The 232581-nt window shown below is 50.4% G+C and overlaps 19 protein-coding genes, 1 long non-coding RNA gene and 1 pseudogene across 64 annotated transcripts; 12 read left to right on the forward strand and 9 right to left on the reverse strand.

Moving 5' to 3' along the window:
* The first annotated feature begins 8981 nt into the window (after positions 1 to 8981).
* On the forward strand, positions 8982 to 14755 carry Cabp2 (calcium binding protein 2). 7 transcript variants are annotated; one of them, XM_076914786.1, is made up of 8 exons: positions 8982 to 9151; positions 9947 to 10154; positions 11474 to 11632; positions 12207 to 12237; positions 12879 to 13013; positions 13605 to 13714; positions 13835 to 13982; positions 14510 to 14755. In XM_076914786.1, the coding sequence occupies exons 2-8, from the start codon at positions 9993 to 9995 to the stop codon at positions 14533 to 14535; spliced, it is 771 nt and encodes a 256-aa protein (XP_076770901.1). In that variant the 5' UTR covers positions 8982 to 9151; positions 9947 to 9992; the 3' UTR covers positions 14536 to 14755. The 7 variants fall into 7 exon arrangements, with proteins under 7 accessions (XP_076770901.1, XP_034367551.1, XP_076770912.1 ...); XM_076914797.1 differs by lacking the exon at positions 8982 to 9151 and adding an exon at positions 9184 to 9278; XM_076914821.1 differs by lacking the exon at positions 8982 to 9151 and adding an exon at positions 11980 to 12070 and having other exon boundaries at positions 10015 to 10154; positions 11474 to 11636.
* Positions 14756 to 23204: 8449 nt separating this feature from the next.
* On the forward strand, positions 23205 to 25428 carry Cdk2ap2 (cyclin dependent kinase 2 associated protein 2). 2 transcript variants are annotated; one of them, XM_034498443.2, is made up of 4 exons: positions 23205 to 23782; positions 24088 to 24188; positions 24276 to 24408; positions 24912 to 25428. In XM_034498443.2, exons 1-4 carry the CDS (start codon positions 23701 to 23703, stop codon positions 24977 to 24979), a joined length of 384 nt encoding a protein of 127 aa, XP_034354334.1. In that variant the 5' UTR covers positions 23205 to 23700; the 3' UTR covers positions 24980 to 25428. The 2 variants fall into 2 exon arrangements, with proteins under 2 accessions (XP_034354334.1, XP_076770946.1); XM_076914831.1 differs by lacking the exon at positions 23205 to 23782 and adding an exon at positions 23976 to 24005.
* Positions 25429 to 26456: 1028 nt separating this feature from the next.
* On the forward strand, positions 26457 to 40730 carry Pitpnm1 (phosphatidylinositol transfer protein membrane associated 1). Of its 3 annotated transcripts, none has more exons than XM_034498378.2 (24): positions 26457 to 26640; positions 27559 to 27677; positions 29110 to 29324; positions 29412 to 29533; positions 29700 to 29924; positions 31265 to 31591; positions 31678 to 31773; positions 31864 to 31971; positions 32912 to 32973; positions 33064 to 33314; positions 34835 to 35024; positions 35129 to 35236; positions 35461 to 35618; positions 35702 to 35904; positions 36604 to 36774; positions 37254 to 37418; positions 37593 to 37741; positions 37830 to 37940; positions 38334 to 38450; positions 38608 to 38756; positions 38843 to 38992; positions 39069 to 39252; positions 39507 to 39635; positions 40224 to 40730. In XM_034498378.2, the coding sequence occupies exons 2-24, from the start codon at positions 27600 to 27602 to the stop codon at positions 40485 to 40487; spliced, it is 3732 nt and encodes a 1243-aa protein (XP_034354269.1). In that variant the 5' UTR covers positions 26457 to 26640; positions 27559 to 27599; the 3' UTR covers positions 40488 to 40730. The 3 variants fall into 3 exon arrangements, with proteins under 3 accessions (XP_034354269.1, XP_034354272.1, XP_034354264.1); XM_034498381.2 differs by lacking the exon at positions 26457 to 26640 and adding an exon at positions 26714 to 26941; XM_034498373.2 differs by lacking the exon at positions 26457 to 26640 and having other exon boundaries at positions 26963 to 27677.
* A 693-nt stretch (positions 40731 to 41423) lies between these two features.
* Positions 41424 to 53232, reverse strand: Aip (AHR interacting HSP90 co-chaperone). Of its 3 annotated transcripts, XM_034498399.2 has the most exons (7): positions 53189 to 53232; positions 48128 to 48350; positions 45201 to 45380; positions 43022 to 43210; positions 42305 to 42481; positions 42068 to 42209; positions 41424 to 41757 (listed from the first exon to the last, which is right to left on the reverse strand). In XM_034498399.2, the coding sequence occupies exons 2-7, from the start codon at positions 48224 to 48226 to the stop codon at positions 41552 to 41554; spliced, it is 993 nt and encodes a 330-aa protein (XP_034354290.1). In that variant the 5' UTR covers positions 48227 to 48350; positions 53189 to 53232; the 3' UTR covers positions 41424 to 41551. The 3 variants fall into 3 exon arrangements, with proteins under 3 accessions (XP_034354290.1, XP_034354299.2, XP_076771138.1); XM_034498408.2 differs by lacking the exon at positions 53189 to 53232 and having other exon boundaries at positions 42076 to 42209; XM_076915023.1 differs by lacking the exons at positions 41424 to 41757; positions 53189 to 53232 and adding an exon at positions 41802 to 41971.
* A 31-nt stretch (positions 53233 to 53263) lies between these two features.
* Tmem134 (transmembrane protein 134) lies at positions 53264 to 58832 on the forward strand. Of its 2 annotated transcripts, XM_034498419.2 has the most exons (7): positions 53264 to 53609; positions 54471 to 54535; positions 54942 to 55031; positions 55149 to 55225; positions 58153 to 58197; positions 58345 to 58398; positions 58468 to 58832. In XM_034498419.2, exons 1-7 carry the CDS (start codon positions 53436 to 53438, stop codon positions 58548 to 58550), a joined length of 588 nt encoding a protein of 195 aa, XP_034354310.1. In that variant the 5' UTR covers positions 53264 to 53435; the 3' UTR covers positions 58551 to 58832. The 2 variants fall into 2 exon arrangements, with proteins under 2 accessions (XP_034354310.1, XP_034354318.1); XM_034498427.2 differs by lacking the exon at positions 58153 to 58197 and having other exon boundaries at positions 53290 to 53609.
* A 3144-nt stretch (positions 58833 to 61976) lies between these two features.
* Cabp4 (calcium binding protein 4) lies at positions 61977 to 70439 on the reverse strand. Of its 4 annotated transcripts, XM_076915051.1 has the most exons (7): positions 70320 to 70436; positions 67700 to 67808; positions 65194 to 65224; positions 64962 to 65105; positions 63513 to 63622; positions 62689 to 62836; positions 61977 to 62588 (listed from the first exon to the last, which is right to left on the reverse strand). In XM_076915051.1, exons 2-7 carry the CDS (start codon positions 67730 to 67732, stop codon positions 62560 to 62562), a joined length of 495 nt encoding a protein of 164 aa, XP_076771166.1. In that variant the 5' UTR covers positions 67733 to 67808; positions 70320 to 70436; the 3' UTR covers positions 61977 to 62559. The 4 variants fall into 4 exon arrangements, with proteins under 4 accessions (XP_076771166.1, XP_076771169.1, XP_034344605.1 ...); XM_076915054.1 differs by lacking the exon at positions 67700 to 67808 and having other exon boundaries at positions 70320 to 70439; XM_034488714.2 differs by lacking the exons at positions 67700 to 67808; positions 70320 to 70436 and adding an exon at positions 65621 to 67137 and having other exon boundaries at positions 65040 to 65105.
* Positions 68626 to 70323, forward strand: Gpr152 (G protein-coupled receptor 152). The gene has a single exon (XM_076914906.1). The coding sequence runs from the start codon at positions 68764 to 68766 to the stop codon at positions 70321 to 70323; it is 1560 nt and encodes a 519-aa protein (XP_076771021.1). The 5' UTR covers positions 68626 to 68763.
* A 4321-nt stretch (positions 70440 to 74760) lies between the features above and the next one.
* On the forward strand, positions 74761 to 80258 carry Coro1b (coronin 1B). Of its 7 annotated transcripts, none has more exons than XM_034510597.2 (12): positions 74781 to 74901; positions 75039 to 75192; positions 75541 to 75743; positions 76056 to 76178; positions 76281 to 76410; positions 76608 to 76789; positions 76875 to 76994; positions 77557 to 77661; positions 77742 to 77887; positions 78785 to 78842; positions 79458 to 79721; positions 79826 to 80258. In XM_034510597.2, the coding sequence occupies exons 3-12, from the start codon at positions 75543 to 75545 to the stop codon at positions 79949 to 79951; spliced, it is 1455 nt and encodes a 484-aa protein (XP_034366488.1). In that variant the 5' UTR covers positions 74781 to 74901; positions 75039 to 75192; positions 75541 to 75542; the 3' UTR covers positions 79952 to 80258. The 7 variants fall into 7 exon arrangements, with proteins under 7 accessions (XP_034366507.1, XP_034366479.1, XP_034366488.1 ...); XM_076914914.1 differs by having other exon boundaries at positions 74802 to 74894; XM_076914917.1 differs by having other exon boundaries at positions 74818 to 74887.
* A 146-nt stretch (positions 80259 to 80404) lies between these two features.
* On the forward strand, positions 80405 to 82958 carry Ptprcap (protein tyrosine phosphatase receptor type C associated protein). The gene is made up of 2 exons (XM_034519992.2): positions 80405 to 80885; positions 82162 to 82958. The coding sequence occupies exons 1-2, from the start codon at positions 80883 to 80885 to the stop codon at positions 82750 to 82752; spliced, it is 594 nt and encodes a 197-aa protein (XP_034375883.2). The 5' UTR covers positions 80405 to 80882; the 3' UTR covers positions 82753 to 82958.
* Positions 82959 to 83037: 79 nt separating this feature from the next.
* Rps6kb2 (ribosomal protein S6 kinase B2) lies at positions 83038 to 89484 on the reverse strand. Of its 4 annotated transcripts, XM_034510634.2 has the most exons (15): positions 89310 to 89484; positions 88957 to 88997; positions 88757 to 88877; positions 88401 to 88469; positions 87013 to 87160; positions 85630 to 85687; positions 85455 to 85555; positions 85232 to 85322; positions 85059 to 85149; positions 84840 to 84947; positions 84319 to 84381; positions 84131 to 84208; positions 83934 to 84041; positions 83731 to 83843; positions 83038 to 83458 (listed from the first exon to the last, which is right to left on the reverse strand). In XM_034510634.2, the coding sequence occupies exons 1-15, from the start codon at positions 89379 to 89381 to the stop codon at positions 83266 to 83268; spliced, it is 1455 nt and encodes a 484-aa protein (XP_034366525.1). In that variant the 5' UTR covers positions 89382 to 89484; the 3' UTR covers positions 83038 to 83265. The 4 variants fall into 4 exon arrangements, with proteins under 4 accessions (XP_034366525.1, XP_034366541.1, XP_076771061.1 ...); XM_034510650.2 differs by lacking the exon at positions 88957 to 88997 and having other exon boundaries at positions 89310 to 89481; XM_076914946.1 differs by lacking the exon at positions 88957 to 88997 and having other exon boundaries at positions 88757 to 88872; positions 89310 to 89463.
* A 983-nt stretch (positions 89485 to 90467) lies between these two features.
* On the reverse strand, positions 90468 to 101322 carry Carns1 (carnosine synthase 1). 5 transcript variants are annotated; one of them, XM_076914863.1, is made up of 11 exons: positions 101183 to 101322; positions 100782 to 100808; positions 100604 to 100642; positions 98782 to 99055; positions 97968 to 98057; positions 97656 to 97718; positions 96637 to 96811; positions 96468 to 96549; positions 95542 to 95773; positions 95167 to 95447; positions 90468 to 92710 (listed from the first exon to the last, which is right to left on the reverse strand). In XM_076914863.1, exons 2-11 carry the CDS (start codon positions 100782 to 100784, stop codon positions 91484 to 91486), a joined length of 2466 nt encoding a protein of 821 aa, XP_076770978.1. In that variant the 5' UTR covers positions 100785 to 100808; positions 101183 to 101322; the 3' UTR covers positions 90468 to 91483. The 5 variants fall into 5 exon arrangements, with proteins under 5 accessions (XP_076770978.1, XP_076770968.1, XP_034366461.1 ...); XM_076914853.1 differs by having other exon boundaries at positions 96468 to 96553; positions 97231 to 97718; XM_034510570.2 differs by lacking the exon at positions 100604 to 100642 and having other exon boundaries at positions 96468 to 96553; positions 97231 to 97718.
* Positions 101323 to 103639: 2317 nt separating this feature from the next.
* On the reverse strand, positions 103640 to 114850 carry Tbc1d10c (TBC1 domain family member 10C). Of its 6 annotated transcripts, XR_013104643.1 has the most exons (12): positions 114766 to 114850; positions 114403 to 114591; positions 114049 to 114226; positions 113376 to 113475; positions 112892 to 112999; positions 112697 to 112803; positions 112421 to 112535; positions 111726 to 111791; positions 111408 to 111597; positions 108754 to 108908; positions 107667 to 108484; positions 103640 to 107213 (listed from the first exon to the last, which is right to left on the reverse strand). XR_013104643.1 is itself a non-coding variant. In XM_076914956.1 (11 exons), exons 3-11 carry the CDS (start codon positions 114198 to 114200, stop codon positions 108137 to 108139), a joined length of 1341 nt encoding a protein of 446 aa, XP_076771071.1. In that variant the 5' UTR covers positions 114201 to 114226; positions 114421 to 114591; positions 114766 to 114850; the 3' UTR covers positions 103640 to 108136. The 6 variants fall into 6 exon arrangements, 5 of the variants coding, with proteins under 5 accessions (XP_076771071.1, XP_076771066.1, XP_076771068.1 ...); XM_076914956.1 differs by having other exon boundaries at positions 103640 to 108484; positions 114421 to 114591; XM_076914951.1 differs by having other exon boundaries at positions 103640 to 108484.
* Positions 114851 to 115729: 879 nt separating this feature from the next.
* Positions 115730 to 119104, forward strand: Ppp1ca (protein phosphatase 1 catalytic subunit alpha). The gene is made up of 7 exons (XM_034511458.2): positions 115730 to 115900; positions 116364 to 116495; positions 116642 to 116872; positions 117388 to 117492; positions 118143 to 118366; positions 118447 to 118581; positions 118653 to 119104. Exons 1-7 carry the CDS (start codon positions 115846 to 115848, stop codon positions 118761 to 118763), a joined length of 993 nt encoding a protein of 330 aa, XP_034367349.1. The 5' UTR covers positions 115730 to 115845; the 3' UTR covers positions 118764 to 119104.
* Positions 118881 to 178235, reverse strand: Rad9a (RAD9 checkpoint clamp component A). Of its 4 annotated transcripts, none has more exons than XM_034511414.2 (12): positions 177890 to 178235; positions 176347 to 176492; positions 125270 to 125340; positions 124708 to 124836; positions 124226 to 124340; positions 124029 to 124128; positions 121311 to 121420; positions 121101 to 121210; positions 120959 to 121023; positions 120737 to 120874; positions 119844 to 120051; positions 118881 to 119760 (listed from the first exon to the last, which is right to left on the reverse strand). In XM_034511414.2, exons 2-12 carry the CDS (start codon positions 176483 to 176485, stop codon positions 119665 to 119667), a joined length of 1281 nt encoding a protein of 426 aa, XP_034367305.1. In that variant the 5' UTR covers positions 176486 to 176492; positions 177890 to 178235; the 3' UTR covers positions 118881 to 119664. The 4 variants fall into 4 exon arrangements, with proteins under 4 accessions (XP_034367305.1, XP_076771120.1, XP_034367313.1 ...); XM_076915005.1 differs by lacking the exon at positions 177890 to 178235 and adding an exon at positions 125424 to 126135 and having other exon boundaries at positions 176347 to 176490; XM_034511422.2 differs by lacking the exons at positions 176347 to 176492; positions 177890 to 178235 and adding exons at positions 125424 to 126135; positions 126452 to 128143.
* Positions 137694 to 146421, forward strand: Clcf1 (cardiotrophin like cytokine factor 1). 4 transcript variants are annotated; one of them, XM_034511471.2, is made up of 3 exons: positions 137694 to 137856; positions 143062 to 143228; positions 144991 to 146421. In XM_034511471.2, exons 1-3 carry the CDS (start codon positions 137841 to 137843, stop codon positions 145483 to 145485), a joined length of 678 nt encoding a protein of 225 aa, XP_034367362.1. In that variant the 5' UTR covers positions 137694 to 137840; the 3' UTR covers positions 145486 to 146421. The 4 variants fall into 4 exon arrangements, with proteins under 4 accessions (XP_034367362.1, XP_076771192.1, XP_076771187.1 ...); XM_076915077.1 differs by lacking the exon at positions 137694 to 137856 and adding an exon at positions 137865 to 137988; XM_076915072.1 differs by lacking the exon at positions 137694 to 137856 and adding an exon at positions 137995 to 138211.
* Positions 154940 to 156664, forward strand: Pold4 (DNA polymerase delta 4, accessory subunit). Its single transcript, XM_034511490.2, has 4 exons — positions 154940 to 155236; positions 155488 to 155577; positions 155779 to 155890; positions 156237 to 156664. The coding sequence occupies exons 1-4, from the start codon at positions 155140 to 155142 to the stop codon at positions 156259 to 156261; spliced, it is 324 nt and encodes a 107-aa protein (XP_034367381.1). The 5' UTR covers positions 154940 to 155139; the 3' UTR covers positions 156262 to 156664.
* On the forward strand, positions 164185 to 177801 carry LOC143434845 (uncharacterized). 2 transcript variants are annotated; one of them, XR_013104657.1, is made up of 4 exons: positions 164185 to 164281; positions 171625 to 171704; positions 175143 to 175373; positions 177693 to 177780. It is a non-coding gene; the product is annotated as an uncharacterized LOC143434845 (long non-coding RNA). The 2 variants fall into 2 exon arrangements; XR_013104655.1 differs by lacking the exon at positions 175143 to 175373 and having other exon boundaries at positions 177693 to 177801.
* On the forward strand, positions 177454 to 177610 carry LOC117701022 (U2 spliceosomal RNA; annotated as a pseudogene).
* Positions 178236 to 181391: 3156 nt separating the features above from the next.
* Ssh3 (slingshot protein phosphatase 3) lies at positions 181392 to 189018 on the reverse strand. 4 transcript variants are annotated; one of them, XM_076914874.1, is made up of 14 exons: positions 188754 to 189018; positions 188283 to 188320; positions 187484 to 187715; positions 186234 to 186352; positions 186087 to 186158; positions 185818 to 185883; positions 185521 to 185709; positions 185331 to 185436; positions 185011 to 185139; positions 184848 to 184894; positions 184043 to 184189; positions 183640 to 183840; positions 183276 to 183549; positions 181392 to 182327 (listed from the first exon to the last, which is right to left on the reverse strand). In XM_076914874.1, exons 1-14 carry the CDS (start codon positions 188817 to 188819, stop codon positions 182049 to 182051), a joined length of 1965 nt encoding a protein of 654 aa, XP_076770989.1. In that variant the 5' UTR covers positions 188820 to 189018; the 3' UTR covers positions 181392 to 182048. The 4 variants fall into 4 exon arrangements, with proteins under 4 accessions (XP_076770989.1, XP_076770986.1, XP_034375371.1 ...); XM_076914871.1 differs by having other exon boundaries at positions 188283 to 188323; positions 188754 to 189017; XM_034519480.2 differs by having other exon boundaries at positions 185331 to 185424; positions 188754 to 189014.
* A 936-nt stretch (positions 189019 to 189954) lies between these two features.
* Positions 189955 to 204016, reverse strand: Ankrd13d (ankyrin repeat domain 13D). 2 transcript variants are annotated; one of them, XM_034490835.2, is made up of 15 exons: positions 201458 to 204016; positions 200751 to 200886; positions 200510 to 200634; positions 199746 to 199791; positions 199520 to 199663; positions 199095 to 199284; positions 193390 to 193456; positions 192885 to 192966; positions 192624 to 192685; positions 192397 to 192527; positions 191226 to 191383; positions 191003 to 191119; positions 190744 to 190907; positions 190572 to 190663; positions 189955 to 190329 (listed from the first exon to the last, which is right to left on the reverse strand). In XM_034490835.2, the coding sequence occupies exons 1-15, from the start codon at positions 201545 to 201547 to the stop codon at positions 190116 to 190118; spliced, it is 1818 nt and encodes a 605-aa protein (XP_034346726.1). In that variant the 5' UTR covers positions 201548 to 204016; the 3' UTR covers positions 189955 to 190115. The 2 variants fall into 2 exon arrangements, with proteins under 2 accessions (XP_034346726.1, XP_076771015.1); XM_076914900.1 differs by having other exon boundaries at positions 200510 to 200626; positions 201458 to 202102.
* Positions 204017 to 204417: 401 nt separating this feature from the next.
* Positions 204418 to 224436, reverse strand: Grk2 (G protein-coupled receptor kinase 2). Its single transcript, XM_034511854.2, has 21 exons — positions 224115 to 224436; positions 213253 to 213329; positions 211089 to 211162; positions 210867 to 210968; positions 210673 to 210747; positions 210458 to 210519; positions 209845 to 209896; positions 209510 to 209601; positions 209040 to 209139; positions 208876 to 208954; positions 208660 to 208790; positions 208328 to 208422; positions 208152 to 208259; positions 207914 to 207980; positions 207533 to 207633; positions 206813 to 206879; positions 206638 to 206733; positions 206231 to 206393; positions 205969 to 206105; positions 205768 to 205881; positions 204418 to 205667 (listed from the first exon to the last, which is right to left on the reverse strand). The coding sequence occupies exons 1-21, from the start codon at positions 224225 to 224227 to the stop codon at positions 205503 to 205505; spliced, it is 2070 nt and encodes a 689-aa protein (XP_034367745.1). The 5' UTR covers positions 224228 to 224436; the 3' UTR covers positions 204418 to 205502.
* Positions 224437 to 232581: the final 8145 nt, after the last annotated feature.

Below are 232581 nucleotides of genomic sequence, written 5' to 3' on the forward strand. Positions count from 1 at the left end.
TTAGAGACAAAACCTAAGGACATAATTAAAGGTGTGACTTAGAGGCATGGCTTAGAAGTGAGACATATAAAAGGCAGAGACAGAACAGAACTGAGAATCAGACACAGCAGACATTAGGGAGACACAGAGGAGAGAACCAGACACAGCAGAGAGAAGACAAGTAGCAGGCAATTGGAAGAGAACTTGGAAGAAGTAACTTGGGACTTGGAGGGACTAGGAGCTAGGGACTAGGCACTAGGAACTCAAGACTTAGGACTTAGACTGAAGAATGAACGGGATTGAATTACACTCTGTCTGGTCTGCATTCTTTGAGTCCGTCCTCACTCTCGCTCTTGATGAACCCCGACCCTGGACCGGAGCGGCAGCTTGGGCCGGGATACAATGGCCACCCAAACGTGGGTCGGCCCGGGCCTCAACATTTTGCTTGGGCTGAGACATTTTTTGTCCGACTCAACGTGGGGCTAGTGTGGACCCCAACAGTAGATCTATCAATTTTTGTATTTTTTTTCCTTAAATGAGTGTTGCATCCAAATTATATGAACCTATACAGAGAGTTGAATCCAGGTTACATACACATAGAGTTGAGTTTGAGTTACATACAAATATATTTGTCCTACAGAAGAGCTGAATAAAGCCAAATATTGTTGTAGATTATATAGATTTTAACCCATACCTAATGAGCAACTTATAAGTCCTTAGATGAGAATTTACAGCATAACCTTAAGATAGACATTTTTTTTTTGAGAGCAGAATGTAAAGAAATCAGAGATAAAAACTTTTTAAGATTGGGGAAGTAGAATTTTGATGTAGGACAGAGCAAGAACATATAAGATATTTGAGAATCATTTGTCTGTGTCAGTGAGAATCTGAAAATCAGGAATAAAATCTGAGTCCATGAAGAGAGACAGGGCATTCCTGGTGCAGGCCAGCTGTGGGAGGCAGAGGGTGTGCAGGTCCACGTGGGCAGCCCGAGAGTGGGCCGCCCGAGAGTGGGCCGTGTGGAGGGAGAGGATTTTAGCTGGAATTTAGAATCAAACTTACAGACAAATAATCAATACATCTCGGGCGTGGTTTAACTGAGACCAGGCAGGAAGAAACAGGGTTTAGAGAAAAAAGAAATAGAGGATCCCTTCCCATTTCCCCAGTCACTCTTAGTATTTGTAGAAATATGATTGGAAAGGCAAACACATTTAGGACCAGCATAGAGGCTGGAGGTTTTCTAACAGGCGTCCCAAGGTGGGAATGAGAGGACTGTCCCTGTGGAAGAGAAAGGGAAGTGGAATGTTACTGCAGCCTCAGACTCCAGGGTTGCAACTCCAAGGATGGTGAAACTCGGATAGGTGAGGAGTAGGTCACTTCCTCTGACTCCGGGAAAAGTTACAAAGACCAACAGGGAAACTTACCTAAGTGTCATTGGTGGGTGAGGTTGGTGAACGACAGGTGAACTGGAAAGTGTAGTTGTTGCAGGTGGTAGCAAGTTGGATGTAGGGTCCTGGTATGTGACTTTGACCCATAAGAAACACAAACACCAGAAGAGCCTCCTGAGTCTTTTGGCACCAATGTTATGAAACATAATGTGTGTGGGGGGGGGAGGGTAAGGGGATACCTGGCAGGTCCTTGCCAAGGTGTCCCCCATGAGAAATCCACACCACAGGACAGACCCGATATAAGGGAAGTTTATTGCTTATTGTGGGAAAAGGGAGAGGAGGACCATATGAAGGGGTAGAAGGGGGAACAGAGAAGGACCGACAGAGAGAGAGAGAGAGAGAGAGAGAGAGAGAGAGAGAGAGAGAGAGAGAGAGAGAGACTGGAGGCTGGCCAGGAACACGTTGGAACAGAGAGAGAAAGAGAGAGGGGAAGAAGAGGAGGAAGAAAAAGAGGAGGAGGAAGAAGAGGAGGAGGAGGAGGGTTGAGGATGCAATCAGTCCTCTTATACACTGCCAAGGCCACCCACACCTGGTAGCAGCACAGATAGTTATGGCAGCAGTTGATGATAAACTGTTATGAGGTCACTGGGAGAAGTCTAGCAGAATTAATTGTCTGTAAACCAACATAGACACCATGCCCAAGGCAACTCTTATAAAAGAAAACATTTAATTGGGAATGACTTACAGTTCAGAGATTTAGTTCATTATCATCATGGCAGGAAGCATGACACCATACAGGCCGGAATGGTGCTGGAGAAGCTGAGAGTTCTACGTCTTTATCCACAGGCAGCAGAATGAGACTACGCATCACACTAGGTGTGGTTTAACTTGAGCATAAGGGACCTCAAAGCCCGCCCCCACAGTGGCACATTTCTTCCAATAAGGCCACACCTCCTAATAGTGCCAGTCCCTATAGGCCAAGCATTCAAACACATGAGTCTACGGGGACCATTCTATTCAAGCCGCCACACCAGGGCACCAGGGATTTTTTTTCTAGTGATTCATATGAATGGACTCATACAGCATTTATTTGTTTTTCTGACTCCTTTCACTTAGCAGAACATTTTCCAAAATCCATCCATATTGGGGTATGTGTTAATACTTTATAACTTTTTGTTTTGTTGTTTTTTGAGACAGGGTTTCTCTATCTAGCCTTGGCTGTCCTGAAACTTACTTGGTAGACCAAGCTGGTCCTGAACTTATAGATTACCCTGTCTCTGTTTCCTGAGTGCTGGGATTAAAGGCGTGTGCCACCACCACTACCTGGCTATTTCATAAATTTTTTTAAAGTAATTTGTTTATTTTAATTTTATGTACATTGTTTTTTGTTTTTGTTTTTGTTCTGTCTATTGAGGATATCACATCTTGGAGTTACAGACAGTTGTGAGCTGCCATGTAAGTGCCACCCAGTCCTCTGAGAGAGCAGTCAGTGTTCTTAACCACTGAGTTATCTCTCCAGCCCCTACTTTATAACTTTTTTATGGCTGAAAAATACTCCATGGTCTGGGGCTGGAGAGGTAGAGCGTTTGCCTACCACACACAGAGCTGGCCTGAGCTCAGTCCCCAGCATCATAGAAAGATGGTTCCTGCCTGTATTCATACCACACAGCAGTTGGAAGTAGGAGGTTTAGAAACTCAAGGTCATCCTCCACTACGTAGAGAATTCAGGGGCAGCCAGGACTACATGAGACTCTGCTTCTAAAAAGAAGCTATGTGTGGTTTTTGCCATTGGGCATGACTTTTTTTTTTTTTTTTTTAAGGTAGGGTCTCATTTTGTAACTCAGGCTGGCCCTACACTTTACATCCTCCTCACAAGAGCTAGAATCACAGTTGTGTACCGCCATACCCATCCTGGATTCTGGGTTTACTGGTTTGTCAGCTGATGAATATTTAGGTTGTTTAACTCTAGCTGCTACAAATAATGATTCTAGGTTTGTTGGAAATTCTTCTTCTTCTTTTTCTTCTTCTTCTTCTTCTTCTTCTTCTTCTTCTTCTTCTTCTTTCTTTCTTTCTTTCTTTCTTTTCCTCCTCCTCCTCTTCCTCCTCCTCCTCTTCCTCCTCCTCCTCTTCCTCCTCCTCCTTTTCCTCATCCTCTTCTTCTTCCTCTTCTTCTTCTTTCTCTTCTTCTTTCTCTTCTTCTTCTTCTTCTTCTTCTTCTTCTTCTTCTTCTTCTTCTTCCTCTTCCTCTTCCTCTTCCTCTTCCTCTTCCTCTTCCTCTTCCTCTTCCTCTTCTTCGTTTGAGACAAGGTTTCTCTGTGTAGCCCTGGTTGTCCTGTAACTCGATTTAGCCTAGGCTGGCCTCAAACTCACAGAGATCTGCCTGCCTCTGCCTTTTGAAGGGTAGGATTAAAGGCATGCATCACCACTTGGCACTCATTTTTCTTGAGTGCATACCTAGATTTTGGCTCTGGGCTTTTGCGGTCATGTGACCACTTGTTCTACCAGCGTGACCACACTGGACTCATGGGGCAGTGGTTACATCATTGAGAACTGCACCATCAAGCTGGACAGCTCCCACTTCTCCAGACCTCCCTCACTTTGGCCTGTGTGGAGCTTCTCAGGTGAGGCACTGGGCTCGGCTCATGGGAGACAAGGTAGAGAAGACTCTGGGAGTGTGGGGTTGGGGGGGAAACTTGGTTCTGAGAGAATAAAAGTTGTCTACAATAACATTTTACCTTTCTTGACTATGTGACTCAGAAGTCAGAAGCTGTAGGCCTCAGGCGAGTTAAAGCTCAACTGTTAAATAGTTGGGAGTTAAGTAAAGGATTAATTGCTAGGGCTCCTTTCTCTCTTGCCTGAAAGCCTTGCCTCTCACTGGCCAGGGGGAGGGAGGCTTGGAGCAATTGACTTTTATTGAACCAGGAAAAGAAAGTCACTCCCACAGAAAGAAAAATGTTTACACAGCAAATATGCATAGAAACATACTTACATTCATGCAGACATTCACACACACGTTCACCTTTCATGGGGCCCAACAATCTGTCTCAACTTAAATACTCACACACAAACACACACACACACACACACACACACACACACACACACACACACGTCTATACTTACATATGAGCATATATATATATATATATGTGTGTGTGTGTGTGTGTATGTATGTATGTGTATATATATATATATATATATATATATATATATATATATATATATACATTTGGCAGATGAGCAAAAGCCCAAGTACCAGTGTAGGAAGAACTCGCTCATTCTAGATTAAAAATAATAATAATAATAAGCTCTAGGGCTAGAGAGATGGCTCAGTGGTTAGAGCACCAGCTGCTCTTCCAGAAGCCCTGAGTTCAATTCCCAGCAACCACATGGTGGCTCACAACCATCTGTAATGGGATGGGAAGCCCTCTTCTGGTGTGTCTAAAGATAGCCACAATGTACTCATATGCATAAAATAAATTTTTTTTAAGAAAAAAAAAAGCTCTAACCTTCATTGTATAGAGAAAGAAAAAGCATCTACCTTTCTATTGCTAAATGAAAGAAACCCAAGTCTGTTCGAAAATAGTCCTGTCCTTGTCAGTAAGAAGCCTGTTCTGTCCTGTCTCGTGGGAAGAAGCTTGCCTGCTGCCTTCTGCGCTCTGCAGCTCCTTCCCTGCTCTGTGTTCTCTCCTACCTCGCCTCTCTCCTCAGCTCTGTTATATTCTTCTTTCTCTCCTCTCCTTTTCCCCAGCTCTATTATATTCTGCTATGTTCTGCTGTCTCTTCTGCTTCTACTCTGCTTCTCTTCTGTTCTTCTGTCTACTTAACGTCATCTTTCCTGGTTTTGTATGTTTTTAGGAGAATAGATCATATGGTATTGCAAGACCTCTTTTTTCAGAAGTTCACAAAAATTCAAACATAAATTCAAATTATAAATTGAATAAGGGGTTACAACAGAGATGCTTACATGTGTTTCCATTAAGGCTGGTTATCTAAGTAAACACTCATAGCTGTCTCTAGCTCCACAGGTTCATTGAGAGTTTGAAACTATAATTCTAAGTTAGCACGTTCCTGTCAAGAGGCTTGTCATCCACCTAGTGTCTCATTAGTGTTGAAGTTCTGTATAGATAAGTCCAGTCAATAGTTTATCTTCTGTCCTTCCACCTAAAATAAATGATTCATTCTCACTTTATGGCCTTTAGTTATCAGATAATCGTTTACAGCCTAAAGGAATATTATCCTTACTCCTGAATCCGTTACACGCCTACTTTCTATCTTAGTGCAATTAACTCGTGACATACAAAGTCCTGCAGAGTCTTAATTGCAATTTTCATATTACAGAGGGCCCAAAATACTTGTATAATCTTAGGAATTCTACAGGATTACTGTTAGGAATTAAGAACCATCTATTTGTCTACATAGCATTGCTACAAAATTGTTGATCTGCAGAAAATCTGCCCAATAGGGTGCACTAATGCCCAGGAGTTGTTATATTAACTTAATAATGACAGGAAAGGCATATAAATAGCAAGAATCAATCCTGAGATGAAGTTTCTCAGGCCTTACCTCCAAGAGTTCATCCATCGCAGACCATGCCAAAAACAAACAAAAAAGGTAGACCATTTCAGGAAAGACATCCACTAGCCTTAGCCTCTCCTTGATGACTTCTGACAAAGATGACATTATCTTTGTCATCAGAGGTGTTGCACTTGAAAGTTAGGATACGACAGACATATCTTTAGTCATCATTGATTAGTGTCAATAAATTACTGGGGATACCTTTGTAGCTATGATTTCCACCCTAAGTGATGCTTTATAAACAATATAACCCAATAACTAAAGAGATGGCAAAAGTAAAACATTTGTGGTGTAAGTGTGAGGACCAAAGTTTGACCCAGGTGACTAGTGTTGGGCATGGTGGCATGTAACTTTAATCCCAGTGCAAGACAGCGAGATTAGGTCCCTGGGGTAGGCTAGCTAGAAGGTCTACCCTTCTTGGAGAGTTCCAGGCCAATGAGTTATCCTGTCTCAATAAAGCAAGGTGTCTGGTACAGAGGACAGCTAACATTGTCCTCTACACCCATATAAATGTCACACACACATGCACACACACAAGCCATGTTGATGATCTGCAGAGAATCTGTCCTGTAGGGTGGGCTAATGTCATCTAGGAGAGGCTAAGGCTAGTGGATGACTTTCCTGAAACGGTCTTGCTGCTCTGTATCATATTGTAATACTAAATATTGGCTCCCAAGGTCAGGTTGCCCCCAGGGATGAAGAGATACTCACGTACACCAAGTGATGCTATGTAACCCTGAATATAACATTAGAATACAAGCATTAGGCCAAAACCACTACACCAAAAAGGCCACTTACTAATCTACCCACCCAATTAATCTTGACCAGCTTATCCATCCATCTTTTCACTAACCCTTCCAATCTCTCTGACATCCGTCTATCCACTTACCAACATTTGGCTCATCTAGCCATTTGTACATCCAGCTATTCAATTTCCCCTCTGCCAACCCCTGTCAATTCATCGCCTCTCCATCTACTCATCCCTCCTTCTATCTACTTATCTTATCATCTACCCTTCCAACTAGCCACTCAAACGCCAGTCTATCCGGTTATCCAGCCAGCCAGCCACCCATCTTTCTACCCACTGCCAAAGGTTCTGATCCTGACAGATGGAAGTTTCCAGAAGGCTAATCTCCTGCACTCAGACCTGGAATTGACACTCTGCCACCCCACCCACCCTCTTGCCACCAACCCCCTCTGTAGAGGCCACCAACTCTTTTTTTTTTTTTTTTTTTTTTTTTTTTTTTTTTTTTTTTTTTTGTCTTCTGAGGGCCTCTGCCCAGTGTGCCCTGATCTATTGATTCACAACCCTGGACACCAGGGCTTGAACCTGTTTGGCTAAGTCACTGTGAGCTAATTGAGGACACCGAGATGAGCTCTCCAGGACACTGAGATGCAAGCTAGGAGGGGCTTCCAGCCAGAAGACAATGCCTTTGTCCTCATGGAAAACTTGCCTACTAACCTTTGACTTGTTATTTTCCTAACCACCTTAGACTATACTTCAAGGCACATACTTCTCATTACCTCCTACCTTCCTAGAGGGAAATACAAGGTTAACCTCCATTTTTGTTTTTTTCAGACAAATTACTGAACTCACTGACTAGTTCATACCTATGTCCCCAGCTACTTGACAAGAAGAAAGCAAAGAAAAAGAGAGAGGGGGCTAGAGAGATGGTTCAGCAGTTAAGAGCACTGACTGCTCTTCAAGAGGTCCTGAGTTCAATTCCCAGCATCCACATGGTGGCTCACAACCATCTGTAATGAGATCTGATGCCCTCTTCTGATGTGTCTGAAGACACTGCCAGTGTACTCACATACATAAAATAAATAAATCTTTTAAAAAGAAAAGAAAAAGATAGAAAAGAAAAAAGGCTGAAGATATAGCTCACTGATGGTGTGTTTGCCTAGCACACACAAGGCCCTGGGTACTGGAAAAAAAAAATGGAGAGAGTGTCAGAAGGTAAGGTACTTTTCCATGGGGACCCAGCCCTGTCGGTCCTCTCTAAAACCTTGCAGAACATAAGAGAATGTGCTTTCTGAGGACTGTTTTTGAGGATGCCCATGCCTGGTGCAGAGGGGCTGAAGAAAGCCACATGCTGAGTCCTTTGAACAATAGCAAAGAACCCTTCCCACCCTTGACCGCCTGGCCAGAGTCCACACACCTCAGTCTTGCCTGTCCCAGATCTCAGAGCTTTCTTTAGGCTGTATTCAGCCTGTTCCCTTGTCGTGGAGGCCACCTACTCCCAGTCACCTTTATCTCATCTCCAAGCACAGCAAGCCGCCGCCCCCCCCCCCCCGACAGATAGCCTGTGGGATTGCCCTTGTATTTTCTCATTGACTGTAATCCTACATTACTGAAGGTGCTGTCCCTACCACGTCAAAAGTTCTAGAAGTGAGGCTGGTCACCTGCTCCCAGACAGAGGGTTCAGAGCTGGCACTCAGCCAACACCACCCTCTGGTGTCCCATCTCTTACTGTCCATACTTTCTACAGAGGCCACTGACGCTCTCCCCTCCCTCACTGAGGGCTCTGCCCAGTGCTGCTTGGGGGTTCCAGGACTCTGCCAGATCACTGTTGAAGACTGTCAGCCTTATTCGGAGCTACTTGACATCAGCAGAACGTGCAGTGTTCCTAGTGTTCAGAGACTTCCTCTCACCTGCCTGGCTGGATGCTCCCAAGCACAAACGAACTGTTTGATGGCCCTTGTCTGAGTTAGATTGCACATGAGGCTGGGGTCTTCAGGGCAGGTGGGGTCTGTTGTGTGGTCCCTGCTGCTGGCCCGGGGCTAGAAACCACCCTGGGGTTTCTTATAACTCAGACTGGTCTGGAACGTACTATGTAGCCAAGAATGACCTTGAACTTTTGATTCTTCCGCCTCTGGGTATTTTACAGGTGTATAACACTATGTCCAGTTTATTCTGTACTGGGAATTGAGCCCAGAGTCTTTCTGTATGCTAGGCAAGCACTCAACCAAGTGAGATAGAGGCCCCACCTCTCTCTCCACTCCCCCTCCCAGCCTTGATGTTTGCAGGCTAGTCACTGAATTGATGATAGAGTCACTAGCTCAGATGGCAGACATGGCATGGGATCTGGTTCCCTGGGACAAAGGCTGGTGCAGAGGGCATGTGAATAAATCATGAGGGGCCCACAGCAGGCCAGCAGGCCACAGCTGACCTCATTCTGAAAGGGAGAGTAAGCAGCTGTGTGGTGAGTGGCTGGGGTGTGGCAAGGGGCAAGGGGCTGTGTGGCACCTCTACCCTTGTTCCTCGAGAAGAGCTTACAGGTCAGGGGAGTGGCTCACTCAGGAGGTGTGGAAACGGAGGTGGAAAGAGAGGTATCCTGGGGCTCCAGGTTGGGGAGAGAGGAGCAGGTGGCATACTTCTCCAGGATCTTGGAGCTGTCCTGGGAAAATGAATGGTGGAAGAGTGGGAAGGGCAAATAGACAGAGAGAACTGAGAAAGGACAGAGAGAGATGGAGACAGAGACACACAGAGACAGACAGAGAGTCAGAGACAGACAGACAGGGACAGAGAGAAACAGAAAGACAGAGAGAGACAGAGGGGGCTGAGGGGAACAGAGAGAGGTTAAGACACAGAGAGAAACTGAGAGGAACAGAGAGACTGAGAGGGCCTAAAAGTCATGAGTACACTGTTCTACCAAGACAGAGATGGTAGCAAAGGCCAGAGCAGATGGAGAGCGAGCAGGGAACAGAGCAGGAAAACATGTTAGGACCACCAACCAGAGAGGTGCAGGCAGGACTTGGGACTGAAGGAGGCCAGCCAGCTTGGGAGCCTGGCCACCTGAATCAGCGAGAAGCCCAGGATGTAGTCTGTGGTCCTGTGAAGGTTGGGAAGTACACTAGGAGGAAGGTGAAGATTTGGAGGATGGACTATGGGAGCGGCAATGGAAGAAGACAGTGACCATAGAGGAGTCGGCCTCTCCTAACCCCCAGAGCCAGAAACAAAACATAGCCACAGCTCGCACTGAGCCACCTACCTACAGGTTGAAGAGACCCAGCTTGAACAGAAAACGTACCACACCTACATCCATGGCCCTACCCGAGGGCCCAGCAGATGGCAGCCTCCCTGAAGGGGACTCCAGTCCATCCACAGGCACTGCAGGACCCAGCCAAGACCTAGCCAGCCCTACTGCCCGCAGACGGGCCCTCCTCCGTGAGCTGGAAGCCCAGGTGCAGGCTGCCTATGGACAGGTAAGGAACACAGACTGTTCTTTACTAAGGGACCCCAAATCCTGCTGGCTATAAAACATACCCAGAACCAAGTCCACATATAGATGACCAGAGTGGTCAGGAGAAGTTAGGGAATCCATCTGCCACCTCTGTTGACACTGAGGGATTGGTACCCAGAGCTGGCCTTTCATGCACAATGTAGAACTCTGAATGAATACAGGGTTTTGACAGGGGTACACAGGAACTTCAGACTGGGTCAAGATAAAAGCAGGTAGGCTTTCTCTCTGAGGACTTCATCCTCCAGTCCCCAGTTGCCACACTGGGAGAGTTGAGAATCCAGCTGGCCCAAGCACTGGGTGCCTCCTCCTTCTGGAAGGATCTAAGCCTGCTTCTGAAGGTGCTGACTGGGGGAGATTAGTGCAAGGCTGAGAGACTGGTTGGGGGAGGCTGTTCAGAGGACCCTCCTGAGGAAGATCTGGGAGACTGTGCCTTCCAGGGGGCCTTGACTCTGAGTAAACACACACACACACACACACACACACACACACACACACACTCACAGAGATACTCAGAGATAATCCGGGATTGGATTAGGGCCCAAGCCCCGGGCCCAGGGCTCCCCGCCTGCCCACCCGCTCCTGATCTTGCCCACAAAACCCCAGGAAAATCCTCTCCAGTGCTCCCAGGCTGTCCCTGGAAACAGCAGGGGGCTGGCAGAATCCACAGCATCCTCACAGGACTCAGAGCCTGGCATGGTTCAGAGACCCATGGGGAACTGTGCCAAGAGGCCCTGGCACCGGGGGTCTAAGGTAGGAAAGTGAAGGGGAGAAACATAAGGCCAGAAACCTGGGTGGCCCCATGTATTCGGCAGGTAGTATCCAGAGATGTGGGGGTACTGGGTGGCTTAGAGAGCGGCTCCAGAGGAGATGGAGAGCTATCTGTATGCTTTCTTTGAAGGAGATGTTTTCCTGGCCTTCCCCAGGCTTGCCTAGGTCTCCCCTGCTAAGTTGATAGGCCAGCTATTTGTTCTGTGCAGGCTTGACTCTCTCAGCTTTGACTGGGGTGACCAGAGCCAGAGGCCAGGTCTTGTTCTGCCACAGGCTTCCTCAGTGATCTAGCTCACCTCTTCTGGGCTTTAGTTTACCCAACTGAGCAGTTAGTTAGTGGTGAACTCTTCCAGCCTGGAGTGTTAATGGGTCTTGTGTACCTACCTAGAGGCCCCTCCCCCTCTGTCAGGTGCTGTGCTCCAGACAGAGGAGCAGCTGATGAGGGCCAGAGAGGGGCTGCAGGAGACTGGGCTACACGGTCATTGATGCAGCTCATGGCTCACTTTGCCACAGGAACGCTGGCAGTGGCCTGGATCCCCCTTAGGGGGCTCCCGCCCCAGTCCTAGCCCCAGAGCTGAGGAGCAGGAGGGGACACAGGGCTACTCAGTGCTCAGCAGCCTGGTGGGGCCAGCATGCATCTTCCTTCGACCCAGCATCGCCGCTACCCAGCTCGTATGTACGGTCACACTTCTGCCAGTCTGCTGCCCTGGTCCCTTAGCCTCATCACTCCCAAGTAGGTGTGAAGGCTAGAGAGGATGTCAGAGGAAAGACATGCAACCCTAGGGTGGGACAGAGCTTGGGGAACCCCCATACAGCCACCTGAGAATTGGAGGTGCAAGCCCAGGGTTATATCTCCAGCACTGCTCAAATAGAAACAAAGTGCTTTCAAGGGAGAGATGGTTAGAGAGGGGGCGAGTCCTCAGGAGGGGGTCGGGGACAAGGCGACCTGCGCTGATGTTGAGGCCATCTGGCTTAAGTGTAAGGTTCTGTCTGACCCTGGGATCTCCCCCTGTCAAAAGGAGCGATGTACCTCAGAAGACTGTGGGAACACGGGTCCTAGGGTCCCCTGGCAGGTCGCAAGGGAACAGGATCTCTAAGACACCCAGACAGGTGAACAGGACTGGGCAGAATCAGGCACAGGGCTTGGGTATGCTGTGGGGTGGTCTGGATGAGAAACCCCAAGACAGGAGGGTGCTGAGGTGTGGGTGGGCCAAGGAACTCCTAACCTTATCTGTGTGCTCTGCAGAACCGAGAGCTGAGACCAGAAGAGATTGAAGGTAACGGGTTTAGGGAGCGGGTAGCTGGGGTGGGGTGTGGGATGGGGATTATAAGAAGAGGTTTGGGACTAGGGCCTCTACAAAGTCCAGGAGGAACAAGAAGGCCATGGGGTGAGACTGGGCAGGGAAGAGGTAACAAATCCTCCCTTCTGCTGCCCACCTCTTGGTCTCAATGACCACAATGGCTAAGGGCTCCTTTCATATTTGTCCATCTGACTGACACTTCCTGGCTGCCCACTGTGGGCCTGGCCCCTTGCTGAAACCCTGCTGACCAGAGAGATAAGGCCCCCACCTTCTGGAGATAGCTACAACTGCAACTGTGTAGAGCACTCTTAGGAAAACCAATGAATGGGCTGGCCAGGAAGGAAGAAATGGGCAGGGAACTCTTCCTGGTAGCTTTTGTCTCTTCTTGCCTCCCGCTTTCTCTTTTTAATCACCTAGAACAGAGATTGACACATATCAGATGTTTGAGAGAACAAATTTTTTTAATACCACATGTGCAAAGGCCATGAGGTAACAAATAGGAACTGAGGTTTAACAGCAAGAAAGGATTGGAGCAAAGGGGAAAAATGGGCTGGCCCCAGCTGGCAGCCAGGAAGGGGGAGGGGGTAGGAAAGGACTAACCTCACTCTGTCTGGCAGAGCTGCAGGTCGCCTTCCAGGAGTTTGACCGAGACCGGGACGGCTACATCGGCTACCGGGAGCTGGGTGCCTGCATGCGGACACTAGGCTACATGCCCACGGAGATGGAACTCATTGAGATCTCACAACAAATCAGTACGTGCTTCAGACCCACCTGATCATCATGCCACAGCCCTGGCCTAGCCCTGAGGTAGCCAGATGGGCTGTTCCAAGAGCCCATAGGATATAGTTGTCATTAAAAGGAGAGCCACCTCCTGAGAATCTGCTAGGAGAGCAGGGAGGATGACAATTGTGTCCCCATTCACCAGTAAAGAGACTGAAGCTCAGAGAGGTGAAGTACTTGTCTAGAGTCACACAGCAGGGGCTCAGGGAACCCAAGAACCGGCATCTTAAGAGCCTAGCTGACTGGTGGCACATGCCTTTAGTCCCAGCACTTGGGAGGCAGGCAGATCTCTGATTTTGAGGCCAGCCTGGTCTACAAAGCATGTTTTAGGACAGTCAGAGCTACACAGAGAAAACCTATATTAAAAACCACGAACAAACAAATAAAGCCTAACTGAGGACAGTTCCCACCAGGACCTGCTGCTGACTCAGTCATTGGCACACAGGAAGGACAGACCATCTAATGCCATGAAGGAAGGGGCCAGGAGCCAAAGGGAAGACAGTAGGTTGGGGAACATGGTCAGGTGCTAGGCTGGGGTCTCTAATGGATGGATGTATCCTCAGGTGGTGGGAAGGTGGATTTTGAAGATTTTGTGGAGCTGATGGGTCCCAAACTGCTGGCAGAGACAGCAGACATGATTGGCGTGAGGGAGCTTCGAGACGCCTTCCGGGAGGTGCACCTGGGGTGGAAGGGGTGGAGAGGGTGGGTGAGACTGTGGGGCTGCAGGGAGCGAGAGGCTGAGTGGAATCAGGGCTCAGTCAGTGATCCCATGCCACCATCAACACTGCTACAGTTTGACACCAATGGGGACGGCTGCATCAGCGTAGGGGAGCTCCGGGCAGCCCTCAAGGTTCTGCTGGGGCAACGCCTCAGCCAACGGGAAGTAGATGAGATACTCCAAGACATTGACCTCAATGGAGATGGCCTGGTTGACTTTGAAGGTAACACTTCCCCTGCTGAGCCACATGTGCCCTCAAGGATTCTAAACCAGTGGTCCTCAACCTGTGGGTTGTGACTGAATATCAGATATCCTGCATATCAGATATTTACATGTCAATTCATAATAGTAGCAAAAAAGTACAAAGTAACAACCAAATAATTTTATGGTTGGGGGTCACCACAACATGAGAAACTGTATTAAAGGGTTGAAGCATTAAGAAGGTTGAGAACCAGTTTCTAAAGAGTTGCCAGTTATCATGGAGGATCAAGGAAGAAGGGATGTTGTACTCCCTACTGGTGAGAGAAGAAATTCATGTCAGTTCTCAGGAGAGCTAAAGTGCTTACTTGGGGAAAGGAAACAGGGAGAACCAAGACTGTAATCTGGGCAACTGAGGCCTCTCGTGCCTGATACACAGATGCCTTTGAAGGTCTCCTTAAGCATCCTTTAGCCCACCCTAGGGCAGGCAGATCTGCCTCATCTCTAATAGGATCAGGAGAGCAGACCTAAAACCTTGCTTTGTCCTGGCAGAATTTGTTCGGATGATGTCTCGGTGAACCTGTATAGAAGCTGGAGTGGACCAGCCTGGAGGATCCCAGCCTCCGAATTGCAGAGGATTCTATATGTTCTTTGAAGGTCATTGTGTACAGAACTGTGTGCCTCCTCCCCATCCCTGCCTGGGCACAGTGCCCTCTCCTGTCATCACCCTATACCTTGTCCTGGTTCTCTGGCAATAAAGCATCTCCCAGTTTGTGGGGAGTTTTCTCCACTCACTCATCCTGAAGGTCTGGTATCTGACCCCAAAAGTTAAGTCCTGGAGCCGGGCAGTGGTGGCGCACACCTTTAATCCCAGCACTTGGGAGGCAGAGGCAGGCGGATTTCTGAGTTCGAGGCCAGCCTGGTCTACAGAGTGAGTTCCAGGATAGCCAGGGCTATACAGAGAAACCCTGTCTCGAAAACAAAACAAAACAAAACAAAACAAACAACAACAACAAAAAAGTCCTGGAACTGGCTAACTACAAGTCACCTCAATTGTGAGCTCCAGAGGAATGGGGATTCCCTCTTCTTTCTAGATCCCACACAAAGCAAGTGCCAAAAGATGTCTCTGAACTGGGCATGATGGTGCACACCTTTTATCCCAGTGCTCTGGAAGTAGAGACAGTTGGATCTCGGTGAGTTCAAGGTCAGCCTTGTCTACAGAGCAAGTTTCAGGACAGTCAGGGCTACACAGTGAAACCATGTCTCTGATCTCCCCCTCCCACCTCAAAAAAAAAAAAAAGAAAGAAAGAAAAACACAAAACAATACTGGACTGGTACACACACACACACACACACACACACACACACACACACACACAGGGCTTCTGGAGTTCTATCCTTGAAATTTCCAGGACAGAGTCCTTCTCTTAGCTCTGTCACATGTATTCCTGCCCTAGCATCCCGGAAGGTGGTAGCTGGCAGAAGGGCTCCTTCCCAGGAAGCACATCAGTCTGGGAGCTAGAATTTCTTTCCTCTGGGAGCCCCTAGTACTTCCTGAGTACAGCGGGAGGGAACAGGATTGGCCAGACCTGCCCATTTCAAGGCCCCTCTTGAAATGGCACACAGGAAGGACAGACCATCTAATGCCATGAAGGAAGGGGCATAGAGGGTAGGACCTGCCTGGCAGGAATCAGGGACTCCTGCCCTAACCAGCTGTCTGGCCTTGTTCTTTGCAAGTGCCCCTAGTCTAAACCTCTACTCTACTAGAGACCCCATCTTTACACACAGAGCCTTCACAGCCCTTGTTCTACAGGGATCTCTACCCACTCCTACCTTTGTAACAAAATGCCTCTAAGTAATGTAGAAACATTCTAATTTAACACACTCATGTCTGGAAGCTGGGAAGATCAAGATCAAGATCAAGATGCAGGCAGAGACACTAGGCAGTGACACATACTTGTAACTCCAGTGCTCAGAACACTAAGGCAGCCAGATCAAGAGTTTGAAGCTAGCCTCAGACACATAGTGAGATCCTGACTCAAAAAGGGAAGAAAGGGCAGATGGTGTGGTGGTTCACAGCACTGATACTAGCCAGTCTTGACAAACACAGAGAGAACCTGTCTCAAGAAATAAGGAGCTGGGCACAGTAGTGCATGCCTTTAATTCCAGCACTCAGGAGACAGAGGCAGAAAAATCTCTGAGTTTGAGGCCAGCCTGGTCTACATAGTGAGTTCTAGGGCAAGGCTACATAGTGTCAAATAATGAGGAGGACGGGAGTGATGGGGAAGACATCAGCTGCCAATCTCTGACTCACACACACAAAGAAATAGGAGTTAGGGGCACACTGGTCCTCACCAGATGGCCTCAGGCAGAGCAAAGAGGCAGCCCCAGCTCCCCGAGCAGCAGCCTGGAATCTGGACTCTGAGGTGCAAGTGCTGGCTTCAGCAGCCTCAGCACCACCCATCCTGCAGATCCCAATTAATCCTTAATCCTCAATTAAGTGATCCCTACTGCCAAGCCTACAGCCTCGAACAATGAGTTGCCCGAGCCCCGTGGGTTTTCCAGAAGCTGGCACAGACGGTATCATCTGCAAGAAGATATCTCTGCAGAAGATGGGGGTGGCAACCCCACAACTGACGGGAAAGCAGGCGGGGTCAGCTGCTCACGGCTCCCCACCCACCCCCACCCAAGCCTCTGTGTATGGATAGTGAAGGCCACCAGACAAGGTCTTAGTGTGTCTGCTGACACTGAAAGTGCTCACAGGACTCCTGATGTTATGTATGCCCCACCCTCCTGCAAAAGAGCCCCTAGTTCAGATATTCCAAAAGATCCCAATTGGAATAGGTCAGGGCTAGGAGAGGGGCCACCCACAGCCAGACTCTGGGAGATCATAGGTTTCCCAGCTGCTAATCTGTGCTTCCCTGGGAACATGCACACTGCCCAGCTCCCAGAGCTCAGGTGCCCTGTGACCTTTGGCCTTCCAATATCAACTCAGTTCCAGGTCAGCAGCGGCCCACTCCCAAAGTGACACTCTTTCTGTATCTGTGAACCAACTAGATTCTTTGCTTGCTTTCCATGCTCCACCGTGGCAGCCTGCCTTCTAGATGAATTTTAAGAGTTATACACATTAAAGTTTGCTCATTGATGAATATTTAATGTCTTCTACTCACCCTCATAGGAACATATAAAACAGTCTCACTCTCCTAAAAACACTGCCTAGACTCGAATAACCCTGCTCCACCCCCAGACTCCTAAGCAATCTCCTGACAACTAGTCACCTGTCAGTCTTCTGGTAATTTCCCTTTTCCGGCAAGCTGCACAATGGGAATCATACACACTGTAGCTCTTTTCACTTAGCACACTATACACTTTAGATTAACTTATGTTGAGAGGCCTGCCCTCAGTGGATACCACTGTGATGTGCAAAGATGTGGTAGAGAATAGAGAAAAGAGAGAAACAGAACGGTTTGAGCACTACCAAGAGAGACAGAACTGGAGGTGTGAGGGTGGAGGGGAGCAGCCTGGTGTGAGTCGCCTGCCCTGCCACCTGAGGCCATGGTGAAGTCCCGGCCTGTACTGCTGCTGAGGGCCATGTCTGGATCTGTGATCATACAGCAGTAGGAGTCTGTGGCTCATGTTACCACCTAACACCATGTGGATGTCCCTAGTCTAGGCTGCCCCTTGAAAACATGTTGATGTCCAAGGGCTGTGCAGAGCTGGCCCCACCCCTCAATGTCTGAAGCAGGGAACCCTAACTTCATCTGGGCAGCACAGTAGAGCTGGCCCCGGTGGCATGAGAGCAGGAGAGCTGGCTCTGCCCCCTGCCAGCTGCAGCACTGTGTGAGCTAGCCAGGGCAGTGCTGGAGAGTTTGCCCTGGTGACAGACTAACACAGCTACTACCCAGGCCCAGATCCAGGGCTGTGAGTTGGCTCAACATCTACCCCATCTATGACCTGCATGTGAAGGAGCTGGTTCTGCAGATCCAAAGCTGCAGGATCTCTGTGACACAGAGCAACAGCAGGATATCCAAGGGGGATCCCATTGAAGATCCAGTGTTGACAGTGTAGTGTGAGGCAGAGGCCTTGAACCAGACCAATGACTCATTGCAGTGAACATTTGCAAGTAAAGATGTATAGACAAAGGGGTGTGCTGTGGGACACTGTGACAACTACAGCTCCCATAATGAGATATTTTTTGTTTTTGTGTTTTCTTTTCATGGGGGAGGTTGCAAGGGCAGGAGCAAAGGGATGGGAAGATGAGTGGGATTGGGTTGTCTGATGTGAAATTCATCTACGGCATTGAGATGATGCGGCAGTTCAGAGCACTCGCTGGCTGCCCTTCTAAGGACCCAGGCTCCCTACCCAGCACCCATATGGAGACTCACTCTCTTTTGGCCACAGAGGGCATGAGGCATGCGTGTGGTGCATAGACATACATGGAGACAAAACACCAATACATATAAAATAATAATTAAAATAAAAAATATTTTATCTATGATATTTTATGCTAGATACACGATTTCTATCTGTTGCTGAGTAAAATTCCATTGTATAGCCGGGCGGTGGTGGTGCACGCCTTTAATCCCAGCACTTGGGAGGCAGAAGCAGGCGGATTTCTGAGTTCAAGGCCAGCCTGGCCTACAGAGTGAGTTTCAGGACAGCCAGGGCTACACAGAGAAACCCTATCTCAAAAAACAAAACAAAAAAAAAATCCATTGTATAGGGATACCACAGTTAATTGATATGGTGTATTTGGATGGTATATCTGTTGTATGGGTATACCAGAGTTAATTCATCTAGTTAATTCATCTAGAATTAGATGAATTAACTATTTTTTTCCCTTTTGAAATAGAGTCTTTCTATGTAGCTCTGGCTATCCTGGAACTTTCTGTGTAGACCAGATGGCCTTGAATTCCGAGTTCTGTCTGCCTGACCTCCCAAGTGCTCCCAAGGGACTAACTGCAGGAGCCACTGCACCCATGTGTTCCTATTCACCCATCAAACGGTATTATCGTTTGGAAATTACTTTTGAGACAAAGTCTGGCTATGTAACCCAGCTTGACCTCAAACTCCTGGCTATGGTCCTCCATCTCTTACTGAGCTCTGGGATTACAGGAGTATACCAAGCTTGAATCTTGAATGTCTCCCCAAAGAGCCATGTATTGAAGGTTTGGTTCCCCCAGTTGATGGCACTACTCACTAGGAGGGATGAAAGCTCTCAGATGTGGGGCCTTCTAAGGTGAGGGAGGTCACTAGGCAGCTGTTTTTGCAGGGGACAGTCCCTGGACAATTCAGATCCTGGAGTGCCCTCTTCCTCTTTCTTCATGTCTCATGAAAGTTTCACAGCCATGAATTGAGCATGTGTCCTCTGACAGAGGTTCCAACCAGAGTGGAACAACCATGAACTAAAACTCGAAGCCATGAAACACACACCTTCCTCTTGGGCAATTGTCTGAGGTGTCCTGTCACAGGAGTGGAATACTGACTAACATCAAATACATCTGCACTGTCACAGGTCATACAACTGCCATAAACAGCCACACATGCATGCTTTGCAGGGACAGACATCTTCAAATCAGTTGGTTAACACCCATTTTCTCGGTCATTGTGATAAGACTATAATTTCGGGAGAAGCTGCTGGAGTATCTTCTGCAGTGGCTGCGCCTTGCTGCCTTCCCACCAACCAAGAAGAAGAGCTCATGCTGCTGATGTCCTTGTCAGTCACTGGTGAGGGTCAGTTACTTTAATGAGATGTAGAGGCATCTCTCTGCTTGTGAATCCATTCATTTGTTCAACATTCCAGTATGAAACTTTACAAACATAAAGTGGGGAGAAATACACAGAAATACAAACTGGAGCCAGCAAAATGGCTCAGTGGGTAATGGTGCCGGCTGCCAAGCTTGATGACCTGAGTGTATTCTCTGGGACCCACACGGCAGAAGAATCGAACAACCACCTGAGTCCTGCATGCTATCTTCCAATCACTACGAATGCACCATGACACATGCAGCCATACACAGAACCCCACCACACACACGATAAAAACAAACAAAAAGCAACGTTATTTCTTTTTATTCGGAAGAGACTGGAGAGATGGTTCAGTGGTCAAGAGTGCCTACCACCCCAGAGGCCCTGGGTTCAATCCCCAGCACCCATGTTGGGTGGCTCACAACTGCCTGGAACTCCAGGGAATCTGTCAGCCTCTTAGGGACTCCTTAGGCACCTGCCTTGCTCTGCCCTGCCCATACCCACTCTGACACACAGATATACACATAATTAAAAATAGAACACTTTTTTTAAAGTAAAGGAAAAACAATGTTAGCTATTCACAAAATGTTACAGATGATTGTTGAATGGGTCAGCCTGTGAGGTGAACTGAGTCTGTGGGTCTCAGTTACTAGCCTCTGATCTGGAGGATGCCATTCTGGAAGGTTCCCTAAATGCACAGGTAAGCAGGGTGACTCACACTGTAGCTAAGCTTAAGAGGCAGAGGCAAGAGCACTGCTGTAAGTTCAGGTCTAGCTTGAGCTATAGCAAAATCTTGTCTCAAAAACAAACATACACAAACCCCAGGGGTTGGGGTAAGTGCTTATTCTGCATGCAAGAGGATCTGAGTTTGAACCCCTAGTTGAATACCAGTGTAGAAAAGCCAGGCATGGTTGAGTGTTCCTGTGACCCCAAAATTTAAGGGTTGGAGTAGAGTTGGGGCTCCCTGGCCAGCCAAGCTAGCTGAAATGTGAGCTTCTGGTTCAATGACAATGAGGCAAACAGCAGTAGATGAAAACTGAAAACACTAGATATTCTCTGGCCTCCTCAATCGTTCACATGGACTTGCACCCACACATTCCCATTCATGTAACACACACACACCCCACACACAGGGCGAGCAGTCTGGTCTTTGGTAGGCTGCAGCTGTCTGCTCTAACCTCCTTTAGGACACACCCTGTTCCTCAGGGAAGACCCACTCTCTAAATAGGAAGAACATCTAAAATGGCTTCAGTACGGTGTTCAGTCCACTCTCATTTCCCCAGATGTTACTGATGAGCTGAATGTCTTTGTGTTCCTTTAAGCTCACATGTGCACCCCTACTTCCCGATGTGGCTAAATCTGGAGGTAAGTCTCTAAGGAAGAAGTGAAAAACTAAAGGTCAAAGGGTGGGGCCAGGAAGAAAGCCCACTACAGCAACCCAGGAGGCTGGTCCTCTGATCTCAGACTTTTAGTCCCTAAGCTGTGCAAAAATAATCTCGATTTAAACTACTCAGTCCATGGCATTTTGTTTCGTTTGGATATTACTCAGCCCCAAGAGATGAACATATGGAGCAATGGAGAAGGCAGGGAGGCTTAAGGCTGAAAGGAGGGGAACTGGGGCATTCCTAAAAGGAGTGCTGTGCAGGAGCCCCTCTTCACACACTCCCACTGCCGTCTTCCTACAGTGCAGTCTTGCTGGCACACGTGGGTAACCTGACCAGCACTTTTCAGCACTTTTATTTTTGTTTATTTGGGACAGGCTGTCGCTGAGTTCATGACCCTCCAGCCTCAGTTGAGGTTACACACTCGCACCACTTGGTCTTATTTTAATTACGTATTAGAGGTTTTTTTTTTTTTTTTTTTTTGGTTTTTCGAGACAGGGTTTCTCTGTGTAGCTCTGGCTGTCCTGGAACTCACTCTGTAGACCAGGCTGGCCTTGAACTCAGAAATCCACCTGCCTCTGCCTTCCAAGTGCTGGGATTAAAGGCGTGCACTACCACCGCCCGGCGTATTAGAGAATTCTAAAGAGGCATGATTAAATGCCGGTTTTTGTTGTTGTTTTGTTTGTTTCAGGGGGTTTTAAAGATTTATTTATTTTACGTATCTTGAGTAAACTGTTGCTGTCTTCAGATACACCAGAAGAGGGCACTGGACACCATTACTGATGGTCGTGAGCCACCGTGTGGTTGCTGGAAATTGAACTCAAAACTTTTGGAACAGTCAGTGCTCTTAACCACTCTGAACCATCTCTCCAGCCTTTTGACTTGTTTTTCAATAGTCTTTTAAAAAGAAGCTTTGTTAGCTGGGAGTGGTGGTGCATGCCTTGAATCCAAGTATTCAGGAAGCAGAAGGGAGAGGATCTCTGTGAGTTTAAGGCCAGCCTGGTCTACATATTGAATTCCAGGTTAGCCAGAGCTAGATAGTGAGACCCTCTTTCAGGAAAAAAAAAAAAATGTCTAGGGTGTTTTCCCTGACTGTATGTTTGTGTACTACATGTTGCTTGGTGCCCACTAAGAACAGGAAAGGATATTGGGCACACTGGAAATGCAAGCACAGATGGTTCAGAGGCACTATGTAAACGCTGAGTATCTAACCTGGGTCCTCTAGAAGAGCGGCCTGTCCTCTTACCTACTAAGCCAGCTTTGCAGCCGCTTTTTTTTTTTTTTTTTTTTTTTTTTAAAGTGAGTTGGGGGCTAAAGACATGGCTCGTCAGTTCTGCAGACATACATGCAGGCAAAACACTCATATACATAGAATAGTTTTTGTTTTTTTTTTATTTTAAAGTGAATTGATTTGAAGGAAATAGGAACTAGATGGCCAGACCCTGGTGAGAGTTTCATTAATGAAGTCAGAAAAATAATCAACCGTGCTTCAACCTGCCCCGGATTCAATCTGCTGGATATAAGGCCGACTCTCATCTCTATTTCTTTGCCCACTTCCTAGTTTACTTTCCAGGTACTATTGTCTTCATGCTCCATATGAGGAAACTGAAGCATATGAAGAAAAGAAACTGTGGTGTGTGTCTGTAATCCTTAGCGTTTGGAAGACAAGAGCATCAGGAGTTCAAGGTCATCCCCCCCACCCAGAGAGTTGGAATTCTGACTGGGCTACTTGAGATCTTGTCTCAATTCCATCCAACCCGCCAAAAGGAGAGCCCAGGAGGAAAACCATTAATTAGGCGTTGAGATTCCAGCCAAAGGTGTCGACCCGGGTCCTGACTTGACCTAGGGTCCTTGATGCTAATCATGGTCTGTGGAGGAGGTGGGGGACTTAGGGCTCAGGTCTCGAGCAGCGTCGTTGGCTGCCTTGGACCCACCACCTGCCTAGACCTAAGATTCAAATCAACCCAGAGAAAGAGCTTGGTAATGACTTTGGTGAGGAAACCGTTGCCATGGGAACAAATACAGGCCTGAGGCGCGCGCATGCGTACAGCCGAGAGAGGGGCACTGAACCGGTGAAAGGTGACGTAAAACGCTCGGGGTAGGGCGGAGTGCTCACACTCTGGGAGCCGTGGCCTTGGGAGTCCACAGCGAAGGGAAGTCGCGAGGCGGCGAGGACTGAGTGTGTTCGGCGGCCCGTCACACACCACTGGAGCAAACCGCACGGACTAGACTGGCCGGCTGCCGAGGCCCCGCCTCTCGGACCTCGGGACTAATCGGATTGAAAGCGCGCCGGCCCCGGGCCCCGAACTCGCCAATTGAGGAGGACGGCTGTCACCGCCCAATCCGGGGCAGACAGGTGCGAGGTCCGGAAGGTGGAGGCCAATCGGCAGTGGTTGCGGCCTGCGGGGGCAAGATTCAGCCAATGAGGAGGCTCGAGTGACAGCTGAGCGCGCCAATCGAGAGTGAGGAACGGTCGTGCCCGCCCGCCCTTCCGGCCGGAGCTCTATTTACCAGGGGCGTGCAGCTCGCTTGCCAATCAAAGTGCGGCTGAGCTGCCGGACAGCCAACCCCGGAGGAGCGGCCGGCTGGCGGCCGCCGCACCAAGTAGTTGGGATGTCCTACAAACCTATCGCGCCCGCCCCCAGCAGTACCCCGGGCTCCAGCACCCCCGGGCCAGGCACCCCGGTCCCTACAGGTGAGGCTCCAACTCCACCCTTGCTCGCCTTCTCCGGGCAGTCGAGGTCTTGTAGAGAAACGGCTCGAGTTTTGCAATACGGGGCCTGCTAGGCGAGCCTGGCTCAGCCTCAGTTTGCTGGCCTGAGAAGTGGGCGTGGTCACGTAGAGATTGTAGGTGGAGCGCAGTGGGGAGGAGTGTGTCTCTGAAGTTCAGAGTAGAATGAAGAAGCATGCCTTTGGAGGTACTCAGGGGAACGGTCCTGGGCTTGGAAATCTGTGACGAGGCTCTTGTCACACTCTCACCTCTTACTCGTGTTGTTGCAGCCGGAAGTGTCCCATCGCCATCGGGCTCAGTGCCAGGAGCTGCAGCACCTTTCAGACCACTGTTTAATGACTTTGGACCGCCCTCCATGGGGTATGTACAGGTGAGTGTGGCCAAGGGTTTGTTTATGGATGAGGACAGGAGATCCCCTTGGGGTCTGAGGTCACATCTGTATCTTCTTTTGAGACAGGCGATGAAGCCACCCGGTTCCCAGGGCTCTCAGAGCACTTACACGGACCTGCTGTCTGTCATAGAGGAGATGGGCAAAGAGATCCGGCCCACCTATGCTGGTAGCAAGAGTGCCATGGAGCGCCTGAAGAGAGGTAAGTGAAGCTGCAGGCCCACCATGGCTCTGCCCAGGGCACACTAAACATTAAGACATTTCAGAAGCCGGGCTGTGGTAGCGCACGCCTTTAATCCCAGCACTTGGGAGGCAGAGGCAGGTGGATTTCTGAGTTCGAGGCCAGCCTGGTCTACAGAGTGAGTTCCAGGACAGCCAGGACTACACAGAGAAACCCTGTCTCGAAAAACCAAAAAAAAAAAAAGAGACATTTCAGTAAGGATGGGGGCTATCTAGAGTCAGTACAGGACATTTGGGCCAGCCTCGATTGGAACAGAACTTGTACCCAGGGAGGTGTTTCAAAATTAACTTGAGTCGTTTCCAAGAATTCGAGGATTAGCCAAACCCTTAATCTCATCTAACCTCATAAGATAAGAGGTGCTCTTGCTGAACCGTGAAGGGGCTGGGGAGTGTCTGCTCTGAAGGGTGGCTGTGGACGGTTTCTGAGGCCCTGTCTGTTACTTCCCCGTGCTCCCCACTCCCCAGGCATCATCCATGCGCGGGCACTAGTCAGAGAGTGCTTGGCAGAGACAGAACGAAATGCCCGCACGTAACAGGAAGCACCTTGACCTCTCCGTCGGGACCTTTCCGGCCACTGCGGAGCACCTGCTTCTCCCTGGCCTTCGCCCCAAGTTGCTTCCTATCCTGGGCTTCCTGTCCTGTGTCCCTTGGTAGGCGCCCTCCAGGAACCAGGTAGCAGATCTTCTCCAGTTGGCTGTACAAACTGGTCTCCTCCCTCTGCAGGAGTGCCGAGAGGCCACTGTGAGTCCCTCCCGTGACCTGCTCACAGTGCTGGTCTAGCTGGAGCTTGCTCCTCTCTGGCCTCACCACATGGCACTTACTCCTTAACCCTTAGTCCAGGTTGCCTCCTCCCTCTCCAGCAGGAGTGCAGAAGGCCTTCCTGCCTCATCTCTGGGGCCACAGCCGACTCTTTTTTTGGTGTGTCTTTTACTAAATATGCTCTTTTTGTATAAATAAAAGACGATTTGGAGTCATTCTCTCAGTTCTGAGCCTTTCTGTGTGTGGTTCCTCTGGGGAAGCCTGAGTGCGGCAGGCAGAGGGGGAGGGCAGAGGAGGGAGTGAGGAAGGCTGCTTGAACCCAGCTGTGCCTTCTCATCTTGTCCATTGCTACCTCCAGCTCTACGCCTTGAAGCTGGGGCAGTAGCCGAAAGGCCAGAACACCAGTGGTGAAGTCTGCATAGGGAGGTGCCACTAGGGGGCAGCGTAGGGCCTTGGCTGCCTTCACAGCGGGAGGCACTGTTGGATAGCTTGAGCCTCAAGGGCTCTTCCTCTGGATTGGCAGGCATGCCTGGCAGGGTGGAAATACCAGTTCACTTAAGCCTCTCCCTTGAATGTCCTAATGCCCCTACACTACCCTCCAATTTAAATCATCCTTGGAAGGCCCTAAATACACCGGGTCTCTAACTCTTTAGGGAGGCAGTTTGAGACTTCCTTCCCCACCCCCCTTTGGCTTGATGCTGCTATCCACTGTCCCGACAACTTCCACCAGGCTGGGTGTGGCTCCATGAGCCAGCCTTGGGTGTCTCGGCCTTTGTACAGAGTAGGAACAGTTAGATGAGTGGCCAAATTTGAGAACCTAACAGGCATAGTAGGAACTTGGGCTCCATTAAGGGGATGGCCTCTACCTGGGTATGTAGCTAAATAACCCTGAAATGCCAACCCTAGGCAGAGGCACGAGAGCGCTTCCAACTTCTGGCTAACTTTGGGGTACAGCATTTCCTCTAACCTGGAGTCCAGCCAGGTCAAATTCCACCTCTTCAACGTACACAGGAGGGCTGCCCTGGCTGGGCCTGGGTGGGAAATGAAACCGAGAATCCTTGGGTTGTCCAGACAGCATAAAAATAAAAAACTGGCATTTGGGGACCAGCCTCTTCCCTGTCTGCCTTGGAGAAGGAAAGCAGGGGCCAGCCCTGATACGCTGCGGGCGGGGCTGCCCCCGACCCTGCCGGGGTGGGGACGACCCGCCGGGCCCAGGAAGGGGGCGGGGCGGCCGCAGTGACGCGGCGGGGAGGGACAGCAGGGGCGCCTGCGGGCAGACCGGGAAAAAGGTCGAGGCTATGGGCCGGCTCTGCGCCTCCAGAGGGTCGGGCTCCATCTGGAATCCGAGGCAGGGACTGGGGGCACAACGGACTCCCACCTTGGGGTCGGCCACCCCTGCCCGGGTCGGGTGAGGGGCGCTCACCAGAAGCTAGAGGTGAGCGGGGACATCGGTGAGCGGGCCGGTCAAGAGCGCGCCTGGCGACAGGGACACGGAGCAGAGGGAAGTGAGGACAGAGGGCCTCTCGCCTGCCCGCTGGGTGCGAGGTGGGGATGGGAGGGGTGTCTGCAGCGGAACTGTGGCGCCATGCCGGGACGCAGGTGGGCAGAGCGGGCCTCCCAGGGCGGAAGCCAGAGGGATACCAGTGGACCGCTCCTGCACCAGCCTGGAATGGGCAACCTCGTGGGAAGATGATGGGGTGGCTGTAAGGAGAATGGAAACTCAGCGAAGACCAAGGGTACATACACAGTTCAGGACCCGGATACCTTCTAGGGTGGTGAAAGCAGGTTTTGGGAGGAGGACGGATTTTTTTTTTCTGGTACCATAAGGTAAGTTAGCATTAGCAGAGTTGCAGAGGCCCGTGGGGGCCGCTTCCTGAGAGACACCTTGGCGGACAAGGGACTAGGTGGGCGTCTAGGAGTGTAGTACACAGAACCTCACCGACTTCGGGGGATGAAGTGGTGAAGGGGGCGGGTCCCTAAGGTTCTGGTTTTGGAAGCCAGGCGCGGCCCGGAGGGATGCTGTTTTGGGACGCGGCCGTGAAGAAGACAGGAGGATGGCCTTGCGGCGTGTCGGCTCGCGGCCGCCGCTCTGGGGGGCCCGCGTCAGCGCGCGGTTGCCATGACGACAGGCAGGCGGGGGGCGGGGGCTGCGTGGAAAAGAGGTCAGCTCTGAGCTTTTCTGCTGCTCTGGGCTGCGCGGTGCGGTGCGGGAGGCAACACTGGGTTCGCCTCTGCTTCCCCCGCGGCGGGCCCGGCCATGGGGTTCCGCGGCCCGAGCCCCTCAGCGGGCGTGCAGGGCTTGGTACCGCGCACCGCCGCCCTGCACTGACTGCCTCGCGGTACCCTGCGCTAGGAGGAGCAGAGGCCGCACACGGTCAGCGGAGCATCTTCAGGATGCTTATCAAGGAGTACCACATTCTGCTGCCCATGAGCCTAGACGAGTACCAAGTGGCCCAACTCTACATGATCCAGGTAAGAATGGTGGGGAGGACTGAAACTGGAGCTATGCTTTATGGTGGAGTGAAGAAGGGGAATTCGCAGGCAGGCCTCAGGGGGATAGTCCCGCTGGATCCCCCACAACCAGTTCTGTTAGTGGGTTCTGTAGCCCATAAGAGGACAGAGAGACATCCTTTTTGGATATTCAAGCAGCAGGGTGGGACAGAGGCAGAAGGGCAAGAAAGGCCAACGGGTGCTTTCCATCCATTAAATGCCCAGCCTGCACAGCCCACATATGGTCTCCTTTAATCCTAAGACTCTGTAATCCCATGGGGGAAGGGAATGCAGTCTACGTGGAGACTGGGGAGCTAGGGACACTAGGTGGTAGGTAGCTAAAGCAGGGGGTTCTGGGGGAAAGTGTAGAATCCTGACATTCCTGGGAGATCAGAAAGGAGGCATGTGGATCGTGGCCTCAGACTGTGACAGGCACAGGATAGGCAGGAACTGCATGGTGAGAAAGGGGATCTGGCTTTTGGCTCAGAGAAAAACGCTGGATCAAGGCAAGCTAGCAGGGCTTCACGGGGTCTGAGCCAGGTCTGTTCTTCGGGCCTATAAAATCTCCGTATAGGAGGAGAGAGGGCCATATCCCACCTCGTGGGGGTTGAGTGGGCCACATCTGGGCTTCAGAGCTATGAAAGGACAGCTGGAGGCTCTCACACACTGAGCTAGGCATGAGTTTCCAGGGGAAAGGGTAAGGCAAGTCTGTTAAGAGGTGGTCTTGTTGCTATTCCTTGAACATACTCGTCATACTTTTTTACCAAGCTTGCATATACTTCTCTGCTTTGAAACCCCCCCCAACCTTCCAGCCCCCATATATTCAAGCTATGGCCATGTCCTCTCAGTCAGATCTGTGATCCTCTTACAGCATCTGGTTCCCAGGTCTTCATCCTTGCTGCATGTTCTTTTCCTCATGGCACTTCCTGCCTTCCTGTTTTCTGTTTTCACCTGCTACAGCCTGAGTTGTGCCAGGAGTAGGTGCTGTCTGTCAACAAAGCCCAGTCCTGCATCCCACCCAGTGAATGACCAGATCAAGTGCTAGGTCGCAGGATCCCATGGGAACTGGGCAGAGCCCATGCCAACCCCAGGGACTTACAGGGACTTGAAAAGGCCCTGCAAGCTGCAGAGATGGCTCAGCTGTTAAGAACAGTAGCTGCTCTTGTGGGGGACCTGGATTTTGCTCCCAGCACCCACATGGCAGCTCACAATCAGCAGCTATTCCAATATCTGGGGATCCAATGCCCTCTTCAGGCACCAGACATGCAGGTGGTATACATACATATATGCAGTCAAACACTCAGACACTTAAATAAATCTTTTTAAAAAGGTGATACAAAGAATCAAAACCAACCTGGGGACCCCAGAATTTAAGCTAGGGACTGAGTTCCCTATTTTCTATCCTGGATTACAGAAAAAGAGCCGGGAGGAGTCTAGTGGCGAGGGCAGCGGTGTGGAGATCCTGGCCAACCGGCCCTACACGGACGGGCCCGGAGGCAGCGGGCAGTACACACACAAGGTGTACCACGTGGGCTCCCACATCCCAGGCTGGTTCCGGGCACTGCTGCCCAAGGCTGCCCTGCAGGTAGAAGAGGAATCTTGGAATGCTTACCCATACACCCGGACACGGTGAGCGTGTGAGACAGGCAGGGGCTCAGGACTGGGAAGGAAGCAGTGCTGTGCACACAGCATGACTTCCATACTGCCCTCTGCCAGGTACACCTGCCCCTTCGTGGAGAAATTCTCCATTGAGATAGAGACCTACTACTTGCCTGATGGGGGGCAGCAACCTAACGTCTTCAACCTGAGTGGAGCTGAAAGAAGACAGAGAATCCTGGGTGAGGCCTTCTTGGGGCCCCTGCTGTTGCCTTAGTGGGCAGTCTCCAACAAGCCCCAAGTCTCATCTTCCTGTCTGTGAAAGGCTTTTCCTCCTAATCCTTGGGGTGGTGGGTAGAGATTAGAAGAGGGTCTGGGTTTGCTTAGTGCTGACTGAAACCCCTTCAGATACCATCGACATCGTGCGGGATGCAGTGGCCCCAGGAGAGTACAAAGCAGAAGAGGACCCTCGGCTGTATCGCTCAGCCAAGACAGGCCGAGGGCCACTGGCTGATGACTGGGCACGGACAGCAGCCCAGACAGGACCTCTCATGTGTGCTTATAAGCTGTGCAAAGTTGAGTTCCGCTACTGGGGCATGCAGGCCAAGATTGAGCAGTTCATCCATGATGTAGGTGAGTATCCAGATGAGGAATCTCCAGCATGCACTAGGCCTACGTTTGGAACCAGGAATGCTCCCATTCACACAGCTGAGAGGAGAGGGGGACAGTGGAACCTAGCTAGGAATCAAGGGACTCTGCTTTGGGGTACCTGAAAGAATTAGGAGGACAAACAGCTGGCAGCATGGTCTCTGAGGCCCATGCTATCTCTGGTACTCAAAGACGATGCTGTTTTTGTGAAGTCTGGCAATACTGAGAGACTCTTGTGAGGGTCGCCAGGTGAGGATGGTCACCTCACAGATTTGGAGAGGATTGCAGGCCAAGGAGTGCTTTGATTCCATTACCGTTTCCCTCTGGGTGCCCTCCTTTCCCCAGCTCTATGGGCTTGATACTGAAGACCCAGTTTAAGCCTCTTCTGAACTGACCCCCCAAGAGCTGCTACTGAGCAAGCTTGTCTGGTCTGAATGTGGGCCACCTGCACACACATAGAAGGACCATCCCCAGGTGGTAAAGTCCCATAGCCTGGGTTCTACTTCCTCCACTACTGACCCCCTGCAGCTGTTCCAGCAAGCTGTGAGGCAACTCAGCACCTTAATGTTCCTTTCTGGCATGAGAAAAAGAGGTTAGGATAGTGACAGCCAGTGCCTGAGTGATTGACATGGACTAGATCTTTGAGAGTCACTTTCTACAGATCTTCCTTAGTGCCCGTCACAGCCCTTTAAGACAAGGGCTACTGCCATTCCCATTTTGCAGATAAGGACACTGAGTTTAGAGAATGATGCAGACTCCCCTGTAATGCTTTTGGGAAGAACACAAGTAGGAAAATGAAAATCACCAACGTATAACCTCTGTTAGGGTGCTAATGCATTTCTGTCAGAGGTTTGTAATGCAACCATTATTACTTTACTTTCTAGATTCTTTGGGGTCTCTTAACTTTCTCTCCTTAAGACAATAGGAGAATGGGTTTCATTTTTCACTCCACCCTCTTGAGGATTGTCAGAATTTCCATTAACTATTAACACCTTCATTAACCGTGACATTTCATTAACTGTTACTACCTTAATTAACTGTTAGCTCCTCAGCAGGAAGCCAGCTGAAAGCAAGCCACAAGCCTTGGTCATGTCTGCTAGAGTGACTGCATCAGTACTCAGAGCGGTCAGAGAAGTAGACCAAAAAGGATAGGGAGACAGATGCCCCTGTCTCTGTCCTGTCCTCTAGACAGCACAGGCCCTGTGTACATACTGGGTGGTATGCCTTAAGGGAGCCATTACCTAACCTTGAGGACTGGGCATACAGCTGTATTGGCAGGGAAATGAGGGTGGGAGGCATGGTTCTGATGTCTGGGGCTTCTGCAGGTCTCCGCAGGGTGATGCTTCGGGCCCATCGCCAGGCCTGGTGTTGGCAGGATGAGTGGATAGAACTGAGCATGGCTGACATCCGGGCACTGGAGGAAGAGACTGCACGCATGCTGGCCCAGCGTATGGCTAAGTGCAACACTGGCAGTGAGGGACCTGAGGCTCAGACCCCTGGGAAATCCAACACTGAGACCCGGCCTGGGACCAGCACTGCTGGCACCCCTGATGGGCCTGAGGCCCCTCCTGGCCCCGATGCCTCACCAGATGCCAGCTTTGGAAAGCAGTGGTCCTCATCCTCCCGCTCCTCCTACTCATCCCAACATGGAGGTGAGACTGGGGTACAGGAGCCAGCAATGAGAGGGAGCCATACACCCCACCTGGGCTTCCAAGCTGAAACCCAGGTGGTCCTGCAGGTGGTGTGTCTCCACAGAGCTTGTCTGAGTGGCGCATGCAGAACATTGCTCGGGACTCTGAGAACAGCTCCGAGGACGAATTCTTTGATGCCCATGGTCAGCACAGAAGCCACATTTGTGAAGGATGGGGGGTATTGGAGAGTTCCTAAGACACCCTACCCATGACACAGCCCCCTGTCTCCTCAGAAGGTTTCTCGGACAGCGATGAGGTCTTCCCCAAGGAGATGACCAAGTGGAACTCCAATGATTTTATCGATGCCTTTGCTTCCCCAACCGAGGTGGAGGGGGTGCCAGGTAAAGATCTCACTTCAGGACCAGACACCAGCACTCTGTTGTGCAGGGACTCACAATAGCTCAGCTCTCAGTGAGCAGGACCTGAGAGGAGTGTCAGTCTGGAAAGGGTTCCCATCAATACCCAGTGGGCGAGTAGATGGTTAAAGGGTGGAATGATGGAAGAGAAACATTTAAATAGGTCTAGGTGGCACCCGGAAGGGACTGCCGGGGTAAAGGGTGGAATGATGGAAGAGAAACATTTAAATAGGTCTAGGTGGCACCCGGAAGGGACTGCCGGGGTAAAGGGTGGAATGATGGAAGAGAAACATTTAAATAGGTCTAGGTGGCACCCGGAAGGGACTGCCGGGACCCAGGAGGCTACCCTTTGGTACTGATGTCTACACTGGTTTTAAAGGACTGAACCAATGCTGTCCAACAGAACTGTCTAGGACAGTGGAAATGTTCTAGGTCTGAGCCACCTGTGTGGTAGCCACCAGCACCATGTGACTAGCAGGCACTTAAGATGTGGGGCTTAGTTTTCTTATTTTGTATTTTATTTCATTTCAATCTAAATAGCCACGTGTGGCTTGTGGCTGCCATGGTATTCCCCTGAGGTGGTTGCTGACACTGCTTTGTTTATCTTTTGTAATTTTTTTTTTGATGGAGGATACTAAGCCCTTATGCTTGCTAGGCTAGTGTTCTACCTTTGTATCTCCTGTATCTGTGTATCCCTGTATCCTCTGGATCCATGGTTCACTATGTCAAATGGATCAGGATGCCAAACACTTTGTGGCAGCATTGCAGGGCAAGCATGAGGAAAAACCTAGAATGTAAAATGGTCTGGAGATTTGGGTGGGAATAAAATAAGAGACATCAGGCAGTCATGATGAGGGTGCCTGAAGGGCCGATGTGAGGGTTCCAGTGGTCTTTGATGCCTCTCACTCGTTCTCCCTTGTCTTAGATCCTGCAATCACGGCTGCCAAAGGCATTGAAGATGGGGCACGAGCTCCCAGGGACTCAGAGGCAAGTATGTTCAACTATTCTATGTCCATGTTCTGTTCACTTGCTGGCTGGCCACTGATCTGACACCCCATACCTCATTGTGTCCCTCAGGGCCTGGATGGAACAGGGGATCTAGGAGTCGAGGCATGCTCTGTGCATGCCCTCTTCCTCATCCTACACAGCGGCAGCATCCTGGACTCTGGCCCTGGGGATACCAACTCCAAGCAGGCTGATGTGCAAACACTGAGCACAGCCTTTGAGGCCGTCACCCGAGTCCATTTCCCTGAGGCCTTGGGTCATGTGGCACTGCGGCTGGTGCCCTGCCCACCCATCTGCGCGGCTGCCTATGCTCTTGTCTCCAAGTACTTCTAGGGGTGGAAGGGTGGAACACATACAGGGTCCCCAAGAGGCAGTTATCTATTTGGGGTGCTCCCAAGATCAGGGCAGTTCTGGGGGTAGAGAGAGGAATTGCATATCTGTATCAGTCCTGGTCATGAATGGACCAGTTCTATATTGGTTGGTTTGATTTTGTTCTTACTGCTATTTTATGTGTACGGGTGTTTTGCCTACGTGTCTGTCTGTCTGTGCACCACATGTGTGCTTAGTGCTCAGAGGCTAGAAGATGATATCTGATAACCTGGGAACTAGAATTTCAGTTGTGAGCTGCCATGAGGATGCTTGGGATCAAACTCAGGTTCTCTAGAGGAGCAGCCAGTACTCTCAACTGCTGAGCCGTTGCTGTAGCCTCTGACTTTGCTTTTTTGAGACATGGTCTCACTTTAGCCCAGGTTGACATGGAATTCATAGTTGAAATTGGCCTCAGCCGGGCGGTGGTGGCGCACGCCTTTAATCCCAGCACTTGGGAGGCAGAGGCAGGAGGATTTCTGAGTTCGAGGCCAGCCTGATCTACAGAGTGAGTTCCAGGACAGCCAGGACTACACAGAGAAACCCTGTCTCGAAAAACCAAAAAAAAAAAAAAAAAAAAAAAAAAAAAAAAAAAAAAAGAAAGAAAGAAAAGAAAAAGAAAAAAGAAAAAGAAAAAAGAAAAAGAAATTGGCCTCAATTTGTGGGAATCCTTAGAGCTCAACCTCCAGAGTAAGTGGTTCTCAACCTGTGGGCCTCGATCCCCAAAGACCACTGGGAAACACTGATGTTTACATCACAACTCAGAACAGTAACAAAATTGCAGTTATGAAGCAGCAACAAAAGTAACTTTATGGTTGTGGGGTCACCACAACATGAGGAACTGTATTAAAGGGTCACAGCGTGCCAGGCGGTGGTGGCGCACTTGGGAGGCAGAGGCAGGCAGATTTCTGAGTTTGAGGCCAGCTGGTCTATAGAGTGAGTTCCAGGACAGCCAGGGCTACACAGAGAAACCCTGTCTCACAAAAACAAAAGAAAAAAAAAGGGTCACAGCATTAGGAAGGTTGAGAACCACTGCTTCAGAGTGCTAGGATCATGGGGTGCACCATCATGCCTGGATCTGAAGAGACCCGATTAATGGTTCCACCTCAATGCCTCTCAGGTCTGACACCCCACAAAGGACACTTGCTAACAGGCCCAGGGGAGTTGGTGGCAGTGTTAGTTAAACTGAAGGCCCATAGGCTGGAGAGATGGCTCAGCGGTTAAGAGCACTGACTGCTCTTCCAGAGCTCCTGAGTTCAATTCCCAGCAACCACATGGTGGTTCACAACCATCTGTAATGGGATCTGATGCCCTCCTCTGGGGTGTCTAAAGACAGCTAGAGTGTACTCATATAAATAAATCTTTAAAAAGAAAGAAAGAAAGAAAGAAAGAAAGAAAGAAAGAAAGAAAGAAAGAAAGAAAGAAAGAAAGAAAGAAGACTAAGATGAAATATAAACCACATTTTCTCCTCCTACAGCCTGAGCCCCTACAGCCACGATGGGGATAGCCTGTCCCGCTCCCAGGACCACATTCCACTGGCTGCTCTGCCGCTGCTGGCCACCTCATCCTCTCGCTACCAGGGTGCCGTGGCCACTGTCATCGCTCGCACCAACCAGGCCTATGCAGCCTTCCTGCGCTCATCGGAGGGCACAGGTTTCTGCGGGCAGGTCAGGGGTTAGACATGTTCCCAGGAAGCATCCAGTACCCATGCAGCTGTGGTCCCATCTAGGTTGGTGACAAGGCCTCTCAGTTGTGCCGCTTTCTCACTCAGGTGGTGCTGATCGGAGATGGTGTTGGTGGCATCCTGGGCTTTGATGCGCTCTGCCACAGTGCCAGTGCAGGCGCGGGGAGTCGGGGCAGCAGCCGCCGTGGGAGCATGGTCAGTGTGGCCAAACCCAGCCTCCTCAGGAGGGGGGTTGTCTCCATCTCTAGGTCTCTGCTCCCCTGGAATATGGCCTCTCTGCATGTGGGCAGGGCCCTAGCTGCAAAGTTGAGTCTCCTATGGGACTCTGCCTTATCCAATCCCAAGCCTGTATCCTCACTTCCAAGTTAAGAATCAGATAGTCTCAGGCCTAAGGATTCTTCTGTCATTGTTCTTTCTAGAACAATGAGATGCTCTCCCCAGAAGTTGGTCCAGTACGGGACCCGCTAGCAGATGGGGTGGAGGTACTGGGTCGTGCTAGCCCAGAACCCTCAGCCCTACCTGCTCAGCGTACATCCAGTGACATGGCCAATCCTGATCCTGATGGCTCTCAGAACAGGTGATATCTCTGCCCAATAACCCCTGCCTAAGCATAGGTTAGACCTCAGAGGCAATAGCATTGAGTTTCTCCTTCCCCTACAGCCTGCAGGTAGCCTCCACAGCCACTTCCTCTGGGGAGCCCCGTCGTGCAAGCACAGCCTCCTGTCCACCTGCCAGTTCTGAGGCTCCTGACGGCCCCACTAACGCTGCTCGCCTGGACTTCAAGGTCTCAGGCTTCTTCCTCTTTGGCTCCCCACTGGGCCTGGTGCTGGCTCTACGCAAAACCGTGATGCCCGCCTTGGAGGGTGAGCCTTTGGGGTAAAAGGGGTGCTCCTCATCTGCTTGTTTGTTCCTTCTCCATCTCTGCTAGCCTTGCTGGCTCACCTGAGACAAGGGAATTCTTACTGTTCTTCCTCACTGTGAAGTAATGGCCTGGTTAGAGAGGAAGAGATGGAAGGCCCAGAAAGGATCTGCCAAGGCTAGGTCCCAAAGTAGGTCAGGAGGAACTTCTTGTGGGGTGAGGGGAGCATTCTATTTAAGAAGGGGCCCCCAAGTCTAGAAAGTTGGTTCAGTGGTTAAACGCACTTGTTGCTCTTGCAGAGGACCTGAGTTCAATTCCTAGCACCCACATGGTAGTTCACAACCATCTGTAAGTCAGTTGCAGAGCATCTGACACCCCTTTATGACCTTCATGGGCAGCAGGCATATACATGGTACACATACATACATACATGCAGGCAAAACACTCATACACATAAAATAAATCTAAAAGGAAATTTAAGACCTTTTTTTTTTTTAGAAAGGGCCTGCATGCCAGGCAGTGGTGGTGCACACCTTTAATCCCAGCACCTGGGAGGCAGAGGCAGGCTTATCTCTTGAGTTTAAGGCCAGTCTGGTCTATATAATGAGTTCTAGGACAGCCAGGACTATAGAGAGAGACCTTGTCTACAAACAAACAAACAACAAAAAAAAACTTCCCCCTTCTCTCTCTGATGGGTACACAGTGGCTCAGATGCGTCCAGCCTGCGAGCAGATCTACAATCTCTTCCATGCCGCTGACCCCTGTGCCTCCCGCCTGGAACCTCTGCTGGCCCCCAAGTTCCAGGCCATCGCCCCACTGGCTGTACCTCGTTACCAGAAGTTTCCCCTAGGAGATGGCTCATCCCTGCTGCTGGGTACAACTCCACTGCCCCAGCCAAAATTAAGGGGAGAGGAGACAGTAAAAGACAGCAAGTAGCCCCCCAAATCATAGATAACTTCTCATGTCCCCTCCTAGGTACAAGGATCATTCCCTTTCTCCCATAGGCAGTCAGGGTCCCTAGGACCTTTTGACCTGTGTCAAGTAGGAACCAGTGACTAATCTAGAGGGGCACTGGCATGTCAATGTGCACATGTGTAAGACTGCATGCACTTGATTGCATGCACTAGAGGGGAGCATGTATGTTTGGGGGTAGCAGACATGCTGGTAGCAATGTTATTGACTGCTCCATACAACCAGAGACAATGCTGTCTCTCCTCTGAAAATCTTCAGCTTCAGCCAACTAGAGAGACTATAAGGGCAGATAGTAGAGGCCCAGGAGCTGAGTTATGCTGGGACCTCAGGAAGAAGAGACATGGGGGCAGCCTGGTTCTTAGGTTGGTCCTCTTCCCCCAGCTGACACTTTGCAGACCCATTCGAGCCTCTTCCTGGAAGAACTGGAGATGATGGTGCCCTCCACGCCCACCTCAGCCAGTGGTGCCTTCTGGAAGGGCAATGAATTGGGCACTGAGCCAGCAGCCCAGCCAGCAGCCCCCAGTACCACCAGCGAGGTGGTTAAGAGTAAGTCAGCCAGCACTGGCCTGCACTATCAGCCTGCCTGGAAGAATATCACTTCATAAAGTACACACATGTCCTAGGTAGATGGAAAGGAGGGAGGGAAGAACCCCCTTAGACCAGGTAGATGGGCAGTGGGCAGCAGGCCACCCTGACTCACTGCCCACCATGGCTGTGTAGTCCTGGAACGCTGGTGGGGAAACAAGCGGATCGACTATTCACTGTACTGCCCGGAGGCTCTCACTGCCTTCCCCACGGTCACGCTGCCCCACCTCTTCCACGCCAGCTACTGGGAGTCAGCAGATGTGGTGGCCTTCATTCTGCGCCAGGTGAGTGAAGCCAGGGATGTGGGCCGGAAACTGGGAAGCCCAGGACTATGGAAGAGGGCTATTGTTTCCTGCCTGGTATCCTGAGCAGGTCATTGAGAAGGAGCGGCCACAGTTCACAGAGTGTGAGGAGCCATCCATCTACAGCCCTGCCTTCCCCAGGGAGAAGTGGCAGCGCAAACGCACGCAAGTCAAGATCCGGGTATGTGTCTGGCTGCCAGGAGCCAGCTTGAGCATGTCCCCTGCATCCTCGGGGTCCTGCCTCATATCTGCCTTGCCTTGGCTCTGCCCCTGGAAACCTCAGGTTCCTCTGCCCACTTCTCCTGAGCCCTGGTTGTTAGTCAGTCTGGATCCTCACTCACCTCACCTGACGTCCTCTGCATCCTGTCTAGCTCTGACTGCTAGAAAGCTTCCTGCCTACATACTTCATGTGGGTCCACAGATGTTCACATGCTTAGCCTCCGTGGTCTCCCACGGCAGCCCTACCTCCTTCATGCTCCACCCTCAGAGTGGTCCTGAATCCAACCCTACACCAACTCTTTCTCCCTTCATATGCATTCTTTCCAGTCCCAGCTCACCCTGTCTTTCCCACCAGAATGTCACTTCCAACCATCGGGCAAGTGACACCGTGGTATGTGAGGGCCGTCCCCAAGTGCTGAATGGCCGCTTCATGTATGGACCATTGGATGTGGTCACACTCACTGGAGAGAAGGTCAGGCCCAGATGCCCATGCTCCTGGTGTTTCCTACCCCGCCCTAACAGCTGTCGATCTGTAGATCACAACTTGAAATTCCTCCCTGCCTCTGCTCTCAGCTGTCTGTCAAATGGTGCACAGGCGTGGTCCCCATAGCCCTTCCCAACCCTTCCAGGTGGATATCTATGTCATGACACAGCCACTGTCAGGCAAGTGGATCCACTTTGGTACAGAGGTCACCAACAGCTCAGGCCGTCTCACCTTCCCAGTGCCCTCAGAGCGTGCACTGGGCATTGGTGTCTACCCTGTGCGCATGGTGGTCAGGTAAGCAGCAGGCATTTGGGCTCTTGTGGGGCCGGGCACTGCCAGCCTCACCCTGTCCACTCACGCCATGCTCCCATGGGCCATAGGGGAGACCATACCTATGCCGAGTGCTGTCTGACTGTGGTGTCCCGAGGCACAGAAGCTGTGGTCTTCAGCATCGACGGCTCTTTCACTGCCAGTGTGTCCATCATGGGCAGCGACCCCAAGGTGCGCGCTGGCGCAGTGGACGTGGTCAGGTAGGAGCCCCAGCCCCGCGGGCCACAGTGACTGGTCGTCACTCTGGACTGCAGCTGACAAGCCTCTGTCTCACAGGCACTGGCAGGACTCAGGCTACTTGATTGTGTACGTAACTGGCCGGCCTGACATGCAAAAGCACCGTGTAGTGGCCTGGCTGTCGCAACACAACTTCCCCCATGGTGTTGTCTCCTTCTGTGATGGCCTCACCCATGACCCACTTCGGCAGAAAGCTATGTTTCTGCAGAGCCTGGTGCAAGAGGTACTGTGGCTGAGAATGGTCCTGGCCTGCCCTCCCCCCATTCCACCTGACAGTTCCCACTCCCACCAATGTGGACCTAAAGAGGCCTCTGTGGTCCCACCCTCCTGAGGGCCCACAGGGGAGATTGAGCTATGGTGACTAGGACCTTGCCCCCATTTCTTCACACATAGCAGCACCCCTGAAACAGCAACTGGGAGATGCATGCATGCCCTATGGCTCAACCCACAGGGCTGCTGACCAGCTTTTCAACACAGGTAGAACTGAACATCGTGGCTGGATATGGGTCACCAAAAGATGTTGCAGTGTACGCAGCACTGGGGCTCTCTCCAAGCCAGACCTACATTGTCGGCCGTGCTGTACGTAAACTGCAGGCACAGTGTCAGGTAAGACCCAAGGGAAGGCTGGGGACCACCCACGAATTGAGTCCTGCAGGAGAGGGCAGATGTAAGTAAGGCAACTGCGGCCCCAGGAACTACTAATTCTTCCTGGGACAGGGGCAATAGGCTATACTTGCTGCGTACAGACTAGAAGTGACCACAGAGGTGGTGACTGTTCAAGGTCTCAGATACAGATCATCTTCCATGGCCTTGGGCAGGTGCTTTGACCTTTCTGAGCTTGTTCCGTGGGTAGTGAATGATGCTAGCACTATCTGTACTCATTAGCTTATAACAAAGGTCTGATCTTCACTGTAGGTCAAAGGCTCAGGGCTAGGCCTCAGCTTGCTAAATGCTAAATGCTGTTATTTCCCCAAGATGCCAGCCTGAGGATGAGTCAGGTCTAGAGAGAGGCAAACTGGGAGTAGAGCCAAGATGCCTGGCTCACAGTCAGGGGATAGTACGTAGTGGGAGAAAGGCTTCCTGATCAGGCTGAGCCAGGCCGCCACTTGCCAGTATCACTTGCTTTATCTACTCTGTGCAGGAGCCTCAGGGGAGGCTGGTAATCCCCTCATCCTTGCCTCCTTCTGCCCACAGTTCCTGTCAGATGGCTATGTGGCCCACTTGGGCCAGCTGGAGGCAGGTTCCCACTCCCATGCCCCCTCAGGACCTCCAAGAGCTGCTCTGGCCAAAAGCAGCTACTCTGTGGCTGCCCCTGTGGACTTCCTCCGTAAGCAGAGCCAGCTGCTTCGGTCCAGAGGCCCCAGCCAGGTGGACCGTGAGGGTCCAGGAACACCTCCCACCACCCTGGCCAGGGGCAAGACTCGAAGCATCAGCCTCAAGCTGGACAGTGAAGAGTGAGCGAACCGCAGCTGGACCTGGGTTATTTATTGATACTCAAGGGGCCTCAGTGACTGGGAGGCTGGGGCCTAGACCTTTGGCCCCTGCCCTACCCCACACCCTGTGTGACTCCTCCTCAGTATTACTTCCCTTTGTGGGGGTTGGGGGACCTAGCCCCCAGGGGAGGAAGGAGAGAATGGGCTAGGGCCCAGCAGTTTTTCCAGTGTGTGAATCTATAAAAATAAACAACTGCACTGTACCAAGGCCCTTCCTGTCTGGAACACTGAGGTGCTGAAAAGGGCCCGGACCTGCTCAGGGTCACAGAGTAGGGCCAGGCCAGAGCCCCTTCACTTTCACTTTCCCCAAGGGCCCTGGCTGCGCTTCCCTGGGGCATTTCCTAGCTAGTTTGCCTAGTCCTTTTCCTGTTCCCAACTTCAGACAGTGTTTGGTTGTTTGTTTTGTTTTGTTGGTTTCTTTTTTTTTTTTTTGAGTGGTGTCTTACTCTGCAGCTCTCCTCACCTCTGCCCCTAAGGAAACTTCTGTCTCCAAAACTGAAAGCCAGGGACTTTGTGCCCTGAGGCTGACAGAGCGGCCAGCGTGGCCAAGCTTTCTCTACCACTTAATACTAGAGGTCTCAGGGCAGTGGTGGCGCACGCCTTTAATCCCAGCACTTGGGAGGCAGAGGCAGGTGGATTTCTGAGTTTGAGACCAGCCTGGTCTACAGAGTGAGTTCCAGGACAGCCAGGGCTACACAGAGAAACCCTGTCTCGAAAAACAAAAAACAAAATACTAGATAGAGGCTCCTGAGGCTGGTATTGGCCAGAAAGAAATTCCCAGAGATTTTAGCACAAACCATTAGGGGATGAGGGTAAGAACCTGATCTCTTCCCTCCCACTGACTACCAAGCACCTAGCCAGTGATGACCAGCCTTCGGGATGGATTAGCTCCACAAAGCCAGAGAGATAAATAAGGCCTTTATATACACAGAAGCACAAGGTGGCAGTGGGGGGTTGACAGGTGGTGGCAGCAGTGGGCTTGGCAGGGCAGGGAATGGCATGGCAAAGCATGGCAGAACTGGGGCCTTGTCAGTGGGAAAAGATGCCCCGGAAGCGGGCTTTGTCCTCCTCATCCTTCTGCCGGATTCGTGTCTCCAGGGCCCGCAGCTCTCGGCTTACCACAGGCGCCAGGGCAGGGTCGAGCTCCAATACCTTGGCAAAGTCAGCCTGGGCCTCCTGGGCATTCCACACAGCAGCATGGGCCTTGCCCCGCTTGAAGTAAGCCTTGACATTGTCTGTAGGGACACCAGAAAGCAGAAGGCATGCAGGAGGCCTGAGAGGAGACTGGCCAGCCTGTCTTCTGGCTCCTGGGCGCACCATGGGGGGAGAGCTGAGCTACTCTCTGAACAGCGCACCAGTGGCATCCTGTCACATTGTACCGCTCATACTTCCTGGACACAACCCTTCCATGCTGGCATGGATGCTCTGGTCAGGCTCTTGTGGGGAGCTCTGAAGGGAGAGATGTCAAAGCTAAGGGCGAGGGCCAAGTGGCCATAGCGCTGGGTGGGAAGAGGCAGTCTGGACTGCCAGGGGCCTGGTGCTCACCATCATACTTGTTGAGGATGGAAGAGCAGTGATCCAGCACTTCATAGTACTCCTGAGCCACCAGCTTGCACTGGCAGTAGTTGAGCAGCAGCGGTGTGATCTGCAAGTCCAGCTGGATCCAGTCAGGTGATCCAGGCTGCTCCTGGGGTGTGTGGGGGCAAGGAAAGTGGAGAGGCTGAGCCCCAGCCCCAGCCAGGCTTCCTCTGTGTCCCCTCCCCACTGCAGCCTCTGATATACCTTCATCTGCAGGTTCTTGAGGCAGGCAATGGCATCGTAGTACTTGGCAGCGGCCTCTTTCACCTGCCCCTCGCGGTATAACCGGTTGCCCTCTTGGTGGATGAGTGGTACTGCCTTTGCTTTCTCCTCATCTGTCATTGCCCATGGGTCCTGCTGATAGGTGCCAGGGCTCTCCACCTGCCAAGGCAGGAACCAATTCAAAGCAGAGCCCATGGGGCACCTTGGAGTCCTCTGCAGCAAACCTGACCAGCGCAAGGCTGCCTGGGCCTCTGACATTAGATGCTGAAAACCATGTCACCTGACCGCTGGTCTCTTAGCACGTACTCATCAGTCCCTACGTGCCTGGGCATACCGAGTACTAAGTACCTCACATAACAGTGAAGATGCTGGCAAACACCCATGGCAGAGCTTATGTTCCATGGAAAGTAACCTATAAGGACAAGAGGAACCACCTAAACCCCTAGTGCCTTTAAAGCACGGCCAGCCGGCCAGCTGGCCAACTATGGAGGAAAAGATGGGCTCACAAAGGACAGAAGACTCAAGGTGGGTGGGCAGTCCTCCCCAAAGAGGTGATCAGTGAGGCTGAGAAGGGTGGGGCCCTAGGAGCTTCCACAGTTTCCCTATCCTTGCCCCTTTCCACAGACCAACCCTGAACAGCGGGGTATAGCGGGGAGGTAGTAGGGCTAGTGTCCCCTCTGAGACAAAGGGGGGTCTTACCTTCAGCATCTCGATGTGGAAGATGAGAGGCTGAGGGTTCTGCTGCAGGGCGTCCAGATCTGCATGACCCAGGGAGCTGTGCTCATGCATCTGAGCAATCCCACAGCAGTGCCGCTGACCCTCCAGAGGGTCCTTGCCCTCAGCGATGTTGCGGAGGCTCTTGGCCACCAGAGGATACAGGACTACGTGCTGCAGGAAGGCAGCAGAGGCGCCGTCAATGTGTGCAGGTACTCACTGGGCACAAGAGAGTCTCAACATCACCATTCATACAAGGGAGACCAGGAGGCTTTTCTCCCTCTAGTTTCTTTCTTTCTTCCTTTCTTTCTTTCTCTCTTTTTTTTTTTTTTTTTTTTTTTTGTTTGTTTGTTTTGTTTTTTGGGGGTTTTTTGGTTTGTTTTTTCTTTCTTCTTTGGGGTAGTGGTGGGGGTTTGGAACAGAGTTTCTTCAAGTATCCCTGGCTGTCCTAGAACTCACTCTTTAGACAAGGCTGGCCTCAAACTCAGAGATCTGCCTACCTCTGCCTCCTGAATCACCACTGCCTGGCTTCCTCTGATGCCTTTCTACCTTCACAGTAAAGCCTTCAGCTTTGCCATGATCTCTGGCTATCAAATCCAGCACCTGCCTAACTCACAAACAGACCAACAATTCGCTTCCGTGTCCTGTCCATCTGGATCCGGTATTGGTCTCTCCTCTCTCCCCCCCCCCCATCTCTCCTTAGGGATGAGTCCCACAAACCAAGTTCTTTACCACATCCTGTGCCCAGCACCACCTCTCCCTTCTCCTGCTCCACTATCCTTCTATCCATGTCAAGGCCCATCTCAGAGCTGGGCACAGGGCACAACTTCAAATCCCCAGGGAAACTGGGCATGGTGATGTACACCTTGGTAGATGAAGCCCTGAGCCCTGAGTTTGAGGCCAGTTTGGTCTACAGAGTGAGTTCCAGAACATCTAGGACTACACAGAGAAACCCTGTTTCTAAAAACAATACAAACAAACAACAACAACAAAAAACAATTCCCAGGGGAGCTGCCTGGTGCATTGGTGCAACTATTACTCCTCAGGAAGCTGAGGCTGGAGGACCATTTGAGTCTGGGAATTCAAGAGCATCTTGGGCAGTGCAGAGATCCAAAAAACAAAAAAAAGCAAAAATCAGAGGCTTGGGGAGATGGCTCAAAGGGTAAAGTGACCTGAGTTTAGATTCACAGCACCCATGTCAAAGCTGAGTGTGACTGACCCACTGTGCTTGTAACTCCAGCTGGGAGGAGCTCAGTAGCCAGTCTAGAGTACCCATGCATGCATGCTCGCACACGTGCGCACACACCCAACAACTGTTTCTAAAGAGTAGGGCTCAGTATATAGCTCAGAGGTATGCTATCTCCCCAGCATGTGCAATGCCCTGGGTTCAGTCCTCGGTACCAGGACAAACAAAACACTGGGAGGATAGAAACAGAAGACTTAACCTTAGAAAAGATGTAGGGATGGAGGAACTCACATAACAGACTCCCCACTGCCCCCTGCTCTCTGCACACAGAGATGCCTGCAGGCATCCACATGCAGATGGTTTTGGACAAAGGGCTCTGGGTTGGCTCCATTTGGAAGCAAGAGGTAAGAAAAAGCCAGTTCCCACCATGTGTGGGTACAACTAGACAGAAGGCCAGATCTTAACACAGGGCATAAAGGCAAAAGAACCCAGAAGAGGGGTTCAAGAAAACCCTTAGCAGCCAGGGGGACTTCCCAGTGGTGATAAGCACGAATTGGCTTTGAAGAATGAAGAAGGGGCAGGCTGTAGGAAATGAGTGAGAAGGAAGGGCAAGGGGTTTGCTGTATAGGAGAAGACATGAGCAGGGACCAGACTCCAAAGGGACATGTGAGCAGCCACATATGCCCCACCCTAACAGTGACCAAGAGCCATAGAAGTATGAAGTAATGGGTCCTATGGGCCAGTTGCAGTTAAAAATGAGTCCCTGGCTGGAGTCTGGATTATAGACAGGAAAAAGAATAGAGGTTAGGATGTAAACCAGGAGCCTGGTGGTAGTTTGGAGAGAGTGCTAAGACTAAAGGCATCACCACCACCTTTCATCTTTATTTGGACAAAGTCAGTGGCTAAGCCAGGGCAGGGTCCCTGGGGATAGGACATAGAGCATGGCTAGACAAATGCCACGGACCCCAGAACTGTTACCTTGACATCACAGAGGAACTGGGCAATCTCCCCCTCACGCATGGTGCACACAATGATCTCCCACACAGGCAACTTGAACTTCTTGCCAATGATGAGCTCCATGGGCTTGCCTCGTGTTCGGCTGTCATCTATAATGGAGCTTTCATTGTCACTGTGCAGCGTCCGAAAGTGGAACGTGGCCTGTGAAACCACATAGGCTATCAGGTGAAGGTATAAAGCCTCACTAAAGCCCCAGCTCAACTACAGCCCTACTTCTAAAGACAAGGGATGATGCTCTCCTGGGACCACCAGCTAGCCCTGCACCTGGCTTTATCCCACCATCTCAGTGAGAGCTATGTAACAGACAAGGAAGTAAGAGGCCCATGGCTCCTGGAGGACAAGGCTGAGACAGAGCCTGTTTCCAATCATGCTTTCAACATAGATCTACTGAGCTCCTACTATACGCCTACCCTGTGTAAGACACAAAAAATATAGCAGTAAACCACACAGAAGCCACAGAGCCACTGAGGAGCTCCCATGGTCTTTCTAGAATATAGGAAGGAGAGCCAGACAAAACCATATGCTATGTTAGAGGAAAGTCATATTGCTTTTTTTTTTTTTTTCTGCATTTTGAGAAAAAAAAAATAACAGAAGTAGAGCAGAGGTTTCTCCAAGGAGGCAAATTTTAAGCAGAGATAGGAATAAAGAATAAAGAAAAGAGTGAGTCAGGCAAGGACTCAGGTAGTAAGTTTCTAGGCCAAAGAAACAACAGGTACAAAAGTACACAGTGGGTCAACGTGTGGGGTGTTCAAATCAGCAAGGCCAGAGTCACAGTGTGAACAAGGAGTGCAGACTGCATGGAGTCCCAGCGATGAGCAGGGATGTTCTCCACAGGGCATATAGAGTATGTTGAAGACCTGAGTTTTTACTCTGAAATGACAGCCACTGGGTGGCTCCTGGCAGAAGTGGGACATAGTCCAACTTAGGTTCTTATTGCTGCGGTCACTTTTAAAGGGACAGGGAAGGGGGTGGGGGAAGATGGACACATTCTGTATGACCCAGGCAACTCTGCCTGGACTGGAGACAGCACAGATGGAAGAGATTCAGACTGTATGGTCATAGCTGGGCATGGTGGCTCACATCTTTAATCTCAGCATCCATGAGGCAAAGACAGGTATATCTTTTGAGTTCAAGGCCATCGTGGTCTATAGAGTGAGTTCTATAACAGCCAGGGCTACAAAGAAACTTTGTCTCAAAACACCAGCCAACCAGCCAAACAAACAGGTAAACAAGAATACTGGGGTGCTATTCCACCATCAGGGGCAGAAGTGAGGAGAGGCAGACATCCACATTTGGGAGTGATTTGGGTGTGGAGTCGTTTCAAAAGGTTGATTCTAGATAAGATCATGTTAGAGTGAGGGCAGACGGAAGAGAGCTTGAAACGGAAATCTCAACAGGATATGGTTAGCTGAACCCACACTCTTAACTGCTACATGGCTGTGCTGCCTCTCTGAAGTCAGTTTCCACATCAGTAAAACTGAATCAACAATATCTGTCTAGCATTGTGGGAGATAAACCTATGAACATACACCACAGAACTCACTGGTAGCTGGGCTTTTTCTTTTATTTTTCTGCTTGAAATTCCAAGGCCTCTACATCCTAGACTCTACCACTAAGCCCCATCCTTAACGCTGGTGATATTTTTAAATTACATTTATTTATGTATCTGGGGGCTCACATGTGACATAGTGCTTGTATGAGATCAGAGAACAACTTGCAGAAGTTACTTCTCTCCTTCTACCATTTAACTCCTGGGGATCTAAATCAGGTCATCAGTTTTGGCAGCAAGCACCTCTATCTACTGAGTACCTCACCAGCAGAGGACAGACCCCACTCCTGACTCCCACTGATTGTGTAATCCTGCCTGCTCCTATTTACTGGGTGCCCCTGCTCACAGACTTCTCTATCCTTGTATTATTTTATCCTAGGCTGTTCCATCTAGAACCCCTCTTGCCAGGCTTCTTCCAAAGCCTGTTCTCTATCTCCATCTCTCTGATTTTTAAAACAGGGTCTCATTAAGTGTCCTCAGCTGGCCTTGAACTCATGCTGTAGCCCAGGCTGCTCTTTAACTTTCCATCCTGCTGCCTCAGCTTCACCAGTGGTTGAGACTGTAGGCCTGCACCACTGGGCCCAGCTTGGAGATCACTTTTTCAAGCACAGCTAATTACTACCACCACATGCCTGCTCTCTGCTCTCAACATTTCACCCCTCACCATATCAGGCTAGACTCTCTGCCTGCTGGCTTAACAACACTGGCCAGTGGGCACACATTCATTCACAGAATTCTTGCTTTTGGCTTCACTGATACCAGCTCACAACGGTGACTGGAGATCTACAGCAAAAGGGCAAGGAAACCTAGATATATGGAGTGTCTTAGGGAAGGAGCACCTGAACTTGGTGCCCAGATATAAAAGCAATGCTACTATCTATCTATCAGAAAGCTGATGTAGGAATTCAGTCTGGAAAACCAGCTCTCTGGGACTCTGTTTTTTAGTTCCAGGACCTCAGTTTCCCTATGTAAACAATGAGGGCTGTCCTAGACGGTTTCAGAAGGTTCTTTACTCATAAAACTGCATGAGCTTTGAACCTTCAGGTACAGGTATCAGCACCGAGGTCACACCCACATCAAAACCATTTTGAGATGACTGACACCCACCCCTGTCCAATGCAGTCCTAAAGCAAAGCCAAGGGGCGGAGTAGACATATCTGAATTTACTCGCACACAAATCCAAACCAATCAGCGTCGAGCTCGGCATGTGAGAGGTACGGTGACTGGCAGCTGCTCTCTGGGCATGCGCAACCTCTCACCTACGGCCTCCTCCCGCCTCGCATGCGCACCGCACTTTACAAGAGAAGCTAGGGAAGTGGGGGAGAGGATGGACACAAACCTTAGTGCCATCCTGAAAGTCCGGCAACTCTCCTCGGCCCTCCTGTATTACACGCTTTTGGATTCCGTCCTCTCGAAGTCTTGCGATGAGATCCGCCATCCTCCTTCCCCGCTGCTCTCTTTCGGCAACTTCCGGACTCGCTCGGTAGCTTCCGGACCTGTTTCGGCAACTCCTAGCGCCTCGGCAGCTTCTGAGCAAGCGCCATTTTGACTGAGGGCAGAAGCTTAACAGGGAGGGAATGAAGAAAAGAGCCGTGATTGGTTCGTAATGATGGGGGCGGGGCCTAAACCTGCTGGGCCCAGGGGGCCTTGCTTGGCCCATGGGACGCGGCCAGCACCTCCCGTGCCAGTTGTGCTCAGTTGGTTTTATTGGGGCTGCAGCTCTAGTATGTGTGCCACACCATTTAAGTTGTAGATGCCCTATTAACGGCGTTCCAGATAGAAAAATGAAAACCAAAAAGAACCGCTTCACTTGTGTATTCCCTTTGGCTCTTATATTTTGCATGCTTAGCATAAATTACGACATCTAGATTCTAGATTCACTTGTCTTCAGAAAAAAAAAGGAAGGAAACCCGGTGTGGTGGCACACACTTAAAATACCAGTACTCTGAAGGTGGCAAGCAGGAGGATCAGGAATTCAAGGTCATCCTTGGTTATACATGGGCCAACATGGGGTATGTTAAACTCTGTCTTAAAAATAATAAAATGTTACACTGGGCTGGGCTGTAACTCAGCGGTAAACTACTTGCTTGGAATTGTTTAGCTATCCCCACCCCCACCCCTTATGAGAGCTTAGAGTCAGAATCCCCATGGGAACCTCAACACTTTGTGGGTCTGGGTGAATCTATAGGTGATTGTGCATAATAGGTGCCCCTACATACTAGAGGAAAAATAAATGATAGGAAAGAGCTACTTTAGGGGTTGAACTGGTCTGTCTCCCCCCCCCCCCCCCCCCCGGAAATCTAGCTGTAAACAACTGTGAGACTTTCCTGCTCTCATAAGGTAAGGGAGTCTCAGGGCCTCTGCAGTGTCTTCATCCCTCATCATAAATAAGGAGGATTATTGTCTTTCCCCTGAGTCCCAGGTGCTAAGTGCTTCACATACTAAGACTGCTTCACTTTCCAGCAAGAAGTCCTCAGAGAGGGGCAGGACTTTTGAAGAGGAAATATGCTTGATTTTGTTTTCTATCAACACAGAGAGCTTACAGGCAAGCTATACCAAATTTTAGTAAAAAGTAATCTGCTGTACTCATGTTCCAGAAAGTACAACAGAAGGAAAGCTGACCACTATGGCTGATAAGTATACATCACAGCATGAGAGATGTATATAGATAAAAATAAAAACGTATTATCCAGGTGGTTGTGGTGCACGCCTTTAATCCCAGCACTTGGGAGACAGACAGGCAGATCTCTGAGTTCAAGGTCAGATTGGTCTATAGAGAGAGTTCCAGGACAGCAAGAAAGAGAAACTCTGTCTTGAAAAATCAATAATAACAATAACAACAACAACAATAATAATAAAATGTTAAGCTAGGGACTGAGAGTGTAGCTCAGTGTTGGAACATTTGTCTGGCACTGGAGAGGTCACAGGTTCTTTTTCTATCATACACACCCACAAATTAAGCTAACTGAATAAACTATATAATCCTATCAGTATTCTCAGTGAAATATCAGTCATGAAAAAATACTGCATGGCCTGGAGTGATGGCTCAGCAGTTAAGAGCACTGACTACTTCTTCAAAGGATATAAATTCCATTCTCCACACCCACAGAGCAATTCATAACCATCTGTGAGTCCAGTTCCAGACAACTAGACATGCTCTTGTGGGCTCTGTGGGCACCAGGCACACTTGTACATACATACATGCAGGCAAACACACACATTTAAAAATATTGTATTATCACACTGAAGTGTCTGCATAAGCAGCCCATAGAGACAGAAAATAGAATGGTGTGGTGGGAATGGGGAAGTTGTTTTTAAGTAAAGACTGAGTTTCTATTTTACAAAATTAAAAAGCTCTACAGACTGACCACACAATATTGTTTGGTTTGGTTTGGTTTGGTTTGGTTTTTTCGAGACAGGGTTTCTCTGTGTAGCCCTGGCTGTCCTGGAACTCACTCTGTAGACCAGGCTGGCCTCAAACTCAGAAATCCACCTGCCCCTGCCTCCCAAGTGCTGGGATTAAAGGCATGTGCCACCACCGCCCAGCCCACACAATACTGTAAATACATAACTGAACAACTGTTTTGTAAACAACTGTTTGAAAAACTGTGAGGATGGCAAGTTAATGTTATGCATATTTTACTCCAAGAACAGATTTGTCTCATACACACACACACACACACACACACACACACACAAATGCAAGAAGAGAAAGACAGACTGCAAAGAAAGAAAGAGCAAGTAGGATTTCTCCCAACAATGTAAGACTGGCATAACATGAGATAGATTTATTACTCAGTGAGTCAACTCAATGGGAAAAGTACTTAAAACGGGGGAAAGATGGCTCTGTGGTGTCAAGTGCTTGTTGCTCTTCCAGACAACAGGGGTTTGGTTCCCAGCAACCCCATGGCCACTCACAACTCTGTTGTGAACTAACTCCAGTTCCAGGGGATCTTCTGACCTCTATAGGTTTCAGACGAACACATAATACACTGGCATACCTGCAGACAAAACACTCATACACACAAATAAACATTTTAAAAAGAAGGGCAGAGGGAACAGAGAAGGTAGGATCTGGTAAAGGCATCTGCCACAGGCCCACAATCTGAGTTGGACACTCCAGAACCCACATGGTGGACAAAACGTTCTCTGACATACATGTGTGCCATGCGTGTGCATACACACACAGACTTGTGTGCACACACAGTAAGTAAATAAGTAAATAAATATGAAAAGGCAGGAGGGAGGAGACAAAAGGAAGAGGAAGGAAGGGGGGAGGAAGGAAGGAAAAGGGGAGGCAAGAAGGAAGAAACCATGGATAGTGGTAAGCCTTTAATCCTATCATTAACCTGAGGAAGGAGACCTATAGCATCATCTACATAGTGATTTCCAGTCTGGTAAGAGCCACATAGGAAGATGCCAGTGTCAAAAAGACCTCACCAGCCGGGCAATGGTGGCGCATGCCTTTAATCCCAGCACTTGGGAGGCAGAGGCAGGCATATTTCTAAGTTTGAGGCCAGCCTGATCTACAGAGTGAGTTCCGGGACACCCAGGGCTACACAGAGAAACCCTGTCTCAAAAAAACAAAAACAAAAAACCAAAAAAACAAAAAACAACAACAACAACAAAAAAAAACCCTCACCAACCAACCAAAAAAGGAAGACAAGGAAGGAGAGAAGTAACTCCTTGTATTCATCAGAACTTGCAGCTCTTAGGAAACTGGATGCCACCAGGGGCTGAGAGAAAGGCAGAAGCCTCAGGGTAGGTGTCAACTTGCCACAATTCAGGAAATCGCCAAGGTAAACTCCCTATGACCTGGACATCCACCTGCTGGAAGAGGAGGCCTCCCACCATTCATAGGAAACAGTAGTGATGTGCACATGAGGCCAACCTCAGCTTGAGTGAGTTCTGGAAGCCGGAGTGGTACCACGCCTACAGCTAGAAGAATCAGCAAACAAGATGCATGTGGAAAACATTAGCACTGAGCGCAAAAATGGAAAAATGTAAACAACAGAATGCACTTGATACAGGACACCATGTTTGTAAATTGCAAATACATCCACACAGAAGACAATGCCATGTGTGGGACAGGACAGGCAGGGTCTGTTGAAGCACAGTGAGGCTAGGTCTTGGGAGAAGGGGAGGGGAGAAAGTTGGAAAAGGGGGAGGGAAAAATGAATTACCACAACTAGAGAGAAGCCTCTTTAACCATAAACTGAGAAATTGGGTTGACTCAGTTCTTTATGGGAGATCATAAAATGAGAGGGTGGGTGGACATGGAAGAGGACACTCTGTGAGCTAGGAAAATGTGGGTTCAAATCTCAGATGTACCACTTTGGCAAACTGCCTACTCGGTTCTGCCACAAATATTTATTGAGCATCTACTCAGTTCCAAACACTACTGAGCACTGAAAAGAAAGCAGTGAACAAAGAGAAAGCAGTAATGTCAAAAACTAAGGACTTGAGAAATGGTTCAGGGGTTAAGAATGAGCACTGCTCTTGTGGAGGACTTAGGTTCAATGTCCAGCACAACTGCCTATAGATCTGGCTCCAGACCTCCTGAAGTCTGATGGTACTCACATGTACAAATGCACCACACACATAGACATAAACCCAGTGCTAAAGGTAATGAGGCAGGAACATTGTAAATTGGAGGCCAGCCTGGGATACAGAGTGAAATCCTGGAACACATACACATAAAAGAATGCTTGCTCAGGATTCAATAGGCCCCAGGTTCAATTGCCATCTTGGAGTAAACCAGGCATGGTTGTACAAGGTGGAAAATCCAAGGTCATTCTCTACTACATATTGAGTTTGAGACCAACCTGCACTACTCCACACACACACACACACACACACACACACACACACCCGAGAGAGAGAGAGAGAGAGAGAGAGAGAGAGAGAGAGAGAGAGAGAGAGAGAACGAGAACATAGTGGTTGGTATATGCCTGTAATCACAGTACTAGAGAAGCTAAGGCAAAAAGATGGGAAATTCAAGGCCAGCTTGACCTACATAGCGAGATCATCTTCCAAGAAAAAAAAAAAAACATAAAAAGAAGAGAATGCAGACTCAATGCGAGAAAGAAATTTTTAAAAATCACTTTAGTCGCCCCTGGATTCTGAATTGGAGGAGGCAATATAAGCTCTAAGCCTCAGTTTCCACATCTGAAAAATGACCAAAACACCCCTCTGTTGGAAACTGGTGAGTAGGATGCAGGAACAGATCCAAGAGTTTCGATGGCACAGGAATGCGGGCTGGAATCCAGGCCACCTCATGAGGTTTGAGCAGCTGGGCAGAGAAAGCAACCCCATACCCGCCCACACCCACAGACACCATACCCGCCCTTACAATCACAAGCCTAGATCATTCCTGGTCGCAGCCGGGGATGTCGCTCACCAAGGTAGCCTCTGGGTGGCGCCGCGAGTCCCGCTACCCGCGAGACTCTGACGTCATCCCGAATCAACTCGGCGCTCTGCAGCTCAGGCCTGGGAAGGAGGCGCGTGCAGGGCGGGGCGGTTGTAGAGGACAGATCTTCGCTCCCAGGGCGACGGGGCGGGGCCTGTGGGGGCGGGCCCTGTTTCGTGGGCGGGGCCGTGGCGGGCTCAAATGGCGGTGGCGCTGGGCACCTAGGCCGGTGGGGGCCATGAGCTCCGCCCGGCCCCAGTTTAGCATCGATGACGCCTTCGAGCTGACCCTGGAAGACGCGGGGCCTGGGCCCGAGTCCAGCGGGGTCGCCCGCTTCGGGCCGCTGCACTTCGAACGCCGGGCCCGGTTCGAGGTGGCTGATGAAGACAAGCAGTCCCGGCTACGCTACCAGGTGAACGGCCCTGCTCGTCTCACCCTCTTGTCCGGGATAGGGCGGGGCCCGACCAGTCTAGAGACTTCTAGAAGTCTAGGCTTCTAGTCCGGAGCCTCTGCCTAGAGACCCCAGTGGAGCGGAAAACTGTTCCCTAGACGTGTCTGCTCATCCAGAGTTGTGTCCTTGCCTTCTGAGCTCCGATTTCGGTCCCAGTGCAGCTGTGGAGAGCTGCAAACCCGGACAAGGAACTCAGGCCTCAGCAACAGTGGAGAACCCACCTGTCCTGTAGACTGACACCCCAATACCACTCCTTGGAGTTTGGGGAGTACTTCCAATCTAAACCAGACCATGTCAGTTCTTGCAGCATCCCTTGAGCTCCAGGCCACATGACATGCATCCCCTCTGTTTTGAGACTCACCCTAAAAGTGGAGGTCCCCACACGTGATGTGTTTGCTCATCTCTTAATCCCAACCACACCATAAATCACTGTCTCATGTAGCCTCCCCCAACCCTATCGTTCTTTGGGACATAGGAACCAGAGGCCTCTGCTATGCTACACGAAATACAGAGTCTCTATGTTGGGTTCCTGAAAAATCCTAAGAGCCCCATTTGAGTGATCACCTGCTCCTGGGATTCATGCTGGCAGCCCTCCACCTACTCCTGCTAGCTTCTGTGCTGAAGCCCCCAACAGCCACCTACTTCCTACCCAGGTTTTGGTTTCTGAATCCTCAAACCAGTTACACTGGGAGGGCAGGGAGAGCCAGAAGAGCAGCTGCCACATGCCAGGCAGGAGCTGTCTGGCTGCTTTTCTCCTCACCCCAGAGGGGAGTGAAAAATCCCAAAACCTGAAACCTCTCTGAACCTTATGTTCTGAAACAGAACCTGGAAAATGATGAGGATGGAGCCCAGGCCTCTCCAGAGCCTGATGGGGGAGTCAGCACCAGGTCAGGACCAGGTGGGGACCCACCCTGCATTCCAGGCCCCTTGTCCCAGGCTCCTGTCTGCAAGAACCTGTCCAGTCCCCAACCAAATGCATTTATCTGTCTTATAGGGATCCCTAACCCTACTTTCTCATGGGATCTCCTATCCAGCTGGGTCACCTTACCCCAGTGCCTCCACCTTATCACTGCCAGGCTTTGTCTTCTGGGGAGCCTCAGTTTAACCCAGTCCCCACCTTTCCTTTTCATTCCTCTTAACACCATTCTATAATTCACTCTCACCCCCTACCCTTGACCTCTTTCAGGACCCTCTCTCCTGCAGGGATTAACCTCAATTCTTATATATACCCTGAGTTTATCTCTGTCCCTTTCTTTATCTCCCCCTCCCCCTCCCCATCCTTCTGTCCGTCAGGGATTCCGGGCACATGTCTATCCGTAGCTCCCAGTGGTCTTTCAGCACCATCAGCAGCACCACCCAGCGCTCCTACAATGCCTGCTGCAGGTGAGAGCCTCCTCACTTGGGGTTCAGCTTCCAAGCACCTCTGCTTCTGCCTGCCAGCCAGCCCTGGCTCCACCTGCTTCACCTCCTTGACCTCCATCTTGCTCTCCTGCCACTCAGCTGGACCGAACATCCTCTGATCCAGAAAAACCGCCGGGTGGTGCTGGCCTCCTTCCTGCTTCTGCTGTTGGGACTAGGTGAGTGTCCTAAGGGCCTAACCTCCCACCCTCCTGCGATCAGGCTCTGAAGCCCCTTAGCACTCTAGGCCTCCCTGTTAGAACTGAGCAAGCCCGGCTATGAGAGGATTAGCCTCACAGTCCTGATCATCTGGCCAGAGAGTCACAAAGGGAGGGAAAAAGTGGAACCTGGTTCAGTACTTTTTAAATTATTTCCTTTTTTATTTTTGTGAAGTTTTTCTTTCTGTTTGTTTTGTTTGTTTTATTTTGTTGTTGTTGTTGTTGGAGGTAGGAGTTTCTCTCTGTAGCTCTGGCTGTCCTGCAACTCACTATTTAGACCAGGCTGGTCTGGAACTCACAGAGTCTGCCTGCCTCTGCCTTTCCAGTACTAGGATTAAAGATGTCTACCACCACCACCCAGCCTTTTTTTTTTTTTTTTAAGTTTTTAAAAATTATTATTTTATGGTTTTGTTTTGTGTATGCAGATGTAACATGTGTGAACAGGCTCCAGGGAAGTCAGAAAAGGGAGCTGGACCCCCTGAAGCCAGAGTGGTAGAAGGTTGGGAGCCACTGTGTGGGTGCTGTGAACCAACCCTGGGTCCTCTGCAAGAGTAATATGTGCTCCTAACCTCTGATCTGGCTCTTCAGTGCCTTACCCCCTTTTTAAGAGTTTTTGAGACAGAGTCTCATATAACCCAGACAGTGAAGTATGATCTGGAGCACTTGATCATTTTGCCCCTACCTCTCATATCAGTTATATGCCTCTATGCCCAGCTTACTTTCTTATTTACTAGTTTATTTATTGGTTTTCAGGGCAGGATTTCTCTGTGTAGCCCTAGAAGTTGCTATGTATACTAGGATGGCCTCAAACTCAGAGGTCCTGCCTCTGCCTCCCAAAAGCTAGGATTAAAGGCTTATGCTGCCTATGCCCCCCCCCACAGTTGTTTGTTTGTTTAATTTAACCTGTTTAACCTACCACAAGATGGAGAAGTAACAGTTTCCATTTATTCTGTGTTGAATAAAAAGTTTCCATTTATTCTGTCCACTATTGGCAGGTCCATTTATTTCACCTTACAGAGTGAAGCAAAGTCCAGAATCAGTTCATGAAGGCAGGCCAGGTGCTCAGGATACTAGTAGTGTCCCCGAGTCCAGGTATCAGGCTTGCTTCTTCTGTGGTCTGTGATCTGACCAGGACCTTTCTCCAGCCCACATTGTTCAATGAGGGAAACTGAGGTCCAGCATAGGCAGATTTCACAGCCACATCTTTCTGTCTTCTTTCTTTATGGGACTGAGATGCAAAGTCCCAGAGCATCCAAGGTTGGACTCAACTCGGGGCCGTAAAGAAGGGCCAGCTGTGGCTGCCTCCCTAGGTCCCTTTCCCTTCCTTCTCCAGGAAGGTCAGAACTCACAGCCATCTAGGTCTCCTGGCCAAAAGTCTAATCTCCACCTCTAGGTGTTTGAGTGTGGGAGACAGAGCTGCCACTTGCTATCGCCACTTCAGGCCAGGCATTGGTGACACCTACTGCTAGCTTCTCCTCAGCCCAGCAAAGGAAGTGTTGATAGCATCCTAGCTTGGGATGTAAGGACACAAGCTCAGCCAGGAGAGTGTCCTTCCTCAGGTTGCAGCTGGAAGGCTGATGGCCTGGGATTGAAACCCATCCCATGACTGCCAAGCTCTGGGATCGCCAGAAAGCCACTAAAGGCTCTAGGAAATGTTACTCTAAGAAAAAGATGTTTACTCTAAGAGAACAGGACCTGAAGCCCTAAACTAGGGTGAGGGAATGAGTGTGAACCCCGTTTTTGAGGTGCTCTTTGTAGAACAGGAAATACACAAAAGTCCATAGTGGCCCCCTGGCAGCACCCGAGTCCAACTATGACCTCTCCACCAAAGGCCATACCCCTGCCTGGGACAGTGTGCTGTCCCAGATTTCTCTAGCCCAGGTTCTTCTTGTTCAGTCTCATGAAGTGCTGGAAGCTCTTAGAAAGCTTCAGGTTCCCTCCTGAAGACTCTGAGACTTGGCTGTGCTGTTCCCTCTGTGCTGAATTCTCTTTGCCTGGATGGTCAGTCACATCTGCGGCTTCTTTGTCTCATTGAGTAATGGTTTAGTTTATCAAGACATTGCATGTAATGCTTAGCTCAGGGCCTGTGATGCTGTCACTCCTGCCATGCCTGCCAGGCCTAGAGGTTGCTGTCTCCCTGGACTTGCTTGAGGCAGTTGTTTCAAGCTCCCACACCAACCTCTTTCCACACACAGATCATAGCTTTCAGGATCTTGTTCATGTCCACTAAAAAAGGCCATGGGGCAGAGACTTCCATCACATTCCTTCATCTGTGTGTATGTGGATAGAGGAGGGTGTGTGTATGCCACAGCTCAATGGGACCCGAGGGTAACTTGCAAGAGTCAGTTCTCTGCTTCTACCATTTGGGTCTGAAGAATTGAACCCAAGTAGTTGGGCTTTGTAGCAAACTCCCTTACCTACTGAGCCATCTTGTTGTCCCCCATATGCCTTTTGCAGTGGAGGATACAGGGTCTCTGTATAGCCCTGGTTGTCCTGGAACTTGCTATGTAAACCAGGCTGGCCTCAAACTCACTGAAATATGCCTGTCTCTGCCTCCTGAATGCTAGGACTCAAGGTGCTTGCCACCATGCCAGGCCCCTATCTGCTTTTTATGGTGGAATTCTCAATACCAGCCATATGGAGGGTATACTGTGTTTCTCGAGTGACTGAAAGGTCATACCAAATGGCAGTAAAAATTCCCTCTTTATAGCTGTTTCCCAGGGCCTGCCAAGTACCCTGCCCTGAAAACACAGCTTGGTGAGCATCCTGGGAGGTATTCTGCCCAGGGAATATCAGTTAGGTGGGAGATGGATCAGGCTGAAGCCTGGCTGGAAGACCCTGCCCTCACCCCTCCTGTCCTTCCCCTCCACAACCCCATATGTGTGCAGTGCTTATCCTGGTCGGCGTGGGACTGGAGGTCGCCCCCTCTCCAGGTGAGTGTCCTTCCTGCCTTGGTCCTCAGCAAACCTGCCAACTCCTAGCACAAATTAGCCACCTTCCAGGAGAGAGGGAGGCCTTCCCAGGCAGCCTTCATCCCCAGGGACCCCTGTCCCTGAGCTGTCAGTTTCTTTCTACTGTAGGTATCTCCAGCGCCATCTTCTTCGTGCCAGGCATCCTGCTCCTAGTCCCAGGAGGTAAGGGTGAGGGCGGGGCTGGGTGGGGTAGGGCCAGGCACCTTCACTGACAGACACCACCCCCCACAGTCTACCATGTGATCTTCATCTACTGTGCTGTCAAGGGCCGCCGGGGCTTCCAGTTCTTCTACCTGCCCTACTTTGAGAAGTGAGCTGCAGCTGGCCAGTGGCTTCCAGTGATCCAAGGCCTCAGGTCACCTCCACGTGTCCACAGGGTTCCTCCAACCTACATCGGGCTCTGTTCCTTTCACCTGGAAGGCAGAGGCCCTTTGTAACCCTCATAACCACCAGGCCCCTTTGGATTTGCTCAGGAAGTTTGGGGCATGCCAGCCTGGGGATATTGTCCCTTACCTGATGTGTGCCTTAACTTATTCCTGGGCCCTGGACTCCTGAGTTGGTGTAATTTTGTGCTAATAAAAGGGCAGTTACTTCCAGCAAGGATAGTTGCACTTTTCTGCTCCACCAGGTCTGGCCCAGCACACTAATGACCACAGCTCCTTTCCACAAGACTTAGTAAAGGACTCACCTGGGGCTCTAGAGGACCACTGACTTCCCACAGCAGCAAGGACAACCTGGATGATCTCAAGTGTGCCCAAGGTCACCATTATGTCCAGGGCAGAGCTGGATAAAGTAGTCCCAGCCTCTCTGCCTTCAACCCTGAGGCGATTCAACACTGCTGTCCCCCACCCCCCAAAACATACACACCATAACAGTGGTCCTGGTAGCCCTAGCCAAGGGCACTGAGAAGTAATGCAGGCACGGGGCCTAAAGGCTGGTACCCTGGTTCCTGCCTGGCTCTGTAGCACTAGGCTGTCCTAGCTGTCTCTAAATATGGGTCATGTAAAGACAGCAGTGCCCCTCTACCCACCCACTGCCCTAATTCCTAGACCCAGAGGTTGAGAGAACCAGGGAGCAAAGTATGTGGGATCACGGCTTCTCAGCCAAGCAGCACAGTGACAAGGAAACGCTCAGAGCCACCAAGTGTTAGAAATATCTCAAATTTTTAGAAAATCAGGGCCTCTAATAATGTCTGAAACTTAAACAAATACAAACCAGAATCTTTAAGGAAATCTGAGCTTACAAGCTGTCTAAGAACTTCCCTCAAATCAAGTCTTAGCTTTATTTTGTAGATGAGAAGCTCAAGGCCCCAGTTTATAGATAGGGACCAACTCACCAAGGTCAAAAACACAACCCAAGCCCCTTCTAAAACTCAGGGGGAGGAGAAGAAAAGGAAACCAGGCTAATGCCCTCTGTAGGCCACCAGAAGACCAGCTGAGTGACTGTTCCCTCTTTCAGAGGAAAGCATGAGTGTCCATAAAGAAACAACAGGATGCTGGACACCTTAGAGTCCTGTGCCTTTATTGGATGAGTGGACACCTAGTCTTTGACCCACTCCTCTCTTGGCCCACTCAGACCTACAATCAAAGCACCTTAAGTAACTTGACACTCTGCAAGTAGCTGAGGCTAGGACTATATAGCTATACCATAGCGGTCTTGTGAGATGGCTTCAAGGATTAAGGCACTTGCTATGGAGCCTGACAGCCTGAGTTCAGTCCCTGGAACCCACATGAAGGAAAGAGAAGACTCCCTCAGGTTCTTCCTGACCTCCACACAAACTCCATAGGACACTTGAGCACAACTACACAAATGTGATTAAAAAAAAAAAAAAAAGCCAGGCAGTGGTGGCGCACGCCTTTAATCCCAGCACTCAGGAGGCAGAAGCAGGCGATCTCTGAGTTCAAGGCCAGCCTGGACTATTGAGGGAGTTCTAGGACAGTCAAGACCACACAGGGAAACCCTGTCTTGAAAAAGGAAGTGATTAGTGGAAAACGGAGGGAGCTGGAGGTGAGGCAGTGGATAAATGAAGCTTGCTATGCAACGGTGAGGATCCGAGTTGGACTCTCCTGAACAAACAAAGCTAGACACAGTACTGGATGTCTGCCATCCCGACTCCTACAGAGATGGGAAATGGAGACAGGAGAATCCCCAGAAACTTACAGGCCCAGTGTTAGAAGTGCTAAGATGGCAAAAGCCACTGCCTGTCCCAAAGCAAAAAGCGAAGAGCAGCTGAGGCTGTCTCCTGACCTTGTATGTGTGCTATGGCATCTTCAGACCCAAGGAGCATCGAGCCTCCATGTGTGCAAATTAAACCAAAGTCCTTTGCAAGAACCACTGAGCCACTGCTCCAAAAAGTGAAAAAGATAAAACCCAAGGCCATAGTTTATATATATTAGCAATTCGTTCACACAGTTCTAGTCGGATAAACATAATGAGAACAAACAGAATGAAAAAGGATAATTACAGAACTGTTAACTAAAAAGAAAGCTGGCAGCCGGGCGGTGTTGGCGCACACCTCTAATCCCAGCATTCAGGAGGCAGAGGCAGGCGGATTTCTGAGTTTGAGGCCAGCTTGGTCTACAGAGTGAGTTCCAGGACAGCCAGGGCTACACAGAGAAACCCTGTCTCGAAAAACAAAGCAAAACAAAAAAACAAAAAAAAGCTGGCTCCCTAGATGAATGCAATTCTTACACATAACTTACAGGTTAGACTCGAACCCTTAATCCCACTGAGCAAAGGGGAAGTTGAGTGCCCCAAATCATCCTCTGTCCTCCACATGTGTGCCATGGCTGGCATCCACACTCACAAACAATAACAGTTTCACACCAGGAGGTAGGTGTAGACACCTTTAATCCCAGCACTCAGGAGGCAGGGCTAGGTGAATCTCTGGATTCAAGGCCAGCCAGGTCTCCATAATAAGTTCCAGGATAGCCTTGGCTACACAGAGATACCCTGTCTCAAAAAAAAAAAAAAAAAAAAAAAAAATACAAAAGCAAAAACAAAGAGAGCTTCACTGTGTAGTCCTGACTAGCCTAGAACTTGCTATGTAGACCAGGTTGGCTTCAAATTCAGATCTATCTGCCTCTATCTCCACAGGGCTGGCATTAAAGTGTGTGCCATCATGGCTAAAAAAAAAATTTAAGTGAGCAGATTCGAGTCTAATTCCATTCTCTGACCCAGTATACATCATTTAAAATTGTAACCAATGAGCTCTTTTCTGTTTCAAAAAAAAAAAAGCTATTTCCCTTTCTCTTCTCCAGCCTTCTCCTAGTTTAAATAAGAATTCTTCATTTGGATTACTGAATGGTATAATCTGCATCTGTTATCTTCCGGGCTAACCCTAAATGAAGTTCACAGGGACAAGTGCAGAAAGGCCTGAGCCTTCACTTCCCTTTGTGTCACCTTTGTCTCTGCAGAAACTTTTCCCACTCAAGGCCCTGACCCCTCACCTTCCTCACTGCCACTCTTTCATGCTTGAGTCCTCTTCTCTCTGTTTCTTTTCAGGCGTTGGAATGTAAGTAGGTGACTCATGCCTTCCCTGTCCCCTGCGAGTGTTAGAATCCAGGCACCCAGACCTCAGTATGGGACTGAATTCCCCCATGCTGGCTCACTCCTGAGGCCCAACATTGAGCTCTCTGGCCATCAGCCCTTCCTCTCAGGTTCTTTTGGAGTTGAAACTTTTGCCCCTCTTGCCTAGGCCTCCTATACAGAGATTACTAGCATGAACCACCACACCCAGATTCAAGTTCACTTTTCACTGATTTATTTATTCATTGCAGAAGTTGGGTAAGGGTGGGTGAAAAAGGCATTAGCCTGCCAAAGAACAACTTTGTGAAGTTGGCTCTCTTCTTCCACCACACCAACTTCAGGGATCTAATTCGGGCTTGGTGGCAAAAACTTTTACCTACTAAGTCATTACCAGGCCCAAGTTCATTTTTTAAAAACAACACTTTATACACACAAGTAGTGGGAAGTGATGTAGCCACCCTCTCAAGTCATCGTGTCCTAGGAATTCCCCTAGTGCACTATGCCTCGTTTATTTGAATGCAGCCAGTGCTGGGGAGCTCCCCACCTCACCAGGATCTAGAGATTCAAATCTTGTTCTCCAGCAAGAACTGCAACCAGCTTCAATTTTTTTTTTCCCTCTACAGCTTGGGTGTGGGAAGAGAAGACAGCACAGGCAGACCCTGGAGTTGGGTGTGGTCAAAGGTGAACCAGCCTGAGGGGTTGGGGGAATCTCTCCCACAATGGGGGGAGGGGGGATAGTCTGGTTCATGCTGGTGTCTTGGCCTCCAGGGGCAGTAGATTGTCCCTGAAGGTGCCTCAGCCTGTAGATAACATCAACACAAACTCTGCAAGAAAGAGGGGAAGGGAAAGGCCAATCCAGGTCAGGGATTGAAGGAGGTTCAAGGTGCTAGAGGCATGGGAGAGGTGTCTGAAAGGGTGACTCACCGTCAAAGTCTATGGTGCCATCTCCATTGAGGTCCATGTCTCGCAACATCTCATCCAGTTCAGTGCCCTCTAGTGGTTCCCCCAGCAGAGCTGGTGCTGCCTGCCGCAGCTCCGCCACTGTGATCCGTCCATCCCTGTCCTTGTCAAACTGTAGGTAGAGAGTCCAAGCATTTGTATGCCACATTGTCTGCATATGTGGCTCTGCTTGCTTTGCTTTCTTTCCTTTTTTATTTAAAACAGAGTCTCACTATGTCATCCTGCACAGGCTGGCCTCAAACTCACAGATTCTCTTGCTTCTGCCTCCCAAGTTTTGGGATTAAAAGCGTGGACCACTATGCCCGGCCATCTTCGGCTTTAGTTGATTGGTTTGTATTGTTGAGACAGTGTCTCGTACAGGCCAGGCTGTCCTCAAACTCAGCATAGCCTTGAACACCTTCTGCCTTCTTCACCTCCCAAGTCCTGGATTACATGTGTAGCCACCATGCCTGGTTCTTTTGTACTGGGGATGAGCCAGGGCTTTGTGTATACTAGCTATACCCTTTATCAACTGAACTACCTCCTATTCTTGGTTCTACTCCTGATACTACCTTTGCCAGGCAACGATGCTCCCCACCTACTGTCTATCCCTCCCCAACTTCAAAAACCAATGTCATCTCCTCCTATGGTGAAGTTTCCCTGATTTGAAGACCTGAACTGGGAGTCAAGCCATCCCTACCTGTCCCTGGACCCTAGTCTTGCCTCTCTGGGCCTCCTGAAGGCTGAGACTTCCTAATAAGGATGTAGTCCATGCTTGCCACGCATTGCTACACCCTTGTACTTCTTACCTCTCGGAAGGCAATTCGCAGCTCCCGCACACCCAGCATGTGAGCTGTCTCCTCCCTCAGCTTTGGACTTATCAGTTCCACAAACTCTTCAAAATCCACAAAGCCGCCCACTGTGGACCCAGGCAGAACATCACAATCTGCTTGATGGCAATGCCACACTCTTTGTCTTCCCACCAGAGCTCTGAATCCACAAAGGCACACCTAGTTCCTTGCTGATAGAGGGGTTTCTTGGATACTGGGGGGGGGGGGGGGGGGGGTGTGTCAGAGATACTCCTGATCTCCATGAAGCCCAGTGGGCCAAAAAAAGACCTGGCTTTAGAGCAGGCACCCCAAGTTCAAATCCTGTTGCTTTAGGAGACCTTAGGTGGCTTACCAACCCTCCTGCTCTCATTCTGGGATGGACCTGGAAGAAGCTACTCCATGGAACAAGGCTATGGTTGCTAGAAATCAGGGTTATAAAGCTGAGTGGGAAGCACTAAATACCTCCCCAAAGCACTCACGTCATGCAGCCCCCAAGACACCAATAGGCAAATAAAAACTTTAGAGGGAAAGAGATGACAAACCCTGAATGCTCATTGTGTGTGTTGTTTCTCTATTTAGTCCTGATTGGCCTAGAGCTCACAGAGAACCTCCTGCTTCTGCCTCCCCAGTGCTAGGATTAAAGGAATGTGCTGCTACTCAGGTTTGGGGATTTGTTTTTGTTTGTTTGTTTGTTTGTGAGTTTTGTTGTTGTGTTGTTTTGTTTTTGTCAGCTTGACATAAGCTAGGGTCATCTGGGAAGAGGGAACTTCAGCTGAAGAAATGCCTCCATCAGACTGGCCTACAGAAAAGTCTGTGGGGCTTTTCCTTGATGAATGATTGATGTAGGGGAGCCCATTCCATTGAGAGTGGGACAACACCTGGGAAGGGAGAAGAAAGGCAGCTGAACAGGAACCCGGAGAGCAGGCCAGCAAGCCCTATTTTTCTAGTTTCATTTCAGCTCCTGCCTCCAGGTTCCTGCCTCCAGGTTCCTGCCCTGACTTCCCTCAATGATGGATTATAAAGTGTAATACAAAATAAACCCTTTTCTCTCCAAGTTGTTTTGGTCATGATATTTATCACGGCAATAGAAAGCAAACCAGGATATATACATCCAAGGTAAATTCCATTATCCTCTTGCAAATTGTAAACTAAATAAAGAAGCCACTGCAGCAGATGGCTCCATGGATAAAGGCGCTTGCCACCACTCCTAATGACCTGAGTTTAGTAGATCCCTGGAACTCCCATGGTGGAAGCACTCACTCCTACCAACAGCTAGCTGTATTCTGATCAAATGCACACTGTGGCACACACATCCCATTCCCCACTAATAACAACTAAAAATAAAGATAACACAACCATGGCCCACCCACCCTCTAGGTAACCGGGCTGGTTCCCAACCCAATCACCCAGCAGGGCTCCATCACTGACTGCGCATCTTCACGTGCTGGGACACTTCCAGTAGCTCCATCTCTGTGGGCATGTAGCCCAGCGTGCGCATGCAGTCACCTAGCTCCCGGTAGCCGATGTAGCCATCCTGGTCAGTGTCAAACTCCTCAAAGGCAGCCTGGAGCTCTGTAGGGATTAGCAGAAGTCAGGCCAGGAGGCTAGCCCCAGGTTGCCTTCCACACACCCCCTCCAGGCAACAGTGAAGGACACTCACCCTCCAACTCCTCAGGGCCCAGTTCACGATCCTGTATAGGAAGGAATAAACCAGTATGTCCCGGTTTGCCTCAGCTTCTCCAGCCTCTGCAGGTGCACTGGGCAGGGCTGACCCCACCAAAGCAGCTAAAGATAGTTGAAATCCTACAGACCCCACAAGCAGAGAACAACCTTCTCCCCGTGCTTTTGGAACTTCAAATGAGTTTCCCTAGATATCTAGTGTGAGGTCAGCCTCTGTTTACTATACCAGCTGGCCTGAAGCCAGCCTTGTCCCACATGGCTCTTCTGGTCTAGGATATAAAAGACCATAACTCTACCCTCTCTTGTAGTTCCCAATCTGAGGCACAAGGTATCATGAGGCCTTGGCATGTAGAAACAGGAAGGGATAAAAATGAGAATTACCCTTACCCCACCCCCAGCTTCCTGACCTTTCCAAACATGCGGTTGAGCAGGGGCCCATAAGTCTTTTGGGCAGCATCCTGCTGGGGGTCAGAACGGTGTCGGTGGGACTGTCGGTGAGAGGCTTGCCCAGCAGGTGCTGAGGATGGCTCCCCCTGCCCCACTTTGGTCCTTGGGGAGTTCTTGCTGCTTCCTGAGGCCTCAGAGCCCTGGCTAGAGGACTGTTCCCCAGAACTGGCTTTCTGGGACCCTGGGTGCCAACTCTCCTTCTTGCTCCTTCTCCTGGTCAAGGCGGGGCCCTCAGCAGCACTCCTGGGAGATACAACTCCTTTAGGGATCTTCTGGGGGTCAGGAAGCAGCTGTGTGCTGTGCTCTGTCGCCATGTAGAAGATAACAGGACTCCCTGGAGTGGCCTTGCTTCTCAGGGCCCAGAAAGCTGCTTATGGCCCCCCCAGACTTGAGTTGATCACCTGGGATCCACAGTGAGGGGGATTAGGGTTAATGAGTCAGGCAGCCAGCCTAATCCCTGCCCTCTGCCCCAGGGTGGCCCGGCAGCCCCGATGGGTCTTGAAAACTGTTCTCAGGAGTGAAGGTGCCAGGGCACAGCAGCTTCAGGGAGCTCATAGTTAAACGCAGCTACTTCTTGCTTAGTAGAAGCAGCCAATTCATCATTCTAAGTCTCAGTTTCCCCATCTGTGAAACGGAGACAAATTGTTGCATTTATTCCAGGGTGTACCATAGCTGAACTTCATGTGACCAAAAAGACCAGTGAAGGCCTCTAAGGCAGGAGGAGGCATACTAGAAAAGGTTGAGTCCCCTAAGGCAAAACATCCTGATTGGGGTATAGGGCATATGAAACTTTAAAAAAGAGGCCAGGCCAGTGGCCTTGGATGCTGTTAGAGAAATGGAAATGACACAGCCTGCCCTGGCCAGGAGGAGCTCCTAGCAGAGGGTCTCCATTGTCTGACCTTGTTGGAATGGGGGGCCCTGGCTGGCAACTTAGCCCTATGGGGCCACGGTTAGGGTTTCCAGGAGAGCGGACCCATGAATGATTGATGCTCCCTCAGCTTGGGTTTCCTGCCTGTCTGCCTCCACATCGACACTGGGTGCCATGCGGCAAGCTCCATTGTGGGACCAGTTGGTGGCTGGACCTTGGGCAAGCAGGCAGCACCCTGCTCCTTCTACCTGGCCTGCACCTCCCAGGTAAGCCAGGCCCTGAGAGAAGGGCATCCAGGCTCTGAAGCCATAGGGGCTGGAATTCATAGAGACTCTGCCAAGAAAGACGTTGAGGTGGGGAGCCATAGGCATTGTGGCTGCAAGCACGGACTCTGGGCATGATCTAGTTGTGTTCCAGTAGCCAGTCCCTCTCCACCCTCAAAAGGACGCTTTCGTCCCTCCACCAGTTGTGTGAGGTAGAGTAAGGACAGCAGAAGGCACTGGGTTCCCCCTGGCCACCTCATTGTCATCATCCTGCAGAGCCACTGCCTCCCCTATATAGAACCTTCAGGGACAAACAGGGCCACCTGTGCTGAACTCTGAGGTGCAGGGAAGAAACACAGGCAGCAGTGCAAGACACTGAAGCAGTCACAAGCTGCTTGCAGGACCCTCCTAGCCACAGCCTGCCAGGGCCTGGAGGCTTGGCCCTCACCTGGCGTCCTGAGGTGGGCACTAATGGCACTTTCCTTCCTGGGATTTGAAACATTTGGAACGACCTTGTGAAGGGATGAGTCTGTACTTTTCTTTCTTTCTCTTTTGGGATATTGGTGTATGTATCCCAGGGTGACTTCAAACTCCCAAGAAGAGAAGTCTAGCCTTGAACTCCTGACCCTCTTATCCACTTCTCCAATGCCACATTGCAGGTGTGCACCAGCTGTTGTTTTGTTTGAGAGAAGCTTTTAAAAATCTGTACTGTAGGCTGGCCTTGAACTCATGGCAATTCCCCTGCTTCCACCTCCCAAGTACTGACATTACCAGCATCATTGCCTTTGAGTGGTTTTAAACTGTCTTGTGGAACACTGGGGAGTTGCTCCCACAGCTCTAACTCGGAGCACATCTCTCCACTCACACGGATGTTCCACTATAGCTCTTCATCCTAAAACAGGACTTACAGCTGAAGCTGGGCGTGGTGGTGTATTCCTCATGATCCCAGCACTGTGGAAGCAGTGGCAGGAGGATCATCTCAATGTTAAAGTCTGCCTGGACCACATAGTGATATGTCTGAAAGAAACAGGAGGCAGGGGTCAGGAGATGTGGCGAAGATGGTAGAATGCTTGCCAGGCATGCAAAAGGCCTTGGGTTCAATCCTCAATACTGCATAAACTGAGTGTGGTGGTGCATGGCTGTCATCCAAACATTTGGTAGGTAGATACAGGATGATCAGGAGTTCAAGGCCATTCTCAGCTCTGTAATGAGACTGAGGCCAGTTTTGGCTACATGAGATCTTTTTTCAAAAATTTAAAATCAGGGCTGGAGAGAAAAGATGGTTCAGCTGTTAAAAACATTTGTTGCTCTTGCAGAGGAGCCAGGTTCAGTTCTCAATATTTATGTAGACTAAGCTAGCCTCATATTCAGAGAGTCAGCTGTTTCTGCACCTCCTAAGTGCTGGGATTAAAGGCATTTGACCCCATGCCTGGCCCAGATAAATAAATCTTAAAAAAAAAAAAAAAAAAAAAAAAAAAAAAAGTCAAAGCTGGTATCACAGGTTGGTAATCCCAACATTTAAAAGGCTAATATGAAAGGATTGCCTCAAATGTGAGACCATTATGGCCTACACAGCAAGTGCCAGGCCAACCAGGGTCCCACAGCAAGCTCCTGTCTGAAGACAACATTTAATAGTCTCCCCAGTAAGTGCACTTGGGCACGTGGATTCCTTGTGGCAAAATGGTATTAAGTTTAGTCTGAATTTCTGACCATATCTGTAACCTTCACCAAATCACAGAGTTATTGGACAATCATCTCCTCACTGGTAAAATTGATTATAGGGGACCACATGAGATTATCTATATAAGTGCCCTGCACAGGCTAATTACTCAAAAGGTAATAATACTGGTCCAGAGAGGGGCAGTGACTGTCCTAAAAGTGCACAGCACCATTTCTCTCATACCAAGCCATCATGAATTTGTTGATTCAGCAGACTGGCAGTCCATGTCCTGCACTACACTGAGGACCCAGAATGGACACTGCTGTGGAAGCCAACCTGGGCGCTGCTGGCCACGGTCCTCGCACAGAGCTCAGTGATGAGGACTACTACCCTCAGAGCAGCTGGGACACAGTCTTTCTGGTGGCCTTGCTGCTCCTGGGACTGCCAGCCAATGGGCTGATGGCATGGCTGGCTGGCTCACAGGCCCGGCACGGAGCTGGCACAAGATTGGCCTTGCTCCTGCTCAGCCTGGCCCTCTCTGACTTCTTATTCCTGGCAGCAGCGACTTTCCAAATCCTGGAAATCCAGCATGGAGGGCATTGGCCACTAGGCACTCCTGCCTGCCGCTTCTACTACTTCCTGTGGGGTGTGTCCTATTCATCCGGCCTCTTCCTATTGACAGCCCTCAGCCTGGACCGCTGCTTGCTGGCACTGTGCCCACGATGGTACCCAGGGCACCGTCCAGCCCGCCTGCCCCTCTGGGTGTGCGCTGGGGTCTGGGTGCTGGCCACACTCTTCAGTGTGCCCTGGTTGGTCTTCCCTGAGGCTGCTGTCTGGTGGTATGATCTGGTCATCTGCTTGGACTTTTGGGACACTGAGGAGCTGCCTCTGCGGATGCTTGAGATCTTGGGGGGCTTCCTGCCTTTCCTCTTGCTGATGGTCTGCCACGTGCTCACCCAAGCCACTGCTTGTAGGACTTGTTGTGGGCATCAGCCTAGGCGCATGGCCTGTCATGGCTTTGCCCGTGTGGCCAAGACCATTTTGTCAGCCTATGTGGTCCTGAGGCTCCCTTACCAGCTGGCACAGTTGCTCTATCTGGCTTTCTTATGGGATGTCTACCCTGGGTACCTGCTCTGGGAAGCCCTGGTCTATTCTGACTACCTGATCCTGCTTAACAGCTGCCTGAGCCCCTTCCTATGCCTGGCAGCAAGTGCTGACCTCCGGGCCCTGCTGCGCACTGTGCTCTCCTCCTTTGCAGCTGCTGTCTGTGAGGAACGACCTGGAAGCTTCACGCCTGCCGAGCCACAGACCCAGGTGGCCTCTGAGGGCTTGACTCTGCCAGGACCAACAGCTGAAAGCCAGTCAAGGTTGGATCCTGTGGTCCAGCCTGAGGTGAGCCCCTCAGTCCAGCCACAGTCAGATTCTGTGGTCCAGCCTGAGGTGAGCCCCTCAGTCCAGCTACAGTCAGATTCTGTGGTCCAGACTAAGGTGGACTCCCTGATGCAGCCACCATTGGATACTGTGGTTCAACTTGAGGTGAACCCTTTGACCCAGCCACAGTTGGATCCCATGGCTCAACCTCCAGTGAACCCCTCAGCCCAACCACAGTCAAATTATGTGGGCCAGCCTCAAGTGGACTCCCTGAGCCAGTTACAATTGGATCCTGTGGCCCAGTCACAGTCAAGCATGGAGGCCCAGACCCCTGCCTGTGAGACTGAGTCAGCCTCTAACCCTGGTGAGGAAAACTTCCCTAGCTCATACCTAGATCCCACTCCTGGGGCCCCTGAGAACCTAGACAAACCAGCTGTTTCCCAGGAAGAAAGCCCTAGCAATGTCCCCCCAAAAGAAGCCCCCAGTGCAGGACCTACTTGAGTGGTGGGGAAGCCCAGGCCTGCCAGGGCAGTAGAAGAATCAGAGAGAGCCAATGAAGCAGCTGGGCAGAGGTGGAAACATGAAGAAACCCAGCAGTGAGAACCCCATTGAGTCCCTTGAGCCTTCTGGGAAGGCTGAGGGGAAGTGAAATCAGTCAGCCAAAAGTCCCAGGCAGGGTGCTGTGAATGTCTCCACCCTGGTCGCACCAGGCTTTTCCATTACTACCCCAATTACCCAACCTCCTTGAACCACTGAGGATGGTCCTGCTGGGTTCTATCTTCCAGTCCCCCAAGATCCATGTTTCCTTCCCCGTATCACCTCTATTCTCCTAGTGGGAGATAGCATGAGGCACTTTCTCTAGGCTTTATTTGATCTCCATCTAATCTTTCCCTAACTTTCCCCATTCCTGACTGGTTTTCTGGCGTGGACACCCAACAAAAAAATGTTCCTATAAAGAAGAGAGGCTTCCAGGAACCCACAGACTCCAGCAGGAACCAGTTGGCCTGCCACAGCCAAGCTGTCTCTGATGCTCACCTACCCCCAGCACACAAAGCCTAGGACAGGATTTCTCTAGTAAGGTGCATGCAAGAATGAGGCATCCAGGCAAGAGTCAGAAGCAGCCAGGCCTGGATTCAAATCCAGCTGTCACACCCTGGCTTAGTAAACCACCATGCTCTTGCCCTGAGGCCCTTTGAGGATTACATAAGAAAGTGAGTGCGGTGTATGCTGTAGGCTGGCACACAGTGAGCCTCTGGGGCAGATGCCACTGACAGAAAAATGGCCTCCAGGGGCTGGGACTGCACGGCAGGAGGACAGCATCACCATCTGACTGGAGTACCTGAGATCCTCTGACTGCTTGTGTGGCAGACAACCAGGTGTCCTGAGGGTGTCCTTGAGGTGAAAGACTCAAGAAATCTTCAAGGTCTCACTCCATTCAAGAGCTGAACTGATGTCACCTGCCACTAGCCCTCAGGGAGGGTTGGACAGGATCTGAAAAAGCTGCAGGTGCAGAGTGCACTAGAATTTGAACCCCAGGATACAAACAAGAAGCTGCCCAAAGGCAGAGAGCCCTGGGCACCATGGTCCTAGGAAAGGCAAAAGCTCCGGAAGTCACAGGGCTGAGCCTGCTCTGCCTCTCCAGCTGCAGATGCTGTGAGGGAAAAACCAATACAAAACAGGAAGTTCTGAGGAGAGTTTCCCACATGCTTCTCTCTAGTAGTCACCCACTCTTCACCCAAACCAGTTTTCTGCTCTCAGCCTCTAGTTTTTCCAGATCAGGCCTCCCTCCCTTATCCCACAGTCCTCTCCATTAGTGAGTGAGTGGCTGAGTAAAAGCCCTCCCTCTGCCCAGATATCCACGACAGTGGTGGTTTATGTGAAGCTTTTCCTGGGAAGCTTGCATCTTTTTTTTTTTTTTTAAAGAAGGAATTATTTATTTATTTTATGTATATGAGTACATTGCAGCTGTCTTCAGACACACCAAGAAGAAGGCATTAGATCCCATTACAGATGGTTGTGAGCCATCATGTGGTTGTTGGGAATTGAACTCAGGACGTCTGGAAGAACAGTCAAGTGTTCTTAACCATCTCTCCAGCCCAAATCTTGCATCTTAAAAGGCAAGGTGGCAGGCTGTGCCAGCAGCTGGGAGGGTGCAGGTACATCTGCATTGTTGCAAACTCCTTCTTTAATATCATTTTTTTTTCTAATTCACACGATGGGGCAATGTTCAGGGCATGCCTCACTCCTGTAATCCTAGCACTCAGGATTCCAAGGCAAGAGTCTCATAAGTTCAAGGCCAGCCTGAAGTACATAGTGAGACCCTGAATCAAAAGAGCAAGGGCTAGAGGGACAGGAGCAATGGCTTAGCAACTAAGAGAATATTCTTGTAAAGACCAATGTTGGTTCTCAGCACCCACATATGGCAACTTACACTTGTGAAACTCCAGATCCAGGGGATCCAACACCCCCTTCTGATCTCCATGGGCACCTACACACATACAGACAGATATACATATAAATTAAATTAATCTAAAGAAAAGAAAGGGCTGGTGGTACAGCTCAATAGTAGGATGCTTGCCTAAAACACTCAAGGCTCTGGGCTCAGTCACCAGCACTACAACGTAATGGACAAGTGTGGGGTTCACATGAAAAGGCCACAGAACGGCTAAAGCAGTTTCAAAGCATACCAGTAGCATGAAGGAACAGTAGGGCCTGTCTTAGTCACTAGTCTATTGCTGTGAAGAGACACCATGACCAAGGCAACTCTCATAAAAGAAAGCATTTGGTTGGGAGTTGCTTGTAGTTTCAGAGGCTTAATTCATGATTGTCATGGCAGGGAAACCTGTGGCAGGCATAGTGCTAGAGTAGTTGAGAGCTACATACCCCCCTGATTCACAAACAGAGAGAATAAACAGGGCCTACCATAGGCTTTTGAAACCTCAAAGACCACCCCCAGTGACACAGTTCCTCCCACAAAGCCACACTTCCTAATCTTTATCAAAGAGTTCCACTTCCTGGTGACCAGGTATTCAAATGTATGAGCCCTTCTCCTAATAGGGGCCCCAAAGCCTTTTCAACACGGCAGACAGATCGGAGAATAAAACTTCCCTGTGTCCAACTTTAGCCCACCCCATCTCTCAGGGAGTGAACTGGTCCCACCTCCACAGTCCTCAAAGGGAGTCATGTGGGAGAATTGCTACTCAAAAGGAAGGTTTTAGAGGATAAGGAGGAATTTCCTAGTGGCTCACAGAACAGGTATGTGTTAGAGAAGATGGCACCAGAAAGGGAGACCTCAGTCTCAAAACAGTTCCCAACTCAGGCAACATACTTCAGGGGACTAGGTTCTTCTTGCTTTCTGGGGGATGCCCACCTTCTCCCTCCCTGTGTTTCTTCAAAGGAGCCAGGTGTTGGTTCTGAGAGCTGTGAATATGAATATTTTGCAATTCTATATTCAGGCCTGCTGTTCATTCATTCATTCACCTAGCATGAAGTGATTTCAGGCAGGGTGCTGGCTGGGGTCTCCTTCTGGGCACTGGAAGGCGTTGGGGGATGGTAGGGTGGTGGTATACAAGCAAAGTCCCTGTCTTTCGTTTGCTGGCATGAATCTTAGCAGGGTGCCAAATAACTACACAGTGTAGCATCTGGGACTAAGAAGAACTAACGGGAACAAGGAACAGGGACTGGGTGAAAGGAGACTCAGAAAGGCCCACAGGGGAAGTGACACTTGAGGCCTGGGGTCATTGAGGGATGAGGCCTTCTCAAGGCCAGGAAGAGCTTCCAGAAGGAGGAAGGGAGCAGGATGTGTTAGCCTGAGGTGGGAATTGAGGTTTGGTGTCACTGGGACACATGCTGAGAAGGGACAATGGTGTGTGTCTTGGGGTCAGACAGGAATTCTGAGAGAGGAACACGGGACTGTGGATTTTATTTGAAGTGGGGTGATATGGAAATGTTGGGGGTGGGGAGTGGGATATGGAACTGTATCCACCTGGCCTCACATGGGCTTCTCTTTGAACATCCACCACCCTAACCAAGCCACACTCCTGCCTGCCTGGCTCCAGGGTTTATGAACAGTGAGAATTGGAAATAACAAACTAGGACCAAATCCCAGCTGGGAGGTCTCAATCAAAAGCCTATTCTCTGTAGGCGTGTTTCCTCAGAGTGTAGTGACAACTGAGGTGGGACACAAGTCCACCTAGCCTCCCACACACATTTGGGGCTTTGTAAACGCTAAACAAAGCACCTTTTACCTCTGCTCTGCCTCTTCCCATGTCTCTCTTCTCTTTCTGGGAGAGACGACCTCCCATCACCACTGGTTACTGGAGGTGGACACTGAGGAATAGTCTTCTATTACTACTGTGGGTCATAACAGGGGCACCTAAATCCTCCAGAATGAGAGGAGATAGGGCGAATCTGAGGAGACAAGTCCAGTCTCTGACGAGATGGAGGGAAGAAAGGAAGGTGCATGGGATTCACTGTCATCCTCTACTTCGACTTTCTCTAAACCTGAGCAGGAACCAAAGGAGTCCATCAAGATGTATGAGGTTGCCTTTCACCTCTTCAATGTACATATCTAACTGACATCATGAACCCCCAACTTTAAAACCTGTACCTATGGCAGGGTGTGATGGCACAAGCCTTTAATCCCAGCACTTGGGAGACAGAAATCTGTGAGTTCTTTGCTAGTTCCAGGCCAGCAAGTGTGATCCTGTCTCAAACACAAAACAAAAAACACGTGAAAACATTGGAGGCGGAGCCAGAGAATCCTTTTGGGTAGAACTGGGTAGGGAAATCAGAGGGCAGATTTCACCCCTCCCCAAGAGACTCCCACAGTTCGTACCTGAGGCTCCAAACACCCGCCCCTTTCAACAAGCTGCCCAGGGCCTTGCCACTAGGCCTTGCCCCCCATGGGCGGGGCATTCCAAAGCCCCGCCTTCTGCGCGTGACCTTACCCCGCCCCCCTCGTCTGTCACTTCCTGATTCCCGCTTCCTGCTTCCCAGAGGCTGGGATCCGGAGCCGCCCGAGATCGCCGCCCCAGTCCCTGGCGCATCAGGGCAGCGGAGAGCGGTGAGCGGTGAGCGGTGAGAGCGGCAGGGACGGACTAGGGGCGCGGAGGTGGGCCTGGGGCGGGGGGCGCGAGCCCGAAGAGCGCCGCGCTCCACCCTCATTCCCAACTCCTTCCCCCAACCCAGCCGCCCATCTCTCCCTTTCTGGGCAGGGATCTTTGGAAGTTGGGTTCCTGGTTCACCTTGGACCGTGCTCTGAGGCCACTTTGAGGACCTGGCAGCATCCTCGACCCCTGTTCTGCCAGGGTCCCTAGGCCGGACTTCCTGCAGCTCTTTGCACATTCCCTGGGACTCAGCTGCGGCCTAGTAGGAAGACCAAACAACCCCCTTTGCTGTCTCTTCTCCCCATCACCCAGCCTTCAAACTCTGGGCGTGGAAAGCTCCTTGGAACCATCTAGGACCTACAGAAGATCTAAGCTCCGTCTCCCTTTCAGCAGCGCGCGCGCGCGCGCACGCGCGCGCACACACACACACACACTCAGAGCCTAGTCAGGGAGGGGCATGTGGGGGGAGAGACTGTTGGTCTGCACCTATGAACCCATTCTATAACTGGGAAAATAGAAACTCCCAGCGTTATCATGACCAGTTTCCTGGTGACATGCTCTGTGTGTCTCTTTGGAGGGGAGAGCTGATCCAGGTGTCTCTGTCCCACAGACATGTCCTTTCGAAAAGTTGTGCGGCAGAGCAAATTCCGGCATGTATTCGGTCAGCCGGTCAAGAATGACCAGTGCTATGAAGACATTCGAGTGTCCCGAGTTACCTGGGACAGTACCTTCTGCGCAGTCAACCCCAAGTTCCTGGCAGTGATTGTGGAAGCCAGTGGTGGGGGTGCCTTTATGGTGCTTCCTCTAAACAAGGTGGGCCTCAGTGGGTCAGGGTGGAAAGGAGAACTGAGGACATGCCACACCTGTGGGCAGGGCAGTTTGTTCCACTTCTTGACCTGTGGCTACTGCTGAATTGTTGGTGCAAGTACAAAAAGTGTTTATTGCCACCAAGTGTGGATAAGAGGCTGCAGGCATTTCCTCATGTGTTGGGTGGAGCAGAGTCACATCTGGGCCACCAGGAACCAGAGTAGTCACATCATTCTTGCACCTTGGACGGCCCACAGATACTGGGAGGAATGGAGATCAGGACTTGGGGTCTTCTCTGACTGCCCTTCATGCCTACAGACAGGCCGCATTGACAAGGCCTACCCAACAGTGTGTGGGCACACAGGACCTGTTCTGGACATTGACTGGTGTCCCCATAATGATGAAGTCATTGCCAGTGGATCAGAGGACTGCACTGTCATGGTGAGCAAAGGATTGTTCAAGTCAGGGTCTCAGTGTGGCTGAAGGATGCTGGCAGCAGGGGCAAGCACAGGCCTGAACCCATCCTCCCTCTCCCTACCACAGGTGTGGCAGATTCCAGAGAATGGGCTGACCTCTCCTCTGACAGAGCCAGTAGTGGTGCTTGAGGGGCATACCAAGCGTGTGGGCATCATCACCTGGCACCCCACAGCCCGAAATGTGCTTCTCAGTGCAGGTTTGCACCATTCCATACCCCTTCCTCTCTGCCCTTCTCCAGGATGATCCTGGAGTGTCCAGCAGCCTCTCACAGGCCAATCTAACAGGAGAAGTGATGCCTACAAAGATGGTGACCCGGTTCAGTATAAGAGGCGGGGACAGAGTGGGCCTACTGGGCTGACACCTGACTGGCCTGAGCTGATGTCATGCCCCCAGGTTGTGACAATGTGGTGCTTATCTGGAACGTGGGCACTGCAGAGGAGCTGTACCGCCTGGACAGCCTGCACCCTGACCTCATCTACAACGTGAGCTGGAACCACAATGGCAGCCTCTTTTGCTCAGCTTGCAAGGACAAGAGCGTCCGAGTCATCGATCCCAGGCGGGGCACCCTGGTGGCAGTAGGTATCCCCAAAGGGCAAGGATGACAATGTTCAGACTCGGGGTCTTGGTCTGCACTGTACTGACCACTTGTCCATCCTACAGGAACGGGAGAAGGCTCACGAGGGAGCCCGACCCATGCGGGCCATCTTTCTGGCTGATGGGAAGGTGTTCACCACTGGTTTCAGCCGCATGAGTGAACGGCAACTGGCACTCTGGGACCCAGTGAGTGATGTAGTAAACCTAAGGTGGGCAGGCTTGAGACCTGGGCCAGGCAGACAGATTAGTATGGAGGAGACCTCTGTCTGTACTGCGTAGATTCTCAACCTGACCCTTGAGACTTCTAGGACCTTGCCAACCCCTTGCTTCCCTGTCTCCAGCTCCCTGGCTCTCCCTAACACTCCCCCAGTGCTTCCCACATCCTTATGTCTGCCTGCACAAACCATAAAGTTACCCTTCTCCTTCAAGCCTCCAATCCCCAACAGAGTAGAGAACTCTGTCCCTCAGCAGAGTGTTCCTGCACAATCAATTCAAGGGCCCTTTTGAGGCCTGGGCTGGTACCACCTGGGCCCCCACCCTTCCTGTGGCCAGATGTCTTCAACACTTGCCCATTAGTTTGGGAATAGTCTTAAGGCCTGGAGAAGGCTGGGAAAGTGGAACCTGGAAATGGAGAAACCTGCAGCATGTTGAGAAGTGCTGCTGATGCTGTGAGACTGGCTGAGGCCGGTCCAGCATTGCTCGGAAGGAGAAGATGCTGACTTGACCCAATTGTCCCTCATGTGCTTAGGAAAACTTTGAGGAGCCCATGGCCCTGCAGGAGCTGGATTCAAGCAATGGGGCTTTACTGCCCTTCTATGACCCAGACACCAGTGTGGTCTATGTCTGTGGCAAGGTGAGGCTGGGTGGCTGGCAAACTTGGGCTGAACATAAGAGAAGGACCTGGCCGAGTGCTGAACTTCCTTATTCCCACAGGGTGATTCCAGCATCCGGTACTTTGAGATCACAGATGAGCCCCCCTACATCCACTTCCTGAATACATTTACCAGCAAAGAACCCCAGAGGGGTATGGGTAGCATGCCTAAGAGGGGCTTGGAGGTCAACAAGTGTGAAATTGCCAGGTATGAGGGTCCTCTGAGGTAGCCATCTGTAGGCAGACTTTATTCAAGGACCCTGCCTGGTGGGGTGGTCAGACAGCAGGGGCCAGGTTGCCAGCATCCAAGGTGAAAGTTCAGTTTGTGGAGGTTAAACTGGGCATGGTGCCATACACCTGTCATCCCAGCATTTGGGAGGTATGAGGACTGCAAGAGCAGAGGCCAGCCTGGGCCACGTAATAAGTTCAAGGTCAGTTTGAGCTATCTAGTAAGACCCTGTCTCAAACATACACCAAGCAAGGAAGGGAATGGGCATGTGGTTCAGTTGGTGGAGTGCTGCCCAGCATAAAGCCCAGGGCTTCCAGCACTGTAAAGGGAAAGCTGGAACATGCCTGTAATTCACTCAGGAGGTAGACCTGGGAGGAGCAGAAGTTCAAGGTCATCCTTAGCCTTGTAGTGAGTTTAGTAGGCTCAAGGCCAGCCTAGAATATATGAAACCATGTTTCAAAAAATAAAGGGAGCAGCATACTCTTTTAATCCCAGCTTCTTGCAGAGGCAGGCTGATCTCTGAGTTTGAGACAGGGCTGGTCTACATAGTGAGTTTCAGACTTCCAAGGCTACATGGTAGACCCTGTCTCAAAAAACAATAATTTAAAAAAAAAAAAAGAACGAAAAGAAAGAAAGAAAGAAAGAAAGAAAGAAAGAAAGAAAGAAAGAAAGAAAGGAAAAAAAGAGAGAAAGGAAGAATCACAATCATAAAGTTGTCTAGGGTCATGCTCTAGGGACCCTTGAAACAGGGAGGCCATGAGCTCAACTCACAAGGCCTGTGAGTATGTGTGGTCTCAGGTCTACCTCTGGGAATATCCAGGAGGGGAAACAGGAAGGCTGTAGGAGGCTCCACCATGACTTCTCTCCCTTTTCCAGGTTCTACAAACTGCATGAGCGCAAGTGTGAGCCCATAGTCATGACTGTGCCAAGAAAGGTGAGGCTGCTGGTAACCTTGTCCACCCACTCACTCTCTTCCCTAGCAGAAGGGCCACACCAGGGCAATGGTGAGGCTGGTGAGTGGGTGTAGCCCATGGGCTGTACCAATTCCAGGGTGGCCTGAGTTCTAGTGAATCGTTGGAGGAATGGCACAGGATGAGCTGAAGCCCTGCAGTGACAGACCAGGCACTTAAGAGCAAGATGTGGGGGGACAGAGGGCCTCTCCTAGGAGGCCAGGCTAACTGTGGGGCTGGGATGGTGTTCTGTGGGAGACGGGGCTAGAAGGGCATGAAGAAGAATGGACTCTGGTCATGAAACCCATGGGGAGGATCCTGGAACACAGTCCCACTGTCTCCCAGTCATGTCCCACAGTAAAGCTCATAATCTGTGGGGCATAGATATGGCTCACAGGACCCCACAGAGCCACATAGCTAGCCCTTGTGGTTTGCTGCAGATGGTGCCAGCAAGGGCTGTGCCAGGAAGGACCAGGCATTTGGAGGATGGGTTGGCAAGAGTACAAATCAGGAGGGTGTGGATGCAGCCACTCAGACCAGATGTGAGACCCCTGATAGGGACCTCCAACTGATTCTGACCTCCCCTACCTGGTGCGCAGTCTGACCTCTTCCAGGATGATCTGTACCCTGACACAGCTGGACCTGAGGCTGCTCTTGAGGCAGAGGATTGGGTGAGTGGTCAGGATGCTGATCCAATCCTCATCTCACTACGGGAAGCCTATGTGCCCAGTAAACAACGGGACCTGAAGGTCAGCCGGCGCAACGTACTATCGGACAGCAGGCCTGCCAGTTACAACCGCTCTGGAGCCTCCACAGCTACTGCAGTGACTGATGTTCCCAGTGGCAACCTTGCTGGGGCTGGTGTATGTGCCCTACATTTGGGAGTGCTGTCCCATTGGCTGGGCCTCAGCCCTCTTCCCTAGGGGTGGGTTATGGCTGATGGCCTCTGACTTCCATGTCTTTGTAGGAAGCTGGGAAGCTGGAAGAGGTGATGCAGGAGCTTCAGGCACTTCGAGTGCTGGTCAAGGAACAGGGGGAGCGTATTAGCCGCCTGGAGGAGCAGCTGGGCCGCATGGAGAATGGCGATACATAGGACCACCAGGGACCTGCTCCCGACACTGCCTCCTTTTCCAACCCTCCCCACCTAGCTTCTGTGGCCAGGTCACACCAGGCAGTTTGCTGCTCAGTGCCTCTGTGGCAGGTCATGCACCTCTCCACAGCCTGGGGCCCAGGTTGGAAGCACCACCTGGCTTTTGGAAGATTTTTGTACCAAGGCAAATTCCCAAGTACCTTAAGGGACCATCTCCACGACCTGCCCAACCCACTGCCCCCTTACCAGAAAAAGCAGCAGAGATGGGCTCTATATTTTCATTCCAAATAAAATGCTCTTTCTAAAGCCAGGTTTGACCTACTGTTGTGGAGGTTTAGGGTTGGATGCTAGGAAGGGAAACTGCAAACCTTATGTGCAAAGTAGCCCCCCGCATACCAGAATTCCACCATACAAAGAAACTGACGCAGAAGGGCTAGGGAAGGGTGTGGGAGATGGGTTAGTGGGTAAATTCACTTGGTAAGCAAACCTGATGACCTGAATCCAATCCCTGGAACCCACAGTGGAGAAGCATCTGACCTCCATATGTCCCCACATATGAAGGCATGTGCACAGTTTTGTTGTTTTGGTTTTTTGTTTTAAGGCTAACCAGATACCCACTTTTAGTCCCAGGCCCGCCAAAACTACATAGTATATAGGTGGATTTCCTGCTTTGGGTTGAGTTCTGATCACAGATCCTGTGGCCCCCACCTCACCTAGAGAGCAATGGGGAAGATCTGGTATGGGTCTGTGTAATCCTGAGAGGCTAAGACCCCATCAGGGTCCTGTGATAGGCAAGAGTGGGTGGGGCATTTGGGACAGGAAACGGAAGTATCAGTAACTCCTACTAGCTACTGCACTGAGAGCTCCGGGGCTCACTTCTCGCTAAACACAGCCAGAGTCAGAGGTGGCTGCTCGTGAAAAGGCCATCGGATCAATGGTGAGCTGTGGAATCCTCTGGGTTCTTTGGGCACAATGGGCTGGGGATGGAATATCAAGGGTCCAGGAGTTAAGGGTCTCCTTCCATAGCCTTGGGCAGCAAGATCCAGAACTAAAATGGGTTGGAGCTCAGTTCTCACCTCAGATCTGGGCTCTCTAGAATTAAAGGTATGTCCTCCAGCTCCTCATGCTAGGCACAGCCTTATTCCAAGACCCTTGAAATAGTCTCCCATCTGGTCCCCTCATGAGCTGAGTTTGGGTGTAACTCCTTTCCCAGAGCTTGATGATGTACTATAGGGGAGTCTTGTGCCTAGCACCCCTCCCCCCCCCCCCCCCCGCTAGCACACACCCCCACCTGCTTTGTTCCAACCGCAGGCTTCCTCTGATAGCTACACATGCTGCCCCCAAGCCGGGTGGCCCTGCACGCCTGAGGCCCTTCAGGGTAGAGTGGGGAACCGAACGGAAACCCTGCAGCTGGGGCAGCCTCATGGTTGAGAGGGACTTCAAAGACCCCTTATTCTAGGACCAGTCAACCTGAGTTGATCTAGATATCTAGATATCTCCATCATGGCTTCCAAAGAGCCACCTGCCATTGGCTTCTCAGGCCCCTTCAACCCCCTCTACTGCAGGGCAGGCCACTTTAACATCCAGCTAATATCCACTGAGCATCTATGTGGCACTCATGGTTTTAGGTGCTTCCCCTCCACTCCCTCCCAATCCAGGCACTTATTCTGGTGGGAAAGGCAAGGCAACAGAATAAATCAACAGATCATATTCTCCAGTGTGGGAATTTGGTGGGAAAGCGTAATCAAGGGACCTGAGGTTGGTGAATGGGTGAGCTGAGGTTACAAGTTAGCTACAAGTTAGTTACAAGTCATGCAGGTGTGGGAGGGGGTGACCAGGAGAGTGATGGGAATGTTAAAAAACAAACAACAACAACAACAACAAAAAAAAACTGTCTGGCAGGGCCTCATCAACCAGGCCTACCTAGCCCATGGCAAGCGTGTAGCCGTGAGGCTTTGGAAGTGTCTAAGCAGAGGGAAAGCCAGTGCACAGGCCTCTCAGACAGTTGCAGGCCTTGGGCAGACACAGGCCTCAGGCAGTGAGAAGTGAATTACAGGGTTGAGTTTAAGGTGCGCAAACCAGAGCAAGGACCTGACCAAATATGGGCTGGGGATTTTCTGCTTGACTACCTATTTTGCTTGAGGCAGCTGAGGTCTTTGTTAGAGTTCAGTTGGTCTCATCAGGTGACAAGTCCTCCCTACTGTCTCCCACAGGCTCTGCCTGGTACCCTCAGACTTGGGGTGCTGCTGGCCCTGCCAGGGGTGCTGGCCTCTGGGGCAGGCCCAGAGGATGGTGCGGGCTCCAGTATGGTCACCATCATTCTGCTGCTCTTGCTCCTACTGCTGCTGGTCACTGGCCTAGCCTTGGCTTGGCGTCGCCTCAGCCGTGCCTCTGGGGGGTACTACCACCCAGCTCGCCTGGGTGCTGCATTGTGGGGCCACACCTGCCGCCTGCTCTGGGCCAGCCCTGCAGGGCGCTGGCTTCGAGCCCACACTGAGCTGGGACCCCCAGAAGAACGAGAGCCGCGGGAGGATGAACAGGATGCAGAAGATTACATGATGGGTGGTGGCCCTGAGGAAGCTGATGCCAAGGAAGAGGAGCAGCGGTGTCAAGCAGAGCAGACCCCAGATGCACATGACACAGACAGTGAGGGGGGTCTGGGCCTGGGCTCTCAGGGTCCTGTGGGCTCAGGCAGCAGCGCTGAGGCCCTTCTGAGTGACCTGCATGCTTTTTCAGGTAGTGCTGCCTGGGATGACAGTGCTGGAAGAGCAGGGGGCCAGGGACTCCGTGTCACTGCACTGTAGGAGTCAGCTTGTTGTCTTGTTCCTGCCCCAGCCTCTGACTCTCTTCCCATGTTGTCATGGTGAAACACAAACTGCCCTGGACCTTCGCCACCCTGCCCTTACATGAGCTTCTTAGACTGACACCCCCACCAGTTCCCCAGAGTGTGTGCATCCGTCCCAGACAGGCACTGGGCAGACATTGAAAATAAAACTTCCTAAGCACTGAGGTCCGTGGCCCTTTAGGATCCTTTCCTCTCCCTGAACAAGCCATGCCTGTGTCCTGGAGTCCAGCAAAAGCCACTCTGCCATGATTCAGTCCTTTACTTCTACAAGGGCACAGGTCCAAAGACAGGCCAAGTCCCTTCTGATGGGATGGGGGTTGGGAACCACCGCTAGTGGCTACAGCCTGCAGCCCTCTGTGTACATGATTGTAAGGCTCACCCTTCCACACACAAACACATTCTCATCTCCTGAACATCCACAGGTCAGAGCCAGCTGGGCCCTCACAGCTGCCCGCTCTCTCCCTCTATTCTCTTAGCGCCCTGGGCGGCCCCGTCCCTTCTTAGACTTCTTGGTTCCTGAGGGGGGACGGATGGGAAGGGGGGCAGTGCTTGTGGGTGGTGGTGATGATGGTGGTGGTGGCACGAGTGGAGGTAGAGATGGCTCCATGGGCTCTGGTGGGCCAGGACTGGGCTTGAAACCCTCAAAGGGAGAGAACTTGAGGGGGCTGCAAGAGAAATCAAGGCCGAGTCAGAGCCTCCTAGGCCCAGTCAGGAATACTGGCAGCAGGGGAGGGAGGTTAGGCACAGGAGTTGTAGGTCCACAAACTACCACTTTAGCAGCCTCTGTTACAGATGTACAGGGACTGGAGTCCCACAATGAGCAGGAGCCTGGAGGCTAGCCTTTAACCAAAGAAAAGCCTGGCCAGAGTAGCCCACAGGTACTGGTCTATGCCAGGGAACCTTGCCCCAGCCACATGCCTACCCTGTCCCTGGGTACCTGATGGGGGTGCGGGGACTGCTGTTAAGGCGTCTGGGGGAGCGCAGCTTGGGCTGGAAGGAGAAGCCCTCTTTGATGCTGTCCAGGACAGAAGGTGCCACATATGTGAAGCCCTGTGGGGAAAGGCCAGGCCAGGTGATGCTGGCATCCCCAATTCCTAGCTACAATCCTTGTTCTGGTCCCCATAACCCCCAGAACCTCACCAGGAAGGCTTGGTTGGCACTCTCACTGAGGGCTGTGTCATCTGGACTATCTACTGGTGTCTGCCGTGTGAATCGTGCATCAAACTGGCTCACATCCTCTTCTGATTGCTGTGGGAAGATCCATGTGGGGAATTAAAGAAATCCAAAGTGTAGGACCTCTACGTCCCATGCAGCCAAAAAGACCCCCATATACTCACCAGACTTGGCCTGAAGGGAGGGTCCACACGGCGGGCCAAGAGGTCATCCCAATTGATGTGCCTGAAAAAGGGGTGCCTCTGAGGGTAGAGGGTGCCCGGGAATATGTCGATTATTCACCTTCTCTAGCTCCCTACTATAATCCACTTCATTCTCTGGCCCCAATTCCTTGAGACAAAACCAGACTCACCTGGACATCAGCAGCATCTCCTGGGCCACCCCCGATCCGTTGAATGGGATTCCGCTTCAGAAACTGCACAAGGGAAGAGATAAGGGTGGAGAGAAGCTGATGGTGTGTGCCCAGCCTCCAGAATGGGGAGAAGGCAAGCAGAAATAGGACATAAGATCCAGACTATGGCCTCTGCCCACTGAACCCCTCAATACTTTCAAAGTTGGGTCAACAGTTCCTTCTTCATGAAGCCTTAATGGCATTCCCCTTCCCCTTCTGATGGAACAGGGCTAATGTTACCACAAGAACACCCTGCTGATAGACACAGATCCAGTACTGCTCAGGGGCAGTGGGCAGGCTCTCAGAGCCCAGGCCTACACTTGGGGCTCTGAATCCCAAAGCCAATGTTTCTGCAATTCCCAGAGACAAACTGCACAGGCAGACAGGGTTAGAGCCTAGGGACAGTCAATCATATGTGCAGAGTTGCTGATAGGGCTTAGGGGAAGAGATGGAAACACGTCCCTGGATGGAAAGAGGCCCACCTTTTTGGCAAGGTCCCGGGCATCTGGGGTGAGGTAGGGGGGCAGCACCAGCTTCCCTTTAATGATTTTATCCATAGTTTTCTTCCGGTTCTCTGCGGTGAAGGGCGGCTGGAGAAGGCAGAAGGTGAGGGCAGCCTAGGGGTCCTCCCGCCCAGTCTTGCCCCAATCTGGAAGGGGTCACCCCAACACCCACCCTGCTCCCAGGGAAGCTGGACTTGCCGATCCAGTGAGCATGTCATACATCAGGGCTCCCAGGCTCCACCAGTCCACTGCCCGGTTGTGACCAATACGCACTAGAATCTCTGGGGCCCTGAGAGGCAGGTGGAATTATCAGGAAGGGCAGGCCCTCTCTGGTTATTCTCCCAGACTCAGGCCAGCCAGGTGCTACTTACATGTACTCAATGGTGCCACAGAAGGTGTGAGTGATAGCACCCTCATGAATGGACTCTTTGCAAAGTCCAAAGTCTGTCAGTTTGATGTGACCTGAGGAAGAATGGTGAAAGAGATGCCATGGGATGACATATAGCCAGGTCTACTTGTGGGCTCCTCAGCCCTGCTCTGCAGACCTGGCAAGACAAGGGGTGTGATGCCTGTGCATGCATTCAACATGCTCACCCTGGCTGTTGAGCATGATGTTCTCAGGCTTGAGATCTCGATAGATGATGCCTTGGGAATGGAGATGGCCCAGGGCTAGTGTGATCTCTGCCAGGTAGAAGCTGCAAAGACAGGACAAGGTAAAGGCAGGGCAAAGGCTGGGTGAAGTTAAGGACAAGCACTCCCAGACACCCACCAGGCTGTGTCTTCCAGGAAGATGCCTTCTCGCTCAAGATGTGTGAAGAGCTCACCACCTGTGACACAAGCACATTAGCAGCTGTGCACTTGGGCCCAGCCCCATTACTGTCTGAGCGTCAGTTTCTTCTAGAGAAAAATGGGACTTATAGATCCCACCCTACCTGCCTCCCAGAGCTGCCGTGGGGACTCAATTCAATCAGCAAACATCTACCGTCGCCTATTCACTTGGTGCCTGGCCCTGTGCTGCGTGAAGCTGGGGCAGAGTTGAGAAGACCCAGACATTGCCCTCAGGATCAGTCTAATGGGAAGACAGACATGTGGACACTGCTCTAGACGCCAGGCACAGGGCATACTCCTGACAGAGGACAGAGGAAGCTAATCTCAATACAATAATGGAAGGGGTGGCTCTCTGTGTCTTGACAGAGTGGGAAAGGATGCCAAGCATGCAGGAAGAAGGTGTAGGCCTCAGCTGGTACTGGGGAGACAGGTAGAAGGAATGGGTCTCAATCACTCTTAGTGAGCAACAGCATGAGCCAAAAGACCAAGGCTTTGCTTGAGTGTTTAGAAATGCATGATCTAGGAAGATGACCTTTGCAGTTAGTGGAGGTGATACAAGAACCCAGGGAAGATAGAACCTCAAAAGCTAGTTTAGAAATGGACCTGCTGGGTGTAGTGGCACATGCTTTTAATCCCAGGCAGGGGCAAGGAATGCCTTTTGAGTTCTATGTAGTGAGTTCCAGGCCAGCCAATGCTATATAGTGAGATCCTGTCTCAAAAAGACAAAACAAGAAGGTGTTTAGCACACGCCTTTAATGTCAGCATACTCAGTCTGCAAAGACAGGCAGATCTCCTGAGTTCAAGGCCAGCATGGTCTATATAGTAAGTTCCAGGCAGGCCAGGGCTACATAAGCAGACCCTGTCTCAAAACAAAACAAAAAAAAAAAATCAAAACCAAAAAAACAAAACAAAACAAAACAAAACAAAACAAAAAACCCACAAAACAACAACCAAAAAACCTTATAGAAACAGTAACCACCCATCAGACTTTCAAGAAGAAGTGTGCAGATGAGACCTGACTGGGTGTCTGATACACAGGGAACAGGCAAGAAAGGTAGCAAAAGTAGATGAAATTCTCCCTGGACATCACATCTATACAAACTCCCACCAGCCCCACCCACCTTACAAACACTAGGCACTGGATGGATGTTTGCTGAATGAATGAACAAATGGAGAGACAGACAGATGAACACATGGCCAGTAATGGTGTGTGAGCTCCTAGCCATCCTCCACGATCATACCTCTCAGGATTCCTTAAGTCCCCACCCAGTGTTCCCAGGCTGGCTTCCTGCCACACACTACTCGGCCTAGCCCATACACCTACCACTGAGGCACTCCAGGATGAGGTAGAGTTTGCCACCTGTCTGGAAAGCATAGGCCAGTTCTACAATGAAGGGATGCTTCACAGATTCTAGAATGTTCCGCTCAGCCCGGGTATGTGCTGTGTCCTTGGCACTGCATACAATCTTGGCCTAGAGATGCAGGAGTTTGTTAGAAGGTGAGGCACCCAGAGTGCTTTCCTTTTTGCTCTGCTGATTTATTGTCGCAGGATGCTCAACCTCAATATTTAACTATACAAAGGAGGAACTAAGGGGAAGTCATGACTCTCGCTTCATGTAAACATTGAAACACAACTTGGGTATATAAGTGTCTAGACTCTAGGTCTGTGTAGACCATGGCTGTGCAGTGATATCATAGTCATCCCACTAGTAACCAACCCACAGAGTCAGGGTACCAAGGGCCAAACAGTATCACAACTAGCCCCTTTTCTAGAAGCTTCTCCTCCAGTCTGCCCTCCACAAGATCTAATCATGACCAAGTAATGGGAGGACTGGGCACTAGACTCATAGGTTAAAAGCACATGCTATGAAAGCATAAAGATCTGAGTTCAAATCTCCAGTACCAATATAAAAAGCCAAGGATGCCTGTACCCGGGACTGTGGGATGTGGACACAGAAGGATCACTGTGGTTTGCTAGCCACCAGCCTAGCTTCAGGTCCAGTGAGACCTTGTCTCATGAGAGTAAGGGATAGTAAAAGCAGTAAACTTTTCTGGAACTGGTTTATCCTCTCAGTTTCTCACCCTTGACACTTTTTGTTTGTTTTGTTGAGACAAGGTATCATTATGTAGCCCAGGGTGGCCACTCAGATCCACCACTCAGATCCTCCTGCTTCACCAAGTCCTGAGACTACAGGTGTATCCTACCAAGTTCAGCTAAACTTGACACTACTGACACACTGAGCCATATAGTTCTTTGTTCTGGGTTCCTGCTCAGCTGCATCCTGGGCTTCTGTTCACTGAATGCCAACAGTACTGCCTGCCCCCAGAGTCTGACAATCAAAACTTGCCATATGTGCCTTAGCAGGCAAGTAGTTTCCATTTGCCAGGCAGTGGTGGCGCACACCTTTAATCCCAGCACTTGGGAGACAGAATCAGGCGGATTTCTGAGTTCGAGGCCAGCCTGGTCTACAGAGTGAGTTCCAGGACAGCCAGAGCTACACAGAGAAACCCTATCTCGAAAAACCAAAAAAAAAAAAAAAAGTTTACATTTAAGAATTACTCCAAAATAGCATATATGACAATGGATACTAAGTCAGGGAGTGCCAAGATAAGGACTATCTTCATCCTGTTTCTGGCTGTCTTTCCGAGACCTGGTACAGGCTGCTGGGGATGGCAGCTACTCTGTCTTTGCTGGCTGAGCAAATGACTCACCTTCCTCAAGACTTTCATGGCATATATTTTGCCCAAGTTGGTGCCTTGCACTTTTCTCACCTGGAACACCTGTAGGGCAGGGGAGACAGGATTAACTTCCCTGACCACATCCCATCTTCAAGGTGCCCCACCCTAAAGCTCTAGTATTGGGACCAAAAGGTCTAAGCTCAGCTTAAGGGTGGAACAGTAAAGATCTCCATCTCTGATTTTGAAAGGATCTGCCCTTCCCTCCCTCAGATTTCCAGCTCTGAATCCCATGAGAGACTCAGCAGATTTACAAGCCTATTGGGTGTGATGGATAGACTGGTGTCTCAGGCTAGAGCTGAGGTCACCAGGAGGGGAAGGGATGCTAGTACCTTGCCATAGCCTCCCTTGCCCAGTACACTCAGTAGCTCAAAGCAGTGGGGCCCGATGCGCTCAGGACCCAGATTCACGCTGCTCTCTGTCAGCTCCACTTCCTCATAGTGTCCCACTGTCCTAAAGACATAGTAAGTTAATGAGGGAAAGGCTCTAGTGTACCCCAAGCCCTCATCCCCCAAGCAAGACCCTCACTCACTCCAGGCCAGCAGCCCTTAACTCGCCAAGGGGACACACGTCCTGTGAGAAACCAAGTGATAAGAACCATGGAAGGTGCCAGAATATCTCCTCTTAACCTAGGCTGAACTGCTTGGCCCAGGAGAGAGAACCAAGAATAGGAAGACAGCAGCAGGAATGGGGAAAGTTTGGGAAGGAGAGACCAACGATAGAAAAGGGAAGATCGGGTCCAGGGGCTAGAGTTGGGGCTGGGGTTGAGGCTGGGGCTGGATCTGGGTTTGTAGGGGTCACAAACCACTCAGAGTAGGGAGCGCCAGGACTTTGGTTATCCAGCTGGGCTCCTGGGTCCAGTCGTACCCGGAGGGAAACACTCACCGCAGGGCTGAACTCCGGTTCGCCCTCGCTTCCTTCCTCGGTCTCCAAGTCTAAATCAAACACGGCCGCCATGGCCCCGCCGGTCCCACCGGACCCTCGGCCCGGACCAGGCGGAGCTCTGACTGACAGCACCAAGCTTGGGTCACGTCATCTCTCCGCGACAGCGGCCGCGCGCTCTGATGACGCAAGCTAGCTTAGCCCACTCTCAAGTCGGGTGGGAAGAGAAGATGGCGCCTGTCGGAAAGCCTCTCGGGAGTCGTAGTTCCAGAGATCTGGACCGCCCATCCTGCAGCTTTATGAATAGGCTTTACTAGACCATCTTCCTCGTCAGTTTCTCCTGGGTTAGCTCTCGACCGAGCAGCAAGCACAGAGGCTCCCATTTTGACTCTGGGGCAAGTTCAAGATTTAATGGGCAGAATTACAGGTGCGTGGAGGTTTGAGCTTAAATGGCAACTCCTCAGCCCTTCTTAGAGCTAGCTGTGAGCTGCCTAGAAAGAAAAATGGTGTCTGTTCGATTGTATTAGGGAACAGTAGTCTATATTAGGGACACTCCTTATAACCTTCCTGAAGCTCACAGATCCTGCAGGTCTGACATTTTCTGGGCGACTGCCTGGGCTTTGTTACAAAGCTCCCGTTCTGAAGGGTTCAACACGCCTAAATATGGACTTTTGCTAATTTAAGCATACCGAGTATTCCTGCTGCCTAGTTCAGAATAGATACTTGAATAGAATATGGTTGAAAGGATGGATGAGAACTGGCGAGATAGTTCAGGGGGTAAAATCACTTGTCACATAAACCTGGCTGCTGGAGTTCTATCCCAAACTAAGCCTGTGCATTTTGATTGGAGTCTGTCTGGATGGCCTTTCCATTGCATAGGGGATGCCCACTGGGATACACAGAGTGAACTCAGATGAGCAAATTTAGGGGGATCCAGGTCAGCAGAAGTATCACTGCCTGAATGTGACCTAGGATTGTAATTCAAGAAAAAAAAATCCTCAAACATACATGTAGGTATAAGATAAGCCCCTGGCAAAGGTCAAACCTAGGGCCCAGCCAATAGGGTGCTTTTCCACCTCTCCCTCCCACTTCCCAGCTCCCCACCTACTGAACCCCGGGTGGGGGCACTATTTAAAACAAACTGGATTCCAGAGGCTTCACTAGTTTACAAGTCTTTATTTGGGTAGGCATGTTTTCGGGAGCTGTCCATGGCTCTTGTTCTGGACAGACAGGTGTTCTCAGAGTAGCTAGCTTCCTAGAATGAGGAAAGGTGTGTACACAGAAGTCCAAGGGCCAAGCTAGTTAGGTATGCCAGAGGCCAAAGCAACAAAGCTGGTAGGGAACATGTATGGTATATACAGGAGGGAGGGAGGTGTTCAGGAGTCTGAATGCTGCTTATGAATGAAGATAGAAAGTAAGAGAGGACCTGGAGGCTGACTGAGCATGTAAAACCGTAAACAGAGAAGGCTGGTCTTTGCATCCTGTCCACATCCACTGTGATAGGACTGTGGAGGCAGTCATTTTTTTTCTCTCTAAGCCTGCTTCCTCATCTGTAGCATGGGGGCACTAGAGTTTGCCTGAAAGTGTGAAGGGAAATGATTACTCCTAGTGCTGATCATAGACATTTGCTTTTACTGCTCAGGCCAACAGACACAGTGAAGCACTGCCAAGACATTTTCAACAGGCTCTACAACTCTCCTGGACCTTGTATAAAGACTGGTGTGCCTATCTCAGATTTCATGGCCTTTGTTCAAGGCTAGGGGTCGGTGGGAGTTCTCTCTTATATAGGGGACAGGAAGAGAAGGACCTGGAGGGTAGGAGGAGTGAAAGAGGAGGAGCCTGGGTTTCACCCACTCCCATCTGGGCTGGGCACTGACAGTGTGGTGATGAAGCTGCTATTTGTTAGTTCTTTAAAGGTTAAGAGTCCTGGGGATACCTGGGACTACATGGAGGCTTTCAGGAAGGCAAAAGGACCCAGCAAATTCCAGGTACTTGTTTTATGGTCCTTGAATCCAGAAGACTTTGATGTCAAAATGACTCTACTGTTCTGGAATAGACCTGAGGCATGGGAGTGTGCTGACCCAGGTTTGGGGCAAAGTGACAGAGAGAGGAGCAGGAAAACAGCGCCACAGCCTCTGCCCCTAGCACTTCATCCCTGCTGCTCCTTGACCCCAGTGCTATTTGAAATGAGACAGGAAATGGGCAACTGGATAGTTGGGCCTGTCGATGCCTAAGCCCTGACAGATGCCTAGCAGGCGGAGACGGGCCTCAGCAGGGCTGGGCCCAGCACAAGCCACACTGCAGTAGGGCTCCTCATACTGGCCAGGTATCAGGGCCTCCTCCAGCAGGTTGAGTCGTAATTGACCCTGGTCATGGAGGGCCTGCAGAGTCTCCCGACTGCTAGGGGAGCTCAGCAGCTGTAGGTGCTGGGACACCAGGCACATGACACCCACTAGGTAGCCACGGGCACGAGGGTGGGCAGGCAAGGCAGGCTGCAGGCCACAGGCCACCATTGTAGAAGCCAGAAGCAAATCCACACCATAGAGCTCCAGGATCCAGTCTCGAAGGTAGAACCCTCCCATGCGAGGATTGATCTCGATGAGCCTTGGCCCAGCCCCAGTCATCTTGAGCTCCACATTGAAAACCCCATCCAGCAGCCCACAGCCCAGGCAGCATCGAAAAGCTGCCTGCACCATCTGGGCCTCCTGCTCCGGTGCTAGCCCAGTGGGCATGCAGGCTGCAGTCTCTGTGAAGCCAGGCAGCCTTGTGGGGCCATTATCAGAGACAAAAGCAGCCAGCAATCGTCCACCGAACACCACCAGGTCCACATCATGCTCTGTGCCCTCAACAAACTCCATCAGCAGCATAGCATTGCCCCAGCCCAGCCCAATGCCTGGGTGGTCAGCCTCACCCTGCAAGTCATGGAGGATCCGGGAAAAGTGCTCATGGCACTGTGGCCCATCCTTTACCAGCTGCACACCTACTGCTCCTGACCCAAATTCCAGCTTCATCACACCTGGCAGGGGTACCTGGTAAATGGCCCTCTCCACATCAGCCTCGCTCTCCAATGGGCAGCAGGCCACCGCATGGAGGGAAGTTGAAGGCCAGGGTGGGCCCTGACATCGCAACAGATGCAGTTGGGTTCGGCTCTTCTGCTTTGCCAAACACATGGCAGCTGGGGGGCTGCAGGGCAGACCCAGCTCTCGGCAGAGCAGAGCAGTAAGCACCAAGCAATCATCCCAGAAGGAGAAACAGCCATCCAGCTTCAGGTTCCGTGTCCGTACCAGTTCAGCCAGCAGCCGTGCGTTCTCCTCATCCCTCCGGTGCTCAGTCACATCAAAGTGGATAAAGGTCTGTACCAGCCGGGATGCAAAGTGGTTGGGGTCTGATTCCACCAAGTGCAGCTGAAACAAACCGGAGGGACACTCATGTGAGCAAGTGTTGGGTCATGGAAGATACAGGATGGTTTTCTACAGGGTAGACAGACACCAGGTGCTCAATATATGTTTATTGATGACTTGAATAAATGTGCAGAGGTGAGACACCTATGTCACCCTAGATAGGAGGAAAATCAGAAGAAAAAAAACTTGAGGAGGAAAGGGCAAGCTGAGTGAGAGGAACAAGGTGCAAGAAGAGTCCACCAGACGGCTCATTAGAGCATGCTCACAAGCAGCTTTCCCGAAGGGCTTGGAGACCAGCCATCAGGGTTGGGGCTGGAGACAGGTGGCTTGCTTATCATTCCTTCCACATGTTCTAACACTGTAATGTGATGTGCAGAACTCCAGAGGAGCCCCATGTCCCCAAAGCTTGTGTTTGCTAGGTGAACAGAGACACAAGGCAGCTGCTACTGAAGGCAGAAGCAGCCACTGACGAGGGAGAAGTGGCTGTGTGTCAGGTAACTCAGGAGTCTGTCAGTCCTTTAACTGGCATTCACTCTGTCAGGTAGAAATTGTGATGCCAAGGCTGTTGAGAATTTCCCAGGAACTGTGCATGGTGGAAAACAGGCAAGGAGGTCACTGTGGTGGACCAGAGGCAGCCCGAGAAAGACTCAGCTTTCTTATTTGTTTCAATAGGAATGATAATGTCTGTTGCCTGGCTAACTCCAGATCCTACAATATGAGTCCCTGCCTTCTTCCAACAATAAACTTAACTTGAAATCAATAAAGTGTTCATTTCACTCCTGGAGGATCCTATGTGTCAAGCTGTAGGAATTCAGCTTCAAAGATCTTTCCCCCAAGGCAGAGCTAAATTTCTTCCTTACCCAGATGTTCAAGACCTAGTAGCTACAAGGTTTGGTAGTAGGTACTTGTAATTCCAACATCTGGGAGGCTGAGGTAGGAGGATTGTGTTATGAATGTTCAAGGCTAGCCTGATTATCCTATTAAGTTTCAGGTCAGGCTGAGCCACAGAGTAAGACCATGTCTGGCACAAATAAATAACCACTAAAATAAACAAAAATATAAATATAAAATAACACTTCTGAAATTCCAGAATCTGGAGGTAGAGATAGGATTAATTCAAAGCATGCTTCAGCTATATAAGGAGTTTGAAGCCATCATGAGTTATATGAGAACATATCTCAAAGATCCCAAAACACTGAGGGCTGGAGAGATGGTTCGGGCATTAAGAGCACTTGCTGCGTTTGCAGAAGACCAGAGTGTGAGCACCCACATCAGGTGACTCTGGATCTGATAATATCCTCTTCTGGACTCCAATGACACCTGCATACACCTGCATATATACATACTTCAGAGACAAACACATAACATTTAAAAAGTAAAATAAATTGGGGCTGTGGAGACAGCTCAGCAGTGAAGAGTCCTAGCTGCTCTTCCATAGGACCAGGTTTGATTCTCAGCACCAACATGGCAACACACAGCAGCCTGCAATTCTGGTTCTAGGGGGATCGATGCCCTTTTCTGGCCTCTGTGGACACCAGGCTCATACATGGTGCACATACATAGTTGCAGGCAAAATACCCATATACATACAATTAAAAATAAATAAATAAAAATAATGAAATCCAGGTCTTAGCTGGGCGGTGGTGGCGCACGCCTTTAATCCCAGCACTTGGGAGGCAGAGGCAGTCGGATTTCTGAGTTCGAGGCCAGCCTGGTCTGCAGAGTGAGTTCCAGGACAGCCAGGGCTATACAAAGAAACCCTGTCTCAAAAAACCAAAAAGAAAAAAAAAAAAAAAAAAAAAAAAAAAAAGAAATCCAGGTCTGCAGCTCAGGGATAGAGAGCTTGTTCCCATAGTATATGCAAGGCCATAATTAAATCCCTAAAACATCAAGAAAAAAAAAAAAATCTGGCCGGGCAGTGATGGCGCACGCCTTTAGTCCCAGCACTTGGGAGGCAGAGGCAGGCAGATTTCTGAGTTCGAGGCCAGCCTGGTCTACAGAGTGAGTTCCAGGACAGCCAGGGCTACACAGAGAAACCCTGCCTCGAAAAGCCAAAAAAAAAAAAAAAAAATCTGAGCGTGGTGGTGTGGCTTTAATTCTAGATTAGGGTGGAAGAGACAGGAAGCTCTCTGGTAGTTTGAGGCTAGCCTGATTTACATTGCGAATTCCAATCAGACAGGACTATATAGTGAGACTCTTTCTCAAAAATAAATAAAATAGAGAAGTGAGCTCCTCTATTGCCGTGAAATACTGCCAATCTCCTGCCCATTCAAACCTACTTACTCCACCTCTTCTTTCCTTTGTTTTTTCTGAGGGGCCTCTCTCACAGCAGCAGGGCCCGACCCTCGCCAGGAAGGCCCGCCTCCGGAAAGCGGCCACCTTCTTCTGAAAAACTAGTCCCGCCCATTTATAGCCCGCCCTCACCAATCAGAACAGTATTTGGGCCCCGCCCCGCCCACCTTCAGTCCGTAGTCCCGCGCCGCCTCCCACACGAACTTCTTGCTGACTCCGCCAGCGCCGATCACCAGCAGCTGTTTGCCGTCCATGAGGTGGCGCCCTGAGCGCCGCAGCATAGTCTCCACCAGCGGTGCTGCCGCTGCCTCCTCAGCTGAGTGTACCAGGCGCGGCGCAGCCCACATCCCCTCAAGCGCGCCGCATGCCTCCAGACACAGGCCACTGTTCAGCTTAAGGACCACGGGGGTCAGCGTGCGTCCGACCACTGTGAGAACGAAGTCCACGCCTGGGCCGGGCGAGAATGCGCGGATTGAGCTTCCCTCAACCCGGTTCCCACACTGCCCAAGCCGCCCAGCCCGAGCTGCGCCTCCCATGCTCACCGAGGAAGTCGGTGTGCACTTGGCGTCCACCACGCTGCTCCACACTCAATCCGGCCTCCAGGGCCAGCACTGCGGCCAACGCGGCTTCAGCTGCTTCTTTGATGCCCTGTCCCAGAAGCGCCACCTGCGCCTCCTCTTCCAGGCCGCACTGGGCCAGCGCCACCCCAAGTGTCCTCGGCAGGGTATAGTGGTGCCGCACGGGTCGATCCCCACGGCCCACGCCACACACAACCTGACCACAGTGCAGTTCAGAAGGGGCTGGCCTGGGAGAAGTCCCGCCAAAGCTCACCTTTCTAAGTACCCCTTTGACACCTGGGCATCTTCCCTACACCGAGATCCAGGCCCCACCTTCCCTGCACTTAAAGAACCCCCCTTCTCCCATTCAGACCTAAACTTTACAAATCACTCTCAGCTTCACTGGCCATCTGGTGCCCAGATCCCTCGGGGTTATGCTGGCTTCCAGGCCCAGCTCGAAGATTCCAAGCATGCTTGCTCCAACCTGCTATAGCTACCCTGTTTTTTTCCTAGCCTTAGCATGTCTCTTGAAAAGCCCTCATCATGTCCCCTAGAGTTCTGAGTATCCAGGAGGTCCCCCAAGCCTTCCTGGGTCCCTCAGCATGGCACCTTCCTATGGGACTGATCCTGAGTTAGTTTCTTCTGTAAGGAGAAGCATTCTGGAAAAGGAATCAGGCCCCCAGGACAAGGAAGAGGGGTTAAGCACAAGAGCTCCGGCTCCTGATATAGAAAGGGTAAGGAAGGTTGAAGAGGAAGAAAAAAGTGTCAACCCTAGGAGTCCCCTTGGAAGTAACCAGAACCCCCTACTCCAAATTATATCCTCTCTGCACCAGGAAGGCCCTCATCAGAGCAGTGGGGTTAGGCAGAGCTGGGGTGGACAGGACTGTGTCCTAGGCCTGAGCCATTCTCACCTTACTCAGTAGGGGCCTGTCACCCTGAATCCGACACACTACTGCACAGATGCGCACAGCCAGCTCAGGGCCAGGTGCAGGACTGCCTGGGGGAACATGAGAAGTCTAAGCCCAGAAGCGTCTAGAGATCGGACTCTGTTCCCAATTTCTGGCTGGCTCGGGTGAGAACCTGGTAAGGGCAGCCGGACAGGTGGGCACATGGCCTCCACAAGGACACTCTCCTCTTCCTCCAGCTTCTCCAACAATCCCAGCACTGTGCTCACCACTGTGGATGGCTCTACCCGCAGGTGCAGAGGCAATACCAGCCGTCCCCGCCAGCGCCAGCCACTGAGCCTCACAGCCACCTACAGCAGAAAAGGGAGAGGAGGCCGGCTGGTGGTGGCGCACGCCTTTAATCCCAGCACTTGGGAGGCAGAGGCCAGCCTGGTCTACAGAGTGAGTTCCAGGACAGCCAGGGCTATACAGAGAAACCCTGTCTCGAAAAACCAAAAAAAAAAAAAAAAAAAAAAAAAAAAAAGAAAAGAAAAGGGAGAGGACCTTCCTCACCACCACTACCTCATGTGGCTGAAAGGTAGGATGCTCATGCCACAGGTGCCAGTAAGTAAACTGAGGTAGGAATGCACAGGGCACTGCTATGGAGAAATGGGACAGTGGCAGAGCTAAGAGTTGGGGATTATTTCCCAGCAGGACTTGGTAATCACAACATGGGTTCCCTCCTGCAGGTACCCACATAGACCTCAGTGCAGAAAGGGCCTGTTGTTACCTGTGAAGCATCACCCAAAGCCTCGGAGTGCACAAAGGCCTCTACTTCCTCTTTCACCAGTGTTTCCTGGCCTTCCTTCCCACTGAGCTCCACCAGCCGTAGTCCAGGGCTGGCATCCCCTCCCCGAAGCAGCCCTGGAGGCCTATAAGTGAAAGCCAGGGTAGCTGGCACGGCCACACCACTCTGCTGGGACAGCAACCACCTCATCAGCAGCCGGTCCTCCAGCAGCCGTGCCAGCTCCGATGAGGCTCCTGTGGGGCAAGTGAGATTCCGAGCCAGCTCTGCTGCCTCCTTGCCATGGCCAGATTCTGGCCCCAGGCCTGCCAAGAAGTAGGTGGCATGCCGAGGGGGAACAAAATCATCCAGGAATGTCAGGCCCCCTGGATAGAAGCTCACAGCCTTGGAGACTGACAGGGCCGCCTCACCCTCTTGGTCTGGAGTTGCCACCTTCATCAGCCAAGCAGGGGACAGGCAAAGGAGCATGTTTCCTGTGGGCATAGGGAGGAAGGTGGCTGGCCAGGGAATGCTTAGTAGTGCTGACACCCTCCACCCCCAGCCCCAGCTTCTGTGTCATGGGAGTCAGTGACTACCAGAACCCAACCCTACTCAGAGCATGGCAGCTGGTCCTGTGGAATGCAGGCCTTTGCCAAGGTTGGTGGGTATTTTGGGATATGGCTGGGCTAGGGCAGGGCTGCCCTTTCTGTGGGAGAGGATGAGGAACTTGGGCACACACTCACCAGGGCTCTGGACCCCACCCTCCAGCAACAGAGATAGGAAGGTGCTGGGGGAACCCAGAATGCACAAGGTCACCTCTGCCCCAGGGCAGCCTGGGGGAAGAGAACATTGTCATGTTCACCAAGGGTCCTCTTCTTGCTGCCCTTCTGCCCACTTTTCCCTACCTCCACTTTCCCACCCTCACCCTTAGGCCTCCCGGGTCCTTCTTAGGGGTCAAATGAGAAGAAGACAGAGGGAGTTGAATATGAAAGGGGAGATGCCCGACATCCCTGCCTTGAGACTGGCTCTTTTTTTGTCTGCATCTGATCTAGAAGGCACTGGAAGACGAATCTAACCTGAGTTTGGATTTTGCACATGACCTCAGAAAGGCCACTGTTTCTCTAAGCCTCAGTTTTCCAGTCTGTGTGATGGGAACAAGTCTGTGATTCTCATGTATTCTAGCTGAAGATCATTTGGTCCACACAAAATTATTCATGACCCACCTGATCTATGAAACAAGGAGGCATCTTGGGATCGCAACTGCTCAGCTGCATCCATAGTATCTCCTAAGACATCGCTCTAGAAGTTTCAGCTCCATAGAATATGCAAATGATATCGTGGATTTCCAGGGAGCAGGATGGGTAGGGTGGGACATGGTGGGGAGCCCTGACCTGATGTCCTTGGAGACATGACCTGCCTGCCCTAGGCCCTCTGGTTTTGCCTTTAGATGGAACCAGAGCCTGGGGGAGGAGCCAGCCTGGACAGACAAGGGGAAGCAACTGAACTGAAGGTCCCTCCCTGTCTCTGGGAGACCCATTTTGCAGAGCCCTGAGGCACCTGTACGAGGTGCCTGGCTGCGATCCTGGGTCTCAGGAAGGCCAGCTTGCTGCAGACAGCTCTGAAGGAGACCGTAGTAGTACACAGTCCAGGCCCGAGCCTCAGCCTCTTCCGGGGAGCCCTTGCAATCCAGGCTAACATCCTGGCGCCAGGGACCAGGGAAGCAGCCTGTGGGTGGCAGGCCAGCACCTCCTTTCCATGGTTCTTCCTTTCCATCCAGGTCCTTGGAGCCCAGGGGATAGTCCCACTCCGTACTTAGTGGATCCAGGCAGAGCTGAGCAGGGGGCAGAAACAGTATGTCTTAGACAGGATTGGCAAAGTAGTATCTTAAATCACTCAATGGTATGAGCCAGCCTCCCAGTCTTGCCACCTGGGTCAAGTTCAAAGGACCAGAAGAGGAAGGAGTTGAGGGGAGGGAAGCCTTAGCAAGTGGGAACTGTGGTTAGGTACAATACACTGATAAATGACACCAGTCTTGGGCCAGTGAATGGGAAGGGACATACTCTCCATTGAACTCCTGACCCCTGTCACACCTAGGGTCTGTCCTAGCTAGAATCATAGGAGCCTGGGCTTTATCACTGCATCCCAGCTCCACACAGTGTTGACACACAGTAACTGGTCCACAGATGTTTCCGAACTGAAATACTTCAACCATTGTCTAGCCCTGTTCTCTCTGGGACTCTGACTCATCTACCATCATGGAGTTTGTTGTTACTTACTAGGAGACTTTATTTCCTCCTCATGACCCCAATGTAACACCTCCTGGTGAGGGCTGGCATTTTTTTGTTTTCTGAGTTGAGGCTGACCTCAAACGTCTACATATTGGAGAATGACCTTGAGCTGATCCACACATCTGAGTGCTGGGGTCACATCAGCATGTGCCACCACCGCAGGCTCACATGGTGCTGGGGAGAGAACTCAGCCGGGTGTAGACTGAGCCCACACTTTACCAACTGTCTTGCAACTCCAGTCCCTCTTTTTGTTCCTTTTTCTTCATTTTCCCTTTCCTTTTTTTTTTTTTTTTTTTTTTTTTTTTTTTTTTTTTTGACCGGCTTTTGCTTTTTAGATCAGTCTGACCTCAGACTCCAGGCTTTCCACCTCCCAAGCAGTGAGATAACAGGTGTGTACCACTACACCCCTATGTCTGATTTCAGAGGGAGCTGGGAATTGAACCCAGGGCCCACTACATGCTAGGCAGGCATTCTCTAAACAAATTAGTCTCTCTGGTCGGTTTGCTATGTGGCTGAGGGTGGCCTTGAACTGGCAATCTTTTTGCTTCAGACTCCCGAGTGCTGGGATTAAAAGCATGTGTCACCACACTTGGTTCAACATGTCTACAAGTGTATGGAGTTCTGGCACTATTTTCTTTGCAGGAAGTCTGCAGGAAGAGGACACCTCTGTCCCCTGTCTGAGGTGGGGAGCCTCAGGATGATAGAAATGAGGACATTACTCCTTGCAGTGCCTCGGCCTATACAAATCTGGCGGCTGGGCCTGTCAGGAGATAGGCTGAACCATTCACTTTGAACAGGTTGCTAGTTCTCTCTGGCTTAGTGGCTACCTGGTACCTGTCTTGGTCCCACCTTGCCTAGAGGAGATCATCTGTTGGCTCAAAAACTAACTGTAAGCTTCAACCCAGACATTCAAGGTCTGGACCTCAGACCTTCACTCGCATCTTGGAACACCAGGGCTGGATTCTTTGTGTTCTTTCCTAGGAAAGTACTCCGATGTCATGGACTCATGGCTCATCTTTGTGTCCCAGTGCTGGGCAGGTAGGCAGTACTCCATAGGAATGAGGAACTGTTACCAGGCTGACAGCACCTACCTCCTGAGGATAATGTGGCACAGGTGAGTGCCTGGTACACTGGGTAGGGGGTCAAATGATGGAGCCAGTTATGGAGTGTGAGCTGACAGTCCTCAGGGCTAGGTTTCTGAGTGCCAGTCCTTGCCCTCCCTCTATCCAGGGACTTGGACCTTTGTGGAAGGGACCACAGGAGACTCACCATCTTGGAGGTAGAGAGGCAGAGAGACTAGGGGACAGAGAGACAAAACAGGGATCAGAGCAACCTGGTCCCTATCTGACCTTTCAGCCCTTAAGACTACAAGGAGCCCATACATTCTGTGTCCTATCCCTGCCCCACCCCCACCCTCAATGGTAAAGGAATTTTTTGCTCCATGGACCCCAAGAGCCATGCATCTCTGAGCCCTCTAACCCCTGGTTACACCAGCTATGCTAGGAATTGGGGTGTTGGCTCAGCCCTTGCAGTGGGGTGGTGGGGTGAGCAGGGTTCCCATGAATATGTAAGATTAGTGTTAAGTTCTACAAGCTCTCAGGGTCCCCAACCCATATCCCCACTCATCCTCACTCCCTGGCTCCCATGGGGTAGGGTAGGAACAGGGGTACCTGCTGTTGGCAGCAACTGGACCAGGCTAGGCAGGCGGGCAGAAGAGCAAAGAACAAGGGCGTTCTGCAGTGGTGGAGGCACAACACACTATGGCAAGTGGCTTGTCCTTATATAGTGAGCCTGGCCATGCCCCGGGCGGGCGTGGCAGCTTAGACTCATGCTAGAGCCCCGCCTCCCCCTTTCCCCAGTGGCTCCCTCCTCCGCAACCCAGGCTTAGGACAAGGGACTTGTGATCCAGAGGGTGTTGGGATCTGATAACTGACACAGAGGCAATCCACAGAACAGACACTACCCTGAACCAGAGCCTAGGACTATCCAGACACAGACAAATCTACAGTGAGATCCACAGGGGAAAAATAGAGGGAAAGCTATGGACTGGGAGGAGAGGCATCGTGGGGAGAGTGTGCCCAGCATGTTACTGGAGCCGCCTGGGGCACTGGCTCCACCCTGCCCTTAGATGGAGCAAAGCTCCCAATGCTCCCAGCCAGGCAGCTGTCAGTCCTAGTCAGGAGCCCCTGGCTACATGGCACAGTCTCTCAGTGTCCTTCCTGAGCCAGTTAGGTAGCATGAGGACAGCTGATTAAAGTGCTGGCGTGAAGCCAGCAGTATATATACTCCTTGCAATGGCAAGGCCAATATCCAGAAGCAGGACTGCCAGAAGCCCACATACCTGATTTTTGTAAGTGCAATTACACCCACAACCTCCCTGAGAACCACACAATCATACCTGGAGGCAGTCTGCCAGTGTGTATCACACTAGTAGGTCCCAATCTTGGCTCTGGGCTGCAGGATCTGCCGAGCTAAGGTTTCAGTACTAAAGCTCACTTTCCTTCTGCCCTCGGCCATAGCGCCTCACCTCATATGTACCAAACACTCTGACCCTCCCTTCCCCCTGCTTGCTCCCCTGGACCTCCACTCAAGAACATCTTGGGCAAGGAGAGTATTACAGAGCCAGCAGCACTCCTTGAGAACAGAGGTAACAGCTTTCATAGTTTCCCAGAAAGTACATGAATAGACGTTTAAGAGGACCACTTCTGTCTCTACCACTTAGAAGGGAAGGTGGCTTATCTAGGGCTCCCTAGTCCCAGTGTCTTCTACCCCCACTGGACTTTCCAGAGCTTCTGTGGACTCCCCTGCCCCAGGTCTACATATGCCTCACGTGACAGTCCCTACCCTGATTCCTACAATGAGGGGCACAGCCCAAGAACCCCACTTTCTTGCCACATGTGTATCCTAAGCAACAGAAGGGTCCTACTGTGGGGATAAGTGGAATACAGATGGCTTATGCAGCTTCTGAAGATTTGGCTTCTCATTTTCAAATGGAGATTCTTGTGCATTCTTTACAGATAGCACTTAGTAGGCAGCTCTGGATACTATGTGAGCTTGTGATTTTCAGCAAGTGCTTTTTTGTTTGTTTGTTTGTTTGTTTGGTTGGTTGGTTGGTTTTGTTTTGTTTTGTTTTGTTTGAGACAGAGTCTCTCTGTGTAGTCCTGGCTGACCTGGAACTTGCTTTGTAGACCAGGCTGGCCTTGAATTCAGAGGTCTGCCTCCCTCTGCATCCTGAGTGCTGGATGCACATCCTGAGTATGTGCCATCATACCTGGCCTATAAATGTTTATTCTTGTAACAAGCACTGTATGAGAGCATGTAGTATCTCAGTTCTTAACACTGTGAAACATGAGAGATTTTGTTTCAAAACACAAGCAGACAAGGCTTTGTCTTGATAAAACAAAACCAGCTAGTCATGGTGGCATTCACCTGTAATCCTGGCACTCAGGAGGCAGAGGCAGTACGATCACCATATTTGTGGCTAGGTTTTTCTACACAGCAGGTTTCAGCCCAGCTTAGGCTCCTATCAAGATCCTTTCTAGAAAAAGAGAAAAAGCCAAGTATAGTATAAACACGTGTAATCCTACCACAGGAAAGATGGAGGCAGGAACAGGAATTAGAAGTTCAAGGCCAGCCTGGGCTGCATAGCAAATTCAAGGTTAGTTTGAGCTATCTGAGAACGTGTTTCAAAAAGAAAAAAAAAAAAAAAAAAAAAAAAAAAAAAAAAAAAAACAGAACAGGTGGAATTCGTGAAGAGATGGCTTAATAGTTAAGAACATCGACTGTTCTTCCACAGGACCCAGGTTTGATTCTCAGCACCTACATAGTAGCTCTTAACTCTGCAATTCCAGTTCCAGGATATTTGACACCCTCTTCTAACCTCCTTGAACATCAGACAAGCACAGGGCACACAAATATACAAACAAGCAAAACACTTATAAACAAACTAATAAAAATGGCTGATAAGATGGTTCAGTTGTTAAACACACTTGCTGCCAGGCTGAGATCAAACCTGAGAACCTGAGTTCAATCCCTGGAAGCCATAGAGCCAACCCCTGCAGGCTGTCCTCTGACCTCTACACAGATGCTACACACACAGACACATGCACCCAAACAACATAAAAACATGAGCCTGTGTCTCTTTGCATTTGACGTCTCTTACCCCAGACTTTGCCCCATATGTATAGCCCAGTCTTTTTTAGTCATCGTCAATTAAATCATTTATACTTTCTTTCACCCCAGTTTTTATGATAAAGATACTCTGGCTTTGTAGATTCTGGAGCCATTTTTTCCAGGTGCTCTTCAGCTTTGCTGCCGGCGGTGCCAGAGCTGGTTCAGTCTTCTGGCCAGTATCATCGTGATGGTTCAACTTCATGAAAATCTCTGTCTCAAGAGTTGTGAAAGAGGTGACCAATCGAAGTTGGGAAACTTCAGTTTCTGCTCAGGGCATTGAGATGTGGGGCAGGCATGTGGGCAGAGCTGACTTAATGTCTCTGTCAGGCAAGAAGTAATATCACCCAAGGCTGAGCTGGGCCAAGTTAGGATAGGTTGAGATAAGGTAACTCTGCCCAGATGTCGCTATGATGACAGTGAGATGGGCAGAGAAACAAAGAGGGAATAGGAGTGGTAATACCTGCTCGTTATCTGTAAGGTAAAAGTGAGGGTCTAAAAGACCCTGAAAGTCTTTCGAATTCAAGAACTTGGCAGGAGGAGCACATCTTGGCTCTGAACCTGGGAGGCTTTGGGGAAACTTTTGTTGTAGAAAACAGTAAAAGATAGAGATCAAGAGGCTCCCTTTCCAGCTGGCTTTTAATCCTAACAGTGGGAGGCAGAGGCAGGTGGGTCTCTTGAGTTCAAGGCCAGCCTGACCCACAAAGCAAATTCCAGGGCTACACAGAGAAACTCTTGTCTTGAAAAGAAAAGAAAAAAGTACTCTCTCCCCCAGGGTAGGGGTCTCCCCCAGGGTCTCCCCTAGGGTAGGGATTCATGTGGATTCCCACTCACCCATGTGAGCTCGCCTGTCTCAACTTTTATCTTTTGGGACAGTACAGGTTGGCAGACACCTCTGGGCACCATCCCAGCTTCTGTGTCCACTGTTGAACACCCTGGATGTGCTTCTGACTCTGAGCCCCTTCCTAGGCAGCTTCTGAAGGAGCTGCTAGGCTCATAGGAAATAGTTGCTCAGTTGCTCATGGCATAAAGGCACCTAGTTGAGGAGTCACTTGCCACTGCTTCACACCATATATCCCAACAGGAATGCATGGGTCCATGTTGCCTGGAGCAGGCCGTCTTTTTCCAGCTAGTACAAAAGTGTAGAAGGATTGGCACCACTTTGTGGATGAGGGCCCATCAGAATGTGTGAATACAAGTGGTCACATTAAAGCTGGGCAAGGAAGCATGTGCCTTTGATCCCAGCAGAAGCAGAGACATTTGGATCTCTGTGAGTTTGAGGCTAGCCTAGTCCACACAGCGAGATCCTGTCTCAAAACAAAAACAAACAAACAAAAGTAGCCATTCACATAAACGAAGCAGTCTTGTAATCTGAGTACTTGGAAGGTAGAGGCTGGTAGATCATTACCAGTTTGAGTCTAGCCTGGTTTACATAGTAAACTCCAGGGCAGCCTGGGCTGAATAGACAGAAGCTATCAGAAAACAAAACAACTGTGCTTGTACAAGAAGGAACCTATTTCTCTCTGTGTCTTCCCAGGGTTGCCATGGAGATGGCGGCTAGCAACAGGACCTGCTCAATAACTGCCTAGAGAATGCTTCCCAGAGGAGGAACGACAGTGACTCTGCCCCAGCCAGGGCCCTGCTGGAAAGCACCTACTACTAGTGAGCCACTGCCACAGAAACTGGCTGAGTTCATGGCTCAGCCAACATCCCATCCCCATGGTCTCCTAGAAGAGCTTATCTATAGAGGGAAAGCAGCATGTGGGTGGCCTCCCCTACCTATTGCATGCCAGAGATCCCCACTTTTTTTGTTTGTTTGTTTTGTTTTTCTGAGACAGGGTTTCTCTGTATAGCCCTGGCCGTCCTGCAACTCACTCTGTAGACCAGGCTGGCCTCGAACTCAGAAATCCACCTGCCTCTGCCTCCCAAGTGCTGGGATTAAAGGCGTGCGCCACCACCACCCGGCGATCCCCACTTTTTTGTTTGAGACAGGGTTTCTCTGTGTGGCCCTAGCTTTCCTAAAAGTTGCAGAGATTTATCTGCCTCTGCCTCCCCAGTGCTGACATTAAGAGTGTGCACCATCACCACCTAGCAAGATCCCCACTTTTGCCTGCCAGGGCTTGGGCACTGACTAGAGCCTCTGAAATTATGTCCTGGCAATCCTAGCTGCCTCTGCCTCCCACTGTCACCTTGGGCTACATGCTCAGCTTCCCAAGCAACTTTTCTCTAGACCTGTGCAGACACTGGGCTGGGAATCTGAGGAACAGCCTTATGAACCCCAAATGAAAAGATTATTAAGCTGCAGGTAACCCAGTGAGGGAAGACAATGAAGGGAGGGAGGCCCCAGAGGCCCCACTTGTCTTTTTTCTTCCCCTTCTGTAGTGAGGATGGAATTCAAGGCCTCACACAAGCTAGACAAGTGCCCCTCCAGTAAGCTACATTGACCAGCCCTGTTTCCTTTCTTGTTTTGGGACACAGTAGCCCTAAGTTACCCAGGCTGGCCTTGAAATTGTGACTCTCCTGGCTCAGTCTCGGGTGTAGCTTGGAATACAGGCATGCACCACCAGGCCTGGCTCTTGTAAGTATTTAACATAGGAGTACTCCAGGAGAGTAGGCCAAAGTGCATGTCCAGGGTTGTGGTGGTCGAGGTTGGGTGCTAGTGGTTCATGGGATGCCAAGAGTGGAGGTGAGAGTAAACATTTGGTCTGACCATGGTAGTAAGGATTTGGCCAAGGTTTTTCTCCTTCTAAGCCTCCATTTCCCTGGGGAAATTACAGATAAGGGTCTGGTCTCCTATAACTGTTTCCTCCAAAGCAAGCTCTCGACAAAGTCCTGATCCTCCTACCTCCAGTTCCTGGGTGCTTGGACTGCACATGTGTAGCCTCTGGCTCCGCTCACAGAATACATTTCTATAGCCCCATGACTAGAACGTTCCAGATCCAGATTCTGATAGGGGACCATGCCAAAGTCCCAGCACAGCTGATAGGACTCTCCTACCAAGGACCCACATCTATCATGGCTAAGTGTGCCATGTGGCTTCCCCTTTGCACATCGGCTGTTTCCCAACACTGTACCACAAGGAACTGATACCAGGGATGTGTCCTGAGCAGGGTAGTGTAATCATACCTCCAAGGATACACTGACCTCTGATCCAAATCTTACACAGGGAAAATCTTATTTAAAAAAAAAAAAAAAAAAAAAAAAGATACACTCATGAGCCATGAAGAATAGCAGGTCTTAGCCCATTGTCTCAGAACATCATAACCTTTGCTCCTTCCTTCATTCGGGACAGGAGTGGATTTGCTGGTTCCTCTCTGACTCAACACTGTCCCTTTCTCCTTGAGTGAAGCATCTCCCTCTTCACGTTTCCTCTGCTCAGTCTCAGTTCCTTGCCTCCACCACAGCCAGTGCATGGTTTGCCATGGAAAAGAGGGCCTCCAAATTCTCCTTCTCAGCTCCTGCCTTGTTCCCACCGTCAGTGCTGGGAAGCTACCCAGGGAGTCAGAGAGCCAGGGCAATTAGGACTCAACTCTGTGGAGACAAGCCAGCATCAGATCCAGCCCTGTTGTCTTGACAAAGGCTCATGTCCCAGGCACCCTAGGCACCCACAGGGGCAATTAGCGAGTGTGGGAGAGGGTTTCTATGGTGGCGGTCCCAAGGGAGTACATCAGGGCTTAGGGAAGAACGAGGACCAGCAGGACCTTTCTCCTTTGTCCTGAGCACACTAGGCTTTTGTTCTTTTCTGGCTCCCTTTGACAGATGGGAGCAGGAATATGGTTAGGGAGGCCAACACAGTTTAGAGTCCCCCACCAAAGGAAGCCCTGAGCCATTAGGGGAGGCAAAGGGAGGCTGGAGTGCCCCCCCCTCTGGGGCCCAGCTGTCATTGGAGAGTCTTCCTCTGGCAGGTAGAAAAGTCTGGCCTGTACCCTAGAGGCTGGGGCAAGCTGGCTTACTACGAACTCTCTTTCCCTGTAAACACCTTACCCAGCAGCCAATGGACAGCCTTGGTGTGTCCCATGTGGGACTAGGACAGGAAGGGTGGATGCAGGCAGGAGAGAGCATGGCAATAACTCCAGGGTGTAAAGTAGAGGAATATTTGATCCAACTTTATCCAGTATCTTCTCAGTCAGGCTTTATTTGAGGATTCCCTTGCAAGAAGCCCATGGGGTACATATCTCAGCCAGAAGTTTTATTCCCACAATCCTTCAGTGCTGGCTTTGATGGTGGCAATGGCAGGCACCAAACAGCTCCCCACAAGCTCCACTCAGTCTCCTTCCTTTATCTTTGTGCCTGAGACAGTCCTTAAAGTGGGGAGACAGACACTCCACCCCTCTGGGTGCTCCTCGCTGGAAACAGCAGTCAGACAGCCCACCAGTAAAGTACAGTACACATTTCTAGGGCTGGCATCATTGTTCGGATGATTGAGCTATGGAGGCACTAAGTGCATGGTACACTTAGAATCGGGTGTCCAGGAAAGAGGCAGAGCCTCGGTGGGACCTGGAGGGACCCTCAATAGGGGGTCCCCTCGCTCTTATCAGGAGCCCATGGAAAGTCTTGCCTCGGGTCTGTGGCTTGCGCCGTGGTGGGTTGGGCTCCTCTGGGGGCTGCACCACAATTCGAGGTATCTCAGGTTTGGTGCCTCCTCGCACCCGGGCCAGCTGCTGGGACTCAAAGATGGCTTGGGCCCCAGGAAGGCGGGCCTGTGGCAGAGGGGCTGGCCCAGGTGATGACTTTGGCAGCTGGGCCAGCTGGATCCTGATTTCCCGTTGCAGTTCTTGCTCAGACAGGGCTACGTTGTGCACCTATGGGGAACAGTTGATGATAACTTTGCCTGGACTGGGGTGTCAGGGAGCAGGAAGCTTTGAGGTCTCCATGGGGCAGGCAGTACACAACCCCAGGAAGTGGCTGAGGGCTGAGACACAACTTTGCTGAGACCTAAAGGAAGACAGTTGAGGCCTGGGGCTCTCACTGTTTCTGCAGCTAAGAGCACAGGAACTGCATCTTACTCTCACCCAGGCTTAGTCTTCCGAGCTATGCAAGGCCACTGAGGATTGCTAACACAGATACCCACCTGGGACATGAAGACCTCTTCCTGCAGCTGGGTAGGGGGGATGGCTCGTAGGGCTCCCAGTGTTTCCAGGAGCCCAGGGCACGCTCTGCGCTGTTCTACAGTGCCCAGTGCCAGGCGCATCAGTGTCAGCCCCACTCGGAACAGTACCTTAGCACCTGCAGGGAAGGGAGTAGCTCGCTCACAGGAAACCAGCCTACGCCCCACCCCCGCCCCCCTCAGTTCTTCAGCTGAATCAACCCTCAGACACGCTCCTTCTACCTCACTGCAGCTCACTTCACCCAACTCAGGCATGGAAAAATGGCCAACAACTGCAATGTGTTTACTTTTTGAGATGGTTGTGTGTAAACAGACCTCCATCTGCCTGCCGACCTGAGAATGACCTTGACCTGCTGATCCTCTTGTCTCTTCCAAGCAGTGGCTTGGTGTTGTTTTGTTTTGTTTTAAGACAGTCTTCCTTTGTAGCTCTGGCTGGCTGGAACTATGTAGCCAAGGTTAGCTTCCAACTCACAGTGGATAGTCTCTGCTTCCCAAATGCTCAGATTAAGTTTGTGTTACCATGCCCAATGTGTTTTGTTTTGTGTGTAGCTCAGGATGCCTTGGAATTCCTTATGTAGCACAGACTGGCCTTGAACTTGCAGCAATTCTTCTGCCTCTGCCTCCAGAATACTGGAATTACAGGTGTGTGCCACCACACCTAGCTATTTATTTAGTTTGTACTATGTGCCTGCTACATCACATGTGTGAAGGTCACAGAACCTCTTGTAGGAGTCAATTCTTCTACCATGTGAGACCTGGAGATCAAACTCAAGTCATCAGGCTTGGCGGCAAGCACTCTTCCCCACTGAGCCACCTCACCAGCTCACACACCTGGCTTTTAGTTTTCTTGAGATAGTGGCTCACCCTGCAGGCCATGACAGCTTAGAACTATGTGGCCCAGCTTGGCCTTGAACTCACAGCAATCCTCCTGTCTCAGTCTCTGCACTGGAATTTTAAGTATGAGTTATGATACTCAAAAGAAACACTACAATTTGAGGGCATGGGACACTGAAGGAGCCAAACCTGTCTCAGGACGCCAGACACTTATAAGAAGGGCAGCCAGTCAGGAGCCAGGGGCTGCTAACAATCTTATGCCACGCCTTCTCTGACCTCAGCATCCTGTTTCTTTGAGGAGTACTTGGGTTGGTGCCTATTAAGTACTTTTTGTTTTGAATCTGCCACCACCTTCTGATTCTAGAAAGGTTCTGTGCGGAACTTTTCTTCCTATAGCAAAACCATAGCACTCCATGTACACACACACAGACACACAGACACATGCACATACTAACCCTTGCCAGTCCTAGTACCTCACAATCCCTTTCTGGCATCCTCTTAAATGATAAGAGTAGATAGCATGCCAGGGAGACCTAGTGACAACTGTGACTTATAAAGGAACAGCTGTCATCGACAATGTCATCATTGCTATTAAAGAGAGCCTATGCAGTGCTTGTCCTCAGGTATAGGGGACAGGGATCAGATGGACCAACATGGTCAGCCCTACCTCTTAAGGTCTGAGGCTAGAGGGGAGGTAACACATGTGCTTTGGATACTGTGACATGATTTTCTTGTTTGTTTTTTAAGTTTTGGAGACAGAGTTTCATGTAGCCCAAGTTGGCCTCAAATTCACTGTATGGCCAAGGAGGATCATGAACTTCTGATTCTCTTGCTACTTTCTTCCAATTGCTGTGATTACAGGCATGTGCCCCCATGACCAATTTTATCTAATACTGGAGATTGGACCCAGGGCGGCTTATTTCGTACTTACTCCAAGCACTCTACCAACTGAGTTAGTCATCAGCCCAAACATGAACCTAATTATAGGAGCAATCTTTAGACATATGGGCAGCATAAAGCAGAGCCCTAAAGGTCCAGAGTCCAACTTGGCTCTACTCTGATGCCCCTTCCACTCTGAGCACCCCAACACCCCTTTTTCTACCTTTTCCTTTCCATGTCCTCCCCCAAAGTCACCTGAGTTGGCTGTGGCCTGGTCTTCCTACTTGTGGTGGTCTTCCTGGGCTCTAACCTCCACCTGCTTACCTTCTAGTTTACCTCTTCCATAGAGAAGCCAGAACTGTCTTTAAAAACAGCAACCACCTCCTGCTGCTCCTCCTGACATTCTGTGACATCCCTTGATTTATTTTCTTCATGGCACTTATGACATTCTATAAATATCTTCTTAATTTAGGTACTGTCACCTCCTAGCCCCACCCCCACCCATGAAAGTTTCACAAGGTAGGTGTCAGAGGCAGCTTCGTCGGCTCCTTAGGAAGAGCCATGGGTACAAGGCCTGAGAAGGGGAACCTATGGCTGTGGACCATGCCTAAACCTTGCATGCCCTGAGCCCCACATTCCACAGCATGTGCATTGACCAACCTAGTTCCTGCACACAGAACCCAACTCCATCAGAGACTGTCCTGTCCTTGCTCTCCGCCTCCCACAGTCTGTCTGTGACAGAGTAGAGGCCCTCATTCATCACTCTGGGATTGTGTCCATGAGATAGTCTGTTTTCTCCACAGACACACTCAAGCCCATGTGACAGAAGGCTCCAAAAGGGCTGAGAGTGGGAACAACAAGCACTGCAAATTCAGAATGTGAGCTAGCCCCCCAGCCCCACTCACCTTCACTAAGGAAAGCATCCCAGATACGCAGCACAGTGGGGAAGGGCAGTGATCGAGTGAAGAGACACAGGAACCACTCAGGCAGGTAGAGCAGGGGGCCGACGCCTACCTGCTGCAAGTGCTTGTACACACGTGGGAGCAGCCGCCGCAGAAGGGCCATGAACACTTCAGCATCCAGCTGTACGGCTTCCTATAGCCAGGCTCCTTATCAGTCTGGCTAGCCAGTGCTGCAAACCTCCACTCCCAAACCCCAAGCTTCAGATCCTTCATTCTGAGGCCCTCACTTTCCATCTTCCACCTCCCTACCCTGCCTCTCACCATGTGGGGTCCATAGTAGCCAGGAAGGTAGACTTCGCAGATCTGTACCAAGCACCAGAAGGCTTCCTGAGGGCAGGGCACAGGCCTGTGAGTACTCATGAAGAAATTGTCCACAGAGGGGGAGGAGGGATGGGGAACAGGCACAGGGGCCTGGATTCATGCCAGTAGTACCCTGCTCAGAACCTGCCCTGTCTTGGGGGTGAGGAGGAAATCACAGGGCCTGGGGTTCTGTATTTAAGGGCCATAAGGTTGGAGCAAAAGTTGGGAGACTCTCAGAGTTTATATCCCAGAATCCTAAGGTCATTTGGGTTCCTCCCACCCCACCCAGGGCCAAGGCCCTAGTGCTGCAGATCCTCAGTGCCACAGATTATAAGATAGGGACAGCCAATGTGAGGGGATGCTCCTGGCAAGCCTGGGCATGGGACAGAATTCAGGGTCAATATTCAGAATGTCAAAGAGAAAAATTTCCAGACTCCTAGATCACTGGGGTAAAGTCAGGATCAAAGGTCACAAGTTCAGAAGTCAAGAATAATACACTTAAAGGTTACTGAGATTGGTGAACATGAGGCTTTGGTCACAAGAACAGGGACTGAAGTAAAGGAACAGATTCCTAAGGTCTAGTACCTGGGGTTGGGACTGGAGGGTTTCAGATCACTAGGGATTGAGGGTCTCGAAGCAGGGTCAGGGTCACTCACCTCTGGGGGCAGATGCATGAGCAGTACGGCAGCCACAGGCCCCTGAGCCTGGCAGTATCCCTGCTCTGGCCGGTACAGGGTGTAGGCCTTGAGAACCTGCAGCAGCCCCTGCTGCCTGTGCCAGAAGATCTCATTAAGGCTAGCCTCCCAGGCATCCCCTTCCTGCTTTCTGTGGCCTCTGTCCAGCCCATAGTCTCCCTCATCCAAGGATGTAAAAGTAGGACTAAAGAATCTAGCATAGGGATTTGGTGTCACTGGGTATCCCTGGCCTCGTACCCGTGTCCCTGGGGTGATACAAACATCTCGTGCAGAGGAAACTGACGATGCAAGTCCCTGCCAATGGTCTCCATCCACTGCGGGTCTCCTGGGGCCACTGCCAGCTCCTATGGTGGTAGGAAGGTAGATGTGAAGGTTCAGATGGCAGGGAGCTCTGAGAAGGGGTAGTAGTAAAGATTCTGCCAGCTTTCTCACCTGATAGGTGCCAGGGTTGTTCTTCTGACACATCTGGGCCCCACACAATAGGGGCCAACACCGGGCACGCAGGGCTGAGGGGATGCCCTTTCGGCACTGTATCTTTACCTGTGGGTGAGGTCAAGGTGTGTTAAGTTAACTTCTCTTGTTCTCTTGCAGGTCCCAAGCACACAAGCACAGGTTTTCTTTCCTTTCTTCTTTCTTTCTTTTTTTTTCTTTTCTTTTTTGTTTTGTTTTGTTTTTTTTGAAACAGGGTTTCTCTGTGTAGTCCTGGCTGTCCTGGAATTCACTCTGTAGACCAGGCTGGCCTCGAACTCACAGTGCTCTGCCTGCCTCTGCTTTCTGAGTGCTGAGATTACAGGCATGCGCCACCCTGCTCAGCTCTAAGCACAGCTCTTCATTGGTCAAGAGTCCACTTGGGTAGAAGAAACAGAGGGGATTAAGAGCTTTGGGAACCAGTGTACACAGACCTCTCCTTCCCTACCTTCTTGTATCGTCGAGACATGGTCTTCTCCCAGTGTAAGGTCATTTCCACCCATTTCATCTCCCGCTGGCGGATGAGGTCTGCAGAGGGCTGACCAAGCCTGGAGGCACACAACAGATACAGGATCAAAGTTAAAGGAAGGGACTTGGGCTTCAATACGGACAGAAGCTGCTGGGACTAGCGGAATGAGGAGGTGTGTATTAGGGAAGGGCTGTCTGGTTGTCCCCTAAAACAGAGAGAAATAACTCAGAGGGGAAGCTGGGTGGATAGTGCCCTGGACTGGAAGCCAGAAGTCCTGAGTTTGAATCTGCTTCTGTTTCTGATCTGCTGTGTGATGTGTCAAGTCTCTGTCTGGGTCTGATTAACTGTGTAAGGTAAACCTGGAGAAGAGAATGACAGACCCACAAATTTCCATCTGGGGTTCTTGGGTCAGAGATTAAAAGGGAAAGATGATGATCAGTTTTCAGAGAAGGTGCAGACCCTCCGAGGGTGACAGAGACATAAAGGACACGCCCTCCACCGCCCTTCTTACCTTAGAATCCCACTTGGAACCTGAGGAATGACACTGGCTGAGTTCTGGGCTAGTGTCTACAGCAAGACCCTTGAGGCCAGACTAATTCCAGAACTCAGTCCTCAGTCTCTGTGCCCTACCATCTCCCCTACCCTCACTTACCCCAGTTCAGTTGAGTTACCCCCAATGAAGCCATAACGGTCAGCCTGGCGATATGGACTGGGCCCACTCAGCTCTGAGTCAGACCCTAGAGAGCTAGAATCATCCTGTAGTTCTGATGGTAGCAACAAGTCCTCTCCCAGGGCCTGGGCCATTCTGCCCTAGACCCCAGTATCACAGGCTGAAAGGCATACAGAGAGCCAGTGTGAGCAGCCAGACTGAGGCTGGGGGTTCCAGTCACCAGTCCTTAGTCACAGAGGACTAAGACTCCTCTTTTACTGGGGAGTTAGGTAGACCCTGAGGTACCACAGAGACCCAGCCTCGGGCCTGGTCCCTGGCCCCAGCAGCCCAGCTCACCTCTTTGCTGCACCTCACCTCCTCCTCTCACTTCCTCCTCAGTCTCAGCTTCAGAAGCCTGTTGGGGGCCCCTCCCTGGTGGGGGGGACTCCCCCCTTCCTCTATGAGGTTCTTCCTGCTTGCCCTAGTGCCCGAGCCACGAACTCCTCCCATCCACAGGATGCTGAGTTTGATGAGTCCCTGGTTTGCCTGAATTGAAGATGACAGGCCACTATCAGTTTTGAGGTTACTTGCAAGTAAAACCAATTCATAGTTACAATAATAATTATGCTTTAATGTTGTCCTACCCGTCCAACCCCCTGCCCCGGGTTTTCTTTTTTGAGAGTGAAGGGGTACAGTAGCCCAGGCTGGAGAAGCACTCACTATGTAGTTGAACATGACCCTGAACTTCTGATCCTCCTGTGTCCAGACTCCTGAGTGCTGAAATTTCAGGCACTGCAATTACAGGTTTATGACACCATGCCTACCTTTTTTTTTTTTTTTTTTTTTTTTTTTTTTTTTTTTGTTGGTTTTTGGTTTTTCAAGACAGGGTTTCTCTGTATAGCTCTGGCTATCCTGCAACTCAGTCTGTAGACCAGGCTGGCCTCGAACTCAGAAATCCGCCTGCCTCTGCCTCCCAAGTGCTGGGATTAAAGGCATGCGCCACCACTGCCCGGCTACTTTTATGTTTTACTGTTTAAAAATAATAACTTTTCCCCTTTTCCTTTCTTTATTTTCCTTCCAGAGCTGGAGATGGAACCTCAGGCCTTGCACTTGCTAGACAAGTCCAAGTCCTCCTCAAAGGACTTACAACATGAACGAAGTACAATAGTATTACATCACTTGTGGGAAAAAATTGATGTAGCAGGCACCAAGGCAACCTAGACCAAAACATTGCTTAGAGTTCAGTAGCAGGTGTTCATGGATCTGGCCATAAAGACAGAGGTGAATGTGAGGCTCTGGAGGTCTGTAGCCCATTCTCATTATCATTGAGCCTTAGTTTCTTTTTCTGCACTTCTAGGAATTACTTTAGTGTTTGAGACGTCAGCGATTAACATGCTCACACCACAATCCCACGCAGGGCTGGGGTGGGAAGAGACTTGGAAAGAGAAAAACAATTTCAACAGTACTTCCGGTCCTAACTCATCTGAACGCAGCAGAGCGATTCCTCCAGGGTGGAGCCGAACCAACCCCGCCCAGCCAAACCCCGCCCACCACTCCTGCCAGGCCCCGCCCGGTCGCCCGAGGCCCTCCCCGGCTGCTGTGTTTCCCGTCCAGGGGAGGCGCTAGAGAGCAGGGAACTAGGCGCTAGAGAGCAGGGCGGGGCGGCCAACCGAAGAGGCGGGGCGGCGGGCCGGGGGCGGGCTGGTGAGGGCGGAAGGAGAGCCAGGCCGGAAGGAGGCTGCAAGAGGGCGGGAGGCAGGAGAGGGCCCAGAGCTAGTGGGCCGGAGTGGCGGCGCCGCCATGTCCGACAGCGAGAAACTCAATCTGGACTCCATCATCGGGCGCCTGCTAGAAGGTGGGCAGGGGTAGGGAAGGTGTGCGCGCGCCGAGCCCGGGCCCCTCGCCGTCCGGAAGTGGCGCGCGGGCGGGCCTGCTGCTCCCGGGGGCCAGCGACGCTTGGGCGGGGACAGGCCGTGAGGACCCATGGCCACCGCAGGCCCCCCACTCCCTGCGCCTAGGCTTTGGAGCGCGCTCCGAGGCCGGGGACACATTAGAGGCCTGGACTTAGGTTGAGACTCCTGCGAAGCTAGCTGGGAGAAGGGCTTCCGAAGCGAGGAAGCTTCGGTTGACAGGCTGCTGAGCACAGGCGTCTTTCTGGAGGCCCTCCGGGTGGCTAAGGGGTCGGATTTTGCCTTTGAAGGCCTGATGCAAAGGTTTAGGGGGGCCTGCTTGCAACAGTTGCCCCTGTTAGGGGGACATGACACCTACCCTTATCCGGTCTGCGAGGCCAGGATCCCAAGACCCTATTCCGTACCCAGTGCAGGGCTCACGGCCTGGAAAGAATGTGCAGCTGACAGAGAACGAGATCCGTGGTCTCTGCCTCAAATCCAGGGAGATTTTCCTGAGCCAGCCTATTCTTCTGGAGCTTGAGGCGCCTCTCAAGATCTGTGGTAAGCGCTTGCTCAGAACCCCTTCGGCTTCCTGAAAATAGCCCCTACTCTTACCCCATTACCCGTGTTTCGTCTCTCTTTGGTCCATTGCTGGCCCTGGGTTCAAGTTTACATCTTGCACCTACCTAGTCTTCTCTGGTTCCCAGGTGACATCCATGGCCAGTACTATGACCTTCTACGGCTGTTTGAATATGGTGGCTTCCCTCCAGAGAGCAACTACCTCTTCTTGGGGGACTATGTGGATCGGGGCAAGCAGTCTTTGGAGACCATCTGCCTGTTGCTGGCCTATAAGATCAAATATCCGGAGAATTTCTTTCTACTTCGTGGGAACCATGAGTGTGCCAGCATCAACCGCATCTATGGCTTCTATGATGAATGTGAGTGCTTCGAATGTTGCTGGTTGCCCAGAACTACATTCCCTGCTCTTCTTGGGCCCCCCACATTGGTCTAGTGCCAAAAGACCCCTGTTGATGAGCCCTGTAAAGCCCCAGCAACATGCTGTCTGTCATCCATGGTACTCAGGGAGGGCCTGGTGAATGGATGTACATGCAGGGCTTCCTGATGACACTCCCCTTACTACATCCCTTACGAAGCATTTAGGGTGCCTGTATGAATAAACCAGACCCACTTTTGGTTTGGCCTCATTCATGGGACCAGCATAGGCATGGACATTGAGGTTGGGCCAGATGAGTTCAGGTTCTTGTGGCCCCAGGTGTTAGAATTCTGGAAGGTAGATGAAGGTAGAGCAAGGAGAATTAAGCTTTCCTTGCCTTCCAGTCTTTTTTCCCAGCTTTGTCAGAGTAACCCACAAAGTACCCTGGACAGTTACACAGAAAGCTAGACTGGGGTTTGTGTAGTGGGCGGTCTTCCCTATGAGCCATCTCCTGTGCAGGCAAGAGACGATACAACATCAAACTGTGGAAGACTTTCACTGACTGCTTCAACTGCCTGCCCATTGCAGCCATTGTAGATGAGAAGATCTTCTGCTGCCATGGAGGTGAGAGTGGTTGTCGGGTCTGTGCTTGGGTTCTTGGGCCACATTCTTAGGGGCCTTGGAAAGTTAACAGAGCTTTTCTTAGTTTCCTGGAATAGCTCTCCTTGAATCTCATCATGGATGTCACTTATTACAGGAGATCACTTACACCCCAGTTTGTTTTCGAGATGGGCTTTCTCTGTGTTAACAGCCCTGACTGTCCTGGAACTCACTTTGTAGACCAGGGTGGCCTTAAAGAGTTCTGCCTATCTCTGCCTCCCAAGTGAAGGGATTAAAGGCCTGTGACATCACATCTGGCTCCACACCCCAGTTTGGCTGCACTCTTTCCTGTTGTGGCATTTGGCATCCTGTAGGCAACTCATTGGTCTCCTCCCCCCACCCCCCATGCCGGTCTGTCTGTTCTCTGCACTTTTAAAACCTGAGGGATGGCCAGGTGGTAGTGGCATACAAAGTGAGTTCCAGGACACCAAGGCCACACAGAGAAATGCAGCCAGTGGGGGACTATTGGATTCTATCTCCCTGATGTTAAAAATCCCAAAAGATAAACCTAGCTGTGGTGGGGAAAGTGGAGCTGACCCCCTAAGAGCTTCTGGGCATGGGGCAGTACTTCCTTTTTGGTTTAAGGAACACTGTTCCCACTCTACTACCCCCAGGCCTGTCTCCAGACTTGCAATCCATGGAGCAGATTAGACGTATTATGCGACCCACAGACGTGCCTGACCAGGGCCTACTGTGTGATCTCCTGTGGTCTGACCCTGACAAGGATGTTCAAGGCTGGGGCGAGAATGACCGTGGTGTCTCCTTTACCTTTGGGGCTGAGGTGGTAGCCAAGTTCCTGCACAAGCATGATCTGGACCTCATCTGCAGAGCACATCAGGTGGGCTAGTGGCCGGGGGCAGGCTGGGGGAATAGCCAGCTGCTTAACTTACAGACCAAACTGTTCCTGTCCTCGCCCAGGTTGTAGAAGATGGCTATGAGTTCTTTGCCAAAAGGCAGCTGGTGACCCTCTTCTCAGCTCCCAACTACTGTGGAGAGTTTGACAATGCTGGTGCCATGATGAGTGTGGATGAGACCCTTATGTGCTCCTTCCAGGTGGGTGTGGGGAAGAGGCTGCCAGATGCCTGGCTCAGCACCAGAACCCTGATGAATGTTTTTTCTTTCAGATCCTCAAGCCCGCTGATAAGAATAAGGGGAAGTATGGGCAGTTCAGTGGCCTGAACCCCGGAGGCCGTCCCATCACTCCACCCCGCAACTCTGCCAAAGCCAAGAAATAGCTTCCATGTGCTGCCCTTCTGCCCCAGATGATGGATTATTTGTATAGAGATCATGCTGCCATGGGTCACACTGGCCCCTCGGGCCCACCTGTCGTCATGTTGAACACACAGCGAGCGTAAAGTGTCTTTCCTTTATTTTTTAAAGAATCAATAGCAGCATCTAATCTCCCAGGGCTCCCTCCCACCAGCACCTGTGGTGGCTGCAAGTGGAATCCTGGGGCCAAGGCTGCAGCTCAGGGCAATGGCAGACCAGATTGTGGGTCTCCAGCCTTGCTTGGCTGGCAGCCAGATCCTGGGGCAACCCATCTGGTCTCTTGAATAAAGGTCAAAGCTGGATTCTCGCCATGGCCTGTGTTTCCCTCATCCCAGACAGTGGGCCAACAGTCCTTTGGTACAAAGCCACCTGGGAGGGCGACTGAGTGGCTGGACATGGGCCCGGCCAGGGCCACACCAGTGACAGTCAGGTCCTGAGGCTGTTAGGATTCTAAGCCAAGGCCCAAGTGTTAGGAAAGAGAAAACAGTTCCTATGGACCACAGAAGGGTCGACAGGGGAGTTCATGATTGGCAGTGAATTCAACACTGATCTTTCTTTGTTTAGAGGCTTTAGAGACAAGTGAGCCTGAGGAGGATAAGTTTCTGGCTCTGGCCAGATACTACAGAGCCTCAAAGTAAGAGGTGACAGCTGTGCACCAGAAAGAGACATGATTGGTATAGGCTGAGTAAATATAGAACACAGACCAACATGGTTGCCTAGGCAGCTCTGCAGCACAGCCAAGTGGGGGCCTGCCCAAGGCCTAGACCTTTTCCACGTCCATGTCCAGGGACTGATGCCCAACTCTGCCAGTGGCTGGGCCTGTTTCTGGTCCATAAGCCTTTGGACACAGACTTCAGTTTCTCAAGTTCAGCCTTCACCATCACTGTCTTCAGCCAGCACAGGGCTAGGACCCTGCGGGGAGTGTGCAGGGGCCAAGATAGAGCCAAAGAAAAGTGAACGAAACTGGAAAGAGAATAGAGAAAGACCAGTTAGTTCTGGAAGATGTTCCTTCCTTCAGTTCCTATCCAAACCTCCAGCTTTTTTACCTTCTTGGGTGGGGGAGTCCCAGGCACTGTACTGGACTCAGCCTCCTCTTCCTCCTCTGAAGTGGGGGCAAAGTCATGGGAGGCCTGGGGGACAGGTGGGAGGGAAGTGGAAGGCTGTGCCCCAGAGCCCTCATTGCTCACGGTGGTTTCCATGGCAATCATGTAACAGTCGATGTCATCATTGGTAAAGTCATCTAAGTGGGGTGTGCTGTAGGCAGAGATAACAAGGTACAGAGAAAAAAAGGGATACAGAGGCAGGCCCCACTTTGGAGGCCTCAAGACTGCTTGGTGAGATTTCTATTTTATTACTTCCTGATTTGGCTGGGAGGATAGGATGCAGGGGTTAAGTGGGAGCTTCCTGGAGGGGGTGGAACTGGAACCCCTTTGATCAGAGTTCAGGTAGGGGCCTGAGGGAGGATCCTGGGGCCAATTTAGCTCAGCTGGGGGAGGAAAGCACCGAGTCCTGTGAACAGGGCCACGTGGGGCCCAATCCCTCACCTTCCCAAGGGATAGGAGCTGGAGAGCATAAGAACCCAGGGATGTGCTGGGCTAAGAGCCAGACCAAACTTCCTCTGCTTCTACTACACTGAGCCCAGCCTCCCAACCCACCTGCCCTTCCAGCCACCTGCTTCCCCTACACCAGGCCGCTCCCTGCCTCCAAGCAGCCTTTTCTCTCCTTGTCTGGAAAGAGGCTCAGAGGGGAGGCTTCAGCCAGAGAAGGAAGCCAGCAAGACCTTGGGGATGCCTCTATGGATGGGAGGGGTCTCAGTACAGCTGACTGTTGAGGTTGGGCCTGACAGGAAGGATGCATGGGGGGAGGTGCAGAAGCAAGAAGTAGCAGACTCAACCTGAGTGCAGAACTGGAGAGGGAGCTAGGTAGTGAGCACCCTTACCTATTTGCCTGCTTCTGAGGCACTGGCTGGTGGGGCTTTGGGGAACACAGGTCCTGGGAACATGAGTCTTGCTCTAAGAGTGTGGCCAAGACAAAGTGGGCATCCAGCAAGGAATCTTCAATGGTAAAGATGACTGGCCTGGGGATAGAGTTTAAGCTAGGTTATCCTGCTCTGGGTATCCCAGAGCCCTACCTCCTCCCCAGTCTAAAAGCCTGGAATTACCTGCCTGGAACATCAAAGTGGATGGTAAGAGGCAAATTCGCTGACTCTGCAAAGCTCAGGAGCCCCTGGGATGACAGAAGCAGGTAGTGAGAGCCTGTGTTTAGTTGAAAGACCAGGTAGGTAACAGCCATAGTAAACTTACCCGAAATTCCTTGAGGCAAAAGGTGACAGCTATCCCTTCTGGGGCACGCAGCTGCTGGAAGTCCTCCTCCCCAATGCTAGTCTCGGTCACCATGGCTTTGCTGCTGCTATCTATGTGGCAGGCACAGAAGGAGTTAATGTCCCTGAGTCCTGGCTTCACTCCTGGCTCCTGCTCTCTCGTGGGACAGTGGGACAGGTCTAATGCCCTCACCTGCCTCCTCTTCCTGGTAGCTGCGCAGGATGACCCGTCGGCCACGGCCAATACCCAGTGTCACCTCAGTGAGCGCGAGGGGAAAGGACAGAACAGCCTCTGCCAGAACCCTGTGACAAGGACAAACAACAGATACGCATGAAATGCTTTGTCCACTCTCATATGTCACTTGCCTGATCAGAAGCTCTTAAGGCAGTGGAAGCACAGACTCAATAAAACCAAAGCCTAGACACAGCAGAGGGGAGCAGGCAATAGTGGATGGTGTAGGGACACAGGGAACACTTGAGTACAGCAGCAGGGGAAGGAAAGCTGGGCATAGGAGGTCATTGCTGTTAGACCCAGCTACTTTCTTGGTGACGGGGTGGGGGTTGTTTTAAAACAGGTTCTTTATATCTAGCACTGCTGACTTCAAACGTAGGTTTTTAAAAGATTTATTATTTTATTTATATTTTAATTAATTAATTAATTAATTAATGCCATAACTATCTTCAGAAACACCAGAAGAGAGCATCAGATCCCATTACAGATGGTTGTGAGCCACCATGTGGTTGCTGGGAATTGAACTCAAAATCTCTGGAAGAGCAGTCAGGTGCTCTTAACTCCTGAGCCATCTCTACCTCTTAAAGAGCTGGCATCACAGGTGCGCACTACTATGCCCAAGCCAGCTACTGAACCCAAGGGCTCAACACCACCCTGTGTAAAACATAACACACTGCACCCACACAGAAAGGGAACAGGGGGCAGGTTGGTGGGTTTTGGTTTTTTTGAGACAGGGTCTTACTATATAGCTTGGTTTGGCCTTGAACTCGCAGAGATCTGCCTACCTCTTCTTCCCAAGATCTAGGATTAAAGGTGTGGAACACCAAGCCAGGTGAGGATATATATTGCTGAACATTTACAGAAAAAGAACTCCTAGATTTGTCTTGAGACTTCAGTCTTTGGGTTCCATCCCTACCATGGGGTGGGGTTGGGGGGCAACTGGCATCTATATTTGCATTTTGAAAAATTATTTTGTGGGGTGTGCTGTGGAAAGTAGCGTGGCTCCAATGCCCTGATGTCCATGTGGAGACTAGAGAACAGCCCACAGGGTCCATTCTTCCACCGCGTAAGTTCTGGGGATTTAAAACCTGACAACTCAACTGGTCAGGCTTAAAGCAACAGTCTTAACCACTGAGCCATCACACCGACTTCTATATTTAACACTGTATGTGAGAAAGAAGAGCAGTTAGGGCTGGGTCTTTAGATCAGTGGTACAAAATACCTAGCAAATACAAGGTCCTGGGTTCTATTGCCAGTATTTAGGGGAAAAGAAAAAGGAAAAGAAATGGCCCCTCTAAAAAGGAACTCTTATCACCACTATTAACAGACCCTGGGGAAGCTGACATTGAGACCTGAAGGGACTTTCAGTCTCTCTGAGAAATGAATGGGACTTTGGGCTACTTAGATGCAAACAGTGTCCAGCACAGGCAAGGGAGAGGCCATTGAATTCTGGGCTTATCTTCAGTGACCTTAATCTCTGCTGGAAGCATATTCTCCTTGCCATGCCATGTCTTGATGTTGACTCGTGGGTTGTGGAACAGCCCCTACACTGCAGCTTCCTCCCCCAGGTTCTTCCTTTGGCCCAGAGTCCAGAGCCCTGGCAGTTAGGAAGAAGCCACTATAAGGAGGACACTACCAGAAGAATGAGGTCAGAGGACTTTGAAGCACAGGATCAAGGACAGGCCTTCAGGGTTATTCAGGTCCTGATCTCTTGATCATGCAGGCAGGTCATAGGTTCTCTCTAGAAAGGCAGTCAGAACAGGCCTTGGGGATATAGAAGGCAAGACCCCATAGTCTGTGGAAATGGGGAGAGGCAGTAGCCTCTGCTTTTGAAGAGCAAGGTAAGGGCCCAATTATGCACTGGGCTGTGTGGCCGTTGACACAGAAACCCTCAAAGACAAAGGTGCTTTTGTGTTCTATATGAGTGTGTGTGTGTGTGTGTGTGTGTGTGTGTGTGTGTGCGCGCGCTCGCACGCGCGTAGAAGATGTGCTCAGTGCTGCTGCTTCTCAGGCGCTGTCCATCTTGGTGTTTAGTTTTGTTCATTAAAAAAAAAAAGAAGAAGAAGACAGTTTCTCTCTGTAGCCTGTCCTGTCCTGGAACTTGCTCTGTAGACCAGGCTGGCCTCACAGAGATCTGCCTGACTGCCTCTGTCTAAGTGCTATAGTTAACGGCATGTGCCAACAACAACACCTGACTGACACTCCATGTTTTTATATAAGCCCTAAGACTCAAAACCAGGCCTGCATGCTTGCACATCAAACATTTTACTGAATTATCTCCCCAGCACATGCAACCTTTTGTTTTGTTTTGTTTTGTTTTTTCGAGACAGGGTTTCTCTGTGTAGCCCTGGCTGTCCTGGAACTCACTCTGTAGACCAGGCTGGCCTCGAACTCAGAAATCCTCCTGCCTCTGCCTCCCAAGTGCTGGGATTAAAGGCGTGCACCACCACCGCCCAGCTACATGCAACCTTTTTTGAGACAGAGTCTTATATTACCTAGACTAGCCTAGAAACTTACTCACTGGCCTTGGAACTTCTGATCCTTCCACCTCCATCTAAGAACTGCTAGGATGACAGGCATAGGCTAGCCAGGCCCGCTGAAAATGGACCGTTCCTAGAATGACATTGAAGACCCAAAGGAGGGAGAGACTCAGGTGAAGTTTGAAGCAAGTGTGCTTACCGTGCTGGGGTGCGGAGCAAGTGGGGGCATGAGGCTGGGTGGAAGACAGCCTGCAGGGATTCACAGTCCTGGAAGGAGAGGTTGTGTGTCTTCTTGACCCCTGGATGAGGGGGAATGGTCTCAGTGGGCTTGACAACCTTCACTTCCATTCCCCCCAAACCCACAGAGTGACTCTTGGCGGGCCAGGTCTTGCTTACCATACTTGCAGTGGAGCTGGACCACAAGGTGGCTGTTGCTGCCACTGAGGGAGATACAGCACTTCTCCACAGTCTTCTCCACCGTTACCAGAGAGCGGAAGACGGACAGGAAGGACTGGGCAAGGTAGGACATCAGCCTGGTACTCTGCTTCCATGGACCAGCTCTACATCCCATGTAGGCCCTGGTCCATCACTGGCCGGGCCCCACAAAGCTGTGAAAGGGGTTCCCACTGCATGCAGAATGTCTGCACACTGTCAGGCCTTGTCCATGCTGTTCCCTTTGCTGGGAAAGGCTGCTAACCTTTTCTTGACCAACTCAAATGTCACCCCCCTCTCCACAGCTCCTATACTCTGGAGTCTAAACATCTTTATCCCACTGCATTTGCCTGGAATGGCTCCCACGTGAGACTAACCCCCAGTCATCATTTACTGAGTACCTGGCACAGAGGCACAGCTGTGGAGATGCTTCAACTGGTCCTTACCTTCATTAGGATCTTACAGCGCAGCAGGTCCTGACCTGGGGAAGCCGCCTGGTACTGTTGGAAGAAGAGTGGGGCAAAGAGGAAGCAGGCATAGGCAGAACGGGAAGAGTTCACAGTCCGTAGGGAGAGCTGAGACACAAAAAGCAGGGAAGACAGTCAGGGGCAATGGCAGGCCCAACCCAGTGGCCTGCTTTTTCATCCTGTGGCAGTTCTCTTCCATCGCTTACTACTGAAACTCCCCTTCCTCTTCTGTGTAGCAAGACCTTCTGCATGTGGACCTCCCAGTCTTCCGGGGCCCAGGGTCTGCCGTGCTTGCTTTTCCCTTAAGTTACTTTAGCCCAACACTGCCTGCCACTAGGCGCTCTAGGAAGAGCAAGGACCCTCTGTATACACATGCAGCCTCAGAAGACAGGGCCTAAGCTGATGTCCCAACAACCGAAGAGATAAATAAACTGCGCCGAAATACCTGCCCACCATCACCCTGTAATGCTGAGTGAACGCCAAGCCTAGGCTCCCCACTCACCATTGAATCCGTAACCAACCCTGCGTCCCAGTCTCTTACCCCGTCCTTCAAGGGTTCCAAATAGAGCTCGTCCCCGATTCGGGATAGCGAATGGACAGCCTTGCCTAGCACTGCAGGGAGGAGAGCAGAAAGTGGTTAGGGGGACTCCTGGGGCTTGCTCACATGATCTGCTACAACGCAGGTCCAAACTTACCCTTCACGTTGCCCCCGGTGATCAGGCACTTCATGATACATAAACACTAAAGTCCAGCTTGTTCTGTAACCAGACCGGGACGGGATAGGACCCACAATGAGTCCCAGCAGCTACTAGGAATGCCTAAAGTTCTCTTCCCGCTCACCATCCCCTCCTCGCCCGCCAGCCTGGCCTCCGCTTCCTTATTGGTCCACCCGGGGTTTCTCCGTCACGTGAGAAAAACGTTCCTAGACTCGGTGTCACGTGATTTAGTCGTTTCCTTGGGTGTGGCCTGGACCACGTGACTTCAGAGGGCGCGCTTCTGCTTCCTTCATCAGGTTTGGCTTTCCCACTCGAACCGGCGCCCTGCAGGTTCACTGCAGGCTCCGCTGGGCACACGTGGTGAAGGGCACATTAGATGGAGGAGAAAAGTGCCTGCACCAGGATCGAGCTCTGGACCAGAGTCCGAACGTGGGAAAAATAGACCCTCCCGGGTCGCTAACTTCAGTGTGTGGGGTTTCAGGGTCAAAGCAAGATAATCCGCGCTCAATCTGGGCTGGGGATTCTGTCGTGGCAGCAACCACCAGCTCCCTTCAAAAAATTAACGTAACTTGCTTCAAGAGCGATGAGAAGGGGCTGGCTGTTCATTCTGGTTTCAGGATCCTTCACTGACCTTCATAAATACACGGAAGGATCAGAAGGTTCTGGGACACAAAAGGGTAGAAGGATGGACCTGTCAAAAGGAGGGGCAGAAACACAATGGTGTAGGCGCATATGGGTGGATGGGGTGTCCCGGGCCTTGCAGGGAAGGAGGGAGAGTCAGAGATGAACTGGGAAGCCCTGGAAAGGCTTAAGCACTAAACGTGGTTTGTGTACATTTACCAATTACTCAGTGTGAAAGGATGAGGGTTATCAGCTGGGATGCATTCACCTTGCTCTGGGTGTTAAGTTACTTCAAAAGTCAAAAGAACAGCCTAGAGCAACACTTCCTGCCCTCCCCTCCCCCCCCCCCCGCGGGCCTTTGGGTAATGGGAGGCTGTATTTGTTACCTAGCCCCTTTTTGGTTTTTCTAGGCTCCTCTTCCTCTCTAGTCTCTTCTTTCTTAAAGCATCCAGGGAGGAGGCTGCTTTCCCTCTCCACATCCAGGGCAGCCCACACAAACAACTTGGAGGCGTCCAGTTAGCTGTTAGACTAGGAGTTAGCTGTTACCAGCATCCTCTCCTCTTCACTTCTCAGTTCTTGGGTGGATTCTGACTGATCCATTTCTCAAACAGATGGCAAAGTGGTACTCCTTCTGTCTCTACTATCCAGACACACAGCCCTCAGTGATCTGCCTCTACTGGCTTAACTCTTCTGGCCAAAGTCCAGTCTCTTGATCTGGAACTTTCAGGATCCAGGTCCCACACATCTTCACTGTCTCCTACTTCTGATCGCCCATCTCAAAGCCCTGTCAGGCCCTTGGCTGCCACCTTGACTGCTTCCAAGGCGGTGGCCTGCTTCTTCCATGCTGGCTTCTCTTCCTGGGCTCAATAGCAAAGGTTCCCTCAGCACAGAAAACTGGCTAGGCCCTAGGCTTTGAGCCATGGTGCTTATCAGTTTCCTATGTGTCTAATACTTGTGCTCCCTGCTGTTGTGGCTGCTGCATGTGGGCAGGAACTGCTTCTGTTTTGTTTGTTGCTCTGTCTGTGTACTTCACACACAGCCTAGGATCAATAAAAAGGTATTAAGCCAGGTATGGTGGCTCATGCCTATAATTCTAACACCAGGGACTCTTGAGAACTTGAGAGGCCAGCCTGGGCTACACAGTAAGTAAGATCCTGTCAAAAAAAAAAAAAAAAAAGAAAGAAAGAAAGAAAGAAAGAAAAAGGAGGGCCTAGAGAGATGGCTCAGTGGTTAAGAGCACTGGCTCCTCTTTCAGAGGACCTGAGTTCAATTCCCAGCAACCACATAGTGATCTGATGCCCTCTTCTGGCATGCAGGTGTACGGATAGAACACTCATACACATAAAATAAACAAATACATCTTTAAAAAAGAAAGAAAAGAACAAAGTTGAGTATGTGGCACAGTTAAGCCAGGCTGCTCCAGATCACCCTTCTACTCTCTGACCAAAGCGCCCCCCTCTTCTGATAACACTACTCTCCCTATACTTAGCCTCCTAAAATTTAACTATAGGCATGGTTTGCACAGGTTTGTAATCTCAGGTTCTTGGGAGGCTAAGGTAGAAAGATTGAAAATTCAAGGCCTATTGAGATGATGGAGAAAGTTCAAGGTGACCCAAGGGCATTAGATGCTGGCTGTGACATGAGCTCTACAGCCAGCAGCCGCGGCAGGGCAAGCTGTCCTCTGACTTCCTCAAGTGCTCACAATCTCAAACACACTGATAATAGATGAAAGAAGGGCTGGAATGTATCTCTGAGTAGAGCACTTGCCTAACATTCAAAAGCCCTGGGTTAAACCACACACCTGATGGGGTACACATTCAATCCTAGTAGCTGAGAGATCTACAATGTGAGTTCTGGGCAGCCAGAGCTACACAGAGAAACACTGTCTCAAAAACAAACAAACAAACAAGGAAACAAACGCCCTGAGTCAGTCCGGAGTGCTTCCCGTTTCTTCCTCCCGAGATATCCTCCTCCCACTTTACTCAGGACTCGGTGAGATCTTCAGATGTCCTCCACTTCCTCCCCTGCCCCTGCCTGTTGAGCAGCCAGTCTCAACAGGAGACAGAAGGCAAGGCTCCCTGGAAGCAAAGGAAAAGGTTGCTGATTGACCTGTTTCTGTCCCTGACATACTGGGTGTAAGATGCTATCCACCTGAGGTCTTATATACTAGGAAAAGGAGAAAGGAGACACTTTAGAGTGGTCACCCTCCTGTTTTCTTGCTCAATACCAGAAACCTTCAGTAAGTAGTACAATGGACCGGGGAAGAATAGGGTACAGGATGCTCACCCAAACCCCCTCCAATCTGATACTTCAGATCCTGAAGATCCCTGTGGTGTAATTCTGGGAGACATACTCTTCTAGGGTCTGTTTCCCCATCCCATTCCTGGGTTGTGAGTCTAGGGGAAGCTTTCCAACCTACCACTCTGTCTTGCGGTCGGCACATCCAGTAGTGCGCATTTACCAGAGAAGCACAGTAAGAGGGAGGGAGCTGCAAAGTGAGAGCCAAACCTCTGGGGCTGGGGTGGGAGGGTCACACAGAAACTGTAACTGAAGACGGTTATTAATAATGAACGGGGCTCACTTCTCAGTGTGAAGCTGCACCTTGGAGAAAGCCAGGAATCTGTGGCTCTGGTAATATGCTGTCTCACAGGCTTATCAGTAGGGCTCTGTCACTTTGTGGTGTAGCCTATGCAGTCCTACTTATAGATGACACAGGTGGGGTAACTGGGAGTTTTACCAAACAGGAGTAAAAAACAGAAGTGCAGAATAGTTTGGAGAGTTGGGGTTCACTAGGGTTTGTCTTGATATAGGCTATAGATAGGGTATTTGTGTGCTTACTCTGGGATAACCAAGTAGACGTGGCAGCCCTGAGCTGTTGGGGCACTAGGAAGGGAGAACACCATTTGGCCTGCCTGTGACACATGTGTAGCACACCAGGTGCTGCCAGCCCCCATTGCCAAGCCCTGCCCAGGGTTTCTTGTTCCCTGGCATCTGTCCCATCAATCAGAACAATGTTTGGCATGCAACATTAGTTTGATGCATCTATGCTGAATAAGTGAAGAACAAAGATTCAGAGCCATTGCAAGACTTGAATCCAAGGCTGTTTGCTGAGACACAGAATGAGGTCAGGTGCCAGGTCTGCCTGGGTCTGAATCCTGGCTCCATCACAAGTGTGTGAAAATGGGCATTAGGCTGGTGTTCTTAAAGTCTGAATTTTCCAATAGATTGGAGGTACTCAGAGTCACTCCTTTGAGGAGCTGCTGTGCACATTTACTTAGTTCATGTGTACAAAGCTCTTCTAATCTGCTAGTGCAATGATGGTATCCTACCTACTCTATCTGTGCAGTCATCCTTACTGCAGCCTAAGCATCAAAGAGGGCGACAGAGCAGACTATCAGGTTAGACCAAGATGAAGGGATGCTAGAGGAAAGTCTCCCCCAGTAAAAGGGTCCAGAGGAAGGCATGGAGCCCACAGGCTGGAGAAACTTCTTTGACTGTGTCTGGGACAGAAGGAAGAATCAGCCTTTGAGAGCAGCTAAGAAAGCAGGCTGCTGCTCCTTTGAGCCACCATGTGGTCTTTCCATTCTGGACTTTCGCTGGTCCTTAGCAGGGAGACTGGTAGTGCTTATGTCTCTCAAAGTCTCCTGGAGGTTCCTGTGAGATAAAGATGTGGCTACGCTCTGGACATGGTGCACACAGAGGGACCAGGTCTTGTTCAGTCTGCAGGGCTGGAAGTGGAGGGAGGATGGAATGGAATTTTTCAAACCCACAGGGGGATGGAAAGGGGGAAGCTCAGCTTGTTCACCAAAACCTGGCATGCTGGAGTTACAGGGCCCCCTTGGAGTGCAAGTGAGGTAAGTTTAGGACAAATCAAAGGCAGCATGCTTCACCCAGCAGGGGAGGACACCGATGGAACTCATTACCCCAAGATGTGGTCCCGGTTGGAAATATAAATAGCTTCACAAAAGGTTTAGATAAATCCATGGATGACAGCTCCATTCATGAGTTAGAAGGGGAAAGGGGCTGTTTGGGGGCCCCCTGGACAGGCATCAGGGAGGCAACCTGACCTCCCTAAAGACTACCCCTTGGGGGTCCTGTTAAAGACAATTCTATGGCCACAGGAATTCCATAAGGTGACATTGGCATTTCTGTGGACCAGCATATGGCCTGAGTCCTCAGTCTCTTGAATGTCCCCTACACTTACTAGCCACTGCTGGGGAGACATGGACATAACCGAGCTCTGGGGAAAGCAGTTCAGCCAAGCTGTCCCCCTATGGGACCAGCAGAGGGAGACAGACACCACATCCAGTCCCAGATCCCAAGGCAAATCCAGGGTGGCTGGCCTGACCCTGGGTCAGGCATGCATCTGTGGGTACCAGTCTTGAGCCCTGCCTTATTCTTGGTCCCATAGGGAAACAGTGCAGAAAAGGTGATATTCCCAGGGTTTCCTTGTGGACACGAAGGTGGGAAGAGGCTTTCAGGGATATAGGAACAGAATGGGGAGGAGGCCACTGATTAAAAGCAGGATTGCTTTAGAGCTAAGTTGCTTACTTCTATGATCTTAAGCAAGTCATATAATTTGTGCTTCGGATTACCATGTGGTAAGGTGGCAACTGCAATAGCACCCACCTCAGGTGGGCTGTGTGAGATTGTCTGTGGGGAGTATTTAAATATTTTTTACACTGCTAGTAAGCACTCAGTAAGCAGCAGCTACATGCATGGGTAGGAGACTGGAAGACCCTTGAATCTCTTTGGAACTCTGCAACTTGCAAAGCCTTTACTTCACTGTTTCATGTGAGCCTCACCACAACTCCGAGGATTTGTTGCCGTGGAGAGGGTCACTTGTATCTGGTGGATCTGGGACTCCGCTCTACCCAGTACAGGGGCTCGAACTTAGAACCCTGCTTGTGCATGCTGAGCCACTGAAAGTCCCAGTCTGGAATTCCTAATAACAAAAAACCTGATGGATCTGTCTAGAGTCCTTGTGAGTTGGAGGTTGAGGAAAGGCTGGCTCCAGGCACCCTGGTCTGCACTGGAGCCTCATAGCAAGCTGCCCACGTGTCTAGTCAGTATTAAAGTTACCTTTCCGTGTGGCCCTGGAAGGCAGGCAGTATTTAGGTCCACATTGGATAGTGAGGCATACACAGCAGCTGCCTTGGGAAGCCTTTGGGAGGTAACAGGACATCATAGACAGAGGTTCCAGCTCCTCCCCAGCCGTGTACTTTTCTGTTGGCCATGCAATTCTCTCTGACCAATCAGGGAGGTCTTCCTTGACACCTCCAAGCTCCGCAGCCTTCCCTATCGCCTCAGCCTCCATTTCATTATCACAGGATCTCAGAGCCATGGCTCACACGCAGTGCCTCTGCCTCCTCAGAACTAGGATGAGCTGTGCTCACCATCACCATTTGTGTTGATGCTGTCTGTCTGTCTGCAGTGCCTCGTGTATGCTAGGAACACACTGCCGCCCTGCCGAGCTCCAACCCAGCCCCAGCTCCTATAGTATTTATGCAGTAGCTCTCTTAGGGACCACGGGGAAGGTGCTGCTATCATATTACCACCATCCCTGAAGAAGAGGATGTGAAGGAGTAGAGAGGATACTGACTTGTCCAAGATCACTTAGTAGAGGAGGGACATAGTCTCTCCTCTGTCACTAAGCCTCTTCGTCATTCATCACTGATGGTCTCAGGGAAGAGGACTATTTCTGACCCTTGGCCTGGACAGCCAGGAAAGGCCTGAAAAGAGGATAGTGGGGAGAAGGGAGGGGAGAAGGCAGGCGGGAGGAGCCATCGGTGACTCAGCAGGGCAGGATAAGGATCTCCCAGCCCAGGGAGAGGTAACCCCACTCCTCTGCCAGGGGAGACAGAGTCACAGAGCCTGCAGCATGGGTTGGCCAGGGCAATGGAACATCCTGGGAAAATGGCAAGGACAACTCCTGGCAGGCAAAGGAAAAGTGAAGCACCCAGGGGTATCCCTTCTGCCTCTCTCTGCCTACACCCATCACCCAGACACCCTACGGATGACAGATAAAATCACCATGATGGGGCAGAGGGGAGCCGGGAACAGAACCACATAGCCAGGGCGTCTCAGCTTCCTTCCAGCTCCAAGGGGAAGCAGGGTGGGGTGTCCTTTGGGGAGGCTTGAGCTGGGCCAGGTATGGGTGGGGGAGTTGGGCAGGGCAGGGAAGTTGCTGAGGTGAAAGGAGCCCTCTGCCCCTGGGGTTTCCGCTGACATCAGGGCCAGCTCAGGGTGAGGCAGGGCCCTCTGGGCTGGAGTGTGTTGGAGAAAAAGGGAAAGTGCCAGCTCTCCTATCCTCAGCCTCCTCCTCTCCTCACACCACTGCAGAAGTTTCTGGTACACCCTGCAGAACACTCCCCTGCAGAACACTCCCAAAGGGTATCTGGGATTGGGCCCCTGAAGCCATCCAGGGAATTTCTTTGTGGACTGGTATAGAAGGAAGCCCCTTGTTGCTTTGGAAGATGACTTCTATCTAATATTTATTTATTTATTAGACTTTATTTATTTTATATATATGAGTACACTATAGCTGTCTTCAGACACACCAGAAGAGGGCATCAGATCCCATTACAGATGGTGTGAGCCACCATGTGGTTGCTGGGATTTGAACTCAGGACCTCTAGAAGAGCAGTCAGTGCTCTTAACCACTGAGTCATCTTTTCAGCAGGTAGATGACTTTTTTTTTTTTTTTTCTTTTTTTGGTTTTTCAAGACATGGTTTCTCTGTGTAGCCCTGGCTGTCCTGGAACACACTCTGTAGACCAGGCTGGCCTCGAACTCAGAACTCAGAAATCTGCCTGCCTCTGCCTCCCAAGTGCTGGGATTAAAGGCATGCGCCACCACCGTAGGTGACTTCTAACTCCCACTTTAATGCTCATTATGTGGCTCCACGCTCCCTACAAATGGAATCAAGAATCTAGCTGAGCAGCTGGAGAGGTGGCTCAGAGGTTAAGAGCACTGACTGTTCTTCCAGAGGTCCTGAGTTCAATTCCCAGCAACCACATGGTGGCTCACAACCATTTGTAATAAGATCTGATGCCCTCTTCTGGTGTGTCTGAAGACAGCTACAGTGTATTCGTAATTTTTTTTTTTTTTTTTTAAGAATCTAGCTGAGGTTTGTAGTGTTCTTAGGATCTGGCCTCTCTTGGACACAGGAGGGTGATATTAAGGCACCTAGCCCAGCTCACGGAGCTGCATGTGGTGGAGGGGCCAGGACTCTACTACTCCAAGTACTAGAATAATCTGTACATGTCTCAAGGAGCACCTTGTTATCTTGAAGGTCCCCCTGTGCCCATAGCCACAGACCTCATAGCCAGGGGCTTCAATAAAGTTTTACAACACAAAATGTGCTCTTAGCCTCTTCTCTGTGGAATCCTCTCAAGGCAGCCCCCAGGTTGGTACCTGCATGGTGTAGTCACGGTCATAGGCCCTGAGGTCAGACAATGCTGGGTCCTCATCCCTGTTCTACCATGCAGTCTGGTGTAGGATGGTAGAATGACTTCACCTGCTTCCTCCTGTTTAAGGAAATGGACAGCATCTGTCTCACAGGGTTCCTGCAAAGGTAAGATGAAAGGGACAAAGATGGGCCCAAGAGGACTACTGCCCCTGAGGAAAAGGGAGCTCGGTGTTTTAAAAGTGTATGATAATCTTTAAGCCAAATAATCATCAAGAAGAGAAGACTTAGCACTCAGGAGGCAGAGGAAGGTGGATCTGAATCTCTGAGCCAGCCTGGTCTACAGAGTGAGTTCCAGGACAGCCAGGGCTACACAGAGAAACCCTGTCTCAACAAACAAACAAACAAAAAACAGAACACAACAAACCAAGGGGAGGGGGAGGAGACTTGCTGGGCTGACCAGGCTGAGAAGTCACTCCTGCCTTCCCCAAGTCTATCTGGGCCAGCCTCTGTCATTCCTCCCTCAGCCCCTTAAGGCTCCTTTGTTTTTCCTTAGTAACTGGCATGGAGGAGGTTCTCAGGAAAATGTCTAGTGACAAGGGAATTAAAAAATGTCTCTACACCCTCTGTGGGCTTGTCCATGTCCTTCCTGGATCACCTGTCAAGAGGGGACCAGATTAGAGGTTTCCCTAGTTCAAGAACTGGGACCTCATTAGGCCAGGACCACGTCAACGCCAATAGCTGTATCAAATATAGTATTTGGGTACCTAGAGAGCTCCCTCCCATGACAGTTATAAGACAAAGGAGAAACAGGAACCTGAGGGAGAGGGAAAGAGAAAGGGGTGGGATTATAGCTAGCCCTTGAGCTAATACCCAGTTACTTTTAGTCCTTCCTTGGAGGGCAGTTTGGTTGTCAGCTCTGCCCCTCAGCCATCACAGTTCTTGGGTCTACTTACCATCTACCAGTGGCCTGCTATCTGTAAGGTCAAAGGAGGTGGCGAACTAGCATCCCAATCAAACATTAACTCACTAAATACTGGAGAAGGAGGGTGGATGTGGTCAAACCTTACTGTACACTGGCCAACTGGAACCCAGGTACCCTGAGTCTCACTCTCCACCATGCCTGCTACTGCTGGGAGTTGTGTGGCTGGTGCCCAGTGGACTCTCCCACTGTGGCTAGTAATGACATTTAATAAGTGTCCCCAAGCAGAAATTATTGAAGGCAATATTGGGATTTCCTCTTCTGTTTGTTACAAGACAGAGTATCCCAACAGAAGCTGAGAAAACAGCCTAAGGATCTCAGAAGACAAAGGGACAATTCCCTCTTCCTGAGGCTGCTTATCTGGAGCTGGGGGGAGGTATCTAGTTTCTCCTGCAGCTTCTCCCCTACCCACACTCCCACTCCCAGATTGCTGGAGTTGGAAGGGCCCTGACCAGGTTCTGAGAGCCAGCAAGGGTAAGGAAGTGAGAACAGAAGCTTCACTACCTCTTCAGCTGGAAACCAGAAGACAGCACCTGTCCTGCCCCACCCTGCTCCACAGAAACCCTGGGGGGCTCTCCTGATTCACTTTCCTTTCCTCCTTCTCCCCCAAATTCCAGCAGCCCACCCCTATTGGGGATTTGGCAGGAGGCACAGTCTTTACTCTGGCCCCCACCCCACCCCACCCCAGCTGGCAGCTTCCAGCTTGTTGCCTTTGCCCAGACATGGCAGAGGGGCACTGCAGCTTGGAGATGGAGCTGGTTTTCCCTTTGGCACTGTAGGAGTTGGGGGTGGCCCCCACTGGGTGAGGGGAGAGGGCAGAGAGGCAAGTCCAGACATGGGACTAAGGGAGAATCTGACTTTCCTAGAATGTGGGGGTCACTACATTAAGAATCAAAAGGCAAACAGGGAGCCCCAAGAACCATGTGTAAACCAGTTGTCCTGCTCCCGACCTGGGCTGAATGTGCTGTGAACAACTGCCCACAATTTCTGCAAGCCAATGCCTTCCGAGACACAGCTGGATGGAGTAAGCCGCAGACCCTCTCTCCAGCCTTAGTAAGAGGGTGTTCCTCCTCATGGCTGTCTTCTTTCCCGGCTGTCACTACAGCTCTCCTCATTCTGTCTCTGTGTCTCCTCTGCCTTTTCCTAGGTCCCTTCTCCTTTCTCCTTCCCCTTCTCTCCCCCTCAGCCCTCTTTACTTCTCTGTTCCCCCTGACTCAGCAAGGTGCTTTATAAGGTGCTGCGGGGCTCAGCCAAATCCAAACCACATTGTCTGCAAAGCCTTCCCACCAGGGGTGAGCTGTGGAGCTGTACAGCCCAAGCTGGGCGTTCAGGCTGCTCCCCTTCTCTTCCTTGCTCCCTTCAGAAGGGGTAGGAGATGCTAGGGAACCTCCTGGTCCACTCTGGGTCAGTTACGTGTGGGCATCTGCCTTCTTGACCTTGGCAAGCGCATCAAGAGAACGTTGGGCTCATTGGCCAAGAATGTCATTGAAGCTCCAGAGCCCTGGCTGGTGGGGGTAGGGAGATGGGGGAGGGAGGTCTAAGCACTTTTCACAGGGCCCCTCCAAGGCACTTTTCCTCAGAGCAGCTACTGATGCTCTAGAGCCCCTGCCCCCACCCAGACCTGCTCTCCATTCTCAGCTTTTTCTTCTTGTTCAGAAAAAAGGGGTGGGGGTGATGAGAGAGAAAGGAAGGGAGAGAAGGAAAAAAATAGAAAGAAACAACCCAACAACAAAGTCTGTCCCACTCCAGTGAGGTAATTGAAAACAAACTTCTTCCCCACCCCCCCACCCCCCCACCCCAGTTCTCCAGTGCAGAAAAGGGAAGTGCTGCCCTGGGAAACTAGCACTGGCCATGACTGATGCCTACTCTGACCCACAGGCTGGAGGGGCTGCGCTACACTGGCAGAGTGCCCTCCTTCCCCAGGGGTACCAGCAGAAGTGGGGGATGACTATCTCATGCCATTCCAGAGACAGGCATCACCTTTCCGGTCTAGTTGCCACCCGGGTATCTGCCCCCCATTGAGACTACAGATAAACAACACGGAGACTTATCAGATGACTTAATTGGTGCTATGCTTCTACAAGCACCCAAGACTTGGGGACCAAATGACTGTCCCCCAAGAAAAATCACAAAATGGGGCTGTCTCCAAGCCCCAGATGACAGCTGTTTCCTCTGCACTAGCTCTTTTGCTCACTCGCTCTCCCTGGCAGCCCTTTGGAGAGGGAGGAAGGGGGAGGAAGGAGACCCTCCTGGGAGGGTCTGGGCTTATGGGTCCCCTAGGTCTCCCACTCAGAAGTCCCAACCCAGGCCTGAGGGGAAGGAGGGAGAGTGCTCACTGCCAAACCACCCCTACCTCACCACCGGAAAAACCAACAACCCAAAACCCCAAAGGGAAGAGGATGCCAAATGTCTCGATGGGGAAGCATTTCACAAACGGGCTGCTGGGTCTATCCATGGCCTTGAATCTTGAGTTCCCGCTGAGTCACCCGTGAAGCCTCTGGTGTTGAAACTGGTCCGGTGCCTTATGCTGATTAATGAGTTACAAATCTCCCACCCATGTGCACTCTCCCTGGTCACTGGGAAGAATGAAAACCCTTGTGAACTTGACTGAGAAGCTGGGCCCTGCTGCCCTCTCCCCTCCTCAGGGGGCATTGTGAGCTGGTTAGTCACCTGCCCCAGCCCCTGGCGCCTCACTTAGCTCTAGCTATTGGAAGTGGGACAAGTGGCGGGACAATAGGCAAGGGGGGCGGTCAGCCCAGACAAAGGGCAGCAGGAAAAACACCATCACTTGCTTGGAGGCCAGCTTGCTGGCATTTGAGAGAATGTGTCATTGCATTTATTCAAGTGGGAGGGGGAGGGAAGGTCAGAAATGAAGAGGCAGAGGTAGGGTGGGTACAGGGACCCTAAACCCGGCAAGGAGCAGAGGGAAGGAGGCCAGCATGCCCTGGCCGACACCAAGAAAGAAGCCCACACCAAGGCCAGCTCCCTTTCCAAGCTCTCAAGAGTTTGCGGAGGGACGATGCCCTCCCTGCCCCCTCCCCCAGGAGGCCTAGGGTGGTACCGTCGCAGCCTTGCCTCACCTCACCACCCCCCCTTAGTGTTGTGGGAGGGAGAGGAGCCCCAGAAGCCCTCCCTTCCCTCCTCCCCCCTCTTCCCCCCACCCGGGGAGGGCTGCTACAATTTGTGGTTACAGCTTTACACGTCAGAAAAAAAAAAGTTTGCAGAATGTCCCACACCGAAAAAAAAATGCGAAACCGAGAGAAAAAAACCTGCGAGTGGGCCTGGCGGATGGGATTATTAAAGCTTCGCCGGAGCCGCGGCTCGCCCTCCCACTCCGCCAGCCTCTGGGAGAGGAGCCGCGCCCGGCCGGCCCGGCCCCCAGCCCCATGGACCTCCGAGCAGGTAGGAGCCAGGCGTCCGAGGCCGAGGCCTCCGCCCCCGCCCAGCACCAGTGAGATCCGGTTCCCGTCCTCCTCCCCACCCTCGGAGCCCCAAGCCAGGGCCCGGCCGGGGAGCAGAGCTCGGGCTGGGGAGGTACGGCCGGGCGCCCTCGAGAGGGGCCGGGTGGGGACGCGGCATTCCTGAAGTCCGCTTGTCGGAGCCAGGAGGTGGCTGAGAACGCGGCGGGGAGCCTGGACAACCCTCAGACCTGGACGGGCGGCCACCTGGAGCCACGCGAGGCGGGGTCCCAGGGAACCCGCGGACACAGAGCCCCGCGCCAGAGTCCGGACGAGCGAGTCCGAGGCGGGCAGCGAGGGTGCGGGGGGGGGGGGGGGGGAGCCGCGGCGCGAGGGAGGAGGGGGCCAGGAGAGGAAGAGGGAGGGAGAGAGGCAGAGGGGGAGCCCGCGGCCGAGCAGCGGGAGGCGAAGGGGAGGCCGACACCTCGGGCCGCGCTGAACTCCTTCCTCGGCCCGCGGGGAGAGGAGGAGGGCGCGCGAGAGGAGGGCGGAGGGCAGAGCAAACCTAGCTGGGCCGGGCCGGGCCGCGGGACTCCGGCTACTACGTTGCGCGCGGTGTGGCCGGAGCCCTCCATGCTGCCCACCGCCTGGGAGCCAGAGGCAGGTAGGCGCGGCAGGGTGGCCGGGGCCCCGGGCCCGCGGGGGCCTGGGAGTGATTACTGCGGGAGGGAGTTGTGGGGGAGACGCAGCCTGGCCGGACCCAGCAGGAAAAAGTCCGTCAGCGGCCCGGGAGCGCGGAGACTGCCGGCAGCCCCTCGAGCGGCTGCCTGGCTAGGCGGCCCGTGGCAAGAGGGCGGGTCGGGCAGGGAGTGGACGCGCTGGAGCGGGCAGCGGCTCAGCCGAGTCCCGAAGCCCGGCGCCCGGACCCCGCCTCCGCCCCCGCCGCCGCCGGGAAGGGAGCGGACGGGGGGGCGGGGCCGGGGGCGCCGGGGCCACACAAGGGGAAGGCGCCACCGCCGCCGGGAGGGGTCCGGGATCGAGAGGTCACCGTCGAGAAGGTAGGGCCAGCGAACTGCCAACTCCCACCGCCCCAGTTTCTCTGGGCTGATGCCCTCAAGCAGAGTCCGCGTAACTTCTTCAAAGTCCTCACACCCACGTTCTCACCTACCTTTCTATTACACTGGGATGCAGAAGGCTTCCTTCTAGGAGACCCCCCAATCCCTGTGTTCTCCAGAGCCTAGGAGCAGGCAGAACCTGCCAAAAGGAGGAGGGCAGACAGTGGATGGATGGATGGCAGCGGCAGTCCGAATCTTAGAGAAAGACTAGAGGTGGGAAACATCATACACACCTCTCGGAATCTGAGCAGGGAAATCTCTGGCTTTCATTTTCCCCGACAGACATCTGTCTCAGTCTAGTACACACCGCCATCCCGTTCGCCACCTTCACCACCGGACATAAGTTCTTACTTCTCTAACAGACAAGGTGAACCCTTCTAGCTCCATACTTCAAGGAAGAGGAAGAAAAACTAGAAATGGACGCCTCTGTCCCTGGGCAACCCCAGAAGTGTCTGCTGACAGGAGTAATGGGCTCCCCAGCTGCACATTGAAGTTTCCAGTTCACACTTCTGCAAGCCACCTCTACACTGTAGCTACTGATTCCTGACACTTCACATTCCTCCCCATAATCCCACCTGCCTGTTCACACCCTGGCTCCTGCACTCTCCGAAGCCCCTCCCACACCCTCCTGTACACTCTTGACCACAATACCCTTTCCAGTTCATTCACACACTTGCTCTGGGCTATTCCCTTCATTTCTTTTCCAGCGGCCTCAGTGGGCTGCTCAACCATAGAGCTGTGGCTTTACTCTCATCTCCCTGAGAAACCAAAGGCCCTCTTGTGGCAATCGGAGCAGCTTTTCCCTCAGCCTGAGCGCAACTCCTGGATTAACTTCACAAGGAAAGACTTGCCTTGCCTTCTGCCTTTTCCCCTGACACTGTTCTATCTTTTGGACTAGAGAGGACGAGAAGGGGAAAATAGGACTGTTGGAAAGGACACAGATGGAGCCCCATAGGATTCATCTGGGAGGAACCTTAGCACAGTGCAGTCTCCTTACAGGAGCCCACTGCCACAGATGGTTCGTAGTAGAGCCTGACTTCCAGGCCTACCTCCATTCCTCATCAGCCATGGAGGAAGGGAACCTGAGACTGCAGAAGTGAAGGAAGAAAAAATAGAAGGGGCAGCCATTCTTGAGGATGGAAAGACTAGGTTTCTGTGGGCCTTTTCTCTGGTCTGACCCCTGGATTTCACCAATTTTTAGGCTATTGCCTCCAGTTCCCCTTAGTGGACTCCAAAGTACCCAGATGCTAGTTCTGCTATGGACTGAAGACACAACCTTTCCTCTGGCTCCCATTTTTAGCCTAGACTGTAGAACCTCTGGACTCAACATCTAGGGCTCACAGCTGTTAGCCCCTGGTCCCAGGTGCAGTCTCCCCATCTACCCTGGACATCTGCACTGCTGAGCCCCCACCCTCGTTGAGGGTGGTCAGCTTGTGGGATGGGCCAGGAGCTGAGGGGAGACTGCTGAAGGCCTGCCTGTGTAGCATGTGGGGGTGGCCTTTGGGCTTGCCAGGGCTAAGGCAGTCAGTATGTGTGTTCATGAGGTGGGGCCTGGTTTCCCAGGGCCCAGGGATCTGGATAGAATTAGGGGCTGGCCCTGGCAGGGGCCAGGATAGGGAGTGTAGGGGTGCTGCAGCAGGAAACGTGAGCTGCACTCATTAGCTCCTCACGTGCTCAGCCGGATTTATAAACACAAGGAGAAGGGGATGTAAACAATCAGTGGGCAGCAGCCAGAGGCAGGGCTGGGACTGGGGATCAGGGCTGGGGGAGGGGCTGGGATACAGCCTTATGGTGGGGTCCACCTGCATACATCATGAGCTAGAGAGAAAAACAGGGAGCTGGGCTCTACCAAACCTATCCCTGGGCATTGGGAGTCCCTGGCTCAGTGCTCATACTGAGGTCAGGTGTTCTCTGTCCAAGCTTCCAGCTTGGCTGCCTGAGATATGGGCACATGTTGTCCAAGACCAAAGCTGTCATAGGACAGAGCAGAGTCCTATACTTCAACTCCCCTTTCACCTCTACTGGCCTCCACTCTGATTCCTATGACCGACTCCCATGCTTCTTTCTGCTTCTCTCTGGGACTGGCCAGTAGGCTCCCCTTCTGTCCGCCCCCCCCTGCACCCCCCCCCCCAGCTTGCAGTGACATAGTTACCTCAGAACTGAAATATTCCTGGAAACACCGGCCTCGTCTGGTTAATTTCATGAGCCGTTTTTCTGCCCAGATGACTTAGCTTTTGTTTATCCAAAGGCTTTTTCTCCCCTGTTGTCCCAGTGTAAGGAGCTGTTCTCCCCAGAGATGTCCCACAGGGCCCAGGAAGGGAGGAAGAAACAAGCTTCATACCAGGCTCCTGACTATATCTCCTGCTATGGGACAGACAGAGCCTAGTCCAGGATTCTGGATGACAGGGCTGCCTCTGCCAGGGTCAGGTAAAGAGGCCAGCCAAGCCTCCAGTTTCTGCTTTGGCAGGACTTTGGCAATGCCACTAACTTCAAGCAAAGCCATACTCTGTACCTGTAAAACCCTAAAGACTTAGCATCACAACAGACTCTAACCCTGATCTAGTCTCCATGCCTCTGTAACTCCAACCCTATCCTGAGTCTGAATACAGCCAAATTGTTAAGCCTATCCACTTGTTTCTAAGAACATGCCATTATAGAAAAATCTGCAAGTAAAAAATGTAAGCTAGAGGAAAGAAACCACTTGATCTCATACCTATCCAAGCTTAAAACCCAAACTAACCCTGCTTTTTGTGACATGCCAAACACCATTCTGTCTGATGGGTAAATCAACAAATTCACAGATCTTGGTCCCAGCTAACCTTCTGCCTGCCCAGACCTAACCACACTCCTGGACTCAAACCTCAACCACACTCACTCAACCAAATCCCAGGCTAAATTCATCTGAAACGTTAAGACTAACCTAGTCTTCAAGCCTAACCTAGCCCACTGCCTATTATATTCTTACCCCATCCTAGCCCTGACTTTGATTTTGGACATCACCTAAAAGTCTCTTTAGAAAACCATGTTTCCCACCTGATTCTGGCCCTTCTCCCAGCATCAACTCCTGGCTTCTGGAATAATCAAACCCTCTGATGTCGTCTGTTGGTCAGCCTCCCTCTTTAAATGCACATCTTTCCCCTTGATGCTCCCTCTACAACACCCTAAAGATGGGGGACGTGGCAGCACCTGTAGGGACAAGCCTATAACCCCAGCTACTCGGGGAAGCTGAGGCAGAAAGATTGTAAGTTCACAAGTAGCTCATTGAGCAACTCAGGGAGACCCTGCATTGAGATAGAGAAGGCTGGAGCTGTAATTCAGTGGTAGAGCACTGCCTGAATGCACAGGCCCTGTGTTCAATCCTAGGACTACGCTGTGTGTGTGTGTGTGTGTGTGTGTGTGTGTGTGTGTGTGTATGTGTGTATCAAACTTGAACATTGCTAATAAGAGGAATGCCTGTATCTCCTTCAATTAACCCTATCCTGCCCGCACAGCACCCAGGAACCATATCCTAGCATATACCCTCCACTTCTCACTCCACAAACCGAGGGTCTCGGCCCCATGGCCTGACCTTGGCTGTGGAACACCACTCCTACCTCTCATGGTTGCTGCCTCTCTTCTCACTCTTCCACAGGGCTCAGTGCTCACAGCTTGCCAGAGCTAACGTATGCCATATTCCCGCCCCTTAGTTCCTGCTACAATGGGACTGGAAGACTTGGAGAAGAGGCTGGGACACTACTAGAACTCCAGCATGTTGACACAAAATCCCTAAAGCCTGGTCTGCCCCTCTGAACAGACACATGTACACATAGTTGGCACATATAGGGACATACATGTCAAAGACTTTCAGCTGATAGCAGTCAAGTATCTACTGATAGACACAAATGCCAGGACTTAGTCCTTGCATACATACCTCCACATACACTCTTGGACCAGAAGTCTTTTTCTTCCTCCATCCATTCCACCTTCCATCTGGTCTCCCTCCCTTACCCCGCCTTCCTAGCCCAAGGTGGGGACAGACACCTGAGGGGCTGCCAGCTGTTTTCCCCACTTGGGCCTGGGCCCACCCTCATACTTCTTGCCCATCCTATCCACAGGGGACTCGTGGGGGATGTTAGCGTGCCTATGCACGGTGCTGTGGCACCTCCCTGCAGTGCCAGCTCTTAATCGCACAGGAGATCCAGGCCCTGGCCCCTCCCTCCAGAAAACTTATGACCTCACCCGCTACCTGGAGCATCAACTCCGAAGCTTAGCTGGGACCTACGTGAGTATCCCCTTTGACAAGAGGAAGCAGAGGCTTTTGAGAAGAGAGAGCATGGGGCAGGGGTCCTAGTAAATGATGGGGTGATGAGAGGCCCTTTGGGTTCACACAGTTTCTCCATCTGGCTTATCTTCTGCCCTTCCCTCTCAGGTGCCCCCCCTCCCATCCTGGCCTCAGAAGTAGGCATGTGGGTAGGCCTCGAACCCGCCTTGGCCCATTGCCCCATTGGCTGCCAGCCCAGCTGCCTGCCTCCCCCTGGGGGCTGGGGAAGTCTCCTCTGTTTACACCGTGTTGTGGTGTCTCCTGCAAGGGTGGGGCTGGGTGGGGCTGGAGGGCCCACCTTCTATGCCTGTGTTCCAGCTCGCCTCTACCCCAGACCTGGGGCCCTGTTGTTCTGGACCCATGGGCCTCCCTCTCTCTGCCTCTCCCATCCTTCACAGACCTCTTTGGGGGTCGGAGGAGGGGTCTACAAAGAATCTAGGGCATTCATGGCAAGGGGTTCAGGGTATGGAGGGTGGTTGGACCATAAGAATTTGAGGGTAGTCTAGAGATGTTCACAGAGCCCAGGAGAGAAGGAGAGAGGATTGGAGGCACAGAGGACCATGGGGAGCAGGCCCCTCTTCCCGTGTTCCTCTTCCACATCCCAGACCCTACTCCTGAGCCAGGGAAGAAAAAGGGAGGAGGTGGCGGGGGAGCTGGCTCCAGCCCCAGGATACACCGAGGAAATTAGTTTGTCTCTGTGCTTGTCAGCGTGTGAACCTCCCCCTGGGCCAGCGCCTATCCCAGGCCTCGCCCCTCTTTTCTTTCCCTCCCAGTTGCACATCTCCCACATCCCCTTCCCTGGGCCTCAGGCAGTTCCCCCGAGACATTGGCAAGGCCTTTGCCCTCTTCCTATGCTGCTCTATCTCCTGTGCCCTTCCTCCTGTCCTTTCTACATTTCCTCAGTCTCTTCCTTTACATCTCTGCTTCTAGCAACTGAATCCTCTTCTTGGGGTGTTGGTAAGTACATTGCCATCTCTTGTCCCTTTGGCTTAAAGAACTGGGCCTGTACAGTTTTGGTGTCACCAGATCCCTCTGCCTTTGATACAGACTCTCCTCTGGCTGGTTTCCCTACACAGAAAACCTCTGCCTAAGTCTGCTACCCTCTCTAATTCCCGACCCTTTCTCTCCTAACTTCCTCTGCCAAATTTCTTGAAGGAGCCGTCTACACCCTCTGCCTCCACTTCCTCTCCACCCACTCACTTGTTAACCCCCTGCAATCTGGCTTCTAGGCCACGGCAACCATCTCTCCCAGGTCATCAGGCATCTCCTTCTCACCAAACCCGACAGCATTTTCTGCGGCTCACTCTCATGTTCTGCAACTGCCCTGCGGAGCTCTGCTGCGTCCTGAGCTCTTCCCTGGCCTGCACTCTCAGAGGCCACCTTCTACCTCTCCAGCCTGGTCTCCTGGCTCCTCCGGCTCCTCTTCTTCTCTGCCCTGCCTGTGGTGGGCATTCTCCGCCCAGACAATCAGCACGTCCCTCCTCCGTGGCTCCTTCGTGGTTTTCTCTTTCTACACCTCTCCATAGGCGAACTCATCACCCCACTGCTTCACCTGTCTCCTCCATGCAATTGACACACTTGCTGGAAAAACCCGGGAGGTCTGTGACCAGAGGCCTCCCATGTCAGGGTCAAGAGCAATAGAAGCTGTGGGAGGAGGTGTCTCTCTGGTGGCAAGCTGGCAGCTCTGCTCTGCTGCTTCCCCATTGCCCTCTCCTTTTCACAGCTGAACTACCTGGGGCCCCCTTTCAACGAGCCTGACTTCAATCCTCCTCGGCTGGGGGCAGAAACTCTGCCTAGGGCCACGGTCAACTTGGAAGTGTGGCGAAGCCTCAATGACAGGCTGCGGCTGACCCAGAACTATGAGGCTTACAGTCACCTCCTGTGTTACTTGCGTGGCCTCAACCGTCAAGCTGCCACAGCTGAACTACGACGCAGTCTGGCCCATTTCTGTACCAGTCTCCAGGGCCTGCTGGGCAGCATTGCAGGGGTCATGGCAACTCTTGGCTACCCATTGCCCCAGCCTCTGCCAGGGACTGAGGCAGCCTGGGCCCCTGGCCCTTCCCACAGTGACTTCCTCCAGAAGATGGATGACTTCTGGCTGCTGAAGGAGCTGCAGACCTGGCTATGGCGTTCAGCCAAGGACTTCAACCGACTTAAGAAGAAGATGCAACCTCCAGCAGCTTCAGTCACCCTGCACTTGGAGGCCCATGGTTTCTGATCTCTGACCCTTAACTCCTGCACCTCCAGCCCCAGTCAGCTGTGCTTCCATTGTGGAGTGAAAAATCCTGTATACCAACATTTGTTGAGCCAGGAGACAGACCATGGGAGCTGTGCCCTCCTCAGCCTTGGATGGGGAGTGTAATAAGCCCTCCAGCTCCTAGGGTCCTAGGGTCTGGGGAAAAGGTCCAGTGGGCACCAAAAGGTAATGCCTGAGGGAGTTGAATGGCTCAGTGGGTATAAAGACTCTTCCTGCCTCCTGCTTTCTGCTTGCCACTTGCCAGTATCCACTCAGTTCTTCATGTGGCACTTGCAGAAACACACCTGGAGGGCATGGGTGGGGGCCATTGTAGCATGCGCCTTTCTAGGATAAGGCCCCTTGGCTTCCTTCCCTCTCCTTGGATGGGTGTTGCTCCCCTACCCCAATAACTACATATCCAGTTCAGGAAACAAAGCGACCAGTCTAAAGAAGAGTGTGATAGTAAGTGGAGGGGGTAGGGTCTATGCTGGAGGTGGCCTAGAAACCAGAAGATGTAATTCTAAAAGAGAAGGGCAGGGACAGACCAGACCCAGCAGTCACCAAGATAATTGGTGACACAGGGCGGAAAACAAAAGCCATGTTGAACATTAGGACCTTGCCTTGAATTTTCTTGCCAGCATCTTGCTGCCTCCTCTCTGCCCCTTTTCCCAGGATATCTGTGGTTGCCTGGGCTGGGGAGGGCAGCCATAGTCATAGCCACAGGGTTTCCTGAAAGTTTACATTGCAGTAGCATTGTGGGGTGGGGGTGGCTCCCCCAGGCTCTATCCCCAGCCCCACCCACTCATGACTCTAAGTTTGTTGTATTAATATTTATTTATTTGGAGATGTTATTTATTAGATGATATTTATTGCAGAATTTCTATTCTTGTATTAACAAATAAAATGCTTTCCCCAGAACGTTTTGCCTAGCTTGGTAATCTTCCTAGGGTATATTGCTGGTAGTCCTAGCCCTATCTGCTATAATTTTCACTGTCTCTTTATACCATAGAGGTACACGGGCCTTGGGGTACAGGCTCTTTCTGCTGGCCCTGGAGCAACCTATCCGCTCCCTTGTTGCACCCACAATGCCATGGTCCTCCCAGATAGCTGTGCGTGTTTCATGTTGTCTGCCAGTCTTCCTTGCCTCTGGACTGCTTGTCTGGTCTCTCAGGTCTGTCTGGCCTTGAATTCCCCAACTCTGGCTCAGCCTGCACTTGGTGGGAAGAGCTGTTATGTTCCTCTCTGACTTGCTAATCACTGACCCCTGACATTCAGTCCCAAGCTTCCCTGGGCTTCCATTAGTCCCATGAGGGCCCTCACCTTACTCTTCTCCTAGGAAGGCTGATGGACAGCCAAGTCAGAGTTCCTTCCTATGGATCTGTTCCTTTCCCTCCGGTGTAAAAGCCTATTTGGAGAAGAGAATGGGGTAGGTGGGAGGGATAATCTAAACTCCAATCTCATAATCTGTTACTTGGATAGCCTTAGACAACGTTTTCTGATCTTTGGTTTCCCTGTCTGTAAAGTGGGGGTAATTAAATACCTTTATGCAGTTGTTAGCGAGGGTGATGGAAATATTAAGGTATTTGGCTATAGCAACAACCATTGGAATAATTGCAGATTAGTTGGGACATATCACTGTGTCACGACATTCTTGTCATGAGCTGCTGGGCAAATTAATGGGTTAATTGTTCCCAGGAAACACATTGACATTTTATAAAAGAGTCTCCTACAGACAATGCCTTCTGCAGTAAGGAAGTAACAAGTGGTGGTAGGTGTCACTCAGTTGACAGCTACTTTAAGGACTCAATTCCCTTCCCTTCACTACACTTGCTGGGTAGATGGAAACCAAAAGAAGACTCAAACCTAACTTGACTCCTGCTCTTGTGGAACTTATAATCTACTTGGGAAGAAAGTTCAGCTTCCCTGAAATAATAAGGTATAGAAGCCCATTTACATGGTTGAGTGGACAAGGCAAGTGCATGAGTCCTAGAACAGGGCGAGGTGAAGGTGTGAGGTGAGGAGTTTCTGACTACCATGCATGGGCTGGCCAACCTCAGCAGCATGTCCTAGAGTCACCTGTCCCAAGTGGAACATGTCCTGATTCTGTGGGCTGAGATCCCTGTCCAGACACTTAACAAAACTCTGCCTCTTTGCCTAATGAGACACACTAGAAAGGGGATCAGGCTCTCTCTACACACGGGCAAAATATATCTTGGCTTGTGATATGAAAAACATTAAACAATGATATATGAGGAAGGCAGAAGGGAAAGCAGGGTCCTGTCTTCACAGAGATCTCAGTGTTAGCTGGTGACGTTCTTAGAGGCCAACACCAGTCTTCCTCTGCAGTGTCCTCCCCTTCTCTCCCTTTGTTCCTTCTTCCTTCTCTCCCTCTATCTTCTCTTTCTCCCTCCTCTTTTCCCCCTCTCCTCTCTGCCTCCCTCTCTGCCTCCTCTTTATTCTCCTTCCCCAACCCCAGCTTTTTTTCGGTCATTTTGTAGCCTAGGCTGCCTTGCAATTCTCCTGTCTCCTACCTCTGCAGTGCTGGTTTAAAAAGTATACACCACCCTCTGCTCTTTTTTTTTTTTTTTTTTTTCTTTTTCTTTTTCGATCTGTGTAGCACCCAGCTCAGGGTCCAACCTAAAGGTGTTTCATTAATGTATTCTGTAAGTGTGGAACAAAGCAATCTAGGAGAGGGAGTAGACTGACCGCTTGTAAATGCATGGATATGAGGAGGCAGGTTTACTTAAGTGTAGCCGATGGGCCAGTGAGATGGCTCAGTGGGTGAAGGTGCTTGCTGACAAGCCAAACATGAGTTTGATCTCTGTTACTCACATGGTAGAAGAAGAGAACCAATAAATATTAGAAAAGGTAGGGAGTCAAGCAGGCAGACCCATCAAATGAAAGTATAGGACAGAGGGCAGTACCTAATGGGTGCAGGGCTTGGGTTGAGAGTGTGTAGAGAAGAAGCAGCGTGTCTGCCTTTTGATTGATGTGTGTAGTGCCTGGCACATAGCAAGTACTCAGCACACCTTTTGCATAAATGCACAGGGTAAGATTCAGTATTGTTCTTAGAGGACAGGAAGATTTCAGACAGGTAGAGATGGGTCTGGACACAGTGGAATCTCCTTTTCAGGAAGACAGTATTTTGGGGGCAGGCTCCAGGATTGCTCAGCCATGCATTTAGATAATGTTTTAGCACAATGCTAGACACAGTGACACCCTTGGTAATTTGATGAAACTGATTAAAGACTGTCCAAAAGAAGACGTTTGAAGGGTTTAGAAGCTGAGAGCTGATCCGCTCTCATGCTCTGGAGGAACTGAGAAGAGAAAATAGAGGAAACACACCAGCTTGGGAAGTTAGGAACCACAGGCAACTTGTTTGTTTTTGGATATAGGGACCAGGCTCACTTAAAACTCATAGTGATCCTCCTGCTTCAGTGTCTTAAGTGCTGGCATTATAGGCGTGTACCACCATGCACACCCCATAGGAGCCTTTGACATAGCAGGTGAGAGGCAGACACCAAACTGTGAGTCCAAGAAAGATACAGTATGAGGAGAGTAGAAGTGAATACATATTCTGTGTCCTTTGATAAAGGCAGGATCAAGGAAGGCTTATCATTTATCTGTTTTAAATAGAAGAAATCTAAACATGTTATTGCCAAGTGTGGAAGTGGTAGCTGAAGGATGGAGGGTTTGGGGTACTGAAGAGGTAAGAAAGAGAGAATACAAAAGCTTTCTGGTCAGACACAGGGAAGAACCAGGGGATCACAGACACATCTTTCTTGAGGGTCCTGTTTGTGGCATTTCTTAGCAACCTGGAAACATCTTGCCTCTACCCAGAGCCTCCTGAGTACTGGCTCTCAGCCTCCAGGAAGCTGCCTTCTCTCCTATGAACAGGTTTTCATCTCCCTTACATCTTCTCAGACACAGAACGTTTCCAAGCATGTAAAATGACAGTGAGAAGACAAGGGGAAGTTAACCTCTCTCATCTCTACTCTCACTCCTTTTCCCTTAAGGACACAGGACTTCTGGGGACAGTGCTTTGCCTCTATGGCACTGCAAAAATCCAGGTAGTCTTGACTTGTATGTTCATTTCTCAATACCTGGGCTTCTGACTCAAAGACCCTACTTAAGAGTTGTAACTTGGGCTGGAGAGATGGCTCAGCAGTTAAGAGCGCTGACTAAAGTTCCTGAGTTCAATTCCCAGTAACCACACAGTGGCTCACATCCATCTGTAATGGGATCCAATGCCCTCTTCTGGTGTGTCTGAAGACAGCTGCAGTGTACTCATATACATGAAAGAAAGAAAGAAAGAAAGAAAGAAAGAAAGAAAGAAAGAAAGAAAAGAAAGAAACCCAATCAATCAATCAATCAATCAATCAATCAATCTTGGGTTCTTGCAGAGGACCCAAGTTTGGTTCCCAGCACCCACGTACAGTGGCTCACAATGGCCTGTAACTCCAGCTCCAGGGAGAATCTGACTTCTATGGGTTCTGTGCTCTGTGAGAATCTGCACTCATATGTTCATACCCGCTTGACTGAGTACATAACTTGCCCAGCATGCATAAAGCCCCAAGTTCAAATCCAAGTACCTCAACGCCTGTCCCCCCCAAAACCAAATAGCATCTCCAAGTACCTCAAAGCCTACCCCCACAAAAAAACCCGAAAAAAACCCAACTCCAAATTACATCTTAAAGAACATTCTGACTTTTGCTAGGCCTTGTGGTATCTGCCTTTAATTCCACTACTCAGGAGGCAGAGACAGGCAGATCTCTGTGAATTCAAGGCCAGCCTGGTCTATGTAGCAAGTTCCAGAATTCCAGAATAGCCAAAGCTACACAGAGAAACCTTGTCTCAAAAAACAAAAACAAGAAGAGTTATAACCTAGATGGCCAAAGACAGTTCATTATCCGCATGAAAAAATGTACATGAAACAAGCTTCTCTTCTACTGGGAGCTACCAGCCCAGTAGTGGACATTCCCATAAGATGCCCATAAGATGCTCTGTAGGATGTAGTGCTGAAACCCAGGCACTGTGATTAGGAATTACTAGTGGGTATGTCAAGAACTCAAACTGCACATCTGTAATCCTAATACTTGGGAGATGAAGGCAAGAAGATCAGGAGTTCAAGGGCAGCCTTGGTTTACATAGTAAATTCAGTCTTCAGTCAAGAGACTGTCTCAAAAAACAAACCAGGAAAAAAAGAAAAAGAAAAACCCAAGAGCTCTGAAGTACTCTCTGAGCCTGTTCTCTGAGAATACCTGTGGCTGCTCTGTAAGGCCCCACCCTCACCGTTTGCATGTGTGAATCCAGTGTTCCACACAAGAAGCATCTCTTCAATCCATTCCCTGCCTTTGTTCCTTCTAGCGTCTTCTCTGCTTGTAGTGTGTGGCACAATGGCTCACAACTGCTCAACAATTCCATTCTAGTGACCTCGGGTCCCTCACCTCTTGACTTTGCCATGCTTATCTTGCTGGTCCTCAGCATTAGAAAATGCCCTCTCTTCACTCAGCCTCAACCTCTTGCCTAGGTCTCCAGAAGTCCTGTGTCCTTAGGGGGAAAGGAAAGAGAGCAGAGATGAGAGGGGTTGAGCACATGTGTATTGGAAACCTGCAGCTAGGAGAGAAGGCAGTTTCCTTGAGGCTGAGAGCCAGTACTGAGGAGGCTCTAGGTAGAGGCAAATCACCACACCTCACCAGAGAATGACACAACAGCCAGGACTTAGGGGTCCCCTCAGTAGCAAGAGAACTCATTCCAACACTCATCTTACACAAACACATTTACCACAGCCACAGCCACTCAAACTGGGAAGGCAGAGGGCTGCCCTTTGCTTTCCTTAGCCTAGAGCGCAAAGGTTAGCAATTCAGAGGAGACTGCATAATCTGATGATAGTTCCCTTTGAGTCCTCCCTTTTAGGGAGCCATAACTGTCCCTGTCTTTGTCCTCTCCTGAGCTCCCTGACTCAGTCTGGTATCCACATTTCCTAGAAGGGAAAAAACCCTTGCCAGCAGACTCATACCAATGCCACAGAGGGAGTAATTGTAAGAGACCTGTGGGCCTCAGTCCCAGCCCTTTCTATCTTACTCTTCAGGGTCCCTAGAGTGGCCAGTTTAGAGGTAATTTGGAGGTACCTCCTCAACTTGCCTCTACCTCCAGGATATAGCGCTTAGGGACCAACTAGGATCTCATTCCTGCTGGACAAAGTCTGACACCTGGTGGCCATAGTGAGGAATGACCAGAAGGGCACTTTTCAAATCCCCAGAATTTCTTCTGAACTGCTGGCCCTGGTGAAAGGGGAGCTGACCAGTGGAGCTGGTGTGGAAAGTTCCTGGGCAGGGCAGAATAGACATTAGGGACCCAGGAAAACCTTTTCTCACCCTTTAAATCCAGGAAACTCAGAACCTACCAGGCTAAGGTGCTGGGTCTGAGAGGGTAGAGAGGAACTTGGAGCAGCTCCTGAAGGAATATGGTACCTGGGGAAAGAACGAAGGCTGGTAAAACGTTTTGGGATGTTCACCTGGATGCACAAAATCCACTAAACTGGACTGATTTTAGCTCAGAATGAGTAGTGAGGCCTGAAGGATGTATGGCTACGGAGAGGGAAGGAGCAGGAGAGACCTCACATCCCAGTGAGCCCCGTGCAGCTGCTCTCCTCCCTCTCTCTACCTGCCCCATCTTCTCAGCATTATCTGGCTCTATCCATGTGATCCATCTCAAACTGAAGGACAGGGACTTTCAGGATGTATATTGGTGTACAGTGCTGACCCAACCTGGAACTGTCACACTGAGTAAAGCCAAGCCTAATCTGCTTTCCACTGGAGCCGTGCCCCAGTGAGTCCCAGCTCTGGGCTTCTGTTCTGTTGGTCCCTAAGCGCTGTTCTCCTGGTCTCCAGGACTTTGACCTTGAACCTAGTAAGGCTTTGGGTATTTCCAAGGTGTAAGTTAACTCCGTCTGCTTCTCTCACCAGCTTCTGAATCAGTGCTGACCAAAGACATGTCACATTCAAGACAGAACTGAGCCACTAACTTAGACCACCAGTTTGGTCTCCACTCTGAGAACTGAACAGCAGTTTGGTGGAGCCCAAGAAGCTGCCTGCATCAAGCAAAGTGTTCTAGGTAGGGAGGGAAATGAGGAAGTTAGAGAAGAAGGTAGGAAAACACCCAAAGACAGGAGGTCACGTTAGTGCCCCAAACACTTTAGAGAACCATCAGATGCTGAGCAGGCCAGGATGATCCCAATGCTCACCTGGAGAAGACAACATGCTTCCTAGGGAGAGTTCCATTCCCCTCTCCCCAACCCCACCAGAAGGCCAGTGCTAGGGTCTTGCACTGAGACAAAACACTCCAGATCCCTGAGGGGCTGAGGGGAACCTAAAGCCCCTGGGAGCTATCTTTCCAGACAGTGTAGGAGAAGCTACCTGGACCTGAGCCAAGAAGATCTGGGGTAGGGGCTGGAAGGAGGGCAGGTAGGGATAGCCCGCCAAGATCCACAAAGCAGGTCAGGGTGTCAGGAGCTGCCAAAGGAGAGAGGGGAATAGGCCCAGGCAGTGGTGGGAGCTGCTGTGGCCGCCCAGCGGCACACCCCATTTCACGCTCCCTGGGCGGTGGCAGGCCCCACGGCTATCAGCTTTCAGGGGTGGGAGGGACCAGGAATGAGGAGGGGTCTGCCCTACCCAGGCTTCCCTGTTCCCTCAGGGCTTTGTGGACTCAGGAAGTGGGTGCCACATACCTTGGGGAACAGCCTCAGAGTACCTTTCTGAGGCCCTTTTAAGGAGTGGTCAGTCCCATAGAGCCTAGGAGCTACCCCACCATAGAGCACTAGGCTTGACGAAACCTAATGCTTATGCTTTTCCCTTCCTAGTAGAGAATACCCCTCCCCCTTCCCAACTCTGTGGAGTCCTTTCTCCCAGACGTGGGCTCCACTGTCCAGGAGACAGATGGAGGGATCAGACCTGGGCCACCCCAAACAATGGGTCAGAGAAAGGCCTTCCAGGTCTTTTCAATGTGGCCACAGCTCCCTCTTCCTTAAGAAGCTAATGGGGGAAGACTAGGCAAGAGGAGGCCCCTGGAGACACAACCTCTGCCCACCACTGGTGAACTCCTCTCTGGAGTGATCCTTTTCTCTGCCTTACACACATGGGAGGCCAGCTGAGTGCTTCCTAAGCCAGATCTCAGAGCTTCCAAAAAGGTGGGCAAAGGCCTCCAATCAGCCATCCTTAGACCTTGCACCCCTGGAAAGAAGAACCGGATGGGCTCTCCAGAGGGTGATTAGTGCTGGGTCAGTCCCAGTGCTGGTTCCCAGACTCCCACAGGCCAGCACTTTCACCCGCTGCCAGGAAGTTGGTGAGGGGGAGGTGGTAGTAGGGGTGAGTCAGTGATGACAGGAACCCCAAAACAAAGGTCATGGGTAGAGAATTGAGAGACGCTGTTTACAGCAATTACCTCCTGGAGGTCTTCTCCCAATGCCTACCATTCTCCTCTAGCTCTCAGGAGCTCTCACTCCTGCTCTCTGTCCAGTCTGACAACTGTGTATGACCTTCTACCTTGCAAGTCTGGGAGTTTCTGGAGCACAAGGAAGGCTAGTTAGTTACACAGTATCTGTTACTAAGAGCACTGATCACAATTTGCTACACTTTCCACTTGCAAAAAAAAAACTCTTTTGATATCTATTTTTGAGTTAGCATGTGGGAGATACTTAGAACTTGGCACATGGTAAGTCCAATATGGGGATTAGGTTTATTGAAATTATTCTCTGCTCATGATACACATTCAGAAAAAAAACAGAGCAGATCTGTCAATTAAGAACTGGGGATATGAATCCATGGGAAGTAGGTACTATATTATGGGCGTCCTGTTTGGAATAGAATCTTCCTGACTAGTAAAGTGGACAGAGGCAGGCTGTGGGACTTGACAGAGGACACAGCAACCGCATGCCTGGGCTGGGTGGACAGTGTCTCTGCCAGCAGACTGTGAGAAAGGAGCCTTCTGAGCTCATGGGTTTCTCCAGCAAGGTCTCCTGGGGCCAGTAGGAGCAGGGAAGGACCTGGACTAGTCCAAACTCTCTTTGGACCTACAGATCAGATCCCACAGTGCTCTAGGGCCAACCGGCAGGAGTAAAAGGTTCTCAGGGGACTTACAAACTGGCCACGGGGATTAGTGAGGCTGAAAAGAACATTTGCCTAGGAAGGAAAAACGGGAAGTGAGAGGCCGAGGATAACTCTCTATATGTCCCTGGGGACCCAAGTGGACCAATGAGAAACCCTAGGAGGTGGTGAAGTCTGGGGCATCTTGACAGGTTCTTGGTTCCGCCTAACCCCTTCTCACTCGGAAAGCAGCAGCAGCTACCCCGCCCCCTGCCTTCTGCCGATTGCCATTGGCTAGAATTAAGACTCCGCCCCGCAAAGGCCGTTTGCCATTTGCTTAGGTCTCCGATGTTTGTGTGCTTGTGGGGGCGGAAGACAGGCGTCATTCCCTGGAACCTAGGGACTTCCTCTCTCTGCTTGTCTGGGTCAACTTGTCTGTCCATTGCTGGCCCATCTCTCTCTGGCCCCCTCTCTCACCCTCAGCAGCTGTCTCTCACAAACCCGCTGCCCTGCCTTTTCTTTGCCTCCTGCTCCGCCTGCCTGGGTGGCCGCCATGGGTCGGAAGCGGTTCATCACTGACTCCTACCCTGTTGTGAAGAAGAGGGAGGGGCCCCCTGGGCACAGCAAGGGGGAGCTGGCACCCGAGCTAGGTCTCTGAAATGTGGGGGTGGCAGGAAGAGTGGACATGAAGTGACCAGAAAGGAGAGTGTGTGTGTGTGTGTGTGTGTGTGTGTGTGTGTTAGCTAAAAGGGGAAGCTAGCATGTCTCGCACTTCCGATGTGCTGTCTGCCCGATGGCAAAGGCAAACTAGTGAGGAGATAGCCAGGATATAGAGGCACAGCTCTAAGTCCAGGTTAGGGCAAAGGCCTGGATGGGCCTGAGGGGTCACATGTTATTGCAGGGGAAGACACCCAGTCCCTCAGCCAGGAGGAAACAGAACTGGAGCTGCTGAGGCAGTTTGACCTGGCCTGGCAATATGGGCCTTGCACAGGTGAGAACCCCATTTCCAGCCCCTCCCATCAGGCACATCGCTGAATCAGTTCTGCCATCGATGTGTCTCAGAAGTAATCCAAGTGTCTGTCTAACTCTTGGACTCTGTCTCCTGAGACTGACAATGGAGGCTCAAGAAACTGCCCTCTGTCTTCTCCAGCATGGACTCTCCTGCCCATCCTGTCTTCTTTCCCTATGGCAGGTATCACAAGGCTGCAGCGATGGCATCGGGCAGAGCAGATGGGCTTGAAGCCCCCCCTAGAGGTACACCAAGTGTTGAAGACACACCCTGAAGACCCTCGCTTCCAATGCAGGTCAGGACAGGCTGCTTTCAGGGGAACCAGGCACTTCTCCAGTAGTTGCCACCCTCTTGGTCTACATAGGGGCTGCCTTGACTTGGAGAAATGGGAACAGACTTAGAGGGTCCTTCCTGACAAGCAAGAAGGGTCTTCTGGGTGCCTGGTGGAGATAGGTCTCTATAGTGAGCCTCATCTCTATGAGCTAATGGTGGGGGAAGGGTATATCTAGGGTCCATGGGCTATCCATGCATGTACTGAGTTGTTCACCAGAGCCACAGAACCACAGGCAATAGTTAGGAACTAGAGACTGGAACAGAACTGACTTGGCTATGAGTTCCTTTTCCCACACTGTCTTCCACAGCCTCTGGCATCTCTACCCACTCTGAGGTACCACTTTGGTTGTCCTTCTCTTGGCACTTCCTAGCCACCAAGAACTTCAAGACAGACATCATGGCCTTCTCTGCCCATCTCATCCTTGGAAAAAATTAGCCAGGCTGACTTTGGAGTTCTTCCTGGTTCAGCTTCTTACCCGTCTAAACAACAGACTGAAGCTCCTGGGGACTTGTGAAGCTGAACAGCTCCAAGCCCTAATCATGACCACCAGATGCCTGCCCCACCCTCTCTGATCTATGCTGTGGCAAATTCAGCACAGTCTGGCATAAAACCAGATGTAGGCAAATAACCTAAAGGGCCCACCCTGAGCATCTAGCTGAGGGCACAGCTGACTGAGTTATTGAATCAAGGAATTCACTAATGATTATAATAAAGCACATTACGCCTGAAACCCGACCTTTAGTCTTTTAATATGCTCTACTCTAGCTGGCAGGTCCCAAAATGTAAGTAGGCTGGAGAGCCAGCTAGAGGCTTTTTGTTTTGTCGTTTTGAGACAGTTTCTCTGTGTTGTCCTGGTCCTGGAACTTACTCTGTAGACTAGTCTAGCCTCAGACTCAAAGATTTGCCTGCCTCTGCTTCCTAAATGCTGAGATTAAAGGGTCTCAATATGGGGGTGGGGTACAGCACTGTGATTGGGATGTAAAGTAAATAAATTCATTAATTAATGGGGGAAAAGTTCTCACTATATAATTCTGTCCATCCTAGAACTCACTATATAGACCAGGCTGGCTTCTAACTCACAGAAATCTACTTGCCTCTGTCTTCCAAGTGCTGGGATTAAAGGCTTGTGTTTCTATACCACCAGGCTTCCATATCTATTTTTCTAAGGCAGTCTTTTTTCAAAAGCTGAGTGGCCTCTAGTGTCCCCTGGTAGAAACCCAGCCTAAGTTTCCTTCCCTGACCAGCCAGCAGAAAACCTGCCTAATGTGCCCAGCTTACAAACAGCTACTAAGTTCCTGCTATGATAGGTCCCCATGGGGAGTTACTATCACTGAAAATATAGGCAAAACAATCATGGAAATTATCTATGTCATGTGGTGGTTAGCATTAAGTAAAATTAGGGTGAGGGGTTTGTAGGAGGTTAGTAAATGTCAATAAGATATTTTGGAGAAGCTGGACAGGAAAGACTCCATAGTAAGAAAGCGTTTGAGAAGAGATGCAAAGGCAGTCAGGACAAGAAGGCTCACACCTGAGTAAATGTTTCAGAGAGAAAGAAGGACAAGAAAGGCTCAATGGCAGGAACGTTTGCAGATTGTTCACAGAAGAATGTGAAGGTCAGAACACAGGGGACAAGGAGAAGACAAGGGAATGAGGCCAAACAAGTAGCAGGCCAGTCCCACTGGGCATTGTAGACCATGATAAGAAATCTGGATTTTACTGTGAGTGAGAAGAGATATGGATGACTTTAAGGGCTGACATGATTAAACTTATGTTTTGAAAATGTAAGTGCAGCTGTGGGTGGAAACAGTCTGTGGAGTTGGGAAAGCAGACAGGTGGGAACTGCTTTGCTCAGCAAGGCTGATGAAAGCTGTTTGAAAAGAGGTGACAGGGATGTGGTTGGAAATAGGGTGGGGAGCTGGAGCTGGTGAGAAGTGGCCAGATTTTATTTTGAAGGGACAACTGACCACCAGAGGTTGCTGATGTTGACTGGGATTTAAGGGGCAGGAGCCAAGGATAACTCCAAGGATTTGTGCCTGAGTGACTGGAAGATCAGATATCCCATAGTAGAAGAGGAGGAGGAGTGGGAAGAGGAGAGCAGGAAGGGAACAAAGAGCTTTAGATGTTTGGCTTTTGGGGAGGGGCTGCGGGTGGAACCTAAGGTCTTGCCTATAACAGGCAAGAGCTCTATTACTGAGCTACACCCCCAGTCAATATGTTACATTTGAAATGTTTGCAATGTATGCTAGTAAAGATGGGGTGTAGGCAGAAGATATGGTAAATTTGGAATTCTGGAGAGGTCTAGATTTGAGATATAACTTTGGGGGAACTTTCAAATGGCATTTAGGGACACAAGAATGAGCTGGGCACACTAGTTCTTGGTCATGTGTACAATCCCAACACGCTGGAACCTGATTCAGGACTAAAGTTTCAAAGCTAGTCTGGTAACATAGCAAGACCTTGCCTCCAAAATGTTCTCGGCACTCAGAAGACAGAGACAGGAAGAGCTCTGTGAGTTCAAGTCCAGCCTGCTTTATGTAGAGAGTTCCAGGACTGTTAGAGCTACATAGTGAGACCCTGTCTTAAAAAAAATCCAAATCCATCCATCAATCAGTATATTAATCTCTGTATATTAATCATCAATCACAGTATATTAAGAGTATTGAGAGAAGAGGGATCCAAGGATAGCCCAGCCCTACTCTTAGGCCAGAGAAGTGGGAGAATAGAGCAAAGGAGACAGGGGTGAGGGTAGCCTGTAGAGCAGAACAGTGGAGGTAACAGAGAGCCTGGAGAGTCCTAGTAGAGAGCTTCAACCTTTAGGAGTCCCCCAGAAGCTGGTAAAATGCAATTTGAGAGGGTTCAGCCACACAGAGTCCCTGGGAACTTTGGTAAGAACAGCTTTGTGGTGTGAGGTAAGAGCCTGCCTGGAGAACTGGGAACAGGAAGCTTGTCAGTTTGGGTTTGATTTATTTCGGTAAAGGCGGTATTATTATGCTAGGGAAGGGATAATGGCAGGAGTGGCTCTGACTCTAACACTGGGCTGTGAGCAAGAAAAATCGGAGTGCTTCAAAAATTCTATGCCATCCTGACATTCCAACTTCATCGTAAGTGCTGCTGATGGGAGCACATGCCAACTCTTTGAGGAACATTTTACTGTAAAGGACCGGAGACTGCAGTGGTAGCTGGAAAGGGAATGAGATCAAAGGAACGGTTTGTTTTGTCTCTTGTTTTAGATGGAGCAGTAGAGCGGCTTAATTACACAGTGCGGCACAATCAAGAGTGGTGCCTAGGACAGGATGTGATGCATGGTGAGGGAGGTTATTGTTAAGGTCAGTCGGGAGGACAGGAAACTCTAGGTAAATGACTGTGAGCATGCAAGAGAGGCAGGTATAGGGAAGGGACGTCTTGAGGGCGGGGATACTGGAGGAGCAGATGCTAGTTGAGAGCCTGGCAGTGCTGGGTAGCATGGCATGTTTGTTAAGTGCTTATTCTGGCAACTGGTGTGCTGAACACTGCATGTGTGTTATTAGTTGAAACCTGAGAACATTAATTATTGTCTATGCTTTACAGATAAAGAAACTGAGGCTGAGAGGGAAAATGCTCTGCATAGCCAGCAAACAGCAAAGCCAGCCTTCACAGCTGCCCCACCAGGCTAGCCAAACACCTGCACTCCAGATGTTTGGGATGGACTTGATGAGATAAGGCCTACATATGGGGAAAGAAAAAAAAAAAAAAAAAAAAAAAAACTCATGTAATACAAGTGCTGCCCCCAGGCAACCTAGGAACCTAGAGACACAGAGGTGCCCAGCTCTCAGGAAGCAGAGAGCATCTGGGGTAGGGGTGTACAGAAGCCTCCCCCTGCTGCACTGAAGTCACCCTGCTGACCCTCATTTGTACCAAGCCCTTGGGTTCACAGTGTTCCTTCTTCTTAGACCTTCCACTACAGAATTAATTTGGTCTCTGAGTATTCTCAGTAGTTTTATGTTTGGTCTTTTAAAAATCTGCCAGTTTCACATCTGACTCCAGACTCTAGCGATGTGTTGGAAGTAGCTGTTCTAACATTGAAAATAAAGCCCTTCAGGAAGATGTGTTTGTGCAGTTTAAGGCTGGCTTCATAAGCCTCTGACACCTATCACAGCTTATCTCAGTCTAAGCAACACTGTGTACAGTAAATAAGCACTCAGCCAGAGGAAATGGAAAGTATCCAGTCCTTGAAGGATAAACTAGAGCCTGCAGGCAGAGACTGGCATTCTGGCCTGAGCAATCAGAGTGTGTGTGTGTGTGTGTGTGTGTGTGTGTGTGTGTGTGTGTGTTGGGGACAGGGGGTGTTTGGTGGTTTTGGTCAACTTGACACAGAGTAGGATCCTCTGAGAAGAAGGAACCTCAGCTGAGAACATTTTCCCATCAAATTGGCCTGTAGGGCATTTCGTGACTAATGATAGATATGGACAGGCCCAGCCTATGGTGGGCGGGGCCAGCCATGGACAAGTGGTACTGAGGTGTACCGGGAAAATAAACTGAGCAAGCCAGGAGGATCAAGCCAGTAAGCAGCACTTCTCCATGGCATCTGCCTGAGTAACTGCCTCCAGGCTCCTGCCTTGCTTGAGTTCTTGCCCTGACTTCCCTCGGTGGTGGACTGGAAGTGTAAGATGAAACAAGCCCTTTCCTCCTTTGGTTATGGTTTTTATCATAGCAATAGAAATCAAACTTAGACAAGGGACATGTATGGCCAGGCACACATGATGTATGCAAGGTATATCATATATATCGTAGTACAACCAAAAGCTATCTAGGGGGCTGGAGAGACGGCTATGCAGGTTGAGAGTAGTCACTGCTCTTGCAGAGGCGCTGGCTTCAGTTCCTAGCACCCCCATGACATCTCACAAACACTTGTAATCCTAGTGCCAGGGGGTCTAACACCTTCTTCTTGCCTCTGCTGGCACCAAGCACACAAGTGCTACACATGCATACACAGAGACATAACATTTTTAAAAATGCCAAAAGACACACTTATGTGCCCAGCACTGGTCTGTGCATTTTATCCTCACAGCTACTCTAGACACGTCTATAACACTTATAATTCTAGAGGCAGAGGCAGATAGACCTATGTGAGTTCAAGGCTGGATTGGTCTACACAGCAAGCTACAGGATAGCCAGGGCTACATAGAGAGACCCTGTCTCAAAAAGAAAATGAGAGAGAGACAGAGAGACAGAGTGTGTGCGTGTGCGTGTGCGTGTGTTTGTGTGTGTTGGAGCAGGGGGACCAGTATCCCAGGGAGAAAAATCAAACAGGAAGCTATTGAATATTAAAGATATGGAGTGCTGAGACCTGGGATTAACAGGGACAAAGGGAAGGACAAAGACTGTTAGGAAGGAGGTTGGGAACAGGAGGGGGCATGAGATCTGACTTTTGAGTTTGTGTGATTGAAGGAACACTGATTTGCAAGCAGAAAAGCAGAGCTGAGAGGGGAATAGGCTCAGTGTTGCACGTGGTTACTCTGAGGTGATGACAGATACTTAGGAAAATTTGGTTGGCAATGTAAACAAAGTTAAGTCCAGAAGCGAGGACAGGGGAGGGATGACATCCAGAGACAGAAGAGACACAAGTGACCACCAACCCTAAGAATATGGGTAAATCTTTTAAGAGAAAAAAGACAGGAAAGGGTAGGAAAGGGTAGGACAAGAAGACCAAAGACAGCACTTAGGAAAATTCTGTTTAGAAGTTGAAAGAAGCCGGGCAGTGGTGGCACATGCCTTTAATCCCAGCACTTGGGAGGCAGAGGCAGGTGGAGTTCGAGGCCAGCCTGGTCTACAGAGTGAGTTCCAGGACAGCCAGGGCTACACAGAGAAATCCTGTCTCAAAACAAAAACAAAAACAAAAACAAAAAACAAACAAAGAAACAAACAAACAAAACCCCAAGAAGTTGAACGAAGATCCAGCCAACCAAAGAGGAAGGTCTTGGCATGGCAGGAGGACTGACTGAGGTGCAGCATCACAAGGCTGACAAGGAGGTTGGCTGCAGAGCACCTCTGGACAGGTGCTGTTAGGAAGAACAGAGGAAAAGAATCCACATTCCCCTCCTCTGTTCTGCTTTGGGCATCTAATTGGGCTTTCTCCATGCCATGGTAATGATGGGGACCCCAGTAACCCTCGGGGAGCACACTGACTCATTCTCACTGATTCAGGTGTGGCAGCATTCATCCTCCCTCAGACCATGTTGCCAGCCAGGGCAAGCTTGATGGGAGGGCCCACAGAGGCTGCCTAAGGACTAGACAGATGAGCCCACAGCAGGGTTCAAGTGATCACAGACGATGTGCTAGGTCCCAAGTCCTTCTTAGGCCCAAGTTTGTCTCTTTGTATACTTGTTTTGTTTTTGTTTTAAGATTTATTTATTTATTTTATGTGAGTACACTTTAGCTCTCTTCAGATACACCAGAAGGGTGCATTGGATCCCATTACAGATGATTGTGAGCCACCATGTGGTTGCTGGGAATTGAACTCAGGACCTCTGGAAGAGCAGTCAGTGCTCTTAACTGCTGAGCAATCTCTCCAGTCCAAGTTTGGCTCTTTGTAACTTGAAGGAAAAGGTATCCTGCTTTAACTTTGAGCTATCTCTGACACCACACTATGAGGTGTTAATGGCTTCTCTTACTGGCTCTTGCCTTTCCTGCACCCTGGTTTTCTCTCTGTGAATCCTTGCCTAAAGATGAGCTAAAGACACTTCCCTGCTCCCTGTGGTGGGCTGTTTGTCTTTGTTATGGCCTATCATGTTAGGACAACAAGCCACACCACTGACCTCACTGCTAGAGAGGATTTGATCTTTGCTCCCCCAACCCACCAGCAGGGTCAGTTCTATGGCTGACAACCTTCCCACGTCATGTTCACATCTGTTTTTGGTTTATTTCCCCAGCCTGTGAAATAATTTACAGTGTGAAGGCTGCTCCTAAGCTTTAGTGAAACTTAGGCTCTACCTAAATCACTCTTCTGTCAAATTCAGAAGCAGGCCCTTTCCTGTTTGCAAGCCTTGGCCTCCATTAGCCAGCCTATTCAGTGCACTGAGGGACACGGTAGGGAGAGTCTTCATGTCAGGAGCACTTGGCACTGTCCAGCTTTTTCTCCATGTGCTCCTAGGTCACTGGCCAGGATGCTACCGTTACAGTCTCACACTGCTGAAGGGCAAACTTATCCAATTCCAAGGATGTTAGTTTGACATCCTTCATTGAAATCATGAGTGTAGATATATTCCTTGCAGCCTCTATCTAGAAATCTATCTGTCAGGTCCACTTGTTTGTGGAAAACACTGGTCTAACTAACATGTTTTGTAAGAGCAGAACATAAAGGCATAAAAGTGCCAAGAATGAAGTTTAAGTGCCTGATGGAGACAAAGCTGCAGAAGTCCCTCAGAGTTGTTCATGAACTGGCTTATCTGACTTAATTCTAAGACATATAGAGAGGTGAGGGAAAGATTTGCAGAAAAGTATGCATTTGAGCAAAAATATGTACATATAAGGCTGAACATGTGGCTCAGTAGTAAAACATGTGCTTAGTATGTGTAAGACCCTGAGTTTGAGCCCAGCAACACACACACACACAACACACACACACACACACACACACACACAATTTGTCTTATGCATACAGTTCCTCTAAAAAAGCATCCAATATGCCATTAGGGCTGGCAAGAATGCTCAGGGTAAAGACACTTGCCACCAAACCTGACTTTGATCCTCATAAGTTAGATCCTTATCCACACACAAAGGAGAGAGCCAACTCTCACAAATTGTCTTCTGACTTCCAAAAATGCACCATGGCATGTGCCTCCACTACCACTAAAAATAAATAAATGTAATTAAAATAATAAATTTATAATATTAGTTGCCTTTAATCCCAGCAGTTAGGAGGCAGAGGCATCTGGCTTTCTGTGAGTTTAAAAGCAGCCTGATTTACTCAGTGAACTCAGGCCAGCTAGGGCTAAAACATGAGGCTCTGTCTCAGAAAAAGAAGAAGAAAATAGAAAACAAAATGTATTTGAGCAGTAAATTTCAATTATTTAATTAAATTATCTGTTCAATCAAGTAAAAAACATTACCAAATTCATGCCTGTGTGTTTAAAGAATATTAAAAATAATAGAAATACCAAACATACCTCTAACTCCAGCACTTGGGAGGTGGCATGAAGACCAGGAGCCTCAGCTATACTGTGAGCTTGAGGTCAACATGGGTTCCTTATGACCTCTTCACAGAAAAACAATGGTGATGGTGGTGGTGGTGGTGTGTTGGAGAAGGAGGAAGTGGAGGAGCTAGAGGAGGAAGAGGAGGAAGAAGAGGAGGAGGAAGAGGAACAGTGTCATGAGGTAAAATCTGGACTCACAGTACTGCCCTCTCTGTGTTACAGTCACTGAGAGAGAAGGGATTCCTACCTAGTCCTTAAGTAGGTATCCTTTCAGAATGTTATTTCTAGTGGGCTTCATTTCCCCTTTGCCTGGCAGTGCCCTAACAGTGGGACAAGGGGAAGCTTGTCAAGACAACAGAGTTAGCAGAAGTTCAAATATGGTAACTTTAAAATAAATACAGACACTTTCAGTTAGTTGGTTAACAAGCCCATATGGGGGCTGGAGAGATGGCTCAGCAGATAAGAGCACCGACTGCTCTTCCAGAGGACCTGAGTTTAATTCCCAGCAACCACATGGTGGCTCACAACCATCTGTAATGGGATCTGATGCCCTCTTCTGGTACATCTACTCGACTGTGTATACTCACATACATTAAACAAACAAGCAAACAAACCAAGCACATATGGGACCCCTGTAGGTGTGGTAGCGTGTGGAAGACAGAGCTTCATCTCATATAATATGCTCAGCTCCACTCCAGTCGCCTTGGGCAGTACCCTCTGCTGCTGAGGCGCAGCAGACAGGCTCAGGGAGGATCTGAAGAAGTGTGAGAACATGCCATTTATTACTTGACTCCACAATCCCAATGCTACAACTTACCCTGAAGAATTGCTTCAACAAACAACACAACACGCGCACAAGCTTATTCACTCTGTTATTGTGTGAAGGGCAGAATACTGAAAACAGCCTTTGACCCTGCCCCCAGTGGGCTGCCCAGTGTGGCTCTATAGCTACAGACATGGAAGATTTTCTGGCTGATGTACAGTGATTGATTTCCAAGATAAATTGTAAAATACATAGGAAACTCACTTTGTTTTAGAAAAGAAAAAGAAGTAAACTATATATTTGATAAATAAATTTAAAAAAATACAGGGAAGGTAAGTAGAAATGCTGGGTTAGCTAAGAATGGAGCGGGACCAGAGCCAGGCTTCTCGAAGGACATTTCGTACAGTTTGGTTCGTGAACCATGTAACGATGTTAAAGATGTTCTATAACATCTTTATACTTATATTTAATTTAGAATCCCTGAGTTCCAGGATTGCTGGGACTACACAGAGAAATCCTCCCTATCTGGATAACCCTCCCCACAAAAGGTTACAACCCTCGCCACAAAAGGTCACATGATATGAAAAAAAATGGAGAAAAATTATGAGAGAAAACCTTTCAGGGTGGGATGTGGAGTTATATACATTAGCAATATGCATTTTAAAAAATCATCTTTACTGAAATATAATTTATCTGCAACATTACAGAGTTTTTATTTGTTTTGTTTTTAGCAGTATTGTGATGAAGCCAAGGGTCTTGTGCAAGCTAGGCAACTGAGATCACATATACACCAAGCCTCCAAAATTGAATTTTAAGTGCACGTTTCTGACAAATGTATAAACTACCTCAACCACCAATACCATGATAATTTAGAATGTTCCATTAGCCCAGAAAGCTTCTTGCTCTTCCTTGTATGTATTCCCTCATCATATACAACTTGGTTTCTGTAACCAGAGACATACCTTGTCTTTCCTAGAATTTCTCATAAATACCACCATGAGCATGCCTACTTCACTTCACGTTATAATATCTGTAGGAGGGCTGATGAGATGGCAGAGTAGATGAAGGTGCAAGCTGGGCAAGCTGAATTCAGTTCCTGTGACCCACACAGATGGCGGTGAGGACTGACTCCACAAAGTTGCACTCTGACCTACACATGGATATCCCACCCGTTTAGCCCAACTTTTGCTATTTTGTGGGGTTTTCTTTCTTCTATCCTTCTCCACCCCCCCTTTTTAACCCTGCCAACCCCATGCCAGAAGGTGGGAGAGAAACAGGATAGAAAGGAAAGGGGTAAGTTAGTTACGCTACTTCCTGCTGGTTGGGGCGTTGAGTGCTTTGGGGCAAGTTTGATCTTCACAGCTGAAGCAGCCCTATATTCCCACACCTGAGATTAAGATGAAAACATATTCTTATAGTATTTCTGTGTTTTTCAAAGAAACCAAAACTCCAAAATTGTCACTACACACTCCAAATAAAACTTTTTTAAAGATTAAAATTAAATTTAAAAAATTAAAATAAAAATTAGTAATCCCCACGAGGTCCAGCCACACTGCTGGGCATCAGGCACTTTGTTCACTGTATGATGTGGGGCCAGTGAGAGCAGAGCAGGGTTAAGGTGATGGAGATGTGGAGGGAGGTTCAGGCCACAGTGCCCCTCCCTGATACCAGCCAGGGAGAGGATGTGAGTAACATGGTGGCTCAGGAGTGAGATCTGGAGATAGAAGGGCTTGAGCTTTACCAGCCAGTTAGCCAGAGAAGAGTGATGCTCTTGTTACCCAGGCCTAGTCAGGAATGAAGGAATACCTGCTGACTCTGTCTCCATGGCCACAGGCAGGCCTGGGGCAGAGGCAGGTCACAGATGAGTCAAGCTGAACTCATTTGTTTTTATGATTGTGTAATATGCCATCATGTGAACAAGCCCAGATGCATTAGCCATTTGTCAGCTAGTGGACACGTTCAATGACTTCTAGTTTTGAACCCTGCTGAATAAAGCTGTTATAAACAAGTCTTTGTATTAATGTTTTCTATTTTCTCTTGGGTAAATGCCAAAAAATCAGATTACTGGGTTGTATATCATATGTGTATTCAATTTTATTTATTTTTAAAGACTTATTTTATGTGTATGAATGTTTTACCTGCATGTCTTTCTGTGCACTATGTGCGTGCCTGGTGCCCATGGAAGCCAGATGAAGGCATCAGATCCCTTGGAACAGGAGTTATGGAGGACTGTGAGCTGTCATGTGGGTGCTGAGAACCCAACCTAGGTCTAGAAGAGGAGCCAGTACTGGTTCCTAACCACTGAGCCATCTCTCCATCCCATTATATTAAATTTTAGAATAAATGAGTCTACTACTTTACATTCCCATCAACATGCAGGATGGTTTTAGGAGATGTAGCCCAAATGCTGCTAGCACTGGTACCTCGAATGTGTGAAGTCCTGAGCTCCATCTCCAGAACTGAAGAGTGGAGGTGGCTTGAGAGCCTTATATCTACACCAACAACTAATGGTGCTAGCCTTTTAAGTTTCAGTCATTCTTAAAAATGTCTGATTTAGGGATGGGCAGATGGCTCAGCAGTTAAGAAAGCTTGCTCTTCTGTTAGAGAGCAGAGCAGATGTGTGTGTAGAGGGCTGCAGGTGTGCAGCCAGAGGACAAGACATGACTGACATCTATGTGTGCAGGTGTGCAGCCAGAGGGCCAGGCAGATGTGTATTGTGCAAGCATGCAGTCAGGGACAACTTTGTGAAATTGATTCTCCTACCTTTACATGGGTTCTGGGGATTGAACTTAGGTTGCCAGACTTGGCAGCAAGGGTTTGTTCCCTCTGACCCATCTCAGCAGTCAGTGTGGAAAGATGGCTCAGTGGTTGGGAGCACTAACTTCACACAGATATACATGCAGGCAAAACACCAATGCATGTAAAGGAATTTTAAAAAGATTTTAATTATGACAGGGCTGCAGAGATGGCTTAGAGGTTAAGAACATCACCTGTTCTTCCAGAAGTCCTGAGTTCAATTTCCAGCAACCATATAGTGACTCATAACCATCTATAATGGTATCTGATGCCCTCTTCTGGCCTGCAGGCACACATGCAGGCAAAATGCTGTATACATAATAAATAAACACATCTTTTAAAAAGATTTTAATTATGTGTGTGTGGCAAGGGTTATTGTATGTGCAGATGAGTGTAGGTGTCTGTAGAGACTAAGTCCTCTGATGCTGGAGTTACAGGTGGTTGTAAGCCACCTGACGTGAGTGTTGGGAATTCCACTTGGGGCCGACGGAAAAGCAGTACATGCTCTTACCCAGGGAATCATATCTTGAACATGATTACTTGGTTCAACAGCACTCCAGTCACTCCATAGAGAAACTCTGCAGCTACCAACAGTCAGTTCCAAGTCCCCTTGGCAACCGCCAACATATTTTCAGTCTCTATGGATTTGCCTATTTTGACCATTTCACACAGACAGAATCATGTAGGACTGGAGAGATGGCTCAGTAGTTAAGAGCACATGCTGCTCTTGCAGAGGACCTGGGTTCAATTCCAGCACCCACATGGCAGCTTATAACCATTTCTAACTTCAGTTCCAGGGGATCTGATGCCTCTTATGGATTTTGTGGGCACTGCATGCATGTACTGCACAGATACCTGCAGGCAAAACATAGACATTGAATAAATATGATATGAAAATAAATAAATAGAATTATGCAATATGTGGTCTTTCTGTTTTAAAGGCATGGGCAGCCAAGCTGGGACTGTTCACATGCTTGCTTTTTGTTTTCAGTTTTGGTTTTGGTTTTTCCAAGACAAGTTTCACTATGTAGCCCTGGCTATCCTAGAACTTACTCTGTGAACCAGGCAGACCTTGAACTCAGAGATCTGCTTGCCTCTGCCTCCCGAGTGCATCTCAACCTTGTCTTGAAAATGAAACAAACAAAATCACATAATTATCTATTGAATCCTAAGTAGGTGGCTCAGTGGTTGGGAGCATTGGCTGCTCTGCCAGAGGACAGGGTTCAAATTGCAGCCAATACATGGCAGCTCACAACCATCTGTAACTCTAGTCCCAGAGGACCAGGCACTCTCTTCTGGTCTCTGAGGACACAGCATGCATGTGGTACACAATTATAGATGCAAACAACTCACAAACATAAAATATTTTTTAAATAGTTTATTTTTTTTATTTTATGTGCATTGGCTTTTCGCCTGCATGTATGTCAGTGTGAGAATGTCAGATCTTGGAGTTACAAACAGTTGTGAGGCACCATGTGGGTGCTGGGAATTGAACCTGAGTTTTCTGGAAGAGCAATCAGTGCTCTTACCCACTGAGACATCTCTCATGAGCCCATAAAAAGAATTTTTTATTTTTTTAAAAAATTTATTTCTTTTATGTGTATGGGTATTTGGACTGCATTTATATATGTGCATACTATGTGCATGCCTGGAATCTGAGAATATAAGAGAATAAAGTTATTATTTGTGAATTACTTAGTTAGATATTCTATTGTAACAGCACAAAAGAACTAGAACAGGCTTCAATTTAACAAAAGAACTAGGACAGGCTTCAATAACCAAGAACCACACCTTGAATTCAGAGCTCTGACTACCTCTGCCTCCTGACTCCTGAGTGCTGGGATTAAAGGTGTGTACCACCATGGCAAGTTTTAAAATTTTTAAGAAACACTCTATTTTTATTTTTTGTACATGAATGTTTTACCTGAACATGTGTGTATATGTGTGCACCTGTGTGTCTGTGTGTCTGTGTGCCTATGTAAGTGCCTACAGAACCAACAGAGGGTGCCGGATCCCCTGGAACCAGTTGTGAGCTACCCAACATGGGTACAGATCCAAACTCTGGTCCTCTGAAAGAACAAACAGTGCTCTTAAACAGCAGAGCCATCTTTCCAACTTCCTCTCCTTGATCTTTTTACAACTTGATTTGAGGCTGTATTACACAGGCTTGGCATAGCTTTGTTCTACAGGAGGGTTTAGAAAAGAGCTGACCTCTGTAAAGAGCAAGATAGTGGGTTCAGCTATTTTAGCCCATATGGTATCTGCCACTGTAGTATATATATCAGCCAGATAGAGGAGGCAAGCAAATACACATGTTGTAGTGGGCCTGTGGTGGGCCAGATTTGGGCAGGCTCTAGTTTGTCTTCCCAGCTTCCAGGTCATGGTCTCTATTCCTACAGCATAGCTTCACTGATGTCAACCAGAATATTAATGAAGTATTTTCATTATGATTAATCCACAATCCAAATTCTCATAGGACCGTGGGATCTTTAGTATCTCAATTTCACATTCAGCCTCCCAGCAATAGTAAATCTCTATCAGCTTCTCAAAGTCACCCTGCACATGTGTAGCCAGCCTCAGCTAAGAATGCATAGAGAAACCACATACAGACGTTGGGCATTCTCCATAGCTATCTTTCCTGCAGCTTGCCTCTGAATTTCCATTTGCTTTGGTGGCCCTCAACTATGATCTCTGCCTTCCAGTGCAGAAGAACTCCTGTGTTCTGCTAGAGCACCAACTCTGTGCTTTGTCAGGTGAAGGGAAGAACCAGTTATTTGGGGCTAACCTCAAATATTTTCCTTTCCTCAGGGATCATTTCTACCTATTTCTAAAAGCCAATAATAGTGGCCATATATACTTTACCCAATTTTAGAGCCATTTACAATGGCAGGGCTCTGCCATAGTCAGAATCAGCAGTCCTAAAATTCAATATCTTTTCCCATTTGCCATCCATCATAAAAGCCTAGAAGCAGTAAACCGCTGTAGCAATAAGCATATCTGGAGTTGCTCTTAGTTTCTGAAAACAGCTTTCCCCACTTAAAGAACCTAAGGATCTCTGGATGAATGGCTCATTTTCATCAGGGGAGATACAAGGTGTACCTGGAACAGTGTACTGTGACAGGACAGGAGCAACAATGTGCCCAGAGACCTAGGGTCAGCTATAGGAGCTCTTACTGCCCAAATACGGGGTAGTTTGAATACCAGAAAGAACAATGTGGGGCTGGAGAGTGGCTCAATTGATACTACTCTTGCAGAATAACCAGGTTCAGCTCTCAGCACCTACATCCCCCAAAGCTCACAACTTCCTCTAACTCCAGTTCCAGGGGATTCAACACCCTCTTCTGGCCTCAGTGAGTACCTACACATACATGGCACACATACATACACTCAGAGACATACACATAAAATAAATAAGTCCTCGAAAACAATACTGACTGCAATGACATAACACATTGAATCTGCAGGGGTAAATGTGACAAGAAAAAAATCCTTTTACTGAAAAATAATAGCTTACTAAGTCAACCAAATGCATAATTTAGAAAAATTACACAATTTTTAAAATACAGTGAAATAAATAATCTAGGCAAGATTATTACCTGATGCCTTTTACTAGTGGTTGAGAGTTTAGGGGTGCAATTTAATAACAGAGACTCTAGCACACACAAGGCCTTTAATGATCCCCTACACACACAAAAATTAAATAAAAATAAAAGCAATGGTTGATAGATTATTGGGGAACAGGATATCCACATGGCTTCAACTTATCACTTGATTAAAAACAATAAAAGGGGCAGGCTTTTGATAGAGGAGATGGTTCAGATAGTACTAGAGCATTTTGTTTAAGTTTGTTTATTGTGATCATGGTCTATAGTCTAGACTTTCCTCATTATTTCTTGGTTGGTATGGAAACAGTTTGGCAGTTCCTCATAAAGTTGCACAGAATGATCCAGCAATTTTACCCTTAGGTATGCACACAGACTGAAAGCAGGGACTCGAGAAGACACGAGACAATGTCCACAGCAGCATTACTCACAACAGACAAAAGGTAAAAGAATCCAAATGCCCAAGAATGTGAGAATGGACAGATAAACTGTATATGCACATAAAAGGACTATCATTACCTTAATAAGGAATGAAATTCTGGATTATGATACAACTTGGCTGAAACCTGAACACGTTATGCTAAGTGAATTAAACCACACACAAAAGCCCAAATAAGGTAAGATTCCATTTACAGCAGTACTAAAAGAGGCAAATTCACAGAAAGCATACTGCACCACAGGCAAGTTTCTGACTGTGATAATGAAAAGTTTCTGGGCACAGATAGTGCTGGGGCTGTATAACATTACAAATGTACTTTGTGTGTCCAATGCTGGGACTGAATCTAGGACCTCACTCACACACGATAGACAAATGCTCTGCCACTGAGCTACAGTTGTAGCCTGTGAATACAGTTGATGCTACAATCATATACTTGTTAAAATTTAAAATTTTTATTAATTAAAAAAAAATTGTGTGTGTTGTCGAGACAGTTTCTCTGTGTAGCCCTGGCTTTCCTGGAACTCACTCTGTAAACCAGGCTGGCCTCGAACTCAGAAATCCGCCTGCCTCCGCCTCCCAAGTGCTGGGATTAAAGGCGTGCGCCACCACTGCCCAGCTTATACTTCAATTTTTTATTTATGTATTTTGTTATGTTTGGATGTTTTGCCTGCATGTGTGTTTATGTACTACATGCATGTCTGGTGCCTACAGAGGTCAGAAGAAGGCATCAGATCTCCTGAGACTGGAGCTATGGAGGGTTGTGAGCCACTATGTGGATGCTGGGAATTTAAGCCAGGTCCTCTGAAACTTTTAACTACTCTTAACCACTGAGGCCCTGCTCAGCCCTCAGACAATTATGTACTTTGGGTTTTTGTTGTTAATGATTTTTTGAGACAGGTCCTCTTATCAGAATCCTGGCTATTCTGAAACTTTATATATGTAGACCAGGCTGGCCTCAAACTCACAGAGATTCGCTTATCTCTACCTCCCAAGTGCTGGGATTGAAGGCATGCTCCGCCATGCTTGGCCTAATTATATATTTTAAAATGACTAAAGTAAATTATAGTAGTGCATGCTTAGAATCTCAGCACTCAGAAGGCTGAATCAGGAAGAGTTTAGGGCCAGCCTAAACTATATAGCAAAAACCTGTTCTACAAAAAGGTATAAAATAGTAAATTTTGTTATGCATATTTTTACCAAAATTATTTTTTAAATAATATTTATTTAATGTATGGATATACTGTACCTATCTTCAGGCAAACCAGAAGAGGGCATTAGATCCCATCACCAATGATTGTAAGCCACCATGTGGTTGCTGGGAATTGAACTCAGGACCTCTGAAAGAGCAGTCAGTGCTCTTAACCACTGAGCCATCTCCCCAGCCGTGTTTTATTTATTTTTACATTAATTTCTTACATTTATTTATTGCCAGTTAGTGGTACTCACCTTTAAACCAAGTGCATGGGAGATAGAAGCAGGTGGATCTCTGATTTCCAGAACAGCCTGGTCTATAGAGTTCAGGATAGCCAGGGTTACAGAGACAAACCCCAACCCCCCCAAAATTTTTTATTTATTTATCTAGGGGAAGGGGAGCTTACTTGTGCCACAGACACAAGTGAAAGTCAGACAGCAATCTGAAGGAGTCGGTTCTCCCCGTCTACTTCCACTACGTGGATTCCAAGGATAAACCTCAGAGAGCCAGGGTTGGTGGTGTTTTACATGCTCAAGGCATCTTGCCAGCACCGTTTGTAATTTTGTTAGTATAGTTTCTGTTGTTGCCCTTTCTTTCCTTTTCTAAAAATACTTATTTGTATAAAATGTCTTGCCCATGTGCATGGTATGCTAGTATTTTGTTTTGTGGATATGTATGATATGTCTGTGTGCTAGTGTGGACCCATACATGCAGGGGATGGCTAGAGGACAATCTGGATTGTTGGTCCTTGCCTTCTACTTTCTTTGAGGCAGGATAGCTCTTCTTTACTGAGCATGTATCAGGCTTCCAGAGGTTCCCTTGTTTTTTCCTCGCCCCATAGCAGCTCTGGGATTACAGGTGCCTATGCTATTGTGTCTGAGTTTACACATTTCTTTTTTTTTTTTTTTTTGGTTTTTTGAGACAGGGTTTCTCTGTGTAGCCCTGGCTGTCCTGGAACTCACTCTGTAGACCAGGCTGGCCTCGAACTCAGAAATCCACCTGCCTCTGCCTCCCAAGTGCTGGGAATAAAGGTGTGCACCACTACTGCCCAGCGAGTTTACAAATTTCTAAGGATCTGGGTCATTAGGGCTGCATGGCAAGCATCTTCTACACTTAGCCTTCTCCCCATTCCTGTAAAAAATCTAGGTATAAAGGTAAAGATTAGAGGGATCCCTTCTAGGCAGGATGGGCAACAACAATGAGTGCAAAGTGCTCCAAAGAAACAGTTATTATGATGGCCCACACCTTTAATCCCAGCACTCAGGAGGCAGAAGCAGGCAGATCTGAGCTGAAGGCCAGTCTAGTCTACAGAGTGAGTCCTAGGACAGTCAGGGATACACAGAGAAACCCTGTCTTAAAACAAACAAGCAAACAAACAAAACAAACAAAGGAGAAAAGGAAGGAAGGAAGGAAGGAAGGAAGGAAGGAAGGAAGGAAGGAAGGGAGAAAGGAAGAAAAGAAGGAAGAAAGGAAGGAAAGGAAAGAAGACACAAGGATTCCTAGAAGATAAAGCTAGAAAGGCAGGCTGGTGCCAGTGTGAAAATGGCCCTGAGTCATGAAGGAATCAAAAGTTAGAATTGCACTGGCCAGGCGATAGAAAGCACCACTGAAGGCACTGGACATGGAATAACATTAAAGTAATGTAATGGTTCCAAAAGACATACCTAGTCTCTGGGCTATGGAATGACATGACCTGTCGTTAGCCTAGAAACAGCAATGACAGCCTAGGAACTGTGAAGGCATGGTGACAGGGACTTAGGCAAGGTCAAGGACAGGGGAGCAAAAAGGAGATGTTTGAAGAAAGACCATCGGAATCTGGTCATTACGTGTGGAAACTGGATTGTCACCCAAAGGCTTACATCTGGGTGTAAGGGATACGGTAGTAGAATGGAGGAGTCAACAAGAGGTTGGCTGGGAGCTCCCAGACTCAGAGATGAGCTGCAAGGAAAGAGAATGGACTTTGTGTCCCAGCTGTCCTGACACATGGACCCTTCACAGGCCCTCATACTCCAATCCAACATAGTTCCAAGGAGAAAAAGAATCCTTCCAAGGACAGTTCCCTGCTCAGACCAGCCTTTGCCTGGCTCCACAACCCATTGTCAGAAACCTTGAAGGCCAAGCCATCTTAGTTTCCTGGTCATCAGTTCCATAAAGCATCCCTTTAACCAAGTACCTTCTCACCTGGGCTCCAAGTTCCTGGCGTTCCTGCCCTGCCCTCCTCTCTTATCTGGGCCCTTTCTCCTTTGTCAGAGAACAGGAATCAGAGCTATCTTCCTGGAAGCTCAATACACCAGGACACAACTAAGACAAGATGCAGGGGCCCAGGAAGGGGCATGTGCCCCTGTGCCTCAGCTGGTCCTGCTGGATGGCAGCAGCAAGACCTTCTGAAGACACAGAAGTCATCCCAACACAGGAGCATTCAGGACAATGAAGTCATCAGAATGTGGACAGAGCAGAAGGAGGCATGTAGCTGAACCATCAGTGAGTGGGCGGTATGGTCTCCTGAGGGTTTCCTAAGCTGGGAATCAGTTAGCCAAACCAAGATGGCTGCCTAGGAAGATAGGCAGCAGCCTATCTCTAAACCTCCTCAGGGCACATGAGACATACCATGTAGGACACGTATAATCTGCCCCCTCTTGTCAATGTAGCCTTTTACCCAGGCCTGTGTCACCCCACAGCTGTCTCTGCTTTGGCATGGCCTTACACTCTGTATGCCCTTCCTTGTCATACTCACCTGTCCCTGTACCTCTGCAGCTCCCTGAATCTGGGGGTGCCAGCAGGGTGGAGTAGGAATTCCCACCCAGGCCAGCCTCACCAGGCAAACTTTTATAGCTTCCTTTCCCATGCAGTTGGGGGAACAGATTTCCTATTCTTTCTCCTATAGCCAGATACACAACTCCCCAAGAGTCTCAGCTATCTGAGTACCCATGTGCCAGAGGGTAAACCTGGCAGAATCGAGGAAAGGAGCTATACCTCTCAATGGGACTGTCTACATGGGAATGAGAGACGCTCTTCTAATATATCTGTTAGTCGCTGCTGGGAAGTTGTGGGAAATAGGCAGGACATTCTGGCTGAATTGGGAGAGAGAGAGCTGCTCTCTGGAATCCAGCTGAGGACTGTGACCTCCCCAGTCCCTTAGTGACAACAGGCAGGAAAGACTACTGGTCTCCACAGCATCACTTAGTTCTTTGATCTATACCCTAAGAATAGGACCTTCAGATTGAAAAGTGAAGCTATCTCACAAGAATATGCTGCTGCTGAGACCAAATGAGATCTCATGTAAGTGGCAGTGTTTTGCAAATGGTAAAGGACCATTATACTCTGGAAACCAACTGGCACAGGCCTCCATGTAGACATGGAGCTATCATAACTTCTTACCCATTAGGCCTGGACTTACCAGGCTTCATATGACAGCTGCAAAAGAATCTCACACACTGTGCAAGCACTTACTTACCTACAGCCAGTGGAGAAGAAGCAAATGGAGAGCAACAGCAGGCCTTCAGGCACAACAAGGGCCATAGGGAGGCTAAGATCTTTCCTTGGTTTGTTTCCAATAAAGGGAGTACTTGTAGTCCCCTGAAGTTCTGAACCATCCCATATCTAGGGACAAAAAGGGCAAGTGGTTGTGTGCTTTCCCTCTTGTACACCATCTCCCCAGTCTCCCTGGTTTGAAGGTAACTTTGCAACCACCTCAAGCCAGAGGACTGGAAAATTCAGACCTTTGTAAAGAGGCCCTTCCTCCTTTCAGTCTTGTCTATTGGTGCCTTACTTAAGAGGCACCACTGCCTTGAACTCTTGGACACCTGTTGCACAGCCTGGTAGCCTGGTGTGGTAGAAATAGCTTCCTGCTGCCAAGCGGGTTATAGATAGGAGGCAAATGTCCCTGTGGAAGAGTTGGTTATGGGAAAGGGTTGAGTTGAAGGGGTGTCCTCCTTGTTCTTTAAGGTTTCCTCGTGGTTTAGGTTTCATTCCTCCCATTGTAGCTCTTTCTTGAAGCTCCAGGAAAAGAGGCTCATAGACTTTCTACACTTTTAAGAGACTATTAGTTTGTTTTCTCGGTGGGCTGGTATTGTACAGAATACGCCAACAATCTGGCTCTCACCTCATGGTCACCTGCCTGACCATGCTCTTCCTCCTATAGGAGCGTATGAAGGCCTATGGTCATTAAGTACCCAGCCAGTTCCTCTTTATAGGAGAACTATTCACTGATACATATTATATGCTGACCATACATCACATGGAGAGTAAAGCAATCACCAGAATCTGTCTTCTAGGACCATCCAGTCAGGAGCACAGACAGTTCTCTTCTCTGGACACAAGCTGTGAGAAGGGTCCCCAGAATATCTTTTCCCTAATTTTTGATATATATGCTTTACACTTCCTAATACATTTCATTAGGAAGCTCATGGGAAGCCTCCTCTTTTTCTAGGTATATTGTGAGTTGGGAGTGGTCTCTCCTGGTCTTTGCACTTGAGGAGAGGCAGCAGCTATAGCAAGAGGTAAATTGAATGGCTAGAAAACATCTTGAGGATTATTTGTTTCCAGTGTCATTTTATTTTATATCGCTTCTCAGCCTTTTGGCTAAGATCAAGTGTATTTTATTTTATTTTTTGAGACGAATTCTCATTATGTAGCTTTGGCTGGCCTAAACTTGATATATATGTCGGGCTGGCCTTGCACTCGGAGAGATTCATTTCTTCTTAAGGCATGCACCACTACAACCTACTCAAGTACCTTCCTTATTTTACAGAGACTGAAACTTCGGTTCAACGAAATAAACGGATTTGTCTTCTATTCCAGAGCAAACCCAATTGTACTGGGCGACACAAGGACGAATACTGAAACTGGGGATCAGCCTGGGCCAGTTCGAACTTCTTTGGAGACAGAGTCGGGTCCAAGCCCTAGATGCATGGGTATCCTCCCAGGTAAGATTCTACTTCCACGTTCACTCAATACCCACCATCCCCGCCCGCTGTCCGCTCGTTCCCGAGGAGTACCTGTATGTGCCGCGTAGGCCCTCCGCTGGAGAGTGACAAGATTTAGATTGGCTCAAGGCGAGCGGCACCTTGGCAGGCCCGAGAACCAAACTCTAGTCTCGCCGGATTGACTCCTCAGGACGCCGAGGCCCCGGGAGCGCGCGGACTCCAGGACACCCAGGAGAATTTGGCAGTGCTGGTCCCAGGAGGCAAGGTAAATTCCCCACTTTGTCTCCGTAATTGTCTGCAAACCCAGTCCTACCTCCTTTGTATCTGAGGGAGCAATATTCTAACTAACCCCTCAGAACAGAACTGTCCCGATTACTCCGGGTCGAGGTTCCCATGGAAACGAGAGGACGTTCGTTGCGCCTGTGCAGTTGCGCTAGGCACGCTGGGAAATGTAGTTTCTAATTTGCCACTAGTGGACCTGAGGAATGGACACAAGATGGCGCCCGAGCGTCATGGTTGGTTCTAACGAGCCGGAGTCTCTGCCGACGCTGTTGCTGCGGCCTGAGAAAAGGCCTCCCAGTACTGAAAGATCATACTCTTGGATGCCCTGCCTCAGAGGAGTATAAGGTGCGGGGCGGAAGCGCGAGCTATGAGGAGGAGTTGATTTTGTTGTTTTTTAAAACAGCCTAATGAGGTGTTACCCTGACACTTAGGTGGCCACTGGTGATCCGGCACAAGGAGAAGGCTTTGAAGGTGGGACCTAGCCCAGGATGGGGGTAGCTTGAGAGATAAGAGTTCCTTATTACCCCAAGTGTTCTACTGTGGTATCAGGAGGGGAATTGAATGGGGCCCCTGAGCGCAGGGATATCTGACCCTGGCCGTGGGATTTGAGTGTTTCCAGGTGGGTTTCCATCCAGAGCCCTGCTTGAGCACCTGTGTGAAGTCAGTGAATTGACCTCTGAGAAACAGCCGTCTCTGTGATCGGAGTTAAGCTCCTGGATTGAAAATCTAGAAACCCAGAATCTCCTTTAATCCCAGCACTTGTGAGGCAGAGACAGGTGGATTTCTGAGTTCGAGGCCAGCCTGGTTTACAGAGTGAGTCCAGGACAGCCAGGACTACATAGAGAAACCCTGTCTCGAAAAAAAAAAAAAAAGAAAGAAAGAAACCCAGAATCTGATTCAGGCTCTATTAGATATGAGGTAGTTTCTGTTGAGTCTCAGTTTCTAAAAACAGTGGTTACAAGGCCTGCCCTTTGCCCCCTGAGAGTATTGTAAAGTGACTTGGGTGTGTAGGCTGGATGGCTCTTTAAGGAGATAAACGTTCCTGCTTACTGTAAAAAGGTGCAATTTCCTGGAAGGAAATTAGGCGATGTCTTATGAAATTAAAATTGTATATAGTCTTTGCTTTAGCAATTTTAGAAATATGACCTACAGATTTAATAGCAAATGAAATATTTTTGTAAACAAAAATACAGATAAAAGTGCTTAGTGAAATTTGCTTGGAATGGGGTTTTTAAAAATGTAAACAGACTGTTCATCATAATGCAGAGGCAGGCAGAACTGAGTTTCAGGCCCACCAGTCTGCAGAGTAGGTTCCAGGATAGCCAGGGTTACAAAAAGAAACCCTGTCTCAAAAACATAGAATAACTTAAAATGATTTTAAAGTTTTCTATAGAACGTTAATATGCTGTTGTCTAGGGCCAGCGAGAGGGCTCAGGGGGTAAAGGCGCCTGCCACCAAGCCTGACTACCTAGGTTTGATCCCTGGAACCTACATGTTGGAAGGGGAGATCTGACTCCCTCCAGTTGTTCTCTTGGCCTCCACACACAAGTGGTGGCAGATATGTACGCATGCACACACACGGTATAAAATTATAATTAAAAAATATAAAGGTTATTACCTACATTTCAAAAGAATACACACACTAGTGTATTTGGCTTCATAACCATAAAGCATCTTTGGGGAGCCTCAGTAGCTAGGATAGCCATTGCCTATGAAGCCGGGGGTGAGGCTCTAAAGGGTAGGACAGAGGCTGAATTCTTGTTTTATGTTAAGGTCTTCAGCGATTTGTTTAAGCTTTGTATCACATATCTTAGTTATTTGCAAATACTTTCCTTTCCAGTCTTTGTTTTCTCCAATGCTGAACCCTTATTTCTTAGGGCCCTTGTGGGTAGCGGTTGTAAAGAGAGGAGTTCATGACTGCATCCCTGCTTTTTAAGCTGAGCAAGCAGCAGGAAGCAAAACTGCTTGACACTGCTGATCTCACCAGCCTTCAGCACTAGGGTCAGCAGTCTGACGTGAGTCCTGGTTAGCTGTGGAGGGAAGGCAGCCCCAGATTTGCTCAGTAATGGACAGAGCTGCCCTACCTCTCCTCTGACCCCATGCAAACCACGCAAACTGATTCCGGAGAGCACTCAGAAGCTGAGCTCTAGCTGCGTGTAAATGACCCACATTTCTTTAAAACAAAAACCAAAGAGAAAGGGGTGCTTATGGTTTCCCAGTTTTGCTTTGTTTTACAAAAAAAGAAACCAGACTTTTGAGTGCAGGGAAGTGATGGAGCCAGGGCTAGGGCCCACAGTTCCCCTCCCAGAGACACCCAGCTCCTCTCCACTTTAGGGTGAGGATAGGCCCGGGAATTACCCCAAGGGTTTGGGAAAGACATTGGCACGAAACTGGATGTACTGTGATATTCATGTCTGGTGTCTGTTCCTCTCAGGACTGCATTAAGGGAAGCACAGAGCACTTACTCCAGATCCGTGTAGTATGTCACAGCGTCATAGACAGAGCACACGCACACCAGATCTGTGTAGCATGTCACCGTGTCATAGACAGAGCACAGTCTTGTTACTAGGATGAACAGGTCAACGGTGGGAGCACTAATTCTCTGATTTTTTTTTTATTTTTAGACAAGGTCTTACTGTGTAGCCCTGGGTGTCCTCAACCTCCCCATGTAGCCTAGGCTGGCCTCTAGCTCACAGAGGTTTGCCTCCAAAGGGCAGGGATTAGAGGCCTGTGCCCCTATGCCTTACCCACTAAGTGCTCTTACAAGCTGAAATAAGCAGAAGCCCTAGGTGGGTGGGATCACTAAGCAGCTGTTTTCCCTGATGACTTTGGGCTGCCTTTGAAAATCAGGCTTTCTTGCAGTGTAGCAGGAAGGTGATTCTTAGAACACAAAATATAAAGTATGCTCAAGACTAGCATCAAATGTCCAAAAGGGAGCCTTTAAGGATAGGCTTGGTCTCTTATCCAGGTTGGCAGTAACAGCTTCTATGCCCTCATTAACTCCCTTTAGCTGTCCCAGCAGAACCAAAACCCTGCTCCCATACAAGGTTGTTCCCCTGGACCTGTTGATGGGTAGGATGGGCTAACATTTATACAGGCCTTGCCCTAAAGATAAGAAGATAGCACTGGCTACCTCTTTCCCTCCCCCAACACACCATTCAACCAAAACAGGTCTGTCACAGGACACCCAAGAGACATGAGAAGCTGGAGGGGCCAGTACAGGCTAAGTGTGGTGTGTAAACAGAGAAGAGTCTAACTGAACCACAGATGGCTTTGTCATAAATGGAAGACATTTAATATGAAAATGTCTTTTATTTCTCAATACAAAGCCAGATACTATAGGACTATGAAAAACTTGACTGGCCAGAGATCTTCAAGAACAAGAAAACTCTCTTTTTATCTCAATGCCCTGTGACCCAGTGAGGGGCATGGGAGAACTGAGGGCAGCAGCAGAGATTCTGTTCAGTTGCGTGGGTGTGTGTGTGACCTGTGAGCCCCCTCAGAGCCTGTGGGACTGGGAGCTGAAAGTGCTGTCTGCCTTTGTGGCCACTGGTTCCCTGGCCTAGCTGCCTGTAGGACTGCAGTAGGAGAGAGTAGAAGAAACAGGGTGGAATGGCCAGAAGTTGAGAGCAAGGGAAACATGAACTAGAAAAACCACCCTAAAAATTTCTGGTTTTAATTTCATGGCTGCACAAAGTGTTAAAGAGTGAGTGTAAAATGAAACTAGGGTATTATTACCCTTAAAGGCACCTTGAATGGCTCTAACTCATACCCTATGTAGAAAAAGCCCTTAACCATGGGTCTGAGACCAAAGGCTGCAGGAAGTGACAGGGTCTGAGGACTGCTGGGAAGGAGCTCTAGGGAGTGTGCAGGCCCATGGGTGCAAAGGACGCTCATCAGTGGGGCTGTGACCAGCTGTCTAGTGTCTAGGGGGATATAGTATAAGGGCTTAGGCTTTGTCCTCCTCCCTGCTGTCATCTACACTGGCCTGCCTCATCACCTTCCGGAGCCTAGGTGTAGAAGACATACCAGGCTCCCTCTGTTCTTGCCCTTGCCCCTGCTCCTGGATGGCCCGTGTCCTGCTGGCCACCAGGGCAGCACTATGAAGGGCAACCACAGACTGGCGAGACTTCAGGGCAGGCCAAGGCCCCTTGCGGACCCGCTGGCCACCTTTGGTTCTTGAAAGGTGAGAGAAGGGATGAAGAGGCTCTTCATCTGAAGAGAAAACCTAGGTGGGAGAGGAAAGAGAGGCACAGGAAATGGGTAGGTGCAGACTTCCCAAGGGAAACCTGCATCCCTCCTGTTCCTTGGCCTGGCCTGTCTGAGCTGTCTTCTAGTCTCTAGAAGCCTGACTGTAACACCTTCTCTTATCACCCCTCTGCCTTTGCACATCCAATCCAGTGAGCCACAGCTGAAACCTTGCCAGGGGCCAGGCCCTGAAAAGAGCTCTGCGAAACCTGTGTCTTGTGCCTCATAGGACACTTGCCTTCGACAGTAACCACCATTAGCCCCACACCTCCTATTGGCCTATACCCAGCACTTAAAATGTTCTGTTGCATCGACTCCTTTTGGGCTAGCCATGTGACCTCATGTCACATGTGGGGCCTAGCTTCCTCTGGCAAGGGCCAGCTTCCTGTCCTAGCTTGTGCCCAACAGCCCTGAGCATACAACATGCTTTTCACGTAGTCAGTAGGTGGGCTGTGTCAGTCCAAGGGCTCCTTTCTGTGCTGTCCTTTGCTCTGTGACTCCTCAGCTTCAGGAGTGTTGTCTTACCCATCCTCTCTAGTGCAGGATGCTCCTCCACCTATCTCTGGCAGCACAGCTCATGGTCTGGGGAGGATGCTCACTCCAGAACTAGAAGCCAAGCTCCTTAGGAAATGAGCCAGTTTGTTAGGCTGGGACTGCACTGTCCCTTGTTCCTAGTCAGACCTGCAACTGTCTAGACCCTAGAACTACTGCTCTTGTCTAGCCTGAGGTAAAAGGGAAGATCCTGAAGGTGGTCCCCATCCTCAGCTACTCAGGACAGTCTTGAGTGGCCTTGTGCAGAAAGGTGGTCAGTGTGCACGGAGCGAGACAATACCCCACTGTGAGGGCCTATCAGCCTAAGTCAGGCTTGTTTGGTCCCACATTCTCTTTTGCAAGGCTACTGCAGGCAGAGCTTCCCAGCCAGACTCACTTCTGGCAGGTCTCCAGCCTCTGGGGTACTCTCTGGCTCTGAGGAGGGCTCCAGGAGACTGATGGAGCGCATGACCCCTCGGAGGTTGATACGGGGCCGCAGTCCAAGCTCTTCTTTTGGGGTTTCCTGGCTTCCTTCCAGGTCCATAACCATCACCTCCCCACTGCCCCCTGGTTCTGGTGGAAGAGGTGGCGATGGTGTAGAAACTTCAGGTGCCAGGGGCTCCTCTGGGGAGACCACACCCACTTTCTGCTCCCAGACATGGCTCTGCCGGCTGTGAGGAGGTGGCTCTGAGTCAGCTTTGAGTGACACAGCAGCCAACCCTCAGTATACACAACACCTCCCTTGTCCCCTCCCCCTATACCTGGCAGTCAGAATGCCCTGGTAGGTCTGTAGCTGGCGCAGGAAGCCAGGATTGGGGCGTACAATGGGCCGGAGCTCCTGCACGTGGATCAGGGCTTGTTCCAGGCCCCAGCCATACTGTTTCATGGCATAGGCCAATACCGTGGCAGCAGAACGGCTGACACCCATCTTACAGTGGACTAGCACCCGAGTGCCCTGTAGTCTATGGAGGTGGGATATGGTCAGTCCATTCCCTTTCAACCCCAGTAGCCTGTAGACTGGGAAGGGGCAAGTGAGGGCTTAGGACCCTGCAGTGAGAAGGAAGTGAGGATAGAGAGGGCAATGAAGGAAACAGGGCAAGATGGGCAGGAGTTGGGGCTTAATTATATGTGGGCTGGGACAGCAGAAGCTGGGAGTAAGCCAACCTGGCTTCCTCAATGAATTGATGTGTCTCCTTCCAGTGGGGCAGCAGCTGTGCTGATTCCTCATCCCAGACACGTACATTGTGATAGGTGAAGCGCTCAGGGAAGAAGTTGTCAATCTCCCGGGCCATGTTCAGGATATGACTTACCCTGTACCAGAGGGTCCAAAACCAGACTGTTGTGGCAAAAGAACCAGGCTCCCTGGCCATTTCTGTTGGGTTCTTGGTTCTGAGAGTCAGGGGATGGCAACACTTGGAGGATAAAGAGACCTGTGCCAGCCATCAGCTGATTAACATTGGGCGCATGTTGTTTGACTCTGTTGGGCATGAATTTCCCTGATGAGGAGTCAATGCTAACTCTCTTCCATGACTCTGGTTTCAGTTAGATTTCAAGCTAAGCTGAGATGAGGGAGCTCTCAGCAGCAGATTATAAAGACTTCAGCAGGTCTCTCAGAAGCCCATGGTAGAGGGGTAACAGGTACCTTTGAGAAGGGCAACCACATCCCTATGAGAAGAAGGCATTTCCTTCTGCCTGAAGAGGTGACCAGGAACCTCTTCAGCTTGGCAAGTGCCCACACCATCTCTCATCTTGGCACAGTTGAGACCTTATTTCTACACTACAGTGTATGGTTAGTGAGGCAGATGACCTTGGAGCCCATGTGAAAACAGCATCCCCAGGAGTGGGTTAAAAACAGAAACAGCGAAACAGTGGTGCTGGGGACAATCTAACATTCCAAACATTGGTCAGGCCACCCCACAGGAAGGAAGGCTGAGAGAACAAGTGGCAGTCCCAAGGCTGGGAACCCTACCTGTTTCTCTCAAGTTCCTCCAGGTTGGCAGCATTCCACTCAGAGCCCTGCAGAGTGAGAGTGGACAGAAGCACCAGGCTCCAATGACTTGCCTCTAGCTAGAGGACCTGTCATAGCAGCTGCATTGATGATCTGGACCCTACCTCCTACAGCCTATACTCACCAAGTAGAGGTGGGGGAAGATGCGGGAGGCACGGTCTTGCTGGGCCATGAGCAGCAACATCTGGTTGTCAATAAAGTCACGGTACTGCTGGAGAGGGCATCCCAGACGCAGCTCCAGGGCCTGACGGATCTACAGGGGTTGGGGAGTGGTGTCAGGCAAGAGAAGAGGGTCCACTGTGAAGCCTCAGAGGGTAGTACCCTGACCCATCTACAGAGAGCTGAAGTCAGGATTGGGAATGGCTTAGTGATAGAGGAAAGCTAGGTGAGAAAGACCCCAAGGAAAAGTGAGTCTCAGGCTCTGGGCCCAGCCACCCTGCCCACCTCTTTAGAAGTAACACTGTCCAAGTCACTAGTGTCCAACACCTGCCACAATTCAGCCAGGATCGCCTGCTCCATCTGCTCCTGCTCTGAGGCCCTGGTGGTGATCCTTTAGTTAAGAGGCCATTTCACTGAGGCACCACTGCCTCCTCCTTCCCTCCTCCCCAACCCCCACCCCACCCCCAGCACTGACTGTCCAGGCTCAGCATTAGGTGGGCGAAAGGACTCCAGGTCAGACATAGCCATCCACTCATTGAGGCAACCCTGGTCAGAGTTCAGTTTCTCCTGGTAGTGAGTGGCCCAGGCAAGAGCACTGCCACCAGGTACAAGGCCACTTCCTAGAGCCACCTCACATGCTTGGTGCAATACCTGCAGTGTGGCCCTGGGACAAGAAAGAGGGGCTAAGTCACAAAGTCCTACTTGGTTCCCTCTCCTGAGCCTGGCTGCCATCTAAGAGGCTGGCCCAAGGCTAGGCTTCTGCGGCACTTACCACATGGTCTGAATAGAGACAGGCTTGAAGATTCGGCTCTGACCACCAGATGTCACACTGAAGCCCCTGCAGGAGACCCAGGGAGGGTGGAACCAAATACCAGGCTCTCAGAGAACCTGTTCATTTGCCAGATGTGGAGATGCTGAGGCCCAGAGTTAGGTGACTTGCCCAAGATCATATAATATAAGAAAGTAGGTCCCAGATCTAGCTCTAGTGTTCAGTGCTTGCCACCCCATTCTCCTTTCTCCCCTCCTGTTGCCACTTCTTACCCATCGCCGTCCAGGTACACCTGGGTATCACTCCAGAGGGGCAAGACCAGGCCCAGGGTGCAACTGTGGGAACTGGCAGGGGACAGGAGAGCCATTGTCCCTCAGCACCTCACAGCCTTGGCCCAACCCATTTCTCCCTTCTCCTACCTGCTGTCAGGGAAGTCCACCCCAAGAAGGATGGTCTCCGCCTCACTCAGACCCTCTCCTGTGGATACTACCAGCAGGTAGCGAAGTCTTGGGGGTCGGGCTGCCTCCAGCTGAGCTGCCTGGAAAGATGGAAGAAGCCCTGAATTATAGGGGCTCCTGGATCTGCTCCTTCACTTCCTCATGGACACATCTTGCACCTTGCCAGCCCCTGTACCACCAATTCCCAGAATCCAGTGGCTACTTGAAAATACAGTGATACTCAATTTTTGTAATTTGTGGCTCAACAAACTGTCTTTTGAAGTTTGACTCCCAAAACTGTGCTACCTACTGGTAGCATCCACAGGAGAGGGTCTGAGTGAGGAGGAGACCATCTTTCTTGGGGTCTTCAAAACACAATTGAATTGAGGGTCCTCTGGAGGAGCAGCCAGGACTCTAACCCCGAGCCAGCTCTTCAGCTCTGCTACTTGCCAATATTTTATTTGAGAAATGCCTTTTGCCACAGATTAATAAAAATAAAAACTTAATCTTTGTTTTTGTGGTACTAGGAATTGGATGTAGGGCCTCACACATGCTAGAAGGATTCCATCTTATAATGGGTTAGAACAACAGTCCTGGGGTTGGAAAGATGGCTCAGTGGTTAAGAGCACTGGCCGATCTTCCAGAGGACCTAGGTTCAACTCCCAGCACCCACATGGCAGCTCACACTAGTCTGTAATTCCAGTTCCAAAGCTTCTGACATGCAGAACACCAATGCACATAGGAAAAAAATTAAAAAAAAAAAAAAGCAAACAACAAAAACCTAACACTTCTGTTCTAAAGAGCTTCACCAAAGCTTGCATCTTCTTTTTCATACTTTGCTGCCAACAACAAGTGTCTGCCTCCACACACTTTCTGGAGCTGGCCCCTAGGCTCCAGCAGACCCCAGACTTCCTTGGGTGCTCTGTTTGCCTGACTGGCACACAGCTGCCAAGGGGTGCTACACAACCCTGGGAGTGTGAGTCCATCTCTGGGCAACTCACTAATATCAATAGAGGCCTCCCTCATATAACCCCCACCTCTTGGCTTACACAGGACAAACCTTCCTTGTCCTTTCCCAGCCCTCCAGAGACAGATAAGGCCCTTGCCCTGCTAAGATGTCTCTAGATGAAGTGGCAGAGTTGTCAGGGTTTGGTAACCCCCCTCCAAACTGGGTGGCCCCTAATCTCCCAGCATTGTTCTTAGATAGATGCAAGCTCTGGATGGTTCCTTACCAGGCGGATATCATCCTGTGGTCTCAGCAGCTCCACCATAAGGTGCAGGTGCTGCTCTTGTACTTGTTTCCAGGGACTCTGGAATCCTTGCCCGTTGTCAGTCTGGTCCTCAGTGGGCTGCTCCTCGCCCGAGGGTTCCTCCATTGGCTCAGAGTCAGCCTCAGCTGCATCATTACTGTCCCCTCCATCCCGAAGTCCCAGGACAGCCCCTCGGAGCACCGCAAAACTCTGCCTGGCAGAGTGATGGGGAAATGGCTCAGGCCATAGGTTTTCAAATTTTAGCAAGGGTAAGTCCCCTGGATTGCTGAAATGGGTTGCTGGCCTGCTCTCCAGAGTCAGATGAGCTGGAGTGAGGCACAGTTTGCATTTTTTTTTTAACCAGGACCCTGATAGTGGTAGGCACCCAGAGCCAGCCTTGGGCTCACAAGCTCCTTCTCACCTTGTTTTGCACCTTTGGGATGTGTCCCTTTTCTGGGTGGGCTCGGATGCTATAAACTTGCTTAAGCACCTATACTTCTTCCTGCCTTTGGTCCTGGGATCACTGGCTCGAGCCAAGGTCCGGGTAATGTGTGAAAGCATCCACTGACCAGGGCCAAGTTAGCCCTGCTGGTTCTTCCACAAGCCAGACATATGATGTTTGCCAGCTCCACCCACAGCATCTGGCTCCCACCTAAGCATGAGTTTATCTGACAATACTTCATTCAGTGAGTCCTGGGTCTAAGCAAGACATTTGGAGTCCACAATGGCAGCCGCTAGTCCACAGGCTCTAAGGAAGCATGTGTCAGGAGAAGGGACTCACCTGCGCTGGAGCCGGCCTCTCCGCCTTACCACTCGCTCCTGCTGAGAAAGCAGCCCCGGGATAGAGTAAGAGAGCAGCTTCCAGGACAGGAAGCGCCCCACAGCCTCTCCTCTTCCTACAAGAGAGCGCTAGGTGGAAAAGAAATCTCTTCCCTCTGAAGCCGCTACCCTCCAACAAGGCTCCAGAGAAATCCCGGCCTAAGTCCAGGCACAGCAGTGCTGCAAGGAGAGGGGGTTGCAGAGTGTGGGAGGTATTTGAACAGATCTGGGCCTCAACAGACCCGGCCGGTTCTAGGACTCTGCATCTACCTAGGTCGAGCTCCTGAGAGCCTCAGGACCTCCTAAGTGCCCTAAAAACGTGCAACTCAAGGTCCCCCTCCGCCTATTCCCAGGCGGCTGCTAGGGGCAGAACGTACTCCCTCAGGCCTAGCTGGCAGTCAACTGCAAGAGCGTAAAACCAAGCTAAACTCACCGTGGGTCCCACAGGCGTGGAGTGGCCACTTGCCGGCGGCGAGCGACTCACTGTGACCAGCGCCATAAGGCAGGAAGGCCCGGAACACCTGAGCGAGCACAGGCACGACCCCTCCCACAGCCCTACGGTCAGTCCCTGCCTTCACACAACCAGGAAGAAGAGATTGGAGCCACTAGGGCCTGGCACCTCCTCGGGAGCGGCCCTTAAAGGGCCCGACTCATGACCAATCTGGCCGCATAGAGCCGGTACCGAGCGACAGCAGCCCCGCCCCTGCGGTCTCGGTTCAGCTCGCCCCGCCCCATCCCCACTGGAGGCGTGGTCGAGGGCGTGGCGCAGGTGAGGCGTCCAGACTTCATTTTCTCTCCCAGCTTTGGTAGCTTTGTCCACAGGAGGCTTCCAACACTCCTTGCTGCACCCAATAAGACTTGGACCCCCACTATTTGGCTTATGCTATGGTTTTCTGGAAAGGAAGGAGCAAGGGCAAAAGAGGTCTTTTTTGTTTTTGTTTTGAGACAGGGTCTCACTATATAGGCCTGGAACTCATTATGTAGACCAAGTTGCCTAAATTCAAAGACCCACCTGTCTCTGCCTTCAAAGCGCTAGAATTAAAGACATGTGCCACCATACCTGGGAGGGACTGGGTCTTAAATCTACCATCCCATTCCAAACTTGTTCTCTTTTCTGCTCAGCTGTCATTCCTCTACTCTGAGGAGATCTGGGAGACCAGAGACTTTTTTGGGTCTTAGCAATAGTCCCCCAAACCTGTATGGATTTCAGGTTCACCCTAGTGGTGACCAGGACCGGGCTGAGCCCCTTCCCCAGCTACCATGTTGGGGAAGTGACTTACTTAAAGTTTCACTCTGGTAGAAAATATTTGAAACGGTAGGAACCTGTGCCTGAGCTGCAGAGATCAGATCAGGGTAGGAGCTTTCTCCAGTAGGTAGAATAGGAAGACCCAGCCTTTTCCTCTCTCCAGCTGGAGTATGGACATCAGGTGGCAGGCAGAACCTGGGGTTGGGGTAGCATCCAGGGAAATTTCAGAATCTCCAGAAACTCCTGCCCTGTGGCGAAGTGGTCTTATTTTATAGCTGTAGAAATGGAGGTTCCAAAGTTGCTCTGTGCCAGCTCTAGTGAGGACTATCCATCAATAAATCCCCCATCCAGTGTCCCCTTGGTTCCAGACCACAGAGGACAGCAAGCCTACTGCTGATGGTCTCTTTATTTCCACCGTAGTCTCACTGCTAGCCTACCTCCAGTGCCCCAGACCCCAAGCTCAGCAGCAGACAGTTTATAAATAAATAAATAAATTACAAAAACAGGCAGAAGGATTGACCCTGAGGAGCCATCCCAAGGCCAGGCATCTCAGTGCTCTGTGAGTGACAGCTGCAGAATCCGCTGTAAGTCTTCTTCCTCCTGCTGGCCCCGGCGCTCTAACTCCTCCTGTTCCCGTGAAGACAACTCCAGGGCCAGGCGAAGCTGCTCCTCAAAGCTTGGGGGTGCAGGGGATGGAGGTGTCTTCTGAGGAGATTCTGGACCCCTGGACTCTGTGGACAGCTGTAGGCTTTCCTGGAGGGCCCTTCAGGGTAAGGGTTGAGGGGAGAGTAGAACAATGAGAAGGCTTGGGGAGGAGCCAAGAGCTGCAATTTTGAGATCAAGGTATCAGGGAGAGAGACAAGCAGGCCTCTCTTGGCCCTTCCTGCTCCTCATGGTGAGCAGCATTTGTCATGTGAAGGACTGGAGCCCTTGGATCAAAACTCCCTGGCTTCCCACCCACCACCAGTCAGCCAAGGACCCACACACAGCTCCTGGGGGACTCACTGCTCCAGCTGAAGCTGCTCTTCAAACACTGTGACTCGTGGAGGAGGGTGAACACCAGGCCGTGTGTTGGTCAGGGCTTCCCACACAGTCACCTGCAGCAGCCAGAGCCCTGAACTGTCAACTCGGGCTTGTGGCTGTAGAGGCCATGACCCACCTTCCACTTGCATCCCACCTGCTCTGCCTCTGTGCCTGCCTCAAGCAGGCTCTGCTGGATGGCAAACTGCAGCAGGTCATCGTCCTCATCTCGAAGGGGTTCACTGCGCTCAGCACCCAGCACACTGTACCCCTCGGGCACATCAAACACAGCGGGGTCTACCTCACATGGAAAAGGGCTTCCTGGGCAGGGCAGCAGAAAGGTCATATTCAGCCTAAAGGCTGATCAGAGAGCTGCACTACCAGCTATGTATTGTCTCCTGTAGCTATAGTCATACCTGAAGCAGAAATGGCAGAACTGGGGTTGGGGACGCACACTGAGCTCACAGGCTCATCACAGCCACACAGGTTACTGAAGGTGATGCGGGCATTGAGCACATGGAAGAGGGGAATCTCTGAGGGAAGAGAGCCAGGCTTGAGCTGCTTGCACCCCTTCAGTAACCCCAAACCTGAGGAGGGCATCATGCCCAAGTCCTGGTTACCCCTTGGTTGCTCTCTCACCAATCTTGACAGGGAAGCCTGGTGGGAGGCGTAGAGTGATGAAATCCCGCAGCTTGGCAAAATGAGCGTTGCTGATGGCCATCAGGTCGATGATGGGTGTCACCTGGTCACCCAAGGACAGTGGGTGCTCCTCACTTAGCCACAGTGTTGCCTTGAATCTATCCAGCCACAATAGCAAGTGGGTTAGGGACACCCCCCTGCTGCCTCACCCTTTCTAGTCACCTGCCTGTGGTACCCTTCTCCCTGGTCTTCTCCTATTGACTGTTGCCCTCAGGGACTCAGCACTGGCTCTAAAGCCTGAGAGCCCCTCGTCCGTTCTGGTGCTGATGATGGCTTTGTGCCACACTTTGGAAATGCAGGAGGAGGGGCAGAGCCAGCCTGTGGGCTTCTCTCTGGGCCTTGCCCACAACCTGATCTTTGTCCTCTGTCCAAAACTAGTCAGCACTGTCCACTTGACTGTGCTGGACACACACACATGTACAAAAATGTGCTGTGCTTGAGTGTCAAGCATAGTCCAGGAGTTGGGAACTTTGGGGTTTAAGTCACCATCTTTAACAATGTCTGAGTAGAGGCACAGGAGGCTGCATGAAGTATGTTAGACCTGCTACAAGGACAAGGCATTGTCACCATGACTACATCCACTGTGACCATGCACATCGGGTTGACTTTTTGTTTTTCTGGAGAAGAAAACAGACTCCCAGAAGGGAAGATTATGTCCTTGTGATATAAGCCAGTGGACAGCAGAGCTATGGGCCCTTCCTACTCTGGCATGCTCTGGTCCCCGGCACACGCTCATTGAACAGAAAAACAAGTCAGGAATGGTGTAATGCCACTACTTGGATTGTTTGGAGTTGGAGATTAGCCTGAACTACATAATGAGTTCCAAGCCAGGGCTACAAAGTGGGACCCTGTATCATAAAGCCCAAAACAAATAAGCAAAAGCAAATACACTGGTGATATCCCCTGAGTATGACCAACTCCTGGGGCCCAGGTGCAAGCTAGGTTCTCAGACTGTGCTTAGAGAGATATGCTCTCACCCTTTGGAGCAAACTCAAGAGAGAAGCCTACTAAGTGAGTGGATCCCTCACTGTGACACACTCCATGCATGACAGGCTTCTGCCAGTGCTCAAGGTCCTCTAGTGGGACTCCCCGACTTTCCCCCAGACCTCACCTCTGCACTTTGCTAGACATCTCAATAGGGCGGCCAATGTTTCTTGATTCCAGGCTGAAGCTGGGGTCAAAGTACTCCTCAGCAGAAATGGCAGTAGGGTTGGTGGGGCTGGCTGCCTGCTGCACTGGCGCCTGAATGGACCCCCATGGCAGGAGTTAGTCCTCAGTGTGAAGATAAAGTGCCCCACCCACCCAGGCTTGCCCCAACCCTCCCCTAGCCAAGCTCACCGCAGTGTGGGAGGAGTGCTGCTGGGCCATCCCCAGAAAGGACTGGAATGGAGTCTTCCCCGCTGAGAAGAAGTAGTAGTGACCATAAGGGAACTTGAGGCTATTCCCCAAATTGTGTTCAGCCACTGCCTGCCTAGCAGCCTCCCACTGGGTGGCAGATTCTGGCAGGAAGGGGGAGGCCTCCCACCCTGCCTGGAGTTGTTGAACCCTGGCACCAGACCACAGGATGACTGGGCAGCAGGCAATCGCACCTGGGTTTACCTTTGTTCCTTAACTTGTCCTGATCAGAGAGGTGTTCTGTTCTTGTGCGTGTCACCAGCTCCACATTGGTGGCACTGTACACCTGGGGATGGAGGAGGGGGAGACATGGGGAACTCAGGGTTCAGAGCCCCATTCTTCACATTCAGCCTCGTCAGCCCAGGATCCAAGTTCTCCTGTTCCCAGAGACATACAAACTGTCCCCACATTAGAGCAGGTGGCAGGGTCTGAACCCCAGGAGTCGCTAACAGGGACATGCAGTTAGAGAGCCAAGAAAAACAAAACAAAACAAAACAAAACAAAACAAAACCAAACCCCACCCTTTATTTCATCTCAGAGCCTTGGGAGGGGTTAGCAGGGACTAGGACTCTGGGCCATAGAAATTCCCTTTGGTTGGTAAGGCTTCTGAGGTGAAAACTATTCCATCTCTCCCTCCACAGTAGAAGGGAGTGAAGAAGCTCAGCCCCTGGCCTATCCCCAAGTCCCCTAGCCCAGCAGCCTCTCCTGCCTTCGCCTCGTAGCCACTAATGGTCTCCATCTTCTCAGACCTCCATCCCCAGATACCACATTTGTTCCTGAAACAGACCAGACAGAAGTAGTGAACCAGTACCCTCCAATAAACAACAAAAGCCCTTTTACCTAGCTGGCTCTCTGACTACCCAGTGTCCCTTCCCACAGTGATACAGGGAGTGGACTAAAAGGGCTGGACAGCTAGAACATTTGCACAAGGGCCAAGGACCAGAGAGCAAGAGAAATTCTTTTTAGATTTTTTTTTTTTTTTTTTTTTGAGACTGGGTTTTCTTTGTGTAGCTCAGGATTGGCCTGCCTCTGCCTCCCTAGTTTCCAGATTAAAAGCGGGTGACAGCATACCTGCCTCTTAATTCTTAATTTTATTAGATATGATAATGGTGTTGTGGCCCAGTTAAAAACTGTCCATGAATGCAGAAGCATTTTTTAATTGAGATGATAAGATGTCTGGCATGATTTTGTTGTCTTGTTTCTCACTTTTGTTTGAGACAGGTCTATGTATCCTTGACTGTCCTGGAACTTACTATGTAGACCAGGCTGGTCTTGAACTCACAGAGATCCACCTGCCTCTGGCTCCCAAATGTGCATACATACACACAAAAATACAATAAAATAATAGTAATTTAGATGAAATAAACAAATTTCTTGTGAGGCCCAAACTACTGAAACTAACTTAAGAAGAACTAACTATAAGTAAGGCATTTGTAACCAGTGAGGAGACGGCTCTTTTCTCTTTACCATTGTCTACCCAGAGACAAAAGTGCAGGACTGAATAACGGCTTTGCCATAGAATTCTCCTAACCACTTAAAGATTTGTATCAAGTGATTTACCAACTCTTCTACAAAATGAATGACTAGGTAATAATTTTCACTTGGTGGGATGGTGGTGGTAGTGGCATACACCTTTAATCCCAGCACTTGGGAGGCAGAGGCAGGTGGATTTCTGAGTTCGAGGCCAGCCTGGTCTACAGAGTGAGTTCCAGGACAGCCAAGGCTATACAGAGAAACCCTGTCTCAAAAAAACCAAAAAAAAAAAAAAAAAAAAACAACAAAACCCCACAAAACCCCACAATGTTCTGCAGTTCCAGAGAACCTGAGTTTAATTCCCAGCAACCACATGGTAGCTCACAACCATCTGTAAAGGGATCTGATTTCCTTTTCTGGCATGCAGGTGTATGTGGAGACAGAATAGTCCTACATTTAAATAATTAAATACATAAATAAGTTTAAAAGATAATGTTTTTTTTCAACTCATGCTATCAAATTTTGCCACATATCAAGAGCAGACAAAGACATGAAGAGGAAACTGCGAATTCTGGATCTAGGTCAGCATTCTGGATTTAGGTCAGCAATAGAGTGCCTGCTTGGTGTGCATGTATACCAGCACAGGAAGAGAGAAATAAAAAAAAAAAATAAGAAAGGCAAGCAGGCTGGCTATAGACCAATATTTCTTAAAATATATAGACAAAATCCTCAGCAAATTATTAGCCAATAAATCCTTAGAACAGAACAGAACAGATGGAAAGAATTCTATACCACAATCAAGTAACATTATCCCAGGAATGCAAGGTTGGCTCAATATCAAAAGAATCAATATATGTAACAAATCATACAAGCAGAGATCGTTAGCTGTAAGGTGGTTTGGTGTAAGAGCCCACATAGGCTCATCTGCATGAATTAAGCACTTAGTCACCAGGGAGTGGCACTATCGATATGGCTTAGAATGATTAGGGAGTATGGCCTGGTTTGAGGAAGTGTGTCACTGGGGTGGGCTTTAAGGCTTCAAGAGCCCATGCCAGGACCAGTCTCTCACTCTGCTTCCAGATCAGGATGTAGCTCTCAGCTACGGTTCTAATGCCATGCTTGTGGCCATGCTGCCTGCCATGGTGGTGATGAACTAAACCTCTAAATCTGTAAGCCAGCCCCAATTTATTTTTTTATAGGAGCTGCAGTGACCATGGTGCCTTTTCACTGACTTTAAGACATGGTGGTACAGGGGATCAAACCCAGGGTCTTGTATATGCTAAGCATACATTTATTACTGAACTATAACCCCCACCTCCCAAAAGAAACTTCAAAGAAAAACATGTCATATTAATGAGGCACTGAACAAATCCAACACTTTCATAATATATATGTATGTATTCAACTTATTCAACAAATTAGAAACAAAAAGAAACTTCTTCATTTGATAAAGAGTATCCTCAGAACCTCATAATTAGTATTAGGTAATGATGAGACTGGGTATTTTTTTCTTTAGGCTGAGATGTCATGATTTTTTTTTTTTTTTGGTTTTTTTGAGACAGGGTTTCTCTGTGTAGCCCTGGCTGTCCTGGAATTCACTCTGTAGACCAGGCTGGCCTCGAACTCAGAAATCCCCCTGCCTCTGCCTCCCAAGTGCTGGGATTAAAGGCGTGAGCCACCACGCCTTTATTCTTGCCAAGATTCTGGCCACTTCTAATCAACGCTATACTGGGAGCCCTAGCTGGAAACCACAGGAAAGCAAAAGAAAGACATCTATATTCTTTATAGAAGAAAAACTATATCAATATCTTGCATAGTAAAAATACTGAGGCTGGAGACCTGGCTCCATGATAAGAGCACTTCCTTCTCTGCTACAGAGTGAGAATTTGGACTCTGGTACCCATATAAGGCAGCTACACATACCTGTTACTCCAGCATCAAAAATTCTGACAACCCCCCTCTGACCTCCTCAGGCAGTGCACACACATGGTGCACGTACATATGTAAGCAAACACTCATTCCAATAAAATCTTTTTTTAAAATGTTTACTAAATATCTAGTTGAAATGAGAACAGCAATGTTCCAGTATATGTGACCAATATAGAATTATATTTTTATATTCACAATGAAGAAATCCATATTCTAAAAATGAGAGGTTTGAGAGATGGCTGAGTGGTTAAGAGCACACATTTCTCTTTTAGAGGACAAGGTTCCATTTTAGTACCACATGGTGGTTTACAGCCATACTTGATTCCAGCTCCAGGGGATCCAACACCCTCTGACCTGCAAGGCTACTAGGCACACACACTGTGTGTGCACAACATTCATGCAAGCAAAATACTCTCACATAAAATAAAACATAGGCCGGGCAGTGGTGGCGCACGCCTTTAATCCCAGCACTTGGGAGGCAGAGGCAGGCGGATTTCTGAGTTCGAGGCCAGCCTGGTCTACAGAGTGAGTTCCAGGACAGCCAGGGATACACAGAAAAACCCTGTCTCAAAAAACAAAACAAAGAAACAAAAAATAATAAAAAAAAAAAAACCATATAATCTAATTTTTAAAAAATAATGGAACAGATAGAGGGTGGTGGCGCCCACCTTTGATCCCAGCACTTAGGAGGCAGACACAGGCAGTTCTCTGAGTTGGGGGCCAGCCTGATCTACAGAATGAGTTCTAGGACATCCATGACTACACAGAGAAAAGAGGAAAAAAAAAAAGCTGAGAAAATGGCTCAAGAAGAAAACTAAATCCCAAAGGGTGTCCTCCAACTTCCAAATATGTAAAATGGAATGCCTGTGTGCATCTCACACACACACACACACACGCCAAAACAAAATAGATGAATATTTTTTAAAAAGTACAAAAAATTATTACAAAACAAAAGTCATTAAGACACTGAAGGAAGCCAGGTGTGGTGAGGTGGCACACACGTTTAATCCCAGCATTCAAGAGGCAGAGGCAGGTGGAGCTCTGTGAGTTCTAGATCAATTTCATGTACAGAGTGAGCTCTAGGCCAGACAAGTGAAAACCTGTCTCTTAAACAAACAAACAAACAAACAACAACAAAACAAAACAAAAACAAAAAGAAGGAAAACTAAAAGATGACTTACAGAAATGCAAACAATAACTGCAAATCACATGATCAATTTCTTATAGTTAGAAAATATAAACAAAGCCATGTATGGCAGTCATGCCTGTAACCCTTGCACTCAGGAGACAGACTAAACTGCTACAAGTTTGAGGTCAGCTTGGTACTAAGAGTAAGATCCTGTATCAAAAAATAAAAACAACCCAAAAAGTAGAATGAATAAAGAATTCACCAGGCAATGTTGGAGCACCCCTTTTAATCCCAGCACTTGGGAGACAGAGGTGGTGGATCTGTGAGTTCGAGGTCAGCCTGGTCTACAGTTCCAGGACAGCCAGGGCTACATCTAGATATCTTGTCTTGAAAAACCAAAAAAGAGAGAGAACCAGACTTAAACATAAGGCACTAAAGAATTAGAATAGTATTTGTCAAAAATTAAAAATGAATAAAATGACCCAATTTGCACAAGAAAAAGTGCTCCACCTCATTAGTCATTAGAGAAATGCCCATCAAAGCCACAGTGAGGTGTGACATCCTATCCACACCTAGCTGGAGTACAGAAATCAAAGAATGGCTAGTCCAGGGCGCTGGGAAAGTGTGGAGGAAGAACTGGAACCATCACACATGGCTGGTAGTAAAGTAAAACGATCCGTGCCTGTTGGTAAACAGTCTGGTGCTTCATCAAACAAAACATACTGAGTTGTTACATGATCCAGCAGTTCCACTCAAAGCCTAGGGATGCATCCAGGAGAAATGAAGACACATGCTCACACCAAATTTATATAAAAGTATATAGTAAGATTATTCATAATAGACAAACGGCAGAAACCACCCAAAGTCTATTGATAGAAGGCAAGAGCATCTATCCTCGCTTTTGCAAGGGACTGGTGTCAATTCTCTGTACCTACGTGGTGGCTGGCTTACAGTCATCTATTTCACCAGTTCCAAGGGCTCTGATGCCCTCTTCTGGTCTCCTTGGGCACTGCAGGCACACTATGCATATAGATACATGCAGGCAAAACCCTCATACACATAAAATAAAATAAATAGATAAAAAAAAAAAAGAGCCGGGCAGTGGTGGCACACACCTTTAATCCCAGCAGTTGGGAGGCAGAGGCAGGCGGGGTATGTCCATACAATGCGTTCATTCAGCCATAAAAATAAATGAAGAGTTACGTGCTACAGTTACAGTTTGGATGAACCTTGAGAACATCATAAAGTGAAAGAAATCAATACACAGTGCTAGAGAGATGGCTCAGCAGTTCTTCCAGAGGTCCTGAGTTCAATTCCCAGCAACCACTTGGTGGCTCACAACCATCTGTAATGAGATCTGATGCCCTCTTTTGGTGTGTGTCTTAAGATAGCTAAAGTGTACTCATATATATAAAATAAACAAATCTTTTAAAAAAGAAATCCATAGAAAAAATAACATATTTGCAAATTACAAGTAGGGAGATCCTTAGCAACAGAGATCACTGGATATGTCCGGCTGGGTGAAGGGAGACTGCAGCTAAACAGTTACTTCTTGAGACAATACATTTTTTAAAAATTGTTGTGATGGCATATTTGTTAATAAGAACTATAGTAAATACCTGCACCCCAGTCTAAGCAGCCTCTAGCGATGTGGCAGTCAGCCTCCCATGGGTGTTAGGAACCTTAAGGATAGTACTTTTATCAATGGTGGTTTACACTGGGCATGATGACACATACCTATAAATGTACTCAGGATTTGAAGCAGGAGGGTCTCTGGTTCAAGACCAGCCTGGGCTACACAGTGAGACCCTAACTTTAAAAAACATGTGGGTTTTCTTATGTCTCCTCCATCCCTGCTCATAGTATACCAGGACCCGACTGACCTCTCAAAGGCTACATTGCGAGTGTCCAGGTGGGTGGAGACGATAGGAGAGGTGAGTCGGCTGGCCACATGCTCCTCACTGGGCCGCATGGCAGCCAGCAGCGCTTCTGGTTCATGCAGAGCTGGACCTAGTGTCTCTGTGTGTACCACCTGCCGGTCATGATCCACTTCCATCACCAAGGCTCCCGCCTCTGTCAGCCACAGGGGTGTCATAGGAGGGGACCATATTAGTGCCAGGGCCTACCAGTGAGCTCTCCTCAGCCAACTGTTACTAAGTAGATAAACCCTCAGCCCCTGGATCCCCCTCCACCCTCAGCTTCAGTCTCCACTTTCAGAAAGCACAGAGATAGGATATCGTCCTCACAAGTCACCAGGGAATCTGAGGGTGACAGAACATGTGTCCCTGCAGCTCACCCCAGAGCTCACCCTGACCCCTGAAGATGAAGCTCCTCCGGCCACGCTGCCAGGTCATATGCTCAAAGCCCAAGAGACTAGTGTCCACCCGCAGACTCTCACCCCGCTTCCACACACGGTACACATCGCTCGGGCACATCTTGGACACAAGAGGTACTGCAAGAAGTCTCAAAGTCATTGGGAATCTTCCCCAAATGGCCCACTCCAAGTATCTGGCAGCCAATTGAGCCCCACTCACCCCAGCTAGTGAACTCCCATTTCATTTCCACGTAGAAATCAGGGGCCTAAGAAAAACCAGAGCTGCCTGTTAGGACCAATGGCTAACCTGCTAGGCTGTGGGCCTCACAACACACTACTACTCTTTGGGAGCCCACAAATTCTGATGCACTGCTGTGGCCCAGCTATAGCCCCACTCCAAACAAACCATGCTAAGGAGAGAGCCCAAGTAGGCTCTAAAATGGTCAACACATAAAGAAGCTATAAGCACTGGGGGCCTGGAGCCAGTTTCAACATGGGCCACAGCCCACTGTGGGGCCCTACAAGGTCCTCTGTTTTTTGTGTCTCTGATTCCTTATCTGTAAGGGAGACACAATGATCTTTCCAGGCCTTCCTGAATGTGAGGACACATAACTGTGCCTCTGTCCTCTGTATGCTTAGGATGGAGTACACAGGACTAGGCATTCCAGGGTCCAGGCCATCTCCACCCAGTCACCCTTCTGAAAATTTACATCCTCTAGGAGACCCAAGGCCACCATTCTACCCAAGAGATTCCTGGTATCAGAGACCTTTAGTGATGGTAAATGTCTTCCTTCCAAAAGACCCAGTCTCATCAGCATAGGCCTGGGATCCTCTGTTTCTTATATGACCCTTGGCAGAGGTCTAGACACAGATGGTGGGAAAGCATACTGCACAACCTAGATACTCTTCCAAGGCCAGGTTTATCACAGGGAACAGGGTAGCCCCTGTTACAACACCCCACTTCTTTACCATACCCTACCATACCTGACGGAGTTTGTTGAGCAGTTCTGGAATGCCAGCCAACCTCTGTGTGGCCCTCTGGAAGTCCCGATACTGGAGTACCAACTGTACCATCTCAGGGTCTCCAGTGCTGACTGCCTCCTGCAGGACTGGAGATGATCAACTGCTGGGGAAGTCCTCTTATCGACCCCAGGCATGGTTACTTACTCCCATTCACCAACCTGGATGCTAGTCTCAAGGGAAGACCCTCTGCCCTGCATAGTACCTGCCCAGCCCTGATGGCTCTCTTTGCCCACGTTGGCATTATGTCGAAGGAGGACTCTCACAGACTCCAAGTTCCCCAAGGTCACAGCCAGCTCCAGGGGGGTTCGCCCTCGGGGGTCCTCCTGTTCAATGTCGTGCTAAGGGAGATGAGACACTCAATACAAGGCAAGAGAGCCAAAGCAAGGAGGTCACTGGATTGAAAAGGGCTAGAGTTACTATGGGAAACGAGAGTAACCAGGTCAGTGAGAAGATAGAGGGGTGGACTGGAGAGTGTCGGGGTAAAGGGGACAGAGAGGGCCAGTGGGAAGGAACTGCTCATTTCTCCTGCCCTCTGCCACCCACAGAGTTGAGGACCTGGTGGCAGAGTCTAGCGAGACAGATTCAGGCTAGGGATGTTGAGAGTTTAGGCCAGCTTGAGGACTAGAACAAGGCTCTTGTCTTCATTCTAGCTCAGAGGTGATGAGGGTGAATCCAGAGCTTAATGCAACACAAAGTGGGCAGAGAGCAGAGCAAGGCCCAACCAAGGAGATGCACTAACGCTCAAGCTCGAGGGCAGGTGACCAGGGATTTGGATAGAGCTGGACCTAAGTAGTCAGGATGCAGCTGCGGAGCACAGCAGGGGCAGGTGAGCTGCGGAGTGGATTCCGTACCTTGGCACCGGGGCTTACGGGGGAAACAAACCGGATCGGATCCCCTGCAGGGCCTCACCTTGCGGCTGTGCAGTGCGGCCTCCAGTTCGCGGTGCCGGTTCGCCCAGACTAGCCGGTGCAGCGGGAAGGTGGGGCCCAGGCCGGCCATGCTGGGCCTCAGCACCGCATCCCGAGTGAACGGCCCAGCCCTTCTTGGCCTGTGCCTGGCACGTCCCCTGCGCCTCCACTCTGAGCCGCACCTCAGCTGCACCCGCCGCAGCCCCACGGACCCCTGGTAGGAGCCGCAGCTGCAAGAGCGAAGGCGGCAGAGAGGGCGGGGCGGGGGCCTGGGGGCGGGGCTACACGGAGTTAGGGCGTGGCGTCGGGCTCCGCGCCCCCTCGCCTCCTGTAGCTACGGCAACCACTGCAGGCCTGCGCGCTGGGGGCGGGCGGAGTCTGTGTGGGGTGCTGTCCAGTCTCCAGGGCAACCACACGCGCCCCAGGAACAGCCGGAACTTTATTTCGAAGCGCCAGGGTCGGTGGGGGCGTTCCGGAGGGCGGGGCATAGCTGCAGCTTCACCCGTGCCCGCAGGGGGCGCCCCAGGCTCTGGGGAGACCTCTTCTTAGTAGTCAGAAAGGTGAGGAAAGGCCGGGAGGGGAGTGGAGAGGCTCGGTGGCGCTGGCCCGGGTTGGTTGTTCTTGCAGGCCCCCGCCCACGATGTGTCCTTCCATCCAGCCCACTCCTGTGTTCCACCAGCACCGACTGGCCCTTTATAGGCAGGTGAGATGGGAAGTCTTAAATTCAGCCCTGCTAGGCTAGGCGCTTAGCTTCTGGAGATGGGCACCCAGAACCCCTAATGCTGACCAGTCAAAGCGTCTTTCCTGAGAATCTGCCTGGCCTTGATGTCTGGAAGACATCACACCATGAGCGGGGAACCCTCCAGCAGCACTGGAATCAGGAACAGGAATATTGGGGTTGGGGAACACAAGCTCAGCAGAAGCTAGGGCTTTCCTGGTTGGGAGATTGGCCTTGGTGCACACTACCACCACATGGGGCCATTTTGCAGAGGTGGCATTTTACTGCCAATAGGGAAGGAAGGAGAATTTCGAAACAAGGCTGGCACTTCCACCCAAACAGGAGCTAGGGTTCAGGCAGGCAGTCAGCTTAGTTGGGACCCCTGGTTATCTTCAGTCCCACCATGGGGTCTCTGATCCTGGTCTTGCTGGGTGGCGAGGTGGTAAACCAGACTTTCCAAACTGAGCCACTGGTTTCCCTATGTTTAAATTTTACATTTAATTAGTTAACCATACATTCGGGGGCTGGAGAGATGGCTCAGTGGTTAAGAACACTGACTCTTCTTCCAGAGGTCCTGAGTTCAATTCCTAGCAACCACATGGTGGCTCACAACCATCTGAAAAGTGATCAGATGCCCTCTTCTGGTGTTTCTGAAGACAGCTACAATGAACATATATACACAAAACAAATCTTTTTTAAAAAAAACATTAACCATACATTCATTCTTGTATGTGGGTCCTCATGAATATGGAGGTCAACAACCAGCTTTTGAGAGTTGGTTCTCTCCCACCCTTGAACTCAGGTTGTCGAGCTTGCCAGCAAACACCTTCATCGAGGGCTCCATCTCCCTATCTGTAAAATGTAGTGTGATAGAGAAAGGCCATCTAACTTGAGGCTCCCTTCCTGCCCTAGGATGCCCTCAACTCTGCAGCCGGATTGCCACCATGATCCCCTTTCTCATTGTGATCAGATGGCTTACAGTAGTCTGGGATCTAGGCTCCCCGCCTTGTGTGGTGTGGTCAGGTCATCTGTGATGGCTGGACTTTGGGAGGAGCTCAAGGCCCTGAGTCTCTGAAGGTGCAGAGCTTTGCAGTTTGTTCTGCTGCTCTCTGCTCTCATCAGACTGTTCCTCCCCACACATCTTCATCCTGGACCAAGCAGGCCTAGGACTTGCTGCAGTCGGGCATTTCTCCACCAGCCCTCACTGCTCTGACATTGACCCTTTTTTCCACATGGACCTCTCCTAGCTGACAGCTTGTCCACTCCCATTCTCCCACTGCTACACGGACGTTACTTCCAGGACACCTCTGGTTGTGGGTATTCCATGCTGCCCCATTAGAGTGTCAGAAGCCAAATCCAAATGCCTGTCCCTCTTCCTTCCAGACCAGCTGTGCTCTGGGCTATCTCACTTCTTTTTCATTGTTCTGTCTTTTGAGACAGGGTCTCACTAAGTACCCCTGACTGTCCTGGAACTCTCTGCATAGACCAGGCTAGCCCCAAACTCATAAATTCACCTGCCAGTGCCTCCCAAGTGCTGGGATTAAATGTGTGTTCTAGCATGCCCAACTGTACCTTACCGCTTGACTAACAACATGGCTTCCCTCATATGCTCCGTGTTCTCATTCCTAAGTGTGGCCTGGCCGACTACACTGTTCCCATTTTCTCCTCTCTGGCCTCTTCCACTTCTTCCTTCATGACCACCAATTACAAGGACATCTTCCCTGGACAGAAGCAATGGTTCTATCTCCCTACTTCTTGCAGTGACCAGCTATTTAGATTTAGAGACAGTTCTAATGATCTCAGCCTGCTCTAAAACTTGAGACCTAGCCAGACATGGTAGCAGACACTTTTTTTTTTTTTTTTTGGTTTTTGGTTTTTTTTCGAGACAGGGTTTCTCTGTGTAGTCCTGGCTGTCCTGGAACTCACTCTGTAGACCAGGCTGGCCTCGAACTCCACCTGCCTCTGCCTCCCAAGTGCTGGGATTAAAGGCATGCGCCACCACTGCCCGGCTGGTAGCAGACACTTTTAATGCCAGCACTTGGGAAGTGGAGGCAGGAGGGTAAGGAGTTCAAGGCTATCCTTAGCTACATAGTAAGTCTTATCTGAGAGGTAGGCAGAATAATCTACTCCTCTAGGAATGGAAGGATGGGTTACTAAGACCCTCCCCTTTCAGGCCCCAGACTAAGGTGACTGAAAAGTGTTACTGTGGTCACCAGGCAGAGAGAGTCTGAGACAGCGGGGAGTCAGGCACCATTTTTTTATAAAAACGCATAGTCTCATTTTCCACTCTTTAAAATCACATTCAAAAATCGGCAAAGAAACGCCCCAGGAATGAGTAGACAAGAGGGGAGGGTGCACCCACCCAGCCCCAGGGGGAGAGGGCGCAACACCACACACAGCTGCGCGACTGGCACAAGGGGGCATGCGGTGGGTAAGGTGGCACCTGTGGGTGGTGGCCACTGACATGACGTGGGCTAGGGGGCTGGACAGTGTGGGTGGGGGCACACTGACCAGCCAGGACAGGGAGGGCTGGCCTCAGCTGAGTTCTTATGCTGTGCCACCCACCTGCCCAGGCTGTCCCACTGTGGTCCTGGGCAGGTGAGCCTCACCCAGCCCAGGGTTAGGGATCTAGGTTCAGGCTAGGCCAGTGTGGCCCAATCCACAATTGCCTTTTCTATGCTCCTGAGTCCAGGCACGCAATGGGAAGAAGAAGGGACTTGCAGGGAGGCCAGCAGCAGCACTGCCAATGGTAGCCTCCTGATGAGGCAGTGGTGACACACAGGCTTTTCCTGAACAAGGACCCAGGAGCCCGTCACTGTGGGAGACTTCCAAGTCTGGGGAGACAAGGGCCTTCTCTCACCAGTGGCAAGAGGGCAGGACAGCAGGGGTCTGTCCCTCTGTGGCATGGGAGCTGTGATAGGAAAGTTCAAGTAGTACCCCTGTGTTGCACCTTCCTAGGGAGGGGTGCTGGGCCACAGGCTAAGTACAGCCCACAGAGCCTGAAGTGACACACCCACCCCATGGAGGGGCAAGAGGGCTGCTGAGGGTTGCTCCTCTTCCCTGTAGGAAGATACTGGGAGCAAGGACCCCAGGGGGTTGGGGCTGGGGACAGGGTTGGGGTGCTAGACAGTGGCTGGGTTGGTGGCAGCAGGAGCTGAGGCAAGCGGGCCCCTCCCTGGGGGCTGGGCCAGGCTGGGGCCACAGGAAATCACAATAATTACAAAATAAAACCTTTTCCGCTTTGCGGGAAAACAAATAATAAAAATTCAACAAAATAAATTAGAGGTTTATAAAAGGCGGGTGGGCAGGCGGGCAGCAGATGGGTGGATCAGAGGCCATTGGCACTGCCACGCTGGATCAGTGGCACCTTGCTCAGCTCCACCACAGGTGAGCGTGGCTTGTTCTTCATCTTGGGCACTCGCTGCACCAGCTGCTGGGCCTCACGGTAGGCATCACGCAGCTCTTTTTTCCATTGTACCAGCTCAGGATCACTCTGTGCACATCCAGGCTCTGTCAGCCTCTGCTGGCCAGGAACCACCTGCCCATCCGCCCACCTGCCAGCCTGCCCATACCCTAACCTCACCCCCACTTACATCACACTGCAGGACAAACTGCTTGCCACCTCGGATCTTAAGCAGGAGACACTTGCGTTCCTTGATCTGTGTCTCTTCCACTGACTGGATCTCTTCCATGGTCAGCAGGCTCTGCTGCAGGGTGGAAGACAGCAGGCTGTGAGGGAAGGACCTGGGACCCACCCTGTGCCCATACCACATCCTCCCAGAACCTTTTCTTACCGGAGCCTCGCCTTCACCCCTCCACTCAAGGCGGTTGGGGAACAGGTAGAAGTATCGCCGCTGCCACTGGGTCAGGAAGGGGTTACCCATCTTGGACATGTAGCCATGCATGATGCAGTCCTTACCCAGGGCATAGTCTGCACAAGAGATGGGATGTAGGCTCAGCACCCCACCCCCACCCAGCCACTTTCTGGCTGTGGTCTTCGTCAGTTTCTTAGCAGTGTGCAACAGGCCTGGTTTCCCCCATAGTCATAGTCCTCACCCTCCTCATGGCCCAGCTGCTTGTTTTTGGCTTTCTTTCGTGCCTCCAGCCGGTCTGTCTCAGCGTTGATGGTATCAAAGACAGTCTCTGCCACCTCCTGCTGCCACCGCTCAGAGATGGTGAGAGGGAAGTTGCGGTACAGTTCCTGGTCACTGTCCAGTAACTTCACCAGGTGGACATGGCAGGGATAAAATGGATAGACAAAGGGTGCCAGCACATTATTAGCCATAGGCCTGTGTAGGGCCTTAAGCTAGGGATGGTCTCATGTAACCACCATCCCCAGGGGGATGAAGAAGTATGGCCCACAGTTCACAGGGTAGCCATAGTGTCTCACAGGGGCAGAGGAGGGGCAGGGGCCATCCAGACCAGGCCAGGCTCAGGGGTTAGAGGCAAACAAGGTGCAGTACCTTGATTCCTTTTGTGTCTTCCTCATCAAAGGAGCCAATGTCAAAAGCGTCAGCTGCATTCACTTCCCCCCGTGGGGGGATCAGTGGAGGAGGGTACTGCACAGAGCAGGGGTTGGGCATCAGCATGGGTGAGGAGCCATGGAGTTTTCCATCCTACCCCTGGATAGACTTTTACCTTCTGTAAGAAGACCATCTGCCAGTCCAGGGAACGGAAGAAGGGACTTTCTTTTACCTCCTGAGCCCTGTGGAGAGACACACCTGTAACCTGGGCTCTGCACCACCCAAGTTGAGCTATATCCAAACTGTGGGGACATTAGCTTAGGCTTGACTTCTGACTCAGCCACTTTTTGGTTCTGTGATCTTAAGCAAGTTCCATAACTCTCAGCCAGTTTGTTCATCTCTAAATGGGAGAAGCAGTTCTCACATCCTAGGGGTGATATGAGTTTTAATACTACTTTATCTGGTAATTAACAGATATCCCAGTAGACCTACAAAGTTGCTATTAAGCTGGGTGTGGCGGTACATGCCTTTAATCAGAAGCATAAGTGTTCAAGGCCAGCCTGAGCTACAGAGTTAGGCTAACCTGGCTTACATGAGACCTTGTCTCAAAAAATATCCATCTCCTCTACCTCATGCAAAAAAAAAGGTTTTGCTACAAAGATTTTCTTTCTGGACCCTTTGAAAGCTGACCCTGAGTTGATTCCAACTGTGACACACCCAGCCAGCCCTGCCACCTTGAAAACATGACCTCCCTTGTGAGCTCCACAGAGGGGTTCAAATGATGGGACACAACCATTGTTCTAAGGGGGCACAGCCAGAGGCCCAGGCAGGTTGGTCCAGTAGCCCACAGCCAAGATTGAATATGGCCACATGGTGGAGAGGTCAGGAGACTTACCCATGGCCCAGACAGCCTAGTCTCCGATTGACATCCCTCTGCAGCAAACCTTCCAGCAGGGATCGGAGTTCAGGGGAGAAGGAGTCAGGCAGCTCAACAGCCTTGCAGGACAAAGAAGGAGGATGTCAACAGAAGCCAGGAAGAGAGCCCTTAGCTCCGGGGAAGGGTTAGAAGGCAGCAGAAAGAGATGAGACCCAGTTTCCTACTGGTCCTCAGTAAGTGTGGGCTTTGACAGCACAAACAAGGCAAGAGGCTACAGGGCAGGCAGCCTGTCCCTTAGGGACAGAAAAGGGACCACTGGCTAGAGCTCTGTTGGCTAGAAAGAACCAGGAGTTTATGCTTCTGGCACCACATTGGCCTTCACTGCTATCTTACACTCACCATTGTCAATGTCATGCGGTCAATTTCATGCTTGTCTTTGGTCTTGTGCTGCCGGAAGGGGCTGTGTCTGGACAAGAGGTCAAAGACCAATGTCAAAGAGCAAGAATGGGAAAAGTGAGGTAGACTGATGGACAAGGCTAGTGAGAGCTGAGGGAGGCTCCACCGCTAACACCCAGGCCATACAGGGCTCCCCTCCCTGTTTCCTATCTGGATTGACAACCTGGAATAGCCTACTCACCCCCGCAACAATTTGAAGAGCATGCAGCCCAGGGAGAACCAGTCCGCACTGCTGTCATAGGCCACGCCCTTCTGTAGGACTTCAGGGGCCATGTACCCGTGTGTGCCCCTATGGGAGCACAGGCTATAAGTGAAGTGGAGGAGGGTTGGGAAGGGAGGGAATGGCTAGGTACTCACACACTGGCATGAGGCTTCTTCTTGGAGAAGTCACAAGCTAGGCCCAAATCTGAGATTCTCACATGGCCATGCTCATCCAGGAGAATGTTGGCTGGCTGTGAAAGAAGCCCAGAGAGATGCTGAGCCAGGTGGAGGCCAGCTTGGGCCCTTACTGGAAGGAACTGTAAGTTTTTGGGACAAGGCCCCAAGTAGGACACTCCCCCTCCCACCCCACCCCATCACAACTGAATTCAGAAACAGGTACAGGCAGGAAGGGGAGGAGGGTAAGGCAGGGAGGTAAGCTGGCCTTATTACAGGCGTAGAGGGAGAGACAGGTGGCAGCAGCCCCTCACCTTCAGGTCCCTGTAGACGACAAAGCGGCTGTGCATGTGTTCAAGGCCCAGGATGATCTCAGCTGCGTAGAAGCGCATATCAGCTTCGGAGAAGACTCCATGCTGAGACAGGTGGTAGTGCAGGTCCCCACCTGAGGGGCAGCCCCCCAGGTGAGACTCAGCTTCCTGCCCAGGCCCAGCCCTAGGTCCACCCCCTAGGGCTGGTCCTGAGCTCACCGTTCATGAGATCCAGGATGAAACTGAGCTTGTCTGGTGTGTGGAATGCATATGACATGCACACGATGAAGGGGCAGTCCTAGGAGGGAGGGGAAGGTGAGCAAAGGCTGGCTGAGGCTTGGGTCAGAGGTCACTATGGAGGTTCACTTGGCTACCCGACTCACCCCGGTGCTGACGAGGGAGAGCATGATCCGCTCGTTCAGAGCCAGGGTCTCTCCCTGCTTCATCTTGATGCGTTTCTTGTCCAGACACTTCATGGCGTACCTATGATGGAGGAGTAGGTCGGCTGTGTCAGCACACCCTGCAGGGCAGAGCCCCAGGCTCCTTCAGCAGGCTGCTGCTGCAGACCAGATGCAAGACAAACCACGTGACACAACCAGTGCTTTAGAGAGGGCAGAAGGTGCTGGCAAGTTAGTCTCTGAGGAGCCTGAAGGAGACAGGATAGCCAAAGCAAAACAGGGAGGGGACAGTAGCAGGAGTCACTAGTAGGCAGAGGTTCAGGGATGGCAAGCCTGGGACACTGATCCCTGTAACAGCTCTTCTTTAAAAAAAACCCCAGTCCCTCATGATACCTCTAGAAGCCTGACTCCTCCCTCGGGTACCCCACCCAGTGCCAGCTGATCAGGGTGCTCACATCTTGCCTGTGTCTGCTTTCCGGCACCCATAGACCTCACCGAAGCCCCCACGCCCGATGATTCGATGCACACTGAAGTCATTCATGGTCAGCTGCAGAGTGGCAACAGCCAGGGTCACTGCAAGCCTCCTCAGCCCCACAACAGAGGCATTTAGGCAGCAGGGACAGGCCCTGGTACCAGGGTCTCCTACTCCTGTGATCTAGACACACTTACCTTTCTTCAGCCTCTCCTACTGGGATCCCAGCACTGGCCCTCTCCCCTCCCCCTCCCCCCCCCCCCAGCCACCACTGTGGGCTCAGGCCCCCTGGCCCGCCAGCCCCCTGAGCCCACTCACGTGGATGTTCAGCTCTACATTCTTCCACTGGCAGAACCGTGTGAACTTGTCACTGGGAAAGAAGGAGGACACACACTCAAGCAACCATCAAGGCATTGAGAGGTCATCAGAGCCTGTTCCACCCACTGCCCTTCTAGGGTCCTGACACGTGGACATAGAGACATCCTGAGCCTATGGTTGGCTCAGGCCACAAGCCTCAGCAGCCTGAACCATGTTGTCCTACTGGGATCAGAGAGATGGTGTCCAGTCAGATCTCCACCAGGGTATAACACCTGCTGCTCACATACTCCCGGACAAGGGCTCATTCCCAGGGATGTCACCTTCTCAGACCCTTACTGCCTATGGCTGGGTGGCTGTGACTGAAAACGCTGCTCCTAGCAGTCTGCTTAGACTCTGGTAGTTCACACCACAGAGGGAAGTATGTACTTCTGGTCCTGCCTAGACCCTGACACTCCACAGCACAGGGAGACACAGGATGGGAGAAGAGGGCACTGGATCTATGTGACCTCCCAAGAGTCCCTGTGAGGGGACAGGGACAGACCCCACAACTGGCTGCTTAGAGCCAGAGCAGGCTGCCTGTCCAAAGACTGTTTACCTTGCTTCTCCTACTCACCTCTCAATGAACTTGTGAAACACATCCCCTCGGAGGTTCTGACAAATCTCCTCAATGTATGGCTGTGAGGAGAGAGCTAGGAATTGGTGACCAAGTCTATTAGTCCCTGGTGACCCAGGCCCTGCATCCAGCCCCAGGCTCCAGGACCCTAGGTGTCTTAAGACAGGAGGGCCTGATCTGGGCAGAATGGGGCAAGAGAAGCACCCAGCACAAACCTGGAAGAGATCTGGAGGCACCTGCTTCTTCACCAGGTGGCCCTGGACGTGCTCCGTAGCATTCTTTGAAAAGGGCTGGAGAGGACAGAGGTGGCTGTGAATCCTATACAAGGCCCTTTTTTCCCTTCTAACCCCAGGTTGCTGGGGTCAACACATGAGTTCACACCCCAAAAACAGCTGACCAGGACACTCACATGTGAGCAGGCCAGCAGTTCTTTCATGATATAGGAGTCAAAGATCTCCCGGCTGCGGACCACACGTTCCTCCTCTGTCTCCAGCTTCTCGTATTTCTTGATCTGACGGAAAGAACACCTATAGATGATGGTCTGTGGCCAAGGCACAAGGCTAAGATGCCAGGGGCCTCAGACAGCGAGGTGCTTACGCACCTTCATCTCAGTAGACCTCGCCTATCTTACCTCTTCATAGAACTCCACCAAGGGCTTGGCCTCTTCCAGATGGTTCAGGCAGAAGTCCCGGAAAAGCAGGTATCCTGAAAACAACCAAGTCTGGTTAGGCTGAACCATGCACACCCTCCTCTTAGGGGCCTTCTCAACATAGGAGTGGAGTGAGCTTGGGGATTCCTGGACAAAACTAGCCAGGGCAGTAGCAGAGACACCCTTTTGTTTTGTTTTGTTTGTTTGTTTTTTTGTTTTTCGAGACAGGGTTTCTCTGTGTAGCCCTGGCTGTCCTGGAACTCACTCTGTAGACCAGGCTAGCCTCGAACTCAGAAATCCGCCTGCCTCTGCCTCCCAAGTGCTGGGATTAAAGGCGGGCGCCACCACCGCCCGGCACAGAGACACTTTACTGTGAGCAGGAAGGGTCTAGGCAATGTGGCCACTTAGGCTGCCACCAGCCTAACAAGCCCCAGATCCCAGGTTAGGGTTCCTGTACTTCTGCTCTACCCCCAGAGTCTGCCTCTGCAGATGATGGCTAAAAAATGTTGGCACTATGGCAAGGTATGGAGGAGAGAGGAGTTGGCTCTGGCATTAGGAACTCAGGGCAGTGCCATGCTCTGATGCCATCTGTGCTGGGGACACTATCTGCTATGGCAGTAGTAAGGTTCCTGGTGGAGGCGGCATGATGAATGGTCAGGCTGTAACAGGAGGGAGGCAGCAACTAAGACCAAGTGCCTCTCCCTTCCCTCTCCTTCACGTCTAGATGATTTTCACAGTATCTCTGACCAGAAAGGCAAGTCCAGTTGGGAAAACTGAGGCTCAGGGACACCTGTCATAAGAACTCAGAGCTCTTCAGTCCATTGGAGGATCCCTTGAAAAGCCAGGCCAAGGGTGGAGGCCTTAAGAGCAGCTTCCAGATGGCCAAAATGAGAGTGGCTCCCCGCTCAGGCCTCTAGTCCAGCAGGAATGCCTGAGGGTTTTGTTGTTATTGTTTTGTTCTGGAGACAGGGTTTCTCTGTGCAGCCCCGGCTATCCTGAAACTTACTCTGTAGACCAGGCTGACCTCCAACTGAGAGATCTGCCTGGCCTGCCTTTACCTCCCAAGTACTAGATTAAAGGTCTGTGACACCACTGCCCAGCTAGGGTGCTTGAGTGCTGCTGAGTGGCTTTCTATGCTCTCTGAGGAGTGTGGATGGCCTAGTGTTATTAATGGCCTCCAGTCAGGTTTCTCTGCAAATGCTTAAAGCCATCAATTCTAAGGGTGGTCTGGTGGAACCTTCTGGTGACTTGTGAACAAGGTCTGTGGAGGAGGTTTAGGATTACAAAGCACTCTTACTGACACCACTGACTCGGCCCATCCTGTCCGCCGTGGGCAACTGGGCTCAAGGTCCCATTTCTCAGATGTGAAGAATATGAGGCTCAGAGCAGAGGTAACTTGCCCAAAGCCAGGTAGTACAGAGCTGTACCCCCAGGCTGTGTTCTTTCTGGCCTTCTGCTGAACTAAGGCTGACTTCCAATGCCTGATCCTTCCAGGACACCCTCAGTTCCATACTGAGATCCCATCCTCAGGAAGCCCAAATCTGAGGCCCTGTGTGACTAAGGTGGCTTCCTAGGTCGTCACCCCAAGCTTTCCCTTTAAGCTGGGCATTGGAGTGGATAGCATGATACTTCTAATACAACCCGAATTTACCCCCCCCCCCCCCCCAAACACACACAGACACACAGACACACACACTCACACACACCAGAGGAGGAAGGATGGAGGGGCCAGCTCCAAGGCAGGTTGCTCACTTAGGGCCTGGGGGGTGTGAGGGGTGGAGGCGGGGCCAACCACAGCTCCACAGGCACCACAGGAAGGGCCCCGCCTCTTCCTGTCAGTTCTACCAACGGCCCAAAGCAGCTGTGGCTGCGCCAAGGGGAAGCTGCAACTCTCAAAAACAAAAACCCCAAAGGAGGAACTTCCCTGGCGCCTGGGGAAGACTGATGGGTCCCCACCCCCACCACAGGGCTCCCTAGGCAAAAGCCAGGCACTGGGAGGCACAAAGAGTCACCATTCTTTACTGGAGGGGGAGCCTAAGTAGTGGGGAAACTTCTGGGGCAGGGGCACATGGCACAGGCAGAGGCATGATGACAAGAAACTAACCCCTTGGAGAGACCTCAGGCTGGGAGAGGTGCCTGCACTTACCTAACTTCTGTGAGAAGATCTTCTCAAAGGTCACTTCTCCTCGATCCTCTAGATACTTCTGCATGACGCTGCGGATGCTGCAAGCCAAGGAGCACAGTGAGCGGCCCACAGAGACTTGGGCCAGGAGCCTGGGTCAAGGCATTCATTTTCTAACACAAATTTATTAATGTGGTGTGTATGTTTGTGCGCGCGCACTTGTGTGCATGTAGAGGTCAGAGCACAACCCATGGGAGTTGGTTCTCTCCTTCAATGTGAGTCCCAGAGATCAAACTTAGGTTGTTAGGCTTAGCAGTAACACTTTACCCCCTTACCCACTGAGCTATCTCTCCTAGGTTTTTTTTTTTTTTTTTTTTTTAAAGATAGGACCACATACATCTGGTGGCTCACACCTTTAATCCCAGCAGAGGCAGTAGATCTCTGTGAGTTCCAGACTAGCCTGGTCTATAGAGTAAGTTCCAAGACAGTCAGGACTATATCGAAAAAACCTGTCTGGAAACAAACAAGCAAGCAAACAATGCTAGAGTGACACACTGTAGCCCAAGCTAGACCCACAGCAGCCTCCTGCTTCAGCCTCTCTAGTGCTGGGATTACAGATGAGTGCCACCACGTCTGTTTTGAATGGAACCACTCTTTAACTCAGTGTCATCATGTCCTCCAGAGACCTCCCAGCTAGCCTGGTCATTCATTCTGTCCACAGGTTACTTCAAAGAAATCCAAGGTTATGCTAACCAGCAGATCCTCATCTGTGCCTACTGTGTGCAGAGGTGTGTGTCACACACTGCCACGTGCTGACTCTGGGAAGGCCAGGACTTGTCCACCCGTTGGATAATGTACAGAACAGAATGTGGGCATGTTATGGTCTGGCAATAGAAGGAACGAACCAGACAAGTTTAGGACCAGGACCAGGTCATGAATGGCGGCCTCAGAGCACTCCAATCTGTATGAACCCATCCACATGACTCCATGACAGGCTCACTAATGGAAAATCAGGTTTGTGGGTACTAGAGACTTGGGGGAAAATGCCAAACAGGCCATGGATTTTTTTTGTTGTTTGGTTAGTTGGTATATGTAGGTCAGAAGACAACTTTTGGGAGTCAGTTTTCTCTTCCAGTGTGTGTAGGGGTGGTGGTGGGGACCTTGATAAGTGTCTTTTTGTTTGCCTGTTTCTGTGTTTTACCAGCTGAGCCATGTCAATAGCCCAGGGATAGGGTCTCCTTAGGAATTGATAGGGTGCTCCACGGTGAGGGCAGCAGAATAAAGTGAACACATACAGGAAACAGTGAATTCTGTCTTTACTTTTTGGTTTTGTCTTGGAGAGACAGGGTTTTGCTGTTGTAGTTGAGGATGGCCTCAAACATGTAGCAATCCTTCAGAGTGCTGGGGTTACAAGCATATGTTACCACCCTTAACTCTGAATTGTATTCCTTAATGAATTTATATTGTATTTCATCTTCATCCCAGCACTCAGGTTCAAGGCTAGCCTGGGTTACACAAGACCCTGTCTCAAAAAAGAAAGATTCAAGCCTCAGTTTGTGTCCCTAGCACTCAGATAAAAACATGTCCCCTCAGTCTGTGTGTCCCTAACACTTGTATAAAAACATGTCCCTTGCTTAGACCACCTGGTAAGACCATAGCAGAAAAACTGGTCACCAAAGTTCTTAAGACAATCTCCACAACCAGCACCTTGTTTATTCATTGCGACACTGTGCACTGCCTGGGGAAATCTCACTGAGCCACATTCCGTACTTCAGAGGCCTCCTTGTCTCCGCCCTCCTCTTCTGAGCCACTGGCATCCTAGATCTGCCAACCTGCCCCAACAGCCAGCTCTAGTCACATTTGGCCCTGTTAGCCTGGTCTCTTCAGAGAACACACAGCTGCCCAACTGAGGGCATGAGAAGCCAGGGGATGTGCCAGGCCAAGTTCTAGAGAACATGTGGAACCCAGCAGGGATCTGGCCAGGAAACTGAGGCTCCACAGCACAGTCCAGCTTTCTGTGCTTGCCTCTGCCTCCCCTAGAATCTCTAGCAGGTTAAGCATAGGCTAGCCTGATCGCGGAGGCTAGAGTCAGGCACTATTCATGGCATGAGACCCATACCTACTTCTAGGCGGGTCTTTCTCTGGTACAGGCCCCTGGAATGTGTTATCAGTGGGTGCTGAAGCTGAAGCCTTGGGGGCCTGTAGTCAGATCAGCTCTGGGTGGTGGGGAGCCGCTGTGTGGAGATGTGGACTTTTGCTGGCTTCCTGAAGTGCAAACAATGTGTCACCAGGTGGTGAAGAGGCCCACAAGACAGAGAAGGCAGAGCAAAACTGCATGGAGAGAGGACAGGAATGGGTGCTGGGTGATTTCAAAGTCAGTGTGCACCCTTAGGAGGCCGGATGCAGGACCAAGCAGAGACATCATGGGGTCACTATGTGAAAAAGTCCAGGTAGACACTGCTAAGGTGAGAGGAAGTGGGGCTAGGGAGGTGGCAAAGGCTGCTGGGCTGTGGGTACAGGAAGGGTGTCTGCCAGCCCTACCTTACACTCTGAGCTTCTAAGTTTTTTGAAAGATGACAGCTCTGGTCAAAAGTGAAACCGGGGAAAGTGGTGGCAGGGCACTAGCCTCCAGGTCCAGCCCTTCCAGGATTTGGCTTTGTTGGCCTTCCTTAAGAGAGGCCTCTCAAGATAGCGAAACATGCTGAGCTGCCCAGAGCCCATCCTGAAACTGTGACCCTCTTACTGGGAGGCTGGGAGATACCACAGGTCCACCAAAAGCTGTCTCTGACAGGAAGTGGAGCTCTGATGACCAGGCCAAGCCTTGGTGACTCTGGGCTTCCAGCCTGCAACTCCTACCCAAACTTACGCCCTCCCATACTGTGGCTTCAGACCTGTGCCCTCTGGGACAGCAAGATCATTCTCTGGTAACTGGCAGAGGCACCAAGGCTCTATGTGCTCTTCCTCTACACTGGACCAACCTCTCCTCCTGGGGACCACCCATCAGCATACTTTCCTGACTTCAGAAGACTCAGAGGGACTCGGAATAGGACAGACTAAACCTCACCAACATATATGAACAACAGGAACTTGGAGAAAACCTGTTAGTCTGAGAGAGTCCAGCTGGGTGGTCCGCACCTAAAATCCCAGCACTCAGGAGGCTGAGGCAGGAGGTTTGTGCAAACCTCCTATCTCAAACAAAGCACAAATAACAAAATAAATCAGACACAGCCCATTCTCTGCCTGTAGATGGCAGCCTGGCCAGGCAGCCCTCCACATAGGAGGCTGATCTCTCAGATCTTACAGGAGAGTGGCACTCCTGAAAAACCGGCAGGAGGGCAGAGACATGAAGCTCAGGAACCTGCACAACCAGGTGCCTGGATCTCATCTGGCAGATAGCCCAGGAGGGTGAGACTGTTAGCCACATCCCCCACCCCCAAGTCTTGGTCCTGGGTGCTCTGCTCGTCACCTAATCTTTACATTCTGGAACATTTTGGTCCACGGACAGACAGACAGGATATGAAGCAGTAAAGTGATGGTGGTGGTGGTGGGGGGGTGTCAGCTTGTCAGTTCTCAAGGCAGTGGGGAATCAGATGGACATGCTCCGGTAGAGTCGGGTGGGGTGTATGGACAGGAAGATGCAGATGACAGGCAAAGACCGAAGCTGTTAGGGAGATCTCACCAGGAGCAGAGCAGGGCACTCGGAATGGGGCCCTAGGTACCACTGGAATATCCTAACCCTATCTGGGCTTCCTGAAAACTGAGAAAGCAGGCTATCTTGGCTGAAGGCATGTATGCCCACAAAGGTGCCTAACAGAGGCAGTGCTTGGTAAAAGACCCTGCCTTAGATAGCCAGGGAGCCAACAAGGCAGGACGTTCTGCTTTTTCACCTGAGCCTGGGACCCAACAGGAAGTAGGACCTCAGGCTAGAGACTGTCCCTCCCACAAAGGGGTACTACCCCAAAACTAAGGTCAGCCTTGAGCAGAGCCCTTGAGTGGAAGGCCTCCAGCATGACCATTTCAGGGTTTCCAGTCTGTCCTCATGGAGTCAGAGGCTATGGAAGCTGGCAGATTAGAAAAGGTGTCAAAGGATGAAACTCCTGTCCAGGAAGCAAGTACAGGCTTGCATGGGAGGCAGCAGCAGTCTCCTGGATAGGTCCCTGATGCTGGCGGTGCCAGGACATGTGACATACTCTGAGTGGCACCTCTATCCCCACCCAAGCCAATAACCCACATCCATCCAGGGGTACAGGTTCTCAAAGTCCCCACTTAGGAAGCTGAGGCCAGCACATAGTAAGTTCCAGTTGGTATGAGCTACAGAGTGCAGGTCAGTTAAAAAAAATACCATTACTCTGGGTGGGAGACATCAACACCCCCTCCCCCGTGCCTCAGCAGCTGGAAGGGTACCCTGACCAGGTTTCTTCCCAGATCCCCCAGGAGGTCATCACAAACTGTGCTTCTTTACTCTTTTGGCATATGTACATATATGTATTCACATGAATTCTGGCACATGTGCATGCAGATGCATGTAGGAATTACAGGTGAGCCATAAGCCAGCCTGGCCCTTATGTAGGTGCCGGGGTCCAAATTCTAGACCTCATATGTATACAGCAAACTCTTCTATCTACTGAGCCATTTCTCCAGCCCTATTTTAGTTTTCTGATATAAGGTCTTGCTATGTAGCCCAGGCTGCCCTTAAACTAGCTGTCTTCCTGCCTTAGCCTCCAGCTAGACCATATGCCACCATGCTCAGTCAGCTAAGTTACAGACTTCAATGCTGGTTTCCACTTTTACAAAACAAGAGTGTCAAGGAAATGGAATTGCTACTTTTGTACTGCCTATCAGATAGCTTGAAATGTCTAAAGGGGAGGGGTTCTCCTGGGGTGCCAGGTTTTCTGGGCCATTGTTAGCCTGTTAGCATGGTTGCCCTAAGCTTTATTATCTGGTACTCCACAACTCCTAACTGCCTACATTAGAACATGACTCTATGCTATGCTAACCAGTTCACACTTGTCCTGTACTCAAAGGAAGAAGCTATGGCCAGGCAGTCTCAGAGAGGCAGAGCAGTGGCCAGACCAGGCCCATTGGCAGGAGGTGAACCAAACAGAATGGCTGCCATTCTTCTGGCCTGGAGAGCAGCTTTAAACACTCCCATGACTCCACCCTAGAGTACAGCAGAGAGCTCAATGCCTGTTCTGCCAGAGAATCGAGGGCATCCAGGCACTCACGTGCTTCGTGCCAGGGTGACCTACCCTATCCCCATTCCTAGGACCTCTAACAGCTAGGGTCTTAGACGGTTTGAGAAGTAGGCCTGGCCTGACTTCAGGAGTAGGAAGAGGGAACTTCCTCTCTCTTTGCAGTGACTAAGGTGAGAGAACAGCAGGCAGGGAGGGAGTGGTGTGTAAAGAGAACTTCTCATAAGAAAGGTACCATGTGCTTCAGTATGAGAGCAAGCCCCACACTCTGGCATAGTGGCCTAGTATGTCAGGTATGCCCTCACAGATGGCTCCCACATAGTCAAGGGAGCTCAGATGTATGGATTGGGAGGGCCTGCAGGAAGGAGTCTATTTTGATAGTAAGGAGACCAGGAGTGGAAGAATCCTCAAGGTCACTGGTCTGGAGGCCCACAGTAAGCCTCTGATAAAGTAAACATCAAAATTGGCTTTGAGTATTATCTCAGCAGGGGATGGGAGGGGAGGGGAGGGCCTCAGAGGATCAGGGCAGTATCCAGCGTCTTCCACCTCACCATGGGCATTAGAACATGGCAGTATGCCTCCCAGGAGCCTGCGAGGCTAGACTATAAGGAACAGTCCTGGCTGCTACAGAGTTCTGGTGTTTGTGTGATGGTGACATTGATGCTGTGACACCCCAAGAAGCTGGTGCAGAGGCTACAGTCTCCAGACTGGTGTGTCCCAGATGGCTACGCTGGGGACTGCCACACTCTGGGAGGGAACAGCTAACAAGCCGTGGCTGTAGCTGAGGCATTCCCTGGTGGCATTTCCAGGAACCTGGCACAGAGGTGGCAGCAGCAGGAGGAAGGCCCCTGGGACTTCCTATTAATATTTCTCAATGACTCTCCCTGGGGCTCAACAGTGTTCTCAGAGCTCAAGGATGGGGCCACTACCAAAAAGGAAAGACCAATTGTAACCACCATGTCCACTAAACCCAATGAAGGACAACATGGTTGACCCACAGCCCATGGTCAATGTCTAACAAGCCCCAGACCACCAGATTCTCCCATAAGACGTTCAGGAAGAGACACTTCAGCCATCACAAACAAGATATAAACAGGCACCCTGCACCTTACTGCCTACAAGGACATCAGGAGTTGACATCCTGTCAGTGTGCAGTGAGAACACCATTCTAGGGGGTCCTTGTCTGGCAGTCACTGGAAGGGGGTTGTCCCCATTCCAATTCTGGGGCAGCTCCCGCCCTCAGAGAAGTGACCCCCACTTTGTCACCAAACACCTACGTCTGTATCACCAAAGCCACCCTTTTCAGTAAGCAGTGATGTGAGACAAGATGTCGTTACAGAAAAATGTTGTTGCCAAACGCCTTACTTTTGGGATCTCATCTGAAGTGGGCCTAAAATAACCTAAGTGTAACTATCCAGAAGAAGAAATGGCTGGCCTTAGGAGCCATGGGGAGTAGGGAAGGGGTCCAGAGAGAAACAGCAGGTATGATGGAGGCTGTGCATTCCTCAAAAACCATCACATGCTCTTGGCTCCTGCTGTTTATTCCATAACATCCTGAGAACAGCAGCCATGTGCAGGCAGCTGGAACTCCCTGAGGCCCCTAGGGCTCACAGCTTCCTACACAGCAACCTGGGCACAAGGAGAAGCTGCTGCAGAGTGTGTGCCTGCACTTGACGTCACCCAGGATTTACTACTAGCATGGATTGTGCATTAACAGGACCCATCATTCCCAGGCCAAAGGAGCCCAGATCCCTGTGCACGGATCCTGACCTATGATGCTCACACTCCCTACAGATCCATCTGCTGAGTGCACAGTGGAGAAGCATGCAGAGCTGAGCAACTTAATAGCAAATCCACGAGAGCCTCGCTCCGCTCCGGAGAGGAGGACAGATGGGAAAAGGCATCTCAGAGAGCCATTCCCAGGGAGCAGTAGCAGCTTCAAAGGCCCACAGGGATAGACTGCAGAAAAGATAATCTTGTTTTCAGGGGCAGGAGGGGGTGGGTCGCTGCTACTGGAGTGGAATGTTCTGGTAAGGGGCAAAGGCTGGCAACAGCAGGCTTTCTGCTAGCGATGAAGAAGTGGAGGGAGGAAGAAGAGCAAAAGCCTTCTCAGCTCGCCTTCTCAGCTTGCCTTCCCCCACCAATCTAGGCAGGAAGTCCTGGCTGCAATGAGTTAACAGGAACGAAGAAGCAGAGAAGGAAGAGTAGCAGGGTCTGGGGAGACCAAGAAACAAGCACAGGGCGGGCGGGCAGCATCGGGCAGCAGCATTGGAGGAAGCTCGTGGTGGGGGAGGGACCAGGAAATAGCCCAGAGAACCAGAAGGCTGCAAGAGGCACCCAGCTCCCGCATGCTGCTGCTGGGGCTGCCACTGTCACTCTCCTGGGACCGCCCAGGCAGGGCTCCTCATGCAGGAGCCCTGAGATTAATTACACAGGGCCTCAGTGGTCATATTAAGCAAATGATGATAATGATCAGACTGCAGCAGCTGCTTGAAAGGAGGCGACAGCTTCTGTGGGGCAAGGACCAGACCTCAGTCCCACAGGCCTGGGAGGTCAGCCAGCCCCCTCGTTTTATCAAAGCAGATAAACTGAGGCAGGTCCAGTCAGGATAAGTGTGCCTGGATTCCGTGTGAGCCAGTATTACAGAAGTGAGAAGTCAGGACCCCCGTGTTCTATCCATACAGCACCCCCTCCTGAGAGAAGGTTGGAAATGAGTCTGCTTCCTCAGATCCTCTAGGTGACAGAAGGAAGGGGAGATCCTTCTGCCAAGTTACAGTGGCACTATGCCCAACAGTTCCCAGTCCCCAGCCCTGGGAAATAAGAGCTGTGATACCAGCCAAGCTCAGCCAAGCCACAACCCTGGGCACCGGCCACAGACAGGCTGCCAAGATGGCCTACCCCAAAGTGGGAGCTACTCCCATTGGCATACTGGCACAGGAATGAACCCCATTGCTTCTTTCCCTGACCCTGGCTTCAGGGTGGGGAAGCAGGTCCCTGTACCTGATGGAGGCCCTGGCATGGAGCTGTTCTTATCTAAGCATTAGCTTGGCCAGGGCAGCCTGTTTCTGAAATGCAAATGGTAAAAGGGTTGGGTCTTGTATACCGGAACAGCTGATGATCCCAGAAACTGCCCTGCTGCCTTCAGGCCACCACCCCAGAACCACAGCTCCCACGACAAGTGGTTTCAGCCATCATACCCCATAAACCAGTTGTATGGGAGTGGGAGGAAGAGACAAAAGCACAGACAGGAAGAGTACTGTGCTCAGGACTCCAGAGACCTGTGATCCAATCCCAGATCTTCTGTGTGACAAGCCTCAAAGCCTCGGCTAATAAATGAGGAAAATACCACCTGCTGGGTCGGCCAGTGTCCCAGAGTTGTGAAGACAAGACACTTCACAAATGGGACTTATTGGGCACACGAGACATGATCGTAACCACTTTCAAGGGCAAGAGATAGCTGCCTCGGGAGTGTGCAAAGTGCATTACGAAGAGGACCTGCTTTCCATCATGGGAGGCTGGCATGCCTAGGGCCATGGCCACTGCAGGGTGATTGTCTGAGCATACCAGCAGTCAGAGTTAGAGGCTCCTAACCATTCAGACTGAGCAGTTGGCCAACAACATACTACTGATGGTGACCTGCACCTGTGGTATCGTTCTCTGAAACTCACAGCCTGCTTCAATTCTGCTTGCCGCTATCACCCCATCCTGGTACTGTTGGCCCTGCCAACTTTACATGTTGGTTTTTGGATCAACTGAGATGACAGATGTCAAAATAAATAATGAATTATTAAACTTTCCATTCTTATTCAATCACATCACATCATGACTGCCACCATACAAAAAGGTAAAAAGAAAGAGGTACAGCTCACGTATCAGGGTTCTTGAACACCAGGGAGGGGACAACCCGAGGTGGGATCTATTAGGAGCAATGTATTCTGGGGAAAGACTGTCCAGACATAGAGAGTTCTAGAAAAGGCACCACCTCAAACTTTGCAATCCTCCCAGCCACCTGCAAAAGAATCCCATGGCTGGGGCTTCCCAGAGGAGCTGACAAGGCCCTAGAAGCTAACTGCACCTCCCCCACTCTTCCCTTTAAGTTTTGTCATTTCTGAAACTCATTTTCATCCTAACTGCTGCTGCCCCTAGACAGCCCCAGCTGACACTCAGTCTAGTTCCTGTTTTGAGAAATCTGATTGCAAATGTCTTAAAAAAAAACGGGGGGGGGGCAACAGCCGCTTCAAAACACAGACCAATTTTTCCTCTGCTGGGCTTGGTTCTCAGTCAAACTGAAACCCCCGTGTGCAGCCACTGGAGGGGGGGGTGCACGGTGAGAAGCACAGCAGCAAGCCCGAAAGCTGCCCATCCCCCTCCAAGGACTGAGGCCACCAGAGGCCTATTTCACACTACCCACTGGAAAAAAAAACCTGCCCCATGTCCTATGACAGAGAATGGTAGTGAAATCAGGGCCAATTCTTGGCTGCTAACTGGGTTGGCATGAGAAGCTGCTGGGACTCGCCTTACCACCCACCATGAGGCATCCTGGTGGGTGGACACAGCTGCTCTTCCAGATGCTGGACATCCAGGCCACCCTTCAGGTCAGGACAAAACATAAAACTAGAAACTGAGAGCCCTGATGTGGAGGCCAGGTGCCACTATGGATTACCCAGGTGACACTGCACAAGCCATTCAAGTCTGAGTTTTTTCCCCCTCTCTCTCTCTCACACACACCTTGTACTATAGAAACAAAACTACACCTGCCTCACTCACTCTCTGGTCTCCTGTGCGGTTCAAATGGGAAGATAAGTCTATTTGCCATAACATACTGGACAAGCCCCAGCTACACCTCTCACATCCTGCCCTGTTCTGCAGCCACATCCTGGACAGTTTAAACTTTGATACCAGGTGTGATGACATCAGTTGTCTTGCAGAGAGGTGGCAGCACCGTCCAGCTGCTGTAGGATGGGAGGTCCCCTGGCCAAAAGTACCCACAAGGAACCACATATGGGGAAAAGGGTAAAGAAGGGACTTCCCTCACCCGAGCACAGCCCTCAGGGATGGTACACTGCAGTGTCCCCAGAACGTACTCTCAAACCCAATCCCGTAGTGACCCCACCATAGGGGAAGGGAAAAAAAAAAGTCCCCAGATTGGTCCTCCTCACTCCACAAATCTCACAAGAGTGTTACCCACTCCAACGGGAGTGGATAGGGTAGTGGAACACCAACAGGGGTGGGTGGGTGCTGGGACCAGGAGCAACAGACTGTGATACAATCGGGTAAACAGAGGCAGACTTGAGAAAGGGGACATAGAGTGCACAGGGCAGAGTCGAGCATCAGGGTGGAAAGAAGGCTGCAGCAGAGCCAGGGGCTGACAGCGACCAGGCCGGGCAGTGAGATACAGGAAGCGGCAGGGCGGCCCCGGGAACGCGGCTAGAAGCTTGGACTTGGGGCGCTCTGGGCTCGCGGGCACCAAGCCTGCGGCGGCAGGGACAGAGGAAGTCTTCGGGTCCTGGGGCGGCCAAGATAATGGGGTCTCCGGGGCATAAGGTCCCCGGAGTAGAAGGGGTTCCCGGGTCCTGGGCAGCCGGGATAGTGGGGTCCTAGGGTAGAGGTCCCCGGAACCTGGGGCAGAGAGAGGGGGTCCCTGGGGCACGGTTTCCCGGGGCGGCGCGTGGGGCCCGGCACAGGCGGGCTCACCTGGGCTCTGGGAGCAGGATCTTCTTGCTGGCGCGCGCGGCCGGCGTGGCCTTGCTCTTCTCCATGGCCATCAGGTAGCTCACATCGGCCAGCACCGCCTCCAGGTCGGCCATCTTGGCGGCGGCGGCGCTGCTCCTCCCGCCGCCCGAGGCTCGGCTCCGCTCCCGCTCGCTCGGCCCGGCTCGGCCCGGCCCGCGCGGCTTGTCGGCCTCGGCGCCGCCGCCGCCCCGCCCGGTCCTCACTGGTCGCCCGCTCACAGGCGGCGCCGCCCCATGGCGCCGGCTCGGGCCCGGCCCGGCTCGCGCTCCGCTCCCGCCGGGACTGCAGTCGGGGCGCCGCCGCCGCCGCCGCCACCACCACCACCACCCGCCCGCCCGCGCCCCGGAGCTGCCGCCGCCGCCTCCGGCCCCGCCTGCCGCGCACAGCGCCAGCGAGCCGCCGAGGGGCCGAGCCGGGCGGGCGGCGGGCGGGCAGGCGGCAGCGCCCCCTAGAGGCCGCATCGCTCGGGTCCGGGACACGGGTCTCAGTCCTGGTCTGTTACCTGAGACTTGCACCAAGGACTCCAGGACGACCCCAGACCCCAAGCCATGACCACAAACTCGGATCCCATCTCAGGATGCCAGACTCCACGCTCCTATTAGGGCGTTGACTCAAGACCGTGGATCATAACAAGAATCCTAACACTGACCAAGATCCCATACCTAAATTTCTGAACATTCTCTCAGAACCACCCCTGACTCCTGATCTAACCCTAGACCTTGGATGACAATCCTGACTTCAAACTACCAACAGGACCCCAGACTCAGACCTTGGGATGAACATCTGTTGTTGTTGTTATTTTAGAGGGGGTATCCCGTATAGCCTTGGCTAGTCTGTAACTCACTATGAAGACCAGGCAGTCCACTAATTCACAGAGATCTGCTTGCCTCTGCCTCCCAAGTGCTGAAATGTATTAAAGGCGTAGTTTATCAAACCACACTCTGATGAGGGCTGGATTGATTGATTGATTGATTGATTGATTGATTGTGTATGCACATATGGAGGTTAGGGGACAGACAATTTGATAATTAGCTCTCTCTTTTTACCACATGAGCCCCTAGGGATGGAACTCCAGGTCCTTAGGCTTGGTGGCAAGTGGTTTACCCACTGAGTCCTCCTGTGCCTTCTTCCTTAGCCAACTCCTGCCTACTCTATCTGGCCAGCACATGGGAAGCAAAAGCAGGTGTATTTCTGTAAAGTCAAAGCCAACCAGGGCTATATAGTGAGACCCAGTCTTAAGCAAATGAATTAAAGCGATTTAGACCACACACCTCTCTAGAGCACCTCTTTGCTTTCCAAGCTGCCAGGACACTCCTTCCCACTTTAGTCTCAGATTCTTAGAACCAGATTCTCCTGTCAATTCATGTCCAGCAAAATGAGTGCCCCCACTTCCTTGACTTCTTGGCTACTTCGGATGAAAACAAATCATATGGGGGGGGGGGTTTGTCAGTGGATGACATCCCTAGACAGCCAAGTCAAAACCCAGACTGCCTTGCCCCACCCCTGCCTCTACCTACCCTTTCCTATGTCACCATTACATCACCACTACGGCCTCCTGAGAATCCCCTGACCTATCCATCTCTCAGGATTCCCATAACCACTGCCTTGCTGATGCAGGCTCTGACCAGAATGGCTGTGCTGTCCCCAAGTCTAGATCTAATGGAATTACTGTCCATTTAAGGCCAAACAACAACTGTCTAGTCCCCCAGAGCTACCAAGTCTTGTTGAAAAGTCTTGTTTTTGTTTCTGGTTTGGGTTTTTCCAGAGAAGGTTTTTCTGTGTAGTCCTGGCTGCCCTGGAACTCACTCTGTAGACCAGGATGACCTTGAACTCAGAAACCTGCTTGCCTTTGTCTCCCAAGTGCTGGGGTCAAAGGTGTGCGGCACTATACTTAGTTGAGACTGTCAAGTCTTGTTTGGTTTGATTTGATTTTTCGAGACAGGGTTTCCTTGTGTAGCCCTGGCTATCTTGGAACTCAATCTGTAGACCAGGCTGGTCTTGAACTTGAACTCAGAGATTCACTTGCCTATACCTCCCAAGTGCTAGGATTAAAGGTATGAGCCACCACCACCTGTCAAAAGTGTAAAATCTTAAGAGGGCATTTTGGACCTCAATTTTCTGCTGCCCAAGCCAGGTTGGGTGAATGAACAGTAACTTGTATTTTGCTTTTTCGAAATAGAGTCTCACTATATAGCCTTTGGCTTGGAACTTACTATATAAACCAGGCTAGCCCTGAACTTATAGAGCTCTACCCTAGTGCCTGGCCTAGGTAAACAGTCTCTCTCTCTCTCTCTCTCTCTCTCTCTCTCTCTCTCTCTCTCTCTCACTCATTTTTGAGACAGGGTTTCTCTATGTAGCTGTGGCTGTGCTGAAATTTGCTCTGCAGACCAGGCTGGCCTCGAACTCACAGAGTTTGCCTGCCTCTGCCTCCTGAGTGCATGTACCACCACCACCACCAGGCTGGTGAAAGTCTCTCAGGCTGAGGCATGAATGGTGGATGAACGCCCTCTTTAGCTTGGTTCCCACCATCCCCAGGAGTCTCTTTTCTCATTGTTAGTTTTTTGCTTTTGGCTTCTGCTTTTCCATGGACCTGGAAGCCCCTTTTTGTGTCTTCTTCCCTAACCAATCCTGCTTATCCTTTCAGACCTCCTACCCCAACTGTATACATGTTCCGTTCCACATCTAACACTACTAGGCCCTATTGCTCTCACTTAAAACCATCATCAATCAAAACAGTCATTATTGTAAATTTTGAATTGAGGGAAGGCAGACATTACATTATTACATCTCTGCACCTGAATGTCAGAAATGTTGATATATGAGGAGAGATACCCACTGACTTCCCCACTACTCCAGTGCTGGGACCATAACTGTGTAACTGATGCTCCATGGTTCATCTCTCTCAATTGTGCATATGAATAGATATGTCACAAGTATGTATGCATAATTATGTGAGTATGAGTGCATGTTATGTGCAGGTATGTGTCTTTGTAGAGGTCTGGTCAATTGTATATATAATTTTTTAGGAGCCACCTCTATACTCATTTTAATTAATTTTAAGATTATTTTTTACATAAATCTTTTTTGAAAATTTATTCATTTTTATAATTAATCAAAATGAATTTTTTATTATTCATTGATTGGTGTTTTGCCTGCATGTATGTCTGTGTGAGGGTGTCGGATCCCTTGGAATTAGAGTTACAGACAGTTGTAAGCTGCCATGTGGGTGCTGGGAATTGAACATGGGTCCTCTGGAAGAGCAGCCAGTGCTCATAACTGCTCTGCCATGTCTCCAGCCCCTTAAATAAATCTTTTAAATCTTCTCATTTATTTTTATGTGGAATTGATGTTTTGCCTGTATGTGTATCTGTGTGAAGGTGTCAGAACTTCTGAAGCTGGAATTACAGTGAGCTGCTGTGTGGGGTCGGGAACTGAACCCAGGTCCTTTGGAAGAGCAGTCAGTGCTCTTAACTACTGAGCCATCTCTCCAGCCCCTTAAGGTTATTTTTAATTAAAAAGTTGTGTGTGTGTGCACGCACATGTGCATGTGTGTGTGCATGTGTGTGTATGTGTTCACATGTAAGCATGACTGACTGTGGGGGTGTACGCATGAGTGCAGGTGCCTGCAGAATCAAGAACAGGATGCTGGATCCCCTGAAGCTGGAGTTACAGGAATTTGTGAGCTGCCTGCTGTGGGAACAGGTTCATGTTCTTAACACTTAACTGCTGAGCCGTCTCTCCAACCACCTAATTCTTTTATTTTGAGACAGAGTCTCTCAAATGGGACATGAAGTCTCATAAACCATTTATCCCCACCACTCCGGTGCTGGGACCATAACTGTATCACTGTGATAGGGTTTTTATGAGGGTATGAGGAATTGAAGTAAGATTCTCATGCTTGTACGGCAAGCACTTTACCAATGGAATCATCTCTCCACTGTTCCTGGCTCATCTCTTGCCCTGCTGGGTCCATCTCAAGCCCAGACTCAGACAGGCATCGATGTTTGATGACTGAATGAATGAGTGACCACACTCCTGAACACATGAAATTTGAAGCAGAACAGGGTTAGCAGCTCCAGTAGAACCAGTGACTCTGACCTTCCCTCAAGCACTGCCCTGACTCTCTAAGACTGGGCTTGTGAGCACAGCCCCACCCTGGCCTGGGTTTTCTGGAATAGTTCCTATTTAAAAAAAAAAAAAAAAAAAATCTGCCTGAAGAACTTGTCAGACCAGAGTCTGAGTGTGGGTTTGGAAATGCCCGCCATCCTTTCCCTTCACTACCTGGAAACCCAGGTGGGCCATCCCACCCACAGCCCTACCTACTGTCCCAGCCAGACCTTGTTTCCAGGGACAGGTCTCCAGGGCATCCTTCATGAATTCTTAAGATCTGAGAAAACAGTTTCAGTCAGCCAGGGGACCAGATAGTGTGAGGAGGCCTAGCTGGCTAAGGCTGGTCTTTGAGATGGTGCTGCCCCCTGGTGGTGTCTAGAAGGAAGGTCGATTGTAAACTTGACCTTTCAGGCCAGTTTCAATCATTTCCTTTTTTCTACAAACCATGTCACATATCCAGATTGTGCTGGATTGGGTCAGGATGCTGGCAGTGCCAAGAGGAAAGGAACACTATGTCTGCTCAGGATGATCATACGTGTTGAAAACTCAGTCCACACTGAGCTCCTGATCCCACCACTCTAACCTGCTCCCCCCTCCCCTTGAAGCCTCTATCTTCCAGTGTTCAACTCCTTACCTCTCTGATCCCCATAAATGCACCAGCACCACCTGTGAAGCACAGTGGCTTCTTTTAGGCTCCCTGTCTCTCCATTGAGGCTTTCACTGCTTGAATTAAACTCTACCTTGATTGGTCTAGGGCCTAGGATAATGCCCATCTGCTTCTAGTGGCCTGTAAGACTTAACAGCCCTGCCTGGCCTATGCATCTCACAGTTAGGTACCCTCCACTTTTCTGCTCTCTATCCTCTCTGTCTCTTGAACAAATTTGTTATACTATCTACCTCTCCAGCCTAAGCTGGACTGTCCACTTCTCCATATGGCAGGCTCTTGCTCAGCCTGCTGTTTTCTGAACATTTATGTTCCTATTTGTGCTAGTCAGTGCCGCATCCCTCATGGCCAGCATACAACTCGGGTTGGCCTCGAATTTGTGTGACAATTTTCCTGTTTCTACTTTCCCAGAGTTGGGAACTAATTACTACCTCCCTTCTCCTCCAGTTCAGGGGATAGAATTCAGGACATTTCAGTGCTGGAGAGATAGCTCAGTGGTTAAGAGCACTCACTGCAGTCTTTCAGAGGACCTGGATTTGATTGCTAGCATCCACATAGCAGTCTACAACTTTCTGTAACTGCAGGAACTTAATACCATTTTCTGACCTCCACAAGCACCAGGCACTCACGGTACACATACATAATGCAGGCAAAACATATATACACATGAAATAAATAATTTAGGACCTTTCACATGTTAGGCAAGTGATCTAGCACTGAGAATTCATGTGTGTGTGTGTGTGTGTGTGTGTGTGTGTGTGTATTTTAAAGGGTCTTATTATGTTGCCTCATGTCTAGACTGGAACTCACTATGTAGCAGGTTATCCTTGAACTCACATAGAGCATTATTCTTTTACCTCCCCAGTAGTGATTGGCAAAAAGGTATGCTACCACTGGGGGGTTGCTAACTGGTCTTATGTCAACTTGACACAAAGTATAGTTATCTGAAAAGAGGAATTTATTTATTTATTTTTTTTTTTGGTTTTTCGAGACAGGGTTTCTCTGTGTAGCCCTGGCTGTCCTGGAACTCACTCTGTAGACCAGGCTGGCCTCGAACTAAATCTGCCTGCCTCTGTCTCCCAAGTGCTGGGATTAGAGGCGTGAGCCACCACTGCCCGGCGAAGAGAGGAAATCTTGAGAAAATGCCTTTATAAGATCCAGCTGTAAGGCATTTTCTTAAGTTGTTATTGATAGAGGAGGGCCCAGCATTGTGGGTGGTTCCATCCCTGAGCTGGTCCTGAGTTCTATAAGAAAGCAGGCTGAGCAAGCTGAGCAAGCTGAGCAAGCCAATCAGCAGCACTCTTCTATGGCCTCTGCATCAGTTCCTGCCTCTAAGTTCCTACCCTGTTTGAGTTCCTATTCCGGCTTCCTTCAATGATGAACAGTGCTGTCAATGTGTTGTATGGCTGGATCTAAGCGCTATCTTCTTTTAACCCTGTCCAGTGCCTTCCTCAAGTTTCTTACTCTTTCTGAGCCAGCATTGGTGAACAAAATGATGTGCAAAGCTCTGGGGTAGGGTAGAATCTTAGCCTGCTGACTGCCACCAGTTGGAGCTTCTGTCTTATTTGTCTCCAGCCATCCTCTCAAATCTTTTGTCTCACTTCTCTTCTGCCCTCTACCTGTTATTTTTCCTTTTCTGGGTCTCTCAAGGTGCATTACTGTCTTCCCTCCTGGCTCACAGGAGTCAACAGTCAGCAATCTCTGCACTCAGCCTCTAGAGAGGGAGTGACAGGATAGGGAAAGGTAGGGGACCAGATCAGGCCTAGTGCTCTCTCTGGCTTCCAGCTTCTGTACTGGTTTGGACTATATCTGTGGCCTGGAAATACATAGAAAAGAGGAAGAATTCTGCATCTAGAGAGTATAAAGCAGCCAATATCCAAGCTACACTTAGCAAAGTTGGCCTGAGGGAACAGGGATCATCCCAACCCCCAAATACATCATTTGAAGGGCCCTCTGCAAATAAAATAGAAAGATGGTTTCATTGGCTAATATCACTTACTATATAATCATGGGGTCCTAGTTTACATTCCAGTACCTAGTAAGCCTTGTAAATGCCTGTAACTCCAGCTCCAAGGAATGTGATGTCATCTTCTGGGTCCAAAGCACACAGGCACATATACCTCCTTCCAGCTGTGAGGAATGCACACCCGAGCGCATGCACACACATACACACAAATGGGAGGCTCTGAGCTGGATAGATGGCTCAGTGGTTAAGAGCGCATATTTCTTACAAAGGTCTAGAACTGGATTCCCAGCATCCAAGTCCACTGGTCCACAAACTCCCATAATCCCAGTTCCAGATCCAATGCTTTCTTCTGGCTGGAGGGCATTGCCCTTGTGCACAAACCATACTCATCCACATACATAATACACATAACTAAAAATCAGAAATCAGGTGTTGGTGATATGGCCCAGCAGTTAAGAGCACTGGTTATTCTTCCTGGAGGCCTAGGTTTAATTCCTAGCATGCATGTGACAGCTTACATTTCTAACTCCAGTTCCAGGGGTCTGATTCTTCTTTGGCCTCTATGGACACCAAACATCCATAAAGTACAGAATATATGCAAGAAATGCATACACACACGAATTAGCTGGTTATACTGGTTCATACTCTTAATCCCAGCACTTGGGAAAGTAGAGGCAGGTGGACCTGAGTTTGAGGCCAGCCTGGTCTACATAAGGGTTCTAGAATCGCCAAAGCTACATAAAGAGACTCTTCAAAAACAAAACAAAAAACCTTAATTTAAAAAAAAAAAAAAAATATATATATATATATATATATATATTTTTTTTTTTTTTAAAAGATAGGGTTTCTCTGTGTAGCCCTGGCTGTCCGGGAATCACTCTACAGACCAGGCTGGCATGCAAGCACCACTCCTAGCCCTTCAATATGAGTTTTAAGCATGATGTAGCACCTGGGTCAGTCACTGAAATGCTCTTGCTCCTGAGCTGGACTGAAGCAGTGGTTCTCAACCATCCTAAATCTGCACCCCTTTAATACAGCCCTCATGTTGTGGTGACCCCAAACCATAAAACTGTTTTTTGTTGCTGCTTCAAAACAGTGACTTTGCTATTGTTATGAGTCATAATGTAAATGTTTTTTAGGCTACCGATGGGATTGCAACCCACAGGTTAAGAAGCTCTGGACTAGAGGCTGTGGCTGATTGAAATCCTAAATAAACAGTGGTGGCTTTCACTCTGGTGGCAAGGATGAGAACAGAGGTACAACTGACAATTCCCTCTTCTCTGCCAACACCCAAATAGCTCATCTTCAGGAAACTTAACCAGTGTTCCATTGGTTTCTAAAGCATACAGTAGAGTGCCAGCTTGGGGCAGCGGGATGAGAAAGAATTCATTCCTCCTGAGATAGTGAGGATTTCTAGCAGCAGGCAGTGCTTCTCTAGAGGCTGAGTAAGCAACAGATCTGGTCACATGGTTAACCTAGAGTTGGGATAAATGCCAGCCACAGGCCATCTGGAGGCTTCAAGCAGGCATTAACCTCAAGGAGGTGCCTGGTCTATGACTTCAGCGTGTGGAAGCTGGTCTTGGTTATTGGGGCTGAGAGGTCAGAAATGGCAAGGCTGTTCCCAGGAACTGATCTAAGTCTGTTTACTTTTAAGGAGGTCCTTTAACCTTACCACATAAAATACTTCC

This window comes from Arvicanthis niloticus, chromosome 1 (assembly GCF_011762505.2).
Source record: "Arvicanthis niloticus isolate mArvNil1 chromosome 1, mArvNil1.pat.X, whole genome shotgun sequence".
In the NCBI taxonomy this organism is placed as follows: domain Eukaryota; kingdom Metazoa; phylum Chordata; class Mammalia; order Rodentia; family Muridae; genus Arvicanthis; species Arvicanthis niloticus.

Bases quoted from the DNA above. Each gene is read 5' to 3' on its own strand.
- Clcf1 (XM_076915066.1), top strand. From the start codon at position 138,486: ATGCTGCCCACCGCCTGGGAGCCAGAGGCAG. The intron at 138,517-143,061 runs GTAGGCGCGGCA...TCCTATCCACAG, and splicing joins CGCCTGGGAGCCAGAGGCAG to GGGACTCGTGGGGGATGTTA. The intron at 143,229-144,990 runs GTGAGTATCCCC...TCCTTTTCACAG, and splicing joins GAAGCTTAGCTGGGACCTAC to CTGAACTACCTGGGGCCCCC.
- Ppp1ca (XM_034511458.2), top strand. From the start codon at position 115,846: ATGTCCGACAGCGAGAAACTCAATCTGGACTCCATCATCGGGCGCCTG. The intron at 116,873-117,387 runs GTGAGTGCTTCG...TCTCCTGTGCAG, and splicing joins CTATGGCTTCTATGATGAAT to GCAAGAGACGATACAACATC. The intron at 118,367-118,446 runs GTGGGCTAGTGG...GTCCTCGCCCAG, and splicing joins TCATCTGCAGAGCACATCAG to GTTGTAGAAGATGGCTATGA.
- Cabp4 (XM_034488706.2), bottom strand. From the start codon at position 65,974: ATGGCGACAGAGCACAGCACACAGCTGCTTCCTGACCCCCAGAAGATC. The intron at 65,225-65,620 runs GTCAGGAAGCTG...CTTCCTATACAG, and splicing joins TCAACCGCATGTTTGGAAAG to GATCGTGAACTGGGCCCTGA. The intron at 65,106-65,193 runs GTGAGTGTCCTT...TAATCCCTACAG, and splicing joins GGGCCCTGAGGAGTTGGAGG to AGCTCCAGGCTGCCTTTGAG.
- Tbc1d10c (XM_076914956.1), bottom strand. From the start codon at position 114,200: ATGGCCCAGGCCCTGGGAGAGGACTTGTTGCTACCATCAGAACTACAG. The intron at 112,804-112,891 runs GTGAGAAAGCTG...CTACCACCATAG, and splicing joins ACAACCCTGGCACCTATCAG to GAGCTGGCAGTGGCCCCAGG. The intron at 111,598-111,725 runs GTGAGAGGCAGG...GCCTGGCTATAG, and splicing joins GCTACTATGGACCCCACATG to GAAGCCGTACAGCTGGATGC.
- Pitpnm1 (XM_034498373.2), top strand. From the start codon at position 27,222: ATGCTGTTTTGGGACGCGGCCGTGAAGAAGACAGGAGGATGGCCTTGC. The intron at 31,774-31,863 runs GTCAGCACAGAA...CTGTCTCCTCAG, and splicing joins CGAATTCTTTGATGCCCATG to AAGGTTTCTCGGACAGCGAT. The intron at 37,419-37,592 runs GTAAGTCAGCCA...ATGGCTGTGTAG, and splicing joins CACCAGCGAGGTGGTTAAGA to TCCTGGAACGCTGGTGGGGA.
- Grk2 (XM_034511854.2), bottom strand. From the start codon at position 224,227: ATGGCCGACCTGGAGGCGGTGCTGGCCGATGTGAGCTACCTGATGGCC. The intron at 211,163-213,252 runs GTAAGTGCAGGC...GGTTGTTTTCAG, and splicing joins GATCTTCTCACAGAAGTTAG to GATACCTGCTTTTCCGGGAC. The intron at 208,260-208,327 runs GTGAGTACCTAG...GTGCTCCCATAG, and splicing joins AAGAAGCCTCATGCCAGTGT to GGGCACACACGGGTACATGG.
- Ankrd13d (XM_034490835.2), bottom strand. From the start codon at position 201,547: ATGGCCGGCCTGGGCCCCACCTTCCCGCTGCACCGGCTAGTCTGGGCG. The intron at 200,635-200,750 runs GTACTATGCAGG...GATCATCTCCAG, and splicing joins GAGCCATCAGGGCTGGGCAG to TCCTGCAGGAGGCAGTCAGC. The intron at 199,285-199,519 runs GTGAGCTCTGGG...TGTGGCTGACAG, and splicing joins CTTCATCTTCAGGGGTCAGG to AGGCGGGAGCCTTGGTGATG.
- Cdk2ap2 (XM_034498443.2), top strand. From the start codon at position 23,701: ATGTCCTACAAACCTATCGCGCCCGCCCCCAGCAGTACCCCGGGCTCC. The intron at 23,783-24,087 runs GTGAGGCTCCAA...GTGTTGTTGCAG, and splicing joins AGGCACCCCGGTCCCTACAG to CCGGAAGTGTCCCATCGCCA. The intron at 24,409-24,911 runs GTAAGTGAAGCT...CCCACTCCCCAG, and splicing joins CATGGAGCGCCTGAAGAGAG to GCATCATCCATGCGCGGGCA.
- Rps6kb2 (XM_034510634.2), bottom strand. From the start codon at position 89,381: ATGGCGGCCGTGTTTGATTTAGACTTGGAGACCGAGGAAGGAAGCGAG. The intron at 88,878-88,956 runs GTGAGTGAGGGT...CTATGTCTTTAG, and splicing joins TTAAGGGCTGCTGGCCTGGA to GACAGTGGGACACTATGAGG. The intron at 84,042-84,130 runs GTGAGTATATGG...ATCTTCCCACAG, and splicing joins CTCCCTTCAGGCCAAGTCTG to CAATCAGAAGAGGATGTGAG.
- Tmem134 (XM_034498419.2), top strand. From the start codon at position 53,436: ATGAGCTCCGCCCGGCCCCAGTTTAGCATCGATGACGCCTTCGAGCTG. The intron at 53,610-54,470 runs GTGAACGGCCCT...GTTCTGAAACAG, and splicing joins AGTCCCGGCTACGCTACCAG to AACCTGGAAAATGATGAGGA. The intron at 58,399-58,467 runs GTAAGGGTGAGG...CACCCCCCACAG, and splicing joins CCTGCTCCTAGTCCCAGGAG to TCTACCATGTGATCTTCATC.
- Cabp2 (XM_076914786.1), top strand. From the start codon at position 9,993: ATGGCCCTACCCGAGGGCCCAGCAGATGGCAGCCTCCCTGAAGGGGAC. The intron at 11,633-12,206 runs GTATGTACGGTC...TGTGCTCTGCAG, and splicing joins GCATCGCCGCTACCCAGCTC to AACCGAGAGCTGAGACCAGA. The intron at 13,983-14,509 runs GTAACACTTCCC...TTGTCCTGGCAG, and splicing joins TGGCCTGGTTGACTTTGAAG to AATTTGTTCGGATGATGTCT.
- Carns1 (XM_076914853.1), bottom strand. The intron at 98,058-98,781 runs GTGCCTCAGGGC...CTCTTCCCCCAG, and splicing joins CAGCCAGGCACCTCGTACAG to GCTGCCCTGGGGCAGAGGTG. The intron at 97,719-97,967 runs GTGAGTGTGTGC...CTATGCCCACAG, and splicing joins GGGTGGGGTCCAGAGCCCTG to GAAACATGCTCCTTTGCCTG.
- Rad9a (XM_034511414.2), bottom strand. From the start codon at position 176,485: ATGGTTCAGAACTTCAGGGGACTACAAGTACTCCCTTTATTGGAAACA. The intron at 124,837-125,269 runs GTAAGAGACTGG...TTTGTGTCTCAG, and splicing joins TGGAACCCTTGAAGGACGGG to CTCTCCCTACGGACTGTGAA. The intron at 124,341-124,707 runs GTAAGGACCAGT...TACCTTGCCCAG, and splicing joins GCTGTAAGATCCTAATGAAG to TCCTTCCTGTCCGTCTTCCG.
- Coro1b (XM_034510616.2), top strand. From the start codon at position 75,543: ATGTCCTTTCGAAAAGTTGTGCGGCAGAGCAAATTCCGGCATGTATTC. The intron at 76,411-76,607 runs GTTTGCACCATT...TCATGCCCCCAG, and splicing joins AAATGTGCTTCTCAGTGCAG to GTTGTGACAATGTGGTGCTT. The intron at 78,843-79,457 runs GTGAGGCTGCTG...CCTGGTGCGCAG, and splicing joins TCATGACTGTGCCAAGAAAG to TCTGACCTCTTCCAGGATGA.
- Pold4 (XM_034511490.2), top strand. From the start codon at position 155,140: ATGGGTCGGAAGCGGTTCATCACTGACTCCTACCCTGTTGTGAAGAAG. The intron at 155,237-155,487 runs GTCTCTGAAATG...ATGTTATTGCAG, and splicing joins GGAGCTGGCACCCGAGCTAG to GGGAAGACACCCAGTCCCTC. The intron at 155,578-155,778 runs GTGAGAACCCCA...TCCCTATGGCAG, and splicing joins GCAATATGGGCCTTGCACAG to GTATCACAAGGCTGCAGCGA.
- Ssh3 (XM_076914871.1), bottom strand. From the start codon at position 188,819: ATGGCGCTGGTCACAGTGAGTCGCTCGCCGCCGGCAAGTGGCCACTCC. The intron at 185,437-185,520 runs GTCAGTGCTGGG...TCTTAACTAAAG, and splicing joins CCTAATGCTGAGCCTGGACA to GATCACCACCAGGGCCTCAG. The intron at 182,328-183,275 runs GTGAGTCTGGCT...TCTCCCACCTAG, and splicing joins AGGCTGGAGACCTGCCAGAA to GTTTTCTCTTCAGATGAAGA.
- Aip (XM_034498399.2), bottom strand. From the start codon at position 48,226: ATGGCGGATCTCATCGCAAGACTTCGAGAGGACGGAATCCAAAAGCGT. The intron at 42,482-43,021 runs GTAAGACCCCCC...CTGCCTTGGCAG, and splicing joins TCCACATCGAGATGCTGAAG to GTGGAGAGCCCTGGCACCTA. The intron at 42,210-42,304 runs GTATATCAGAGG...CACACACCCCAG, and splicing joins TCAAGAACCTGCAGATGAAG to GAGCAGCCTGGATCACCTGA.
- Gpr152 (XM_076914906.1), top strand. From the start codon at position 68,764: ATGGACACTGCTGTGGAAGCCAACCTGGGCGCTGCTGGCCACGGTCCT.